We start from the raw sequence: 285,669 nt of genomic DNA, 5'->3' as shown, positions 1-285,669 counted from the left end.
ATCAGTAGTTCCCTGTCCTCATGGTCATTGTCACCACTGGGTGGCCTCGCTTTGTAAAAACTGACACATTTTTCTGTCAATTTTTGTCAGTATGACAGGTAAAAAAGTGTCATTGTATTCATTTGCATCTCTTTGATAACTGATGAAGTTGAAGGTTAGTTCATACTATTGAAATATTGGACAGGCTGACGGGCTTTCCTTTTACAGGGCTTGTTCAGGCCTGTGCTTCCTAGAGGAGGCTTGCCCATTTCCTTGCTGAGGTGCACAATCTGCTTGCATGGGAAGGACCCTCACACTCTGCCTGGATCTGTGGTCAGCCATCGTTCTGGAGTTGCAGAATTTGTTGTATTTCCAAATATAGTTATGGATTCTGCCTGCCTTTGGTGTTCTATTTAGAACACCTGTCTGCTTCAAGATTGTGTATCTAGTCACATTTTCACTTATGTTACACAGTCATGTTCACATGACTTCTGGGACTGTCACGGTTTAATGCTATCATCAGCCTCTTTCATGCAGCTTTAATTTATTCTGATGGGCATGTGCCGAGGTCAGATCTCAGTTGTGTCTAAAGCCATGATCAGGCCAGTCCCGTCCTCCCTCAGTACCTTTCCCACAATGTGTGAGACCTTTACACTGTCCCCACCTGCAAGAAGAGAAAGACCATTTGCCGCCCAAGGCTGAGCCTCTCTGCACAGGCCTGCTTGGAGACCTTTGCTGTTTACAGGAGGACCCAGGAGAACATACCAGGTGCGGAGGTCCTATGGCTGGGATTCCAGGCACCACTGTTGTCCCTAGTAATGGAGGAGCCACCACGGGATGAGGGGCTCTATGCCTCCCCAAGAGCCAGGTCAGTACCTGCTCTCCCCATACCTGGAGACAATTCATTATCTGTGATATCAAACTGCACCTGGTCGATTGCAAAGCCACTGTCTCCTTCAGTCCTCACACGAGGCTTTGCTGCTTGAGTTCTAGGGAAGAAGCTGAGAGAAGCCAAGAGCACAGAGGGACTTCAGTGACATAGCCACAGGGTGTAGAGGCAGGGCCAGGCTCTCACAGCGTCTATACTTTCTGCTTCGGGGGCAGCCAAGCCGCAGTTGTCAGGTGGGGCCTTGGTGGACCCTGCAAGCTGTCAGGGCTGCCTGGGGAGACCGAGGAGCCAGGCCAGGCACACCAGAGCAGAGGGCTGGCAAGGAGCCTGTAAGCCTGAGACCCAGGGACCCTCAGCTGTCCCCAACCATACCTGCTCCTGGATTCCAGCCCCCAGCCCAGAGTGCAGAGCACGCAACTTCCTGGGGGTGCTTTTCCCTGACATCCCCCTGTTCCTGGCTACAGATGCAGTTCATACACTTATTCACCCAACAGGCATTCATTGAGTACCTACTGTGTGCCTGGTACGGTTCTGGGGACACAGCGTTCACACAGAGGCGGGACCTACCTTCTGGGAGCTTGTATTCCAGTGTGGGATATACAGGGGCTCCATGCAGAGACTGGAGAAGTCCCAGTGGTGCTAAGTGCTAGGACAGCTCTTTGTGGAGGCCCACGGCATGCCAGCCCAGCCTGGGCCCGGCCCAAGAGCAGGGAGCACAGCACGGCCTTTGTCTTTGTGAACATTCCAACCAGACAAGCAGGGAGGCAAAGGGAAGCTGCTTCAGGTGGGCTGCACAGGGAGGGCCTCTCCGCAGAGGTCCTGCTGGAGCTGAGAAGGAGCTGTCTTGAGAAGATCCAGGGAAGGGTGAGCCATGCGGAGGCAAGGGCCGGGAGTGGGGAAGTGCCAGCACACTGGAGGCTCTGCAGGATGCTGAAACTGAGAGCAGCAGATGTGGGAGATGAGTGGGAGCTATGGGAGCTGTGAGGAGGGCCTGAGTCAAAACAAGCAGGACACGCCCACAGTGAGCAATCACCTGGCTCAACCTGCGCGTGTCTTCCAGCAATGCAAGCATCACACCATTGTGCTCGCCGGCTCCTGTTGGTGTGAGCCCCAGGGGCACAGCTGCTTGCTCCCTTCCATGCACCTCTGCCCTCCTTCCATGAAGCGAGGGTGCAGCCATGCAGCTGACCATCCTGATCCACAGAGGGGCTGCAACTGGAAACTCAAAAACACGGCTGTAGACCATAAAAAAGATTTTTGTCTGTATTCTCAGATCACCGGGAATCCACTGATGTGTTTAAGCAAGAGAAAGACTTGATCTGAAAGATTCCTTTGCTGCCATGCACAAAATTGCAGCTGGGTGCACCCATGCACATCACGGTGTGGCTCACAGTAGCCAAAAGGTGGAAGCCCGAGTGTCCATCAACGGATGAAGAAGCCAAATGTGCTCTATCCACATCATGGAACGTGACCAGCCTTAGAGAGGAAGGAAATCTGTCATATGCATGGCACAGATGAACCTTGAGGACATGGTGCTGAGGGAAACAAGCCAGGCATGGAATGACAAGTCCTGTATGATTCCTCTTATACGAGGTCCCTAGAGCAATCAGGTTCACAGAGACAGAGAGTGGAATGGTGGTCACCAAGCTTTGGGGGAGTCTGCGTTTAATGGGACAGAGTTTTAGTTTTACAAGACGAAAAAGTTCTGGGGATGGATGGTGGTAATGTTTGCATAACAATGTGAATGTGCTTAATGCACTGGACTGTATGCTCAAAAAATGATGAAGACAGTAATTTTATGTTATGTATATTTTACCACAATTTAAAAGAAAACAAGGGCTGTCGGGATGTATCAGTAGGTGCCCGCCGAGGAGAAGCCAGCGCACTCAAGCAGGCTGAACAGAATAAATGTCATGCCAGAGCTCGTGACAGAGGCAGGCAGATTAGATGGTGCAGCTCCCAGGAGTGGAGGCTCCCACCCCACCCAGAGGCCTGGAGAAGCTGTGGGCAGGGCCAGTAGGTGGACGCACAGGAGCCACCCGACAGGCACTGCTGGAACCTCGCCCAGGCAGGGGAGGAGGCAGCCAGGTGCCCTGAGCTCTCTCTGCTGCCCCTACCCCAGTGTGCTGGTGCCTCCTACTGATGAAACCAAACCAGAAGTCAGTGTGTCCTGTCCTAGAGGTCAGCCTCAGGACACTGTGGGGGCCAGGACAGGGCAGCACAGGGAGCTGAGCAGTACAGGAGACAGATGTGAGTTGAGGGAGTGGGGGCTTTACACCAGTGGTGGCCATGGAGATGCAAATGGCCTTGAGCACATATTTTGGAGACAGAACCTCAGGACTAGGTGCATTGGACATGGTTGAGAAACAGGTTTTGTTTCACCTGTCTTTGGTAACTCTGAAGAGCAGAAGGTGTTAAACTGTGCTGGAGAGAGGCAGGGTGGAGTGGAGAGAGACCAGGTTTCAGGCAGACAGGCCTGGACCCAGCGGGTTCCAACACAGACCCGAGGGTGAGAGACGTTCACAGTATCTAACCGCGGGAGGGCACAGGTGCCACAGAGGGATGGGGCAGAGGTGTCCCCTCTGTTACTGGCCATGAGAAGCCCAGGGTCACCAAGGAGGGCTAGTGACTTCAGTCCCTGGGAGTCAGGGGCATCTGGGGGGATTCAGACAGTGCCCTTTGCCCAGGCTGGAATATTTTCCCAGCTGTTCCATCCATGCCAGGGCCTCCTGGGTGTGTTACCAAAAGAGTGGGGAAGTTGTGCCCAAATATTCTAAAGACAAAGGAAAAACTTAGAGGCAGAGCCCAGCCCAGGGTGGCCCACTGGGTCAGGCCACTAGCCAGATCCTGCAGGGAGGAGGAAGACCTGGACACTCGTCTCTCCCTGCCCTGCGTACTCAAGGAAAGGCCTCTGGGAAGGGGCCGGGTCTGGACCTCACACAGTCCCTACACGTCACTGGCCATGCCAGGGCTGTTTCCGGCTGCACATTTAGGAAAGTGTAGTCAGCACTGTCAAGAAAATCAACGAAGACAAGAATAAAATAGAAAAGGAAAGGAAAGAGCACAGCAGAGCTCACTGCGGGTACAAGGGAAGTGGTGTCCACTCTCTTTTCAGGCTTGGGACGGAGAATAAGTTTCTGAATTCAGGTTACAACCTTTTAGTGCCTTGAGAAGTTGCTGTGTTTGTGGGCAGGGGTCTTGGCTTCTCTTCGACATCTGCACCCAGCGCCCTGCACCCACTGCCCCAACTCAGCACCCCCGACCTGCAATCTCTCCCTCTCCCTCTGGCTTCTGCCTCCCCTGGCTCAACGTGTTATCCTACAGTGCTGAGTCCTGATGTGAGCACCACAGGGGCAGAGCCATGCTGAACCTCTAGCCCCTTTCCTCCTGTAGTGCCAGGACGTGCCAGCAGCCCTGCACCAGCTCTGCCTCCTCCTGTGGGGTGGTCACCCCTGTGAGCCAGGCCCCCTACTCTGCTCAGGGTCACCAGCTGTTCTCTGGGCCTGCCCAGGCCTGTGGATCATCCTGCCTGGGAGTCATCGGCCACCTCCCCCCACCAGTCTCCAGGCCATCCTTGTTCCTCAAGGCCTTGACCTCTTCAGCCACCTGGAAATGGGCCTTTATCTGGTTCTGGTCCTGGCTGGGACTTTTGCTCCATGCCTCTGGCCACTTCTTGCAAAAGAAAATGCCTCTCATACAGCATTGGGCATTTTGCCACTGTTGGAGAGGCCAAAAAAATTCAGGGACTTGATGGGCTAGAGAGCCTCAGAAGTCAGATGTGGTCTGTGGTCTCTGCACTCGGGAATGGGACTCTTTCCATGTGATGACTCGAGAATGTGTAACTGTATCAAATTCAACTAGCAGATTGGCAGGAAGGTTAACAAGACAGTCTTGAGTCTCATTCCCAGACAGGTAGAGCCAGGGGCCCAGGAATCTGCATTTGCAGGAGACACTCAGCTAATTCTGAAATTCCTAGTTCAGTCAATCTTCACGCAGAGTCACGGTCATGTGCCAGCTCTCGTCGGGCATTTGGGTCACATCCGTGAACACCATGGACGATGACTTCTGCTCTCAGGAAGCTTATATTCTGTTAGGGGAAGGCAGAAAGCAAGCAATAGACTCAGGCAGTAAGTGACAGGGAGTGTCAGAGGGAGAGACAAGAAGTGATCATGGAGAGGTGGCAGTGCTGGGGGTGTCAGGCTAGAGCCATGGGCCGCAATGTGGAGCAGGCCAGTGAGAGCAGGCCTCATTGAGAAGGTGACTGAAGTCTTGGAGGTAGAGTAAGACAGGCCATGCAAGGGTCCTGAGGCAGCACGCCTGGTGTAACTGAGAGTCAGGAGGAGGCTGGTGTGGCAGAAGTGGCTCAGGGAGAATGAAGAGAGAGTGAAGCCAGAGAGCCTGCGGGGGATGTGATGCTGAGTGAGTTTGAGTCGTTGGAGGGTTTTGAGCAGAGAGATGACCTAGTCTAACATGTTTTCAAGGATCTCTCCCTCTTGGCCCACCAAAAACAGAATCTGGGTGTGGGGTCGGGGCGGATAAGGCAGAAGCCAGAGACCGGCTGGAGACTCTTTCTGTAACTGGGGCAAGGGTGTCTGAGGCAAGTGACAGCCATGGTGCGAATTTAACAGGATCCTGCCTGGGATGGGCTGCTCAGCCAGGCCAAGCTCTGTTCCAAGTGCTTCCCCAGTAATAACTCATTTAATGCTTGCCCAGTGCTGTAAAACAGGCACATTCATTGTCCTGTTTTATAGAGAAGGATATGGAGGCACAGAGAGGGTGAGTAACTCATCCTGGGCCACACAGCTAGAAGACGACAGAGCCAGGATTCAAACCCAAGTAGTCTGAAGTCAGAGCCCAGGCCCTTAAAGAGCCACATTTTGGCCGGGCGCGGTGGCTCATGCCTGTAATCCCAGCACTTTGGGAGGCCGAGGCAGGCGGATCACGAGGTCAGGAGATTGAGAATGCCCTGGCTAACATGGGGAAACCCCATCTCTACTAAAAATACAAAAAATTAGCCTGGTGTGGTGGCGGGCACCTGTCGTCCCAGCTAATCGGGAGGCTGAGGCAGGAGAATGGCGTGAACCCAGGAGGCGGAGCTTGCAGTGCGCTGAGATCGCGCCTCTGCACTCCAGCCTGGGTGACAGAGGGAGACTCCATCTCAAAAAAAAAAAAAAAAAAAAAAAAGCCACACTTTTCAGACAGAAAAGCACAAACCCTGCCCTGTGGGAGGATGTTTGTAGAGAAAAGAGAACAGTGGGCCCTGGATCCAGGAGGGGCCATCAGAGGGGCGAGAGGTCCACACCAGTCTAACTTTGGGTGATCCCAACTGCACTTCTCCTGGCAGTGTGGGCTCCCGCAGGTCCCTGGGCCTCCCCACGTCTCCATTTCACCTTGTGGGAGTTGGGGCCATGATAGGGCTGCCTCGCAGGTGTGGTGGGGGGCAAGGGACGGCTTGGGCACCACGTGCTCAGGGAGGTGCCTTAGCCCCGCCATTCCCCCAGCAGGGGCCAGAGGTGGTCTGACTGAGCCGAAGAGGCAGGGCTGGAGATGGGATGGCCTGATAGGGACTGGGGAGGCCTGGGCCCCAGGGCCGGGAGGAGTTGTGACAGGCAGGAGTGGCCATAGCAGTGGAGCTGCATCAAGGGCCTCCGGGAGGACAGTGGCCTCCTAGGAAGCAGAGGAAGCAGAGGTGGAAGCCCCAGCCACAGAGGCCTGCTCAGAGGCTGGCCGGCGTGCAGCCTTCTTGGGCCTGGACCTCTCTGGGCCTCTGTTTCCTCATCTGCAGAATAGAGGAGCAAACTGCCAGAAATCCTCCTGGCAGGGCACGGCTAGCAGGACGCGGCCTCCTGCTGCAAACACTAGACGCGCTCTGCCGGCTGGGAACCTGCCCCTCTGCTGCTGCGAAACGCGAAATCCATCTGTCTTGTTCTTTTTCCCCGAGGGTTCCAGTCCCTCTGAGGCTGTAAATCTGAAGCTTGCATCTTTGAAAGTAACTTTTATTTTCTGCCAGGAAGCTTCTGAGGGTTGGCGTTTTTCTCTGAGATCTGTAACAATGCCCCAGCTGTGGCTGCTGCTGAGCTTTCATGTTCATTTTCCTCAGTTCAGAGGAGGGTGCTCTCTAAGCCCCAGCCGGCTTCTTCACTCCCCTATGGGATCTTAGTTGGTAAATTTCAACCATGTGTTTTGCCCTAAAGGGGAAGTCCTCTGCTAGCTGTCTGGAGGGGCATCCTTCCCATTCATATTCCACTCCTGGTGCATCTGGAGTCTTTGTCAAGTTCATCTCCCATGTACACAAATCCATCATTTTTCCCAGTGCTGTGGCTTAACTCTGTGCGTGTTTCTTTTCATCCTCCCTACCCATGTGCAATAGGTTTGAGGCCTTCTTTTCTGTCACTAAGTAATGAGATCCATCATCTTCTGATACTTGCTTCTGACTCATGCAGCACATGTGTTCCTAGCAGAGAAAGAAGTTATTTTTCTTTGCGCTCATTGAATCATTTCTCGGATAAACACCTGTGTGCCAGGCACTATATCATGCCCTGAGGTATGCCTTTCCCAAATGACTTCATCAGTGTTTGTGGCTTTTATTCTATCTGTTGGGTAGCGACTTCCAAATTTCTGACTCCTGCCAGGATCTGCCCTCTGAATTCCAATCACGGATCCAGCCACCTGTCTGCTACCTCCACATGGGTATCTCTCAGGCACTCTCCCACCCCAGCAGCCTCACCCCTAATATTTATGGAACCCAGGCCAACAGTAAAATGGAGTCTACTGCCCTTCCCTTCCTGCCCTGGACACATTCAGGGCTACTAAGGCCTCACTCACACATTTGCAGACGCCCAGGCTGAGTCCATGCTGTGTCCATATCCCCACCACACTCAGGCAAACAGCACCCCTTGGCTTCTGGGCCTAAGCGGGTGCAGACTCCAACACTGGGGATGAGTGGCAAAGGCTGGTGCAGATCTTGAAGCCAGGCTCCCAGTTGTTTGCATAGGGGACTCTGGAGTCCAGAAACCCAGGACTTCATCTCTAGCACTCTCACATCCCGACCCCATGCCTGATGCATGGCCTTCTCCTGCAAATTCTCCTTTACCACTTCCCTCCCTAGTGCCTCCATCTTCGTCCCAGTCCTCTCCTCCTCAACCGGACCACAGAGCAGTGGCTTCCATATCTACTGTTGTCCTCTCCAATTTGCTTGGATTTTTGTAATGTTAATTAAGTCATCTTTCCCCATTCAGTGGTTTTCCATTGCATGTGGAAACATACAGACTCCTCACTGTGACCTCAATGGCGAGAAGGCCTTCTAAAGAGCAGCCACTGAAGGTGAAGTCTAAAAGCCAATAAAGAGCTGGCCTTGTGGGCTGGGTGCAGTGGCTCATGCCTGTAATCCCAAGACTTTGGGAGGGTGAGATGGGTGGATCACCTGAGATCAGGAGTTCGAGACCAGCCTGGCCAATGTGGCAGAACCCCATCTCTATTAAAAATACAAAAATTAGCCGGGTGAGGTGTTATACACCTGTAATCCCAGCTACTCAGGAGGCTGAGTCAGGAGAATCGCTTGAACCCAGGTAGCAGAGGTTGCAGTGAGCTGAGATTGCGCCACTGCACTCCAGCCTAGGTGACAGAGCAAGACTCTGTTACCAAAAAAAAAAAAAAAAAAAAGCTGGCCTGGCAGGATCAGGGTGACCAAGGCTCTAGAAGGGAAGGAACAAGAATGACAGCCCAGTGGTAGGGACCCCTGCTGTCACCACATCCTTCCTCTTACTCTGCTCCAGCCCCATGGGCCAGGGAAGATGCGGTCTGTCCTTAATTCTGTGCAGCTCCTCCTATGCAGACATGGAGTCTTCCATCCCCCTGGATGTGGGCTGACCTGTGACTTGCTTTGGTCCACAGCTTGTGGCAGAAGCTATGTTGAACCCCTCTGAACCTGGGTCTCGAGGCTTTGCCGCTTCTACCCTCACACCTAAGAACCCTGCCCAGCTGTGTGTGACAAACCCATGGGGGAGGAGAGACCATGCAGAACAGAGACAGGCCATGCCAACTAAGGCTCTCCAAGGCCACTCAGCTCTGCCGACTGGTGACTGACCTCAGACACGTGGGCCAGGCCCAGCCCGGCAGGACAACGGCTCAGCAGAGGTCAGCCCAAATTGCCGATCCGCAGAATCATGAGCAAAATCAATGGTGGTTGTTTTAAGCGCCATATTTTCAAGTGTTTTCTTCCAGAGCAAATCTTGACTGACTCCTTCCTGTTGTTCTTCAGGTTTGCCAAGGCCTTCCCTACTACTGGGCTGTCACTCTTGCACCTTCCCTTCTAGAGTTTGCTGCACCCAGATCTTGCCAGGCCAGCTCTTTAATTGGCTTCTAGACTTCACCTTCAACAGCTGCTCTTTAGAAGGCCGTCTCTGAGCTTCCTTTAGGTAAGTCCCATTTTGTTTCCTCGTGCTCCCTCTGTGAGGGGAGAATGTGCAGCCAGCAGCCCAGCGTGCAGGGTCTCCTATGTAGAGAAGCCCTTTTCTCACTCACCTCTTCATTTCTCTGCCTGATTACCATCTCGCTCCCCTGCCGGGCTGTAAGTTCCCTGGGGGCAGAGGCCATATCTCTGCTCACTGTCATATCCCAGCCCCTACTACCGTGCCTGGCACGTAGCAGGAGCTCCATGAATGTTTGCTCAGTGAGGAACTGACTGAACTGAAGATCTTCATCTGAGTCATCTTTTTCACCAACACCTAGCCCTTGCAACATGCAGGGTATGTTAGTTCAGGGTGGGATGCATGGGTCAGATGAAGCCGTACTGAGTAACAAATAGGGTCACAGGCCAGGAAACAAGAACTATCCAGAGCCCAGGGCTCTGGTCCCTCCTAGGCAGCTCTGTCCTTTCAGGTGCTAGGGCCAAAATCATTACTGGGTCCTTGTTGACTCTTCTGTCTTATAAACTGCATCTAGCAAATCATTCACAACATAGCCAGGCTTTGGTCACTTTCCCTCACCTCTATAGCCCCCCTCTCTGCTTCAGGTCACTGTCACCCTTCTCCTAGACCATTACAGTCGCCTTCCACCAGGCACATGATGCTCCCTGCATCAAGTTAGCTCCCTGTGTTTACCCTGCTTTCCTGTCTCTTCTCAATCCAGCAGCCACAGTGACCCTTCAAAACTACGAGTGAGGCCAGGCACAGTGGCTCGCGGCTGGAATTCCAGCACTTTAGGAGGCTGAGGCAGGAGGATTACTTGAGGCTAGGAGTTTGAGACCAGCCTGGGTAACATAGCAAGACCTCATCACTAAAAAAAATTTCTTAATTTCTTAATTAACCAGTTGCATGGTGGCATGTGCCTCTAGTCCCAGGTACTCTGGAGGCTGAGATAGGAGGATCACTTGAGTGCAGGAGTTTGAGGCTGCAGTGAGTTGTGATCACATCACTGCAAAACCAGCCTGGGTCACAGAGACAGACCCTCCCCCAGAGAAAACAAAAATAACAAAACAAAACAAAAACACTATGAGTGAGATCCTGCCCCTGAGTGTTCTCCCTTTCCCTGGGGAGTGAGGATCATGGCAGTGGCCAGCGACCCTGTGGGCTCCGGGCTGCCCACCACACTACCTTTGCTGGCTCTGCACCAAGCACACTGACCCTGCCCGGTCCCTCGGCCCCACTCTGGGTCAGGGCTCGCCCTCTCACTGGCTCTCTGCCCGGCATCCTCTTCTCCCAGGCAGTGGCTGACCCATGCCCTGTCCTCCTTCAGGTCCCTGTGCCCGGGAGACCCCATGGCCACTCTGTAAAATAGAACGCTCCACCACCCAGGCGGCTGCAGCCCCTGGCGGGCCCCTTGTCCCCTGTGGTTCTCCCAAAGCCTCCTCTTGCAGCTCAAGCACCTGCCCACCTCGCTCTGCCTCAGGGTCAGGGTAGAGAAGCACCCAGCAGGTGAGCGGCAACTCATTCTGGACCCGAGGGCCTTTGCACACTGGTCCTGGGCTGGCCAGAGTCCCCTTCACAGCAGCCACACTCCTCTCCAAGGGACGGACCTTTCTGGCTTCCCCGGGGGTGGCAGGGACTGCACAGGGCAACTGCATTTCTGGGTTCACTAAGCTGGATGTATCCAGGGTCCGGCAATTTCTTATCAGATCTGAACTCTGCCACCTCAAGTCTTAGGAACATGGCTCTCTAGCTCAGCTCCACAAGCGTTCCCAAGTTCTCACTCTCTTCTGGGCTGAGGAGGAAAAAACTATCTGTGCTCACAGCCTGTTGGGTGGCTGGGCTCGGCGCCGGCAGACGAGAACCGTGCACAGGACATGCCCCACAGCGCAGCTCCGAGGGTCAGCCCAGGCAAAAGCGTTGCTGGGCAGTGTTCTCCAACTTCTTGTCACCCCACATCACTAACCAATTCCTCCTCGTGGGCCGGGTGAGCCTGGTTGAAACCATCACCATCCCTCCCTCTACCTTTCGGGAGAGCCCACCAGCGAGCTCAGGGCTATCTAAAGTGTCCGGATGGAAACTGGAACAAACATTAAGGCACTGGGGAACGTGGAGTCACTCACTCTTTTATATTATTTTTAAGTGTATCTACTTAAAAAAAAGTCAAGCTTTTAGAGAATTAAAGTCAGTTTTATATAGAAGCCTTACTGAGGACTATAGACTGAGGCCTGTAGCTGGGAGCAGCCCTTTTGAAAGGCTCTGTCAGGCCATTTCTGCACAGTGATTCTGTGCACGGCTTATATCCAGGTGGTGGGGGTGCACTATGTGCAGTCACATCAGAGTTTGGGTGCAAGAGTATATCTGGTTATAGATGACAGAGGCATAATCACTAAGCTCATCAGATGTTATGTGAGAAAAAAGGCAAGGACTAGGGTCATTTTCTTTTAAAGAATATAGTGACACAGGCAAGAGACATAGGGAACCATGTGCTCTGTCTTGCTTTGTCTTGCCCCCTTACAAGGGGCCTTGTAAAATTTTGCAGAATTTAAAATTAAAACAAAAATAAACAACCATGGTTTCTGACATTTGTTACTTTGTCCTGAAAGTGTATTTATTTATTTGTTGTTTGAGACAGGGTCTCACTCTGTTGCTCGGGCTGGAGTAAAGTGGTGTGATGATAGCTCACTGCAGCCTCAAACTCCTGGCCTCAAGCAATGCTCCGATGTGCTGGGACTATAGGCGTGAGCCACTGCACCTGGCCGTCACAAGTGTACTTAAGTTGTAGTGAATCCATTCTGATCTCCTTAGATGCAGGGAATAGCCTACTCACCACCCCATTTCCCCACAGTCTAGTTATCCAGTAGCTGGCATAGAGAGGGGAGTCCCAGTCACGCTGGCTGCATAACAAAGATGCCAGAACTTAGTAGCTAAAACAATGACAACGTTTATTTTGCTCAAAAAACTTCCATTTGCATGGGGCTGGGAGGGGATAGTAGATTTCTGCTTTGCTCAGCATCAGCTGAGGTGATGCGAAGTCTGGGGGCTGACATTACCTAAGAGATTGCTCACTCACATGTCTGGGAATCGATGCTGATTGTGGGCTGAGACCTTAGCTGGGGTTTTTAGCCAGGACACCACACATGGCCCCTCCATGTGGCCAGGGCTTCCTCACTCCACGGAGGCTGGTTTCCAAGGTCAAGATTCCCAAGAGAACACCAGGAGGAAGTCATATCACCTTTTATGGTCTAGCCTTGAAAGTCATGTAGCCTCTTTGAAATTGAGGCAATAATTAATAGCCTACCAACCCAAAAAAGTCCAGGACCAGATGGATTCACAGCCAAATTCTACCAGAGATACAAAGACGAGCTGGTACCACTACTTCTGAAACTACTCCAATCAATAGAAAAAGAGGGAATCCTCCCTAACTCATTTTATGAGGCCAGCATCATCTTGATACTAAAGCCTGGCAGAGACGCAACAAAAAAAGACAATTTTAGGTCAATATCCCTGATGAAACATTGATGGGAAAATCCTCAATAAAATACTGGCAAACCAAATCCAGCAACACATCAAAAAGCTTATCCACCATGATCAAGTTGACTTCATCCCTGGGATGCAAGGCTGGTTCATATACACAAATCAATAAACATAATCCATCACATAAACAGAACCAACAACAAAAACCACATGATTATCTCAATAGATGCAGAAAAGGCCTTCGACAAAATTCAACAGCCTTCATGCTAAAAACTCTCAATAAACTAGGTATTGATGGAACGTATCTCAAATAAGAGCTATTTATGACTAACCCCCAGCCAATATCATGGGCACATGAATGGGCAAAAACTGGAAGCATTCCCTTTGAAAACTGGCACAAGACAAGGATGCCCTCTCTCACCACTCCTATTCAACATAGTGTTGGAAGTTCTGGCCAGGGCAATCAGGCAGGAGAAAGAAATAAAGGGTATTCGATTAGGAAATGAGGAAGTCAAATTGTCCCTGTTTGCAGATGACATGATTGTATATTTAGAAAACTCCATCGTCTCAGCCCAAAATCTCCTTAAGCTGATAAGCAATCACAAGCATTCCTATACACCATTAACAGACAAACAGAGAGCCATATCATGAGTGAACTCCCATTCACAATTGCTACAAAGAGAATGAAATACCTAGGAATCCAACTTACAAGGGATGTGAAGGACCTCTTTAAGGAGAACTACAAACCACTGCTCAACAAAATAAAAGAGGACACAAACAAATGGAAGAATATTCCATGCTCATGGATAGGAAGAATCAATATCATGAAAATGGCCATATTGCCCAAAGTAATTTATAGATTCAATGCCATCCCCATCAAGCTACCAATGACTTTCTTCACAGAATTGGAAAAAACTACTTTAAAGTTCATATGGAACCAAAAAAGAGCCCATATAGCCAAGACAGTCCTAAGCAAAAAGAACAAAGCAGGAGGCATCACGCTACCTGACTTCAAACTATACTACAAGGCTACAGTAACCAAAACAGCATGGTACTGGTACCAAAACAGATACATAGACCAATGGAACAGAACAGAAGCCTCAGAAATAACACTACACATCTACAACGATCTGATCTTTGACAAACCTGACAAAAACAAGAAACAGGGAAAGGATTCCCTATTTAATAAATGGTGCTGGAAAGCAGGCTAGCCATATGTAGAAAGCTGAAACTGGATCCCTTCCTTACACCTTATACAAAAATTAATTCAAGATGGATTAAAGGCTTACATGTTAGACCTAAAACCATAAAAACCCTAGAAGAAAACCTGGGCAATACCATTCAGCACATAGGCATGGGCAAAGACTTCATGACTAAAACACCAAAAGCAATGGCAACAAAAGCCAAAATAGACAAATAGGATCTAACTAAACTAAAGAGCTTCCACACAGCAAAAGAAACTACCATCAGAGTGAACAGGCAACCTACAGAATGGGAGAAAATTTTTGCAATGTACTCATATGACAAAGGGCTAATATCCAGAATCTACAAAGAACTTAAACAAATGTACAAGACAAAAACAAACAACCCCGTCAAAAAGTGGGCAAAGGATATGAACAGACACTTCTCTAAAGAAGACATCTATGCAGCCAACAGATGCATGAAAAAATGCTCATCATCACTGGCCATCAGAGAAATGCAAATCAAAATCACAATGAGATATCATCTCACACCAGTAAGACTGGCAATCATTAAAAAGTCAGGAAACAACAGATTCTGGAGAGGATGTGGAGAGATAGGAACGCTTTTACACTGTTGGTGGGAGTGTAAAATAGTTCAACCATTGTGGAAGACAGTGTGGCAATTCCTCAAGGTAGTTACCTTTTGACCCAGCAATCCCATTACTGGGTATATACCCAAAGGATTATAAATCATGCTACTGTAAGGACACATGCACATGTATGTTTATTGTGGCACTATTTACAATAGCAAAGACTTGGAACCAACCCAAATGTCCATCAATGATAGACTGGATTAAGAAAATATGGCACATATACACCATGGAATACTATGCAGCCATAAAAAAAAAAAGATGAGTTCATGCCCTTTGCAGGTGCATGGATGAAGCTGGAAACCATCATTCTCAGCAAACTATCACAAGGACAGAAAACCAAATACCACATGTTCTCACTCATAGGTGGGAATTGAACAATGAGATCACTTGGACACAGGGCGGGGAACATCACACACCGGGGCCTGTCAGGGGCTGGGGGACTGAGGGAGGGATAGCATTAGGAGAAATACCTAATGTAAATGATGAGTTGATGGGTGCAGCAAACCAACATGGCACATGCATACCTATGTATCAAACCTGCACGTTGTGCACATGTACCCTAGAACTGAAAGTATAATAAAAAATAAAAAAGAAAAGAAAAAGTCATGCAGCCTCCCTTCTGCCACCTTCTGTGTGTCGAGGCAGTTCCAAAGACCCACCCAGGATCAAGGGCATGGGAAACAGTCTCTGTGTCCTAATGGAGAGTAAAAAGTTTCTGAAAGAGCATGCAGGACTGGACGTACTGCTTTGGCTATTTGTGGAAAACACTATCTGTCACAAACAGCTACAAAATACCTTCAACATTCCAGGGACAAACTTATTCCAAACTAGAATCCTGTACCCAGCTAATCTGTCAAGCAGGAGAACTTCTAGACATGACACTTCTCTAAAGTTTACCTCCTGCAATTCTCTTTCAGAAAGTTACTCAAAGAATGATCCACTAAAATATAAAAGTAAGTCAAGGAAGCAAAAGATACTTCCTTGCATGAATCTAACACAAGGAGGGCGGGCAGGTGCAGGAGGGAGATCTGCAGGAAAACATACACATTTATGGCACTGATGGAATTCTCTGTGTGTTTGTTTGTTAGAAAATGACATCTGGCCAGATGCGGTGGCTCAAACCTGTAATCCCAGCACTTTGAGAGGCCGAGGCAGGTGGATCACCTGAGGTCAGGAGTTCAAGATCAGTCTGGCCAACATAGTGAAACCTCATCTCTCCTAAAAATACAAGAATCAGCCAGATGTGGTGGCAGGTGCCTGTAATCCCAGCTACTCTGGAGGCTGAGGCAGGAGAATCCCTTGAACCCAAGAAGCGGAGGTTGCAGTGAGCCAAGATTGCGCCATTGCGCAATCTTCAACCTGGGCAACAAGAGCAAAACTCTGTGCCCCTCATCAAAAAAGAAAAAGAAAAAGAGAAAGAAAAAGAAAATGATATCCACAGAGGTTGTGAGGATTAGTGACAATAATATACAGAAAAGAAGAGATGATGATGACAATCAAATAAAATAGGACCCAGACACAGACCTATGTATCCATAGATGCTTAATATATGGCACCATTTTTTGAGATGGAATCTCACTCTGTTGCCCAAGCTGGAGTGCAGTGGTGCAATCTTGGCTTACTGCAACCTCCACCTTTTGGATTCAAGCGATCCTCGTGCCTCAGCCTCCTAAGTAGCTGGGATTACAGGCATGTGCTGCCACGCCTGACTAATTTCTGTATTTTTTGTAGAGATGGGGTTTTGCCATGTTGGCCAGGCTGGTCACAAACTCCTGGCTTCAAGTGATCCACCCACCTCAGCCTCCCAAAGTGCTGGGATTACAGGCGTGAACTACAGCACCTGGCCCCAGGATAAACTTTTTTATATATGATAGGCAATTGCTTATCCTAATGGAGAAAAAGTGAAATTAAGCTTCTGCCTCACACTGTGCACAAAAGTAATTTTCAAGTGAATTAAAGACCAAACTATAAAGGGGAAATCGATAAGGTTTTTGGAAAATGAAGATATGTATCTGACAAAGGACAAGTATCCGCAGGACATAAGGCACTCTTGCAAATTAGTAGGGCAAAGACAAATAACCTAATAGGAAGTGCACAAGACTTCAAGAGACATTTCAAAAAAGAGGAAAGCTGAAAGCCAATAAGCAGGTGGGAAGATGTTTGGCCTTATTGTCAACAGGGACATGCAAATTAAAGCCACGATGAGATAGGACTCTCCCAAAAGACTGGTAAAAATTAAAAGGCTTGGCAATACAGAGTGTTGGCAAGGAAGCAGATACAAGTACCCGCTGGTGGAGTATAATAGGTACAACCAGCTTGGAAGACAGGATGGCGTTATCTAGTAACACTGAACACGTGTACCTCTGATGACCCAGCAGGTCCACTCAAGAGTGTGTGCCCAAGAAAAATCCTTCTTTCTGTGCATCAGGAGACATGTACACAATTGGTTTTAGAAGCATTGTTTTTAAAACGGAAAAAACTGGACACAAGCCAATGTCATCAACAGTAAAAGGAACAAATAAATTTTGCTGTATTGGTACAATGCAATCCTACTATGCAGCAATAATGAAGGATCAGCCCCAGGCACAGGCATCAGTGTGGATGGATTTCACAACCCTGAGCAGAAGCAGCCAGTCCCTGGAGAGTAAGGGCAAATGATTCCATTCCATGAAGGTTCGCCAGTAAGAAAAGCCAAGCAAGTTGCTGTTGAAGAATATATACATGGAGGGGGACGTGGCGGCTCATAAAGGGGAACGTCCAGCTTTTACCACCTTCATTGTTGTATCATTGGGATTTTTTACATCCACAATGTATTCGTGCATTTCTTGTCTATTTTTGCAAACAGCATTTTGGAGAGTCTATGTTTGGGTTTGCAGTTGGTTCACATTGGGGTTGGGTGAAAGCTTGTTGCTATAGGCCGGGCGCAGTGGCTGTCACCTGTAATCCCAGCACTTTAGGAGGCTGAGGTGGGTGGATCATGAGGTCAGGAGATCAAGACCATCCTGGCTAACATGGTGAAACCCCATCTCTACCAAAAAAATACAAAATAAGATTAGCCAGGCAAAGTGACGGGCACTTGTAGTCCCAGCTACTTGGGAGGCTGAGGTAGGAGAATGGCGTGAACCCGGGAGGTGGAGCTTGCAGTGAGCTGAGATGGGGCCACTGCACTCCAGCCTGGGCGACAGAGAGAGACTCGTCTCCAAAAGAAAAAAAAAAGAAAAGTATGTTGTTATAAGTTTACCAGGTGCTCTAATTAGCATCCAGTTAGTAATGGGTTTTACACTAAAGACCTTATTAGAGTTGGGGTGGACACCTTGGGTGAGGGTTTGGGGAAGATTGGGTTCGAAATGTGAGCCTGAGTCAGGATTTGGAATAAATTTGGATCTGATGAAGCCAAGGCTAGGGTGGGGCTGGATTTGAAGTCGGATGTGGTTGTGGGGTGGGGGGCACTCCTGTAATCCCAGCCCTTTGGGACTTGCCAAGGTGAGAGGATTGCTTGAGCTCAGGAATTCAAGACCAGCCTGGACAACATAGCAAGACCCTGTCTCTACAGAAAAAAATACAAAAATTAGCCGGGTGTGGTGGCATGCCTGTTGTGGCTACTCAGGAGGCTGAGGTAGGAAAATCGCTTGAGTCATGGAGGTTAAAGCTTCAGTGAGCCAAGATCACACTACTGCACTCCAGCCTGAGCCACAGAGCAAGATCCTGTCTCAAACAAAACAAAACTCAATTATGCATAAAATCAGGCTGAAGGTTTGAAATCAGGCAGGGTTAGAAGTGTAAGGGTGGTCCAGGCGTGGTGGCTCAAGCCTGTAATCCCAGCACTTTGGGAGGCCAAGGCAGGCGGATCACCTGAGGTCAGGAGTTCAAGACCAGCCTGACCAATATGGTTAAACCCAGTCTCTATTAAAAATACAAAAATTAACTGGACGCGGTGGCGGGCGCCTATAGTCCCAGCTACTCAGGAGGCTGAGGCTGGCGAATCGCTTGAACCTGGGAGGCACAGGTTGCACTCCAGTCTGGGGACAGAGCGAGACTCTGCCAAAAAAAAAAAAAAAAAAAAAAAAAAAAAAAAAATGTGTTAGCATTTTGGCAGAGGGGCTCTGTAGGCTTGGAGGTCCTGCCCAAAATATCTCTGTGGATTCCTGTAGCAACTCATGGAAGGGACACTGGGGCCTGGGGAGGGGTCTTTGGCCCCTTTGGCGCCCCGCCTGCGAGCTAGGAACTGTGGGGACTCGCAGCGGGCGAGCGAGCCCAGGTCGCGGCAGCGCTGTCTGCGCGGTCGTCTTGACGCCTGACCAGGGCCAGTTTTCAACTTGTTTACAAGCCTGCGTCACCGGGAACCTTTCACCGCCGCCTGGGACAAAAGGTTCCTCTTTTGTAAGTCCCTTCTGGGCAGAAAGGGCATTCGCCGACCAGCGCACTGGCCGGTGCAGGGCGCCACGCCGTGGCGGATGCGGACAGCGCGCAGCCAGTTCGCCCGTCTGCCCCCTACCGCCCAGCTCTTCCCGCCGCGCGTAGCCTCGGCCACCAGCCTCCTTTACGTCGTCCACCCACCCACAGCGTCCTGCCGTCCTCGCCCCGCCCACCCACAGGCTCCCCGCAGTCCGCGCCTGGTCCACTCACGCACTCATCTGCGCGTGGCTCAGACAGATATGCACTGTCCACTCCCTCCACAGGAATTTCATCCTTTCATGGAAACAACTTATCCTCCCGTCCACTCTCCACTCCATTCCCCATCCACTGTCCATTGACTCATTTAACAAACTATCTAATGAACACCTTCCGGGTGCTCCGGGTTGCGGTCAGAGTGTCACAGGACAAGACCAGCCTGGCCAATATGGTTAAACCCAGTCTCTATTAAAAATACAAAAATTAACTGGACGCGGTGGCGGGCGCCTATAGTCCCAGCTACTCAGGAGGCAGCCGTCTGGGACCTCCAAGATAGCAGAGGAGACATCAGCAGAGGTCCTCGTGAAGTGACCATGGCTCTGGGGGCACAAAGAGGACATATCAGCCCACACTTGGGCGCAGGGGTGGTGGGGTTGGGGCTGAGATGGAAAGACTAACTGGGGAAGAGATGGGAGGAGGACAAGGTCGAGGCCCTTAGCAGGGGCTTGGCAGAGGGAAAGTCCTGGAAACTAAGTGGGCTCCAGGCGGAGGGCACCGAAGAGCCCCGGGAGGAGAGGCCAGACCCGAAAGTCCTCGTCAGCAGCGCGACAGAGCGTGGGCATCACCCGGGAGTCACGGTGCCCCCGGCGATTTCTTCTACTTTTCACTGTTTTGTTATTATAGAAGTAATACATGTCTACAACTTCATCGTAAAGAAAAATGAGAGCGAGCAATAGGAAAAAAATAATCAGCCATAATCCCGCCTCGCAGATATAGTTTTCGGTGTATGTGCACATATGGGGTTTCCCCAGGCATCCGCGGAAGAGCGGCGCTCCTGGGCTAGATGAGGGGGGAACCCAGAGCGAGTTGCCTGCCTCAGGGCTTGCAGACACCTGGGTGGGGATGTCATGGAGTGGGTGCTCTGACCAAGCCAGAATCCATTCAGATCATCCCATCCCCTTCCTAACACAACGGATGCCGTCCAGGCACCCGCCCTATGGCCCCGGGATGGGGCCTCCCACAGAGTCCCCAGCTTCCACCCCTGGCAGCGATTGGTTTAGACATGCAGTTTTTTGGCTAAGATATGAGGAGAGGTGTACTGAGGAGCTTTTCATGAGAAATTTCCTTGTAAGTCATTTCTGGTGAAGCTTTCTGTTTCTTGAAGCAAAATACAACCTAAATGATGTCTGAAACTAGTGTAAAGATGACCTTCCCTGGGCTCCTGGGCTAAATCACACCCTCCTGGGGAGCACACCTAATGCTCACATCTCCTGCCCTTCCTCCTGTGTCTGGATCCCATCCCAGCCTCCTCAGCACCATGGTCCCTCCAGCTGCCTTCTGCCTCCATACACCCTCTCCCTCTGTGTGTGTGTCTCTTTCATTTCCTCTATGCCCACAACCTGGTCTAGTCTCAGCCCCTCTTCCCGGTTGACCACAGTCCCCTAACCACCTGGGACCTGCACCCCCCTCCCCCACCGCCTGTGGAGACCATGCCCAGGAGCACATCTGGGACCCAGGCCAGTGCCATGCACCTTTCTCACCCCCCATGCTGCATGCCCCAGCATCCTGCCCTCTGAACTGGGGGTCTGGCTTTAATGACCTAGCCTCCACCAGAGCTGCGGGGAAGACCAGGGTCATTTCCCCAGTCCCACTGTGGGTCTGCACACCCATAAGAGAGCAAGATGGAGCCACTGCCAGGACCCTCGAAAGTGCTGTCCAGGGCACTTTCTCCTCTTCCTCATCACCCATCCATCTCAGTCCCCCAGAAGATACCGAAACTGCTCACACCAAGGTCAACCGATTTGTTGGCAAATCCAATGAACACTCTTCAGTCCCTCTCGCTTGGCCACTCAAGAGCACTGGCCAATGTGGACCCCTTTCTTCTTCTCCTTTTGAACATATTTATTGAGATATAATTTACATGTCTAAACTTCACCAATTTAAAGTGCATTTACTATATTCAGAGTAAATCTAATGTTCATCATAGTCTAATTTTAGAACATTTTCATCACCCTAAAGAGCAAAATCCCATCTCCATTAGCCACCACTGCCCATTTGCCTGTTTCCCCAATTCCATCTAGGCGCCTCCATAGGATATGTGGTCTCTTGTGACCACATATGAGCCTAGTCTTACTCTGGGCTCCAAGACCTTTTTTTTTTTTTTTTTATTCCACTAGCACTGTTTCTCTGACTCTGTGGTCAAATGTGATGTGCCTGGGATGTGGATGCCAAAAGTCATCCCTGTTTTTTTCCAGACTCCAATCACATTATCTGTCCATCTGAGCTGGCAGGAAAGCAATCTGATTAATGTGATTGCTCACAAAATATAAAAAGCATGCCAAGCTAGAGTACCTGGCACTGGGTGGGGACACATGCCCAGAGAGGGAGGGGGGATGGGGCTTCAGACACTCTTTAAGGACTTTGCAGCTTTCCCCTGAAACACAGTAGACAAAGTCCTGCCGGTCACAACCCATGCAGGGGATCCTAGGGCAGTGTAAGTAGTGCAAAGAGCTCATATCACTGTCCTCCCCGTGGAAAGCCCTTGACTCACCATGAAGCACGGTAGACATGGCTGTCATTCTCCATATCCTACCACCTCTCAGCAAAAGGAAAACCCACAAGTGAGAGATCTGGGCATCTAAGGCATTTTACCTTGAAGGTGACCCTCCAATTCTCCCTGGCCTGCTGTGCTGGAACAACAGTGAGACCAGGTGCTGCAGAAAAGAAACACGAGCTGCTCTCTCAGGCTTTGTCATTCTGGTAGACCTCTGAATACCCTGTCTGGGTACAGGACAACCCTTGATCCCCCTGGTTTCTGAGTCCCTCCTCCCACGACAGAAGCCAGAGATCTTGTGTGGAAGGCCCAAGGTGCAAGCAGGTGATCCAGGTGCTGCCTGCCAGTCAGGAGTACAAAGCCGACTTCAGATCACAGCATGGTCTCTGCCGGAATGCGCCTGCCATGGCTTTGGGCTCCGCTCCAGGCTACAACATCTCCCAGCCTGATTCCCTGTTGTCCTACAGAGTCTGGGGGCACCCCCATGTCCTTTTCTCCTTTAACTGGCTATAGTTGCTTTCTGTTGTTTATTCCCAAGGGCCCAGACTGATATACCTTGTTTGAGGAGGAAAATACGAAATCAGAAATACAAATTTCTCCTTTAAGAAGACTGTTAGCTTTCCCAAAGTGTTCGATTATGAACATTTTCAAGCTTCAAACATACAGAAATGTTGGAAGACTTTTGAAGCAGACACCCATATGCCCGCTGCCTGGGCTGGCCGGCTCACAGGCCACTATAATTCACCACACAGCCAGCCAGCCGCCATCGCTCCACCAATCACCCACCTGATTTTAAAAATTAGCTTTCAATCAGCAAATGGTATTTTTAGTTAGATCTGTTAGGTAGGCTAAGACTAAAAGTTCCAAATCAGGTCACGTTTTCTAGGTGGTTTTCTTTCTAACCTTGTAAGCTACCAAGAGCAAAAACAAAGGCCAGAACACACAAACTGACTAGAGAACTTGTCTTTATTATGAAATACGCCTTTGGACTTGTGGGGTTTTTTTTTCCCCAAAGCTTGTGCATCACTGTCTGGGATAACTGCATAAAATGGTAGGACGATTCCTGGCGAGAGGCAGTATGTTCTAGGTAAGAGCAGAGCTGCAATCCACTGCCTCATTGAGTCCCTGCTCTGTCCACACGGCAACTCATGCAAAGGTAAGGGTGATCATATGGGTGAAATGGGTGGATTGGTGTCAAGCGCGTGGACCAGCAACTGGCACATAGAAAACACTCTGTAGGGTTCATGGGGAGATTCACGACAGTTCATAAATGGATCTGTTGAGAACAATGAATGGGCAGGAGCCTGGGTACCTTTGTTCTCTTTGGGTCACTTATGTTCTAGCTTCCTAAAAGCCTCATTAGAACACCTTGTGTTTAGATAAACCATTTCAAAAACACTTGCTTTTCTACTTGAGTCACCAGTTCATGAAGTGCTTCTTGTGGTCTGCTGAAACCTAAATCGGAGGCACAGCTTTTTGTTCTGCTTTGATGGTTTGTAGGGAGATAAGGCTGCAGAGCTAGGCTGGGGCCGGGTCATTGAGGTCTTTGAATGTCAGTGTAAAGAGCCTCTCTCCTAAGGGTAAAGGGACTACTTGTCTTTCAGCATATTTGACACTAGCAGCTGTAACAAACACACACGTGCACACATGCACACACACACACTACACGTGCACATATGTGCACATGCACAAATCACTTATGTGGCTTAACACAATACCACGTTCTTCCTCCCTTGTGCAACGCCCACTGTGGATACTGCAAGTTGGGACACTATTCTACCAGCAAAGATTCAGGGATCCCTGCTCCTTCCATCTTGCTAGCTCCCCCTCACTCCCACCCCTAGCTCCAGTGGAGTTCCTGTTGTGGATGTGGTCTTCCCACCCACTACACCGGCCTTAGGCAGAGCCTGGCACAGCTGGGATCCTCACTGGGACTACATTGCTGGGCTGCAGACTGCTCCAGAGTCCCTCCAGAAACCCGTAAATGTCCCCAAAAAGATGAGTCCCTGACTGTGCTCTCAGCTCCAAGTAGCCTTTGTCAATCTCTCAATCCCCATAGATACTGGGAAAATCTAGGAATATGTTCAGAACTCAAAGAGGGGTCTCCTGCTGCTGCTTTTTGTGGGGAGGCAGGATCCCTGAGCCGGGGGACCAGACACCCAGGTGCCCCTGGCTGCAAGCAGCTGGTGGATCTGGACACCCAAAACTTGCCCTGGTCTGCATGGCCTCATCCTCTTGCTTGTCCCACTATGATGGGTCTAGCTCGCTCGGTAGAGCAGTGGCTTTCCAACCCTAGCCAGCACTGGGGTATCGCGTGGACTTGTCAGGACACAGATTGCTGGGCTCCACCCCGAGTTTCTGATTCTGGGGTGAGGACTGAAAACTTGCTTTTCTAACCAGTTTTTTGATGCCCCTCGAGAAAGTGCGATCCCTCCCCAGGAAAGAACCAGGGCTATTTTTGTTCCAAAAGCATCCATTCTGGGCGCCCTCTTCAGCACTTGGCACGTGGTGAATAAATCAATCAGGATGAAAGAAAGGAGCCGGCCCAAGTGCAGAGTGATGAATGAACCTCAGAGGAAGAAACCCGCGTTCACCAGGCTCCGGGCTTGGGCCAGGCGCTGTCCTGGCGGCGTCAGGGTGGACATCGTCCCGGGAGCTCGGACCCGGCAGCTGTGCCCCGCGCCCTGCCTGTCCAGCGGCCCGCAGGCCCAGCCCTCACGCGCCCAGCCTCCGCGGCCTTTGTGGCGTCACAACCAGCCTGAAGAATGGTTGCCTTGGAGACGTAAACCCAAGAGCCCTGCTCCTGGAGCTGAGAACTGCAGCGCGGAGGCTTCGGAGTGAGCCCGGGCAGTTGGGGCCGGTGGGTGCGCGCGGGGCCGGGGTAGGCAGGGCGCGCGGGGTCCGTGAGGGCGCGTGGGGCGGCGGCAGAGGTGCGAAACCAGGGCCCGAGGGGCGCGCGTGGCCGGGAGCGGACCTCTCACGCGCCCCTTGCAAGGCGCCTTGCAAGGCTCCCCGCCCTCTGCTCGCATGACACTTGCTTGAAACACAACCATCTACCATCCACCCCATCTGTCCTACCACCCACCCCATCTGTCCTACCATCCCTGTGCACCTTGCTGTGTGGCCCGGGGCCTGGCAGAGCGCAGGTGTTAGGAGGAGACCCTGCGAACCCCAGGCTCACCCAAAAGGGGGATGTAGCAGGAATGCGGCGGGAATGGCACAAGCCTAGAGCCCTGGGCCCCTTCCAGAGGCAGCCCCTCCTGACTGTGACTTTGGACACCTCGCTGAATCTCTGCTTCCTCCCCTGCAAAAATGAAAATTCATTCAACGGATGAAGTTAAGGCGTGCCAAGGGTATGTCAGGAGCTTGGATGAGCAGAAAAGACCCCCTGTTCTCATGGAGCTCACATTTTAGGGGGAAATAGACAATGAACAGATTTTTCAAGTGATAATCAGATAGTGGGAATTGCACAGAAGAAAATAAAGGCCACACCGGGGCGGGGAGGAAGAAACCACTTTGGATGGGATGGTGAGAGGTCTCTCTAAAGAGGTGACATTTGAGCTCGGAATTGAAGAGAGGGGAACCCACCACCCCCATCTGGGTATGGGAGAATATTTTTTTGGCTGAGGAGGCCGAAAATGCAAACCCTCGAGGCCAAGACTGATGTGTTCTAAGCACAGAAAAAGTAGGCAGCTAGAGCCAGGTCCAGGAGAGAAAAGTGGACCCTCGGGTGGGAGAGGCAGGGAGCAGGCAGGTGTCCCTATACGGCAAGCCCTCAGCAAATGCCGGTGGCTGTCAGACACCCAGGGGAAGGGAGCTCTGGGCTTAGGGACCACCAGACTTAAGCACTGTGTCACTCCCCAGGTGAGGATCTCCTTTAGAAGAGGAGAAGCCTTGCATCAACCTCTTGGGCCTTAGCCAAGATGTCTGAGACACTGTCCAATATAGTCTCCAAGAACATGACCAATGACAGTAAGTACTGGGCCAGGGTGGGCACTCTCAGAGGTCAGGGGCAGCCTCGGAACCTTTCCAGCTCCCTCACGGGTTAAGGTGGCTGTAAACCAAGCACTAGGCAGGAGTCATAGATCTGCCCATTTCCCTTGAGACAATGCATGTCGGTTCCCTGCAGCTGCTGTAACAAAGCACCACCACAAACTGGGGGGCTGAAGCCACAGACATTTGTTTTCTCAAGCTCTGGGGGCTGGATGTCTGAGATCAAGTGCCCACAAGGCCAGGTCCCTGTGAGGGCTCTGACCGAGAACCCATTCCAGGCCTCTCTCCCGGCTTCCGCTGCTTTGCAGGCAATCCTTGGTGCTCTTTGGCTTGTAGAAGCATCACTCCCATCTCAGCCTTCCTGCCCAGGTGGTATTCTGCCTGTGCGTGTCTGTGTCCAAATTTCCCCATTTTACAGGGACCCCATCACGTTGGATTGGAGGCCCACCCTGCTCCAGAATGGCCTCAGCTTAGTGAATTATAGCTGCAAAGACCTTATTTCCAAACAAGGTCACATTCTGAGACAGTGGGGGTTGGGACTTCAACATACGAATTGGGATGACACAATTCAACCCACAACAGACCATGAGGAAGGTGTCACCGTGAAGGTGAGCTTCTCTCAGCACCCCTCTGACCACAAATGCCAGGCTGGGCTCCAAGGAGGTGGTCAGCTGGCACTATTCCCTGGATGGAACTTGCCTGCCCTGGGGAATTGCATGCATTTGCCAGGATCTCACACAGGGTGGCGCTGAGGGAGGCTGCCCAGGCCCACCTGGGGCCCTTCAGCTTTTCTGTTGGAATTTAATTTGGTTTTGACCAGGCATAGTATTTCGTGGTTCGAAATTCAAAAGTGTGTAAAAGCCCCTCATTGTGAAAAGCCCCTCCCACCCTGTCAAAGGCACCCAGTGCCCTCTCCTTAGAGGTAGCCAGTGTCACCTGTCTCTTCTAGGCTACCAGCTCAGTGCACGTACAGGAAATGTGTGTAGATGGGGTTTGTTCTTTTCTTACACAGAGACCACACAATGAAAACCCTGTCTGCACCTTAATTTTTAAAATTAACCCATACATTGTGGAGACTGTTCCTTATCAATACATCAAGAATTCCCTTACACTTTTTGTGCTTTTGAGCAGAATAGTAATCTTTCAGTATGGCTCTATCATAATTTATTAACCAATTCCCTGTTCATATGGGTGATTAGCTTGTTTCAGAAAGTGTGCTGCTATAAACAGTGACCTCCACCATTACACTTATGCATGCACATGCTCTCTTTCTCTTTTTTTGCTCCAGAGTAAATTTTAAAATGAAAAAAGGCTGGAATAGGGTTTTTAAAAAAATGGCTTTAAAATGTTTATAGATAACAAATTAACTCTCAGTATGCCCATAAAACAATGCAGATAATTATGCTACCACAAGACAGTTGAAAGACATGTAAACTATATTAATTTGTTTATTGGTATGAGGGGGAGTGCCTACCTGGGGTACCCTGTGACCCTGTGGTATTGGTAGTCCCTCGAGATTGATTGGGGGCCTGTGCATTTGTGAGAAAACCATGCCAGACAGGCAGAGCCAGGATTGGCACCCAGGGCCGGGGGTCTCAGATTTGGGTGGATCAGGGAGTTTGGCATGGGCAGTGCAGGGGACCTGGCCAGGGGGTCCAGTCTGGAAGACTGCTGAGCTCTGTGTCCTGGGGTCAGCTGCAGGAGCTGGGACAAATGTAGGGCAGAATGACACTGAGCCACCTGGGGAGAGAGGTTTGGGGATGCTGAGCCAAGTACAGATAGGACCCCAGCCTTAGCCAGAGGGCCCAGGGCAGGGGCCTGGAGGGCAAGTGGGGAAAGGGCATTAGGTGGCCAGCCAGGCCCAAAGGCCCTGAGGTGGGAGAGGGCGTGGCGTGTTCAAGGGAGAGACAGGAGGCCAACATGGGCCAACTGGGTAGGGCCTGTGGCCCAGGAGGACTATTGGCCTCTGCCCAGATGACGGGAAGGATTTAAGAGGGAGACTGTTCAGTGTCTAGCTTTACGACTTTTGTGATAAAAGCCAGCAGAGGGGCTGGTTTGGCCACAGCCTCTCTTGAGATCTTGAGCAAGGCCTCGCCCCTGAAGCAGAGGATGGAGGGCACCTGATGGAAACCCTGGCCAGGCTGAAGAGTCAGGGAAAGCCAGAGTGGACCATAGGCCTCCCCGCCGGTGGGGGGGAGTGGTGGGGGCTGCAGGAGTGCCCAGAGCTCTGGCCCTGTACCCTCAGCTCCCAGCCCAGTGAGGGGCCAGTTCCAGGAGAGGGGCCTGCAGCTGGTCCCTCTGGGCCAGAACCCTGCCTGTGCCTCACTGTGGGGAGTTTGTTCCTTGAGCAGCCAGATATATTTCCCAAGACACCAGGCTCCAGGTACAAGACTCCAGGAGGAGCGGGTTGGGAGAGGCTTGGCCCTGCTGAAGGAGCCGTGCTCACACGCATCAGATCAGGATGCCCTGCAGGCTCCTGCTGCTGCTTCTCAAGTCCACGTCCCCCACAATGGGAGCATTCAGGAAGGGCATGGGATCTAGAGAGGTTGTTAAACCCAGATGGCCAGGCCGTCCCCCTGCCAGTTCTGGCTATGAGGGATGCGAAGGGCTGGAGGCAGGAGTTTAATTTGGCAGTGTGGAGAAACATGGTCTTCAGTAATCTAACCTTCATCTTGGGACATCTGAAGCCTGGCCTGGTGGCCTGGTGGGCAGAGTGGGCCGTCCACACATGCAGCCCGCATCAGGCCACGCAGGGACCCACAGTCATTTCACTAATATTTATGGAGCACCTACCGTGTGTCAGGCACTGTGCTGGGCTGGGGCACAGAGGACCATGAGACGGGGGCGCCTGCTCTCTGAGCATTTAGGAGAGTGCAGCAAACAGCTCTCACCTTCACTGGCTCCATCCATTCCTGCAGCCCTGGCCAGGCCAGGCCTGCTTCACTCCCACTCAGTATCTTAGCGCTGCTGTGTCCTCCACAGGGAATGCTCTTCTGGATTTTCCTGGGACTGCCTCCCTCATGCCCCACAGGAGCTCACTTAGATGTCAGCTCCACAGGGGGGCCTCCCCTAAACAAGGTAAAACGCAGTGCCCCACCTGCCCTACGTCCCTCATTGCTGTTCCCTGTTTCATTTTCTCAGTGACACGTTCTACCCTCTGGCCTCTTGACCCTTCCTCACTTATGTTGCTTACTGTCTCGCTCCCATCCAGCAGGAGCATTTGTGCCCCCAGAGCCTGGCACATCACAGGCCTCAGTCAAAACCTGTTAGCCTACAAGCTCTCCCTCTAAGATCAGTAGCAAAACAGTGAAGCCCACGTTCACCACTACTGTTCAACATTGCACTGGAAGATCTAGCCAGGGTCATTAGGCAAGAAAAAGAAAAAAAGAAGTAAAACATCCAGATTGAAAAGGAGGTAGTAAAACTATTCACAGATGACACAATCCTATATATAGAAAATCTCAAAGAATCCACAAGAAAGTTACTAGAGTAAATGAATGAACTCAGCAAAGTTGCAGGTTACAAGACCAACACAGAAAAACCAGTTTGTCTCTGTTCACCAGCAATGAACAGCCCATAAAGGAAATGGAGCAAGCAACTCATTGACAACAGGGGTGACGTCATGGCGTCATGGCAGAGTAGGAAGCTCCAGAAATCCCTCCCATGAAACAATCGTGCTGGTGTGAATTATCAGAAGCAACTATTCTGAAACTCTGGAGTTTAGTGAAATGCTTGCAGCTTGCAGGGAAGATCTTGATGAGGAGGCTGGGACATTTTAATGAATTTTTAGCATTTTCTGGAGCGGCTGTACCAGCCTCCAGCCGGCAGCAGGCAGCAGGGAGAAGGTGGCCTGCATTCTTGGTACAGCTTGCTGGTGCCAGGGTGGGAAATAAGGCTCTTGTCCTCCAAAAATCAGGCTGTGTGCTTGATTGCTGACCATGGCTTGCTTCTGAGGGGCCCACTCAGTGGCTGACCATTGTTCCAACTCCACAGGCTAAAGCAACCTCCTGGCCCTGTTGGTCAAGGGCTGTCCTTCCCCACCCCCTCCACCCTCGAGAGAGCTAGACTTTTATCTGAGATTAGCTCACATTTAGAAATCTTTGACAAATGATTAATATCAAGAATATAGAAAGAAATCCTAACACTCAACAACAACAACAAAAAGCAAACAACCCAATTCAAAACTGGGCAAAGGACTTGAATGATAATTCTCAAAAGATGATATGTAAATGACCTACAAGCAGGAGAAAAGATACTCAACATCATCAGTCATTAAGGGAATGTGAATCAAAACCAAAATGAGACCTAACCTCACACCCATTAGGATGGCTACTATCAAAAAATAAAAACAAAAATAACAGGTGTTGGCGAGGATGTGGAGAAAATGAAACCCTTTTACATGTTGGTGAAAGTGTAAAATGATTCAGCCACTGAGAAAAATAGGCAGTTCCTCAAAAATGTAAACATTATTAACATGTGATCCAGCAATTCTACTGCTAGATATGTACCTAAAAGAACGGAAAGCAGGAATTCAGCTATTAGCACACGCATGTTCACAGCAGCATTATTCACAAGAGCCAAGTGGTGGAAGCTGCCTGAGTATCCATCGGTGGAGGAACAGATACAGAAAATGTGGTCCATCCGTGCAGAGGAGCGCTATTCCGCCTCAAAAGGGAAGGGAATTCTGATACATGCTACAACACAAATGAGCCTGGGAAACCTTATACTGGGTAAAATTAGCCAGACACAAAAAGACAAATACTGTATGATTCCACTCATATAAGTGAGTGGAGCAGTTAGAGTCATAGAGACAGAAGGTGGAATGGAGGCCACCAGGGCTGGGGAGGGGAGGATGGGGAGTTGTTTAATGCACACAGAGTTTCAGTTTGGGGTGATGAAAAGTTTTTGAAATAGGTATTGGTTGTGGTTGTACAACATTGTGAATGTAATTAATGCTATTGAGTTGTACACCTAAAACCAATTAAAATAGCAAATTTTATATTATATATATGTTACCATACTAAAAAGGTTTTAATGTCATAAAATGGCAAATCATATATATATATTATATATATAGTATGTATGTTACTGCAATCAAAAAATATGTTCTTAAAATGTATTAAATAAGTGAAGTAAACACCTAAATAGGATGGTTCCCAGCAGTGCTGAAATAGGAGGCTGATTCAGTGATTGTGGTGGGGAGCATTTAGACAGGGGGATCAGGAAGGCTTCCTGGAGGAGGTGACATTTCAGCAGAGATGGGGAATGATGGAGAGAGTGTCCCGGGAGAGGGAGCAGCAGGTGGGAGGAGGAGGGGATGGAGGGAGGTGTGGCTGTGCCCAGCTGCAGGGGAGGACACTGACCTGTGAATGGGGATGAGATGTGGCCCAATTCTGTGGAGAGCATCCCTGCCAAACCCTGGTCCTTCTGTGGCTCCCAATGGCCTCATCCCTGTGCTCCCCAGTGTCACACCCCACCAGCCATGCTGGCCCCAGTGGCTCCTCTTCAGGTCTGCCTGCAGCCTTTGCCTCCATGACCCCACGATGTCACCACACTCCCTTTGGGGCTCTGCTCTGATGGTGCGTCCTCCGTGGGCTACCTGGTTGCCACAGCCACTGGAATATCTCTCACTTCTCTTTATTTTGTTTGTTTGTTGCCTGTCCAGAAGGTGGACTCCAGGAAGGCAGGCATGGCACCTCCTTCAGGGCGGCATCCCCAGCCACACCTGACCCTGAGAAAGTGCCCACAGCTGTGGCTGGGCAGATGCTGAGTGAGCACGCATCACCCTGTGTCCCAGCCCAGAGACGGCCAGAGTTCTTCCATCACTGTGCCCAAGCGCTGCTCTGCAGCCCCTGGTGGGCACTCTGAGGAGACCTGGCCACTGTCTGGCACCATCACTAACCCAGTCCTGAGAGTGGTGAGGGATGGGACAGACATGGCTCCTGCTGGTTTAAAACACAGGTTTTATTATTGCTCAGTGTGGTGAGGCCAAAAGAGCAGGAGATGACTGCCACTGGATAAATGGCTGCTTACTCATAGATCCCTAGGACAGAGAGGGTGCACCACGCAGGGCTGTGTGGGGGAAGCTGCAGGGTCAGGCAGGAAGCTGAGGGAGAGGGGGATGTGGTCAGGAGCCTCCACTATGGAATCACAGGAAGGAAGCAGGTGAGGGAGCAGGTATAGGACTGATTTGCAAGAATAGTTTTGGGGTTCTAGGGCACAGGGCTGCCCCTGGTTGTCTGGTGCTGGCTCTGGGGGGAGAGGGCAGGGATCAGTGGTCTTGAGAGTGAAAGACTGATAGAGGCTTTGGCTGGGAATGTGGGCTCTGGATTGGGTGGTTTGCATTTGAAAGGTGTGCTCTGGGCAAGTCATTTTCTATCTCCAGGGATTGGCTAATCCTAGGGCGAGGGGAGGGAAGGGAAGGTCCTCTAAGCTCAGGAAGGCCCCAGAGGTCAAAGCATCTAACTGAGAAGGTAAAAGGCATGGTTAATATGCCTGCCCTCCAGGAGTTTACTGCCTAGGGGGTCGGGGGTGGGGGGTGCAGTCCAGACTTGCTGTGGGAGTCCAGGTAAGGGCAATCACAGAGAACCAGCAAATAGGGTGCAGGTGGCAGGGGTGGCTGGGTCCAGTGCTCCTCAGGAGAGAGTCTGTGGGATCTGGAGACTGACTGAGATCAGGTATGGAATAAGGGAGAAGAGGGCGTTGGGGATGCCTTGTCTCCTCAGTGACACCTGTGCATCACAGTGCTGTTTGCTGAGATGGCCAAGGCCAGGGGTGGAGCAGGTTCCGCAGGAGAGGGAAGGCCAGGAGCTCAGTTGGCGATGTGTGGGTGTCAGTGTCCGGTGGGAAACTCCCAGCCGAGACTCTGAAGAGGCTACTGTGGATGGAGGCCCAGAGGTCAGGAGAGTGGGTGGAAACATGAGGGCATCAGCAAATCCGCTGGGGCCGGAACTGAAGCCATGGGCACTGGTGAGGCGTCTAGGAGGAAAGGAGAGAGAATGGCCCAGGACACAGCCCAAAAGACTCTGATGGATAGACGATACAGGGACCTTCCGATGTTCGGAACTCATGTCACATGAATGGAGTGCCCAGTCAAGTGTATTTTATCTTTTTTTTTTTTTTTTCTGAGACAGGGTCTCACTCTGTCACCCAGGCAGGAGTGCAGTGGTGCAATCTCGGCTCACTGCAATCTCCAGCTCACCGGTTCAAGTGATCTTCCTGCCTCAGCCTCCAGTGTAGCTGGGATTACAGGTGCACCATCATGCCTGGCTAATTATTGTATTTTTAGTACAGATGGGGTTTTGCTGTATTGGCCAGGCTGTTGTTGGACTCCTGGCCTCAAGTAATCTGCCTGCCTCGGCCTCCCAAAGTGCTGGGATTACAGGCGTGAACCACCGCACCTGGCCTATTTTATCCTTTTTTATGAGAAAGTTTCACAACCAGTTCATTCTTTTCCTATTTCTCCTGAATTATTATAAAAGTAGACTTATACCTTAATAGAGACTTTTTAAGTTAAAAAATTAAATCATGTTAAAATACTAGAAGAAAACACAATAATTTTCTAAAAAATATTTAAACTTCAGTGGCAGAATGCCTTTCTAAACAAGACACTAAACCCCAAAGCATTTCTTTAAGTGAAAGTTTAATTTTCATACAAGGAAAATGAATGATAAAGTCAAATTGCCTGAAGGAGAATTATTTTCAGCATATCTGACAAATGAGCCAGTGTCCATCAATATAATAGATGAAGGTTTTCAAGAATCATCTAGAAACTAGAACACTTCAGTAGAGAAATGGGCAAAGGATACTCACAGAATGAGGCAAGAAGATGGATAATTAACATCCGAAAAGACACACAGTTTCTTCCGAATTAAGAAAGGCAAATGAAAGCTGAGATGCCCTTTGTGACCTGTTAGAGTGACAGTTTCCGGTGTAGGGAAAGCAGTCCCACTAAAGTTGGTGATGGGAAAGTATCAAGCTAAAATAACCAAAAGAGTCAGAATCAGGTTTAGAGTTTCTCCAAGCACAAAGTTGAGGACAGGTCACCAGTAATCAGAGATCCAGAGAATGAAAGCCCATGTTCCAAAGTATAGAAGTTTAAGATTGTTTATCTAGACAAAGCTTTGGGAAGTTTAGCAGAATTTCAGCATCCTTCTATGGAAGGCTGCATGCACATTACAAGGATCTGACTTGCTAAGGGATCCTTTTCTCTCTGGACAGGTATATTTATCATTCCACACTGCAGATGCAACTGTCATGGGGTCCTGGGTGCCATCTGCTCTGAATTAGGTATGGGACAATAAAGAGGCAGTTAATCTGTAACAAAGTCTAGTGATTGGAAGCGGGAGTTCTGGTGTCCGGTCTCCCGGTCATTCACAGAGCAGGAACAATGAGGTTTTGTTTCTGAGATGGTCTCGCTCTGTCACCCAGGCTGGAGTGCAGTGGTGCAATCTCGACTCACTGCAACCTCCGGAGGAGGGTTACTCCCTAAGAAGCAGAACTGCAAACAGGTTATGTACGTCAGGTGCCAGGGCTTAACTTCCTCCTTGGCCTAATAAATTTAGAGCATTCTGAAATTTTATTTTATAAGAGTAACCATTACAAAAATTCGGAAATTGCAAAAGATGTTAGAAAAAAAACCCCAGGGTCCTCCGAGGGACTTGGCTAAGTATGGATGAGACTTGTGTGTGAACAGATGAATTTTCTTTTTTTCTTTTTTTTTGTGGGGGGGACAGAGTCTCTCACTGTCACCCAGGCTGGAGTGCAGTGGCGCGATCTCGACTCACTGCAACCTCCACCTCCCGGGTTCAAGTGATTCTCCTGCCTCAGCTTCCCGAGTAGTTGGGATTATAGGCATGCACCACCACGCCTGGCTTATTTTTGTATTTTTAGTAGAGACGGGGTTTCACCATGTTGGTCAGGCTGGTCTCAAATTCCTGACCTTGTGATCCACCCGCCTTGGCCTCCCAAAGTGCTGGGGTTACAGGCGTGAGCCACCATGCCCAGCTTTTTTTTTTTTTTTTGAAACAGAGTCTTACTGTGTCACCCAGGCTGGAGTGCAGTGGCACGATCTCGGCTCACTGCAACCTCCACCTCCTGGGTTCAAGCAATTCTCCTGCCTCAGCCCAAGTAGCTGGAACTACAGGCGCACACCACCATGCCCGGCTAATTTTTGTATTTTTAATAGAGACATGGTTTCACTATATTGGCCAGGATGGTCTCAATCTCCTGACCTTACGATCCACCCACCTCAGCCTTCCCACTGGGATTACAGGCATGAGCCACTGCACCCAGCCACAGATGATCTTTCTTTCAAGTCTTAAAATTGTGATAAAATACACATAACATTGACCATCTTAACTATATTTAAATGTATGGTTCAGTGGCACTGAGCACATTCACATTGCTGTGCGACCATCACCACCCTCCATCTCAGAACTCTTCTCATGGCCAGACTGAACCTCCATCCCCACTGAACACTAGCTCCCCATTCCCCCTCCCCTAGCCCTGGTGACCACTGTTCTACTTAGTCTCTGAATGCTCTAGGGACCTCCTGTGAGTGGCAGCATACAGCATTTGTCCTTTGGGGCTGGCTTGTTTCACTAAGTGTAATGTCCATAAGGTTCATTTCCATTTTTGTGTGTAAGCAGGTGAGTTTTTTAGTGAAAAAGCAAGGGCATATAAGTGTATGTTCTTTTGTCAAAGAAACAGGTAAAAAAACAGTGCATAAAATACTTCTAGTCAGATCTGCAAAAATCTTGGCCGGGCACAGTGGCTCACACCTATAATCCCAGAACTTTGGGAGGCCAAGGCAGGTGGATCACCTGAGGTCAGGAGTTTGAGACCAACCTGGCCAACATAGTGAAACCCCGTATCTACAAAAAATACAAAAATAAGCTGGGCGTGGTGGTGCACACCTGTAGTCCCAGCTACTTGGGAGGCTGAGGCAGAAGAATCGCTTGAACCTGGGAGGTGGAGTTTGCAGTGAGCTGAGATCGTGCTACTGCACTCCAGTCTGGACAACAGAGCAAGGCGCCATCTCAAAAATAAAATAAAATAAAATAAAATAAATAAAATATATAGGTATCAAAAGCTTCAGGTGAGGCTATTTCATCATATCAATACATCAAACCTGTGTTGTTTGAAATATGTGCTATATATGTGCATTGCTCTTTCATTCTTTCTTGTTTTAGAGACAGGGTCTCACCCTGTCACCTAGGCTGGAGTGCAGTGGCATGATCATGGTTCACTGCAGCCTCAACCTCCTGGGCTCAAGGGATCCTCCCCCTCAGCCTCCCTAGTAACTGGGACCTCATCTAGATCCGTTGCTTTTTCATTTCTAATAGCCTTTTGGTTTGTGTGGTTTGGGTTTTGGTCTATTTAAATAACAGTGGTATCTTCTGATGTATATGATATGATTAATTAAATTCTACCTGGAAATCTAACCACATGCCTACTAAGAGAGTTAGAGGACAATCATGGTTCAGCAGCCGAGCCCCTGAGTTCTCCCCAGCCTCACCCCTCCCAATCGCCTCTGCCTCCCCGACTATACATTATGGATTCTGCGTGGCCCTGAAGCCCTCTGAGTTTCAGCCTAGGCCTGGCCTTCCCACCTGTCCCACAAGACTCCCGCCATCTTCCTCACTCTTCCCTCACCCCATGACCATCTGCTCAGGGCCTGGGCCTTGGTATCAGAGCCCCACCTCAAGAGAAGCCCTGTCTTCCTGCTCACTGTTTCACTCGGGGACCACACAGCCCCTCCCCCATCCCACCCCAGGAGGACTGGCACCCTGAGCAGCCCACCAGAGACCATGTTCTGGCAGTCCCTGTCCCTCAGGCAATGACCAGGATCTCCAAGCTACAGAGGATTCCTGGGTGGGAATGGAGGAGGTGTCAGGCCACATGCCTCCTTCCCTATGGGTATTGGTCGAAGAGAACTGCAAGGCATTGGGGACCCAGAAGTAACACCTGAGTAGTCACCTGAAGAAGCAGGGTGCTGGGGAGCCCACCCCGGACGGGGAGGAGACTTGCTGGCCTTGGGAAGAAAATCGGCTGTAGCTTCCAGGCAGCACAACTCCAGTTTCCTAGCTTGGTCAGAAGGGCCACTCCTCACAGTGGGATAGGGGTGGGAGCTCCCTGAGGAGGTGGGGTCTTAGGGTCCTCCATCCAAGTCCTGCAGGAAGCCCCTGGGAGGCAAGGCACTGGCCAAGCCAGGGTCAGAGGCTTGGGGTCATTGTCCTCCCTGGGTCCCAGTATGTCCATCTGTAAAACAGCCTTGCACTGCTACTCTTAAGACACACACTGAAGGATGGGAAAGGGGAGGCACAAAACATCTGTGCACCAGGCACAGGTGCTAGGGAATTCCCAGGCTATTTTCTTGCACAATTCTCACAACTTCCCAGCAAAGTCAGTGTGATCATCTGGGACCTAGAGCCCTCAGTCTCACAGGGGAGGGAGCTGACGCTGAACCCTTGTGTGTCTGAGACATTCCCCACCTCAGGCTGTGTTCACAGTTCTCATGGGCCAGGGGAGTCACTGCTGCGGCCCTCACTTTTGTGTCTCCTCAGAGAACAGCCTGGAATCCATGAACATCAGCTCTTCCTCAAGCGCTGAAGAGAACCCAAAGAAACAGGCAAAAAAACCCAAAGGTAACCTTCAAGCTGGGAGGCTAAAGTCCAAGTTGGCAGGAGGCAACTCCTCTCCCTCTGCCCCCAGACCCCCTCAGACCAGGTCTTGAGAGCTAAGGGCAGAAGGAAATGCTTTCCATTAGGAATTGGATTACAGAGACTTGAAATAACAGGCACGTAAACAAAGTAAGACTTATTGCTCCTTCTATTAATGAGAAATGTGGGAGGGAGTGCAGGCTTTCCTGAGGCTCCATAAACAGCCGTTCCATAAAACCTTTCAGGTGACCAAGTCCCCAAGTCTCTCTGCTCCACCAGAAAGGAATTAGGGCTTTCAACCACAAGATTGTCTCATGCTCACAAAATGGCTGCTGCAGCTCCAGCCTCAGCACATCTGATTCCAGGCAGAGAAAGGAACAAAGGGAAGGGCAAAACTACCCTCCAGCCAACTTAGCCTTCTAGGGGAAAGGATTCTTCCCCAAAGTCCCAAGCAGCAATGTCTTCCCACATTCCAGCAGCTAAATTTGCCATATGGCCATCAGGATCTACAAGGAGGGCACACTGCTGCCACCGTTAGGAGGAAGGAGGGCAGGCAGCTAGCTAGCTGCATGTACCTCACCCTGGTAGCCCTGCACAGGGCATCGCCACCTCCTGCACTGTGGCTCCGACCTCCCTTGCCTGGACTCCCTGCTGTCTCCCACTCTGCCCCTGGGCTAACAGACCAGTCTGGTCCTTCCGCTGAGGTCTGCAGATGTGAGCGTTTCTCCCAGCCTGTGCTCCATGGCCCAGGCTCCCACCCCTCTCCCCACCACATTTCCTCTCTTTTATTATTATGGAATTATAAAATGAAAATTCAAACATGTCCAGATGTAGAGATTGGAGCCAGCGAGCCTCACCGGCCCACCACCAGGTTCTGCCACTGACTCAAATGTGCCCATTTGCTTCCTCTGTCCTTTCCCTCTTTTTCTTTGCCAGGATATTTTAAAGTAAAATCCAGACATGTCATTTCATCCACCTCAGTGTGCACTTCTCAACAATAGGGGTGTTCCGCACAAACCCAAGCACCATCACCACACCTGACAAAGTGAACCAGCCCAACCCACGGTCAGACTGGCCCAGTTATCTCAGAAACATCTTCTGTAGAAGATTCGTTCTAATCAGGATTCAAAGGAGACCTGAGCTCCTTCAGTCTCTGTGAATCTAGCAGCCCATTCCCTGGCCCATCCCATCACTCTCGGGCCTTTGACTTGTTGAGCAGTGGTGTCGCCTCTCCTGCAGCAGGGCCCAGTGTCCCCATTCTGCATTTGTGTGTCTGCTTCCTGATGCTGGCACTGGGACTGCTTCTCTGTGCCCATCCTTCCTGCCCTTGGACATTAGCCCCAGGTGCTTGACAAGATCCTGGCTCCCCTTGGTCACCGGGCTCTTCTCATGGGCAGAGGGAGCACCTGCATCTGCTGTGGATGCAGAGGCACGGGAGGGAGAGAGCCCTGGGGGTGAGCACCTGACCCTCCGCACAAACTATCACGGCAGCCATTCACCCAGTCACCCATCTATCCCTTTGTTTTTTTTTTGAGACACGGTCTCACTGTCACCCAGGCTGTGGTGCAGTGGTTCGATCACAGCTCACTGCAGCCTCAACCTCCTGGGTTCAAGCGATCCTCCTGCTTCAGCCTGCCGGGTAGCTGGGACAACAGGTGCGCACCACCACACCTGGCTCATTTATGTATTTTTTGTAGACAGGGTTTCACCATATTGCTTTGGCTGGTCTCAAACTCCTGGGCTCAATTAGTGCTTTGGCCTCGGCCTCCCAAAGTGCTAGGATTATAGGCATGAGCTACAGCACCTGGCCCAGTTTGTGAGTTTTGACAAATGTGTACAATGTGTTTCCTCCACCCTATGAAGATCTAGACCATTTCCATCTCCCCAGAAATTATCCTTCCCGGAGAGACAGCCACTCTTCAGCTATCCCCACCAAACCACTGGCTCTCCTCTCCAGCCTCCTGTAAATGGAATCACACACTCTCTAGCCTTTCAGTTTCAGCTTTCGCTCAATATCCGGTCTGTGAGAGGCATCCACATTGCTGCACCTAGCCAGAGTCCCTTCTGTGCATATGCCAAGCATTTATTCTTTCTATTGCTGGTGAACATTTGGGTTGTTTCCAGTTTTTACAAATAATGCTGCTATGAAGTCTTGTACATGTCACTTTGGGGACATAAGCACTTGCATCTCCTGGGTACACACCCAAGAGTGGAATTGCTGGTTGTGTGTTTAACTTTAGTGGATAAATGAAGTTTTCCAGAGGGACTGTACCAATTCCCAGTCCCACCAACAGGCATACGACTTCCAGTTGCTCTGTGTCCTCTCCAACTTGGGACACTGTTGATCCTTTTAATATGACTTTGTCCTCTGGGTATATGTTAGTATCTCATATTTCCTGGTAACCCGGGAGGGCCATTCCCTTTTCACATGGTTCTGGGTCATTTGATGATTCTGTGTTGGGACGTACCTGTTTCCATCTTCTGCCCACTTGTCTGTTGCACTGCCTGTTTATTTTAATGACTTATCGGAGCTCTTTACTGGGTAGAAGTCACTTGCTAGTTCTAAGGATGACAGATATATTCTCCCACTCCTGGAACTGCCTTTTACTCTCTGTGCAGTGCTAAAAGGCACCAATAAAAAGTTCCTGGCTGGGCACAGTGGCTCACCCCTGTAATCCCAGAACTTTGGGAGGCCGAAGCAGGTGGATTACCTAGGATCAGGAGTTTGAGATCAGCCTGAACAATACGATGAAACCTCATCTCTACTAAAACTATAAAAATTAGCTGGGTGTGGTGGTGGGCACCTGTAGTCCCAGCTACTCAGGAGGCTGAGACAGGAGAATTGCTTGAACTCAGGAGGCGGAGGTTGCAGTGGGCCAAGATCATGCTACTGCACTCCAGCCTGGGCAAAAGAACAAGATGCCATCTCAAAAAAAAAAAAAGTTCCTAATTTTAGTGTAGTTCAGTTTCATGTAGCTCAATCGTTTCTTCGTTATGGCTTTTAGTGTCTTATTTTAAAACTCTTTAGTGACCCCCAAGGTCATGATATCCTCTGATTGTGTCTTCTACAACTTTTTGTTTTACTTTCACAATAAGACCTACAAACCACATCTTAATTGACCTAATTGTAACCATTTCATTTGTAGATTCCTTTGGGTTTTCTACTAAACAATCATGCCACCTTGAATGGCATTATTTTCTCTTCCTTTGTGATCCTTATACCTTCTCTGCCTTTCTTTTTTTCTTTTTGAAACAGGGTCTCACTCTGCCACCCAGGCTGGAGTGCAGTGGTGCCATCTCGGCTCACTGCAGCCTCAACCTCCTGGGTTCAAGTGATCCTCCCACTCAGCCTCCCAAAGTGCTGGCATTCCAGGCATGAGCCACCATGTCCAACCTTTTTATTCCTTTTTCTTGAATCACTCCCCCAGTGAGGACCCTCATTTTAATGCAGAATAGCAATGTCAAGACCAGGCATCCTTGCCTTGCTCCTGGTCTGATCCTACATGGGTGGAGGGACATTCAGTATCTCATCTGAAGGTTTCTTGTAGATATCTGTATTTATTTCCTATTGCTGCTGTGACAAATCACCACAAACTCAAAGGCTTAGAACAGCACAAATAGCTCATCTTACAGTTCTGGAAGTCAGAAGTCCTGTAGGACTAAACCAAAGCATTGGCAGGGCTGCCTTCCTCCTGGAGGCTGGGAGAAAAACCCATCTTCCTGCCTTTTCCAACCTCTAGGCGTGGCCGCCCGCATCGCTTGGCTCAAGCCTCTCACTCTGTCTTCAAAGGTAGCAGCACAGTTTGTTGAGAGTTTTTATCATAAAGGGATGCTGAATATTGTCTAATGCTTTTTCTGCATCTTTTGATATGATCATGTAGTTTTTGTTTTTAATTCTGTTTATGTGATGTATCACATATATTGACTTGTGTATGCTGAACCACGTCCACATCCCTGGGATGGAACCCACTTGATCATGATGAATTATATTTCTGATGTGCTGTTGGATTCAGTTAGCTAATGTTTTGTTGAGGATTTTTTGCATCTATGTTCGTCAGGGAAATTGATCTGTAGTTTTTTGTTTTGTTTTGTTTTGTTTTGTTTTTTTGTCCTTTCCTGGTTTTGGTATCAGGGTGATACTGGTTTGATTCTATGAGCATCTCTTCTTTCTCAATATTTTGGAATAGTTTTAGTAGGATTGGTACCAATCTTTCTTTGAATGTCTGGTAGAATTCAGCTGTGAATCCGTCTGCTTTTGGGCTTTTTTTTTGTTGGCGATTTTTAAATTACGGATTCAATCTCACTACTTGTTACTGGTCTGTTCACGGTTTCTATTTCTTCCTGATTTAATCTAGGAGAGTTGTATGTTTCCAGGAATTTACCAGTTTCCTCTAGGTTTTCTGTTTGTGCACGTACACGTTCGTAGTAATCTCGAATGATCTTTTGTATTTCTGTGGTGGTGGATGAATATCTCCAGTTTCATTTCTAATTGAGTTTATTTGGATCTTCTCTCTTCTCTTGGTTAATCTGGCAAGTGGTCTAAACCAATTTCATTTTCTTCAAAGAACCAGGTTTTTGTTTCATTTATCCTTTGTATTTCCTTTGTTTCCATTTCATTTAGTTCTGGTCTGATATTTGCTATTTCTTTTCTGCTGGGTTTGGATTTAGTTTGTTCTTGTTTCTCTAGTTCCTTGAGGTGTGACATGAGGTTGTCAATTTGTGCTCTCTCAGACTTTCTGACGCAGGCATTTAACACTATGAACTTTCCTCTTGGGACTGTTTTTCTGTGTCCCGGAGGTTTTGATAACTTATCTCATTATTATCATTCAATTCAAAGAATTTTTAAATTTCCATTTTGATTTCCTTGTTAACCCAGATGTCATTCAAGAGCAGATTATTTATTTCCGTGTGTTTCTATCACATTACTCCACCTTGGCTTCTCTTCCTGCACTCCTCGTTCTGCCCCAACCCTCCTGCCTCCCAATTACAAGGACCCCCGTGCTTACACTGGGCCCACCCGGACACGCCAGGACACCTCAGGATCCTTAGCTCAATCACATCTGCAAAGGCCCTTTCGCCACAGAAGGTGACACTATCACAGGTTTGGGGATTAGGACACGGGCATCTTTGGGGGCTGTTACTCAGCAAAAGCATAATACCCTTTATCAGATTTGGGGGTTCCCTTCTATTCCTAGTTGCTAAGAGTTTTATTCAAAAATAAGCTTTGAATTTTATCAAATAATTTTACTCCATCTCTTGAAATGATTGTATCATTTCCTGTTTTATTCTGTTAATGGAAGGTATTACATTGATTGGCTTAAAAACATTCAACCAACTCTGCATTTTTGGAATGATTCGCCTCAAATGACTGCCATTTTTGGGGCGGGCTCATCTTCACCTAAACACGTCAATCATCTTCACATGAATTCTGACCACTCCCAAGTCACCAGACTGCAGGTGCAGTGCCTGACTTCTTAAGCCAGTCTCCCCATAGCTACTTACAGTTATGGGACCTTGGCAGAGTATCTGACTGCTCCAAGCCTCAGTTCCTCAGAGGTAAAATGGGAGTAACCATAATTTCCACCTCCTTGGGCGGTCAGGAACATTAAATCATGGAAAGTCCCCAGTCTTGCCCATGGCAAGTGCTGGGTGCTTCCTAGCTATCATTTGCTTTTGTGATGGGGACATGGGATGGGCCACCCATATGTGCTCATCGCCAGTTTGGGAGCATAAAGAATTTTACTTCTCTGCCCCTGTGATCAAGCACCAGGTCCCACGATTCCTAATTGAGGGCAAACACCTCTGCCCTGGTTGAGTTGCTGGACAGGAGCAGGGAGCAAGAGCAAGTGCAGATTGGGAAGGTGAAGCAAGTGCCTGGCAGTTCCTCCACCAGCTGCCTGTGTCCCAGTGTCTGCCACCCAGAGCTTTGGAGCCTCACACTGTTCTCCATGCCCTTGTCCCGGCAGCTGTGCCAGGCTGCACCTCCTCACCCCATCCCATCTGCCTGCCCTCTCCCAGAGCTTCCTAACAACTTCTGTGACACCAGAGCCACCCTCCCTGCCTTCCAGAGCCGTACTGGAGTTTTACATTTGTTTTCTAATGTTTCTGGGGGGTTGGTGTTGGGCTGGAGGGGAAGGCAGCCCAGGTGCTCAGTTTACCCTCTCCACCTGACTTCTTGGCTGCCTGAGGCTCACAGGGAGGCCGCTGGCATCAGCTCCGTCTCCGAATTGCAGTCAGTGTGTAGAATTATGAGCGGGACGAGAGTCCACCCTGCAAAGCAAACCTTCACAAGCCCCTCTCTGGGCCTCTGGTCCCTCCCCAGGTCTGAAGTACTTTGTTCTTGGCCTTCTCTGGGAGGACTGAGAGGCCTGAAAAGACAGATGCAAGTTCACCTGGAGGCCCACAGCAAGGGCCGTGAGTTCAGTGTCAGCAGACCCTGGTCACCAGGCCCATCACTGACAAACAGCAGGCTCAGCCTCCCTCCTCCATAAGGGAGACTCCAGAGGCCTACAGTGAGGGCTGACTGAAGGCAGATGTGTGAGACAAGGCTGTGCTCACCAGCTCTCTTTCAGGCGCCAGGGACAGAAGCCCAACTTAAACCAGGTTAAACTACAGAGGTGCCTTTATGGAGCTGGAAGGTCCAGGGTTGGACTTTAAGCACAGCTGGATCCAGGAGAACCTTCCCACTCACTCATGCTTTTCCATGCTGGGCTGGGTGGGCAGTGGGGTCCCGGAGACACAGACCACCGCCTGGAAGAGCTGGCTCGCCTTTCCAGCGAGGTGTCTCCCTTTCCAGAGCATGGTCCTGACCCTTCGGCGAATCCTTTCCACTTGTCTGGGGATGTGGATTTCTTCTTGCTCAGAGATCAGGAGCGGAATAAGGCTCTCTCCGTGAGTATCCAGGACAGACGCCAGCACCTCCAGGAGCTTCCCTGCTCCCACTGCTTCCTGGAGTGGCCACATTGCCCTTCTCGGAGGAGCACTTTCCTCAGGTCCTTCTCATTCCAGAATAGTCAATGGCTCACCACTTCCTACAAAATCAGCTGGAAACTCTCCTTGGCTCTCAGGACTCACAGTGTCCCACCCGTCTTCCCCTGTCTGTCACCACTCTTCTTGGGTCTCAGTCAGATAGACTTCTTGGGCTGCCGTGGCAACAGCCTCAGCCACCTCACCTCCACTTCCAATGCCACCTACATGAAACACCATCCCCTCCTGATACTCTCTGGGTCCTCCAAGGCCCAGCTCAGCCCTCACAGGCCCTCTCCCATCCCACAGGCACCCCCTATGCTCAGGCCTTGTGCCCTTCCTCTGGCTGGACTCCTGCAGGTCAGATCCGCACACAGAGTCACCCATGGCACGCATACACATGCTCCCCCAGGTGCCTAGGGTCCCTGGACCAGCACCGACCTCACTCTTGCCCCATCTTCACCCCAGCCTGTCCTCTTGCTTTCCCAGCCCTGAGAGCTATGAGCCTGGAGTGGGGACAGCCCACTCTTGCTGCCTTGGGCACCTAGCCCTGCCCCACGTGCCAGGCATGGCAGCCTTCCCAGGGTCGCACCTGGGCTGCCCCACAGCCTCCATCCACCTCCCCCTGACTCAGGGCTCAGCGTCTCAGGGATTCCTCACAGCCGTGGTTCCCAAGGCAGCAACAGCTACACTGGCATCTGCAGGGCATGGGTGGAGATGCACAGGCTTCAGCCTGCCCAGGCCTCCACATCAGAAACCAGGGCTGAGCCTGTGGGCTGTGATTCCTAGACTGACTGAGACCCAGAGATTCTCTGACCCACGCCTTGGCTACCCTACTGTATCTTCTCCAATGAGGCACTCGGTTTTCTTCTACACTCAAGCCCAGCCCTAGCTCAGGACCTCCCCCGCCTTCCACTAAGAGTCTCATCCAACACACTCTCTCCACCACACCAAACAGGGTCACCAAACGCCATATTCACCCACGCAATAGGGTCAACGAACCGCAACCTCACCGACCCAACAGGGTCACCAAACCATACCCAGCAGGTTCTCCCACTTATACCCTTCCCCACCCAGCAGGGTCTGACACTCACCGCCACCACCTCCCACTCCCGACAGGGTCCCCCTCAGTCTGGCCCTGCCCTCAGTCAGCTGCCCAATGTCTTCTAAAGGCCACCTTGTACCCTGAGGATCTAGTAGGTGACATTTTCCTGACTGCAGTGATGGGGACGTGCACTCCAGGGGCCTCAGGCTGGACCCATTTGCCTGGGTTCTTAGATGCCATTTGGGTACCTGGTAGGTCCCAGCAGGAAACAGAAGTGACCCTAGAAAGTCCATATGAAGAGACTCCCGGGCCGGTGCAAAAAAGTGGGAGAGGGTGTGGAGCTGGCAGGGGATATCCCTACCGTGAGAACCGGATGGCAAAAGGGACACAGGGCAGGGTGGGGATGTGGGGAGGTGAGTCCAGCCTTCCCCCTCCTCCGAGGGTTTTTTCCCAAGGGAGGGCTGGCTCGAAGCCACCCCCAGGCCACACAGGAGCTGGAGTGGGGTGGAGAGCAGGTGGAGATGGCCACCAACGGTGACCTTCCAGCTAGGCTACACCCACTACACAGCCGTAGTTTTCGGGAACCCCAGAGCCTCTAGGTTCCCTGCCCTGGGCTGGTCATCAAAATATACGACTCTCACTTAAATGTGGATTTCGGATAAAATGAGACATCATCTTTTCGGGTGAGCGTGTCCCCTCTGTGGGTCTGGAGTACTCATTCGACCGGGCAGCCTGTGTTTGACCAGGGGACCCTGACTGGCGCCCTTCTCAGGGGCAATTGGCCTCCCCAGCAGTTGCCCTGCCTGCTTGGCTGTCAGCCCGGGGCTGCTGTGTTCAGGCCCCCGTGTCCCCGCGCTGCGTAGCTCCACGGGCATCCTCCCGCGCTCGCGCGCAAACCCGCGTCCCGGGCCTCAGGCCCGCGCGCCCCTAGGAGTGGACGCGGGTGGGGAGTCTGGGCCCCGCCCGACTTGGCCCGACGCCCCCAGGAGCGGCAGCAGCAGAAGACGATGCGAGTGCACGAGAAGATGACCTACTCCTCCAAAGTGTTGGCTAAGCACACCAGCTTGCGACGGCAGCTGCAGCTGGAGGATAAGCAGGAGGACCTGGAGGCGCGCACCGAGGCAGACCATCTGCGCGCCTTCCGCGACTACAATACATGGAAGCTCACCTTGACCAAAGGTGCGTCCCCTCCGGCGCGGGGGAACCTGGGCCAGTGGCGCCCCACATCCGCAGCGCATGGGGCGCTTGGAACCTCGGTGCCACTCGTCTTGCACAGATGGGAAGTGCTTTGGAAAGGCCCGCCTTTTCTGTGTTTGGCCCCTCCAGGGGGGTCCCAAAGCTCTATTCCAGGACTGCAAGCCTAAAAGCTTTTCAATCCTAATAGGATAGTTCCCCACCTTATCCTTGGTTTCTCTTTCCTTGGCATCAGTTGCCGGAGCTGAAAGTAGGTGAGTACAATACAGTAAGATATTTTGCGAAAGAGACAATTTGCCTAACTTTTATTACAGCATATTGTTATAATTGTTCTATTTTTATGAGTCGTTATTATTTCTGACTGTGCCTAATTCATAGATCTAATATAACTCCATCACAGGTAGCTATGTGTGGGAAAAACTTAGAGAGGCGCAAGTCAGACACAGTAAGGATTTCCCACCTGGCCAGACTCTGGCCATGGAGAATGTAACATTTCAGGCAGAGCCTTCTCTCTTTGTGGAGACAGGACAAGAACACTCCCTTCCATGGTCCCGGTAATCACCTGGGCGTGGACGCAAAGCAGTGCCCAGCAGCCAGCGGAAGGCTTCTCTGCAGACCTGCCAGGCCCCTCCTCAGCCTGGGCTTCCCGCTCCTGCTCATCTCCCTCTTCTTCCAGCAGAAAAGAATGTGGAGCCTGAGAACATGAGTGGCTACCTTAAGCAGAAGCGGCAAATGTTCCTCCTCCAGGTAGGTCCCGCAGCCCCCAGCTCGAGGGATGCCAGCAGGGCCTGGCCTGGGCCAGGCACAATGACCCCACTCTACTGGCCCTCAGTATACCCTGGATTGCAAACGGAGAGAGATCCAGCGGCTGGAGACACTGGCGACCAAAGAGGAGGCCAGGCTGCAGCAGGCCGAGAAGTCCCTGGCGAAGGATGCCGCCTTGTTCGACGAGTTCCTCAGGGAGAACGACTGCAGCTCCGTGCAGGCCATGAAAGCGTGAGCCTGCAGGCCCGAGGGGCTGGCTGGGCAATGCCGAACCCCCATTGTCCCTGAGCCTGTGCACACCCACTCATCCATCCCCTCACCCAGCCTCTGCCCCCAGCCCCTACAACACTTCTGGAAGCACCAGGGCTGGTCGGGAGCCAAGGGCAGGGGATACTACAGGCAAAAGGATTAACTCTGTGGCTCTCCAGCCCTGTCCAGAGCCGGGCACAACCCTGGGGCCTGTGGGTGGTGGGCTCACCCCTCTTTAATAGGCTGCCACTGGCCCCCTGCCCCCATCCCTCCTCCCCCACGCCCAACTCCTAGGGCTGAGAAGGAGACCAAAGCCAAGATAGAGAAGATCCTTGAAATCCGGGACCTCACCACCCAGATTGTTAATATCAAAAGGTGAGGTCAGAGGGCATGCTGGCCATTGACTGGCCCACCTCCTGGTCCCTCAGTCATTTTGCCTGGCCAAAGGGAGCCTAGCGCCACATGAACCTCATGGCTTTACCTCCCAGGGACTCAGTGCTTCCATAAGGCTGTTGCCCATTTATAGACAAGGGGGAGTGAGACCAAGAGAGATTCAGTGACTCCCAAAGCTTCCACTTGGAGGCAGGCAGTTTGGCTCAAAGGCTTGCCCAGCTACAGCCTGAGAGAGGTGCAGTCTCCAGGGTGGAGAGGAACTTGCAAGTCACAAAAGGCTGTGACTCTGCTTGTTGCAGGGTAGGTGCCCATCTTCCAGCATGTGGCATTCCTGCACCTTTTCTCAAGGAAAACAAGGAGCCCACACAGACTTGGCCAGGATGGAGGTGTGACCCCGGCATGGGGACCTCACTGTGGCAGAGGCTGACCTCCTCTTTCCCACCCCCCACCCCACCCCGATGTAGTGAGATCTCCAGATTTGAAGACACTCTGCAGCATTACAAGGTCTACAAGGATTTCCTATACAAGCTGTCGCCCAAGGAGTGGCTTGAAGAACAGGAAAAGAAACACTTGTTTCTCAAAAACGCCAAGGAGATCTCCGAGGCTTCCAAAGACGGCAGTGTTAACTCCACACCAGGGGACAAAGGTAGCAGAAAAGAGAATGTGGGTTCCCATGTGGGCTCTGCCAGTGGCCCACTGAGACCCTGAGCCCAGCTGGCAGGTTACCTGCAGGCATCTGGGCCACGTGGCATCACTGAAGCTTGGCTGCAGCTGAGGCCATCGGGACCCCCCCCTTGCTTCCTGCAGGACCAGGGATCAAGGGCAAGGCGAGCTCTGTGTGGGCCAAAGGTGAGCTGCCGCCCCCAGCCTGAGGAGCCCGGCTCCGCCCTGCACAGGGTTCAGAAACCATTCCTCTGCTTTCTCCAGAGGGTCAGGGCACAAAGAAGCCCTGGAGGTTTCTGCGGCTGGGGCGGAGCCTGTCTTATCTGAGCAGCCCCCAGCAAGGCAGCCAGCCCAGCGAGTCTAGCGGTGGCAACTCCAGAGGGTGAGTAGACTCCGGTGGGTGGGAGGGGCTGGGGCCTAGCAGGGAGCCCTCCCTTGTGGCACCCACGTGTAGTCAGGTCTGAGTGCCACAGAAAAGAAAGTATGTTACTCACAGTCCCTACTCCACAAAGGGCCACACTGGGAAGTCCCAGGTCGGCCAGGAGGCAGAGGGAGTAGGACCCTAGGGCAGGAGTTTCCATTGTGGTTCCCATGGGAATTCAGGTTGAGGTGGTGAGCAGGTGTAGGGCTGATTTGTTCTGGAATAATTTCGGGGCTCTTGGACAAAGGCCTGCCCGTGGTTGTCTGGTCCTGGCCCTGGGGGGATAGGTCCTGAGTGTGAAAGTCCGATAGAGGGTCTGGCTGGGGTGTGGACAGTGGATTGGGTGGTTTGCATTTGAAAGGTGAGCTGAGGGCAAGCTCGGAGGCCAGGGTGAGTCATTTCCTGTCTCCGTGGACTGGTCAGCCCTGAGAGAGGTGGTCCCTCCAGGCTTGGCAAGGCCACAGGTGTCAAAAGCAACAAAACACAGAACATCAAAGTCATGGTCACTACATAGGTGAAGTGGTCTTCAGGACCATACGATTTTCAGGACATTTTCCTGATGACACATCTGGATACATTTCATACTTACTGGCTGTTCAGATGTCATTTTTTTGTGAAGTATCCGATTTCTGTACATTTTTGTTGGATTATTGGCCTCGTTCTTATGGTTACCTATTGGTTCTCTATGTATTCTGGGGACCAGCCTGGTGTGGTAAGTGTGGTACACATATCTTCTTCCAGTTTGTGTCTTGCCTTATTTCTTATTTATTTATTTATTTATTTAGAGATGGAGTTTCGCTCTTGTTGCTCAGGCTGGAGTGCAGTGGCGTGATCTCGGCTCACCACAACCTCCACTCCCCGGGTTCAAGCGATTCTCCTGCCTCAGCCTCCTGAGTGGCTGGCATTACAGGCATGTGTCACCACGCCCGGCTAATTTTTTGTATTTTTAGTAGAGACAGGGTTTCGCACTGTTGGGAAGGCTGGTCTCAAACTCCTGACCTCAGGTGACTCTCCCGCCTCAGCCTCCCAAAGTGCTGGGATTACAGGTGTGAGCCACTGCGCCCAGTCACCTTATTTCTGTTTAATACTGTATTTTGAAGAACAGGAATTCTTAATTTTAGTGAAGTCAAATTTACCAATCTGTAATTTTATGATTGGTGAATTTGGGGCCCTGCTTAAGAAATATTTGCCAACATCATAGTCACTAAAATATTCTCCTGTGTTTTCTTCTGGAAGCTGATGATTTTTATTGGCTTGGATAAGGGTGGCAGAAGCGGGGATGGAGAAAAGTGGGCACTGTAGGGCTCGGGGCTGCTCCCTACACCCCTGCCCTGGCCCTGTGTCTGTGGCGACCCACTCTCCTCCACAGGGTCTTTATCTGCTGCTCAGCCCTTCTGCCCTCCACCCTCTGTCTTCCCCTCTCCACGACTGCCTGTTCCTGAACTCCACACCCAGATGGGTGGCCCCAACATCAGCCTCCCATGGCCCAAACTGATGCTTCTCCAGCTGGAAGAGGACCCAAGCTGGCTTTCTTCTCTGCCCAGCGCAGCCATGCCTTGTGGGGAAGACCAGCCACCACTGGGGCATGCTGCTGGGCCATGCACAGGCTGGTGTTAATGCTGCCTGCCATGACACCCTGCATTTCCAGTTCTGTGTTGAGGAGCAGAGGTTCTAATGTATGCAGTGCAGCCTGCTCCGCCTAGGGCCCCCCTCAGCCATGGACTGACCCCTACCAGACAGGCCCTGACTTGGGAGACTTGAGAACAGAGTCAGGGACCACACTATACTGGGTTTCAATCTCCTAGCCCCTCCGTCTATTAGCCAGGTGACCAGGGCCACTGAGTACAGCTGGGCAGGTTGTGAACTATACAAGGCACTCACTCAGCCAAGAGGGCACGTGGGAGCTGAAGTCCAGCCCACCCCCACCAACTGCCAGGTCAGGCTCCCTGATCCAGGCTATATCCATCTGGTGGGTGGAGTCTCAGAAAGGCATCGTATGGGCCAGCAGTGCCCTGCAGACAGCCAGCTCCCTCATCTGTAAAATGGGCATCGGTGTGCAGTGTGAGGCGTGGGTCTGGCAAGTGCTGTAGTTGATATCACAGCCTCTCTTGGGAAGCCCTCCTGGATCTGCCTTCAGAGTTCCACAGGACCTTGCCCTGATGCCTCTCTGTTTCTGGGGGCTAGGGGGTGGCATCTCCAAGCCCAAGCTCAGGTCCCTGAGGTGCCTGGGGCGAGCCAACGCAGCCCCCCCACCTCAGCCAGCAGGACCTGCAGATCCTAGGTGAGGCCCAGGCTGGAGCAGGCTGGGAGGGCAGGTTTGGAAGTCGGTGGAGGTGGGTCCCCATCCAGTGGGGCCTTCTGGGGCCCACATTGAGCGTTTAAAGCTCACACAGCTTGTGCCCAACTCCTCTCCACTGGTCCAGAAAGACCTTGCCCCTGGGCACTCAGGATCACCTGAAGGCAGCCCTGAGAGTCCCTCTATTGCTGTGAGTGGGACCCCAAGGACAGGGGCCAAGACTGACCCTAGATGGGAGAGGCAGGGCAGGAAAGGCCTCAAAGGTGGCGCTCAGTAAACAATGGTGGGGGAGGAGGGACAGCCCCAGCAGCCAGCGGAGCTGCAGGTGCAGAGGCCTGGGGTAGGGCAGCACCCGGAGAGAGGGGACCTGACCGGGCGGGCAGAGGGGCTGGGGCAGGGGAGGCAAGGTGAGTGCTGGGAGGGCCGCCTGGCAGTCCCCAGGAGGAGAGAGGGTTTTCTTCTAAGTGCAGTGGGGCTGGGAAGGGTGAGGGCCATTTGGCCACTCAGGACTGGGGCCTCTGGGGACAGGTCTGGAACATGGCTTGTCCTGCATGTCAAAGTGGCTAGGGCCTTGGGAAAATGAGTGGATTGAAACTATCCCCTGGCTGCAGTGTGGCAGCTGGGGACTGTGAGGAAGCTGGTGCTGCCCTCTGGGCAACTTGTGGGCAGCTGGGAGAGGTGGGATGGGGATGCTGACAATGCCTTCAAGACCTCTGTGCCCCTCCCCGGGCTCCTGTCTGCTCAGGCTGGTCCCAGAGTCCCGACCCTGCCATCTCTTCGCAGGTCGAACTCTCCCATCCCCCTCACGCAGGAGGACACCGACAGCGATGGGGAGGTGAATGGCCCAGTGCTGTACTAGAATTCAGAAGTCGCCCCTCCCTTGCCGTGCCCCTATCCCTGCCCCTCTGGCTCTGTCCCTGGCCAGTCCCTGCCAAAACCTGTGGGTTGCAGGAACCACAGCTGTACTTCACGGAGCCCCAGCAGCTCCTGGATGTCTTCCGAGAGCTGGAGGAGCAGAACCTGTCGCTGATCCAGAACAGGCAGGAGATGGAGGAGACCCTGGAGGAGCTGAGCCGCACCCTGAAACACACGCAGATCCGCATGTAGGTGCCGCGCGGTGGCCGGCGGGGGCTCCCTGCCACTCTCATCCTGGGATCCCTCTGCACTGGGAGCCGAGTTGGCAGAACAGCCCCCACCCCTGTCCACGGCCCTGGCCTGGTCCAGATTGTCTGAAAAGCTCCATGTGAAGCTCCGTTTGTGGGCCGGATCCTGGAGAGAGGGTGCTGGAGCTGGGGGTGGGCAGGGCCCAGGCACCTGTGCCTACCCTGAAGCAGCCCATGGCTAGAGCCAGGCCTTTCCAAGGAGCTTCCACCCTAGACTCCTTCTGCTGCCGCCAAGCTCCTGGGGGGCCCTTGGAGTGGCTGGAGGTCCACGGCGACCCTGACCCCCCAGTTCCTGGCAGCACTAACATACTTCACACAGGCGCCCAAAGCAGTCATTTGCTCAGAAGGGCCTGGAAGCTGCTGCTGCTTCATATTTCGTAGACCAGAGTGGGTGTTCACGGCACAGAACTGGGGAAGGCCAAGCCACCTGTGGGCTGCTGTGAAGTGTGTCCCCCACTGTTGTTCAGCAGCGTAACGGGGACGGGAGTGGGTGCAGCCCTGAGCAGGAGGACATGGGCGTGGTGAGTCATGCCATCCTGCAAGCTGGGGCCAAGTGGGGCTGAGATGGGCAGGGATGGGTGAGGGCCATCTGGTCACCCAGGACTGGGCTTCTGGGGACAGGCCTAAAACACAGCTTGTCCAGCATGGCAAAGTGGCTAGGGCCTTGGGAAAATCCTGGCCTCCCAGTTCCAACCAGAGAGGCAGCAGAAGTCAGGTGGCTGCCCAGCTCTCACCTGAAGCCCACCTGAGGTTATTATGGTCCCTCCTGCTGGGTGTGGCCACTCAGTCTACTGCAGGACACCTGCCTCCAGAAGAACTGGGCAGGGCAGGGTCAGCCTGAGGCACTGGTGAGGCATGTCCAGAGCAGGGAATCCTCTGCTCACTCCCCACATACTACCTGTGCATCCATTCTGGGTCAGGCCTGGGTCTAAGCTCTGCAAGGATAAAGCAAGGCCCTGCCCTCATGCAGCTGACCTTAATGGCAGCAGATACAACAAACAGGTCCACAGATGTGACTTGTGGATACTGATGTGTTCTAGGAGGAAAATAAAGCAACTTGAGAACGAGGGCTAAAATGGAGGGTGACAGCAGATGGGAGGGGCAGGGAAGGCTTCCAGGAGTTGTCAGAAAACTTCCTGAGGAGTGGGAGGAAAGCCATCCACACAGACGCTGGGCAAAGAGGGTCCCAGGCAGCAGGAACAGTGGGTGCAAAGGCGCTGAGGTGGGGGCCCATTGAGGCTTAAGTGTCCCATAGGGGAACCATGCTCCTGAGCACCCATGTCCCATTGGTGAGGTGTGGCAAAGAGTCCCCAGAATGATGTGAAACCCCCAGCCTCAGGCAAGACTATGTATCCTGGAATGCTGGGAGGTGACAGACACAGAGGAAGATGAGCTAGGGAGAGGTGGGCAGGCTCCCAGCTTAATTGGGCAAGAAGACAGGTTCCTCCTCCAACACGCACATGCAAACGTAAACCTCATAGCAGAATGCTGGATGTAACATCCCAAAACTGGTCTTCAGCCAGCCAAGCCATCCCTGAGAGCACCCACACTTTGTTTCCAGGGGAGTCGCAGCCCATGTGTATTTAACTTCCATGAACTCAGCAATCTTTTCTCAGAAAAAAATCAAAATACAGTCTTAAAAATATATAAAACAAATAGACAATCATAATAGGCCTATATCCATTAAAGAAATTAAATCAATAATTAATAGCTTTCCAAAAGGGAAAGCCCCAGGCCCAGATGGGTTTGCTAGTGAATTCTACAAAGGAAGAATTTCATCTAAGGAATAAATTACACCAATTCTCTACAATCACTTTTCAGAAGATAAGAGCAGAGGGAGTACTTCCTCATCCATTCTATGAAGCCAGTATCACCCTAATACCAAAACTAGACAAAGGCATTACAAGAAAGGAAAAGTAGCCACCAATATCCTCAACATAGATGCAAAAATCCTCAACAAAATATTAGCAAATTGAATCCAACAGTATATGAAAAGAAGTATACACCACAACCAAATGGGATTTATCCTAGGTATGCAGGGCTGGTTCAACATTCAAAAATTAACGTAATCTGTCATATCCACATGTTAAATAAGAAAAGTCACATGATATAAATAGCACTGAACACAATCCAATACCCATTCATAATAAAAGCTTTCAGAAAATGTGGAATAGAAGGGAATTTCCTCAATTTGATAAAGAACACAAAAATCCTACAGCTAATATGTTACCTAATGAAAAAAAAAAACACTAAAAGCTTTCTCATGAGATGAGAAATAAGGCAGAGATGTCTTCTCTCACTACTGCTTTTCAACATTGTACTGGAAGTCTTAGTTAATGTAATAAGACAAAAAAAAAAAATAAAATGTATATAGATTGGGAGGAAGAAATAAAACTGTCCTTGTTCACAGGTGACATGAATGTCTATGTAGAAAATTCAAAGCAATCAACAAAAAGCTCCTGATGGCCAAGCGCAGTGGCTCATGCCTATAATTTCAGCACTTTGGCAGGCCAAGGCAGGAGGATCACTTGAGGCCAGGAGATCGAGACCAGACTGGGCAACATAGTGAGACCATATTGCTAGAAAAAATTAAAAACTTAGCTAGGCATGGTGGCACACACCTGAAGTCCTAGCTACTTGGGAGGCTGAGGTGCAAGGATCACTTAAGCCCAGGAGTGCAGTGAGCCATGATCATGCCACTGTACTCCAGCCTGGGTGACACACTGAGACCCTGTCTTAAAAAAAAAAAAAAAAAAAAAAAAAAAAAAAAAAAAAAAAAAGGCTGCGTGTGATGGCTCATGCCTGTAATCCCAGCACTTTGGGAGGCCGAGGCAGGCAGACCATGAGGTCAGGAGATCGAGACCATCTTGGCCAACATGGTGAAAACCCGTCTCTACTAAAATACAAAAAATTAACTGGGAGTGGTGGCGTGTGCCTGTAATCCCAGCTACTTGGGAGGCTGAGGCAGGAGAATCACTTGAACCCGGGAGGCAGAGGTTGCAGTGAGCTGAGATCGCACCACTGCACTGCAGCCTCCTGGCAACAGAGGAAGACTCCATCTCAATAAATAAATAAATGAATAATAAAAACAAAAAGCTCTTGGAACTAATAAGCTGTTACAGCAAGAAGCAAGGTTGCAGGATATCAGATTAACAAACAAAAGTCAGTGGCTTTCTCATATACCAGTAATGCGCAAGTGGACTTCGAAATTAAACACATAATACCATTTGCATTAGCACCCTCTGAAATGAAGTACTTAAATATAAATCTAACAAAACATACAAGATCTATATGAGGAAAGCCGTAAAACTCTGATGAATCAAAGGAGAATAAATAGATATTCCATGTTCAGGGATAGGAAGGCTCAATATTGTCAAGATGTCATTCTTCCCACTTGATCTTTTGCTTCAATGCAATCCCAGTGAAAATCCAAGAAGTTACTTTGTAGTTACTGACAAACTGATTCTGGAGTTTATATGAAGAGTCAAAATACCCAGAATAGCCAACACAGAGCTGAAGATGAACAAGAAAACTGGGTGACTGACACTACCCAACCTCAAGACTTACCAAAACTACAGTAATGAAAATGGTGTGTGTACTGGTGAAAGAATAGTGAAATAGATCATTGGAATAGAATAGAGAGCCTAGCAATTAACCCACGTAAGTACTGTACACTCTGAGGTAATAAATGCATGTTATGTGTAACCTATTGTGGAGCAACGGATAACCAAAGTAGCTGGTTCTAGAACTTCAAGATAATAATAGTATAGTAGGTTTTCATTGGTGTCTGGTCTCTTTCAGCGCCATGTCTGTATGGCTCATCCATGTGCAGATGTTTGTGTGTGTGTGGATGCAGGTTTTCAACTCATTTGGGTAAATACCAGGAAGCACAATTTCTGGATCATATAGTACAAGTATGTTTAGTTTTGTAAGAAATTGACAAACTGTCTTCCAAGGTGTCTGTACCACTTTGCATTCCCACTAGCAATGAATGAGACTTCCTCTTGCTTCAAATCCTTGCCAGCATTAGGTGTTGTTAGTGTTTTGGATCTGGCCATTCCAATAGATGTGTAGTGGTATTTTGTTTTAATTTGTGACTCCTGGCTATATGATGATGTACAGGAAGCATGATGCTGGCAGCTGCTCAGCTTCTGGAGAGGCCTCAGGGAACTTACAGTCATAGCAGAAGGTGAAGGCCCATATTACATGGCTGGAGCAGCAGCAAGAGAGTGAGAGTGGGGAGGTGCCACACACTTCTAAACAGCCAGATCTCATGAGAAGTCACTCCTATCAGGAGAACAGTACCAAAGGGATGGTGCTAAACCATTCACGAGAAACTGCCCCATAATCCAATCACCTCCCATCAGGCCCCACCTCCAGCACTGGGGATTACATTTGAACATGAGGTTTGGGCAGGGACACAGATCCAGACAGTATTAATCATTAAACTGTGGTACATCCAGAAAATGGAATATTTTTCAGTGCTAAAAGGAAATGAGCTATCAGGTCATGACAAGACATGGAAGAACCTTAAATGCATATTACTAAGTGAAAGAACTCAGCCTGGAAAGGGTATATACTGTATGAGTCCAACTTTATGACATTCTGGAGAAGGCATAACTGTGGAGAAACTAAAAGAATCAGTGGTTACCAGGGTCTTAGGGGGAGAGAGGGATGAAGAGAGGGAAAGCACAAGGCATTTGCAGGGCAATGAAAATACTGTGTATGATGCTATAGTGGTGGATATGTATCATTATATAATACATTTGTCCAAACCCATAGAATATACAGTACCAAGAGGGAACCTCCATGTAAAGTCAGGACTGTGGGTGATAATAATGTGTCCAGGTAGGTTCATCGATTGTATCAAATGTGCCACTCTGGAGGGGGATGTTGATAGTGGGAGAGGCTATGCATGTGTGAGGGTGACGTGTGTTTGATCCTTTTAATGCACTGTTGAATTCTGCTTGATAGTTTTGGGAGGATTTTTGTATCTATGTTCATAGGGGATATTGGCCTAAGTTTTCTTTTCTGGTGGTGTCTTTGTCTGGCTTTGTTATCAAGGTGATGCTGGCTTCATAGAATGAGCTTGGAAATGTTCCCTCCTCTTCCATTTCTGGGAAGAGTTTAGAAAGGATTGCTGGCTGGGTGCAGTGGCTCACACCTGTAATCCCAGCACTTTGGGAGGTCAAGGTGGGTGGATCATCTGAGGTCAGGAGTTCGAGACCAGCCTGGCCAACATGGTGAAACCGTCTTTACTAAACACACAAAAAATGAGCCAGGCGTGATTGTGCGTGCCTGTAGTCCCAGCTACTTGGGAGACTAAAGCAGGAGAATTGCTTGAATCCGGGAGGCGGAGGCTGCAGTGAGCCAAGATTGTGCCACTGCACTCCAGCCTGGGTGACAGAGTGAGTCTCTGTCAAAAACAACAACAACAACAACAACAACAACAACAAAAAAAACCAAAGGCCGGGCATGGTGGCTCACGCCTATAATCCCAACACTTTGGGAGGACAAGGCGGGCGGATCACAAGGTCAGGAGATTGAGACCATCCTGGCTAACACGGTGAAACCCCATCTCTACTAAAAATACAAAAACTTAGCCGGGTGTGGTGGCGGGCGCCTGTAGTCTCAGCTACACGGGAGGCTGAGGCAGGAGAATGGCGTGAACCCGGGAGGCGGAGCTTGCAGTGAGCCGAGATCGTGCCACTGCATTCCAGCCTGGGCGACAGAGTGAGACTCCGCCTCAAAAAAAAAAAAAAAAAAAAAAGAAAGGATTACTGTTAATTCCTTAAATGTTTGGCAGAAGTCACCCATGACACCATGAGGTCCTGTGCTTTTATTTGTTAGGAGTGTTTTGATTACTACGTCAATCTCCCTATTTGTTATTGATCTGTTAAGACTATTTCTTCTTGATTCAGTCTTGGTAGGTTGTACGTTTCTAGGAATTTATCTGTTTTTTTTTTTTTTTTCTGGATTGTCTAATAGTTCCTTATGTTCCTTTTTCTTTCTGTGCATCAACTGTAATGTCTCTTCTTTAATTTCTGACTTTATGTGAATCTTCTTTTCTCTGCCTCTTGTGACAGTTTTTGACTTAAAGTCTATTTTGTCTGATATTACTGTTGCCATTTTGTTCATTTTTTCTGTCTGTTTCATAGCTCTCTTGTTCCTCCTCTTCTGCTGTCTTTCTTTTGGGTTTTTTTTTTTTTTTTTTCAGTGATCTGCTTTGATTCTTTTTATCTTCTTATGTATCTACTATAGGTTTTTTTTGTAGTTACTTTCATAAGACTTACACTGAGCATCTTATAATAGTCTGTTTCAAGCTGATAACAAATTTACTTCAATTGCATACAAAAACCTCTGAATGTAACCATTTTTTGTGATGTTACCTTTACCAGTGAGATGTATACTTCTGCATGCTTTTGTGTTGCTATTTAGTAACTTTTTGTTTCAACTTGTAGAACTCTCTTTAGCACTTCTCTAAGGTAAGTACCGTGGGTGACCACCTCATTCAGGTTTTGTTTGGGAAAGTCTTTATCTCTTCTTTATTTTTAAAGGATAGTTTTGCTGCATATAGTATACCTTTTAGCCATTTTTTTCTTTCAGTACTTTAAATATATCCACCCATTTTCTCCTGACCTGCAAGACTTCTGCTGCGAAATATACTGATAATCTTATAGCAGTTCTGTTGTACATGACAAGTCACTTTTCTCTTGCGATCAAAATCTTTTTATCTTTGACTCTTGATAATTTAATTATAATATGTCCCCAAAGTAGATCTCTTAGGTTCTACTTACTTGGGAGTCTTTAGGCTTCATGAATCTGGATATCCATTTCCCTCTCCAGACATGGGAACATTTCAGCCATTATTTAAGTTCTCTTGATTATTGGGTACAAATATAAAGTTGGATAGAAGAAATAAGATTTAGTGTTTGATACATTCATAGCATGACTGTAGTCTAAAGTAATCTATTGTATACTTCAAAATAGCTAGAATAATTCGAATGTTTTTAGTAGAAAGACAAATATTTAAAGTGATGGATATCTCAATTACACGGATTTGATCTTTACAAATTATATGAATGTATTACCACAGGTACTCCAAAAATATATACATCTATTATGTATCAATAAAAATAAAATTAAAAAATACTTTGCCCTTTCTCTCTCTCCTTCTCCTTGAACTCTTATAATGCATATACTGTTTCAGTTGATGATATCTGTAAGTCCCATAAGCTTTTTTCTCTTTTTCATTTTTTTGCCCTTTTGCTCCTCTAACTCGCTAATTTCATATGACTTATCTCTGAGTTCCCTGATTCTTTCTTACGCTTGATCTAGTCTGCTGTTACAGCTCTCTATTGAAATTTTTAGTTCAGTCATTGCATTCTTAGCTCAATAATTTCTGGGGTTTTTTTATGGTTTCTATTTCTTTGTTGAACTTACAGTTTTTCTGATTTTGTTTAGTTGCCTATCTATGTTGTCTTACAGTTCACTGGGAGTCTATAAGACAATTGTTTTGAATTCTTTTTCAGGCAGATTGTAGATCTTTATTTCTTGAGGGTCAATAACTGGAGACTTATCAGGTTCCTTTTGTGGTGTCATGTTTCCTTGATTTTTCATGATTCTTGTGGCCTTGCATTGCTATCTGCACATTTGAAGGAGTTGCTTCTTTCAGTCATTAAGGACTGGCTTCAGCAGGGAAAGCCAAAGGAGAAAGCCAGACAGCTCAGCCAGAGATTCTCCATGTGCTGGCTGGTGGGGTCTGTGGGCAGGGCCTACTGCCAGGGTCCAAGGTGGGTGGGGCGTGCTGTGGTGGGTCTACAGACAGGTGAGGTCTGCACATTGGGTGCTATCAGGCCCTGTGCCTTTTATTTGTTCCTAGCTGCCCCCCTAGGTGATCCATCCATGACAGTTACACCAGGGCTCTGGCAGAGATGAGACAGAAACGGGCCTCTTGGGAAGTACCCCAAAATGCATGGAAACCTGGGGTTCCACCTTGCTTTCTCCTTCCCCCAACATGAGAAACTGCAGGCCAGTGAGATGTCTTTCAGCACTGCCATGGCCTGGGAGAGAGGTGACATAGGCAGAGTGAAATTATTCTCTCACTCTCTATGGCTTTTCTCTGTTTTTATGCACCACTGGGTGCATAAACTGGGTGCTATAACCTCTCCCTTGAATTCTGGAGCTCTGACAAAGACATTTTCATCCATGGATGGTTGTCAAATTAGTGTTTCTGTGGGGGGACAAGAGCTGAGGACCCCCTACTCCACCATCTTGCTGATGCTATTCCTCTGGTTGTATCATTAAATTCTTCTATCTATAAAATCAATCTATAGGTTTCCTTTCTGTTTTCCCCCTTGCCATCCATTTGTTGAAGAAACCAGATCACGTTCCCTATAGTGAAGTGCTTCTTAGACTTTATGTGCACTTGAATCCCCCAGGGATCTTAAAATGAAGTTTCTGATTCAATAGGTGTGGGTCAAGGTCTAAGACTCTGCATTTCAGGTGATGCCCAAGTTGGTCTGAGGCCCAACTCTGAGCAGCATGTCCCTTGTGCATCTGTTTCTTATTTCACTTGAAAGGTGAATGTTGAAATTCTACTCCTAGATACATATTCGAGAGAACTGAGAACATGTCCTCACAAAAACCTGTACGTGAATGTTCATAGCAGCAATATTCCCAAGAGCCAAAAGGTGGAAACAACCCAAATGCCCATCAATGGATGAATGGATCGACAAAGTGTGGCCTACGTATGCAATGGAAGATTACTCAGTCACAAAAAGAAATGAAGTGCTGACACATGCTGCAACATGGATGGACCTTGAAAATATACTGGGTGAAAGCAGCCAGTCACAAAAGAAAGCATGTTGTGTGACTCCATTTTTATGAAGTGTTCAGGATAGACACAAAGTTAGATTAATGGTGGCTTAAGACCAAAGGATAGGCTGGGCGCAGTGGCTCAAGCCTGTAATCCCAGCACTTTGGGAGGCCGAGACGGGCGGATCACGAGGTCAGGAGATCAAGACCATCCTGGCTAACACGGTGAAACCCCGTCTCTACTAAAAAATACAAAAAAACTAGCCGGGCGTGGTGGCGGGCGCCTGTAGTCCCGGCTACTCGGGAGGCTGAGGCAGGAGAATGCCATAAACCCAGGAGGCGGAGCTTGCAGTGAGCTGAGATCCAGCCACTGCACTCCAGCCTGGGCGACAGAGAGAGACTCCGTCTCAAAAAAAAAAAAAAAAAAAAAAAAAAAGACCAAAGGATAGAGGAGACAATGAGGAGTGACTGTTAATGGGCATGGGGTGATGAAAATGTTCTAAAATTAGATTATGGTGATGGTTGTGTAAACTCCTTGAATATACAAAAAAACTACTGACTTGTATACTTTATTATGGTTATGCTAATTTTATTGTCTGTGAATTATGCCTCAAAGAAGCTGTTTATTTTCTTTAATGTTGACTGTTAAATATTTTAAGTTTTCCCCTACATTCTGCCAGCATTTCTGACCCCCTGGGCATGCAGAGACTTGGCACCCATGATCCTTCAGCCCTCAGGACAGCTGGTAGGGGCAAAGCACTGTACAGACGGTCAGGCTCAGAGAAGCGATGTGCCCAGGGCTGCGCTGAGTGACTGATGCCCTGCCGGTTTCTCCCTCCTCCAGGGACAGGGAGGTCAACCAGCTGAAGCAGTGGGTCAGCACGATGATGATGTCCATCACCAAGGAGGAGGACACAGCAGCTGAGCTGGAGCTCAAAGCCCGAGTCTTCCACTTCGGCGAGTACAAGGGTGATCAGCAGGTAGGCTGGGGATCAAGGTGGCCAGAGGCCCAGGGGAAGGAGGGACCCTTGGGCACCCACTGGAGGAGCCCTGACAGGCCTTGGGAAGATGGAGGGCAAGGCCTGGGTAAGTGCCCTGCAGCTGCCCTTGCCCTGCCTGCCTCCAGGAGCCACCACATGTATCGATGCCTGTGCCAGCCAGCTTGGTTGCCCCCATGCCTCATTCATTGCTTCATTCTTTTATTCAACAAATGTGTCTGCTTCTTAAACACATAAATTGTGCCTGGCAAGGTGATCCTGAAGGCGGGGAAGAGGCGTGTCCCCAAGCCAGTCTGAAAGGGTGAGAGAATTCGGAGACAAGAGAAAGCCAGTGGTGTTCTGAGCAGAAGCCAGGACCCAGCCAAGGGCTCAGCCTGCTCCCAACCTGACAGCACACCTGGGGCCACCCTGGGCATGGGGCGGCTTCCTACTGTCAAGTGCCTGCTGTGTGCCAGGCACTGGGCCAAGGGTGTGGGACGCAGCCATGAGCAAGAAAGCACTCCTCTGATACAGCCAGAGTCCATGGGCACTAGCTGTGCCCAGGCTGGGCTGAGCTGCCTGCCTGCTGCTTCTCTCTCCTCATACAGCCCACGTGGAGGCACTGTTATCTGTTTTCTAAGTGTCAGAACAGTCTCAGAGAAGACATGGCCCTGTGGGGTGCTCGGGGTACAGGGCTCCCTGGAGGAGGGGACTGGGCCCTGTTGGTGTACCAAAGGCAACTAGGGGAGGGGCTGGAACCAGGGATCTGGCTGACTCCAGGGGGCCCAGGGGATAGGCTGCTCTGGCCAAGAGAAGCCAGATTCCCAAGTTCTGTTTCAGCCTATGTTCTCAGAGCTACCAGTGTGTGCCAAGCAGTGGGAGGCCCCCACCCTGGGAGGTCAGTAGGCCACCGCTGAAGGCACTAGCATGGGGGTGGGTTTCGGCCTGCCAGCACTCTGCTGGAAGCCGCTGACTCCACAGGATAAGCTGCTAGAGAGCCTGAACTGGAAGGTGCTGGACGTGTATCGGAACTGCATCGGCACCCAGCAGGAGGCCAACCTGGGCACCGTGCAGATGCTGACCATCATTGAGCACCAGCTGGATGAGCTGCTAGAGAACCTGGAGCGCGTGCCCCAGGTCAAGATCGAGCAGGCCGAGAGGGCAAAGGAGAAGGAGCGGCGCATCAGGTGAGCTCTAGGCCCTCCCTGCCAGCTGCTGTATCCAGACTGGCCCTGAGGGCAGAGGGCATGTATAGGCCCTGCCCTCAAAGCGCTCCCAGGAGACAGGCCCCTCATGCTCCATGCTATGAGACAAAAGCCCAGGTCTTGGGGGGATCTAGAGGGGTATCACACTCAACTAGGGGGTGGTTAGGGAAAGCTCCCTAGAGCAAAGGACAGTGACTCGATGTGGCCAGGAGGCTCAGGGAGGGACAACGTCTAGAAGACAGAAGAGGTGGAGCTCAGTTAGAGTGTGGCTATCATGGCCAGCCTCAAAGACACGGAATAGCAGTGGAGGGCTTTAAGCAGTGGGGCAAACATGGCCAGGTAGGGCATGGTTAGATTCTTCCCTCTGGGGCTGGACTGGAGGGGCTGGAGGCTGAGGGCAAGGGCAGCTGCCAGCACCCGAGAGGGAAGGCATGGCTACAGCAGTGTTGCTGGAGCGGAAGACGAAGTGCAGAGGCTCAGAGAGCCTTGGGAGTTTCAGCTCGGAGGGGAGTGCAGGGGGGCAGATGGGCGGCAGCTTGTCATCTGTCGGGACACCAGCCTGGACCCAAGGTAGATGGGGGTCATGGCTTCCCTGGCCTGTGGGCAGCCCGGTTCATCCACCCCGTGCAGGGCCCTGAGACAGCACAATCTGCAAACATCCATCCATCCTCCACAAGCACAGGGGCTTCTCCTCTGGGTCCCTGGTGCCCTGCTCGGAGTGGGTACCAGACCAGGCTTTGATGACTGAGAGTATACACAAGACGGAGACAGGACTCTTGCTCCAGGGGGATGCTGGACCTTCACGGTGGCAAGGGAGGCCACAGGTGCACGGATCAGGCCATGGGTGTAGATTCAGGGAAATGTGCCTCTGGGAGAGGTCTGCTGGATGAACCTTAGATCAGCCCTTGCAGGAGGCCAGAGCCAGAGCCTTGGAACAGCAGGGCCCTGGCTGTCCTCCTGTGCGCCTAGCCCACCTTGGCCAGAAGCAGTGGTGCTTTGGCTGTGGATAGGTATTGAGGCCTTGACCTGGCAAAAGAGGTGAAGAGGAGCTGGGAGTTTTCTTGAGGGAGGACACGGCCTGGCCTGGGGACTCCGTGTGGAGATTACACAACAACTCCCAGGTCCCCCCAGTTTTCAACGTCATTTCTTGCTGCCCAGACTTCGAGAAGAAAAGCTCCAGATGCAAAAGATCCTACAGGAGGAGCGTCTGCAGCGGGCCCGGGCGCGTGCCCAGGCTGAGATCAAGAAGAAGGTAGGCAGGGTTGCCCCGGGGGTCTCTGCTGGAGGGGGTCCCAAGACAGCATGGCAGCTGAGGTCCTGCAGCCCAAGCCCCCAATGCCCCCACTCTGAAGGCATTCACTGAGGCTCTGAGGGAGACAGCCTGCCTTCAGAGCAAGGCTCTCCCAGGACCTGCTTCCTGCAGGGGGCTCTTCCCCAGGCTGCCAGCTCATGGCCCATGCCAGGCTGAGACTGGTTCAGCCATGCCCACCCACCCCAGCCAGGTACACTCTGCTCAGGAACAGGGTCCCACCACCCTACCCACACTCCGGCCAGACCCCAAGCCCTGCTCACTGCCTGTCACTGGGGTCCCCCTACTGCTGTGTCCCAAGGCCTCCGCCTTTCCTGCCTTGTGACCCTGGCAACAGGAAGCGGGTCCCCCTGCTCCCACATTTAAGAGGTGGTGATCCAGGGACCAGACTTGATAAATGCCAGGCAGACTCACATCCCCAGTTATTTCAGAGTTAACTCCAGCCCTCAGCCTGCAGGGCTGCCCAGAGTGGGCTGGAGCTGACTGGAGCTGCTGGGCCTCTCCCTGCACCAGGGGCAGGGGTACATGGGCATACGGCTCACTGGGCTTGTTTCCGCTGCAGAGAGGCAGGACATTGGTATGCCGCTCACAGCCCCCAGTCCACAGGATCAAACAAGAGTCTGAGCACACACTGATGGACAAGGAGAAGGAGGAGCTGCTATTTTTCTTTACGTAATCTTCGCAGACCATAGCTGTTCTAGCTGAAGGCTTAGCAAAGATGTTGGCAGAGGCTGGGCTGGGTCTTGAATGGCCCAACTGAGTCTTCTCTGCCTCCTGTGTGCTCCCTTCCTCACCTGAATAAATTCATGTCTTTTGGGAGTCTTGAAGGCCTGTTTAAGGACGCAGCCACCATTGCCAAATCTCAGCATCGCCCCGGTTCATCATCTAACCCTAAGCAGATGCTTGAGGGCAAGAGCATGACACCTTGGTTCTCATCTAAAACAGCTGCTCTATGAGACAAAAGCTAATTTCACGCTGAGTGTAGTGTGAGATCAGCCTCTGTGCAAAGACCAAAGAAATGCAAGCAGGCAGCTGGGTATATGGCAGGGCCATGGCTACCAACTAAAGGAGAAACGACGGGCTGAACGCCATATATGCAGCTACTCGAATTAAGCCAAGGTGAAAAACCTTCGGTGCATGACTAGAGGCAAACTTTCATTCATTTGCACTAGGAGTTGGGCCCGTCACCGGCAGGGAACCTCAGGGTCCAGAATGCTGGGTGCCAGTCCCAGCCACTTCATGGTGGCGTTCCCAGAGAGGCACATGGGAGAAAAGTAGAGGCCAAGAGGGCATTCCTGGGGGCAGACCCTGCTCCCCGATAGAGATGGGGTAGGTGCGGCTCCACCCCCCATAGTGGCCAAAAGCCTCCCATGGAGGAGGAGGACTCTGGGCTACCTTGGGGCTGAAGAGTCTCCCAGGTGGGCAAGTTCTCTCCTTGGCTTTTAGCTGGTGACAGAGCAGTGGTCTGTGGAGAAGACCCACTTGCTGATGGGTGTGGATTCTTCCATGTGGAACAGCACCTGGGGACAGCACCTCGGAGTGGGACAAGACAAAGGGAGGACTCACTCAAACTTGGTGTCACCCCCAAATTCAAGAAACAAACACGGCAGTTTGAATGATTCAGTCTGGGAACCAAAACAGCCTCTGAATGAACACACACTTCAAAAGGCACAAGGCAAAAAAAAAAAAAAAATCGTTTAGGAGTGACCCTGTGTTATTGCTAAGTTAACAGACTTACAAATAAACAAAGGCAAGGTGATCATGTTGTCTCCTTTTGCAAGACAGACCTCACTCTATAAAAATATACATTGACGTATTATGTGCACATCAACCTCAATAATAAAACATAAATGCACCATCACAGTCCTACACGTAATTTATGGTATTCAAAACATCACTTTATAAACTATTGTCAAATTACCATTTAGACATTAATACCCAAATACAGAATTTAGAAAATTACTTAAAATTTTAACTCTACTATACCCCCAAGCTCTCAGCTATGAATTTAGTCTGGGAAAGAGGGCTCTGTAATAGGCCACTGAGATCCTCTGTCCTACCACATCATTCTCCCCAAAAAACTAGCTGCCCAACTGCTCTGCCAGACTTGGGCTAGAATTTGGCTTCACTGTGGCAATGGGACCTCCTGGGTCCTACAGTGTGGCAAAACCAACTTTCCCACAAACCCCATCCCAGGTGCTGGGATGCTCACACACTGAAGCTGAAAGACCCCACTTGGTTTTGCCACAGATCAAGTTGCATCTGACTAGAGAGCCTCTTCTCTACCCTATTTCCTGCAGAAGTCTTTTTCCTTGTAATGCAACAAGTGCTACACAGCCCAGATCAATGGGACACGGGGAAAGGGGCTGTTGTGCACCCAGCCCTGCTGAAGGAGACCCTTGTCTTGCCAAAGCACTTTGCTCACAAAGGCAGTTTCAAAGAGTACAGCCCGAACTCGTTCCTGGTAAAACAAAAGGAAAACATTTTGATAAATGTACCCAAAAGTCTCAAAAGGGCTATGCTGGTCTTCTGAATGGAAACCAAATGAGGTCTCCCCAGGCTCATGTCATCTGACTCTCAGGGAAGGTGAGTCCTAGACCGTGGCCTTGGGCCTGCCCAGGCCGAGGCTGCCATCACTGCAGGTCCTGCAGGTTGATAGTGCTTCCTGGGAACTGGGTGGCCTCCGGTCCAGAAGGGCCTCCAGATGAGGGGAGCACCTCCTGCAAAACCAAGCATTGTCATGAGGAGGGAGGAGGGAGGAGAAGCAGAGGGATCCTGTGGCTCCACACAGCAGGCAACTGACCGGGCTTGTGGTGAGATACCTGACTTCTCTTAATCAAAACTACAGGCTCCCCTTATTCTAAACACATGTTCTTTGATGGAAAAATGAACTCAATACTGTACTGTAGATTTTTCAAGATTGTTGTCTGCACACTGACGTATACCTCACATGTTCACACACCCGCATGCCTTTTTACAGAAACAAAATCATCTTTACTTCTGCAACCCTTTCTCCCCACTTCTCATGCGGTCCCTCCTAAGGCACTCTCCCAGGTATTAGGTCTCTGCCTGGGCCCTCACAGCTGACCGGCATGTGGCCCAGGGCTATGGAGGCCCCATCTAGCCTGTCTCCTCATGTTAGAAGTGTTTCTGCTGCTGCACCATTCGACTCCGGGCTACGGTGATTATTCCACTACTTTTTTTTTTCAGGAGCAGTCCCAGGAGGGGGCTGCCAGGCACATGGAGCGGACACTTCTGAAGTTCTCTGATCCGTGCTGCCAAACCGCCCTCCAGTTCACCCCTCTGCAGCCCGGGTGCTGCCCGGCCCTCTGCTCCCACCAGTGCTTCTGTCCAAGTTTGGTTCTCATTGCGAGGAAAATGCTGAGTAGCCCAATTTGCAAAAAAAAACCAAAACACAATTTGCATGGCTTATTGTAAATATATAAACATGTAAGGCAAATTGTTAGAAATGTAGTAAGCTATACACTTTCGGTATTTCATATCAAACTCTGAATCATTCACTGCCACCCATCCTTAGCTTAACCATGTAAGCAAACTATACTGAATTCATCTGAGTCTATTCTCCCACAGGCTGGGCCCTGGCCAGCCCTCTTCCCAGAGCAGTAACTGGAATTCCTAGGCACAGCACTTTCAAGAGCGTATTAACTTCTCCTGCTTTGTTTACCAGCAGGAGCTGCAGTGTCCTGCAGATCTGAGCTCCACTCACCCACCTTCTCCAGAAGGCAGCAAGACATCCTGGCAACCAACCCGCTGAGCCTCCCAAGCCACGCGGCTTCAGTGACCAGCCTGCAGCTGTGAAGCCAGCCTTCCAGAAGTAGAAGGCTCTGTGAGTCTCAATAAGAAAAACAAAGGGCAGTAAGCCATCCAGACCTGGAGGACGTAGACGGGCAGGTCCACAGTGAGGAAGGGGAGGAAGGCGGCTGGGCCGCGGGTTGAGGGCAGGACACCTTCGCCGGAGGGGTCATCCTGGGGAGGCAACACAGAAAGGCCTGTCACATGTCTGTGAGTGCAGCAACAGTCCTCGCCTCACCCGAGAAGTCTCCTCCAACTGCAATGCGTGGCAGAACCAGCCCACCCTCTGTATTCCAAGGGAGGCCTGAGGACCCAGCAGGAATTGTTTATGGGGTCTGGGTACTACCTGTTCCCACCTGGTGCTTATTCTCTCACCTTGATCCCAGCAGCTTTTGCTGGGCCTGGAACCTTCCGCTGTCCAGCTCCTCCCCTCAGTCAGCCCAAATACCGATTTCCCTCCTAAGGCACGCTCCTCAACTCCTTGTGGGTGCCCGGGCAACCCCTGCACCCCCACCAACCTCGAGTACCCACAGTGCTCTCCAGCAAATCCTCGGGCCCCAGAGAGGGGTTTCCCTGCATGCCCCAGCTTGCCTACAGGCCAGCTGGAAGGACCAGGGCAGGTGGAGGGGCTCCTGGGAGGGGAGGCTGTCAGGCCCCTCACAGTCCAGGCTAGAAACTTCATCTGTCCCACACTTCACCTGTCCTGCACCTGCATGTCCACCCATGGCCATTCACATCCCAAAGCAGAGCTCCTGGTGCTGCTGCCCTGTACCTCTCATTCCTTCTGCTTGAGAAGCTCCTGTGTGTCAAGGACTGCACTACTGTTCCCATTTCAGAGATGACAAAACTGAGGCCTGGAGTGCTTAAGTAACCAGAACTACACTAGCTAGTAAGGGGCAGAAAAAGAACTCAAACCCAGGTTTAATCAGGCGTCTCTTAAAAGTATACCCCCTACTTGCTCCTCTTCTGCCAGCGGCGCCAGCTTCCCTACCGTCTCCTATTGCCAAGCCTCTGGTCCTGCCTCTGTACCTCTGCCCTGCCAGTTGAGGCACTGTTTCCTTGGACGGTTCTCCCCCTCCACTGCTCCTGCTCCTGGAGAGTTCTTACCTCTTCAGAAGCTGGAAAGAAAGGACCAGTGCTCTTCTTGCCCATCCCTAAGACAAGCTTCAGCCCCCACCTGATGCTCACTGCTAGCTTCCAATCAGCACAGGGCCACCCCCAGCTGCCTGCAGCCTCCTCCCTGCCCCCTTCCCAGCCCACCTCTGCCCAGGCCATCCCTCCTCTTGCCTCTCTGAGCCCCAGGCCTGGTCCTGTTTCCTTGCTAAGCCTCTCCCAGGACTATGAACCCACAGCGTGCCTGTTTCCCAACTCAGAGCCAGCGTCAGCTCCACCCTCCGCACTTCCGTGGGGCCTGCAATCGCATCCTCTGCCACAGGGAATCTACAGAGTGGAGTGGTGAAAGGGGCACACACCTGGGCCAAACCAAGACAGCCCTGGCTTGTATATCTCTTCTCTCCCCAAATCCTTCCAAATCATCTTCCCTCCCCATTCCAGCCCCTCAAACTGAGACTGAAGATGCAGGTGTGCTCAGGGCTGCTGGAGCGGGTGTCCTCAAAACCCTGGAAACTGGCCACAGCTGCAGGTATCTGTGGCCCAGACAGGCTGGGAGGGGCCTGGGCCTGCCCTGGAGGGGCTCCGTTTCATAGGAAAGAAAATAGAACAACACTGAAAAGACCCCCACCACCTTCAGCATAGAAAGGCTGCTAGTCCACCACAAGCAGGCCGCCCTAGAAATGGGGTGGCTGAGGCGGCCTGCAGAGCCCCTTTGCCCCAGCCCTGCAGAAGAAGGGCAGGGTGGCCTCAAACAGATCTCACCCTGCTGCAAAACAGCCCTGGGGGCCTCGGGCAGGGAGGCAGGCTGCACTGGGGCTAGACGCAGGGCCGTGCACAGACAGGGTCAGGAAGTGGATGCACGGTCCCAGCAACACCCAGAGCTTAAGCAGATGCAGCAGGACAGGCTGGGAAAAAGGGAGGAGCTGGGCTGTGAGGAGACAGGACTTGGGGCAGTCTACAGGGGAGGATGGGCAAGCGGCAGGCAGGGGGTGCTGCGACGGGCAGGGGTTGCGGCATGCTGCACACTTCTCAGACCTGTGTGACCCTCCCACCCCACCTACAGCTGGCCTGTGTGACTCGCCAGCTCTCACCTGCACCAGCTGGACCTGGACGCCCTGCGCCCCGCACTGCACCCCAGCAGGTGGAGCTGGTCCTGGCCGTCCTCCGCTGGGCACCACAAGGCTCCCACACAACCAACTGCTCTGGCTTGCGTGGAAATGGGGAGGACTCATTTTGCCTTCTTTTATTTTTCTCTGAGTAGACTGTGAGGCGCCTAAAATGAAATATAAAAACGAGCACACCCAATCTACAATCTACAAGTCAGGTCCGCCCTCACCGAGGTCTATGGGGAAGACAGCCTTTCCATTAATCGTCATTCTGCACAGCCAAGAGACGTAAAATCACTCAACAGAAAAAACCAAGAGTTAAGAGGTTGAAACAACCAACCATACAAACAAAAAAACCACCAGGATTTTGATTTTAAAAATGTAAAAACATCATACATTTTTTTGCCAGATGGTATGGTAATCAGACACAAGCAACAGTAGTGTTGCTTAGCATCTTAGCATAAATGTACAGTCAGTATCATTGCTTAGTATTTTAACATAGTTAGCATGGTGAGTATGGTTGCTTAACCTTTCAGTGTAGTTAGTACAGTCAGTATGGTTTCTTAATATTTTAGCATAGTTAATACAGGTAGTGTCAATGCTAAGTACTGCTAGCATAGTTGGTGTGGTCAGTATCATGTCTAAGCATGTTAAGAGTTGTTAGTCTAGGCCAGGTACGGTGGCTCACGCCTGTAATCCCAGCACTTTGGGAGGCCGAGGCAGGCAGATTACGAAGTCAGAAGATCGAGACCATCCTGGCTAACATGGTGAAACCCCGTCTCTACTAAAAATACAAAAAATTAGCCAGGCGTGGTGGCGGGCGCCTGTAGTCCCAGCTACTCGGGAGGCTGAAGCAGGAGAATGGCATGAACCCGGGAGGCGGAGCTTGCAGTGAGCTGAGATCGTGCCACTGCACTCCAGCCTAGGCAACACAGCGAGACTCCATCTCAAAAAAAAAAAAAAGAAATATTATGAAAACCACTGTAGAATAAATTAAGGAAGGCAGTGAATAGTGTATCTCTCCAGATTACTTTTAAAAGCAGGCAAGATTTAAATGATATATATCAAATATTTATTATCAAGTTTTATAACACAAACAAGATAAAACTGAGCCATTTATCATGATTCAATGCCATATATGTAGGCCACTAAGTTACCTATAAAGCAAGAGATGTGACCAAATCCTAATATTCCTTTGCAAAATGTGTGCAAGCATGTATGTGCCATTCGAATCATGGGAAAATTCAGAATTATGTGCAAAATCAGAAATAATTCCACTAATGTCGCTAGACATGGTTACACTTTCCCAGTGTACTAACTTAAACCAGTTAGTAACTAAAATTTTTCTATCTTTATTAACATAATTTACTTGTATTACTTTTACAACAGGGAAAAAGATAGGCTATAGCTAGAATATCTCATGACAAGCTAAATTGGTTTTAACTTCTGTATTAGCATACAACATGAAAAAAAATCACAGGAATTTCTCTTTTCGATCCACACATTAAATTTGGTGTCTCAGGTAGTCTTACACTGAGAAGAAACACCACCACTAATTCGTACTGTTTTAGCATCAGAAGGTGTTTTTCTTCCCAGCTAACAACTCGTCTAGGGATAAAAAGTCAACAGTTGAAAAGAACTGCTCATGCTTATACATACATAGGGCTCTTTCCTTAAAAGTAATGCATTCTTTGACAACAGCAGAGGGCTGGCAAAGGTGAGGACTTTCTACGAGAGATGTCCATCCATGCCCCATGGCCCCTCTCTGATGTACCTCAAGCAGAACAGCTCAGCATCCACCCCTAGACACATCTCTGCACGGAAGGGTAAGCTGGCGAGCCCAGCTCATCAAAGTTCTGATGTCAGTATTACTCTACAGGATGCTTCCCTGAAACCAGTATTTGGACCTGCCCCTGGGTTTGGTGCTCTGGAAGGATATCCTGTTTTGTGTGCACTCCAAGGCAACACACTGCGGTAGAAGTCTGGTGGAGAGTTACAGCCTCCCCGTTTTTTGGCAAGCAGAAGGGCAGCTGTGGGTGAGGGGGAGAACCTGCCGCAGATGAGCTTGGACACCCCTTCTCAGGGAGTCCGTTCCAGCAAGGACTGCACCTGGAAGACGAGCCTGGAAAGGATGCAGGGGTCCAGGCCAACGGCTGCGAGATAACAGGGCAGCCAGGGGAGGAGGGGCCAAGCCCCAGTCGCTGAGCTGTCCCCCAGGCCTGGCTAGGGTCAGAACCCCTGACGGTACACCCCGAAGCCTGGTATTATGTCGTGAACATTTAAGATGGCTGAAAGTTAATCATAAACTTCCTGGGTTAACTAAGCAAGTATGTTTATCTAGGGATGCTTAAAGACATGCCAGAGCAAACAAATGGGGTCCACACCACGTCCTCAGAATGTCCATGCAGCTCTGCGTCCTCACTAGTAAAGGGCGCCATGGCATCAAATGCAACATGACCAATTTAATTAATAAACAGTCACAAGAAAAATCAAATTCCTTTCTCACTATGGACAACCGCAAACCCTTATAGAACAAGGTAACAACACTGAACTAAATTTTGCTTCAATATTTTCAATCGTTATCCAAAATGCTTTTTTGTGCTAGAGAACTTGTAGGAGTGGGGAGAGGAACAGTATAAACCCAATACCAAGCAACCTCCTGGGAAGCAAGGAAGGAAACTCTAGGGAAGAGTCCTATCTGGGTATGAAGGTAAACACAAAGCAGTCAAGGGCCCGGGCTTGGGAGCTGGACGATCCAGCCATGTGACTCAGCTTCCATGGATCTGCGGTGAATGGAGATTGCCACACTGCTTTCACCTTGCCGTGCCATGACGAGAATTAGGTGAGGTCAACAGCACTGGGCCTGGCTCAAACAGCATGCCATCCCCACACCAGGAGCACCGCAGTGGCCGCCACAGGACAGAGTTCAGAGCCAGCCAAGTGCCCAGAAAAAGGATCTGCACAGACGAAGCTCAGGTCCTTCCTCTGATAACCACAGGGGGTCATGTAAGCTTCCTCTACTGAGATCCTCACTAGAACAGGAAGTATGTGACTATTTTCCCAATTCTCCCAAGGGTGGGAGATCAGAGGGCACTGGGGCTTAAGTCACTCAGTCCCTGACAGGGTTAGTTCAGCATAGCTCTTAGAAAGAGATAATATGTTAATATACTTATCCACAAGGAAATATATTCATATTAAGAACAAAAAGCAGATAAAAATGTTTATCATTTTTCAAAAACAAGTCATTTGTGTAGGGAAATGTTTAACACTGAAACACTGCAAGTAGTTTTTCTTGGGTGGTGAAGCTACAGGCGAGAAAACGTAAGGAACCCACACTGATCTTTTCCAGAGTAAACCCACATGACCAGCCCTGCTTGTGCTGAGCGCTCACCCTTTGCTTAGGGATGTGCTGCTCACACAACAGGTCCCTTGTTCCGCAGGGGCACTCTCTCCTCCAGGGCATCTGGCAGGCCCTGAGTCGCCGACTGCCTCCTCCTCTCTCACAGCCTTCATGGGTATTCTTGCCAAGCTACCTTCCCAGATGAACTTAAAGTGGACAGGTGTTTAAGTTACTCAGGATTTTAAAGGAAATGAATAAAGTGTGTAAGTGAACAAGAATTGGGCATCTCCAGCTGGCAGACCCTACATAGGACCTTACCCATTCGGAGCACACTTGTCATGAGTGAGCCTGGCATATTTTATTACTTTTACTGTCATTACGAATGAGGTCAGTTTTTCACAATTACTCTTATTTGAAAAGCTATTCATTTTATATATACAAATGTGTACTGTGCAATTAGCTGTCTATCGATCCTTCTTATTTCTAATTGCTTGAGTTGATTCCCCTGGGTTTTCTAAGCCTGACAATGACTTTGTCATTAAGTAATCATCATTCTCTCCTTTCTATTTGATTATCTATTTCTTTAAAAATAAAGACTTCCATAAAAGTGTCAAATAGATTGCGCAGCTGGTTTGGTTTACTATTCCTCCAGCTTTGTGGGGAATGCAGCCAGCATCTCTCCACTGAAAATGCCACTGACAGCTGGCTGCTCTCTAGTATTAGGGAAATCTTCTGGGTTCCTAGTTGATTCGTATTTATGATGTTTTCAAATCAGCAGCAGGTGATGAATGTCATCAACTGCCCTGTTCTGCCTCTGGGGACCCTGCACATCTCCTGTAGCATTTGCTGTGGCAAATCATGCTGACGGGCTGCCTCACCTTACATCACCCTCGCCCGCTGTCCATGTGCTGGCACTTCACTTGGGATTCCCATGCCTGCTTCACCTGCTGGAAGTGAGACACAGTGTTCCTGCATACCACGTGGCCAACAGGCTGAGTAACGGCTCTGAGGGCAGCCGGCCTTGGGTTCCATCCTGCCCCTACCCCTGCCCTCACCAGCTATGCAGCCCTGGCTAAACTCTCCCTGCCTCAGCTTCCTCATTCAGAAAAGTGGGGACACAAGGACCTACACCTCATAGGATTGTTGCAAGGACTAATGGGGTAACAGATGTAGACGTGCTAGGCTTAGAACTGTGCAGGGCATACCGTATGCCTTCATTAGTTATCACACCTTTGTCAAGTTTTAGAACCAGGGTATGTTAGCTTTATACATTGAATTTAATAGCTTTTACTTGAGGTCTGCCCAAGTTTCATCATCCACTCAACAAGTGTGTACTGCCCCTCCACTGCGCGGCAGGTGCTCGGCCACAATGGTGGCCCTGCCCATGGAGCTCTCAGCTGCTGGCTGGTGCACTCAATACAGCTGTGCATTTTGCAGCACACAGACAAACCCACAATGGATGAGCAACGAGGGATGAGAAAGTGCAGGGTACCCTGGGAGCCTCGAGAGGCCACTGACAGGACCCCAAAGTGTCTGTGACACAGGTACCACCCTTGAGGAGCTGATCACAGCGGGGACCCTGCCGAGAACACTCTGGGCATTCCACACAGGCATCCAGGGCAGGCATCAGGGCATGGCACAGCCATGCACTAAGAAGCAAGCACCAGAGACCAGCATGTCGTGGGGCTGCCACCCCTAGGGCCGGAGGGACTAGGGAAGGGGTGGTGTCACCAGAGTCCAGAATAGGGACAGCGCATAGCAGAACTACAGCAGGGGCCACCCAGAAAGAACTGGGGCCACAGCCATGGGGGCAGACAGCCATCGCCATGAAACTCCCACGGAAGCAGAGCAAGTGATGCCCTGCCTCCTGCCACACACCCTCTAGTATCCCCCTAATGTTCCCACTGCCAAACCTAGCTGGAAGTGCTGAGAGGAGCCTGGGTCAGCATCTCCAAGGATGTGAGTCAGACAGCAACGGCCAGCATCCACATGGCAGGAGGAGCAGGAACTGCCCGGGCGGGGGGTGGGACGGGGCAGCATGCAAGCAGGGCAGGTCCACAGGCACTGCACATAACGCAGGGCGTGGCACAGGGCAGCCAAAGCCAGCTCCAGAGGCCTCAGAAGAGTAAATGTAGTGGGATCCTATCCTAGAGGTCAGCAGCTCTGAAACCACATACATACAAAGCCCTGCCACTCTTTGCTTTACTTTGTTCCGACAAAATGTTGAATGTACAGAAGGAGATGTAATGAACAAAATATATGTTTAAAACTATTACCAAAGCTTTTACTTTTTTTATTAAGAGATAAGGTCTCACTATGTTGTCCAGGCTGGACCTGAATTCCTGGGCTCAAGTGATCCTCCCACCTTGGCCTCTTGAGCACAGGTGTGTGCCACCACGCCCAGCATCTCTGAATCTTTTAGTCAGCCCTGGGCCAAGTATTTTTGCAAGAACCCCCGTAGGTCCTCACAAGCACCCTACAAAGCCAGGTCCCATCACTTTCCCCATTTCGCAGAAGGGGATGCTAAAGCCAGAGGCCAGGCAACCTGCCCCAGGCTACTGCAGGTGGAGCCACACCTCACCTGGCGGTCCTGACCCTACGACTGACGCTTTGACTCTCTCAGCAGGCTGGCTCTACAAATCATTGTTCTGGCTGTGTGTGGCAAAGTCGATTCCATTTATTTGTTAAATAGAAGCTTCCTCTTCCCAAAGGCTGGACACCTGCCACTGAGGGACAGGAGTCAAGGGACTTCCCACTGGGCTGCCAAGGCCGACCTTCACCCTCAGTCAGCTGACAGCGACATAGGGACAACCGAAAGGGGACACGGAATGAGCTGGACCTACAGAGGCCAGGTGTCTGCCATGCAGATGGAAAGGGAGCCGGGGCTGTGTGCTCCAGGCAGGAAAGTAGAGTAAGAAACAAGAAAGGCGTAAAAGTTAACAGAAACCAAAGTGACAGCAGGACGCTCTGTGGAGAAGGGCCATGGCGCTCACTCATGCAAGTGTGGGAAACCTGGCTTGCAGCCCATTCTCCAGCAGTGGGGTCACACCCAGTTCTGCGGCAGGAAGTTAACTGCCACCAAGCACCTTTCTAGCTCTCCCTGCGACAGCCATCAAAACTGAAGCTTTACTCACAGGACAAAAGGAGCCCAGGCCCCTCTAGGAAGCAATGTCCAGAGCCTGCAAGGGGTCTGAGACCCTCACAGGAAGTGTAAACAGGAAAGGCCCCTCCACAGCTGCTCACAGACAACTGCACCTCGCTCACCCTTGACCTGCCACGGCTCCGACCTTGGACACGTAAGGGTCAGTGGTGTGGAGGGAGCTATGATGGACTGCTGGGCAAAATCCTCCTGCCCCTAAAGAAAACACAAGAGCAGACAGCTCCCACTTTGACAAGTCTGTAATCTGCTTTCCTCTCCAACTGAGAGACCCATGCACCCTCCCCTGTTATAGGCCACATCTAGCCCCAGGGGTGTACATGGGGCCCACAAGGTATGACAAAGCCCCTGCATCCTCAAAGATGCCCTCATCCAAATCCAAACCCACCTGGGCACCTCATGATACACGTGGCACAGCAGCCACACGCATGTGACTAGAAATCTCTTCCAGAATGAGGAATAAATGGGGGTGCACCTCCAGGCTGGCTGCTCCTGCTGACCCAGGGCCCCTGCCCGCACCTCCCTTCCTGCTGCTCTCCCTGCAGGGTGGTCCCTTCTGCTTTCATCATGGCAGCAACGGGAAGAAAGGGAAGAAAACTTGGACTAGGTGTGCAAAGATTTTTGTTTTAAAGCGAAACAAAAAGATTATAAAAATTTGATCACTGACTTAATTTCAAGGCTCCATCCAACCTGATCACCCATTGGAATACTCTAGCATGTGCATGCCTGAGCTGCAATGCCAGCACAGCCACCTCACCCTCCGCCCGCAGGGGCCCACTCCCTAGGCTGGGGCCAGCAAGCCAGCACTGCACCAGGTTCAGGGGGTCCCGGGGTGGCCACAACAGTGCGCCAGTCATAGAGAGGCGGGCACATACTTAACCTGCCTCCTCCCTCTAGCTCTCGTCCCCACAGTTCCCTGGAAAGAAAGGACTCGAGGCCACTTCTCATCACCCCATGAGTTCCTCAGGCCCACCAGGCCACCCCAGGAGGAACAGTGCTCTATTGCTCACCATTTTGATGGCAGCTCCATCTTCACGTTTTAATTACACAAAGTATTTTCCAATACAAAAAGTAGAAATGATCATAACAAAACATTCACAACTTAACACTCAGGAAAACACCACTTCATGCACGCATATGTGTACTACTGCTTGTTTCCAGGTAAATGTACACACAAATTTGTCTCTCAGCACACCCACTTTTTCTTACAAATACGAACGTACTAAAAACATGCACAGAGTGTGCAGTTCTTCTGGACATTTGAGTTACAAATATTTAAACAGTCCCGCACTGAGCAGCAGCAGCATGTGCAGCTTCACACAGATCCCTGGGATTTCCTTGAGATAAATTCATAAAATGTAATTGTAAGACTGAATATTATGCATATTTTTTGGCTCCTGAACACACCACCAAATGACCCTCCAGAAACATCACAGTGTGTCCCCACTGAAGCTCTCCTGAGAAAGCACAAGGACACGCTGTGTGCACCAAGGCCAGCACTGGGCTCCTGTCACCCAGGAAGGCCCAGCCAACCTGGCCCTCAGTTAGATCTACCAGTGTCCTTGTGAGCACCAACCGGCTGCATCTTGCTCATTGCCAAACTCCTTATGACCTTCTGCACAATGATCTCACGCTGTTGCTGGTGATGTGGAAAGCTCTCTGTGCAGACACGTCTCTGCGGCTGTGCCTCTGCTGACACACTCTGGGAAATGATTTAACCTCAGGGCCTCGGTGGCGCCCGTGCAGGAAGGGTTGATGGCAGGTCTCCACCTCATAGGGTTTTTGTGAGGCGTGAACAGTTACTGCATGTGAAGGACATAGGACAAACAGAACAAGTGCAGGCTGCCCCCACGGCTCTTCATGCCTTAGAAAAACCTTTAACCTCTCATCTTCATTCTCTATTCTGTATGGAATTCTAATATATTTTTTCCCTAAAAGGCCAGCATTCACCCGTCAATAACTGGAAATGCCACCTTTCCACATGCAAAGATGACCAGGTACCAGGTCAGTGCCCGGTGTGCTGGATCCTGGGCTCCTGGCTCTGCCATGCAGCCCCAGCACCAGAACATGCTTTCAGCTGCCATGGCCTTGCATGAAGTCTTAGCTACAGTGCAAATCCTCTATGCCATTTTCCATTTTCTTAAGACATTCTTGTCCATAGCTTCTTACACAACTGTCCTGAAACCTGCTTGGACTTCTGCATGAAATTGCACTGCAATGCTGTGGGAAGAGCAAAAGAGGCTTCCCTTTCCTTCATCCCACGTCTGTCAGCTAAGCCTGTGGGCTCTGCCATCAGGATAGGTGCAGGAGCCCGAGCACTCCTCCCCACTGCCATCGCCACTCTCGTTCCTGCTAGGTGAGCACTCAGGCTTCCAACTGCTCTCCCTGAAACCTCCCATTCCCCCAAGTAAGTTTATTTTCAAAATGGCAGCAGAAACGGCCCTCTTCAAACTATCACGCCATTTTCCTAATCACATCCTCTGCTTCCCCATCTGACTGAGGGAAAGCTGGAGTCTGACAAGGACCCAGGCGCCTTCAGCAAGCTCTGGCCCTTCTAAAATGCTCCCTCGGCGAGGTCCGCCTCCATAATGGCCTCCTGGCTTTGCCTCTGACGGGTCATGGTCAGGACTGTTGGCTCCCTTGGCCCAGAAAAGTGTTTCCCCAGACACATTCCATGGCTCCTTTCTTGCCCCTGCTGGGTGTTGCCTCCTTGGAGACCCTCCCTATCCCCACTATTTAAAACTACAAAGTTCCACAGACTCCTCCTGGTTGTCTTTCTTCATGACATTTATCATTTGGTTTCCTGATTATGAGGTGCTTTTCACCCAGTCCTGCTACCAGACTTCTAGCAGGGTGTCTGTGCTGTTCACCACCGTGTGCCTGACTCATCCAAGGCAAGGGATCACCCTAGCTGAGAGCAGTTGATCTTGTCATCCCTCCCTTCACCTCCTGTCCACTGGTGACATCTCCTCCTGGCTGTTATGATTTCTGTTGCTGTGTGAATGAGATCTCTTCTCCCACTGCATTTCCTAGCTGGCTACTTGGCTATGCAGGAAGCTCTGGATAGTAGACATTTATTTTCTAACTGGCACTTAAATATCTTCTGTTTTACTAATTTTTCTGATAGTTGAGTTTTCCAATAAGTAGTCAAATCATCAGTAAGCTGTTATTTGTCTCCTTCCTGCAGTTCTATCTTATTACTTTTTCTTGGTTTATTTCAATGGCAAGAACCTTCAAACAACATCCAACACCAAGGGTAACAACGGTAATACACGCAATTCCTGTCTAACTCCTAGGTGTGTGGACAGAACGCCTCTGATAACCCACCATTAAGCATGATGTTGGCTGTTGGTTTGGGCACATAATCTTTTATTACATTCCTAGTCTCACCAGTACAGTAATGAATATCAATTTTGTAAATCAAATACAGGATTTGTTGAGAAAATAATAAAGTTCTTCAACGATTATTGAGATAATGCAATTAACAGACTTCTTAACATTAAATCATTCTCAAGCTATCTGATTAAGCTCTATTTGGTTAGAATAGTACATTAAATATATATATTGCCAGATCCTAAGTGTGTTTTATTTAGAACATTTCCATCTATCTTCGTAGGAGTCACCAATCTATAGCTTTTCTTTTTTTTTTTTTTTTTGAGACAAGGTCTTACTGTCACCCAGGCTGGAGTGCACCCAGGCTGGAGTGGTAGACCCTAGCTCACTACAACCTCCATCTCCTGGGCTCAAGTGATTCTCCCCCCTCAGCCTCCCCAGTAATTGGGACCACAGGTTTGCACCACCACACTTGGCTAATTATTATTATTATTATTTTAGAGATGGGGGTCTTACTACGTTGCCCAGGCTGGTCTTGAACTCCCGGCCTCAAGCAATACTACCACCTCAGCCTCCCACAGTGCTGGGATTACAGCTCTCTTTCTGAGAGATATCCTTGTCAGATTTTTCATGGGAAGCTTCTGTTTTCCACAGAGCTTTGGAGCAGCATTTACTGCACAAATTCCACAAAGGGGAATAACTGTTAATGAACTATTCATATTCTTATTTCTGAATGATTACTTGTTTTTCTAGAAAACTCTGCATTTTGTTGCAAGTATTCTAACTTATTATCATACAGTTAACATGATATCTATTTACCTCTATGTATTCCAAAGAATTTGTGGAATTTACTTGACGCTTTTTTTTTTTTTAATTGCTCAGACAGAAATGGAAAATGATGGCCTAGGGGCTGTATGCCCTTAGGGATATGTTTTCTTTGGCCCATACCAAAGTTTTTCTAAATCTGAATAAGCTGTCACATTTAAGCATCAAAATCTGGATTTGACTCTGTTCTGACAGGAAGACATCTGAGGCACAAACTTGAATCTAGTTTTGGCCACATCCCTTGTGTTCCATATACAGTAATACATAATAGTTGGCTTCAACGTCAAGTGTTTCTAAGACCCTCACGTGTAATCCACAAGAATCCCAAGTGCAGCATGCTTCTATTACCATTTCACAAAGGAGAAAGCTGAATGTGCAGAGAAGTCGCTGGCTCAAGAGTTCAAACTTATAAACACATGGCCTATCCATTTTCCTGTATTTGTAATTAACTTTTATTTATTTATTTATTTGGCGACGGACTTTCACTCTTGTTGCCCAGGCTGGAGTGCAACGGTGCGATCTTGGCTGACTGCAACCTCTGCCTCCCGGGTTCAAGTGATTATTCTGCCTCAGCCTCCTGAGTAGCGGAGCTGGGATTACAGGCATGAGCCACCACGCCCAGCCTCGCTTTTATTTCTTCTTTCACCCAATTGTCTAGAGGTTTTCTTTTGTTTTCCAAGTAATTTTTACTAATTTAACATATTATGATCAGAAAACATACTACTGCCTATACATGTACATATGTACACATATACATATATGTACACATACACATATATACATTCCTACACATATACACATCTGTAATACACATATGCACACGCATGCACATATATACATATATGCACACATACACATGCACATACATATATGTACATATGCAAACATGTATATATGTATACATGCACACTCACATATACACATATGTACATGTGCATATGTGTATGTGCATATATGTACATGTGTGTATGCATATACATACGTGTATACATATACATATGCGTGTGTATGCATCTGTATACGTATATGTATGTGTATACACATATATACATATACACATATACATATATACACGCATATATACATATATAGGCATATATAGGCAGTACTATATATTATGTGTATATATAGGCAGTACTATATATACTTTTTTTTTGTAAAGACTTGTATAGTTTTCCTGATGCCCTAATTTGTTCCGTTTAATTTCTACAAATATTCCACAGACATGGAGTAGGATCCATTAAATCAACTTTATTAATCCCATTATAAACATCTTTCATATGCTTATTTTTTTCTGCTTGATCAGCAGATAATGAACTAATCACTTTCAAACTGCTAGTTTCTATACATTCAATTATCCTAGATTTCTATCGGCTTTTACATTATATTGTTTGATAGTATATGTTTTCCAATAAATATTCATATAAATGTCTGTGGGTCTTACAGTTCTGTTGTAGGCTACACATGAATAGCAACCAAAAAGAGGAAAAATCTTCTTTGTCCCCATGCTTTTTCCTTGAATTCTACACTTTTCATATTAACATTAGCCCTTGCTTTGTGATTTGCCTTTGTTTTATTTTACTCTGTCTTAATCTTAACCTTCCCAAATATTTCCATACAGGGTGCAACTCTCCTAGACAACACACAGCGGAGAGTGTGCTTCCGATGTATTCAATCTTTGTCTCTTGGCAGGAGAGTTGCCCTCATTACATTTCACTGTGACACAGGATACCCTTGGTTTTCTGTCACCATGTGTCTTGCTGCTGTCTCTGACAAGCACCACATCTTCTTTCCCTTCTCTGCCCCTTAGACAGCAGAGAGGTATACATACCCATTTATAGTTCTGAAGCTGTTTACGCTTTTTTTTAAGCTTAACTTTGCTATTCGTTTCAAGAATAAAACTTGACAGTTTTACACTGAGAGAAAAATTCTTGTTTTATTCTAAGGGGAGAATCTCAATACTCGAGATAAAGAAATTGGCATATTTTATTTTCTACACTCAACAGCAACACAATGGGAACAGTCTTGAATTTCAGATGCTATTGCTCAGACTGCACATTTCCTAAGAACTGAGGTGTGCACTGGCTCCTAACCACATTCACAACAGCAGAGTCTTGACTGTTTCTAAATGACCTGATTCCATTAACAGTCCTATTACACAGAAACTGCTCATTCTTGAACTTATTACAGGTCCACAGTCTCTCAATCACAAATCCTGACACCCAAAAAGTCCCAACTCCATTTTTTCCCCCTGAACTTAATGCCAAAAGTAATTTAGCAACATAACTGACCTGAACTGATGTAAAGCTATTTACAGTCTTATTTGATTCCACTTAGATATATTTTGCTGAAAAGTACCAATGTAGTAACTAGTGGTATGAATACATAATATATGCACCATATCATCTAAAATTTGAAATAGCCTGAATCCAAAGCACAGCGTGGGTTAACATAAACACCAGCACTGACCACTGAAACCCTAGTGTAACAACACCCCAGTAACAGTAAGTACACCTAGTGTCTGCATTCTAAATACCACCCTCTAACAAAAGAAACCAGGGCTCTCTGGAGGAGGAGTTGACTCCAGGGCAGGGACAGGGATAATACAAGAGCCTGCTGGTGCTAGGAAGGAAGGAAGTGCTCAAAACAAAAAGCTAGGATGGAGAATGCTGATGAGGCACAAGAATCCAACTGAAGGATTGTCCACAGCTGGAACAACTGGAGCAACAAAATAAATGGTGATAATATTAATCATAATCCAATATTGACTACAGCCTAAAGAATCAATACCGTTGAGGCCGGGCACGGTGGCTCACGCCTGTAATCCCAGCACTTTGGGAGGCCAAGGCGGGCGGATCACAAGGTCAGGAGATCGAGACCATCCTGGCTAATATGATGAAACTCCGTCTCTACTAAAAATACAAAAACAAAATTAGCCAGGCGTGGCAATGTGCGTCTATAGTCCCAGCTACTCGGGAGTCTGAGGCAGAATGGTGTAAACCCGGGAGGCAGAGCTTGCAGTGAGCGGAGATCGCCAATCAGTATCATTGAATCCATACTGCATAACTGAATAAGTAAATGAGGGAGAAGAGACAGCTCTTCCTTACAAAATTCTAATAAATAAGTATACAAAAATAAGGGAAATGGAAAATCACCATTAGAACCCCACAGGCAAAAGCCCCCGCTGAGTGTTACGTGAGAGGAAAGCTTAAAGAGAAACAGGGCACTTGCACTGCAAGGCAAAGGGTTAACCCTGCCCAGAGAGGCCTGGCCTCTGGCCCCGGCTCCTGGGAGATCTCTAGGCCCTTGGAATGCCCTGTCTGGTAAGAATGTCTGTCTAACTGGGCGCACTGGGCCACTTCCACAGTCTGTGCTAACCCATGGTGGAGGCCTCAGGCACATAGCGCCAGCTCAGCCTCTGGAGGGCTGGAGAGTAAGGCCAGCAAGTCCACACAACTGAGACTCAACAAAACTCCAGATTTGTTGCGAGTCTCAGGTGGGCTTCCTTGGGGGGCAATGGTACCTGTGTGTGCTGTCACTTGCTGGGAGAAGTTGGCACTGTTCACACCTCCATGGGAGGACACTTGAAGTGTCACACTAGGAACTCTCATGAGCCCTGCCTGGGCCCCTTTTCCCTCAGCTGGCTTTAATTTGTGTCCTTTTGCTGCAATAAGCGTTAGCTGTGAGTACAACAGCTATCAGTCAGCTCCATGAGTCCTTCTAGAGAATTACCTAAGGGTGGTCTTGAGGACCCCCAAGCTTGCAGTTGGTATCAGAAGTGAAGATGGTCTTAGGGAGCCCCAAGCTCCACACACAGTCTCAAAGCATACACTGCAAGATAGTTAATTACAAAAGGAAAACCAGGAAGTTGATGGTGAAGAAACCTAGCAGCTACCACCCTAACCAGGGATCCAGGTTTACATACCTGACATGTAGACAGCATAGCCCAGGGAGGATGTGTGGGGGAGGGCACCTCGCCCCAGTCTCTAGCAACCCCAGCCCAGGTCTCATCTCCAGAAGATATCAGGCAGGCCTACAGGGAGGACAGTCCAAAGTGATAGGCCCACCCTCTTTGAAAGCACCATGACAAGGGAGGGCCAAGGCCCTCACCCAGACCAGAGGAGATGGGGAGGGGTGACAATTAAATGCACATGCGGCCTGGAACAGGGAAGGGCACTGGGGGAGCCTGGTCATATCCACATCAAGTCTGCCGTTCAGCTCCCAGGACTGCGGCCACAGGGGACTCTCAGCTGTGATAAATGCAGCATGTATGCAGGATGCTGTTTTGAGGGGAGGTGGGCATCCCCCCATGCTGGGGGGGGGCAGGGGTCTAAAACCACAGCAGACACACGGGCGCAGGAAGACAACGGTGCCCTGCAGGTTTTGGAAAAGAGACAGTGGCCTTCCTCCACTGGCTGAGGCACCCGGAGGGGCTTTTCAAGGATGTGGGTGGCAGTGGCAGCAGCCTCACCCTCACGACGACATTCTCCTGCTGCACTCACACAAGGAGACCTAGCAGGTACCAGGTTTCAATTTCCCTTAGAAGTCTATGAAGTATTTAAACCAATGAGTGCATTAAAATACTCTGACCATCACTGTAGAAAGCTAAGAAACTCAAACAGATTCAAACATCATTAACTGCACCTCAGGGTAAAAAAATGAGAAGCTGCTCTTTATAGACATGTCCCAGCTATAAGTAAGAAAGAAATGACAGATTTAGAGTGCCACCGTTTAGAGTAACCCCTAAGGAATAAGTGGATCCAGTATCTGGTCACAATGGTTGCCAGCAGTACAGACAGACAGCCCGCCAAAGGCTGGGGGCCTCCAGCGAGAACCCACCCCCACCTGCAGCAGAGTTTTATCAACCAACCAGATCTAACCACTAGACATAACTACTAATTTACAGAAAAAGAAAAAAAAGGAAGGAATGTGTTAAAACAGTGATGTGATCATTAAGGTCCAGACTGCCACACTCGAAAGAACAATCAGTTCCTTCAACAAAAACCAGACAAGAGATAGCAGAGAACCCTACAGCTGTCAAACAGAGTCAAGAGATGATGTATCAACCAGTAGTGACATATGAACCCCACTGGATTCTAATTCCAACAAACAGTTACACAAAACATTTGAGGCATCTGGGACAACTGAAAATTTGAACATTTGCTAGATACTGACATTAAGAAAATACTGTTAATTTTTAAAGAATTGGCAACAGTAGGTGGCTATAATTTTTTTTAATGTCCTTACTTTTTTTTTTTTTTTTGGAAATGAAGTCTTGTTTTCTGTCACCCAGGCTGGAGTGCAGTGGTACAATCTCGGCTCACTGCCACCTCCACCTCCCAGGTTTGAGCGATTCTCCTGCCTCAGCCTCCCAAGTAGCTAGGATTACAGACATGCGCCACCACTCCTGGCTAATTTTTTTGTGTTTTTAGTAGAGACAGTGTTTCACCATGTTGGCCAGGCTGGTCTCGAACTCCTGACCTCAGGTGATCCACCGCCTCAGCCTCCCAAAGTGCTGGGATTACAGGTATGAGCCACCGCACCTGGCCAATGTCCTTAACTTTTTAAAGATAACGCTGAAATATTTACAAAAACAGTAATGAAAACATCAAATCTCCTTTATAGATAGATAGTACTCCAAAGCAATATAAGAAATAGGACACGTGGTATATACTTGAATGTTTGTCTCTTTTTCCTTCAATATTATCTATCGGGTTCAATAAAGGCATCCGCTTTCCCTCATGAACTTTACTTGGTCTATGGTCAACTCTTTCTACAAATTTCACCACCACACTTCCTTCTATTATCTCTGCAAGTTCCATTCTGGTACTTGGTGAACCGTGGAGGTGTTTCTTCCTAAGTCACAATCCAGACTGATGCATACAACATTATAGGGAAACACTGGCTTGAAGAAAACTGATTAACAGAAAATCGGCAATTGTTATTTATTTTAAATAAGAAGTCAGTCATGATACTATTAGGAATAGAGAGCAAGATATAAAATCGTATCAACCCTTTTAGATAAATACAAAGGACAAATGAAATACACAAAAAACAATACATTTTAAAAATCCACTGTTAGTTTTTAGAAAAAGATTTAGCAGTTTCCATTAAGCACTACATCCCACTATTCCACTTTCAGGAAGGACAGATGCTTGAGGCCACATAGGTTACCAGCTCTTGTTTGGTCTTTAAAAATACAAATAAGTTGCTAACATTTTCAAATAAGATTTCAACAAAACTCTGACAATGCCACAGGACACACAGTTTGGCTCCATGTACATGTACCTGGGGACAGTGGCAGTCCCCAGGTCTCTGCCATGCCAAGATCAGGCCCCAAGGCCATTCAGCACCAGGCACAATCTCTGCTTTCCTGACACCTGGCCTGCTTTGCTTATTTACCTTAGTAGCCTTCCAGGTAACTGACACTGGTGTTTGAACCCTTAACTTTCACAAAGCTTGTTTAGGCAAATAAAATAGGTTCATACTGATGCTGGGAATTTTGTTACTAATTTTTTCCCTTAAGTTCAAATAAAACTAAGGAGTTGATAAAAAGGGTATTCTGAACAGAAAAGTAAAACCAAGAGCACAGAAACACCTGCTGTGTGTTTCTTCTGCCAGTAATAGTGACAGAGAACCCTCAGGCCCTCGCTCCTCAGGGCTGCAGCACACACGGCCTCACCTGCATTGCTCCCCGCTCCTCTCTGCTTTTTTTCCTTGGCTAGTTGAATGGCTCGGTAATCAGTTCTTGCTGAGCCCCCACTTTCCTGAGACCAAAGAAAAGCGTATCAGTCACTTATCTAGACACAAAGGAAGGGTAGCAAGGGAGCTAGAGAAGTGCCATAAGCCTGCTTCTGGGACATATCCGAGCTCCCATAACCAGAGTCGCCAGCAAGGCACACAAAGGGCCAAATGCTACGTCCACTTGCGGCGAGGGCCGAACAAACTTGGAGCTCGAACAATGTATGTGACTTTCTTATCCAGAGAAGCAAAGTGTATTCCTCCAAAGTCTAAAACATAGTAAAATATTTTACACAGAAACTTTTTAAATCAATTACATACTTCTCTGCTTTCTGAAACAAACACTGAGCCTTGCCTGGGTGACCCAGGGTCACCTTACCATGGCACTCCGCGACACTTTTCACACTGTGCCACACACGTGTACGGCAGGCCCGGGACAGGTCCCACCTTAGAGACCCACAGCAGAGGCCGCTCTGGTGGCAGGGGCTACACTCAAAGTCTTACGCAAAAACAATAATGATGGTACTGAATTCAGGAACTTTCCTGAGGGTGCCAGACAGTACTCAGAGGACTTCAGCTGTTGGAAGTCTGTGAACATTTCCAAACAAAGACAGTTTAACACTTATCACTACGAAGAGAAAAAGAGCAGCCCTCAAAGCTCGTAGCATACCTGGGACCCATTCACCACACACCATTTGTACTCAGAGAAGCGAGGTAGCCCAACGCCACACAGCTAGCAAGAAAACGAACACGGGTTAGGACCGAGGTCTTGCTGGCTTCTCCACCTCCACCCACAGCTACAGCTGCACCAGGAAGCTTCCATTTCCCAAGGCACCGAGGCACACAGTCCTTGCACCAGGGACTGACTGCACACTTGTCTCTAACTGTGGCCACCTCCCATCCCTGCCCAGTCACCTGTACACTTAGCAACTGCTATAGCTGCCTAAGCAAAGGCTGGCAAGCATAGCTCTGCCACCAACAAGCAAGACACCAGAAATGCAGAGACAGAGACCGTCCTCTCCCACTGAAAGAAATGAAAGCTGGCTCCATGGAGCCTCAGTTACTATGTGCCTCACAACTGATCCTACTTCAAAAGATTTAACATTTTTTAAAAGTTGTAAAATAAGATGTAACACTCTGAACAATATAAATGTCACCATCAAATTTAGCCTGTGCCACAAAAAAAAACAAAAACCCTATCTGATCATTCCCATCTGAGTCAGGAAAGTCAGACTATCTCCCAATAATCTTTAAATTATTTTAAATTAAATTATATTAAATGTATAATTGATATAAAGTATATTAACTGTTCAGCCTCAAAATTGGAGTACTCTTATAATCCTCCAAGAACTAAGGCTCATAAACCCCCTCCCTTTTTTTCTTTTCTTTTCTTGTTAATTCTAGTTCTAAAAAAGAGTTTGGTATGGTTTTAAAGTTTCCATTGAACCTCTGAAGGTGGCTTATGTCTTGACTCCTCTTCTAGGGCTGGTCATGAGCTGAGAAGCATAGAGGCAAAGTATCTCAACATTACAAAACCCCCAATTTTCAAGGAAAGGAGCACATTACCATGGAGCCACAGGACTCCAAAGGACCTCAGAAAGCATTTAGCCAAATCTCCTTATGTAGGAAATAAATGAGAATTTAAGGCTCAGATAGGTTAAGGTGATTTGTCAAGGTCATAAGAACTTGTCAGTTCCAGACTTGTAGTCCAGGGCTGCGTCCTTTTGTAAACCAGAAACGTCTGCATAGAAAGGATTAATCCAGAATATCCTCAAGACTGAGTATGAGAGAAGTGACCTATATGGTGGTGACTGAATAGATTGCTTCATACCAAATAGAAGTTGCCGGTGCCTGCACTGAGCTCTGTGTCCTGGGCACCGTGCTGCTCTGCTGGGCTGGACAACGTGGACTGGGGCAGCCCATGGCTTCCTTCCTGCTGCCCAACTGCTCCTGGGCGAGAAGGCGAGTCCGGCTCCACCTTGATTGGAGCCAGCAGTTCCGGGACACTGGCATTTTCTTGGGGGGTGCTTGAAGAGGTCGGTGTGGTGATGTGTGCTGCTAAGTTACTATTGGAGGTCAAAGCCAGTGGGTCGTCACTCAAGTTCTTCATGGGCAGAGCCACCAGACAGCCTAATGCTCCTGCACTCACAGTCTGCACGTCATCCACACTGAAGCTACTCTGCTGCAGAACCGTGGCTGCTGTCCCGAGAACCAGAGGGCTGTCCAGGCTCGGGGGAATATCACTGTGGGCCACCAGGACCAGGGGTTCCATTGGCCCTAGGGAGCTATTACTAGCAGGGAGGTTCCCTCCCAGAGAGGAGCTCACAGAAGTGACGTCAATAGTCAGGATTCCGGAGTTCAGAGCCTCGTCCGACCCACCTGCAGAACCACTAGCATTGGCAGGTGTGTCAGAGAAGAGCGCAGCAAGATCCATGTTCGTGAGCTCGCTTTGGCCTGGGCTGCTGAGTTCACTGCTAGGAGTAAGAGAACTCGGAGCTTCTAGCTGAGGTAAGAGATCTGAAAAAAAAAGGAATACACTCCGGTTACTTTATGACCTTGAAGACTGAGTACTTTTGTTTATGCCCATGATGTTACCAAGTGATGCCCCAAGGAAGCACTGACTGTCCTCTTCCCAGACCCTGAAGCTTGGTTATCATGACAGAGTCCCACGGCCAGTCTCTCGGGGCACCTGACACACACCCCAGGAAGGGACAGGAAGCGATGCCGGCTGACATCAGACACTTTATGTATGCGTCTTGGATCCTCAGGCTGACAGGGCTTTCTCCAGTAGAAACAATTGGAGAGAGATTAAATAACATTTCCTAAGGTCAGGCCAACTGGTAACAGCAAGAAGCAAAGTAAGACTTGCATCCATGTCTTTCTGGCTTCAAAGCCTGCGCCCTCTCCCCTCCCGGTGCCACGGGAGCTGCCCGAGAGGACTGAACCTTTCCACGGCACATCATCCTCAGCTGCCAGTTGCTAGCTGGCCTGTGCTCTGAGGATATTTTCAAAATCAGCTTGTCAGCTCATGTTTGCCAAACTCTGTGCTCTACTCCACAACTAGCTGCCACCCCAAAACCGACTGGAGCCATATAGGGGTAAACAAAGGAAATGAAACTGGCTGCCTGGCAAAGCCAGGACAGACCCGAAGCTTCAGCTCTAGGCAGATGCACAGGACCTCTAGGCATGCTGGGGGCCCCCTAGACAGAGCTGTTCCTGATGGGCTTTCCCTCCCAGAGCCTCCCCTACCACTGCATTTCCAGCCTCACATTTCCCCACCAGGACTGCAAGCCTCCTGAGGGTGGAGAGCCGTCTGACCACCACTGTCCCCTCAGCTCCCAGCACAGTGCCCAGCCCTGATGCAGCATGTAATGATTCTAACAGGCCCTTCTTCAGCTGGAGTCTTAATTTTTGGTCATAATACTCTTTAAATATTTGATTGTTATTCTATGACTATGAAATTTAAATAATCAGCATACCTTTGGGAGAATAATGACTTCCAAAAAATTTCAATGCATAGGCAAGTTTTGGGTTTGTATACAAGTACATGCCAGTTATACCAAATCACAGGATGCTTCAAGCATCAAGCAAATGGTAAAATGGGAGAATAATTAATTTGGGCAAAAGAGCCAAATAAGGACTTGATGTCACCCTTTCCTGAGGACTGTCCCCAGCAGCTTCCTGACTGTGCCAGCGCCTGGCCCAGAGGAAAACCTGCTCTCAGTTCTCTGATCCTATTTCTCCCACGCCAGCTGTTACTGACCCCAAACTCATACCTGCAGGCTGTGAACACCTGGCCAGAGTGTCTATTATATTTTATATTTTTAATAATGCAAATCTACAAAAATCTATTCTAGACAAAAAGCAAATCAAATTCAGAATGTATCGTCTTTAGTTGTCATATTACTTCAAAGCTTAAAAAAAAGCATCAATATAGCATCACTTCTTCAATAAATATCCCTTAGTACCAATGAAGCATTTTGAAAGAAAATGGTAGTGATCCTTTGGCGAAATTAAAAATGGAAAACTATGTCAGTTTTTCAAAACTTTCTAAAAACTCCCTTGACTCTCTTGAGGATTCAGCTCCCTGTGAAGAGACCATGAATAATCTCAGTGCAAATGATACCCATTTATTAATAAATTTCCTTATTTAGCACTTTACTAGTTCTATAAACATTTACTACTAGAGAGACCACACATGTACAAGGGCCAGATATTAACACAATCACTAAATAAACATTAGTTAGCAGAGCATCTGGCAAAACAGTCATGATCACCACAGTTCAAAGCCCAGCCCCAGCCCTTCTTGCGGGTGTGACCCTGGCAAGTACTTTCTATCTTGGTTTCACCAGTGAGGACCCCACTCCCAGGACCACCGTTAGGGGGACTGAAACAACCCACTGAGGGCATGACATAATCCCACAGTAACCAGGTGTTCTAGTGCCTGTTTCTCACTAGGAGAAATGGTGACACCTGGTCTTCTACCCGACAGCTGGAAGGGGGATGACACACAAATAAGTCATTGTTGCACAAGAAATTCAAGCCTGGGATACACAAGCTGCTACAGAAGAGGGTCTCACATCCCACTAGAGTTTAAGGAAAGTGCATCTGGTATAACACTGGGCTTCTGCTGACTTCTGAATTGGCCAGGTCAGGAAAGGGGAAGTGTGCCATGAGAGGGAACGGCGGAACAGGGGAGAGGCCTGAGTGATGTAGTCTCATAGAGCTATCAGAGAAAGGGGGCCTGGTCACGTGGGCCTCTGTGAGCAAAGATGACACCCTCCAACATGAATCAGGTGGCACACACATTCCCTGTCCTCAAGACACTACTGAAGCAAGAAGGGCAATTTATTTAAATATAAAGCTGAATGGCAACTGCTGTAAACTGTGAAAGATCAGTGTCCAAGATCCCAAGGAGGGGCTTCATGACCACTTCCAAACAGGATCACAAGAAAGCAAAGGCCACAGACCTGCCCTGAGCCCAACCCCTCATCAAACTGTGCGAGGCATGGAGGCCTGTCCCCTGCCAATGCGGCAGCTGTGACACAGCTGCGCCTCAAGGCCAGTGCTCTCCTGTGGTGCTGCTGGTCACACAGTCCACAGGAGGACCCAGTTGGTGACACACACAGCTTCCACGGACTGAGCAGCAGAAGTAACTCTAGGGCTAGCTAGGATGCCATCAACTAGGCCCAGTGAGGAGCGATAACCGCACCAGGCCCTAGAGAGCAGGGCACATGTGCGTGCTCCTTAGAGGGGCCGCCACCACAGCTGCCAGGCACTTCTGCATCCTGCACTGTGGAGAAGGCCTAGTGGGATAGGTTTCCTAGTCCCATGCTGCAAAGCTGCCCAATGACCAGGCACTCACATACTCAGCATTCCCCTTACAGGTCACCCAGCCACCGTCACTTTCCCCTCTAACCCTGCCCTCTCCAGCCCTCACTGCTCCCAGTCCACTCCTGAAACACAATTCTGCTCTGGCCTTTGTTACTTGGAGAGAGAATAGCTGAGGCAGACGGAAACGCAGGAGGGGCAGGTCCAGAATTCAGGACAAAAGTCCCAGTGAGAGACACAGGCTTAGGGGACATATACTAGGGAAAGTCAATAAAGTGAAACATTCTTCCAGGAAAGCATTTCAAAGACACGGGAGGGGCCAGGCATGGTGGCTCATGCCTGTAATTCCAGCACTTTGGGAGGCTGAGGTGGGCAGACTGCTTGAGCCCAGTAGTTCAAAACCAGCCTGAGCAACATAGTAAAACCCTGTCTCTATAAAAAATGCAAAAATTAGCTGGGCATGGTGGTGCATGCCTGTGGGCTCAGCTACTCTGGAGACTGAGGTGGGAGGATCACTTGAGCAGGACCCTGAGGTTCCAGTGAGCCATGATCACACCACTGCACTCCAGCCTGGGTGACAGAGGGACCCTGTCTCAAAAAACAAAAGACATGGGAGGGATTAGAGGGTCAAAAGCAAGAAAGTGGCAGAGAAAGTGCAAAAGAGGCCACTTGGCTTGGCAACCATGGCCACAACCCCACTGCCCGACGACTTCCAAGAGGTGAAGAAGGAACAGACGGCACTGGCACTATTCCTGTTTCTTGCAGGGAAGCAGCTCCCCACCGGGGCCGTGGAAAGTGCAGACCTTGGCGCCGGCTGTGCTGTCTGACCATGTGCGCCTTCATGCTGTGCTTGGAGGTGAAGAGTCTGTTGCAGGTAGAGACCGGGCAACGGCTTTTCGGAGCACCCACATCCTGCACATGTTTCTTAGAGTGAATGTACAGACTGCTACGAGCGGAGAACCTTGCGCAACATCCTGGAACAAAAAGAGTAATGAGTGTGAAACCTGAGGATCACCAAGGAACCAGGAACAAGTGACACTTCCTCATCAGATCAGAACCACCAGACCTGCATTTTGCACCCTGGCTACTGGCAAGGACAGAAACCAAATATCTCTAGGAGTAGCATCACAAGCAATTCAAGTCAAAAGCAAACTTTTTAAAAAGCAAGAGATACAGTGAAACCCGTAGGGAGATTTGAAGTCCTACCTCAGCTATGTCTAAGCAACCTCTGTGCCTGTTTCTTCACCCACTACATGGAGATGTTGGGAAGATTAAGTCAAATTAAGTATTAACTGCTTAAACAATCAGTTGCAAACAATTTATTCTAGTCATCTCGATTAAGCTATTACCATAAAAAATGTAATCCTAGGATGATATTTAGAGCTGGAAACTATCTCGACAGATCACCAAAGCCAGTCCTTTCACTTTCCCACTGAGACACTGGATGCCCAGGGAGACTGAGCAGGTGTCCTGGAGCCCAGAGCTGGCATCTCCTTGCTTACACTCCCAATCCACTTATGACTCTGATCTGCACACAGGCATCAGAGGAAAAACAAGACACATTCAAAGTTATAGTCACCTCCCCTCCGTGCCCTGGCTTTCCACTACGCTGGCGCTCTGCCCCATACGGGTGCAGGGAGAAGACGTGGAGCTCTTGGTGGCCAGAGACCTGCACCCGGCAGGGGCAAGTAGAATAGCCAGCTGCTTCAATAAAGTGCAGTAAGTCAGTGCCAACACTGAAGCATGCGAGCGGCAGAGGAAACCGCACACCTCCCAAGAAGGCAGAAAAGTGGTCTCAGGAGTATACAGCATTTGAGGTGACTGGGCCACTGTGCAGCAAAGCAGATGGTGCTCCTGCCGCAAAAGCTGCCCAGCCAAGGTATGGGGGCATGAAGGGCAGCTGTGCAGGCACCCCAGCCTGGGTTCCAGTTCAACCTCTTACCAGCAGTGTGGCCTTAGACAAATTATTTATCCTTTGCGGGTCTCCTTTTTCTGTTCTGTGAAATGGGAATGACACCTGCTTCTCAGGGGTGCTGAGGGCCCAATAAAGCCATACCTGTCTACAGAGCCTCTGCACGGACCTAAGCAAGTGGAGCGAGCAACGACGCACTCGCAGCACCTTCTCAGGACGGTGGGGCGGTACTGCTGGAGCCCAGCAACTGGAGGAGGGATATTTTAAGGAAAGAGGCTATGAAGATAGGATATGGCCAGATGAGTAAGGGCCTTGGCTGCCTGTGAATGTAGTTTTCAACTACATTTTTCATTTTCTAATACAGCTGCAAACTCATTTCCAGGTCAGGCTCATCAAAGACCATCTGGGAAACACAGGAGATGGTCCGACGGCCCAGGCTTGCCCTGCAAATGCACAGTTTCCTCCGCATGCCCTGCTCACCATGGTACACAGGGTACCCTGGAACCCCCTTTCCCAGCTGGGGGTCCTGAGCACGGATTTCTAGAGACAGGTCACAGAGCAGAGGCTCTAAGCACATCTTTTGTAAAATGCCTTCCCAATGGCAGGGCCACGCTACAACAGGACCCTTGCACACTCTTGCCAGCACTGGGTTTCCATTTTTTAAAGTATTTGCTAATTCCATAGGCAAAAATATATTTCATTTTGGTTTGTATTTCCTGTGACAACCAGGAATGTAATCATTTCTCCATGTGTACTAACTGCTGGCTTTTCCAAATTCTGCCCATATATTGAGATCTGTGTCCATTCTTTACAAATCCAAGCTGCAACCAGGGAGAGGCAGAAGCAGCCATTACTGATAGACCTGTCTGCAAGCTGCATTCAGAGGACAGTGAGGCGCTCATGTGGATGGCCAGGCAAGCACGAGGCTCAGCAACACACGAGACACAGGCCCCAGCAACACACAGCCCCGAGGCTGTCATGATGCCACCCAGTGCCTGCCCTCAGACAGACTTCTGGTCTGTGGTCCTGTCCTTTCCTCCTCCTCCTGTTACTATAAAAAAGGTAGTTTTGCCTTTTACTTTTTATTATACAACAGTTCAAACATCTACCAAAGTGGAAAAAATGGTATCATCAGTCCCAACTATTGCCCAACCCCAAGAATGATCAACTCTCAGTCCAGCTGAGAAGAGGTCCTGGGCTCCTCCCACTAGCTCCAACTCCATCTCCACATGCTGCCCACACCACGTGGGGAGTGCCCCCTTTCTCTCCCAGCAGAACACCTAGACTTGCTGGAAGAAACAGAGCTCTACAGAAATAAATGCCCCATCCTCCACAGCCAACTCCCACCTTTCCCCTTTCCCCAGTCACCTCTGGTGGAAGTGTCAGCACGAACCATCCCCGTCTCCCACTCAGGCCACCTCTCAGGGCATCAGAACAGGACTCTGCCTGAGTGACCCCGCGGAACCTCATCCATCAACACACCAAGACAACCCCGCAGGTGGCACTGAGGCATGTCTTCCCTGGTCCTGGCTCACCCTAGCACTCAAGGTGACCCCCACTTCCACACATCCCCTCTCACCTCAGCACCACCCCCTCTGTGCTCTTGCTGGTCCTGCCAGTACCCGTCCCAGCCACTCCACTGGAATCGGGGGCAGCCCCAGGGCTCTGTCCTAGGTCCTTTTTAAGAAAATCTAACAGCAATCATAACAACAGTAAACTGACATATGTACTGATGTTTTCCATATGCTCTAAACTTACTAACCAATCCAGCCTTCGCCAACAACCCTGGGAGGTTTTATTCACTTTACAGACGAGGAAGAGGCACAGAGAGCTTCAAGTGTTTGTCCAAGGTCCCAGAGCTACTTACGAGGCAGACTTGGGACTCGAATCCAGGCAGTGTGACTCCAGAATTCAGGTTTTTGATCAACTACACTACCCTGCCTCTCCTCCATTTATACTCTTCCTTGAGAATTTCATCCACTTTTGTGGCTTAAATGACGACTTGGGTGCTGTCTGCTTCGCTCCCTGCCTGGTCTACTCTCCTCAGCGCCAGCGGCACATCTCCTGCCCTTTGTGCATTAGATGCACAAAGGTACCAAAAACACAACATGTCCAAACCAAACTCTGTTTCCTCCAAATCCACTCAGCTGAGATACTGACCTCAACTAAAATCCAAATCCATCACCGTATATTGTGACTTCTAACTCCCACCTCTGCCATCGATGCCACTTTCTCTTTTCCCACCATTAACGCCCCCATCCAGGTCATCCCACCTCCCCACACCCTTGGCTGCTTTCCTTCCTGAAGTCAGACTGAGCCACAACTCAAACATGATCACATCATACGCTCACCCAAACACTCAAGCCTGCCACTCGTGGCCCTGAGAGGCTCTCCCAGGCCATTCCACCCCCAACACCCACACGCACATGTCTGGTGCTCTTTCCCCTTCTTCAGCTGACTGTGAGGCCATTCTCATCCCGAAGAGCAGTCTGGGGAAACCCTCTGTGTCCCTGCAGCACCCTACATGTTACCTGTTCCCCTGTCTGCACCTCCAGCTGAAACCCTGACGGAAGAAGGAACTGTATATACGTTCACTTGTATATATGTTCACTATGTTCTAAGAGCTAGTCTCAGCTTTAAATGGGTCTTTAATATTCTCTCTTTCAGATAAGGAAACCAAGGCCCAAAGAAGCAGCTTGCCTGAGGTCACCACTTTAGGGAGCAGTAGAGCCAGACTTTGAATCCATGACCACCCAACATGCCCTGGCTCACTGCCTCCCAGTGCACCTGCAGAACTAGAGTAGGGCCAGCACGCATAGGTCACGCAGCCAATTTCTGGCAAATGAACTAAGGCTTCAGTGTTTTAAAGGAAGAAACCTCTCTACTATCCCTTTTAAAAAGTCAGGTTGGGTGCAGTGGCTCACACCTGTAATCCCAGCACTTTGGGAGGCCAAAGTGGGTGGATCACTTGAGGTCAGGAGTTTGAGACCAGCCTGGCCAACATGGTGAAACCGTCTCTACTAAAAACATAAAAATCAGCCAAGCGTGGTGGCGCACACCTGTAGTCCTAGCTACTCAGGAGGCTGAGGCATAAGAATCACTTAAACCTGGGAAGCAGAGGTTGCAATGAGCCAAGATTGCGCCATTGCACTATAGCCTGGGCGACAAAGCAAGACTCTGTCTCAAAAATTAAAACAAACAAAAAAAAGTCAGTCTAGCTTTATTGCTATGCAATTACAAAATGATTGGAGCGACCATTCAAACGTGATCTCAAAAGTACCTACAATTTACTGAGTCCGAGCTCCACGCCAGATGGATAAACAGGCATTTTCCACCTTTCACCTAATCCTCATGACCACCAAATTAAACAGGTAACTTAACTAGAGCCACAGATCTAGTGAGGATCAGGGCCATGAGTCAAACCATGTCTGATTCTCAAGTCACTACTCCCAAAATAGTACAATTAACTCAATTAGGTAACTAAACATAACGCCACAACTTATATTGAGTCAGTCTTTAAGCAGCTAACATTTACCGTCAAACAATGGAAACTTAACAAGATAAATGTTGGCCTGGTACTTAGTTTACTGCTCAAAGCAATGTTTTAAAATCTACCTTCCACAGGACACTCGAATGGCTTTGTGCCTAGGTGGGTTATGCTGTGGCCTTTCAGATGCTCTGCTCTCGTGAACGATTTCCCACAGCCTTCGACAGGGCAGGTAAACCTCCGGTCATCATCATGTTTCCTGCCAGATAGAAAAATAAAGGAGCTGTGATTCCTCATACAACTCACCGTGATTCTTTGTTTAAAATTCTACAAAATATACCAAAATACAAACTTTACATTTACAAAAATCAGTAGTACATTTCAGAAAATCTTTACTCTGTCTTTAATCCATGTGAGAAGATTTGCAATTTAGCTACCCCATAGTTAAAAATTCTACCTTAATGACTAAGCAGACCCTAGAGTCACACATTGAACAATTAATGCTATTTCAATTTAAGAACGGTGGAGTCCCAAATGTAGTGATGAAGGTGTTTCTATTGTTTAGAAACCCTCATGATCAACAAGCTTTCCGAGCGACAGAGGGCCATGAGAAATGTGCACAGAGCATCAGCTGCAATGCTAAAAGACTCTCTTAAGCCAACTTGTAAAGACTGTGTCTTTTCCTAAGTGACATTTTTATATTAAATCCTCAGAGCCCAGTTGTGCAAGCACAGAAAAACCATCGAATCTCTCCGAGTCTCACTGTAAAACAGGGAGAATAAGAACATTAGCTTTGAGGTTGTTGTGAAGATAGAAGACACACATGTAAAGTGCTGAGCATCACCTAGTCTCCAGGGTTGTCATTACCACCACGAAAACTTGTAATTACATGAAGAAAGCTTATTCTACAATGTTAAGTTAAACAAAACTGGAATTTTTTTTTTTAAAGAACAGAGTATACCAATTAAGTTTTTTTTAAAAAAATAATATACAGGGCCGGGTGTGGTGGCTCACGCCTGTAATCCCAGCACTTTGGGAGGCTGAGGTGGGCGGATCACAAGGTCAGGAGATCGAGACCAACCTGACTAACACGGTGAAACCCCGTCTCTACTAAAAATACAAAAAAAAATTGGCCAGGCGTGGTGGCAGGCGCCTGTAGTCCCAGCTACTTGGGAGGCTGAGACAGGAGAATGGCGTGAACCCGGGAGGCGGAGCTTGCAGTGAGCCGAGATCACGCCACTGCACTCCAGCCTGGGTGACAGAGCGAGACTCCGTCTCAGGAAAAAAAAAAAAAAGTACACATAGAAAAAAGTATTTTCAGGTGATGAGATTCTCAGCAATTTTTTTTTACAGTTTTCTGAATTTTCCAAATTATCAACACTGAGCTATTTTTACAACTTAAAAAACGTCTACAGATATTTCATTCGTTAGTTTCTGCTGCTGACAAATCACTCATTTTCAAAGCTGATAATGCAAACCAAAATGTAAGGATTACCTTCTGTGCCTTAGAAGTTTGGACATGCTGGTGAAGGTCCAGCCACAACTGTCAGAGTCACAAATAAATGGTCTTTCACCTTGTAAAAGAAAAAAAGTACACAGCATAAAATTTGCCACTACAACAGCTACGATGAAGACAACTCTTGGGTCCAAATGCTTTGCGTTCCCTAGCTCATTACCTGTATGGCTCCGCAGGTGAATTTTCAGCCGACAGGCTTTATCATACTGCTTGCTGCACCCAGGAAAGGAGCAGGAAAAGAGCTCTTGTTCCCTGAAGTGGGCTCGGTTATGGGAAAACAGGGCACTCACCGTGATAAATGTCTTCTCACAGCCTGAACAAGGAAAACACAAACCCTGCTCAAAGTGTGGCAAAAATTATACAACATAGCTAATGCTAGTCACACCCACCGGACACTGTTCACCCTGAAGCAGACAAGGAAAAACATGACTCACAAGCACTCTCTAAAAAGGGATGACCATTAATGCTTGTTGGCTTTGTGATCACCACAAGAAGGCAGCTAATGGCAGCCAATAGGCACACGCTGGCCACCTGCTGCAACACGACTTGGAGATGGAACAACTGATAAAGAGAAAGTCCTCTGTTCAAAGCCATCTACTGGCCAGTTCCAGAGTACTGATCCTGAACACAGGCTGAGACCCAAGAACCCCATGAGAGAAATCAAATACTAAGGAACAAGATTTTGTCTGGCAGGGTTGATCTTTGAAAGGTTACAAATCATCCTACTGGCCAGGATTTTCACCCCTTGGGGGTGATGCTGCATCCTCTACACATCCAAATTTCCTCCCTGACACCCTCTAACTGCCAGCCCTGTCCCTTGCTATTTGGCTTCTTTTTCCTTTTGCCATTTCCTTAGGTTCTCTGCTTTGTAATCTTCACCTCCATCCTAACCCCCGGCCATAGTAGCCAAGCCTTAACAATTCCACAGCAATGCTTCTCCTCCAACAGAAACATTCAGGGCTCCAACAGGGTGGAAAATATGAGGCTGCAGGATGTTTACCACGGGTCTTTGCCGCAGCTCTTCTTGGAGACTTTAACAAGATACCATCATGCCTGTGAACTGCCACACAGATGCACATGGCATAGCACTGCCCAAAAGTATCAACCCAAGGAATCCTACTTTCCCCAGCAACATCTAACCAGGAAATGCTGATCTTTGGCCTCGATCTGGTGCCAAAATACTCCCAAGAACCCCCCACAACCCCATAGATAATTACACCCTTTGGTTCTCCCTCTGCAATCTCACCTGCTAGAGACCCTCATCATTCCCACTCCCTGGCTCAGGCCCTCAGGAAATTGAGGTCTGGGCCCTTTGATGATGCTTCACTGGTACTGCTCCTGCTTTTAACCATCTAATCTCATCTCAACACAAGAAGCCTCATGGATCAGCCAACACAAAACCCTCAAGGGACCTCATGCCTGGAAGCAGGCAGGATCCCTAACCTTCCTAGCATCATACACAGAATGAAACTTTTTTAGCAGGGAGAGGGTCTACAGCCACCACCAGATTCCCAAGAATGTATGACTAAAAAAGGCTTTGAGCTAGTGGCCTCAAGCCACATTCTCTCTGAAGAGGAATGCACAAGACAGTCCACGGGCATATGTGAGAGAAAAAATAATAAAACCCGTTCATAATTATCATCTCATCCTTTCAAAATTCTTGTTTGAAAACATTATAAGGAGAGCCGTGTGCATATACAGGTTAAGGGCATGCTAGGCACACATTCCAGTTTGGTTTGAATGACTGGTCCTTCTTCCTGGGCCCTCACCACAGCCCACAGTCCCCACCTGGGCTCTGCCATCCAGCCGACCCCATTCTTCTGCCTTTCCAGGCAGGAATCCTCTCTTGCCCTTCTGGAGGAACCCCGTCCCTGTGAAAGCAGGGAAAGCTGCCCATCCTGGTGAAGAATTAACTGTGTTGGAGTCCTACATTCCCTACAACTGCAGGTCCACACAGTGGAGACAGCGGAGAAATAACCAGCAGTGGACTTTTTTTGTTTTTGTTTTTGAGACAGAGTCTGGCTCTGTCGCCCAGGCTGGAGTGCAGTGGCGAGATCTAGGCTCACTGCAAGCTCCCTCTCTGGGGTTCATGCCATTCTCCTGCCTCAGCCTCCCGAGTAGCTGGGACTACAGGCGCCTGCCACCACGCCCGGCTAATTTTTTGTGCTTTTAATAGAGACGGGGTTTCACCGTGTTAGCCAGAATGGTCTCGATCTCCTGACCTTGTGATCCATCCGCCTCGGCCTCCCAAAGTGCTGGGATTACAGGCGTGAGCCACAGCGCCCGGCCACCAGCAGTGGACTTTATCCACGAGGCTCGGCCTCTGTTTCTTCATGAGTAAAATGAGGACAGTTTTTAACCTTCACAGGCGGCTAATTTTTAAAACTTCACAAAACTGTGAGGTTCAACGGAAATAAAAGTATAAAAGGCAAAAAAGCCAGGATGTGCGCACACCTGTGGCTATCCTCCCAGCGTGTTAAGGTCCTGAATCTGGCCACATTCATCTCTGCTCCTCCAGCACGGAGTGTGCACCCCATAAATAAATGACGAGACTGAGGAAAATAAAGACCTGACACACAGCTCCGTGCCACTCTGTGAAGATGCGCTGCCGCTTTCATCAAGCGCAAGCAGGTTAAGGGTATCTGTTGCCGCCGCCTTTGGGAAGCGCAGCTGTGGTGATCTGCGCTACCTGCCATCGAAATCCCTGCGGCAAGGCAGGGCCAAGATCTCAAATCGAATGACATGAAAGGAGCTAGAACACAAATCCCGAAGAGCCTGCGTCCCCGGCTTGCTAAGGTCTGGCAGGCCCCTCTGTGGGACGGACGTGGCACCCGGGGCCTGCCTGCAACACCGCGCAGCCCGCCCGCCCCCGAGCGCGCGGTTACCGGGAAAGTCACACTTGTAAGGGCGCTCGGGCTCGAAGTGGCTGCGCTGGTGGGAGCTGAGCTTGGCGTGCGTGGGGAAGCGCTCGGCGCACACCTCGCACTTGAACAGGCTCTCCTGCTCGTGGCCCTTCATGTGCGCCTTGAGGTTATAGACCGTAGTGAACTTCTTGCCACAGCCGCCCACCGGACAGCCGAAGGGCCGCAGCTTGTCGTGCGACTGCAGGTGCCGCTTAAGCTTGTAGGACGTTGTGAAGGCCCAGCCGCAGCCCTCCAGCGGGCACTTGAAGGGCCGCCGGCCTTGACCGCCGCTGTGCGTGAGCAGGTGCACCTTGAGCTGGTGCTTCTTGGCGAAGGCCAGCGCGCACTGCGGCTCGGGGCAGCGGTAGCTGGGCGTGCTGGGGCCGGAGGCCTGGGGCGCGCGACGGGGCGCGGCGGTGCCCGCGCTTGCGGGGCCGGGCGGCGCAGACAGCGCGAGGACGCCGCGGTCGAGGCGCACCAGCAGATCCTGGCTGCTGATGGTGACGGCGCCCGCCGGGGCTACACCAGGGCCGGGGGCGACGGCCGGGCCGCTGGGGCCCTGCTCCGGGCGACTCGCCGGGTTGGCACGGGAGCCAGGCTCGGCCTCCTGTGGTCCGGCAGCCTCGGCGGCGGCGCCGCCGTGCGGCACTTCCAGCAGCACCAAGAACGAGTCGCCGTCGCTGTCGTCCTCGGCGGGCGGCGGACTCGGCCCGGAGGCCTCCCCGGGCCGCGCCCCGGGCCCGCCATCTTCGGGGCCCCGCACCAATAGCAGGCGGCGGCGCGCGGGGCTCGGGCCGGGCGGCGCTGGGGCTCGGCGGAGCGGGCCGGGGCCGCCGCCATGTTGCCCTCCGCGCGCGGTCGGGGCGGGGAGCAGCGCCGGGAGGTCCATCTTGGGCCCAGCGACGGCGTCGGAGCCGCTTCGGACGCAGCGCAGCCCGCGCCCCGCCCAAGTGTGCGTGCACTGCCCCGGGACGCGATCCGCGCCAAGACCCGTCGTAGAGTCCGGCTCGGAACCGCGCGTGCGCGGACGCCGCCGGGCGATGCGCGAGGCCTGCTGGGCCGACGTGACGTGGGGCGGGGCTGCGGGGGCGCCAGAGGCGGGGGCGGGGCGCCGGGACCGACTAGGGCGGGGCGCGGGGTCGGGGGGCGGAGCGCCGGCCCCGTAAAGGGCGGAGGGCGGAGGGCGGAGGGCGGGGGGCGGAGGGCGGAGGGCGGAGGGCGGAGGGCGGGGGGCGGGGGGCGGGACAGCTGGGGACTGGGTGAGGCTCCGAAAGCTGAGTGAGCGCTTCCCTCTTGTTCCCGCTGGCATGGGAGTCGAAGCTTGTCTGACTTCGAGTCATATTAGTATTTCAGACACTTCACAAGCAGCCTCTCGTAAGCACTGACCGCGTCCCAGGGGCTGTGCCTGTCTGAGCTGATTAAGCGTGCGCGGTCACCCAGGGGTGAGGAAACAGGTACGGAGAGCTTGAGTCACACACACAGTTGGCAGCCGGCAGATTCAGGATTCGAACCTGTCCAACAAGCTGGATGCCTACCCCCAGCTCACTTAAGTGCAAGCCCGCCCGCCGCCGCTGGCGCACAGACCTCGTTTGCTTTGGCCCAGGTCCTTGCTGGGCACACGGGGCCTCCCTGATAGGTAGGACCCCTGTCTGTATTTCCAACTGTATTTCCTACTAAACTTGACACAACCTCACTCTGCAACAGCTGAATTACTTACTGTTTCCGTTCCTTGCCCTCTCCCACCTCACCGTGCACCTCCACATTCAATCTGGACTCCTCCACTTCAACCTCACCACCACTCAGATCCAAACCCGCACTTTATTCCTGGGTACTTGAAAAATAACTACTAGCTGGTCATCGGTCTCCCTCCGCTCCACTCGCTCCCGTCCATGGGGCACGGTTTTATGATCTAAAAATTGCACATCAAATTATGCTCACCCCCACCTTACTCCCGAAGGCGCCTATGGCCTTGCTAGTCTACCCTCCCCGACCTGTTTCCCTCACTTCCCGCCACTCTCCTGCTGCCCCCCACCCTTCCCCCGCACCCCACCTCTTTTTCCCAGTTCATCCAGCAGGCCAAGCTGGTTCCAGCCTCAGAGACTTGGCGCAGCTGATTCTGATTCCTCCGGGAGGACTCTGCGGCCCTTCTGATCCAAAGCACATGCTTACCCAGTCCCGTATTCCCACCTCTGTCTGATCTGTTTGCTCTTAGAGCTCTCATCACCCGCTGTTTTGTGTGTTCCTTCCCTGCTCCTTCACTGCCTCTCCCCCTCTGGAATGTAGTCTGCTGGAGCCCAGGAACTGTGTCCTGTTCACGGTGTGTGCCCAGGAAGACTGTTGATGCATATTTATTAAATACATGAATGCTTTATTATTAAGAGTATTTTTTAGAAGCAACACAAATTATAATATTAAAAAGAATAGGATACATCCATTAAATATATCAGTTTATGCCAAAAGCATATTGTTCCTAGACCATTCAGTGGAGGAAAGAATAGTCATTTCAACAATGGCGGCACTGGGACAACTGGATCTCCACATGCAAAAGAACCAATTTGGACCTGTATCTCTCATCAGAGGCAAAAATTAACTCAAAATAGAGCAAAAGCCTACATGTAAAGCATAAAACTATTTGAAGAAAAATAGGTGTAAATCTATGTGACCCTATATTAGGGAATAGTTTCTTAGATATAATATTGAAAGCATAAGAAAGAAAAATAGATAACTTGGACTTCATCAAAATTAAAAACTTACTCAGGTAAAAGGACACCAATAAAACAGTGAAAAGACAACTCAGAATGGGAGAAGAGTGTGCAAATCGTGTATCTGATAAGGATCTACTATCTGGAATATATAAAGAACTCTTTTAACTCAACAAGAAGACAAATAGTCCACTTTTTTAAAAGGCAAAGGTTTGAATAGACACATTTCTCCAAAGAAGATAATACAAACAGCCAATAAGCAAATAAAAAGAGGCTCAACATCATGAATCATTAGGGAAATGCAAATCAAAACACAGTAAGATACAACTTCACACCTACTAAAATAGCGGTAATTTTTTAAAAAACAGGATATAGGGCCGGGTGCGGTGGCTCAAGCCTGTAATCCCAGCACTTTGGGAGGCCGAGACCGGCGGATTACGAGGTCAGGAGATCGAGACCATCCTGGCTAACCCAGTGAAACCCCGTCTCTACTAAAAAATACAAAAACTTAGCCGGGCGAAGTGGCGGGCGCCTGTAGTCCCAGCTACTCGGGAGGCTGAGGCAGGAGAATGGCGTGAACCCGGGAGGCGGAGCTTGCAGTGAGCTGAGATCCGGCCACTGCACTCCAGCCTGGGCGACAGAGCGAGACTCCGTCTCAAAAAAAAAAAAAAAAAAAAAAAAAAAACAGGATATAGAAAAATTGGAACCCTCACATATTGCTGGTGGGAATGTATAATGGTGCGGTGTGGAAAACAGTTTGGCAGTTCTGCAGAAAGCTAAACATAATCTCCACATGAGCCAGCAAGTCCATCCCTATGTTGCTGAGGCTGAAGTGTGGTGGCTCTTCACAGGTGCAGTCATAACTCAGCCTCCAATTGGCCTCAAGCAGTCCTTCCAGGTCAGCCTCCCAATTAACTGGACTACAGGCATATGCCATCATGCCCAACTTGAAGAAAAAGAAATATTTTAAAATAAATGTAGTGTAGCCTAAGTGTCCGGTGTCTATAAAGTCTACGGTAGTGCAGTCATGCCCGAGGCCTTCACATTCACTCACCACTCACTCAGTGACTCACTCAGAGCACTTCCCAGTCCTGCAAGCTCCTTTCATGGTAAAGTGCCCTATACGGGTGTACCATTTCTTTATATTTTATGTAAATAGCTTATTTTTACTGTACCTTTTCTATATTTATCTATGTTTAGAGACACAACACTTACTGTTGTGTTACAGTTACCTGGCATATTTAGCATGGTACCATGCTGTGCAGGTGTATAGCCTAGGAGCAGTAGGCTATCCCACATAGCCTAGGTGTGTGGTAGGCTGTGCCATCTAGGTTTGTGAAAGGATACTCTATGACATGCATACGATGATGGAATTATCTATTAATGCATTTCTCAGAAAGTATTCATTAAGTGCTCATTAAGAGATTCCTTACTGTACATTTATATTAAATATAATCAAATTTGATTTACATGGATTAAAAAATCAAATTTTAGAGTTCAGTTCCTCTCTGTGTCAAATACTATGTCAAATATTGAACACACTGTGTACAGCCTGCAGTTGCCACACTGGACAGTGCAGGCCGCCACTAGGTCTGTCACTGCTGTAAGGCAGGGTCTGGAGGCTGCTGCTGTCCTGGTCTTTCACACAGCTCACCAGGTGCCCCAGCATGGCCGCTGGCCTCTCAGAGGGTATGTTGCTAGAACTCCAGCAGCCCTCTCTTAGGACCCAGACCCAGAAGTTGCACAGCATTGATTATGCCACATTCTCGTGATCAAAGTAAGTCATAAGACATTGCAGACCCAGTCAAGGGGAATTTGTACTCCACCTCTCAATGGGAGGTACTGGAAATAATTTGCAGCCATCTTTAAACTATCACAACTCTGTGCCTCAGTTTCCTCATCTGTAAAATGAAGAGGACTGAGAAAGAAAAAGGGCAGCCCCTGCCATCCAGAAACTGGTCGGGGGCTAAAGCTGGGCCACTCTGTTCTGTAAGACTTGAACCATCACGCAGAAAACCAACCTAGGCCAAGGTCACTGAGACACAATGACATGAGACAAAGCAAGGCCATGTCATGATGTGTCTCCACCCAGGTAAAGCGAGGTCACTTGCTGTGCCATTTACAAGACACCCAGCACCCCCTCTCTCAGCTAACGTGAGCGACTGCCGCTTTTGTACCCCTGACAGCCTGTCTGTCTGTGTGCCCCCCTCTCTATATATAGGATTTAGTCAGAAACCTAGTCGTGGTGTTGACTCGATTTCTGGTAAGAGCCAATCCAGGCAAATCCCCGCTTCCTAAGACTCCCCCACCCAACCAAAGCTCAAATCTGATACTCGGTTGTTTCTAATGCCCTCTGCTGAGACACCCTGAAAGTAGCAACAGGACTCCTGGCGAGGGTCAGACGCACCACTTCACCAGGAGGGCTCGAGTCAGCTCAATGTTGTCATTCAGTGGGACTCAGGCAGAGACTTGAACTTGGTAGTCTCAAAGGAGTCCCCCAAATTACAAGGACCACAGAGCTTGCGCCTTGGCCACTCAGACCTGCACTCTCCAGGCTGTGTGGAAAGGAATTTGGAGAAGCCAAGGGAAGGGACACAGATGACACACGCATGCACATTCAGATTTATTTGTGTCTGGGGAGAAATCCCACCAACCCAGGTATCGCTGGATGTCCAGCACCTCTTTTGGGCTAAAAGGAATCACGTGGATCTTGAGATTGCTAACAGAAGTGTCCACGGTTCCCAAATTTTGATGGGAGTGGGGATGGGGTTCACGGGGAGCAAAAGATCATCTCTTTGTCAAAGGTCACAAGTTCAAATCCCAGCAGAGGTCATAGAAGTCACACAAATGTGGGAGACAGATGGGCACCGGAAACATAGAAGCTCATGCCAAGGGACAAACAGCACGCACACTCTGCCTCACCGTGGGGTCTGTAGGGATTGGAAGGGACTGTGGCCAAGTGTAGAGAGCTAGGCCAGCCCAGAGGGGCCCCCAGCAGATCGCTGCCACAGAGGTAGTGAGAGCATGGTGTCACCTTATATCTTGATTTTCAAAAAATAAGCTTTGGATTTCTCCCAATTTGTAAACATTGGTGACAAAGTCAAGTTTTTTAAAAACAGTACAGACCAAACAAAACACAACTGCAGTCTGAGTGTGGTGCTGTGCTCCTGTGGTCCCAGCTACTTGGGAGGCTGAGGCAGGAGGATCACTTCAGCCCAGGAGTTCAAGGCTACAGTGAGCCATGATTGCACCACTGCACTCCAGCCTTGCTCCAGTGACAGAGCAAGACCCAGTTTCTAAAAAATATAAAAATAAAACATAACTGCAGGTCAAGTCCGGCCCACAGGCCCCTGTGTGGTTGTCTACTCTGGGAAAACTGGAACGGGAGAGTGCACCACTCAGCCGGGCCCTCCCTCCCTGACCTGGGCTTGCCAGCAAGGAAAGCATACAGTTCCCAGGGACCCTGGGTTTGCAGGGAGCAGGGGCTGCCCAGGGAGAGGACCCTAATGCTGCACTACAGGGCCTGAGCCTTTCTCACCACCAACTGTTAAGGCAACTGAACCCTATACTCATCATGGCCAATTGGTTTCTCTTTTAATCATTTTGATGAAAACATTTCTAACTGGACTATACATCCTTGCCTTCTGAAAAAGAAGATGGTACTAGGCACATCAGAAGCCACACTGTTCCATCCATGGCGACTGCAGCTGTGGCCAGCTACCCCAATTCCGCTGTGAGCCCCGTGGGAGTCAGCTGTCACTTCCCACTGCAGCAGCCGACAGCAGGTTGGCATGCAGGGGCCCAGGGAAGTAGCTTGCTCCCTGGCATGGCTTGGTATGGAGCCCAGAGGGGGCCTGGGGTGTGGCTGGAAGCCACCAGAGCCCTGCCTGTCCTTCAAGAGGGAAGGTGCTGGATGGGGAAAGGGTGATGCCAGGGCCCTGCGGCCTGCTCTTAAGATGTGCGCACAGATCCATGCAGCAGGGTCTTCCATGGAGATGTGGGGACAGATGATGCATCCCTACACAGTCTGTCCCATCTCTCTCTCCATCTCTCTCTGTCTCTCTTTCTCTGTCTCTTCCTCTCTGTCTCTCTCTCTTTCTCTGTCCCTTTCTCTCTGTCTCGCTCAGTGACTCTGTCTCTGTCTTTCTGTCTCTGCCTCTCTCTGTAACACTCTCTCCTCTCTGTCTCTGCCATGGAAGGATGCAGCGAGAAGCTGGCCTCACAGCAATCACTCCAGCTGGCACCTGATCTTGGGCTTCCAGCCTGCAAATGTGTTTCATTTCTGTTGTTTGGGCCCCACTGCCAGACGTTATGTGGCAGCCGCCCTAGCTGACCAACCTGGTTGCTGTGTTTCCAGGCCCCACATCTTGGTTCTGGCAGGAAGAAGGGGTGAAGGCAAAAAGCAACCCCACTGGATCTGTCCATTTGATTAGAAAAACGACGGCTCTCAAGAAGGCCGGCCCCACAGACCCCACCGTCATCTCGTGGGCCAGGACTAGGCCAACAGTCCCTCCTAACAGCAAGGAAGGCTGGAGAATCAGGCGGTTTTCTTACCCTATATTGCTGCCCACACAAAACGAGGCTTTTCTTCACAAGGGAAAGGGGAGAATGGCTACTGGGGAGGAGACGCGGAGTGCAGGGAGGGTGGGGACCAAGAACCCGGCTGGCCTGCCCCTCTCCAGTCCACAGACATGTGGGGTGTCTGGTTTTCTGTGGCCCTCAGAGGCCCACCCCACAGGCTCTTTCTCATTTCTCTGTTTAGGATGAGTTATCTGTTCGTCCGCTGCATGCCCAGCTAAGAGAATGAGATTCATGAGCCATGGCCTTGACAGAGGCCACCTCCCCCATCCCAGTGACCTCCCACAAGGCTCTGGACCCATCCATTGCTGGGCTATGGGATTGGGGGAGGGGTGCCAGACTCCAGCCTCAGGGGCCAACACTCTTCCTGAAGTCTCCTTCGCTGTATCACTCAGGCTGTGCCGGCCTCAGGGGGTGCCCCTGCTTTCTCATTTCTTCCCCAGTAAGTGATCATTTATCCTTAGGGCAGACCTGGTCTGCCTGTCCATCAGCCCACAGTGCAGCACACAGCTCTGTTAAACCCTTTATTTCCCCGTCTATCCTCCTTCCTGAACTCCTCCAGGCCAGCAGCCCAGCGTGCCAAGGGTCCAGAAAGTGTTTGCACAGACAGCAGATGGGCAGCAGACAGACAGAGTTGCATGGAGGCTGGCAGGTGGCCAGGAAGCAGAGGGTGTGATCATCCCAGCCGGAGATAGCTTGGCCAGTGTTCACCGCAGGGCCCCTAGGCAGGCTTGGGACTCAGCCCTAAATGGACTTTGACAGCCTTCAGGGCTCCCAGGCAAGTGGCATGGTCATGGACAGAGGGCTGCACGTCTCTGGGCCTCAGCGGGCTGTCTGTAAAATGAGGCTGTGGTGGCACCCTGCGCAGGGCACCATAAAGGCCACGTGAGGATGTGCGAGAAGTGCAGGTGGTACGGGTGTGCAGGAAGGGTGTGTGCCATGGTTGGGCAGGTGAGGATTGCCAGCGAGAAAGAGAGGCAGGGGCCGCGACTCGTGGCTCCCTCAGAGCTGCAGGGCCTGCTGGAGCACCCGCTCATCCTCCACCTCGTGGGGCAGTGTCACCACCAAGCTGCTGTTCTCCTGCATGGTCTGGCAGATGATCTCATAGGCCTTCTGGTTCCCTGACCAGCAACGCCGGGCCACCTGGAGCAAGGAGGGGGAGAGCAGTCCATGTCAACACGCCTGGGCTTCCCATGTGTGTCCTGGCTCCCACACTTGGGGCCTCTCTGCTTCGGGACCTCTGAGGCTGTCCATGGGGCCAGCTGCCCTTTTGTGTCTGCCCCATCTCCACCCCCAGCTTAGGCTCCCTGTCTCTGGCCCTCCTCTGGGATCTGAAACTGGCCGTTATCACTCCCAGTCCCGCTCCCCTGGCTCCGAGAATGGCCTCACCTCCGGAGTCCTCCGCAGCACCTCCCTCCCTTCTAGAATCCACCTTGACCTGAGCTTTACCTTCACAATCTCCCTGCAGTCTGCTTTCTTCCCTCCACCTGGTCTCCCCTGGACGATGCCACACCTCCTGCCCCATTCCCCACTGCCATTCTTGCCACCCCTGCCCCCACTGTCCACACGGTCCCCACACCTGTGCCCAACCCACTTTTCCATGCCACAGCCGGGGCGTCTCCTAGAACAAAACCTCCTGCTCTGGGATGAAGACCTCCAGCCCCAGCCCTGCCAGAAGCCCTGCAGCTCCCGGTGAGTCGGGGCGAGTCTCCTGCCAGCGCCCTCTTTGTCCTCATGCTCACACTCTGGGCCCAGCCCAGGGACTCTTAGTCACCCAAACTATCTGAACTCCCGCCTTGGCTCCAAGCCTCTCCTCATTCTCTGGGTCCCACCTGTCTCCCCATCATCACCTCACCTGACCTCCATTTGAGCTGATTCCCCCTTCCTGGCTGCTGTGCTGTGGTCATGAGAGGAATCTGGCCCCTGTCCCCCCACCCAGGAGATGATGTATAACAGCAAACGTGGATGGGGGTCACCCAACTGAAGGCCCTGCCTTCAGGAGGTGGCGAGGACTGGGCTGACTTACACCATTAGAGACGTCCCAGCTGAGCATCAGCCTGGCTCTCTGCTCGGCCTCTGGGGTACCGTCCAGCACCAGGCCGAATCCCCCATTGATCACCTCACCCCTGTAGGAGGCAGAGGAGTTTCCAGTTCAGTCCTTGGGCCCAACCCCACACAGAGCAGGCAGAAGCCCATGTTTTGGAAGCATTGGCTTGAGACAGCATCAGGGTTGGGGCCGCCACACTGCCGGCCTCTGCAGCCTGGTGGATGCAGGAGTCATGTAGGCAAGCAGAGCTGAGAGCAGCGTGGCCACGTGCCGCCTCTCTGTCCACTTGTGCCCCCTGTGCTGGGCCCGTCGGCCTCGCGCCCACTTCCAGCACCCATTGGAGGTCACCCCTTGATGGAAACCTCCTGGGCACCCCCGGTGAGCTATAGCTGCCCACTCCCTGCATTCTCAGGGTGCTGCCCTATAAAGCACGCTCCCCTTGGTGTGTCTTGTGTTACTCAGTTCAGTCGTCACTCTTTCTGGTTTTATTTTTAAAAACTATTTTTTTTAGAGATGGAATTTCGCTATGCTGCTCAGGATGACCATGAAATCCTGGCCTGAAGCAATCCTCTTGCCTCAACCTCCCAAAATGCTGGGATTAGAGGCGTGGGCCTCTGTGCCCCGCCTGATTTTATCCTTATGATCTTTATCTTCCTTATCTCTTCTTTCTGCTTGCCTCAGGTGTATGGTGGGGTCCTTCTGATTACCTGATCTGAAGGCTAAGTTCCTTTATTTTCAATATTTCTGATTTTCTAATTAATGCATTTCTCTCCCTCTAACAGTTTTGATATGTTCTTGTTTTCATTTGTTTCCTAATAGATGAGTTGAACAGATGAGTTTCCTAATAGATGAGAAGTGTGTTGAAGCTCTGCTGCTGTTTCCGTACATGTGCACTGCAGCTGTTCCCCATCAGCCTGGGATGGCCCTCCTCATCCTCAGCCATCCACCTACGAGCTGCTGCCCTTGAAGGATCCAGCCTTGGCTCCTGCTCAGTCTTCTCAGCTTTCAGTCACACACAAGAAGCACCCTTGATTTTGTAAACGCCTGTCATTGTGTTGTTGCAAACGTGTCCCTCCTGCCTCTTAGTCCTCACTTGCAGTATATCTGTTCCTTTTTCTTCCAGCACCCAAAATGTGCATCTGGTTTCCCTTGTCTCACATCCTTCAGGCCCATCTGGCTTTCCCTGCTTCTCTGCTCAGCCTGAATCCTACTGACCACAACCTCAACCAGTTCTCACCAGGAAGCCGGTGAGAGGTGCCCTGTGCCCCTTGCAGCCACCTGCACTGCCCATTCCTGGTCCCAGAAGCTGCACCCCTCCTACGAGTGAGCCAGCCCTGCTGTCTACCATGCTGCACTTGCATTCCTGCACCTGGGCAATCCGTGCCCTGCAGTGGGTTGCCCTCACACTTCCCACCAGCCTCCAGGTGGGAGGGTGCTCTGAGTCGATCTAAGGTCATTGCCATTCATCTGTCAGAGGAGCAACAGCCATGCCCAGGCCTGAGCACTCCCAGTGTCCCGCAGCTGGAGAGGCCTCTTAGAGATTAGAACTACAGATTTTGTTTTAGAAGCCTGCATCCCAGAGGGTCAGAGACCAAGGCCACTCAGCTACAGGTGACCTTAGCAAACTGACCACAGAGGAGCCCTGAACTTGCAGATCCCAGGAAAATGGGAATGCTAACACATTGCTATTAATGGCGAATTTGGGGTAACTCACAAATGGTGTTGGAACAACTAACTATACCTTTGGGAAAAACATGAAAGTAGAAAAACATAAATGCCAGATGTATTAAAGTGCATGATTCGATGAGTTAACATATATGGATAGTTTAGAAGGCCTTGCACATGTTACACTCTACAAGTGTTAGCTATTATCAGCTCATTTCCTCTTCACCCCTAGCCTACAAGGCAGTTACTATTATTATGCTTATTTTCTCATTGAGAAACAAAGGCACAGCAAGGCTACCCTGTGCAGGCAGATGGCCTGACAACTGCTGTCAACTATGGCACTCCAGGGCTGTCCATTGGGGCATCGCAGAAGGCATGTGGGAGGGTGGGGGAGGGCTGTGTGCACAGACAGGGCCCTGGAAGCTCTGGCTACTCAGAGAGGTCCTTGGGGCAGAGGATCAGCGTCACCAGGAGTTTGCTGGAAATGCTGAATCTCCATCCCACCCCAGACCTGCTTTTCTTTCTTTCCTTTTTCCCTTTTTTTTTTTTTTTTTCTTGTAGAGAGGGTGTCTCACTATGTTTCCCAGGCTTTACTCAAACCTCCTGGGCTCAAGTAATCCTCCTGCCTCAGCCTTCTAAGTAGCTGGGACTATAGGCATGCACCACCAGGCCTGACTCAGACCTGCATTTTTACAATAATCTGCATTTTAATAATATCCCCAGAGGATTTCTGTGCACATTCAAGTTTCAGATGCACTGTAAGACATTGTTTAGTGTGAAAAAGTGGCAGTATCCAGATATAGAATAAATGGTGGATAGAACATAGCCATCTACCCTTGCCCCTCCCGCATCTCACCAACAAAACTGCAGAGGAATTATTTAACCCACAAGGATGAGGAGAAAGGGACAGGAGAACGGGTGAAGGGATTCTGAAAGCTAGAGGCAGGCATCAGAAAGCTCCAGCTCAGTGTGGCCATGGGAGGGACCAGCAGAACCCATTGGCGCCCCAGGACCCAGGGAACCCCAGGAGTTGGTGGTCAGCACCAAGGGGCTCCGAAGGAGGGCAAGAGCAGGGGTAAAGTCGGAAACACCGGCTGGAAGCCTGCTCACCTGAGGTGGGCTCCCAGCTGCCCACCCACCTGCTGCCTAGAGGCTGCCTGAGCGGGCCCTCGGTGGCCACTGGAACTGACCCTCTCACATGTGAGGCTGCAGCACCAACGGGGAGGCCTCACCCCTCTCACTGGGTCCTCCCAATAGGGAAAGGAGATCAGAAAAGTCTTTTTTGAGGTCCAACCAACCCAAGAACAACAGCCTGGCTCTTGTCTTGATCTCTTGTACTCTGTGGCCCAGCCAGATGGCCCTGTCCTGCAGCCTGTGGTCCAAACGTCCACCTGAGCATGCAGGGCTGCAGCCAGCCGAGCAGTGCCCTATCTAAACCTGAGCGCTGGGCAGATGGCACAAAGACAGGTGGCAAACGGGCAATCAGGAAGAGGGCTGCAGGAGACAGTGGCACAGAGGAGGCTAGAAACAACACACAGCTGTCACTGGTTGTCCTGGAGTGGAGCCAACAGACAAGCGGAAACACGGGAAGTTCAGTCCAGGAAGGTGAGGGTGAGTGCACAGCCTAGAAACAGGGATCAATGCACAGGAAGGAGAAACGCTGCAGAGTTGCGGGGGGTGGGGCGTCCCCTTGGCGTAGCCACAGTGGGGATGGAATCGGGAGTGGCATCCCTTTCAAGTAGCCACGGTGGGGACTGAGTTGGGAGTGGCGTCCCTTTGGAGTAGCCATGGTTGGAGGATAGACGTTTTTTTCCGACGAGTTAGATTATGTACATGTGTAAGTGTGATGGGTCCCAGAATGAATTTGTGGCACTTTCCCAAAAGACCCCTCAAGGGCAGCAGGGTAAAAGGTCCCAGTATCTGGTCAGTCTGTGTCCCTGTCCATAGAGTCTGGGGCAAACCTTGGGGGAGCAACTTAGGAATTTGCAGGGAGCATTACCTGTCTTGGGGAGCCCTGAGGGCAGGGTCAGTTGTGCACTGTGTCTGCCTGAATTCTGGCCCTGCTGTCCCTGCCCTAAGGCCCTCAGGTTATGCCCTCTTCCTCAGCCTGCCCAGCCCTGTCCCTTCCTGCCTTCGGCTGTCTGTCAGCAATAATAATGGATCCTGGGGAACCTGGGGTCAGACCCCGGCTCCATCGCCAGCTCCGTGGCCCTGGGCAAACTGCTCAGCCTCCTTCAGAGCCACTCTCTTCCCCTCCAGAAATGACTCAGGAAATCCTGCACAGAAATGCCAGCTACCCAATGGCCAGGCAGCCCTTTTCTGCGCGGAGCTTTCTACAGCCCGTGTGTCGGAAAGGACATGGCCTTAGTCACATTTTCCTCCAATTACAGCCACCTGAGTGCCACAGCACGGAACTGCAGCCTCCAAGGACACAAGGCCAAGCCAGCCTGTTGGAATGCTCCGCCAGGACTTGACTCTGGAGGGTAGGGGACCACTAGACCCAACCAAAATAGGCTCAGAGGCCAGTCAGGAGATGGCCAATGGAGCCGGGCAGGGGGCGCTGTCCTCCCTCCGAAGCTGCAGCACCCCTTGCTGCTCCCCGCAGCCCAGAATCTAGCTTCAACCAGGAGCCCAGACCTGGGCACCTTTTCTCATAGAGCCCAGCCGGGCAGGGGCAGAGCTGGGAGCAGAGGGGAGAGGGGAGCTGAGACCTCAGGTCTCCTGCTCCCAGCCCAGCTACCCTGGGAGCCTCAGCTGGGTCTTGCACTCTCAGGTGAGGTGGTCAGAGCAGGGAACAGAAGCCCCTGGCCATGAAAGCACCGGGAATTCCATGGGAACACATGGAAACTGACACACTGGAAACTGACGTGAGGAGGGTGGCTGCCATTCTTGCAGAGCCTCTGTAAGAGGCCTCCGAGACCCACGCGGCAGGGGAGATCCAGAGAGGTGGGGTAGCTAATGCAAGTCCCCTCCTGAAGTTCTGTCATCTGTCTCCGCTCACACAAGGAATACATTTTCCACAAGGTGCTGGCAGGGGAGGTGACCAGGGAGGTAGGGCCCAGGACTTCAGGTACCTCAGCCTGGCCCTGCCCCAAGGAACCCCCAAAACTTCCACATGAGCCCATACCCTGTCCTCTGAAACCTTCTTACCAGCCCACGCCCCCTCCGTTGTGAAGGGCAACCCAGGTGGCTCCGCGACAGGCGTCTCCCACGAAGTTCTGCACAGCCATGTCTGTGGAAATAGAGATGCCTCCGCTCATCACCCCCTGCACTGGGTGGGCGCCGGGCTTAGTCAGGCCAGCCTCGGGTGGGGGCATCGGCAGGCCCCGCTGGCTAAGCCAGCACTGCTTGGCTGGAAGGATGGGGCGGCAGCTAGGCCCTAGGGACGGCGCCTCTCACAGCAGCAGTCATGTGTGCTGGCAGAGCCAGAGCTGGAGCAGGAGAAATTGACACATGCCTAGTTGTCCCATGGTGGAGCTCTCCAGCACTGAGCGCCAGGTAAAGCACTCCGGAAGCAGAGAGAACAAAAGAATTAAAAGGGATGTGGAACCAGTGTTATTCAGATAAGCAGAGTGCCAAAGAGAGTCACTCCTACTCTTAAAAACGGGGGCAGGGGAGCAAACTGCAAATGAATGGCTTCCCTTGACCCCATTAGGGAACTGAGGTCCCAGGACAACCATCCAACCTGAAACCTGGGGAGTGAGAGCATCTGCAGAGAGAAATAGAGGCCAAGTCGGTCACCTTGTAAGTGTTCAACACGTTGCTAAGGGACAGGCGTGGGCCAGCCTGAGACCGTGAGCCCCTGGGTGGACAGAGATAAAGGGGTTTGCACAGTCTTGCAGGCTCTTCCCCTCAAAACCCCAACGGGTGCCACAGAGAAGATCAGGGAGAACTCTAAAAATATCCCCCTCCTCTTGGTGCTGGGCTGTGAAGATGGGGAAGAGATCAGGAGCCAAAAAACGCAAGAAATACAGCTCTAGGATCTGGAAGGGTAAAGAAAAAGCTGGCTGCCCACAGCCTGAAGGTCACCCACGTCCAGGGCAGCCTGCTGGCCCGGTGTACCTGGCATTCGCCGGTTTTACAACTGGAAGTCCCACATCCCAGACCCCCTCAGTCCTGGGTTGGTCACGCTATGCTGAGCCTCTCAGATGCCAGAACATCTTTCGAAACATTGTGACTGACTGAATGCATCAATTTTTAATAAAATCCAAATCTAAAATGAAAGTTTAAGACATTTTCGTCTTCCTCACCTGCACAGAAGGCAGAACCATCGTAAATGTTGGAGGTCTCCCTAAAGGGGCTGTCAGTGCCACTCACGTCATGGTGGTCTCGGCTCAGGACCACCGGCGCCTGTGCGTGAAAGGACAGAAGCTGTCAGCCAACAATGTCCAACATGGCTGCCTGGTAAAGGCTGAGGACAAGGGGCAGGCCACACTAGAACCCGCTGGATTTCTCCCCCTGGAAAATAGACCCTTTTCACAACTATTTCTGATGTCATCTGTAGCTTGGAATAGATTCACATGTGTCCGGCAGCACTCGTGTGTAATACATGTGTGAGCTCACCGAGCACTCACAGCCACCCTGTTCAGATAGGCACAACTGTTATCATGCCCACTGCATAGGTGAGAAAGCGGAGGCACAGAGAGGAGAAGAAATTTCCCCTACATCACAGAGCGAGTGAGTCGTGAGCTGGGATTTAACTGGCTACTTGTTATGTGCTGGTGCTCCTCGTCTTACGACAGGGCTACATCTTAATAAGCCCATTGTACCCTAAGTAAAAAATGACTTAGAGTATTTTTAACTTACGATGGGCTCATTTGGACACAACCCCATTGTACATCGAGGACAGTACTAAACAAGTGTCGCTTCGCACCATTGTAAAGCAGAAAAATTGTTAAGTCCTAGTGTCTGCTTAGTCTGGGCTCAAGCCTCAGGCAGCCTGGCCCCTGACCTGTGCAATAGAGACATGGCTGGCTGATGACCTGGAGGTGTTGGGGGACATCACTGGGGGAGTATTTGGCAGCACCTACCAAGAGACCTTGGGCAGGTCACTTCCCTCTGGGAATAGCTCTTGGTTTCCTGGACAAGGTAATTGCTAAGAGCCTTTTTGTGCTACCAGTCTCTGTGAGGACAAAGACTTTTCGCACGGAGAAAGCACTCACACTGAGTTTGATTTTTTAATACGCTCATCGGCAGCACTCCCTGTTCCCCAGGAATCTCTGGCTGCTCAGATACCCAGGAGAGGCAGCTGGCTGCTGCTTAGCCCCCGCGAGATGGTTGTCGTGCAGCCCTGGAGGTCAGGTAGGGCTGTGGCTAAGGGCAGGTCAGCTGGCTCCCCTATGCTATGCACAGGCAGGCCCGCTATGAAAAGGAGTCCTGGCCAGGCACGGTGGCTCATTCGTGTAATCCTAACACTTTGGGAGTCCAAGGCGGGGAGATCACTTGAGGTCAGGAGTTCGAGACCAGCCTGGCCAACATGGCAAAACCCCGTCTCCACTAAAAATGCATAAATTAGCCGGGTGTTGTGGCGCAAGCCTGTAATCACAGCTACTCAGGGGGCTGAGGCATGAGAATCACTTTAATTTGGGGGGCGGAGGTTGCAGTGAGTTGAGACCCCACCTGGGCTGCGGAGTGAGACTTTCTCCCGAAAAACAAAAAAAAAAAAAAAAAAAAAGAGAAAAGAAAATGAGTTCTAACTGGCAATTTAAGAAACAGAGTGAAGGAACTGGGAGGACCCCTGGCTAAAGAGAAGGGGTAGGGGGAGCCATCTGATACTCGGCACAGGGAGCGTGTCAGTCTGGCTCTGCACGGTTCAGTCAGGAGAGGGAGCAGGCAGGTCAGTACCTGGTTCGCAGTGTACCTGGGGAGCAGCCCAGCTGTTCCAGCTAAGTAGTCCTATTCCCATCACCAGGCCCTGCCAACTTTTCTCCCAAGTGTCCCATAAAACAGATAGGGCTGGTTGATGGGCATGAACTTCTCAATCTCCCCAGGGGATCCCGAAATTTCACAGGCCCCCTGTGCCAGAGGATACATCCTGCCAAAAGCCTGGGATGCCCTGTGCTCCCGAATGAAGAGGCCCACCTTTCCCTCCTTCGACAGGCCAGGCCTGTTCCCACGTCTTCACCTGTGCAATGAAACCACCTTCCCCCAGATATCCTGACACTTTCTGGCCATTCGGGTCTCAGCTCAATGTCAGTAACTCAGAGAGGCTGTCCTGACGACGACTCTTCGCCATGTTCATATCCTGCATGCCGCTCCTCACCCTCCGAAACCCTGTCTCAGTGTGTACCTTCAGCTTTGCGTCAATCACCCTTCACCACACTACACAGGTCTGTCTTGTTCTCTGCTATGTCCCCGGGGGTTAAGACATGCTGCACAGCGGCCGCGCTCAGCCCAGCACTGTCCCGTGAATGAACGCATGCTTACTGACCCGTTTCTGCCAGCCAGCTGACCGCAGCCCGGGGCCAGTGCGCCTAGAACTTCCTAGCAGTCCCCGGGAACACCTGGGCTTCCAGGAAGCACTGGGTGGGTGTGTTTGGCTGTGCCCAGCAGGGCTGGCTGCTGCCTTTGCTGCCGGTGCCACCCCCAGAATCATGCCAGGGTGGCCTTCACACCTCTGTCCCAATGTCTATCTTACATCTGACCAGTAACATTCCTGGCACTTCTGAAAAGAGAGACGCCCACAAGAACTCTGTGGCAGGAGGAGCCAGAGTCCCTCGGAGCAAGCACGCCCAGGGTTCCGTCCTGGAGGCAGGCCTGGCTGATTGGGAGCAAAATGAGCAAAAGCTAGGGAAGTTTGCCATTGCTTGAGAAAAGGGAGTTCCATAAAGATGTGTAAAGTTACTTTGTGGAGGCTGACTCACTCAGTCCTCACACACACTCTTTTTATTCTCTTTTCACAGAAGAGGGAAACCAAGGCTCAGAGAGGGCCCCGGACTTGCCCAAGGTCACACAGAGGGAACAATGATGGGGCCTGACACACACAGAGTAGGGTCCCCAGACACCTCCCCCAAACCCAGATTATCCCCAGAGGGGCCTTGGAGCCCCTGAGCCACCTATGCTCCAGGGAGGTTACCTCTTTCGAGCACTGCTCCTGCTCCTCCAGGCCCTGCTTCCCACCACCCCCTCACGGCCGCCTCACCCTTGCCTCCCCAATAGAGCCCTTCTACCCAGCTGGTCCCAGGGACCAAAGCCTTCAGCGAAACTTGATCTCCCTAAAGAGGCGGAAGTTTGGGCCTCAGCTGTGGGAGGGCTGAGCTCCCGGGAGGGGCTGGTCCACTGCTCCTAAGCACTGGGCTGCTGAGGCCCAACAGGAGTGTCATCCCACCCAGAAGGCTGTGGGGTGCAGCCGAGGCACAGGCGGGAAGGCCCAGGGCAGGAAAGGCAGTGGGAAGAGGTTAAGGGATGCTTCCCCTGGAGCACAGGACACCTCACCTTGATCCTCCTGCAGGCGATGGCCTGGTTAATGGCTACAGCGATGGCCACACGGCCCTTCTGGTCTGAGTACAGGATCCTTGCCTGGGAGCCCACCACCTGAGAAGGGAAGGGCGACAGGCGTCTCAGCTGACACAGGCAGCAATACCAGGACCTGATGGTGCAGGGAGACGTGGGTGGCACTTCCACCGTGGGACATGGCCCTTGGCAGCCTGAGTGCCTCTCTAACAAGGTCCAGGAGGACCCCCAAGGTGCATGGTAGCTCTCAAATCTGTGACCTGAGGTGAGCCCCCACATTCAGCCCACTAGACAGCCACACCAGCCCCACATGTCCACCGCAGTCTGGGCCCCCAGACACCTTCCCCCAATCCCAGATTATCCCCGGAGGGGCCTTGGAGCCCCTGAGCTATCTGTGCTCCAGGGAGGTTACCTATTGCAAGCACTGCTCCTGCTCCATTCCACAGTGATGACATCAACACCACCCAGGGCAAGTTTGCATCTGGCCTGCTCCACTCTCAGTATGCTACACAGCCTCTCGGCTGTGAGTCTTATGGGAATATACTGTCATCCTCATCATAAGCTCCATTTTCCAGGTGAGGACACGGCCCCGAGAGGTGGAGCCACCTGTCCACAGGTTGGCTGTCTGTCTGCCGCACCCAGGAGCTCAGCCACCCAGTGATTGCCTCTCCTGGCAGTAACGGGTGGTTGTCCCCGGGAGACAAAACTTCAGCGCATGAAATGAGTTGCTGTGTAGCTCTGCGGTCCTCAAGCCGGATGACATTTGGCAATGACTGAAGACATTTTTGGGTGCTGCTGGCATGGGTACGGATGCTGCTAAACACTGTACAACGGCCCCCATGATGAAGAAGAAGCCCCAAATGACTCCAAGAGATACGTGCACACACATGTTCACAGCAGCATGACAATAGTCGAGAGATGGAGGCGACCTGGGTGTCCAGCGTGGTGCACGGATGAACCAAACGTGGTCTGTCCGTACAGTGGAATGTGATTCAGCTTTAAAAGGAAGGAAATTCCGACCCATGCCATAATATGGATGGACAAAAGGACAAACACTTCTGATCTCGCTTATATGAGGTTGTTGAGTGCCAGGGTCTGTGGGAGCAGAATGGGGAGTTAGTGTTTAATGGGGACAGAGTTTTGGTTTGGGAAGATGAAAAAGCTCTGAGATGGATGGTGGTGATGGCTGCACAGCAGTGTGAATATGCTTGAAGCCACTGCACTGCAGGCCCAAAAATGGCAAAGATGGTTAAGATGGTAAATTTTATGTTTATGTATAATTTACCATAATTAAAGAAAATTTATCCAGCCCCAGATGTCAGTACGCCGAGGCTGAGAAACCCTAGTTTCTCCAAAGAAGATGCAGGTGTCTGCCCCAGCTGCTGGCGAGCTCGACCAGGAGCCAGTTAAAAGGCGGCAGAGCCGGTAAAAGGCGGCAAGTCCTGGCCACAGAGGCAGCTGGGCACCTGGCTGCGAGCTCAGCTTTGGCTGGGACAGTGAGTCTAGCTGCTTCTTCCTCCCTCATGGGTTCCTAGAGAACAGCCTTATTCTACTCACACCAGCTGCCTCAAATCCTTTTCGGAAAAGTGAATCGGCACTGCAGAGATTTTCAGATTTTTTTGGATCCAGAAAAAAATTGGCGAGGAACTGACATAGGATTGCCCACTTTGTCAAGAGTATACATTAAAAGAAAAGAAATCAAAAAATTTTTAAAGGCAACCTTCTGCAGCCCCCGTTCAGAAGAGAAACAACAGTAAGTATTAGGAGGCACACAATCGCTAGAGAGCTTTAAGTCAAAGCAGACGCACCCTGCTGGCAGCTCCAGCTGCAGCTCCACCCCTTACACCCTCAACTCTGGCACTGCCCGAGGCCCCTTCTCAGCCATGCTGGCATCCTCTCAGGCTATCCCCCTCTCTTCTCCACCCCATCTCTGCATTGACCCCGCAGCTTCAGCCTCCAAGTCTTGGCCTTGGCATCTCTGAATCCTCACTGCCACAGAGATGCTGTTGGCATAGGGGCTCTGAGGCTGGATACAAATGCAAACCATTGCGCACAGATGAGACAGCCCAGGACGGGGGCAGGCGCGTCCTGGCCCTGGGACTCCTGGGCTAAGACCCACTAGTTCAGACACGGTCCATGGCCAAAGGTGTATGAACAAAATGCCCACATTTTTTTTTCCATTTTGTCCTCAGTACACCCAGCCTGCTGCCACCGTGGGGCCTGTGCATAGGCTGGTCCCTCTGCCTCACCCAATTGTCACGTGGTTGCCACCCTTTCTGCATGTAGACCTGGACGCACATGTTGGACCCCTTCCCTGGCCACTCTGTGTGAGGCAGCTCCACCCACTCCTCCCTGCTGGTGCTTTCCGGAACACACACCCAGCAGAAACTGGGCAAGACACATCTGTCAACTCAGCCCCACAATGCACCACTTGTATAAGCAGGGCCACAGGGGCCTGCTCCAAACACTGCCACTGCCGTCTCCACTTTGCAGATGAGGGTGTGGTGCTCAGAGAGGCTGAGCTACTCACCCCAGGTTACACAGTTGAGGATATGGGAGGCTGCTCAGGTCCAGGCACCCTGGCTCTAGAGCCCAAACTCCTTCCTCTGCCGGGCTGCCTCTATTTGTTGAGTAACGGGATGAAGAACGACCTGCCCAACTCTGGTCACTGCCCCAGAGCCCCAGGCCACTTCCCCCTCTAGGTTTTAAATTATAAAACATACATTACATAAAATGTACCATCTTAACCATTTCTAAGTACACCGTTTAGTGGCATTAAGTTGATTCATAATGTAAAACCATTGCCCCATCCATCTCCCCATTCCTCATCCCCCAACCCCTGGCATCCACCATTCTGCTTTCTGTCTCTATCAATTTGACTGCTCTAGGGACCTCATAGACAGGGAACCATGCGGTGTTTGTCCTTTTGTGACTGGGTTTTTAACTTAGCATGGTGTCCTCCAGGTTCATCAATGTTGTAGCGTGTGTCAACACTCCCTTCTGTGTGAGATATTCCATCTCATGGTTACCCACACTTTGTTTATCCCTTCATCCATCAGTGAACACCTGGGTGGTTTCCACAGCTTAGCCATTGTGAATAGTGCTGCTGCGAACATGGGCGTGCAAGTATCTCTCTGAGTCCTTCCTTCCAATTCTTTGGGCTACACATCCAGAAGTGGAATTGCTAGGTCACAGGGTAATTCTATTTTTGATTTTTTTTGCAGATGCTTCCTCTTGTTTTCCATGTGGCTGCACCATTTCACCAACAGTACACAAGGGTTCCAAATTCTCCATGTCCTCTCCCAAGCCACCCTTTAATGGCCCTGGGCTTCTTTCTCCAGCAGCCCCTTGGGCTGCTTCCCCTCCCAGTGTGGCCACCATGGGGCTGGCACAAACAGTCACACGGGATCTGGTGTGTGCACCCTCTCAGGGCTTGGCAAGCTGGAGGCCGTGGACCAGGCTGAGCGCCCATTGGCAGCACCTCACCTTTGGCAGTCTCCTGACAGCACAGCCACCCCAGCCTCCCCCAGGCCTGGGCCCTCACCAGCCGGTGCCTGGCGGCCTCCCGGATCCAGCGGATGTTGTCCATGTATTGCAGCTTCACAGACGCCTTCACTGCAAGGGAGAGGAGAGCAGGCATCAGAGACCCTCCAGGGGCACAGACCCGCCCTCAGGCAGGCTGCTCAGCTCAGCATAGACCCTGCCCTGAGCCCACCACTGAGCCAGGACACAAGGCGAGGGAGCCCACCCCACCCCACCCCTGCCTTTCTGAACTTGGGGGCCAGCAGTGCCAATGGTCCCATGAATTAATGCACAGCCGTGCAACCCACTGCCTGATGCACTCAGTCCCCTCCACAAATAGCTATTCAGTGCCTACTGTACACCAGCACTGAGCAAGGCACCAGGAACAAAGACCACTGTGGGCTGTGAGGAACACAGGACCGTGGTGAGGGGCCCCCAGGGTGGTGGGTGTGAGAGCTCTCTGAGGAAGTGGCCGTCAAGCTGAGTCTAAAGGCTGGGAAGGAACTGGACAAGGAAGCTCTGAGGGAACAGCATTCCAGGCAGAGGGAACAGCCAGCACAAAGGCCCTGAGGTGGAAATAAACTTGGCCTATGTAGGAGCTAGTTGGCCAAGCTCACGGAGGATGTGTGTGTGAGGGGGCACGGGAGCCTGCCCGACCACCTCGTGAAAGCAGATTGGTAATTTTCCAGAAATTGTGTGAGCCAGTGGTTAACACAAATATCATTAAAATTTTAAATAAGTTCACACTTTTACCAAATTATACTAAAAATGAAGGTAATAGAAATCCCTCACTCCTGTGACTTCACAGCTGTTGACGAGTATCTGCCTGGTGGAGATGCCGCAGGGTGTGCACTGCGGGCACGTGGAGCTAGGTCAGCATGCCTGGAAACCAGCCAGGCCTGGAGTCTTTACACCAGGGTCCTCGCGGGTGCAGCAGCTCAGGGCTTCTTTCTGGAGGGCTGGTCGTTCCCCACTGGCTGCCTGCTGTTCTCACACCAGGGAAGCCCAGGAGACATCTGACCAGACCCCCAGGAGAAGGCCCCTGCTTCCCCTGCCCTCCTGCCTGGGCCGCTGCCCACCTCCTCCTCCACAGGTGACCACCTGTCCCCTCTGCCTGGCTCTCCTGCCCTGCGTCTGTGTAACCTGGACCCCTGCTCAGCCCACTGAACCTGGCAGGCAGCAGGGTGGGTGCGGGCCCTAGAGATGTGAAGCACACAGCAGAGGCTGGTGACCCACACAGAAAAGCCACCCAACCTGCAGGAAAGATGCAGAGAGACCAGGGTAAGAACTGCAACAACGGGGGAAGTGTCATAAAACAACCACGAAATAACAATGTCAGACCCACTCAAAAAGAACAAAGGAGCACAACCCTCTGGCAGAACCAACACTCAGCATCAGCAAAACCCAGGATGAACATGGGGGACCCTGATGCAGAGGAGACCCCTGTGGACCTGGCAGGCGTGGAAGGCTGGCGGGAGCATGTGGAGGCAGCTTCATCACAGAAGGCAGCAAGAAGGAACTAGAAGCACTGCTGTCAGCACTGCCCTGGCCACGTGGAGGGGGAGGCTGGGTCTGAGAGGAACTGTGGCATGCTGAGCGCTGCCCAGCAACCCTGGCCCCTGCCACTGCTGCCTGGCCACCCTAGCCCTGGACCATCCTGTTTCACCCACTTTGAAGGGCTTTCTGTCACTCACAGTCAGAGGTCCTCACTGGCAGAGCCCAGGACAGCTCTGGAGGGCAGAGGCTTGGTGGTGGGAACTGTGCCTCCATGACTGAGAATGACACTTGGGGACCAGGATCTTTGCAACTCACTCAAGTTTCTTTGAGTCCCTTTGTGTTGCCAGCTGAGCACCCACCAGACTCACAAAGTCATCTGCACCCAGGTTCCCTCCCAGAATTAGCTAGGTGGGCCTGCTATGGAAGCTTGTCGCTATGGAGGCAGGAGCTTTGGGGGCCACCCACCCATGGGCACCCCCACCAACAGCATCACCTCCATTAGCGATGGCTTCCTCCAGCACAGATGTGGCCAGTTCGTCGGTGACTGCCAGGTCCTGGGGGTCCCCTGATGTGCAGACCCAGCGGAAAGGTCCAAATCCCTGGGAGAATATGTCCCTGCAAGCACAGATGCCTCCTCACCCTGGGCCCACTGGCTTGGGCGGGGGAGGGGTGCAGGTGTGAGCACACCAGGGAGGAGGGCTCAGTGTTCAGAATTGGGGTGTGGAAACCCCTAAGCTGCCATTGGACAGAAAGTTCCAGGGGCCTCCCTGTCCCCTCTCTGTGTCCCGGTGCCCCCAGGCCTCCATCCCTGCCTCCTGTTTGTACCATCTCTAGCCACAGGAACAGGGAGCCGGGACCTGGGCAAACAGAAATGTCCCCAATTGCTGTTACAGATGACAAGAAAATCTGTCACCTAAAAGTGACAGTCACATTGAGAGGAGAGTCACCCTGCGGCGGTGGTCTTGGGGAATTCGGCCTAGGTGAGCTTATCTTCCCAGGCAGGGCTGTCCTGGGGGGAGGATGCTGTGGCCTGGGCCCTCCCTGGGCTTCTGCACTTGCTGGGCCAGGGGGCGCCTCTTCCTGGGCAGCCCTCCCTCTCCGGAGAGTGCCGGCTGCCAGTGCTCAGCCCCTCCCGCCTCTGCACCCCACAGTGAGCCTGACGGTGAGTGGCATTTGCCTTTCACACCTCCATCTCTCTCTGGTCCCACGTGGCACCCACTGAGGACTGGCACATCTTCCAAAAGTCATGTGGCCCCTCCCGCCCACAGCAGAAAGCCCAGGTTTCTCAGCCTCGCCCAGGCTCCTCTCTGGCTCCTGCCCTCATGCCCTGCTTGTCCTGGGCTGCTGGCCCTCCCCAGACCTGCCCCCCATGGCCAGAGAGGCCCACGACCCCCAGGGCCACAGCAGGTGCTGGGCTTCATGATCCAGCCATCAGCTGCCCACAAGGGCCTGTGAAGACACACCCATGACGGCCTGTGAAGACGCACCATTCAGGGGCAGGTGTTTGCCAGGAAGTGGCCTCGGCCTCTAGGGCCGGCAGCCCCCTGTTCTCGCTGAGGCCCTGCAGGAGGTGTCTCTCGTCTGGATTTCCTCCTCACCTGCCTGTCTGTGGTGGAAAACCCACGAACAGAGCCTGGCCACTTTGGGGCGGTGTGGAGATCTCAGCGCATGACCTCAGGGGCAGTCAGAGGCTGAGGCTTCTCCAACCTAAATACCCAGGACCCAGACCCTGAAGGGGGCAGGGGCAGCACTGAGCACACTAGATGTGGCAGCTGCCCGTCACTCACCCCATGATGTGCTGCACGTAGGAAGGGTAGCGGAACTCTGTCCTGCCAGCACCTTTCTTCTCCACATCCGCTCCTGTGGGCAGAGCCTGGACAGTCACCGCCCAAGGCAGGACACCCACGGCCACCCTAGATGGCAACTTAAACACAGGGCCCAGTGGGAGGCTGGGGAAGGACCCGCGAGGTCTTTTTCAAGTGAAAGAAGAGAAAAGCAGGGGCAGCCGTGGCCGGCATGCCGCCATCTATGTGGCCGAGCGCAGGATGCATGTGCTTGCCATGGATGCCGCGTCAGCCTCCAGCGCGCCACAACCCGCCACCTGCAGGGAGGTGGACAGGGTTGGGGGACTTCCCACTGTGGACACTGTGGCTTTTCAACCTCATGCCCCGTGAAAGAATTGCCCATTTTACGGAAGGAAGTTTCCTTCACGGTAAAGGAAAGCTGCAGTTCTGGGACTGGAGCTTGCACCTGAGTCTTGTACCTGCTCTTCTTATGGGACTTTATGTTCCTAAAGCACGTGGAAAAACTGAAGCCCAGAGAGGCTGAGCCACCTGGCAGGGCCAGCATCCAGAAGGCCTAGCAGAGGCACAGTGAAGCCTCGGTGGGGATTAGCTGGGCCACCCATGGCTGAGCCTCCGAGTGAGGTGGGAGCCAGAGGCACTGGCCCAAGAGGCTGGGCCCAGGACCCAAGAGGCTGTGGCCTCTCCCTCCTCCTCCCTCCTACCTGCTCTCTGGGCCTCCAAGAGGAAGGCGTTGCCATAGTCCCAGAAGAAGAACTTCTCCTTGGCCAACCTGTTGATGGCTGAGACTTGCCTCCTCAGGCTGCAACAAGCCATGGGTCAGCACCACCGCTGCGAGGCCCTGGGGCCGCCCCCACATGGCACACACAGCACCGCCTGCCATGCTGCCCGCCAACTTCCAGCCCTACTGCCTGGACTGCCCCTGCTCCTCGGGTTGGCCCCACCCACCGGGAATGCCCCTGCCCCTGTCATCTGTTTGGAGCCTCTGCACCCTTCAAGGCCCAGCTGGCAGCTCCCTAAACAAGCATTTCCTGGTCCCCAACCCCATCAGGCCCTGGTGAAAAACAGATGCCCCAGAAAGGTCTCACACCCCAGCATCTACTCAGGCCATGCTGGACTACACTGGGCATTCGACAAATGTCACTCTAGCTTGTCCCCCTGCACTGCTGAGAGGTGTGTCATGACTCCATCTGATGAGTGGAGGCAGAGGCTCAGCGAGGTTAATGTCTTGCCAAGGCCACACAGCTGGTTGCTGGAGAACCAGGTGGTGGCCAGAGCAGGACAAGGTGGTCTGCCCAGGTCAAATGCTTCTGCCACCCCCAATCCCGAGTAGCACCTTTCCTGGACCAGGTCCTTGAACACAGCAGGGTTGGAGGCCATGAGGCTCTGGGCCTCCGTGAAGCTGAGCTGCACGGGGTAGTAGCCGCCATTGAACGGGTTGTGGCAGGATGTCTGATCTGACCCCAGGTCCACCAAGCACTCCCCCGTCGTGTCCAATTCGTGGACCAGGCGCTCCCTGGGGAAGCCATGGGGTGGTCAGTGCAAGCCACACACAGCCTGGGCCCAGAGTCTGGGGCCAGCCGGGCGGGGACCGTAGCACATTTTCCCACTCACAAATCCAGCAGGCACAGTCTGAGCCAGACCCTGCTTTCCCCTGGAAAGAGAACCTACGGGAAAGCTGTGGGCAGAGCAGGGACGGCCGCCCCAAGCTTGGGTAAGGGTGTGGGCCAACAAGGGTGGCACTGAACTGAGGCTCGAAGCTTTGTGTCCCAGCAGCTCCTGGTCAGCATTGGGGTCTTTGCTCAGGGGGGCCTGATCTTGAGATCAGGGGGTCTCAAGCTGGCTATCAACTCCCAACCCCCACTCACCAAAGCGCCACCACGTTGCCATGGTAACCAAGGCTAAGCACCTCCTTTCTTTTCCTCGCTTCCCTGGAAGGACACAAGAGCAGAACAGGTGCCCCCCGCACCTATGCATAGGTGCCCCGGACACACCTGCACCCCAGCTGCACACAGGGGCAGACCCAGGAGGCCACAAGAGGTATCATGTGCAAGCGTGGGGACCATGGGGCTGGGCCATGAAGCATGCCTGCAGGACCCCGACTTTTGTTCGGGACACAAAACTATAAAGGGAAAACCCAGACCAGATCAGAAAACCCACATGGCAGCGGCAAAACTGCCTGGGCGATCCATGGAATTCAGGTTATCGATGTGGGACCTCCACAGGGATCATTACAGAACCCATCAAGGTGGCCCCAGAGTCGCAGGATTCACTAAAGATGATTCCCAAAATTATTTGGAAAAATAGGACAAGAAAAATCAAAGCATATTTTGGGGAACAGAAGATTTGAACAGGACTTGCAGGTAGTAGAAGTGTCAAAAAGCAGCAATATGCAGGGAAGGTGGTGTGGCCCCCGTGACAGAGCAGATTGAACGCTCACCGGGAGTGGCCTGGAGAAGCCCGAGGGAGCCGGGCACCTCCCCTCCCCCAGGGGTGCAAGGTCGACAAGGTAGGAAAGGACACACAGTCCCAGGGCAGCAGGGAGGCCCGCCCAACCCGGGGCTTGTTGCAATCCCAGTTGAAGGACCCTGTGGGAACTGTGAGCTCCTGGGAGCTCAGGAGCTCACTCCATTCCCATGGGTCTTCCCCAGCCCAGGGGCTGCAGAAGTGTGGCAGGCAGGTTGCTTGAAGCAGTTCCTTAAACTGATTTTGATGTATGTATATGTGTGTGTGTTCATGTGTGGATGTGCATGCATGTGTACATATATATGTATATATGCGTGTATATGCATATGTGTATGCATGTGTGTGAGAATATACGTTGTGGGCATGTACGTGTTTTTGTGTGTCTGTGTGTGTTTATGGTGTGTGCATGTGTCTGTGTGTTTATGTGTGTGTGTTTGTGTGCACCTGTATATTTATGTGTTTGTGTTATATGTGCTGTGTGTTTCTGCATACGTTTATACATGTGTGCATGTGTGTTGTTATGTGTATATGTTTCTGTGTTTGTTACATGCATGTTTGTATGTGTTTACATGTGTGTGTGTTGTGTATGTGTGTTATGTGTTTGTGTGTTTATTTATATGTATGTGCATTGTGTGTTGTATGTGCATGTGTGTGCGTATGTATTGTGTGTTTATGCATGTTTGTGTGTATCCATGTGTGTGTTGTGTCTGTATGTTTGTGTAGGTGTTATGTGTTTATACTTGTTTGTGTTTGTGTGTGCATGTGTGTGTGCCTGCGTCTGTGTTTATGTGTGTGTATGTGTGCGTTTATGTGTGTGCATGTGTGCACTCTGTGTGTGCCTGTGTGTGCATGCATGTGTTGTGTGTCTATGTTTATGTGTGCATCTGTGTGTGTATGTTTATGTGTGTCTTGTGTGTTATTGTGTTATGTGTCTGTGTATTTATCTGCATGCATGTGTTGTGTGTTTGTGTGTGCAACCATGTGTGCATGTGTGTGCTGTGTGTGCAACCATGTGTGCATGTGTGTGCTGTGTTCTCTGTGTATGTGTGTATGTGTGTTTATGTGTCTTTATGTATGTATGTGTGTCTGTGTGGCTACATGTATGTGCATGTGTTTTGTGTGTATGTTTATGTGTGTGTGTGTGTACATGCACACAGTCAGGATGCTAAACAGCCTGAATAGGGATGGGAGTTAGGTCGGGGAAGCTCCTCACAGCACACCTGGAGTGTAGAATTTCTTCTATCATTGACGAAAAATTATCTGAGAGTTCTAAAGAGGGTGCAATGTGGTTGGATTGGTATTTTAGGATGATCTAGGTCAAAATAGCTCACTGCATCATTTCTCAAATTTTGTTTACATTTTCACCAGAAACAGCTTTTAAGCCCCTGTGGAGATTCTACTCGAAGCCAGGTCGGCAACCAGTGCACCAATGTGTCTTCCTGTAACAGGACTCTGCTCTGCACAGTAAATTAATTGAGAGGATGCTTCAAAAGTGGCATCCAAGCAGGAGCCCCCAGGGCAGTCTTCCCACCGTCCCACTGAAATACTTCTGAAGACTTTGCCTGGGGGTGAGGCAGAGACACCCACTGACCACCCCTCAGCACCACGGGCGAAGCTCTGCCCTGGAGCACAGGGAGGGAGTGCACGCCTCGCAGGCTCGCCACTGCAACAGCACAGGGCAGCCCCTATCACGGGCCAGGCCGGTTCTGCGAGCCCATACAGCAGGGAAAAGAAGACACGTGCTTTGCAGAACCAGGGCGGAGCATGGGAGCCCCAAGAAGTCTGCCCAAAGCCTGTCAGAGCCAAGTGTCTGAGCACCAAGCCCGCAGCCCAGTGGCTGCCTCCATGCCGGCAATGACGGAATGTTGGAGGCCCTTCCAGAGGCTTCTGCCCTATCACCACCCGCGGGTCAGCCCTTGTGTGCATGTGCGCGCATGTGTGCATGTATATGTACATGTGCATGTATGTGTGGTGCCCACATGTGGCCAGCTGTCGGGCATTAAGCAGGCCCTACCAGGCTGCCCCCTGGGGGTCCTCTTGTGGTCTCCTGCTGCCATGTGTCAGGTGTCAGGTGTCTGGAGTTAAGCTTGGAACTGTACCTGAGCCTCTGGATGCAGCGGTCCAAGCTGTCAGTCACTTCCATCAGCCAGCCCTGCTTGTGGCGTTTCTCAAGGGCTGCTTTATCCACCTGGGGCCATGAGACATGGGGACACCCAGTTACAAATCTTCCCTAAGTGTATCATCCTCAACTAGGAAGGCAACATCTCCCGTAGGTCCCTTGCTTTTCTATAACACAGTCTCAGGGAAGACACCACAAGCTGCCCTCCCTCTATTTATTCCTTCTCCCACCTCCCTTATCAGCAGAACCCAGGTAGGGGTTCAGGGTGACACAGTTCAGCCCCAGGAGATAATCTACGTCCAAGCTAATCACAAGGACCTGTCCACTATCTCCATCCTCCCTTGCAGATAAGAACATCGATTTCATCTAAGACTAACCAATGAGACAAAAGAAGGGGTTTGGAGACATGACTTTCCTGATAAAAGAGAGTTGTAGCAGCCACTTCCCTTCTCACCTCTTCCTGTCTTGAACATGGATAGGATGGCTGGGGTGGGGGCAGCAATTGTTTCTACAAGGGAATCCCAAGGAAATCTAGAGATATTAGCATCATTGAGCTGCCAAACCAATGCCAACACTGTTGGTTACATGAGAAAAATAAAACCCTATTTATACAAGCCGCTGTAGGTAGGTTTCCTGTTACCTGCAGCTCAGTGCACTCCTAACAAGCACAGGTATGTATGATGTAGGTTTGGCATCAACTGAGTGCAAATTCCACTGGCACCTATCGCCAAGCCTTGCCTCAAGGCTTCTTGCCTCCTCCACTTCCTACTTCCCTTCCTCTCTTTGGCACCCACCAAAGAAAGATGAGAGCCTGCTATAGTTGGGATATATTTGTCCCCCAAACCTCATGTTAAAATTTGATCTCTGGTGTTGGAGGTGGGGCCTGGTGGGGGGTGTTTGGGTCATGGGGCAGCTTCCTCATGAATGGCTTGGTGCAGTCCTTGCAGTAAGGACTGAGTTCTTGCTCTGTTTGTTCCTACAAGAGCTGGTTGTTTAAAAGGTCCAGCACCTCCCTCTCCTCTCCCTGCTCTCCCTCTCTCGCTGTGTGACCCACCAGACTCCCTTCACCTTCCACCATAAGTGGAAGCTTTCGAAGACCTCAACAGAAGCAGATGTGGGCACCATGCTTCCCGTACAGCCTGCAGAACTGAGTCAAACAAACCTCGTTTCTTTATAAATTAGCCTCAGGTGTTCCTTTATAGAAACTCAAATAACTAAGATGGGGGCCACTGAGGGAAAGCTGCCTGTACTCACCTCTATGGAGGGTGACCTGTCTGCCTCCCCACCTGTTCAAGGTGGGGAGTCTATGAGTTCATTTATTCACACACATTCATTCCCTCCCATCTGTATTCCAGGGATGCGGTGGGATACAGGAAAGCTACACCCATAAATAGATGGTCAGAGTTTTGTGGGAGGGCAGCCGACAGGCATTACCCATGCAGAGTGATGGGCACTTTGAAGGCAGGAAGCTTACGTCACCATGGGAACCCACCCAGTGAGGTCCAGTGGGGCTTTGCAGAGGAGGCAAGGGTGGGCTGGGCAAGGGAGGATGAGAAGAGGGGGTCTGTAGTGTAAGCGATCCTGGAGGAAGGAGGGAGGGAGGGAGGAAGGGAGGCAGGCAGGAGCGAAGGCTAGGAGCCCCCCAGCTCACCTCTGCTATCACACCGATGCACCCCACGATGACCGCAGCCTTGGCCTGAGCCCCACTCATTCCACCAAGCCCAGAGGTGACAAAGACCTTCCCAGCCAAGTCCTCGATGCCCAGGTACCGACGCGCAGCATTCAACATGGTGAGCTGCAGGGAGAAAAGGTAGGAGATCACTGCCCACTTGCAGCCCGCCCCCTCCACCCCCCATGCTGGGACGCCCACAGCCAGGCATGGCCCCATCTCTCACCACAGTGCCGTGGACGATTCCCTGGGGACCGATGTAGCAGTAGCTACCTGCTGTCATCTGGCCGTACCTGACCACAGGGAGAGAAGCCAGGCCCAGGGCTCAGCCAGTGCCAGGCCCAGGTCCTCCCAGTCACTCCCTTTAGGAGGCTGAAAATTAGTATTTACCCAAGAGGCATTAATATATTCTCCTTTACATAAAATATAGAAAGAGAGCACAGACAACACAAGAAGGCTATGGACACCCTTGTCCCCTCTCGCCTCCCAGATGTTTTACAAGCAGATTTTGTTCTGTTAAGAACTGTAGTGTAATTGGTGAAGAATTGCTTTGGGGAATATTTGGCCGTATGGACTCCAGCTGGACGTGCACAGCATGCCCACACTACATGCTTATGTCAGGCAGAGACACACACAAGGATGTTCACTGCAACTTTACATGCAGGGGCCAAGACCTGAAGCTGCTGAGATGCCCCTCCACTGAAGACAAGAGAAGTGAGTGGCAGCCTATGTGACCCATGAAACACCACATGGCAGAGAGGGTCAGGGCCCTGCACTGTGCCATGGAAGCAAGCCAGTTTGGGAGGCAAGAGGGTTAAATAAATTAGTGCAATTGAACATTGTAGGTAAAGGAAGAATACATGAGATCTGCTTCCTGAAATACAGCAATCTCCTAGCTCTCTTGTGAAGGTGGGAAAGGCAAGGCACAGAGGCCGGCCCCAATGGTCTAACCACCTAAATTGCCAAGTCCACTTGCATAGAAAGTGTTTGGAAGAACACAGGAGACACTGTCAACTGGAGAATCTAGGATGTAGAGGGATCTCCTTTTCATTGTAGCTCCATTTATAATGCTTGATGAAATACTTTGCATTGACAGCTGCTGTGGCTCGTGCCTGTAATTCCAGCAATTTGGGAGGCTGAGGTGGGCGGATCACCTGAGGTCAGCAGTTCGAGATCAGCCTGGCCAACATGGTGAAACCCCATCTCTACTGAAAATAGAAGAAAGTAGCTGGGTGTGGTGGCACATGCCTGTAATCCCAGCTACTTGGGAGGCTGAGCCAGGAGAATCACTTGAACCCAGGAGGCAGAGGTTGCAGTGAGCCGAGATCGCACCACTGCACTCCAGCCTGGGCAATAAGAGCGAAACTCCGTCTCAAAAAAAAAAAAAAAAAAAAAAAAAGGAAAAAGAAAAAAAAGGAAAGAAAAAGAAATCGTTTGCCTTCCCTCTGTAACAAATGAAAAGCTTTCATTCCCTGAGAGGGGGCGTGAGAGGCTTCTCTGGGGCACTGGCAGCACTCTGTGCCTAATGGTTTTGGTTGCACAGATGCACACTTTGTCAGAACCCGAAATGTGGTGCATAGAAGATGTGGCATCTCATTACATGCAAGTTTCACCTCCAAAGAAAAAATAACTGTAAACAAATATTGACTTCCAGTCAGTAATATTTACAATTGACTTTGAGATGCACACACACACAAAAAAAACCCCCAAAAAGCAAGTCGAATGAATGGATAGGCAGAGGGACAGATAGACAGCCACATGATAAAGTGAGTATGGTAAGTAGCACATTCATCACAAAAATTCGGTGGTATTCACTGTAAATTCGGTCAATTTTCTGTATGTTTGAAATTGTTCATAATAAAATGTGGGAAAAGGCAGGATCTAAAATTGTAGGGTCTCTTGCATTCAAGGATATAAGATTTGTAAGCATATATATAAAACTACTAGGGAATACATAAAAATAAAATCAATTATGCTACAGTTTTGTGACTATGTCTTTCCAAACTTGTATTTAATATCACCATTTTGCTTTATAATGACCCATGGCTAACAGGGAAACACTGTAAATAGACTGAAATAGCGACTTACATTGTAACCCCCAAGGCAAAGAGCTTCTCATACTCCATCCGGGAGGAGTAGTTGGGAATGACCTGGAGAAGAGGATGGGGGCAGACAGAGGGGCTGAGGTCTTGGAGGGCGAGCACAGAGCCCGGGGGTGATGCACAGCGTTGGGGCACTGGGCTTTCTTTCTGGCATCAGCACCCTCTCTTTGGAGCCCTGGGCAGGTGCTGTGCCTGCTGCTGAGGACCCACCATCCCATTGGTGATGATGAGCCGGGGGGCGCTGCAGCTGCTGGGGAAGAGGCCGAGCGGGTGCCCGCTGTACATGACCAAAGTCTGCTCCTCTGTCATCTTTGACAAGTAGAACATGGTCAGCCAGAACTGGGGGAGGAGCAGAGCGTGGGGATTCTGTCAGTGGAAGCAGCACCCCACGCCCAGCCCCACACCACCATCCACGCCTAGACAGCTCCTGCAGGTCCCCAGGTCTCCATTGCACTCCAGTGGCCCTGGTGCCTCCCTCAACACCACCTCGCCCATTCCTATAACCTGAAATTTCCCCACACAGTCTACAGTGCTGGAGCCTCAGGCACCAGGGAGGCAGAGGCCTGCATCCTGAGCCATGGGTCTGTAAGCTCCTAGGCCAGAGGACCAGACTCGGGGAAAGGCCGGGATGGGGGTGAGGTCACACGGTGCGCAGTACCTGAGCCCAGTTGCTGAACACCTGCCCATTTCCTCCGTAGGTCACCAGCTCCTGGGGAAACTGAGGAAGACACAGGGTCATCTGAGATGAAGGCCTGGGAAGGGCCTATGGAGTCGCAGACAAGGAGAGAAAGGGCCCCCATCCCCTGGGGACACATCTGCAAGAACACCGGCCCCGGCTGCGACTGGAGCAAGGGCTCAGCTTGGGGTTAGGGGCGGATCTGGGTCTGGGGTCACAGTGGGAACTCAGCCTGGGGTCAAAGGCAGGGTTGATCTGTGACCAGGGCCTGGGGCCAGGGCCAGGGTTTAGGGCGTTCCCACCTACTAGGCGAAGTGGTCACATTCTGGCAACATATCTCCCCCAAGGAATGCAGGGACACACCCCAGAGACATTCCATTCTCAAATGTGGGCAGCTGCTCTGTAGACTGGCTTAGGGTGCCCAAGACAGGCGTAAGGGGCCAGATCCATGCTACCCAATATGGTGGCCACCAGCCATGCATGGCTTTTCACTCTGCTCCTTGCATAGATACACCCTGATTTCAAAGTCTCAGGATGAAAAACAATGTAAAATATCTCATTAATAATGTTTATATAGATTACATATTAAAATAATAATATTTCGGAGCTGGGGGTGGTGGCGGGTGCCTGTAGTCCCAGCTACCTGGGAGGCTGAGGTGGGAGGAACGCTGGAGCCCCGGAAGTTAAGGCTGCAGTGAGCCAAGATCAAGCCACTATACTCCAGCCTGGGCCACAGAGTGAGACCCTGTCTCTCTAAAAAAAAAAAAAACAACAAAAAAGTAAAAAGTAATAAAATAATATTTTTGATATATCAGGATGAATAAAATATAGTGTAAATTTGTTTATTTTTACTTTTTCATATGGCTGCTAGAACATTTAAAATTGGACGTGCGTCCACTGCAGCCACAGTGACGTCCTGGTTTTGAGGCTGTACTACAGCCACGGATGCAACCACTGGGGGAGGCCGAGGGAAGGGCCAGGGACCTCTCTTACTAGCTTTGCAACTTCCTGTGAATCTATAATTATCTCAAAATTAAGAGCTTGAAAGCATGATGTGTGTGTCTCGCGTTCTGTTTCTGCTGGACAGTGCTGGGCCTCGGTTTCCCTGGCTATTACCTGGGCCACGGCGGGATCCAGGTTGTTCATGATCATATGCATGATGGCGGCGGCCGCTTTTGTCTGGCAGGGGTACTGCTCAACCGGGTAGGCCCTGCAAGGGAAAGCCCAACCGCCAGTCTGCCCTTCCCGCCAAAGCACAGCATCTAGCCTGGCCCCGCCCAGCCCCTGGCTGCTCAGGCAAGGATAGCCGGACCCGGGGCCTGCAGAACTAGCTAGGAACATACAGTGGGGCTCCAGAGCCACTAGGGCTGAGGGAGGTGGCGTTCAGGCCCCAACCCACCCTGCTTTCCCTCCCTACTTGGCACACTCCACCGGGGAGACAGCTGCTGGCAAAGCAGAACTGATGACTGCTCTCCAGAAGCCTCTCCCTCTGGGTAAGCAGAGTTTATTCATTTGTTCTTTCACTAATTCAACAAACACTTTGGGGCACCAATTCTCCAGCAGGTGCCAGGCCCGGAGGCACTGGCTGGAGTGAGGAACGTGGCTCCTACTTTAAAGGGAACAACCCTGGGATGACTCAAGGCAATCCTGGGCCGCTGGCACCTCCAAGAACAATAACTGCAGATATGCAGACTCGAAGCCCCACCCCAGAACTGCTGGGTCTGAAGTTGGGGTAAGGCCTGGCAGCCCGTGTTCCCACAAGGCCTCCAGGGGTGCTGTGCACACTGCGGTTTGAGACCCTCATTGAGATCGTGAGGTATTTGAAGTCACTGCCACAGCTCCCCAAAGCTCTCCCTGCCCTCTGGCAGAACAAAAAGCCATGGTTTTAAAAAGAGGTTTTGTGTACAATTTGGCTCCAGAATTGCACAGGACTGGCTGCTCAGGACAGATGGGCCGGGCCTGAGAGTCCTGAGAAGCTGCCCCCATCTTCTGGCAGGCTCAGGGGCTGCAGCCAGCACTGGGCTCCAGCTCCCGAGACGACAACACCGAATCTTCTCTCCCCTGCCTCCTAGTCTGGACAGACTGGGTTTCCCCCTCACTGCCCGCTCTCCCGTTGTTCCTGGCCCCCAGCACAGTCCCTTGTGGGAGCTGCCTGCCCCTCTGGGTCCCTCTGAAGCTGCGCCCACAAGGCTGACCTCATTTCAATGTCCGGGCAAAACCGGTACATGTAGATGTGCCCGTACAGTTGCAGCTCCTGGGCAAACTCTGGGGCCAGCAGCTCCTGGACATCCGCGGGGAAGTAGCGCAGGGCATTCCTCAGCGCCAGCTGGGGTAGGAGAGCAGAGAGGCAGTGGGGGCTGGGAGTCCAGGCCCAGTGTTCTGAGGCCTGGTGATGGGCCATCCTCCTCCCAAATGGATTTGCCTTTGCTCCACTTAGAAGCCTGTTGCCCACCCAGAGACCGTCTGTTCTCACCCCAGGCCCATCTACAGTGTCACCTTCCGCAGAAAGCCTTCCCTGATTGCCCCCTCATGCCCCTTTCATGAAGGCAGACTGATCCCTCTCTCTTCTTGCTTGTGGTGAACCACTCCTGTTCTGGGGATGGCGCTGCTTACCCCCAGGCAGGGACCAGAGAGGGGCCTGCCCGAGGTTTGTGGCTACGGTGTAGGATGCAGAAGCTCCAGCGGGGAGAGTAGACCCCACATAGCCTTAAGTACCCTGTGCAAGTGCAAGCGCATACAAGAAAAAGCTGTCAAAAGCAACATATATTTACACACACACATGAACTCTTTTGATTGTGAGCCACGGGAAGCAATTCCTATGGCTACCCAGATACATACACCTATACTCCATGCAACAGGAACAAGACTCAGCCTTCCCACATGGGTTCTAATACATCCATCCTCTTCTAGCTGCTTTCATTTCACTTTCAAATCAGTACTGCTGCACTTCCTCAACTGATTTCGCAGCCTGCTGGTAGGCGGTAGCTGCAACCTGAGACCACTGTCCTCGCCATTCTAAAGGCAGTGCCAGCCTCAGCCCTGGGGCTTGCCGAGACATTTTACTCATATGCTAGACAAGGAGGACCTCTTTCATAATCAGTTGCGTCAAATGCATTAGAAACATTGTTCAGGTAATTACATAGCTCAAAAAGTACAACAAAGGTTCTGTGAAAATTAGTGAACTTAAAATCGTGTCAGTTGATGGAAATGACTTGGCCATTCTTAAAGGTGAAATGTGTAAGAAGCTCAATCTGTTCTGAAATGAAGCACAAACTTGTGCCCTTTTTCCAAATCCGAAATACAGCCCCAAAGCTCTGTCTGCCACATTTTCCCCTTGTATAAAATTTCCATTTGCTAACCATTAAATTTTTCTTTATTGCTGAAATTCAGTAATTTGGCCTAGATATGTCTTTGTGTTGATTATTCTATATCAAGGTTTTTTTTTCTTTCCAGGATAAACTGCCTTTTAATCTGCAATTTCATGTTTTTATTTAGTTCATGAAAGTTGTCTTCTATTTTTTGCTGAATACTTCATCCCCTGTATCTAGAGTTACCTAATAGGCATGCAATAAATATTCTTTTCAGTGGGGAAGAAAGGCTCACTCTCACTGGCCTGGATGTCATCCTCCATGCCTCAGACAGGAGGCAGCACTCAGCATTCAAACAAGACCATGGGGGCTCACACAGGTCACGTGACCGGACCTCTGGAACTGTAGGAGAATAAATACGTGTTGTTTTAAGCCACTACACTTGTGGCGATTTATTACATCAGACGTGGGAAGCTAATACAGGCAGTAACAGAACCCTGCCTCGGGCATCGGGGCACCTGTGCCAGGCACACGCTTGTCCTGCATGGTGGCTGAGCACCGAAATGAAAGGATGCCAGCCTGCAACGTTGTTCAGCTCACAGAGCAGGATGTGTGTGTGTCCTTCAGCCTAGGACTTACTTTCATTCTAACCTGGAAGTCAGCTTGTGGGGCAGTAGCTCACTTTTAAACCTCACCCACATGAAAGTTTCTGACTGTCACTATTTCTGCCAGAAATCATGGCCACTATCCAAATGGCTTGGCTTCATCTGAGTCGCTCTTGTTCCTGCACCCCCCTAGCGCAGGCTTCATCAGGGTCCCCACCAGCTCTACGCTGAGGCTGCGTTGAGAGCCAGGAGCTGCAGCCAGACTTCCTGGGTGCAGACAGCACTCTGGGTTGCATGGGCTGCAGTGGCTCTGCAAGGCTGCTGTGGCACAGGCCTACCACATGGCACATGCCCACTGCCAATCTCTGACTGCTCTTTCCCCATCTGTAAAGTGGGCATAATAACAGTATCCCCCTCAGAGGACTGCCTTACAGACTCAATGAATTGAGGTACTTAGAACAGCCCCTGGCACACCAAAGTGTGTGTGAGTGCCTGGTTGTCAAAACTGTCATCTCCCACACTTGTGGGCCACCATGCTGCCCGTTTTTTCTTCCAGCTGGGCATCTGCCCTCCCCACTCCTCTGGGACCTCCATAGAAGCCTTTACACTCTGTGGGGGGCATAGTTAAGCAGCAGGTATGCCCCTTTTCAGAAACCTTCATGGGCTCCCTATTACCCATTTGATAAGGCCATGCTGTTCCTGGAATTTAGAGTCCTCCATCAGCCGGCTGGGTCTGGCTCTCCAAGCTCAACACCAAGCCCCGGCCAGCAAAGAACCTCCTTCACTCTGACACACCTCAGATAGCTCCGTCTCCACATTTGTGCACACCGCCTCCCCTTGTCTCCAAATGGCCTTTCTTCCTTCCCAGGCTAAGAACCTTGCCCAAGCTGCCATAGCCACCTCTTCCAAGGAGTCCTCTCAAGTTCCTCCTGCCAGTTGAAATCTGATGGGATGTTTGTTAGGGCTCCGAGTGCAACTCTCATTCATTCAGCAAACATCTGCTGCTGTCACTGGAGACCTGGAAATGAACCCGGTGGAGTTCTGCCCTCAAGAAGTTCAGGAGGGGAGTACAATGGGTAGTGATGGGGACACAGACGCCGGCCATCTTCGGATCTGCTATTGGATGCCCAGCACAGGCGCTGTGGGTGGGGTGGATTTGGGGGAAAGGTCACCAGCACAAACTGCACATGGCAGGAGGTACTGAGGACCTTTCTAACATGGGAACTGCTTCAGTTGTGTGACTGAAGTTTCCCTGTGCATGGTAAGAGCTGTGTCAGGCGCATGCTGAGAGTGTCCTGATTAACTTGGCAAAGGAAGGCCCCGCTCCAGTCGCAGAGCTCTGTTAAAGATGAGCAAAGAATGACGCACACGTTAGTTCATCCAAAGCATGAAACACTACGCAGCCATTCAAAGACGGGACCCTCTAAATGCACCAAGAAAGAGCAACCTGAAAAAAACCTAACGTGTATAGACGCTTCTGCTTGTATTTTTAAGAGGGTTCACAGACGTCTTCCGCACCGCATAGATGCATAGAATGTGTTTCTGAAATTCTTGAGTAGTTTTCAGTAAAGAAAGGGTAGGAGGAAAGTCTGTATAACCGTGTCACCTACTTTATTTCATTTGGTCTCCTCCACAATCCCCTGGTGTCATTGTTTTTATCTTCAGCTTACAAATGCCAATAAATAAATAAATAAATAAATAAAAGGCTACAGTGACTTCAGAAGGTGAACTGGGGAATTTACACTTTTATACATTCGACTTCTTATCTCATAAAATTGTCTTCAAATACGTATGTTAAAGATCAACGAAACACATTTAAATAAAAAATAGAAGGCAAGCCACAGGACTCAGGGAGCCACCCATAGCCCTCAGACCTGCACCCGCTCCTACTCCAAGGGCTTCCTGACCTTCAAGCAAAGGGGGACATAACCCAGCAAAGCCCAGGTGGCCACTCCTCCACCTGGAGCCACCTTCTCCCAACACAAGACACCCCGGGAGCTGATCACAGCCACGTGGAGCTGATCACAGCTACAGGGCGCTGCAGGGGATGTGCAGGCCACAGGGCCCTCCCCGAGCTCCAGGGTGAAGGTCGAGGCATTGGTGCCCAGCAGGGAGGTGACCAAGGGGAAGAAACATTAACAACACCTGGACAACCGGGAGATGGGCCAAGGGGAGCAAAGGGTCAGGACCACCTGCTTGCAATCTGCTCCTGAGTACCCACCACCTACCTGCCCCACTCCAGGACCCACCACTTACCCGCCTCCCCAGCATCTGACACTACCCTCCCCTGGCCCCCAGTGCCCAACACCTACCCTCTCCCCATCTCCCAGCACCCACCACCTACCCTCTCCCACCACCAACACCCACCAACTACCCTCCCCCTGCCCCCGAGTACCCGATACCTACCCTCTCCGCCCCCAATGTCCATACCTACCCTCCCTTGTACCCCAGCGCCTGCCATCTACCCTCCTCCTGTCCCCCAGCGCCTACCACCGACCCACCCCCCATCACCCCAGCACCCACCACCTATCCTTCCCACAACTCCCAGCACCCACCACCTATCCTCCCAACTCCCCAGCACCCACCACCTACCGTCCCCTGACCCCTAGTGCCCACCACCTACCCTCCCCAATCCCATCACCCACCACCTACCCTCCTCCCACCCCAGCACCCACCACCTACCCTCCCCCGACTCCCCAGCACCCACCACCTACCCTTCCCCACCCCCACCACCCACCACCTACCCTCCTCCCACTCCCCAGCACCCACCACCTACCCTCCCCCATCCCATCACCCACCACCTCCCCTCCCCCCACCCCCACCACCCACCCTCCCTCATCCCACCACCCACCACCTACCCTCCTCCCAACCCCAGCAACCACCACCTACCCTCCTCCCAACCCCAGCAACCACCACCTACCCTCCTCCCACCCCCACCACCCACCACCCCCACCCACCACCTACCCACCACCCACCCCCAGCAACCACCACCTACCCTCCCCCCACCCCCACCACCCACCACCTACCTTCCTCTCAACCCCAGCAACCACCACCTACCCACCACCCACCCCCACCACCCACCACCTACACTCCCCCCACCCCCCACCACCCCACCACCACCTACCCTCCTCCCAACCCCAGCAACCACCACCTACCCACCACCCCACCCCCCACCACCCACCACCTACACTCCCCCCCACCACCCACCACCTACCCTCCTCCCAACCCCAGCAACCACCACCTATCCTCCTCCCACCCCCACCCCCACCACCCACCACCTACCCTCCCCCCACCCCCACCACCCACCACCTACCCTCCTCCCAACCCCAGCAACCACCACCTATCCTCCTCCCACCCCCACTTACACCCACCGCCCACCACCTACCCTCCCTCCACTCCCCAGTGCCCACCACCTACCCACCCCCCCCTCATTACCCAAGCATCCACCACCTGCCTTTACCCCACCCCCAACCCCCACCACCTACCCTCCTCCTACCCCCAGCACCCACCACCTACCCTACCCCCACCCCAGCACCCACCACCTACTCTCCCCCCACCCCCACCACCCACCACCTACCCTCCTCCCAACCCCTACCTCCCCCCTCCCCCCAGTGCCCACCACCTACCCTACCCTGCTGGCCCCTCCCCCATTTCCTTTTCCCTCCAGCGCCCGCTCCACCTGCCCCCAGTGCCATACTCCCACAAGGATCTCCAGCATCCTCCTAGCCCCCCAACTCCCCTCCCCTCCCACCCCACCAACCTGCTTCCCCTTTTCCCCTTCCCCAGCGCCAGCTCCCCACTGAGCGACCGCTACTGTCCCCACTGCGTCCTGTTAGGCCTCTGTGAGTGGCTCCAGGAAAGTCCAGGGGGCTCTGGTGCAAAGGGCAGCTGTCTTTTTCTGGGGAGGTAGGATTCCTCTTTTAATCTTTATGCTTGTTTGCAGTTTCCACTTCTCTACTGTTTCTGAAATTCTTGAGTAGTTTCCAGTAAAAAGTAGGAGGAAAGCCTATATAACCATGTCACCCACTTTATTTCATTTACTCTTCTCCACAATCCTCTGGTGTCACCATTTTCATCTTAAGCTTACAAATGACAAAAGGGAGGTTCCCAGACAGGGTGTCGCTGGCAAGCGTGCACCATCCCTGGCCTGCTTTGCTGTTAGGTGAGGGGATACTGGCCTTAGCCCATCTTTCCTTGGCACCCGCCTGCCGGCTACAGGGTTTAGCCATGCAGCTGAAAGTTCTCTGGAGATTTGGGGAAGGGACATTTGCAAATGAAAACAAGAGCTGACCTGTGTGCAAATGTTCTGCGTGCTGGGGCAGATCCGGTGCTGGGTGTGGGACACTTCACACCCGCCCAGGGCCTCCTCCCACTGGAGGTGGCCACAGTGCCACCACTGACCGGCTGCTGACCTTGAGCCTCAGGGTCCTCATCTGTAAACAGGCACAGTGATCCTGCACCCAAGGGCGGCTGCACCCAAGAGACAGAGTCCACCATGCATTGCACCCGCACCAGCTAGAGCCTCTGGAGTCCAGGGTGGGCGGCTGAGCAGCTCCCACCAAGAGGGCAGGAAGCCTGGGTGCTCACTATGGACCACCTGAAGGATGCCTAGAGGCCAAGGCTTCAGGAGCACAGGCCCACTGCTTACCTGTTTCTCCGCAAGGCTGAGGCCGGGGGTCCTGACTGGGGCATGGGGCACCCCAGCCTGGCGTCCCCGGTTCTCTGGGAGGGGCCGCAGGGGCAGGCCAGAGCACAGCACCTGGAGGCTGGACATGTGTAGCTGAGATGGAGGTAGAGGCCAGCACTGTGGGGAGACTAGGAAGAAACTGGCAGATAAGGCCCAGCAGGGCGGGGACCTCCAGCCGCAGGGCCACCTCCTCCAGTCCCTCATTGGGTGCCTGGCCTGTGCAGGGAGTCATGTGCAGGTCGGAGGGTCACTGGCCTCAGGCAGGGCACTTGCAGTGCTGACCTGGGGAGGGCAGTGCTCTGCGGGAGGGCAGGCTTCACGATGGGGATGGGGGCTGGGCCCACTTCCCCTTCCAGGAGGGCTGTGCTATCCAGGACAGCTTTAGGGGGTGGGAGGGTCTCTAATACTGGGGTGCGCTGTGGCAGCCCTCAGGGCACCATACCAAACATTTGATGTTGATGATGAGGAGATGGGGAGCCATGTGACACTGAACTGGGCATAGAGTGTAGATCCCCTCCTCCTGCTACCTCCTGCTGGGGGGTGGGGTGACAGGTGGAGCGGGAGCCCCCAGCAGCAGGTATGCCCTCCTTGACTCCCGCTGGAGGGCACACCGCTGTACCACTTCCCAAAGCTCTTTTTGAAAGACCTGCCTGAGGGATGACCCTCATCCCCAAATCTGTTAACAACTCTGCCAGAAAACACTCTTTATGAGCCCTATAGTACTGATGGAGAAACCAAGGCCCAGGTCTCCCTCACACAGCCAAGAAGTGGCCGAAGTTGAATTCCAGCAGTCCTGGGGAAGCGACACACCTGGGTGTACCCGGTGCAGAGCCTGACCAGCCCTGTGGCCTTTGGCCATGTCCTGTCCACACAAGTGGGTGGCGATGGACTGCTTGGCTGTAAGGGGGCAGAGTGCCCTTAGGCAAGCCCCAGTGCAGGGACCACTCAGCTGCCTTCTGAGTGTTTGCTCCTCTGAGAGCATCCTGTGGGTCAGCCCTGAGAGTTTCATTGCCCCCATTTTAAGGATGAAGAAACAGGTGGAGAGAAGGATGGGGCTTGCCCAGGGTTACACAGCCAGTCATAGGGGGAGCTCAGACTGGAGCCCTGAGGACCCAGAGGTCTGGCCCTAGCACCCTCCCATCCACGCTGGCTGTTTTGTGGCACAGGGAGGGCGCCCTTAATGGGGGCGATGTGAGACTGTGATAGAATAAGAAACAGGCTTTGGTCTCTTCCTTGTTCCTGCGACAAAGCTCCTGAGGCCCTGGTAGATAGAAACTCTAGGAGAATCTTTTGTTCTAACATTTGGTCTTTGACCCTGGTTCCTGCCACAGAGCTCCTAGATATGTTGGAATTTCCTGGGTGACAGGAGCGGAGCCCTTTTGTTCTAATGAGGGAACTCATGGCAGATCCCTGATATCCTCAGGATGGGGGCTGGTTGACAAGGGAACCAACCTGTGATTAGAGGGTTGGAACTTTCAGCAGCCCCCTGACTTTGGGGAGGAGAGAGAAGCTGAAGGTTGAGTGGATCACCAAAGGCCAATGATTTAGTCAATCGTGTAGGTCATGAAGCCTCCCTAAAAACCTAAAAGGACAGGGTTCAGAAGAGCTTCCCAAAAGCTGAGCACAGGTAGATTCCTGGAGAGGGGCATGCCTAGAGAAGGCATAGAAGCTCTGTGCATCTTCCCCACACCTCGTCCTGGGCATCTCGTCCATCTGGCTGTTCGTCTATATTCTTTGTAATGTCCTTTATAAGAAACAAGTACACATCAATAATAAAGTGTTTCTCTGAGTTTTGTGAGCCACAGTAGCAAATTAAATGAACCCTGGAAACCCCAGTTTATAGCCAGACAGTGGTCAAAACCACAGTCCATAGACCACAACCTGTGTTTGCAGCATCTGAAGTAGGGGGTGATCTTGTGGGACTAAGCCCTCAACCTGTGGGATCTCATGCCATCCCCAGCAGGTGGTATCAGAGTTGAGCTGACTGGGATACCCAGCTGGAGGAGACACCCAGCTGAAAAGCTGGCTGCTGGAAAAAGCCCACATATACTTTGGTGACTGGGGTGCGTCATGTTGTATGAATGAAGAAGGAAAAGGTTTGTTTTCATACTGGGCCTGTGGCATCTCTGCTCCTCACCAGCCGGGGCCACCTGAGACAGAGCATGCAGAAAGGTGCTCAGGCTTAAGCATCCCACACTCAGTCCTTCTTATGCCAGGTGCTGTTGCAGGCCCTGGGAACAGAGTGCACAAGACAGAAGTTGTACGGCCTGGATGCCAGTGGCCAGCACCTTCGGCTGCCTTCTCAAGGGTGTCTTCTGGTGACCCTGAGTGTCCTCTTCCCACTCAGAGGGCAGCTGCAAGGGAGAATTAGCAGCCCCTCCCCACCTGCCCAGGGAGCAGCCCCTAAGCACGCAGGTCCCTTGCGCCTCAGGGTGGGGAGACTGCTTCTCAGTCAGCTGCTTCCCATGCCCAGCTCACCTTGCACTCCCCAACAGACAGAGCCTCAACAAACTGCACTGAGACCTGGTCCCAGGGCCCACTGCACAGGAGGCCCCGCGTCTCATGGCCCAAGAGCAGCCAGAAATCCAGCAGGTTTTCTGAAATCTCCTGAGTTTTAAACATCAGCAACCAATTTGAGAAAAGGTGAACATTGTGCAGAAGTCATGCTGATGGCGTCCATGTCACATCCCAACCGGGCTACTGCACTGTGGTTCTGCACGATCTCAGCACTGGGGGAAAGTGGGTAAAGGGGACACGGGATCTCTCTTCCTTACAACTGCACACAAATCTAGTGACCCCAAAATAGTTTCATTAAAAACAAACATTGCCTAACTATTTAAAAGTATGAAGATCTTGGCTGGGTGCGGTGGCTCATGCCTGTAATCCCAGCATTTTGGGAGGCTGAATCAGGAGGATCACCTGAGGTCAGGAGTCTGAGACCAGCCTGGGCAACACGGCGAAACCCCGTCTCTACTAAAAAAGCAAAATTAGCCGGGCATAGTGGTGGGCGCCTGTAATCTGGCTATTTGAGAGGCTGAGGCAGGAGAATTGCTTGAACCTGGGAGGCGGAGGTTGCAGTGAGCCGAGACCGCTCCACTTCACTCCAGCTTGGGCAAAAGATCAAAAAAAAAAAAAAAAAAAAAAAAAAAAAAGAGAGAGAATGAAGATCACAGAAGTTAAATATGGCAGGCTGCTAGGTTCAAACAACCCTGGCTACACCACTCTCTAGCTGTGTCCTTGGGTAAGTTACTGAGCCTCTCGGTGCCTCAGTTTCCTCATCTATAAAATGAAAGTCTACTATGTACCTCATAGGATGCATCTGAGGATCACATGAGATAACACGCATGGAGGGCTTAGAATAGTGCCTCGCACAGGACACACGCCAGACAAGATAAAGTATTATTTTTCTAACGGTTTCCTCCACGAGGAAAAAGTATCATCTCTCACAGAGACAGCTCTGGCTCCTCCGGGTCCCCACCTCCTCCCTGCCTCCCACAGAGCAGCAGAGGTGGTGTCTGTGATTTAGCTATTCTTCATGGACGGCTTCCCTCTATGCTTAGAAAACCCTATCTGTGGGATCTGGACTCCCTGTCTGCCTCTCTGACTTCACCCATTCACCCTCGCCCACTCCAGAGCCTCCCTGGTGCTCCTGGGACAGGCGGTGGTGGTTCTAAAACATGCCTGCAAATTCTCGGGCACTGCTGGTTGGTGTGGCCCCACTCCTGGGTCTGGTCCAGCCTCAGCGATTTTCGGGTAACTAACAAAAGGCAGCCCCAGGCCAGGTCAGAAAATGGCCAGGCTCTATGGGAGCAGCATACCGGGCCCCAGGTCGGAGGGTGCCCCGAGGAGGTCTGGAGGCCAGAGGGTGGCCCAAGGAGACTCCCAGGCTGGAGGGTGCCTCCAGGGTGACCCCAAGCCAGAGGGTGCCCCGAGGAGGTCCCCAGGCTGGAGGGTGCCCCAGGAGGCCCCCAGGATGAAGGGTGCCCTGAGAGGATCCTTGCATCACTGCCCAGCAGAGCTCCCAGACGGACACCACCTGCCAGTGTGAGCAGTGGGACACTCGACCAGGGTGAGCCTCCCAGTGATGCAGTGCCAGCTGGCTTCTGACTGTAGCAGCCTGAGACTCCCATGAGAAATACTTAGCCAAGCCCATGCCCCAATTCCCGATACACAAAATGTGAGCAAAATTTAAATGGTTGTCTTAAGCGGCCAAATTTTAGGGCAGTTTGTTACCTAGCAACAGCAACTGGAACATCACCTCAGGGCCTTTGCAATGGTACCTGCTGGCTTCTGCTTCCTGGAGTCACATCTCTGCTCCAATGCCACCTCCCCGAGGCCTGCCCCAGCACCCTCCTTACACCGGACACGCTTCCCCTCCTGGTACCTGCTGTTTTCTTCACAGCAGCATTCACCGCGCTCTCTCTTTATCCGGATTTTCCGTGCTTCCCATCTGTAATGGAAATGCTGTGAGGGCAGACACTGCAGGGGTCTCACCCTCTCCAAGCGGACCTCAGCACGGAGTGGGTGTTCTGTATCTGTCGAATGAATGAATGAATGCGAGTCCCTGGGAGAGAGCGTCTTCACAGGGAAGCTCTCAAGGCCCCGGGCGTCTAGCCAGGCATCTGAACCCTCCCATCCCAAGACCCAAGACCACCTCTTCCTCTCTCCAGGGACCCCATCTCCAGGGACATCTCCGGATGAAGGGCTGAGATGTTATTCCCAACTTTGACCACCAGGTGGCAGCACATAAGGGCAAGGAGCGCTGAGGATTCCAGACAGGCAGTGGGGCCAGGGAATGCCGGTCTGGGGAAATTTGGAAGGCACCTTTGGATGCGAGTTAGGTCCGGCAGGGAATGCAGATGACCTGGAATCCCTGGGTCCTGGGCCAGTCTCGGGGTGGGCTGGAGGCTCCCCAAGGCCCGGAAAGTCATGATAAGAAGCTCTGGCTTACTGTGAATGGGGACTCCCACCTCTCTGTCCTTTGAGACCACCATCACCATTTAAAGCTGTACCTCAGAATCAGCAGAACTATTATTTGCTTAATATTCTTCCTTAAATAGATCTTCCACAACTTAAATAAATGTAATAGGAAGAAATTTTTATTTCACAACTGTAACAGAAACCAGTCATTTGCCAGAAACAGGCAGTAACCATAAACAAGTTAATTACTAACATCAAATACTTACCTGGCACTCACTGAGTGCCAGGCACTGTTGCAAACATTTCCTGTATCTCATTTAATCTTCACAGCAGTGAGGTTTAGGATTACCCCCCTGTACAGGGAAATGGGGCACAGAGAGGTGGGGTGACTTTCCTAATCTCCCACAGCAGTAAGTGGTACCAGGTGGGTTTGGAGTCACCAGATTTTTCAAAAGCAGTTTAACAACTGGAGCTTAGAGTGTGGAATAATAGACACTGGAGACTTGGAAGGGTAGGAGAGTGAGTGGGGTGGGAGGGATAAGGAATTATTTAGTGGGTACAATGGACATTATTTAGGTGATGGTTACACAGAAAACCCAGACCTCACCACTGTATAATATATTCATGTAACAAAACTGCACTTGTGTCCCTTACATTTATACAAAAAAAACTCCAAAAAACCTGGAGTTTAACGCAGTACCCTATCCCATGCACTCACACTGCTAAATGTTGTCTCCAACACACTCATTCGCACCCACAGTGCCAGCTGCACCCTCCGGTTCCCTGCTAGCCTGACTTCCGGGCAGCAAGACCCTGCGGTTAGGCGTGGGCTCCCACTCAGGGCTAGCTGAATGTGTGTGTCTTTCAAAGGCTGGACTTTACTCTCACCTCCCCCCCTCCACCCCCCAACACACACACACACACACACACACACACACACACACACACACACACACACACACACAGTCCCTGGCAAGTCCTCAGTGCTCACATGGTGCCCAGAGAAGTTGTGGGTGACACGCTGAGGCGCAACAAGCTCCATTCCCCGGGGGATGTAAGCTGAGACACTCCCTCTCTGTCCAGAGGCTAGCGCCATCTGCACGAGCTAGATTCAGGCAGGACCTGGAAACCCCAGAGAAAAGCAAGGGTACAGGGAAAGCAAGCCTTGGGTCGGGGAAGGAGGGACACTGTTAGGCCTCCTACTGAGGGCAGGGGTCCCAGAGAACCATGGACAGGGCAACGCTCTACTAGGCTCCTTGGTTCATCTCGGATCAGCCCTTGGGCCCCTGGCATCTAAGGCAGCAAAATGGCAAGGGGACACCGCCCGGGGTGGGGCACGCCAACGCGACAATACCTCTTGGCCTTGGGTGGATAACGGCACCTCGGGGAAAACACTAGGGGCGGAGCCTAGGGGCGAGGGGCTTCCCCAATCAGTCTCCGCCCTCGCGCCCTGGACTTCGGCCCCATTCTATCAGGTGAGGGTGCAGGCACGAAAAGAAGACTGGGCACGAAAAGAAGACTGGGCCTGCCGCCCCACTCTGTCCCGTCTACTCAGTCCCCAGGGACTCGCAGGGGCTCGTGGGGCTGCGGTCCAGTTGCCGTGCTCCCCTGCCCTGCGCGGCGCCGCGCGTCTTGGTAGGCGCTGCGCTGCCGGGGCCGGGTCCTGGGCCAGGGCACCTCCGCCCCCAGCCGGACCCAGCGGACTGTCCTCCGCCGCGCGCCCGGCACAGCATGGGGAGGCGCTGCTGGCGGCAGCGCGTGCTGGCTGCCGCCTGTCTAGGCGCCGCGCTCCTGCTCCTGTGCGCCGCGCCCCGCACCCTGAGTCCGGGTGAGTGCTCGCCGGCCCAGCCGCGCAACCGCAAGCAAACGCTTCCCACCGCGGCCTGACCCCTCGACAGCGGCGGGGACACCTGCCGTCTCCTTCCTGGCTGGGGCTAGGAGTGGCGGGCAGGGTGGCTGGTGGGGCACAGAAAGGCCCTAGACGCCCCCACGAGCAAAGGCTCTTGCTCCTTCTCCGGAGTTATCTCCCCACTCCCAGAGCGGTGACTATTTGGGTCCCACAGCCGGTGCCTGGAGACCGGGGTCAGTTGTGGGGAGTAGAGGGCATTTGGCCAATCCAGGAAGGCCGTCTCCCTTACCTTCGCCCCCTTCCCCTGGGCAGCCGGGAGCCCCTGGACGTGAGCGCTGCTCGGCCCATGAGCATAGGAGGGGAAGCTTGGGCCACTCGGTCGGGTCCCTCGGTTGTCCTACTGTGCAGTGGGTGCCACTCCCTGCTCCACCCTGAAATCCACACCGGGTAAGGTTTGGGACTCCTGTGCACCCACCTCGTGGTCTGGCTGGGGAAACTGAGGCAACTAGTCATGACTCTGCAGAGCTGAGTGCCCTGGGCTCCACCGGTGCTGAGTCTGTGCTCTGAGTCTCTCCTCAGCTCATGTGAAGCCTCCCATCAACGCATTTCACACAAATCGAAGCAGGCCAGAGAGGTAGGGAGACGGGTGTGGTGGCAACATGCTGGCTACACAATCTCCTTGGGGCTGGAGGGGCCCAGCCAGCACCCCGGCCTCCTGACCTCAGGGCTGTTTGCCTTTCCTTGTATGTGGTATGTGTGCCAGGTGGGACGTCTCAGTCTGCCTCCCCACCCCCAGTGTGGGCTCTGAGAATCCTGGGCCCCACCCTTGGAACCTGGCAGACACAGTCCCAGGGAGTAAGTAACTAGGTCCAGGGTGGGCTGGGATGTTGGGCAGTGGGGGTGGGAGTGGCCCAAGACTTGAGGATATCAGGACTTGGGGAGGCCTCTGCCCACACCCCCTGCCCCTCACACTGCCCCCTGCCCCTTGTGTGCCCAGAACACAGCAGGTCAAACCTGGATGCCTCCCCAAGCCCATGGGATAGGGCTGGGGTCTCTCCTTCCAACACCCCCACCACCCCTTCTGTGAGCTGGCTAGCGGTGTAGAGCAGACAGTCTCCTGGCAGTCTGGGGTGTGGACTCAGTGTCTGTGGCTGCCACAGCCTCTGTCCACCCAGTCATTCAGTGACAGATGTTTACCCAGTACTAAGACAGGGCAGGGCTTGGTGGCTACTGGCCCCTCAGGGCTCAGTGTGGGATGTTAGAGGACACCTGAGCGCCTGGGTCCTGGGGAGTGTCTGCAAAGGAGCATACATCTTTGAGTGACCGCATGGAGTGTCTGTGTCCCCATGTCTCTGTGGGATATCTCTCTCCAGTCACCTACTCTACCCGGGTTTGAGGGATGAGAAACAAGCCAAGGTACTAGTCACCTTCTGGGCTTTGTTCCTTCTGACCTCCCTCCCTCTCCTGCAGAGCCTGGGAAGAGACAGCAGGTGTTAGGAGGGCGGCTCCAAACCTCCCTTCCTAGCCTCTGTGCAGGCTGGGCTCTGCACCTGGCCTGTCCTACCCTTGGCCATGACCTTCTCACCCAGCGTCTCAGAATCTCTCTCTGTTTCTGTCAGGCTCTCTTGTACCTCTCCCATGGCCTGTTTCCAGCCATCATGCTTTGTGAGTGACCCTGGGCGAGCAAGAGTTAACCAGACCAACCTATCCAGCCTCTCCCACTGGCTTTTCTCCCTCCCAAGCCCTGAGCTGAAGTTTTGGCTGAGACCATGCTTGTGGGCCTGCAGGTGGCATGCAGGGAGGGCACTCAGCTGGGAAAGGTCTTTTCCTGCCAGGGTAGTCCTGCTGGAGGGGCATCTCCTGCCCTTGGCCTCTGGAAATGGCCTCACGAGGGCCTGCAGTGTCTCTGCAGCCATGCCTGAGTTGGAAGGGATGTGGTCTGTGCCCTGTGAGGGCTTCTGGCCTGGGAATGAGGGCTCCAGAACCCAGGAGGAATTTCAGCCCCTTCTCCCTAAAGGGCAGGCCCAGCACCATCCCCTCCTTCTCCAGAGCAAGAGGTGCTGTCATAAGTTGGGCAAGGGGCCACTGAAGGGCTACTGGCTCAGGCCTGGGGATCTTGCTGCCCCAGGGAGCTCAGAGACATTCTAGTAGGGGGAGGTGTGCGGCAGCCCCTCCACACCCACAGCCTCAGCCTCAGGGCTCCACCACCAGCACTGGCCTCATGCCTAGGGTCCCAGGGAGGAGGAGATTCCAGAAAGGTGGGGCAGCTGCCCAGAGCACCACTGCCCTCATCACCCCACCCTCACCCCCAGTGCCCAGCGGCAGACCCCTGGGTCTCCTGCGGCCCCTTGGCTCCCTCTGTGTTCTTGCCTGGGCATGGTGGCCATGCTTCCCGTGGCTGGCACACCACGGACCACAGACCTGTTGGTTGCCTGCTCATGCCAAGCATATGTCTAGGTGCTGAGAGACAGTGGGGAACAAAACTTAGAAATCCCCCTGCCTCGAGGAGCTTACATTTTTAATAGGAAAATCCAAGATCTCAGCTCTATGTCTTCTGCCTCTGAGACACTGGAGAGAGCAGTGTTGGCACTAGCCCCCTTCCCCCATTCCACTCCCACGGCCGCAGGGCTGAGCATCTGTCCCAGTGTTTGGAGTCACAGGTGTTCCTCTTGGAGCCAGGCGGGCCTCTGCATCCCATCCCAGCCCCTGCTCACCCCTAGGCAGGCAAGGAAGCTAAGACCGTGGGCCACCTGATGGCACACAGTGGTAGCCTCGGTGAGGACAAACCCAACCCAATTCAGACTCCCTGCAGCTGGGAGGGAGTGGGTCTGTGCCTGTGACTGAAAAGGCCAGGTGCCTCTGCCTCGGACAGGCATAGATCTTGGGGTTCAGATCATACCTCCAGCTGTAGTTTAGCTTTTCTCTGCCATAGCCTCACTCTCAGCTGCACAGTTCAGCAACTCCAACCCAAAGCCAGAGAGGGCTCCTTTGCCACTGATTCCAGCCAAAGTCCCAAGGAGGCGTCCATTGGCCCAGTCTGGGTCTCAAGTGCCCATCTCAGAGCCAGTCAGGTGGCAGGAAGGGCTGGGAGGCTGTGACTGGACAGGCCTAGGCCACATGCCTATCCTAGCAGGTGGCGGAGGCGGAGGGGAGCCTATCGGAATCACATGGGCTGAAGGCCTGGCAGGCTTCCTCCTCTGGTGGGTGGGCAGAAGGAGTGGGAGAGGCTGCTGGGGCCAAATTGGTAGATGCTCTCCGTGCTGCTGTCCATCTTCAGGTACTGCTGGAGTGTCCCAAGTTCAGAGGATGTCCAGAGAGTACCGTGAGAAGAGGCAAGCTGGCAGCTGGGCAGCTCTGCAGAACAGGAACTGGTAATCCTGTTTTGCAGAGGAGAAAAGATCAAGAGAAAGGAAGTTGCTTGCTCAAGTCAGGAAGTACGGGGCCAGGATTTAAATCCCAGCTGAAACCCCAAATCCTTTTTCTTTCCATTCTACAGGGCAGGGGCACTTGTGTTGGGCTTTGAAAGCTGCATAGGAGTTTAACAGGTAGGAAAATGAGGAGAGGAAACTGGAAGCAGAAGGAATGGCACAGAGAAAAGCATGGAGGAGTGAAATGGCCTGGGGTGTGAAGGGATGTGCTGTGGGTGGGGCTCTGGGTCCTCGAGAGAGAATGGTGGGATGGGAGGCAGGAAGATACTCTAAGTTGGGGCTCAGTCATGAATAGCCTTGAATGGGATGCTAGGGTCTGGGGTGTTCTTCCTATGGCTGTCAGAGGGCATCAGTCTTTAAATAAATAGTCACTGGCACTGGGCAAGGCACAGGGGTTACAGAAAAGCAAAAACTCTCCTTCCCTGTAGAACTGACCTTCCAGAGGGGTCAACCTACACAGAAATCAAAATATTTCAGCAATAAAGACTGCTGTGGCTGGAGCCGAGTGGTGAACTGGGAAGGGTGGTGGTGTACTGGCGGGCCTGGGCGGGAACCAGGGTTTGCTGTAAGTAGTGGGAAGCCCCATGGGTTTAGAGATCACCCAGGTGGGGCGAGGAGAAATAGGAGACAGGTGAGGTGTCTCTTTCCAGTCTTAGTAATTGTCCCAGGGAGAGCCCTGGGGCCTACCCGGGGCTGGCTGGGGGCAGGGAAGGTGGAAGTGGGGATCCGGAGGGTTCTGGAGGCACAGCTGACGGCACTGTGCCCACGGAGGATCTGGGCAGACTGGGGTTCCATTCCAGATGGTCTGTGGAGTTCCGCAAATGGAGTATGAACTAAATACACATGGAGGGATCTCTAGTTCTCTCCCCCTAAACAACAGAATTGCTTCTTATAATACGCGAAGGGCTTGTCCATGTCCCTCCCTTGGGCCTGATCCCCAGAAGGAATGTCCCTAACTCTGAGACATGCAGGTCACCCCAGAAGGCCCCTGGAGCAAGGAATGGGGCAGGGCAGAGGCCCTCGGAGGCCATGTGGGAGCCCATGCCTGCTGGTGGGAGATTGCTGGGGCCTGGCTGCCCTGCTTGTCTGCTCTTGCAACACTGTGACCTGCTGGAACTTATTAACCAGAAGCCAAGTGTCATCATCTCTGCTTGCTGGACTGGGAAGTCTCCAAACAGCATTCCCCTACATGATGGCTGTGCCCTCACCCTGCACAGGGCGTGAGCCCTGCTTTGGCTGAGGTGGGCGTGTGGAGGGTGGTGGGCATGCCGAGGATGATGGTCGTGCTTCTGTTGTAGGTTTCCAGTGTGGTGTTTCGCCCGGTATCTTGATTGGCAGAGGAGGCCTTGCAACACGATGTGTGCAGGTGTCCTTTGTGCATCAATCATGTGGCCTCGAGCAGCTCTCTCTGCTCTCCCTCCCTGGGCTGGTATTTCCTCGTGGGTCAGTGAAGTGGGGCCCACTGGCCTACGGGTGCCGTGAGGGGTGACAGGTGTCAAGGTCAGGATGAGGGGGCACCCAGAGGCAGGACAGCATGGATGTTAAGGGTGCAGACGCTGGCACCGGTGGCCTGGGGTCAAATTCTATTTCTGGCATAGCAAGGAAGCTGTGAGGCCTCGGGCAAATTTATTTGCCTCAGTTTCCCCCCATCAAGTGGGATAATGATGGTTTCTACATGACAGGGATAAGTATGTCAGTGTGCACTAAGCACCTGGCACTGCACCCCCCACCACGCTCTGTCTCCTTCTGTCTCTTCCTCCTCTTTCTCCCAGCCTCAGGCCCTGTCGTCCATCACTGTTTCCCTGTCTCTGTTACTGTTTTTGGCCCTCCTCCCGTCCCTCCTCCCCTCCCAGCGTCCTCTCCCCCTTCTCTCCCCTGTCTCCCTAACCTCCTGCTGGTTTTGTTTCCTTTTTCTAAGCAGTCACCGTGTGGCTTTCCCTGTGCCGCTCTGGGATTGGCCCTCCTGGGCTACACTGCCTGGCTCTCCCTCTCCTGTCTGCTCCACTGTCCCCTTGGCAGGGGGTGGCAGGGAACCTGGGACCTAGGGCCCAGTGGAGGGGCTGGGGTACAGAGGACACAGGCAAGGGGGTTTGGGATGATGGGGTGGAGGAGGTGGATGCCCCATTGCGGCCCTGTTTGGGGCCAGTCCCCAGCTGGCCAAGTCAGGGTTGGACCCAGGGATCCACAAGATAGCCCCCTTCTGACCTCCTGTGCCCATCTGTCCCTCCATGGCAGCCTGCCTGTCTGCAGGGCCCAGGCTCCTCGGGGCAGGGTGGGGCTGGGTGGAGGTGGCCCAGCCCTGTAATCACTGGCCGCAGCTATTCTGGGCCTCTCTCTGGTGCCTGCTCCCTTTTCCTTTCTACCCACTGGCCCCTGGGGTCTGTTATGGTACCCACTTTCCTGCAGGCTGTGGTTTGGCCAGGAAATGAGAGGTCTTATGCAAGGGCTGGCGTTTCCGGAAGACTGGGAGCCTCCGAGTAGCAGGACCCTGGGGCGGAGACAGGCCTGGGTCTGCTTGTTAGTCACTGTGACTGCCCCTCCACCCCCTGCCCACAGAACACAGGCTGCTGAACACCAGTTCTTCCTCAGTCCCCAGCCACAGTCCCCAGGAAAGGGACACGTCTCATCTGCAACATGGCGAGAAGGTCCGGCCTCCTCTCGTGGGGTGCCTGGCTCTGTCCTGCCTGGTGTGGCACCAGCGGAGCTCCCCATGGCTGCTGCTAGACTCAGGCCAGACCCAGCCTGGGTCTCCCCGCACCTGCATGACCAGCCAGCATTGCTGCCCTCTCCTATCAGCTCCTTTTCTGATGACGGTGTCGTTCCTGGGACATGTCCAGCAGTTTAGATCCCTGACTGTCTGGAGACGCAAGGTCAAATGCTGGGCTGGTCAGTGGCCTGGAGACACAGGCAGTCCTGAACCTCCGAGGGTCTCAGCCTCCTCTGCATGCCCTGGTCACTGGAGTCTGGCCCTTGTTCCTGGGCCTTACAGGATATGGCCTGGGGCGCAAAGGGGGCCTGAGGCAGGCAGGGGGCGGCAGGACCCTGGACAGTGGCCTTCAGGTACACGCAGCAGGGTTCTGGACGATGGGATTTAGGTACATGCAGCAGGGTTCTGGAGGCCAGTGCAAGGCCCGTCCAGCTGCCAACTGTTCCTTCCATGAACCTCTGTTTATTCAGCACAGACCATGTTCTGCCTGCTGGGCACTGCACTGGCGCAGCCGGTTCAAAGCACGCTCCCAGACCAGCAGCCGCAGCCTCACCTGGAGCTGCTGGAAATGCAGATTCTTGGGCCCCGCTCCACAACCTGCTGGACCAGAAACTCCAGAGGTGGGGCCAGGGACTCTTGAGTTTATTGGGCCTCACACAAGCTGAAGTTTGGGAACCACTGCTCTAGGTCAGTTTGCCAACAGACCAGTTTCTCAGATTTCCCAAGTTTACTGGTGTGCCAGAAGTTTGTCTCAAGTGAATAGATTCTTCTTAGTGACATTTATAGACTCTTCATTTGGTTGAAGGCCAAGGATCACAGAAGCATTTATTCTTCTTTTCTCACATGTTCCTGAATTCTTGAACATATTCTTCTTATGAATATTCAATGTTTTTATGAACTCTTATGGACATATTAAGACAGCCATTTCATATAAATGGAATCGTGTCTTAGGTGACCTTTTATGTCTGGCTTCTTTCACTTAACATAACGTTTACAAGGTTCAGCCACACGGAAGCATGAGTCAGTCCTTCATTCCTTTTATGGTCAATTAATAGCCCATGTTAAGGATATACCGCGTTTTCATTATCCATTCATCAGCTGATGGATTTGGGTGGTTTCCATTTTGGGGCTATCATGAATAACACCAATGGGAACATTTGTGTATAAGTTTTTGTGTGAACAAGTTTTCAGTTCTAGGAACATACTTAGGAGAGGAATTGCTGGGTTGTATGGTAATTCTAAGCTTAGCTTTTTAAGAAACTGCCAAACTGTTTTCCCTCATGGATGCACCACTTTACATCCCCACCAGCAATATATGAGGGCTCCAATTTCTCCACATCCTTGTTATTTACTGTCTTTTAAAATAACCATCCTCATGGTGTTGATTTCTATTTCACTAATGGCTAGTGATGTTGCGCACCTTTTCATGTGCTTATTGCCATATGTATATCTTTGGAGAAATGTCTGTTCAGATTCTTTGCCCATTTAAAAAATTGGGCTGTCTTTTGTTGTTCCATTGTAAGAGTTCTCCATATGTTACGGGTACTAGTTCCTTATCAGAGAGATTATTTGCAAATATTTTCTTCCAACTGTGGATTGTCATTTCACCTTCTTGATAGTGTGCTTTGAAGCACAAATGTTTTTAATATTGATATAGTCTAATTTATCTGTTTTTTAAAATTTTGTTGCTTTGTGCTTTTGGCATCTTATCTAATAAATCATCACCTAATCCAAGGTCATGGAGATTTATGTCAGTGTTTTCACTTAAGAGTTTCATAGTTTTAACTTCAGTGTTTAGCACTATGATCCATTTTGAGTTAGTTTTTCTTTGTGGTATGAAGGGGTACAACTTCATTCTTTTGCATGCAAATATCCAGCTGTCTCAGCACCACTTATTGTAGACTGTCCTTTCCCTATTGCATTGTCTTGGCACCCTCATCAAAAATCAACTGACCATAAATGTAAGGGTTTGTTTCTAAACTTTCAATGCTATTTCATTCATCTATATGTCTCTCCTAGCCAGCACCACACAGTCTTGATTATTGTAGCCATATAGTAAAGTTGTGGTATCAGGAAATGTGAATCCTCTAACTTTGTTCTTTTTCAAGATTGTTTTGGATATTCTGAATCCCTTCAATTTCCACATGAATTTAAAGATCAGCTGTCAATTTTGGCAAAAAAAGGCAGCTGGGATTTTGACAGGAATTGCAAAGAATCTGTAAATGACTTTGGGGAGTATTGCCATCTTTACAACATTAAGTATTCCAATCCACGAACCTGAAATGTCTTTCCATTCATTTGGGTCTTTAATTTCTTTCAGTGGTGTCTCATAGTTTTCAGTGTACAGGTCTTATACTTCCTTTGTTATCAACTTCTTCTTTATTACTTTATTATTTTTGATATTGTTTGATTATTCATTGCTAGTATATAGAAATGTAATTGACTTTTGTATATTAATATTGTATCCTGTAACCTTGCTGAACCCATTTATTAGCTCTTATGGTTTGTGAATTCTTTAGGGTTTTCTATATATATAGGGTTATGTCATCTATGAATAGACATAGTTTTACTTCTTACTTTCCAACCTGAATGCCTTTCATTTATTTTCCCTGACCAATTACCCTGGATAAAACCTCCCGTACAATTAATAGAAGTGGCAAAAGCAGGCACTCTTTCCTTGCTCTTGATCTTAGGGAGAAAGCTGCCAGTCTTTCACTATTATCTGAGGGTTTTTCTTTGATGCCCTTTACCAGTTTGGCAAAGTTTCCTTCTATTCTTAAGCTGTTCAGTGTGTTTTGTGATGAAGAAGGGTATTGGATTTTGTCCAGTGCTTTTTCTGCATTTCTTGATAAGCGTGTGGGCTTTTTTCTTGATTCTATTAATATAGTGTATTACATTGATTGATTTGTGTATATTTAGCCAATCTTGTATTCCTGGGATCCATTCTTAGTTGGTCATGGAAAATAAACTTTTTCACAGGATGTTATTTTTGGTTTGCCTGTATTTCTTGAGAACTTTGCACTTATATTCATAAAGGGCATGGTTCTGTAGTTCCCTTTTCTTGTGATGTCTTTGTGTGGTTTGGGCATCTAGAGAATACTGGCCTCATGTAATGAGTTAGGAAGTGTTCTCTCCTCTTCTGTTTTTTGGAAGAGTTTATGAAAGGTTGGTGTTAATTCTGTAAACATTTAGTAAAATTTACCAGTGAAACCCTCTGATCCTGGGCTTTTGTTTGTGGGATTTTTTTTTATTAGTAATTCAACATCTTGACTTGTGGGTCTGCTGAGATTTTATATTTCTTCTTGAGTCAATTTCAGGAATTTCTGTCTTTCTAGGAATTTGTCTATTTCTTACATGTTTTCTCATTTGTTAGGCTACATGTGTTCATAGTTCTCTTGTAATCCTTTCTTGTTTCTTTAAAGTCAGTAGTAATATCCCCTCTTTCTTTCCTGTTTTTAGTAATTTGAGTCTTTTCTATTTTCTCCTTGGTCAGTCTAGCAAAAGCCTCGCCAGTTTTTGAGATCTTTTCAAAGATCACCTTACACCTTATTAGTTTATTAATATGCATCATCATCATATTCATGAAAATGGGATCCAGAAGCATATGATCATATATATTGGCTATATTACTGAGAACATATTAATATTAATTGACTATGCTTAAAAAGATATTCCTTAAAAAGATTTTGAGTAACGGAATACACTTATAGGTAAACAAATTTTTACTTACAATAGTTCTAGGAAAACTGAGGATTACAGCAAGGAGACAGATAGACAGAGAGCATCCCTGTCCCCAGCCAGGAGACAGACAGCATCCCTGTCCCCAGCCAGTAGACAGACAGAGAGCATCCCTGTCCCCAGCCAGTAGACAGACAGCATCCCTGTCCCCAGCCAGTAGACAGAGAGAGAGCATCCCTGTCCTCAGCTGGGAGACAGACAGACAGACAGCATCCCTGTCCCCAGCCAGAAGACAGACAGACAGCATCCCTGTCCCCAGCCAGTAGACAGACAGCATCCCTGTCCCCAGCCAGTAGACAGACAGCATCCCTGTCCCCAGCCAGTAGACAGACAGCATCCCTGTCCCCAGCCAGGAGACAGACAGAGAGCATCCCTGTCCTCAGCTGGGAGACAGACAGACAGACAGCATCCCTGTCCCCAGCCAGGAGACAGACAGACAGCATCCCTGTCCTCAGCTGGGAGACAGACAGACAGACAGCATCCCTGTCCCCAGCCAGGAGACAGACAGACAGCATCCCTGTCCCCAGCCAGTAGACAGACAGCATCCCTGTCCCCAGCCAGTAGACAGACAGCATCCCTGTCCCCAGCCAGGAGACAGACAGCATCCCTGTCCCCAGCCAGGAGACAGACAGCATCCCTGTCCCCAGCCAGGAGACAGACAGCATCCCTGTCCCCAGCCAGGAGACAGACAGACAGCATCCCTGTCCTCGGCCGGGAGACAGACAGACAGCATCACTTTCCTCAGTCGGGAGACAGACAGATGTCATCCCTCTCCTTATCTGGAGATGACTGAACCTCCTTCCATGCGAAGCAGCATATTCCCTGATGGGGAAGCACTGCTGCCACAGGCATCCACAGTGGGTCACCCAGCCTAGCAAGGTGGCACTGAGAGGCTGCAGCCTACTGTGCCATCTCCACTGTTGCCCAAACCTTTCTGGCTGCCCATACACAGGATCTGGGGGTGCTGGGCAGCCAGCCAGCCTGGTGAGCCCCACAGGGGTGGGGCATGAGGCCAGGGCAGATGGCAGTGGGTGAGGTTGAGTGATCTGGACTTTCCTAGAGGGTTGGTGGGCTGGGTATCACCTTCCCACTTGTCCCCTCTTGCTTGGTACCCTCCAACTTTGGAGGGTAGGACATGGGAGCAGGAATGACACAAGACACTACCCTGGTGTAATTCTGCCCCGTTAGTACCCCCTGCCATTCCCCATTCCACCGTGCCCCTAGGAGGTAGGCAAGACCCGGGAAGGAAATTGAGTGCCAGAGGTGGGTCAAATCTGCCTAGATGGGTTGGCCAGACCCCCAGTTCCACGCAAGTCCCTCTGATGTGGTGGCTACACCTCTCTCCTTATGCCCACAGTATTTGGAAACAGAGCCCTGGGCTCCAGCTGGCTTGGTGGGGAGAGGAGAAGCCCCCTGCAGAAGCTCTATGACCTGGACCAGGTAGGTGGACAGACCCCCAACCCAGGCATGCCCCCCTCCATCCCAGCCAGGAGCCTGACAGCAACAGTGCAGACCTGTTGGCATGAGACTGGACCCCCACACTGGGGCATGGAAGGGCGTCCTCCCCAAACCCAGGCTTTGTCAGAGAGCATTGACAAGGGCAAATCTTGGGGGTAAGATGAGAGACCTGGGGTCTCTACCTACCTATCTTCCCATCCATCAACAGTCTGAGGCCAGGCACAGTTCTTTGTGTTGCAGATAAAAAAGAGTCAAAACAGACCCTGTACCTGCCCTCAGGAAGTTCACAGTCTAGCGGGAGACCAAATCTCAGTGCATGCTGCAGTGGGGAGGTGTGCAGGGACCCCCAGCCCCGGTGTGATTCTCAAGCAGATGGACCAGGCGGTTCGCTGGCCCACACACCCAACTTCAGCTGGGGGCCTGCAGGGACCATGCACAATCCCAAACACACACATACAACTGTACCCCACCACCAAGAACCCCAGACTCTGGTTGTCTCTCTCTCTCTCTCTCACACACACACACACACACACGCAGAAGTACTTATTCAGACAGCATGTATTGAGCACCCACTGCATGCAGACTGTGTTCAGGATGCTGAGATCCAGCAGCAAGCAGGTCAGCCAGGTCCCTCCCCTAGTGGAGCCACCAGTTCAGCAGGGAAAGATGTCATCCGATCACCACCCACACTAATACTTAACTAATTCTGCTCTAAAGGGGAGTACGAGGTGCAACAAGAGCTCTCCTGAGAGGGTCCTAGTTTAGAAGCGGGAGAGGAACTCCTCTCCAAGGAAGCGACATTGGAGCTGAGACTGAAGAGCAAGAGTCAACAGGCAGACAGGAGGGGCCGATCACCACAGGCAGAGGGAATAGCTGTGCCAAAGGTCTGGCGGGGAGTGGAGGACAGGAGAGGGAGCACTAGGGGAGCCTGGAGAAGTGGGGGCAGCACGCAGGCCCTGCATGTGTGCAAGGGTAGCAGGGAGTCATGGAGGTGATTTTCTTTTTCCCCCGGAGACAGAGTCTTGCTCTGTCTCCTAGGCTGGAGTGCAGCAATCTGCAAGCTCACTGCAAGCTCCGCCTCCCGGGTTTGAGCCATTCTCCTGCCTCAGCCTCCCGAGTAGCTGGGACTACAGGTGCCCGCCACCGCGCCCGGCTAATTTTTTGTATTTTTGGTAGAGACAGGGTTTCACCGTGTTAGCCAGGATGGTCTCGATTTCCTGACTTCGTGATCCGCCCGCCTCGGCCTCCCAAAGTGCTGGGATTACAGGCGTGAGCCACCGCGCCGGCTGAGCCATGAAAGGTTTTAAGCCAGGAAGGACAGCATCAGATTTTCACTTTTGGGGTATCCCTTGGACTGCTGTGTAGAGAAAGATCAGGGTGGTGTTGGGTATGTGGTGCTCACCAGATCCTGAGGGCTGAGCCAAAGGGGCTTGTGGAGCTCATCTGGCCCAAGCCTACGAGCAGGTAGGGAGGCCTTCCTTCACAGAGAGAGTGACTGACTGGCCCTGGGCCACACAGCAGGCTGACAGTAGGACAGGCACTCAGTAGGGCACTGGGTTCCACTAGCTCTGGCGGCTTCTGAGGGGCAGATGGCCCTACACGGCCTGAGGACCCTGTGACCATTGGGTGTCAAGTCCCTGGAGGCTTAGCACCTTGCGGCTGGAGAAAGAAAGTAATAAAAACCATCTGGCCAACAAGTGCTGATCTCGTGCCAGGCCCTTTAGTTCTGTGGACTCATTACGGCAACCCATAAGGTGGGGCCGTTATTGCCCCTGTTTACAGACAAGGAAACAGGCATGGGGAGGAGTGAGGACGGGAGCTGTAGGTGCAGCCCTGGACAGTGGACACAGGTCCAGCTTTAGAGTCCCAAGGGGCCTGAGTTGGAGCCCTGGCTTCCCCACTGAGCGCTGTGTGACCTCAGGCAACTCATTTCCCCTGAGCCTCAGTTTCGTCTTCTGTAAAATGGGTATTCATTGACCTATGAGCAACAGCAGTGGCAGCCCAAGCTGCTTCCAGCCATGAGGACAGTTAGTGCTCACTCTTGAGCTGCTCGGAGACCGGCAGCCCATGGTTCAGCAGCAGCCAGCGCGCACCATCGTCCTCTGGATGTTGACTTCTGTTACAGAGCTGGCCTCCTGGCTGTAAGAGACTGCCAGGGCTGCAGACACCTCACAGGAGGGCATCCCAGGCAGAAAATGAGTGGTAGGGTAAGGGTTTCCCCTGACTTTTCACCCTAAGGGAGTCTTTCTTGGGAGCCATCTGGCTAACTTCCCCTGATATCACCTCAGGCAGAGCCAGGCCACATCCCCCCGGAACCCCCGGACCCAGTGCTTCAGCAACAGCACACGAAGCTGAAGATCCGGCTCCCCGAGGCTGGGCTCATGCCCTGACACAGCCGGGGTCTGCTGGCAAGGAAGGAGGAAGACTGACAGGTGGCCGGATGGCCAACATTCCCTGCCACAAGTAATGTGTTGGGTCATCTAAAAGCTGAAAGCAGACCTTGACTGTGGGCCCCGGGAGGAAAGCCTCTCCTGGCACCAGGTGGAGCTAGGCTTCTGAGGTCAGCCCTGACAGTGGAAACAGGGTCTCCCAGGTGTCCCCAGACCCCCACAGCATGGCTGGACCTGGCAGCCCTCCCATGGTGAGGGTGGCTGAGTGATTGTCTTATTTCACTTAGCATGATGTCCTCAGGGTTCACCATTTCTCAAAATGGTGAGATTTGTTAAATGTAAGCACATGACATGGCATTTGACACTACAGAAGGTTAGGTACAGTGAAGAGTAGGTCTCCTTGTCCAGCACCTGTCCCCTCAGAGGCCACCAGGTTCCTGGGTGTCCTTCCAGACATGCTCTAGGTGTGTAAGTAGTGTACACTGGTTTGCCGTGTGCTTATGGTAACTTCTTCAGAATCTCACCTACAGGCATGTCTGTCCTATGTCTGTCTGCCTCTTTTCATTTTGAAAAATTCAAACGTATGCAAGAAGTAGGGTTCAAGGAAGCGCTGCCTTCCCACCTGGGATGATTGTGAAGCCAGTCCCAGGCTTGTGGATTCTGTGACTAAGTCTGAACAGATCTCTAAAAGAATAAGTCTCCCCCACCCACCCTTTGTGAAACGGTTTATATTTCCCTTTTTCAACATCAGTGTGAAGCCCTGTTCTGCCCTTTGGTTTTCTCACTTAGTGTATTTTAGACGTCTGTGGGATAGTTTTAAAGGCATCAGGAGCACAGTGTGCACATGTGTGCAGGAGTGTACACGGACACACACACACACACCACAAACACACCACACACACTGCACACACACCACACACATACGCACCCCACACCACACACACCCCATATACCCCACACCACACACCCCACACCACACACACCACAGACATCACACACACACCACACATATACACCACACACCCTGCACACATACCACACACACACCCCACACGACACACACCACCCCACACAACACAAACCTAACCACACACACCACACACACACTCCACACCACACACAGCACACACACACCCCACAGCACATAACACCACACACACCACACACCCCCCACATCATACACATGGCACACACCACAGACACCACACACCACACACATACACCACACATACCACACACACACCACACAACCTCCCACACTACACACACACCACACACACCCAACCACACACACCACACACACACACTCCACACCACACAGCACACACACGCCACACACCACGGACACCACACACCACAAACACACATACCACACACACACCACACACATCACACACACACCCCCAACCACACACACCACACACACTCCACACCACACAGCACACACACGCCACACACCACGGACACACCACAGACACCACACACCACAAACACACATACCACACACACCCCACACACATCACACACAAACACCCACACCACAGACACACCACACACACACACGCCACACCACACACACACACATACCCCAAACCACCCATGCACCCCCACACCCCCTACACACCACACACACACCACACATACCACACAAGCACACTACACACACACCACAAACGCCACACATTCCCACAAACCACAGACACACCACCCACACGACACACACTACACACACACACCACATACGCCACACACAACTCACATTACACACACACCCCATACACACACCACACACACACAAACACTACACACACCAGACACAACTCACAACACACACACACCATGCACCACAGGTGTGCACCACACACACCACATACACACACACACCACCTACCAAAAGTGTGCACCACATGCACGCACCACATGCATACCAACACACACCACACACAAACACAAACACACCACACAAACACACCACACACACTCCATACACATACAACACAAACCACACACATATAACACACACACCACACACACACACCATACATGCACCACACACACCACACACACACACACACACAAATGCCACACACGCATGCCACACACACAACATATGCACTCCACACATGCACTCCACACATGCACACCACACACCAGAGACATCATGCACCACAGGCACACACCACACGCGTGTACCACACACGCACACCACAGACGCGCATTCCCACCCCACTGGCATCAGACCCTCCCAAGCAGGCCCTGGCTCTGGTGTTCCCCCAAAGGCTGCTTTGGCCTCCTCTGAAATGGAAACACCCTGAAGGCTTTTTTCTTAACTGAGAACTTACATACCATACAACTCACTCTTTCAAACCCTACAATTGGTTTTCAGCATTTTTACAAGGTTTTGTAATTATCACCGTTATCTAATTTTCAAACATTGTGATCACCCTCAAAAGCAGCCCAGTGTCTATCAGCAGCCCAGTGTCTATCAGCAGTCCTCTACAGTTCACTCAGGTTGTAGTTTCGTTCTCTCTGGATGTGACTGCTCTAGGGACCTCACTAAGTGGGACTGTTCGGCACTGGTCCTTTTGTGATTGTCCTATTCGCTTGGCATAACATCCTCCAGGTCAGCCCATGTGGCAGCATGTGTCAGCACCGCATTCCTTTTCATGGCTGAGTCATATTCCATTGCATGGATGGCTGCATACATTTGCCTACTCAGCACTGCACACTTGGGTTTTCTGGCTAATGTGAATACTGCTGCTATGAACTTCATGTACGAGTTTTTGCACGACGTATGTTTTTAGTTCCCTTGAGAATATGCCTAGGACCAGAATTGCTGAGTCACATGTTTACTGGTTTTGAGGAACTGCCAAACTGCTTTCCACAGCAACGGCACCCCTTTACACTCCCACCAGCAATGCGTGAAAGCTCCACTTTCTCCACATCCTCAGCAATTCATTATTGTCTTTTTAATTATATCCTGAAGGCTCTTAATGTAATTTTAAGAAGTTAAAACACTTTCTTTTATGAACTCTTACACAAAAAATCATAGGCAGGGGTGTTAATCTTGGAGGTAAGAATCCCGGGTGGGGCAGGAGGGATCTGAAGAAAGGGGAGCTGGAAGCATAGAAGCGCGCTGGCCTGGGTCTCTGCATGGCTCAGGCTGCGAGGGGCTGCGGACCTAATTCGGAGAGCGATGAGGCTGCTGGCCCGCAGCAGGTGCTAGGTTAAAGCCAGTCGGTGTTCCTTTTCATAGGAGGGACAGGCTCAGAAGGGGCAGGCTTCCTGCCCCAGCTCTGAGATAAGAATTTGCTGGGGGAATAAAAGGAGTGAAGGTGCAAAGGAGAGTGCTGACTGGTAAGTACAGAATCAGCCCATTTGTTATTGAGACAAAGCAGCCCGACAGCCCACAAGCGGCTGCAGTTTTCAGTTGGGTGTGGAATTATAAACAGCGCTGCTTCTTACACAGTATCCTGCTTCTAGTAAACAGCGACGAGTCCATGTGTGCCCGTACTCACACGGAGCGCACTCTGATGCCACAATTCCTTATCACTCCTCCTCTGAGTGCCCCACAGCATACATACCCAGCGCGTCCTTCTCCCAGCCTCAGCAAGGTCAGAATCTGTTTCTCCCAAATCCGGGCCCAGGACAGATGCCCGGGCCCTAAACCACACAGTGATCAGTGGCAGCCCTGGGGTTCAAATTTGGGTGCCCGGCCCAGCTCCTGCTCCCAATTCTCGGGCGCATCCCGCCGGTGCAAAGCCAGAGTCAGGGAGCCCGCGCTGCCCTGACGCGTCCCCCTGTCTCGTCCCCTGTCGCCCGCAGGACCCGCGCTCTACCCTGGCGGAGGTGCACCGGCAGCGGCGCGACCTGCTGAGCAGCGCCTGTAGCCGCCACACACGCCGGCAGCGCCTACTGCAGCCAGAGGACCTGCGGCACGTGCTGGTGGACGACGCGCATGGCCTGCTCTACTGCTACGTGCCCAAGGTGGCGTGCACCAACTGGAAGCGCGTGCTGCTGGCGCTGAGCGGACAAACCCGCGGCGACCCGCGCGCCATCCCCGCGCACGAGGCGCACGCGCCCGGCCGCCTGCCGTCGCTGGCAGACTTCAGCCCCGCTGAGATCAACCGGCGCCTACGTGCCTACTTGGCCTTTCTGTTCGTGCGAGAGCCCTTCGAGCGCTTGGCGTCCGCCTACCGCAACAAGCTCGCGCGCCCCTACAGCGCTGCCTTCCAGAGGCGCTACGGCACACGTATCGTTCAGCGCCTGCGGCCACACGCGCTCCCGGACGCCCGGGCCCGCGGCCACGACGTGCGCTTCGCAGAGTTCCTGGCTTATCTGCTGGACCCGCGCACGCGGCGCGACGAGCCCTTCAACGAGCACTGGGAGCGTGCGCACGCGCTCTGCCACCCTTGCCGCCTCCGCTACGACATCGTGGGCAAGTTCGAGACGCTGGCGGAGGACGCGGCCTTCGTGCTGGGCCTGGCGGGCGCACCCGGCCTGAGCTTCCCCGGACCACCGCGGCCCCGGGGAGCCGCCGCCTCCCGCGACCTGGCAGTGCGCCTCTTCCGGGACATCAGCCCCTTCTACCAACGGCGCCTCTTCGACCTCTACAAAATGGACTTCCTGCTCTTCAACTACTCCACCCCTTCCTACCTGCGGCTGCACTAGCAGTCCTGGAGGGCCTGTGGCCACACGGGGCAAGTGCCTTTCCGACAGGAACCCCGGGGAATGCAGGTGCTGCTGGCCCCAGGACCCCTCTTCAAGAGCCACTGCGTGCACTCACCTGGCCGCTGGCCCAGCGGGCGCAGGGCACACTTGGCCGGGCTTGGGGGCAGCCCATCTCCCGTGGCCCTTTATGCGTGTGCCTGCTTCGGCCTGTCGCTTGAGGCCTGCTTCCTTCACTTGCTCCAGCTGACAGGTACCTCTCCAGGCCCCGTAGATGGGCAAGGACTTGGTAACCAGGGTTTTAGGCTTTTAAAGGCCATTTTGGGGGGTCAGCCCTGCCCCTGAACCTGTTCATGGTGCATCAGAACAGAATGCTGACACCAGTGTCGGTGTCGCCCGAGCCTGTGCCCTCCCCACCTGGCCCACCCTGGCAAGGACAGGTGTGGCCAAGGACGAAAGCCCTCCCTTGGCTGGCCTCACGATGGGGCCATCCCGGGAGCCAGCTGGGAGCTGCCTTCCACTGCCATCGGGCCTCCTCTGCTCTCCCATGCGGCTGGCCCTGCCCAGGCACCGCCTTCGGTCTCAGTCTGGCAAGACGCTGGGTCTTCAGGCTCCATGCCAACAGAGCCCCTGGTGCAATGCAGTCACAGGTTTTATGGGACTTTGGTGAGCTGGGCAGTCATGGTTTTGAAATAAATGTATTTTGTTACTTTCTGATTTGTTGGAGTTTCTCTGCTTCATTGGACCATTTTCTCTGGGAGCCTGCAGCTGTCTGATCTCGAACCACTCCGTCTCCAAGCCTTTGTTTCCCTGTTGCCAAGTGGCATAAGAAGATCAGATGAGAGTGCCCACAGACCCTGGGTACCTCCCAGTGGTGATAGGAGTGAGGGGCTACATGGGGTGTAAGGTGAAGAGGGTGCACTGTGTAGGGGGTGCTAAATTCTGGCACTGACAACTTGGAGAACATCTACTCTTTCACCCTGACCTGGGCCAAAGACTGAAGCCCACACCAGCTCAGCCAGGCCTTGGGCCTTGTGCTGCCTCCCACCTTTGTGCGTGTGTGACTGTGAGTGTGCATGAGTGTGTGCGTATATGAGTGTGAGAGTGTGCATGTGTACATGAGTGTGTGAGTGTTGTGTGTGTGAATGTGTGAGTGTGGGTGTGTCTTGGGCCATTTGTCTCTGAGGTCCCCCAGGGCTGTGTCCAGAGGCCCTGCCAGCAGGAATGGGGTGGCCAACTCCAGTGGACCTGGGAAGGGGCTGCTGCTGCCACTGGTTTCCCCATGAGGCCTCCCCTGGCCTGGGCCTTTCCCCCACAGGAGGGACACACAAAGCCCAAGGCCTTGCACCATTTCCAGGGCTCCCTGGGTGCTACGGTTTGAATATTTGTCCCCTCCAAAACTCATGTTGAAATTTAATCCACAATGTGGCAGTCTTGAGAGGTGACCCAACCATTAAGAGGCAATTGGGTCATGAGAGTTCTGCCCTCACGGATCAATTATTCCATAGGTAGATTAATGGATTGATGGTTTAATGGATTGATGAGTTGATGGATTAATGAGTCACCATGGGAGTGGGACCAGAAGCTTTATAAGAAGAGTAAATGAGACCCGTGGTAGTGTACTCAGCCCCCTCGCCACATGATGCTCTGCACCACCTCCGGACTCTCCAGAGCCCCCGTCAGCAAGAAGGCCCTCACCAGATGCAGTCCTTAATACTGGGACTTTTCAGCCTCCATAACTGTAAGAAGTAAATTTCTTTTCTTTATAAATTACCCAGTTTCAGGAGCTCTGTTATAAGCAACAGAAAAGGGACTAAGATACTGGGCCAGAGCCCTACTGGTTAGCGACAGGCTGAGGAGGGAAGGGTGGAGCCTTGGCCACACTGGGGCCACTGTCTTTGTGAGGGGCTCCCTGGCCCTCACATGCTCCCTTAGAGGCCACACACGCTGTGTTCTAGGCCACTGTGTGCAGTTGTTGCACACCCATTTCGATGACACATGCCTTTGTTTCCAGCTCACTCAGCTCCCACACAGCCCCCCGATGGGACCTGTTTGCTGAAACTGACACCAATCCGAATGTCTCATTCCCAGGTATCTCACAATTAGATGTGCCCTACCTCCTGCTGTCATGCCCTCAGCGTCTGGACATGCTGGCACTTGTCACATTCACAGTCCCTTGTATGGGCAGCTACTCCACTGCTCCCCCACTGATGTCCCCATGTGCAGACACTGCAGGCACCCAGTGTCACACAGGTGCCATATCCACATGTGTGCAGGGCCACAGCCCAGGCCCTCGAGGACTGAGGGAGTTGGGGCAGCTCTGGAGGCTGTTCTTGGGGAACTCCACCTGCTCTGGCCTGTTTCCTCTCTGGCTGGTGCCAGAACATCTGTGTCCTCACAGATCACAGGATGACCACCCTGTGGGGTCCCAGCTGGATCACTAGAGGATCCAAGAAAGACAGAGTCACATGTGCAGAGCTGGACAACACAGGGGGGTGCCCAGGTGGTTCTCCATCTGGCACCTCCTTCAGGCAAGTGATTGTCAAAACCATAGTCCAGTGCCCACAGAGGGCTGATGGCACAAACCCAAGGTCACGCAGCATTTTAACTTCCTTGACATTGTCTTTTACTTCCCAGGTTTTCAGTCTCTTCAAGTTGGACAGTGCTGGTGGGACACTTCCCAGGATGGGATGCCATTGCTGGTTTGGGTTACAGACTTCTTTAAAATAAGTGTAAGTGTTCTTTTGCTTTTTTTCAGGCTTTCATCGTCAGGAAAATGTTAACCAAAAAATTTTCTGCAGTTATGGGTAGGGTTTGTTTGTTTGTTTTTTCCAGTTTTATTCTGTGTCTTTATCATCCAGGCAGCTTCCTGAGAGGGATGTTTCCAATGCTTCAAATTTAAAATAAATCCCTGGTTTCTCACAAACAGTGAGATTTCATGCATTATTGTTTTAGAAGCACAGCTGAATGCATCTGTGGGCTTCAGCAATGAGTACGACAGCAGCAGGGTGAAGGCAAGGCCCAGGGCTGCTGGGTGCAGCTCCAAATGTGTGTCACCAGCACACTCCAAGGGGTCAGTGGGCCCAGATCTCAGGATGCCGCCTTTCCCCATCATGCTGCGGCTCCTGCATGAGGAAAAAGGTGTGGCTGTCTGGGACAAAGGCTTGATGACAGTCGTTTAAGGTGTTTTCTGTTATCTAGAGGAAGGGGGCTCAGGGCTGGTGGGACAGATGCTTCATTGGGCCACTTGGAGCCCAGGACCCTTCTCTTCTGTTGCTCCCCAGTCTCTAGGGCCTGGCCCTTTTCCATGAGAGTGAGCCATTCACTTTTCAAGTATCCCAGTGTTGAAGGGAAAAGAAGGGCACCCAAGTTTGCTTTAAAGACACAAATTGGACGGTCCATTCCATTTCCAGTGCAATGCCATTGGCCTGAACCTACCTCACTGCCATTCTCAGTGGCAAGGGAGTCTGGGAAGTGACAGCCAGTTTTAGATTGGGTGCATCAATGGGCTCCCTGGCATCTGCAACCCTCCCACAGGCTCCCTCTGACCACCAGGCCTCTTGGCCTGAGCACAGGAAGGTTGGGTGTGCAGTAGTTAGTGCCCCCTGGGAGCAGTCCTCACCCACATCTGATGGAAGTCGGGGGATAAATGCTTCAGATTTTATCCCTGCATGAAGGACACTGAGACACAATCTGCATGGTGCCCAAGATTTCCCCGCAGGGACTGGGTAGCAAATGCCCTCAGTGGCTGGTGTGGACTGAATTATGTTCTCCCGAGTCTTATGTGGAAGCCCTCACCCACAATGTGATGCTATTTGGCAATGGAGCCTTTGGGAGGTGAACAGATTGAGATGAGGTCATGAGGGTGGGGTCTCCATGGTGGGATTACTAATCCCACCTCAAAAGAAGAGCCACTGGAGAGTCCTCTCTGTCTCCCTCCCTGCCTCTCCCTCTCACACAGGGAGAAGGCAGCCATCTACAAGCCTGGAAGAGAGCCCCTATCAGGGAACCAAGGCATTCAGTACTTTCACCTTGGACGTCCAGCCTTCCTTGGAACTGGGAGAAAATAAACATTGTTTAACTACCCCCAGCCTATGGTGTTTGCTACGATGGTCCCAGCAGACTAAGCTGTGGTTGCCAGCTCAAGAGCACATTCCTTGTCCGGTTCGGTCCCTTCCCTGTCTCCTCCCTACTTCTCTATGAGCTAACTGGGATTGTCCCTCACATAAACTACTCACACTCCATCCTTGCTTCCAGAGCTGGTTCTACAGGACTCAGGCAAAGAGGGAATCAACCATAATTCCACGACGACGTGCTGATTTGTTCCACTGGTCTTAAATGCTAGGTTAGTTTGGATTCTTTTCTGTGGCAATGCCGACGTGTTGTTGCATACCCTCCTCCTGCATGGGTGTGAGTGTGACTGCAGGTTAAACTGCTAGGAGAGTGTCCACACCCCCCAATGCACCTCCACCGTGCCTTTTCCTTTCCACCTGTGGATCTGTGTTTGACTGTAACTGCTCACAGCCTAAGGGCACATGGGGACCCAGATGGCCTCACTGAGAGGCAGGGCACAGGGCCTGTGTTGCTATCTGGGCCGCTGCATGAGCATTTCTAAAGTTTATGGAGTAGCTGTGCTTAGAGAGTATTGCTGCACCATCCCTCTCCTGTTAAACATTTCAGCTGTCGCCCGCTCCTCGGCAAGGGCTTCCATGTGGTGCAGCTTCCTGGGGGCTCATTTTCTTCTTTGTAGGAATAACATGCACATAAACCTAAACTTGGTGCACAAGGCAGGGGCTGCAAACACATCCTGGCTGCCCTCAGATTCTTCCTTTAAACGCCCAGGAGAGGAGGCATGAATTAAAGACCATGTATGTTTTTATAATTGACTCTGGATTCAGGTAATGAGTTACCAACCTTTTCTACAAACCACCAACAGCTTTGCTATCACGAGTGGAAGAGCAGGCAGCCAGCACCTCCGCCTGCTCCAGCCCCAAAAACTCTGGACCCTGCATGTAGTGTAGATGTGGACCAGAGGGAACCTGGAGAGGCTGGGAACTATCTGGAAAATGGTCTGGCACGAGCTGGTAAAGGAGGCGCTCAGGAGCCCTCTGACCAACCAACCAGCAAATCCTATCCTGGGTGGGGGAGGGGAGAGAGTACACCCCAGGGGACGGGGACAGGAACACCTAGAGCAGCAGCACCCACAGTACCACAAAGTGGAAACAACCCAGACATCTACCCAAAAGAGAATGGACACATCATGGAATGAGAAACAGTGGAAAATGAAGGAACTACAGCGGGTAGCATCATCATCCCATGACTCTTAGCAACTTGCTGTGGAGGGGAAAAGTTGCACGGAGTTTGATACCATCTTACATAACTGAAAAAAGCAAACAATGTGTTATTTCAAGGAGTGCAGTGGCGTGATCTCAGCTCACTGCAAACTCCACCCCTTGGGTTCAAACCATTCTCTTGCCTCAGCCTCCGGAGTAGCTGGGATCACAGGTGTGCGCCACCATGCCCAGCTAATTTTTGTATTTTTAGTAGAGACGGGGTTTCACCATGTTGCCCAGGCTGGTCTCGAACTCCTGGGCTCAAGTGATCCACCTGCCCTCAGCCTCCCAAAGTGTTGGGATTATAGGCGTGAGCCACCACGTCTGGCCAAGATATAACGTTTTTAAAGCAGGGAGAAATATGTGGTGACCTGATGGGCAGGGAAGGAGGAACTCAGTAGCGGGGGGAAGTGGGGGAAGGAGCACCCAGCAGGGGTAAGGGTGGGTCTCTTTCCCTGGTTATGCTGCATGGTAGACATGCGTTGCTGTATTTTGCTGATATCAAACAGCGCATACATTACACCTCAAGAGACAACCTCCTCAAGGCTTATACAGTCCAAATGAAGATCAACCTGGCTCCCATCCCCACAGGAGGGGACCCTAGAGGTCTCTGCTTCCTGCAGGTCTGCGGGTGCTGCTGGAAGCTGTACTCCACCCCCAGGCAAATGCTGTGAGTCCCCTGCATGAACCTGAGGCCCCACCTGGAGAAGGAGCCTGGAGTCTTGGCTGGGGCGGCACAGTGCGGCCTGGTTGCCCTTCCCCGAACACCACAGATGTGACTCCAGGGTCTGCTTCTTGCAGGTTGGGAACCCATTCCTGTCCTGCCCCCAGGGCCTGGGAAGCCAACCCCCTTCAATCTTTTCATCATAAGGGTCCTCACTCCATCTCCTTTCTGAGACAATAAAGCCACTTGCCCACCCCACTTAGTGGGGTCCCCCACCCCACTCCCTCTCCAGGGAGAGGGCTGCAATTAGTGTCCTGATTTTATTTACCCTCCCAAGGACTCCAAGGTGACTTTCTAGCCCCTCTCTGTAGAACGCAGTGGGGGACCCTTAAATCTTCAGCAGGCACCCCGCTTCCCAGTGCTGCTGTCTTGCTTTCCAAAGGCATCACCAGCCTCCAGTAGCCACACCATGCGCCTTACATTACTGATGTTGTAATACAGGAATACGGCATTAGGCTTATATATGACAACCCATAAAATGGTGTGCCTCATTCTCGGTGCTGTCCCCAGGGTCCCCATTCTCCTCCTCAAAGGTAATGATTGCTGCCTGCTCCTCATCCACAGCACACACACACACACACACACACACACGTTTTTAGTACACACAAGATGGCAGCATATCAGACACACTCTTCTGCTGTGCTTTTTAACAAAAATTGTAATAGACCTGTAGATCATTCAGGTCAGTCTATAAAGAGCTGCCTCTACATTTGAATGGCTGCCTAAGATTTCTGGGAGTAGCTGTATAATTTAGCAGCTTCCTGTCAGTGTTTAGGAAATGGTTTAGCTGCTTTCCAATCCTTCGCTGTTTCCAGCAGTACCGGAGTTAACAGCATTTACTTACTTGTGTGAGTGTACATTTGGGATAAAGTCCTGGAAGTGACATTCACACTCTTTAATTCTGACACCAACTCTGCAAGATTAAACATTATTACAACAATTTTAGAGATGAGTAAATGAAGGCTCAGAGAGGCAAAGTGATCATTCCAACTGGAAGTGGGGTGGGAACCCGAAGTTTATTAGCTTGGCGTAGCTTTTTGGGGGGACCGCAAAGTTCTCCTGGTCTGTGATGGCCATGAAGGCTGATTGCTTCACTAAAGTCTCTGTGGCCATTGCCCAGAGCCTGCCAAGGAGAAGGTGGCCAACAAGGAGGCCACACAGAGCCCAGGCTCTAGGAGCGGCCCCTGGATGGCCCTTTCGCCTCGCTGGTCTGGGGGCCGGTAGCCTTAGTGTGCGGGGCGGACAGCAGGAAGGCGAGTTGTCTGGGGAAGCGGCGACTCAGCAACTTGAGTTCCCAAAGGTTGCACAGTGGAGGTGGCGGTGGTGCTGGTAGTGGTGCCGGGCGGGAGCTGGACGGTGATATAAAATCTGAAGCCCTGAGCCTAGAGAAGCCACACAGAGCCACACCTGGCCTTCAGGATCCCTGCTGGCTGCAGCCATTGCAGCCCAGAGAAGTCAGTCTGGGCCACATCTGGGAGGGCTCCAACCAACATCTGCTCCCAACCAGGCTCGGCCTGGCCCCTCCACACCGAGCGGCTGCCGCCTGGTGTCCCAGGAAGCCATGGGGGCACCGCACACTCACGCACCCAAGCAGGATCCTCCAGCCGCCCGACATCCAAGCCAGAATCTAGAAGCCCCCCAGTGCCTCCTGGGCCCCTGGCCCATAAGTGGCTGGGGACATGGTCTCGAGTCCTGCCCATCCACTAAGAGAGCTTTATTTTTAGCACCTGCTGGAGGCATACCTCTCTGCCATGCCAACCTGAGTGTGAGGCCACCCTCTCTCTCCCACTCCTTCCAGCCCATCTCCCAGCAGCTACATGCAGGACCCAGCATGCCACCCGCAGGCTTGACTGTCTCTGCAGCTCCCCCACAGGACGGGTGGGAAAGCTCCCTTCTGCCTGCTCCCCACTGTTTTGCTGCCATTTGACCAAGGCTGACACCCACAGCCCCTTCCCTGGCTCTTGTGCTCATGGGCCTGGCTGTAGAGATGTGGAAACTCACCAATGCTCACTCCTCCAGCCCTGGCATGGGACCGACTCCCCACTGTGACTGGGCCCTGGGAGCCGCTCAGTCCCTGGTCAATTCTCTCTCCCCCGTCTCTGCTCCGCACACTGCCCCCTTCAGCTCCCTGACATGTTCCCAACAGCAGGCGTTCGGCCCCAGGCCTCTGCTCTGACCCCACAGCTGCCCCTGACTCTAAGCCACTCCATTTTGCATGGGTAGAATCTGAGACCAGGAACATCTGAGCTCTCAGAACCCAGCCCTGGCCGCTAAGCCCCATCGCTTCAGCTTGGAGATGTGGGGCAAAAGCCTAGGGATCTGATGCGCCTATAGCCAAACTACGGAGAGTGACTGACACCCGGCAAAGGCCAGGGCCGTTTGCTCTGTTTGTGTGCTAAGTGTGCGTGTGCGTCTGTTCTTCGTGTGTGTGTGTGTGTGTGTGTGTGTGTGTGTGGTGCTACTGTCTCTCCAGGTGTCCGTTCAGGGGAGCTCATGTGCGTCCTTATGGCTGGCCAGAGTTGACATGCAGTATAGTAAACAATGGGCACAGAAAAGTCAACACAGACCCCACCTTGCCCCTGACATTAACTGGAGTGGGCTGGGGGCTGGGGCATTCAGGCGGCTAGGGATCCTGCACCGCTAGAGGAGGAAGCCCTTCAGTGCCACACAGCTGTTCCCCGTGCCGTGTATGACTGAGGAGCCACCGGGTCAGAAGCTCTGTTTCTTTCTCCACATCTGTTTAGGAGGGAGTAGGTGTGCCTGAGGGTCTGCTTTTCTGTGACTGGATCTTTCCAAAGGTGTCCAGGGTTTCCTTGAGCGCTCCATGCATGGGGTGACGAAGGGGCATGAGAGTCTGTGCTATGGTCAGCTGAGGGCCTCCCAGTGCAGAGGTCCCAGCCAGGGCCTCTACCCTTGCAGTATAGCATTAGCCGGCCGAGTGCAGCTGCACTGAGCGCAGAAGCTCCCAGCTCCTTCCCTTGCTGCTCTCCCATGTGGAGGACTTGGCTAAGCTCCTGCTGCACCGAGGCCAGTTTCTCCACCACTCGTGCAACTAGGCCTGCCCCCGCTGGCCTGGGCCCTGCCCAGGGAAGGTTCTGTGTGCCCTTGTCTGGATGCTGCCTGGTTGTGGGAACAATCACCAGGCTTTAGCGTCCCCCTTCTCTGCCTCAGTTTCCTCAGCTTTAAAGTGGCACATGCTGGGAGGATGACGTGAACTTCTGCATGCAAAACCGGGGGACAGAAGGCCAGGCAGCATGCACACAGCCAGTGGGGACAGTGGCATCAGGGCAGGCACTTACCCTCGGACTGGGATGGACCTCGTTGGCACCAACCTCTTCTGCAGAGGCAGCTCCACTGTGTTCAAGTTGTTTGTGACCTCCCAGGGATGCAGGGGCTCAGGGTCAGGCTCTGTCAGCCCCGAGAACCTGCAACAGCACTTGGAGTGTCAACATGTCCACCAGCTACCAGCCTCCTGAAGTAGCTCTCACTCATCTGGAACTTTCCATCTGCCAGGCACTGTTCTAAGTGCTTCACAAATATTAGCCCATATGTCATCTCATAAGCGTGCTGTGAGGCAGTTGTTACTCACACTTTACAGACAAGGAAACTGAGGCACAGAGGTTCCACAGCCAGGAGGTGGGAGCTAAGCTGCAGCCACCTCCAGAGCCTTGTCATGGCCACAGCAGCCAAATGGTCCAGGGCACCTGAGCCCCCGGGTGCTGGCCTCCCGTTTTCAACCTGAGGCCACCCTGTGTGGTGTGTACTTGCCACCTGGGCCTCATGTGAAAGTGTCTGCGGTGGGGGACATAATGGGGTGCAAGGCTATGGCTAGAGTGTCCTGGGGCAAGGACAAGGACAGGTGCTCAGCTGGCCTGGCACAGGGGCACAGCATGGAGCTTATCATCCCCACCTCCCTCCAGCGTTGCTGCCCAGGTGGTATCCAGTGGTCCCTGTGGGCAGCCCTGCCAAGCATCCAGGGCCACCGCTGGGTGCACAACACCTGTTTCTGGGCTGGGGGGTGAGCATGGAGTGGGAAGCTTGAGGTTGCAGGGTGCCAAGCTGAGCCCCAGTGCCAGGTGCTGCCTGCTGTCCTGCAGGTGGGAGGCCAGCTGCCTTGCTCCCTGGGCATTGCTGACGAGGTTTCCCTTGTGTTTGTTTTGCCTGTTGGGCCTGTGGCTCTGTCCTTATGTGGAGTGCCCCATGGAGACTTGGCCCAGGCCCCCCTCGGGCAGCCTGTTATCCTGGCTAGTTGCGAGTCCCAGGAGCTCACAAACAATGGGTGCCCAGCACACCAATTCCAACACAGCTCAGGAGGGGCAGTCGTCTGTGGCCATGCTCCTAGGGTGACTTGGGGAAGTAGCTGGCCTGGGCTCTGGGATGACCCAAGGAGACCTGAGCCCACCCAGAGACCCCTCAGCTTAGGCTGTGATGGGGGTAATGAAGGCAGACCCCAGACTGTCAGCTGGGCAAGGGCTGCTGAGGGGCTCCCTGTGGATAAACCCCCTCCCAGCTGCAGCCCCACAGAATGCATTTGGGTTCCCAGGATGCTGGGGTGACCTGGGGGAGGAAAGGCTTGGCTCCAGAGGTGTGAGCATCCTGCACCTGTACGGAAACTTCTTGACAAAATTCTCCTGGGCCTGGATCCTCCACTTCTTACCCAGGTGAGACTTCTTGCGGGCATTGGAGTCCATCACTGAGCAGGTTAAGCTGTGGCACACCTCTCGTCCATGGCTGGAAGACAGGAGGAGACGTCAGAGGGGGCAGGAGTGGTGGGGGGCAGAAGGCAGAGGGACAGAGCAGCCCAGCGGGGCTGGGGATGCCTGCGGACCGCCAAATGACCTGCATCACTGCCCTGTGCATGCACCGCTCTGTGCAATTTTCTCCTGTATGTAGCTGATGATGGTGGTGTAGTGACCACCATAGTCAAGGTCCTCACCAGATGCTCTCCCCAAGGCTCTCTCACGCTTACCCCTCCACAGCCACACCTGTCCACAGCCCGGTTCCTCAACCCTGGCAGCCACTCATCTGTCCTCATCATGGGTCAGCCATGTGATTTCAGGAGCGCTATGCAGAGGAACTGCACACGAGGTGTCTTTCTGAGACTGGCTCCTTCTCATCCTGCTTTCCTCCAGATCTGCCCAAACTCCACCCACAGTCTGTCCCTCCTGCTGCTGAGCACTGTTCCAGGGCGCAGTTGTGCAGCTCCTCAGGCCTCCAGCTTGGGGCACTTACAAAGCCACTATTAATATTCAGATGCAAGTTTCTGCATGAAAATAAGTCTTCATTTCTCTGAGATACATTGCTGGGTCATATGGTAAGTCCATGTCTAGTTTTTTGTTTGTTTTGAGACAAGGTCTTGATCTGCTGCCCAGGCTGGAGTGCAGTGGTGTGATCATGGCTCACTGCTGCCTCAACCTCCTGGGCTCAAGTGATCCTCCCACCTCAGCCTCCTGAGTAGCTGGGCGCACAGGCATGTGCTACTATGCCCCACTAATTATTTATTTTTGTAGAAATGGGGTCTCACTATATTTCCCAGCCTGTACATATATTTTGTTTGTTTGTTTTTGTTTGTTTTTTGAGACGAAGTCTCGCTCTTGTCCCCAGGCTGGAGTACAATGGTGCGATCTTGGCTTACCGCAACCTCCGCCTCCCAGGTTCAAACGATTCTCCTGCCTCAGGCTCTTGAGTAGCTGGGATTACAGGCGCCTGCCACCATGCCTGGCTAATTTTTGTATTTTTAGTAGAGACGGGGTTTCACCACGTTGGGCAGGCTGGTCTCGAACTCCTGACCTCAGGTCATCTACCCGCCTCAGCCTCCCAAAGTGTTGGGATTATAGGCGTGAGCTACCGTGCCTGGCCTTGCTGTACATACATTTTAAAGCACCCTAGGTGAGCAGAGTTAGGTGAGCATTGAGACTAGTGGAGGGTAAGGTCTGACCCCTGGTGTCCTTTGTGGCAGCATGTCACCTGCTCCTTCTCACTGGTGTGTCGTCATGGTAGCTACCTCAGCCAGCATGCCACCACACGGACCCTGAAGCATGCTATGACAACGCCGACTGCCTGCCAGTTTCCCCAGGCGCCACATTTGGTCCCCTGAGCGGGCGAGTAAAGCCCTGGTCGGGGAGGGGGGCTGATACCTGGTCTGGGGGGCTGGGTCCTTGTGGCCCAGCCAGGTAGTGGCCTTTCTCTGGGACCAGCACTGTCCAGTAGAACTTTCTGAGATGATGGAAATGCCCTAGGTCCATGCTGTCCGAGATGGCCGCTGCTGGCTACATGAGGCCATTGGCTGAGCATGACTGAGGGACTGAAGAGTTTTCGGTTGTATTTAATTCTAATAACTGTGAACAGCTAGCTGCACGTGGCTAGTGCCTGCTGCATTGGACAGCACAGCTCTGGCCACTCGGAGGAAGTCTGCTGCTTCCCCAGGTGTGGTTCTAGTGACAAGCTTGTGCTTCACCAGAACCCTAGGCCTGAGTGTTTGGCTCCTGTCCTCTCTCAGGAGGGCCAGCCCTTTGGTCAAGGTGACCCCTGATGCGTGGTTCCCTGGCTGCTGGGGGTTCTCAGTCGGCCTTGCTGTGCTGAAGCCCCATGTGTATGACACTGAGGAGGCATCACCCCTACCAGAGCAGCCTGCCCATGAAGAGGAGAGATGGGCAGCCTTTGGGGGCCATCGCTGTGTGGGGGCCATCACTGTGCCAGGACGGTGCAGTTGCAGGAGACCTGACACGGTGCAGGCTACACCTGCTCCAGCATGGTGGGTGCTCTACAGCCGGGGTCTCCAACCCCTGGGCCACGGACCAGTACCAGCAGCCTGTTCGGAACTGGGTCACACAGCAGGAGGTGGGTGGCAGGTGAGTGAGCATTGTCACCTGAGCTCCACCTCCTGTCAGATCAGCGGCAGCATTAGATTCTCATAGGAGTGCAGACCCCATTGTGAACTGAGCATGTGGGGGACGTAGGCTGCACACTCCTTATGAGAATCCAGCTCCTCCCTGATGATCTGAGGTGGAACACTTTCATCCTAAACCAGCCACCACCACTCACCACGGTGTCCATGGAAAAATTATCTTCCATGAAACTGTGGTGCCAAAAAGGTTAGGGACCACTGCTCTAGAGCCACCCCTGGCCTCAAAGACCCTCTAACACCCTTGCCAGCCACCCCCTGCCTCCCTGCTCCACAACCCTGCCCCTCCAGGGCTGAGCCGGCTTTGTCTCCGCAGGCTCCCCCAGCCCCACTGCCCTCTGGGAGGTTCCTTGATGGATAGGGCCATTCAGTGTGCCTTACAGGGGCAGGGGTGTGGCCCTGAGGAATGTCTGCCTCCTCCCACATCCCGTGGACAGCACTGGGACAGCCCAGCTCACAGGCCTGCCGGTCCCTCCACACCACACCCTGTCCCATCCTACCTGGTGCTCCACCGAAGGCCCTCAGCCCAGAGGACCATGTGCTATTTTGGTGGGGATGCCTCAGGAGCAGGGAGCCTGCGTGCCAGTGAGGACCTGGCTTCAGCCAGAGATTTGCAGCAGATGTTGTCAGGGACCCATGCACAGCCCCTCCGCCCTCACCTGCATACCTGGAGGCCAGGCCTTTGACTCCCTCTGGCTGTAGAGACACACTAGGCCATGCACAGAGAGTGAGAGCCGCCCCTCACCAATGAGGGCAGGGAATTGGATAAATACCCTAGCTCCCTTGCCCCTCTGTGGGGGCAGCTCGGAGTTATGCTCTGCACAGTCACTCACAGCAGCCTGTGGGGGTTGGCTGAGCTGCAGCCGCGGAGAGGACACACCCCAGAGTGCATCCTTTCCTCCCCTTCCCTCCCCACATCCCACTTTCCTCTCAGCGCCTCCTGGTTGCAGCTCCCAAGTGCAGCTCTGCACTCGCACCTGTCCAGGGCCTGCTTGGGGACTGCACATCTACACACCCATGCCCAGCAACTGCTGCAAACGCCCCAGCCTCAGAGGACCCAGGCTGGGTCCCCCCTGAGAAGGAGGTCGCTAAGCAGGTCTCCCACCTCGCCTCACTGACTGCCGTTCCCAAATCTGGGATTCTGGGGCCCCCCAAAAGCCGGTGGGCTTGGGCAAGCCTGCTCGGCAGTGATTCCATAATGTGCCATGCTGCTCATCCATCCCTCTGAGGGTGGGGTATGGGGCCAGCTAGAAGGCTGCCTGCTGCCAAGTGTGGAATGGCTCAAGGTCCTAGACAGGAGGCTACACACTGGACACTGAACACAGGCCCCCAGGACCATGGCCATGGCATGGGAGACCAGCCTGTCTGTGAGCCAGAACACACCCACCCACCTACTGCCTCCGCACCCCATCTCTGACTCTGGAAGATCAGCCATCCAGAGGGCCTTTGCCCTGGCCCAGAAATACTGCCAGCCCTGCTCATGACCTGTCCCCTGCCTGCACCAAGAAGTCCCTGGGCCCTGAAGGGTGGGCTTCCCCACTGACTTGTCCACTAGCCTAGTACAGGGTGCAGCTTTCTACCCCAGTGCTGGCTAAAGGGGGTCTTGGTGGCCCCGGCCCCGCAGCCCTGGCTGTCCTGAGGACTCTGGGATGCCTTCGCTGGGCCTAAGCCCACAGTCCTACAGCCACAGCCTGGGCCAGGCCCCAGCTCAGCCCCTTCCTTTTAGGTGCACTTGGGCGAGTCACCTCCAGCCTAGGCTCAACCCTGAGGAGTGCGCGGCACGGGGAAGCCCGGGCCAGGACAGGCAGCAGGGCCACAGTGGGAGGCTGCAGAATGGTGCCTGTGGCCTCTGCTAAGTGTCTGCTACATTCTATGCATAACCTCACTTCATTTATTTTTCTACCTGATGGAGAACATATTATGCTAACCTCCATAATTCAGGTGAGGAAACTGAGGCTCTGGGAAGTTAACTGATTTGCCTGCATTCACACAGTGAGTAGGGGAAGAGGTTCAGGATGGGTGGCCTGTGCTCCTCCTGCTGGGCCACGCAGCCTTAGACAGTCCTGGACCAGGGAAGCAGCATTACCACAGGAACTGAGGGATCAAGGGAGGCAGGAGCGCTCCTCAGGCCCATCCCATACCCTCCCACCTGACCCCTAGATCATGGGGATGACCCTGTAAGCTGACTGCTGAATCTGCCCCCCAGGGGCAGGGCTGCTGCAGAGTCCAGGGCTGCCTTCTGCCATCATGACCCCGTCCCAGGCTCTTCAGCACCCTGTTGTTGCTTCCCAAGTCCCTAACCGACTTGGGACTGTCCTTTCCAGCCACGCAGGCTGCCAGCGCTCACCAGGCAACTGCCTTGAATCCTGGCAGTGATGATGATGAGGTGTGATCAGAGCGTCCTGGAACTGCTTCTGCCCAGCAAGATGCTGGTGTGAGAGCCGCTGTGGCCCCCGAGGCTGGCAGGGCCCTGGCTAGAGCCCTCTCTGGGGAGACCCAGTCCCAGGTTATGCCCGGAGCTTCCAGCCAGAAAGGACAAGCTGCAGGACCCTGTGGGCTGGCTTATGTGACGCCAGGTGGACTGAAGCTGGCCATGGTCCCAGCTGCCACCCTACCACAGGAACAGCAGCCCCAGGGCCCCTGGACAGGCAGTGCCTATAAGCCCATTGCGAGGTCATAAGTCCTTGAGGTCACAATTGGTGACATCACAGCTGCTGACCCATGAGGCTCAGACTCTAGCCTGAAGCCCCTCTGGCCCAGGGAGTGGCTGCAAAGTCAGCAGCACATGGGCCAGGCCTGGCCAGCCTCTCAGCTCCAAGCACCCAGACAGAAGCATCCACATCTGCACTCTTCATAGCAGAGACCTCTCCCCGTTCAGGTTCTGCAAACAGAAGAGATGCCCAGAATTAGGTAAAGACTCACTGAGGCTGCAGAAAAGCTGTTTCTGTGGAGAAGTGGACACCAGCTTGCAGGGGGTTGAGGAAGGAGAAGGCAGTGAAGGAGCTGAACTGGAAGTGGCTCGGCTGTTCACCTGTGCCACTGTCCACTGTACCCTATGACTTTTCACTTATGAGTGCTGTTCACCTGTGCCACTGTCTGCTATACCCTACGGCTTTTTACTTATTAGTGATAACAGTGTTTTTATGGATTATTTAGGGTTTTCTATATGCTATCTGTGAGCAGAGGCAATTTCACTTCTTCCTTTCCAATTCAAGTGCTTTATATTTCCTTTTCTTGCTTAATGGCTCTGGCCTGAACTTTCAGTACTGTGTTAAATAGAACTGGGGAAGGTGGGCATCCTTGTCTCCTTCTTGATCTTAGAGAAAAGGTTTCCAGTTTTTCACTATACAGTACGGTGTTGGCTGTGGGATTTTTGTATATATTGCCTTTATCATGTTAAGGAGTTGAGTGTTTTTATCATGAAAGAGTGTTCGATTTTGTCAAGCATGTTTTCCACATCAATTGAAATGATCATGTCTTTTCCTCCTTATTCTAAAAACGTAGTGTAGTACATTGATATTTTCATTATGTAACAATAATCCTTACATTCTAGGGATAAATCTTCCTTGGTAATAGTGTGTAACACTTCTAATACACTGATGAATTTCATTTACTAATATTTCATTGAGGATTTTTGCATGTCTATTCACAAGGGATATTGGCCCCTAATTTTCTTTTCTGGTAGTGTCTTTGTCTGGCTTTGGTATTAGGGCAATGCTGGCCTCACAGAATGAGTTAGGAAATGGTCCCACCTCTTTAACTTTTAGAAAAACTTTAAAAAACATTTATATACGTTTTTTAGTAAGTGTTTGTTAGAATTCATGAGTGATATCATGTGGCACAGGGCTTTTCTTCATTACTGATTCAATCTCTTTACTAGTTACGAGTCTATTCATATTTTCTATTTCTCCATGATTCAGTCTTGTTTTGTTTTGTTTTTTTTCTAGAAATTTGTCCATTTCATCTAGGTTATCCAATTTGTTGGCATGACATTTTTTGGAGTATTCTCTCATAATCCTTTTAATTTCTGTATGGTCAGTAGTAATATCTCCCACTTTCCTTTCTTATTTTACTAATTTGAGTCTTTTTCTTTCCTTAGTCAATCTAGCTAAAGTTTTGTTAATTTTGATCACTTCAAAAATCACCTTTCGGTTTTGTTGATTTTCTCCATTGTTTTTCCATTCTCTACTTATCTTTACTCTAACCTTTATTATTTCCTTACTTCTGCTAGCTTTAGATTTAGTCTGCTCTTTGTTTTCTAATTCCTTAAATTGTGTAGTTAGATCATTAATTTGGGATCCTTCTTATTTTTAAGATGTACATTAATAGCTATAAGTTTCCCTTTTAGCACTGCTTTCCCTTCATACCATAACATTTGGTATGTTGAGTTTTTCTTTTAATTCATATCAAAGAATTTTCTTTTTTTCTTTCTCTTTCTTTTCTTTTCTTTTTTGTTTTTTTTCTTTGAGACAGTCTCACTCTCTCGCACAGGATGGAGCGCAGTAGCGCAATCTCGGCTCACTGCAACCTCTGTCTCTTGAGTTCAAGTGATTCTCATGCCTCAGCCTCCCGAGTAGCTGGAAATACAGGCAGGTGCCACAACGCCTGGCTAATTTTTGCATTTTTGGTAAAGACTTGGTTTCACCATGCTGGCCAAGCTGGTCTCAAACTCCTGGCATCAAGTAATCAACCCATCTCAGACTCCCAAAGTGCTGGGATTACACGAGTGAGCCACCGTGCCTGGCCTAATTCATATCAAGGCATTTTCTAAATTCCCTTGTGGATTTATTCTTTGACCTACTGGTTGCATAAAGTGTGTTATTTAATAGGCAAATACTGTAAATTTTCCAGTTTTCCTTCTGTCATGGATTTCTAGTGATTCCATTGTGATAAAAAATATACTTTGTATGATTTGAATCTTCTTAGGCTTATTAAGATTTATCTTATGGCCTAATATGTCCTGGAGAACATCCCGTGTACATTTAAGAAGAATGTATATTTTGCTATTGTTGGGTTTAGTTTTAATATATATAATATAATCTGTTAGGTCGAATTGGTTTAGAGTGTTGTTCAAGTGCTCTATTTCTTTTTCTTTTCTTTTCTTTCTTTCTTTTTTTTTTTTTTTTTTTTTTTTTTTTTTTTTTTTGAGACAGAGTCTCACTCTGTCACCCAAGCTGGAGTGCGGTGGTGTGATCTCAGCTCACTGCAACCTCCATCTCCCAAGTTCAAGCAATTCTCCTGCCTCAGCTTCCAAGTAGCTGGGACTACAGTCATCCACCACCATGCCCAGCTAATTTTTGTATTTTTAGTAGAGACAGGGTTTCACTATGTTGGCCAAGCTGGTCTCGAACTTCTGACCTCAGGTGATCTGCCCACCTCAGCCTCCCAAAGTGCTGGGATTACAGGCATGAGCCACCGCACCCAGCCTCTATTTCTTTATTGACCTTCTTCTGTCTGGTTCTATTGATTATTGAAATTTGGGTATTAAAATCTCCATCTATTATTGCAGAACTATTTCTTCCTTCAATTTTATCAATTTTTGCTTCATATTTTTGGGGGTTCCATTGTTAGGTGCATATATGTTTATGATAGCTATATATTTTTGATGGATCAACCCTTTTATCAATGTTTAATGTTCTTTGTCTCTTGTAACCTTTTTGGCTTAAAGTCTATTTTGTCCCACAATAACATATCAATCCAAGCTCTCTTTTGATTACTGCTTTAATGGAATATCTTCTTCCACCCTTTTACTTGCAATCTATATGAGTTTTGAATCTAAAGTGATTCTTTATAGACAGCACATATATGGGCCTTTTATACATTCTGCTAATCGTTGCCTACTAATTGGATAATTTAATCCACTTTCACTTAATTACCGAGAAGGAGGAACTTACCTCTGCCATTTAGTATTTCTTTTCTTTATGTCTTATGCATTTTTTGCTCCTCGATTTCACAATTACTGCCTAATTTTTATAGTTAGTTGATTTTTATAGTGTACTACTTTGAGTCTTGTCTTCAGTCTTTTTCAGTATATTTTTTAGTTACTATCTTAGTGGTTTAGCTTGGAGGTTACAATCAATACTTTACACTTATAACCACCTAGTGTGAATAGCAACTTAGTTAAAATTGTATATAAACACTTTACTCCTATATCCCTTCATTCCTCCACTTTATATTGTGATTGTCATAAATTACATGTTTATACTTTGTGTGCTTATTAACATAGATTTGTGATTATTCCTTCATGCACTTAACTTTTAATTCATATAGGTACAAAAGGAGTTATATACTAAAATTACAATCATACTGACTTTTATATTTAGCTGTGTAGCTACCATTATCAGTGTTCTTATTTTGTATTATAGTTGCAAGTTTCTGTCTAGCATATTTTCATTTCTGTTAAAACCCTCCCTTTTCCCTTTAGCATTTCTAATAGAGAAAGTCTACTGATAACAAACTCCCTTTTTTGCTTTTGTTATTTGGAAATGTCTAAAGTTTTCCTTCATTCTTAAAGTATCATTTTGCTAGATATAGAAATCTTGGTCGACAGCTTATTTTTCTTTCAGGACTTTAAACATGGCATCCCTTTCCTGTGTAGCCTTCACAGTTTCTGATGAAAAATCAGCTGTTAATCTTATTGAGAATCCCTTGTACATGATGAGTAGCTCCTCTCTTGCGGCTTTCAAGATTCTCCATTTGTCTTTGAGTATTGACAATTTGACAATAATGTGTGTTGGCGTGAACTGAGCTTTTTGAATGTGTATTATTATGTCTTTCATCAGATTTGGGAAATTTTCAGCCCTTGTTTCTTCAAATATTCTTTTATGTCTTTTTCTTTCTCTCTCTTCTCCTTCTGGGACTCCAATGCAGTGTATGTTATGCTTGATGGTATCCCACAGGTATCTCAGCCTCTATTCATATTTTTCATGTTTTTCTCTTTATATTATTCAAACAATAATTTTTATTGCCTTATCTTCAAGTTATGGGTTGAATTGTGACCCTCTACAATTTATATGTTGAAATTCTAAACCCCAGCACCTCACCATATCACTTTTTTTGGATATAAGATCATTGCAAATTAGTTAAAATGAGGTCATACTGGAGTAGGATGGTCCCCTAATACAATATGACTAGTGTCCTTATAAGAAGGGAAAATTTTGGATGTAGACACACACTTAGGGAGAAGGCCGTTTAAAGATAAAGACAGAGAACTGCCAGCCAAAGAATGCCAAATAATGCTAGCAAAACACCAGAAGCTAAGAGAGAAGGATGGAACAGGTTCTGTCTCACAGTTCTCAGAGGGAATCAACCCTGCCATTTTGGACATATAGTCTCCAGAACTGTGAACCAATAAATTTCTGCTGTTTAAGCTACTGAATGTGTTTGTGGCACTTTGTTATGGTGGTCCTAGCAAACTAATTCTATGTTTTGTTTTTGGTTTTGTCTTACTGAGAACTGTACATTCTGAGTACTGTAATGTGAAAACTCTAGAAATCACATATTCCCACTCCTCCGGAATTATTTTTGTTTGTTGAGGGTTGGAGCCACCCATTTGTGACTTCCTGAAGCTTTTGCAAAATGTGTATTCAATGTGGAGTGTGGTTGCTGGAATTTCTGTTCTCTGTGGTCAGACTTGACAAAGATTTCCTTAAATGTCTGGCTCCCAAAAAAGGCAAAATAAAAATAAAATAGCTCTTCTTAAAAATTACTATTTCTCTAATTATCCTTGTGGCAGAGAAGCTGCTTCAGATTGTGGGAGTTGAAAGAATGACCAGCCTCTGAGCCATCCCCCCAGCAAGCAAATGCAGCCATTGGCAGTCAAACACACACCCTGGTTTGTGAAGGACAAGGTCCTTATTGCCCTCTCTGGCACCAGCAGGTCCCACCATGAGCATAAGCTGTCATCCCACAGCTGCCTGCCACACTGCTAGGGAATGGAGGATATTAGGCACTACTAGAAGCATGGAAATTCACCAGCTTCTTCATCAGGTTCTTCCATGGAGGATGCAAGTGTTGGACTAGACTCCAGAGTTCCAAAATAGCTGCTTTGTAAACTTCCTGACAGCTCAACTGTTATCTCAGTGGAGGGATGGATTCCTGGAGTATCATATGCCTCATTTCCCATAATGTCACTTTGGTTCATTCATTTTTATTGCTGAGTAAATTTCTTGGTATGAATGTACTGTAGTTTGGTTAACTGTTCACCTGTTAAAGGACATTTTGGTTGTTTCCAGGTTGAGGCTGTTATAAGTAAGGCTGCTACAAACATTCAGGTACACACAGAAATGAACATAAGCCTTCATTTCTCTGGGATAAATGCCCACCCATTGGGTTTTTAATTTCTACCATCAAAATTGACATTTTTCCCATCCAAGTACTAACCAGGCCTGACCCTGCTTAGCTTCTGAGATCAGATGAGATCAGGTATGTTGAGGGTGGTATGGCCATAGACAAAATTTACATTTCTAATATTTCTAATAGTTATCTTTTGAGTCTCTGAATGCTACTTTTGATGATATATTCTATGTTCAGGTCATGATTGTAATACATTCTCTCTGAGGATTTCTGCAATACTCCCTGTTTCTTTCAAGTCTGATGATCTTTCTCTATTCATATTAAATGTTGGAGATTAAAAAGATGTTTGGATTTGGGGGACATGGAATTGTCCTTTACCTTTATTCTAATGGTAGTTTTACAACTGTGTTTTCTGGACACATAGAACTATACACCTAAAAACTGAATTTGATTATAAGTAAATTATGCCTTAATTTTTAAAAATTAAGAAAATCCAGCACTTGAAGGCTCTAAGCATGTGTTCATGGCTTACTGAATTTGAGCTTCTTTGTCAGATAATCTAACCGGATAAGTTTACTTAAGGACATTTACTCAGTATTTTTAAGTCTTCCCTCAGGGGCCTATAAGACTCTACCAATCTCTCGTTAGAGCAAGGGCAAAGGGCTCATTGCCAGAGTTCTGGAAAGTGAGTGAGAGAAGAGGTCTGAGGATTCAGGAAGTATTTGTTCATCTCAATATTGTGCTGGTGTAGCATCCATGTCTCCATTTGTGCCTAGTGCCTTGTAGTCAAGAGATCCTTGGTTTTAACCTTCTCCAGAAAATAATATTTTGGACAGTTGCCAGTGTGCAGAAAATGCCCTGAAAGGTGGTGGGAGGTGGGAATCCCATTGTCTCATAAGTAAACTTTCAAAGAATCTACTTTATCTCAGTCGGCTGCCACATCCCAACCTGTTCACTTCCTTTTCCAGAGGCACATGGTGTCAGCAATTTGAGATTTTGATTACTTTGATATAAAGTCAGAATGGGTTCTTGACTTTCCCCCATGCTGTCTCAGAATTTTCTTTTTTTTATATGCTGGGTTATTTTCCACTCGTCTATTGCTTTTCTTTCCAAAGTTTCACTGCTTGACTATTTCTCTCTTTTCCTATCCTGAAAGAAATTAAAGAATACCTAACTAAATGGAAAGACAACCTGTGTTTATGGATTGAAAGATTTAATATTAAGATGGCAATACTACCCAAAATGTTCTACCAATTCAAGGCCATCCCTATCAGAATAGATTCAATGCAATACTTATCAAAATCCCATTGGTTTTGTGCAGATATGGAAAAGCTGATCTTCAAATTTGTACAGAAAGGCAAGAGACCCTGAATGGCCAAAACAATCTTGAAAAAGTAAAACAAAGTTGGAAAACCCACACTTCTTAATTAGAAAACATGCTACAAATCTACACTAATCAAAACATTGTGATACTAGCATGAGGATAGACATGGATCAATAGGGTAGAATTGACAGTCCAGAAATAAACCCATAAATCTATCATTAATTGTCTTTTTACTAGGGTTCCAGGACCATTCAATGGGGAAAGAATTGTCTCTTTAACAGATGGCACTAGGACAACCGAATATCTGCATGCAAAAATATTAAATTGGACCCTTACATTGCACTACACATAAACATTAGCTAAAAACAGATCTAAAGTCTGAATATAAGACTCTTAAAAGGAGTCTTCCAAACTATAGAAGTCTTAGAAGGAAGTATAGGTTTAAATTTCCATATTCTTTCATTGGACAAGGGTTTCTTAAATATAACATCAATAGTGTAAGCAACAAAATAATAAATAGATAAAATGGACCTTGTCAAAACTAAAACCTTTCATGCTTCAAAGGATATTAACAAGAAAGCCAAAGACAACCCATATAATGGGAGAAAATACTTGCAAATATGATCATGGTTTAACATTCCAAATTGTATAAAGAACTCTTACAATTCAACAATGAAAAGACAAAACACCAATTTAAAAAGGTGCAAAGTACTAAAATAGACATTTTACCCAGGTAGATATACAAACGGCCAACAAGCAAATGAAAACATGCTCAACATTGTTAGGCATCAGCAAATTGCAAATCGAACCACAGGGAAATACTACTCCCCACCCATTAGGATGGCTATTATCCAAAAAAAAGGAAAAACCAATTGTTGATGAGGATGTGGAGAAATCAGAACCCTCTCACACTGCTGGTGGGAATGTAAAATGGTACAGTCGCTGTGGAAAACAGCCTGTCAGTGCCTCAGAAAGTTAAACATAGGATTACCAGAAGACCCAGTGATTCCAATCCTAGGTATATTTACCAAATGCTTGAAACAAGGACTCAGGCAGATTCTTGTACACTAGTATTCATTGCGGAATTATTTATAATAGCTAAAAGGCAGAAACAACTCAAGTATCCATCAACAGATGAATGTATGAACAAAATGTGGTATAGCCACACAATGGAATATTATTTAGCATAAAAATGAATGAAGTACTGGTTCATGCTACAACAGGATAAACTTCAAAAACATTAAACTAAGTGAAATAAGCCAGACACGAATGGTCATATATGATCCCAATTTTGTGAAATATCTAGAATAGACAAATTCACAGAGACAAAGTAGAATAGAGTTTGTCAGGAGCTGGGGAGGTGGGGCATTGGGAGTTATTGTTTAATGGGGATGGGGTGTCCCTTTGAGATGATGGAAATATTTTGACAAGAGGTGGTGGTTGCACAATATTGTGAATGTACTAAATTAAAGTGTGCCATTGAATTGCACACTTTAAAATGGTTTAATTCATGTGAATTTATCTCAATAAACACAACTCCACCCACTGCCCCCCACACAAAGATGAGCCTAGAACATCTTGTTTGCCAGAAAGCAAGTCAGTGATCAAAGAGTGATGAGGACACTTCAAAATGACACAGAACCAGCTTGAATTGGTCAAATCAGGGTCAATCTGTATTTTATTAACTCTGCAACAAAAAGAAACAAACTACTGATGTCCACAACAATATAGATTGGTCCCAAATGCCTTCTGCTAAATGAACAAAATGAGCCACTACAGACTACATACCATGTGATTCTACTTGCAAAACTATAGTGACAGAAACACACCAGTGGTTGGCAGAGGTCAGGACTGAAGGGGAGTGGATTGACTTCAAATAGGCACTACGGAACGTTTGTGGAATTATAGAATTATTTTTTTTTTTATTTTTTATTTTTTTTTGAGACGGAGTCTCGCTCTGTCACCCAGGCTGGAGTGCAGTGGCCAGATCTCAGCTCACTGCAAGCTCCGCCTCCCGGGTTCCCGCCATTCTCCTGCCTCAGCCTCCCGAGTAGCTGGGACTACAGGCGCCGCCACCTCGCCCGGCTAATTTTTTGTGTTTTTAGTAGAGACGGGGTTTCGCCGTGTTAGCCAGGATGGTCTCGATCTCCTGACCTAGTGATCCGCCCGTCTCGGCCTCCCAAAGTGCTGGGATTACAGGCTTGAGCCACCGCGCCCGGCCCTATAGAATTATTTTATATAACCATTACGGTGGCTACCTCAATAAAGTGGATAGAAAATAGAACTAGCTGCCCATGTTTGAAAGAGACTTCACATTTCTCCACTATTCAGGGAACTCAGCTGCCATGGCCTGCATGACCCAGGTAGCTACAGGGGGCCAGGTGAGTGGAGACTGACCCTTGACAAGGCCTATGTGCTCTCTGGACGCCTGGGCTGCTTCACTCATTTGTGTGAGCACTGGACCCCGAGGGTGTACGAGCCAAAAGAAATTGTGTCTGACTCCTAAACAGCTTACAGGACAGAGAAGGGGTGAAGTGATACTGGGGTTAAGGGCTGTGTCCTGGGAGCCTGAGCTGGGGGCGGCCTGTGAGCATCTGTAGGAATAGTATCCTCTTCTCTCTCTGGAAGCCTCTGTGGCCACTGCAGGAATCCCAGCCCCTCCCAGCCACAGGATGGGCTCTGCTCTCCCTGGTGCCATAGTGTGCTGCCATAGTGTGCTGGCAAAAGGAAACAGCAGAGGCAGATGCACGGGCTCCAGGCGTGGCAGGAAGACTGGCTGACCCTGCTGTGGGACTGCAGCCCTTGAGATTTTGAATATCAGAGGGAGGGGGTTGCCCAGCCTCTCTGATGAGACATGCGTGTGGTCCAGTGATGAACCGAGTGGGTGAGGGCTGAAACCACCTCTCCCCTCAGATTTTCTGGAGCGTCATTCCTGGCACAGGCACAAAGAGGTTGAGGATGCTTATGACTCCAGTGTAGATTGTGTCCTTCATAAAACCCTGTCTGTCCGGTTCAATGTTTCTTATTTTACATTCTTTTTTTTTCTCACATTACAATTGTGACCCAGGATTTTGCCTGGGTAATGGGGTTTGCTTTGGGGACAGCAAGAGGTCATTCTTCCATCCCATCCTCTCACCACATACAAGGCTGCTGGGTAGGAGGGGTCAGGGACATCAGATCGTTGGGCTTTGAATTCTGCCCTAAGTCTTACCTGGGGCCTGTGAGTCCACTAAAGAGAAAACTCAAATTGCATATTTTTAAATACAGAGACCAGATTCAAGTTTGGGAGTAGACAGCTGTTGTACAGTGGGGGACTTAGTGGGGACCACAGAGGTGGCAGGCGGGACCAACGAGGGAGCACCTCCCAGACTAGAGCGTGATTCATGGCTGCAGGAGCAGGGACATTTGATATTGTTGACAGCTTTTGTGTGTGAAGTCCTTCTGTGACCTAAAAGGTACCAGCCCTGTGCCAGAGCCTGCGGTGGGAGCTGTGTCCCCTGGAGGCAGAGGGTGGTCCTGAGTCCTGGCCTCATCTCCATGGAGGGAATGAGAGCAGGGCACCAGCTCTGGGGTCAGGCAGCTATCTAAGAAGATGTGAGTCCAATCCCTTTCCCCAAACACCAGAGGAAGGGGCCTTGACAGGGCTGGCAGAGGCCCAGGTTTGTTCCCCCAGGGCAGCAGCTCTCCAGTGCGGGCGGCCGGGCTGCCTTTGCACTTGGCTGGGCCATCCTTGGTATGCTGGTGGTGATCCAAGGGGTTATAAGAAAACAGAGCCCCAAGTGCCCACAGGTGCATTCAAGGTGCTGCAGGAAGAAATTCAGACTGCTTGACTATGAGGCTAGTCTGTTTTCCAAATGCCTGGAGTTGGAAATGCCCTTTAAATTGGCACACAGAGATGGTGTGTTGGTCAGCACTAACCTGCTGCAACAAAGACACCTCCAATGCAGTGGCCCGAAACACAGAAGCTGGCACCCCCCTCTTCTAACCTTCTAAAGATGAGCGGTCTACGTTGGTGGGACTGTGCCCAGTGAGGTCACTCAGTAGCCCTGGTCCTTCCTTGTGGTTCACCTCTCCCTGAGGTGTATGGCCGTAGCCGGCTCCTTTCACACCTGTACTCCTGCCTGTGGGCTGAAAGAGGAGAGGAACTGGAGGGCAGGAAACTTCACATATAAGGACTTGAAGTGGAAGCTGCAATATCACATTCCAAACCTAGTCACATGGTTGGCAGCCATGCCAGCTGCAACGGGACATAGGATGTGTGGTCTCTAGTTGGCACTGTATGCCCAGCCGAGACTTTCCTCCTAAAAGGAAGAAGTGGGGACTGGCTTCAGCAGGAAATGGCAGGAAGCTCTTCTAAAGTGATGAGGGGCCTGTTCTCTAAGCAGATTGGTCTTCAGTTTCCCAACAGACCGGTGGCTCGAGGGTCCTCGCCAATGCTGGTGCTATCTGTCCAGCAGAGCACAGCGTGCCGTGACACAGAGCAGAAGCTGGTTCCGGACAGGCCCTTACTGTCTCGGGTCCTGCAGCCAGGCCAGTTGGGGGACCACGCCCTGAAGCACACAAGCTGGGTGCTCCCGCCTCTCTGCACCCTCTGGCACGGTGGGCATGGGCCCTGAGCCCTGCTCTGCTCCTGCAGCTTGTGCCCTGCCTAGTCCCATCACATTTGGATACCAGGTCCAGGCACCTCCCTTCTCAGTGCCCAAACCCACCGCCACCCCGTGACCACCTAGGAGGCAACAATGGTTGTGCCCTGCCAGGCCCTTCCTCAGCAAGCTGAGAAAATAGCTCCTCCTGGGGCGAGGGGAGCCGGAAGGTTTACCTCACCGCCCAACACCCAACGGGCTGGGGTGTGAGCCAGGCAGGAATTTGGACAGTCTTGACACAGGAAGCAGAGCAGCCCATCCTGGCCTGCAGAGGGCGCCGGGGGTGGTCAGAGAGCAGGAGAGCAGCCTGCAGCGCTGGGCTCTTGGTTTGGCTCTCATAGACCTGTGTGTGGCCTACATGGGCTCTTGGACACTGTCAGACAAGGACTGGAAGGACATGTGGCTGGGGTGGACGACAAGGGTCAGAAGGGAGGGCAAGGGAGGAATAGAAGCCAGACACACACACTCACTGCCTCCCCTCACGCAGCACAGAGCCTCCTGGAAGGGGCTGGGCTGGCAGGGACGGTCGGGGAAACCATCCACAGCCAAGGCCTGGGTCTTGAAAGCAGTCTGGAGAAAGGGCGGCACTCATTTCACGGGCTCAGAGGCCAGGGAGGCTCCTTGGCAGCTCATTGGCCCTGTCAACTGGGGCCACTAGAAGGACGAACTATGTTCAGGGCCCTGCTTAGTGGCTGACAGTACACTGCCTCACCCTTCTGTCCTTTCAATGTTCATAAGTCTCCCCTACGCGCTACTCTCTGCTGGTCTGTCACTGTGTGTTGTCGCATTATTTCATGGGATTTAAAGAGTCAAACAGTTCAAATATAAGGAGCTCGTGGCTGTCAGCTGCAGGGCTCCTGGAGGCAGCTGCTCAGGCAAGAGGGTTGGTAACAGGGCCTCCCTGGCTTTCCTAACTGGACAACAGCAGCCAGTGCCACTCTTCAGCTCTCACTGAATCACTTGACATGAGCAGAGCAGCAGCGCCCAGAGCCACAAAGCCTTCCTGAAATAAAACTCCACGAGCAGGGGGCTCTTCCCCCGTGGTCCCATTGTCAGGTCTGGCAGGAGGCGACAGGCGGCCCACTCCCGAGGGTGCACTCACCAGGAGAGTTGCAGGAGATGTTGGCACCCCATGTCATCGGGGAGGAGCTGCCTGAGGGCTATAGCCTGGGTGGAGGTCACAGCCTCTGCCCACCTGGGGTGCCTATGGGGCTCCCACCCCATTTGGTCTCCTGCTGGTGCCTCCCATGGGTTGGACCTGAGTGGAGGTCAAGGCTGGAGTCCTGCTGACAAGTCCTGGAGGTCGTCTCCAGGGACACGAAGCAAGTGGAGGAGGGTTGGCGGTGGGGGCGGTGGGGGGTGTCTGCAGGAGCAAACAGAACCTCCGGCACACTGCTTTGCTTCAGGAACAACTTTTCTGACTCAAACTCAGCAGAGTAAGTGGCATGCTGTCCCCTGCCCCACCACACACTGCTCCTCACCAAAACCAAAACCATGGGCCCCTGCTGCTCTCCAAAACCAAAGGCCATACCCTCTGTGCCTACTGTCTCAGGCCACGTCGGCCAACACCCCCCTGCTAGCTGGCCAATGGCGACTCCCTCACAGGGAAGCGTTATTCTCAAATGGGGATGTATGAGTCTATCAAAGTCAGCACTCGCATTTCATTGTTTGTATTTGGTGCCTTAGCTTATACATGTAATATGTGCACGTGGTCTAAAGAGACAAGAAGCCCTAAAAGGCTCACATGAAATACCTCTGCTCTCTGAACGACCTTCCCCTTTCCCCAGGTCCCTTTCCCAGCAGCAGTGGTGTCTGTCTGGTTTGGTGTTTCTCATTGCTAAGTCATTGGGTGTAGCTGCCCTGGCTTCTTCCATGAGAGACCATCCGCTGATATCTGTTGTGGGAGATGAGGGCTTAGTTGTTACAAACTGGCCTCTGTGCCCTGTCTCATCCCCTAAAGCAATTGCAGGAGAACTTCTGGTTAAATCAGCGCTCATCACTTACATTTCATGTCTGGGCAAACATCATCCTTTCTCATGGCTGGCTCTGCCTTAACCTCCACTTCCCAAGGGCCAGGATAGGTTTCTTGGCCTTTCCCCTCTGGCTGCCCAGGCTCTCCAGAAAGATCTTTTGCCTTCTCCTGGCTGGAGGGTCCAGACCTGGCTTGTAGTGCCCTGGAGATCTTCAGTAGTCTCTTAATCTCTTCCAGGGGACTGGGAACCCCCGTCCAAAAACCTTGTCTCCATGTTCCAGAGAGGACGCCTCTGCAGTGGTGCGGGAGCAGCAGCAAGCTAGCCCCATGCTCAATCGTGCCCTCACAGGCTCTGGTGGTGTCTGCTGCTCAGCTTTCAGCTCCGGATGCCCAAGCCTCCTCTCACTCAGGTCCCTCCTCCAGCTCTGGCTTCCAGAGCTCAGCTGCTGCAGTCTCCTGTCCTCCTATCATTCCGGGTCTATGCTTTCATGAAACATCCCGCTGCAATCTGAGAGAACCTTCAGTAGACAGTATTATTACATTTGTTTTCAATCCACCTTCTTAACCCAGAGGTTGACTTTATCTTATATATCTTTTCTTCTGTGCCATTATTATTATAATTCCTTTCTGTTTCAGGCAGTGAGACTGTTTCCTTTTACAGCAGTTGTAAACCAAAAAGTATCAGAGACAGGTCCCAATCAATTTAGAAGTTTACTTTGCCAAGGTTAAGGACATATCCCGGGAGATAGGTCTGTGCTTTCTCCAGACATGATTTTAATGGCTTCAATATTTAAAGGGGAAAAGCCTGCTGGAGAGGACAGAGGGAGGGTATGGTCTCATTACTGAATCCACATGTGGCAAGAGAAAAGGAGCAGGTAAGGGAATGGTCAATTATGTGTTTATCTTGTGCTCACTATAAGATAAGGTGAACATGGAGTGAAGATCTTTAACCTTTTATCTGTCACTGTCTGCTCAGGAACAAAAGGACAGACTGCTTCTTGCACGACTCGGCTTTCAGCTTAATTTTTTCCTTTCGGCAGAGTGAACTGGGGTCCCAGTTTTTATTTTCCTTTGTAAACCAAAAATAAAATAAAATTCTAAGGCTCCCCAACCATTTGAATGAACCCTTCCTCTCCACCAGGGCATTCCAAAGTTAAGCAGAAAAACTGGTTTAGGCCATGATGGGAAGGGAGCGTTGAACATGCTTCATCATACCATCTTCCTGTTAGCAGCGGTGGTGAATCAATACAGGTCTGCAGCAACCTCAGTTCTTGCAAGATCCTCAGAGGAAAGAATTCAGCCGAGGGGCATAAGGCAAAGGGAGAGACGGAGGCCAGTTTGGAGCAGGAGTGAAAGTTCATTAAAAGGTTTATATACTTTTTATAAAGGTTTAGAGCGGGAATGACAGGAAGTAAAGTACACTTGGAAGAAGGCAAGAGGGCGTCCTGAGCGATCAAGTGCACGGTTTGGCCACTGATTGGGGCTTATATGTTGAAAGGCTCTCGGAGGGTTGCATCCCTTCTGCCCTGATTCTTCCCTTGGAACGGGCTGCCTGCCTGCGCCGTGGCCTGCCACAACTTGGGAGGGGCCACAGGTGTGGTGTGTTTACTGAAACCGTGCGCATGCTCGCTTGTGGTGTTCTTCCCTCACCAGTCAAGCGTTTTAAACTCCACCGTTTTGCCTCTTAGCGCACATGCTTGAACCCACTCGCCCAACTCCTGAGACCTTATCGGGAAGCTGCTGATCAGATTGTATCTATCTATTGGGAGACTGCCTTTTCCTGGCGCTGGCTGCAACCAATTATTATTTTAGAGAGACAGTTTAACGACTGCCTGACCATCACCTGATGGTGGCCTGACATTCCTGGTGGGGAGGCCCTCTCCTGCCCTGCTCATGTCTGACTACCACTCCCTTTTGGATTTCAGGAAAAGCTGACCAGCATTAACATCAACACAGAACTTAAGTGTGATAAGAAACATTTATAGTCTATTCTCTCTGAAGTCTGCTACCGGAGGCTTCATCTGCATGTTAAAATTTTGGTCTCCACAACCCCTTATCATCGTAACCCAGATATTCCTATCTATTGATCCCAGGTCTTTAGATACGAACTTAACTCTTTCAAACAACTACCAATCAGAAAAGTTTAAAATCTACCTATAACCTGGAAGCCCCTCTGTATATCTTACATGTTTTTGATTGATACCTCCTGTCTCTCTAAAATGTATAAAACTAGGCTGTGTCCTGACCACCTGGGGCACATGTTCTCAGGATCTCTTTGGCCATTGGTCACCCATACTTGGCTCAGAACAAATCTCTTCAAATATTTTACAGTTTGACTCTTTCATTGACACCTTTCACATAGCAATATTAAGTTTCCTTTTAAAATACACGTATTTAAGTACATATTCATAAAATGTAAGTTGATTTACAAAAATATTACTAGGTAGGGCAGGCACAGTGGCTCACACCTGTAATCCCAGCACTTTGGGAGGCCAAGGCTGGCAGATAACCTGAGGTTGGGAGTTCAAGACCAGCCTGACCAACATGGAGAAACCCCATCTCTACTAAAAATATAAAACCAGCTGGGCGTGGTGGTGCATGCCTGTAATCTCAGCTACTCAGGAGGCTGAGACAGGAGAATTGCTTGAACCTGGGAGGCAGAGGTTGTGGTGAGCTGAGATTGTGCCATTGCATTCCAGCCTGGGCAACAAGAGCAAAATTCCATCTCAAAAAAAAAAAAAAAAAAAAAAAAAATTACTAGGTAAACAGTGCAGGTAAAAAGTGACTGGTAGAAACCAGGAGTGATGGAAGTTTGGGAAATAGAGCACTTAAGGAATTTTAAGGTTCCTTAGATATTTCTGAAATGTAATGATTTTGTAACCATTAGGAAAGAAAGATACCAAAATCTCCAAATTTGTTTGATCTGAAATACCCACATGATCATCTTAGTAGACTGAGAAAAGCTTTTGACAAAATCCAACACTCTTTAAATGATAAAAACTCTCAATAAACTAGGAATAGAAAGGCACATCCTCAACTCAACAAAGGGTGTCTGTTCTCTTCCACAGGGAATAGAACATTCAGTGATGAAAGACTGAATGCCTCCCCTGGGATCGGGAGGAAGGCAAGGAGTTCTCTTCTGGCCACTTCCACTCAACATTACACGGGAGGGTCTAGCTTGTGCAACCAGGAAGAAGGAAACAATCCTGTCCAGATTGGAAAGGAAGGAGTACAATTATTTTTATTTGCAGGTGACAGGATCCGGTATATAGAAAATTCTAAAGAATCCATTAGAAAAACTACTAGAACTAATAAAACTAGTTCAGCAAGATTGCAAGATGTAAGATCAATATACAAAAATCAAGTGTACTTCTATATACTAGCAATGAGCAATCCAAAAATGAAATTAAGAAAATTTCATTGACAAAAGCATCAAAAAGAATAAAAATATTTGAGACTAAGTTTAATAAAAGAAGTATAAGACTTGTACCCTGAAAACTACAATATATTGCTGAGAAAACTTCAATAAGCTCTATAAAAATGGGGAGATATTCCATGTTCATACATACTGAGACTTCATCATTAAGATAAAATACTCTGAAAGTGATCTATATATTCAAGGCAAAATCCCAGAAACTGATAAGCTGATCCTAAAATTTATATGGAAATACAAAGAATCTAAAATAACCAAAACAATCTCGGAAAACGACGAAATAGAAGGAGTCACACTTCCCACTTTCAAAATGTAATACAGGGTTACAGTAATGAAGACAGACAGTGTGTTACTGGCATAACCAACGGAACAGAATTAAGAGTCCTTCTGGACTCTTTATGACCAATGGATTTTTCTTTAATTTATGACCAACTGATTTTTGACAAGTGTACCATGCAATTAAATGTGGAAAAGGCAATCTTTCAAGGGTTCTCTGTCCAGTGGTGCTGGGACAATTAGATACATGCAGGCAAAAAAATGAACTTAAAAGCTTACCTCACATCATACATAAAAATTACCAAAAATAGATCATAGACTGAAATATCAGAGCTAAAACTATAAAACTTCTAGAAAGAATGAGGAAAACTTTATGATTCTGCATTAGGCATAGTTCTTAAATAAGATACCAAAATCATAATCCAAAAGAGGGAAAAACTGACAGACTTTATCAAAATTATAATTTTTGTGCTTCTACAGACACCAAATGAAACAAGCCACAAATGGGGAGGACATATTTTCAAATCACATATATGGTAAATAACTGGTATCCAAATAATGTAAAGAGCTCTTATCACCCCAAAATAAGAAAACAAACAACCCAGTTAAAATATGGACAAAAGATCTGAAAAGACATTTCACCAAAGAAGGTATATGACTGGCTGAGAAGTACCTAAAAGGCCCTCAATATTGTTGATCATTAGAGAAATGAAAATTAAAACCTCACTGAGACACCACTCTCTACCCATTAATGCCTATTATAAAGAATTATTGTGGAGGATGCAGAAAAACTAGAAATTTCATACATAGCTAGTGGAAACATAAAACGGTTTAGCTGCTTTGGAAAACAGTTTAGCAGCTTCTCCAGAAGTTAAATATAAACTGACCATACAACCCAGTCTCTCCCTTCCTTCATTCCTATTTATTTATTTATGAGTCAGGGTCTCACTCTGTCACCCAGGCTGGAGTGCAGTGGCATGATCTCAGCTCACTGCAGCCTCCGCCTCCCAGGCTCAAGCAATCCTCCCACCTCAGCCTCCCAAGTGGCTGGGCCCACAGGCACACACACCACCATGCCCAGCTAATATTCTTTTATTTTTCGTAGAGACAGGGGTCTCGCTATATTGCCAAGGCTGGTCTCCAAGTCCTGGGCTCAAGCTGTCCTCCTGTCTCAGCCTCCCAAAGCACTGGGATTACAGCCCTTCCTGTATTTCTTGCAAGAGAAATGAAAACAAAAACATACAGGTTTCTGTAGTCTCTTTATCTACAGGCACAGCTGCTTAAAGAAACCAGACAGCCCTGTGTCGCCAGAACTTCAAGACCCTTCCCTGAATACCAGAAGAAGATGAGAGGGCAGAAACCAATGCAGTCCAGAGCAGGGTCCTGACTGAGGCATCCTAATGCTGAAGTCCCTGCCCCTAAAGGAAGACAAGGCCATCAGGTGTCCCATCCCAGTGATGCCTGAGCCCCACCCTGTGCAGGCCTCCTCCCCTTGCCCATGCAACTCTACAGTGTCTGCTCTGCCTGTGGGGGAGCTGCTGTAGGGCAGAGCTCCCCTTTCCACTTCCCAGCAGTGAGTCCCAGCACCTGACTGCCTTATCAATTGGCCAAGATCGAGTAGGGAAGGGATGCAGTTACTGGTGGCATATTCATAGCAGCCTTAGTAACAGCCAAACAGTAGAAACAGCCCAATCCACCAAGCGCTGCATGGGTAAATCAAGTGTGCTATTCAGTAGTCCTCCTGCTGGAATACTATTCAGCCACATGAAGGAATTCCGCACTGATCCACGCTCCAATGTGTACGAACCCTGAGGACATTACACTCAGTGGAAAAGCCAAATGCGTAAAATCAGCACGCTGTGCGATTGCATTTGTACAAAATGTCCAGAATAGGCAAACTTTTATAGACACAAAATAGACCGTTAGCCTCCTGCGGCTGGGGTGAGAACAGGGATCGGCCGGCAAGGGGCACAGGGTTTCCGGGGGATGATGAAAATGTTCCAACATTTGGGCTGTGGTGATGGTGGCACAACTCCATAAATTTATTTAAAGATCATTGACTCATACACTGAGAACAAGGGGAACTTTATAGTATATAAACTATACCTCAACAAAGTTATTCACATTTTTATTCAATCAAAAGTATCAGTTCGGATATAAATTTCCCTTTGCCTAGATTCAAAAGCTAACAAAGCAGGGGCAGCCATGTGCAGGTGCCTGGGGCTGAAGAGGAAGGCTGGGCACTTTCACACCTGCAGAGGAAATCATACGCCAGTTCTACTAAAATCCTGTATTAAAGCCACACATACCCACTGGAGAGTACATATGTTGAAACATCTTAGCGCACCACCCTGAGGGGCACAGCATCTTGGTTGGGCAGGGAAGCATGAGGCCTGAAGTCAGAAAAGCTCCAAGCTCCTCTGTAAGAGGAGCACGGGCAGCTGGGAGGGCCAAAGGAGACAGCACCTGGACCTCAGTGCCACTCAGGAATCCATGGGCACAGGGCTGGGCAGAAGGGAGAGCAGGAGGATGGGGAGGAGGAGCAGTTAGTGAGGGGTGTTTCATACCTCACTTTCCAGCTTTTCATATGTACCCATGATAGTAGTGATTATGCTGTCATGGTGGCTTTTTCCACTTATCACTGGAAATGACTCTTTCTTTCTGCCTGTTTTTTTTTTTTTTTTTTTTTTTTTTTGTTGTTGTTGTTGTTTTTTGAGATGGAATCTCACTCTGTTACCCAGGAGTGCAGTGGCGCGATCTTGGCTCACTGCAACCTCCACCTCCCAGGTGCAATGAGTTTAAGCAGTTCTTCTGCCTCAGCCTCCTGAGTAGCTAGGACTACGGGTGTGTGCCACCACATCCAGCTAATTTTTGTATTTTTAGTAGAGACAGGGTTTCACCATATTGGCCAACCTAGTCTTGAACTCCTGACCTCGTGATCCACCCGCCTCAGCCTCCCAAAGTGTTGGGATTACAGGCATGAGCCACTGCGCCTGGCCTTTCTGCCTGTTATTAAATGTTGTCCACGAACACTGATGTGTCCAGCCAGGGGAAGCTTCTTAGCAGCCCCTCCAAGGGAAGGGCTGCAGTCACCAGGGTAAGAAGCACCCTCTTCTGCGCTCATCACACACCACTGCAGGTGTGTGCCCAGCAGCTGTTCTCCTATGTAGAGGTTCTTTCTACATAATTCATTAAACTCTTTTCCACAAATATTTGTTGCACACCTACTAGGAATCAGGCAGTGTATCAGGAGCTGGGAATGTAGTGATGAGCAAACCAGGCACAGGCCCTCCTCCCATGCAGTATGCAGTCTCCTTGGGGAGGCAGACTGGAACCAAATAACCAAGAAGTAAATTCTCTGTGGGTGGGGGCTAAGTACATGTTGATTAAAGGGAAGGGAGAGGGCTGCGGGCAAGAAAGTGCAGAGCTGGCTGGCTGGGCACCTGGCTGGAGAGCAGGGAGCTGGGGGTAGCTAGAAGATGGGCAGCCCCCGCCAGGCAGGGCCTTGAGCCGTGCTAGTGACTTTGGTCTGTGGTATCAGAGAGTACTGGTGGTCATTTACATAGGCTCAAAGTCAAGATCCACCACTCACCAGTGCATGGCCTTGGACGCATTACTTATTCTCTCACCTCAGTTTCCTCACCTGTTAAATGGGAGCAATCACAGTTGCAGGGAGGATGAAACGGCTGTGGAGGTCCTCAGATGGTACTTGCACACTGGGAGGCTGGCTGGGTGTTTGCTATTCTCACGCAATCCAAAAGAAACAGGGTATCTTTAAAAGGTATTAAGCAGGAGAGTATCATCATCAGATTTGTGGACATGGGAAGGACAGATGGGAGGGGATGGACATGACAGGGGGACTTAAAACATGGAATTGAGAGGGTCGGATGTTGGGGGAGGCAAAGGAAATGTCAAGGACGAGCCTCTGCTGGGGCAGCATGGAGGTGCCAATCGCTGAGATGTGGGTTGTAGATGTGGTGTGTGCTGGGAGGCAGGGTGCGTGCTGGGAGCTGTGGCCTAGATGTGTGGCCAGGGTACAACAGTGCCTGAGGAGGACCCAGGGCTGTGGAGCAGGAGGGGCTGGGGTCTCTTCCTATGCACTACTGGCCTTCCTGGTGTGGGGATGCCCGTGCTTCTGAGATGTTTAGCATCCCTGACCTCTCCCAGCCAAATGCCAGTGCAGCTCCCCACTCTCCAGCTGTGGCAGGGTGGGAGGGGACTGGGGGGAATCACAACTGCAGTTGGGAGGCAGTGCTCTAGGTCTCAAGGCTGCCCAACACCCAGAGGGCAGCCCTGCGCTCCAAGCCCGCCCTCCCCAACACACTGGGCTGAACCCACCAGCCCCTGGGCTCTGCCTTCAGAAGCCCATCCTCAAAGTACCAGCCCACCAACTAGCCCCCACACTACCATCCCATAATGCTCTGCCCACCACCCCCTTCCCCGCCCCGAGTGACCTCCACACTCCCCACTCCCTAAGCCTTCTGCTTTGCACCAGGAACTGCTCTCCTGGTGGGGGTGAGGGCAGCCCCACGCCCATGTCCTTACCTCATCTCCTGGTGCCCTGCCCCTTGCTCTGAGCAAAGCCTGGCCTCCCATGCCTGGTTCTGGGCAGCGGCTAAGGGATCCACACACAAAAGCAAACAACACACAACCCAGTGCCAGGGACACATGATCCTCGAGTGGGTGACCCTGGAGAGCTGCACCTGGAGGAAGAGAGGCCTGGGCTCTGGCCCCCTGCCTGGGGCCTGGTCCTGCTCTGTGCCTCGTGCTGTGTGACCCTGGGCAGGCCCTTCACCTCCTGACCCTCAGTCTCCTCAAGTGGAGGCCAGGAATAAGCCATGACTCCTGGCAGCGTTGTTGTGGGGTTAAAGACGACACACCTGCTAGATGAGTGCCTTGCAACGCAGGGCAAAGGGATGAAGGGGGAAGAAGGGCTGCCCTCACTGGGCCTCTGGTGATCCCCAGACTGCCCTCAAGCAGTCCCTGCACACCTGTGTCCTCCCAGGGGATGGGCTCCAGCCCTGGCCACCTTCTCCAGGTGCTCAGTCACAACGCTTCCTCTAGGGTCTCTCCCTTGTGATCTTAGCAATAGTCACGACCACATTTCACCCTGACAAACATGTAGAGCAGGAACCAGCCACAGGAGAAGGGGGTCACAGAGAGCTGTTGCCCCGCCCACACACCCTGCTCCTCTCTGCAGGTCAGACACAGCCACCACTAGATCTGGGGTTTAGTCCATGCCGTGTCCTCCCCTTTGCACACTCAGCCTGCACTAACCCCAGCAGAGAAGCAGCCTTGTGTGGCACCCCCGACACTCCCCTTGGTGGTCCCCATTGGCTTGGCTCTGTGATCAGCAGCATGTCACATGGGACCCTCCTCTCCATCCTCTCCCTCTCTTGTGTGTGGTGCCATCTCCTGTCCTCCCGCAAACCGAGAGCTAAGGTGGGCAGTCCCTGATCACAGGCTGGCATCCTGGGTTCAGAAGACAGACTGCCTGGGTTCAAATCCTAGTCCCAACACTTACTAACGCTGGGCCTTGGGCAAGCTTTACAAATCTGCATCTGCTTCCTGTGTGTCTCATGGAGTTGACAAATATAGCCCCTGCCTCAGACAGCTGGGGTGCAGGTTAAATGAGATACATAGGAAATGTGCCTGGCACAGAGCTCAATACATCGTGGCTATTGTTGTTGTTTTTTAAAAGCAGTTTTCCTGGTATTTTACCATAAAACATATGGACTAGTGTGAGCCATTCTGCTATTTCCCATGATAAGAAAATGTAGGCTCTGCCCTCCACAGGTAAGGTATGGGAGGGCTAGCCAGGTCCCTGCTCATGCCCACTGAACAGCTCAAAGCCCAGCACTCAGGGTGTTGGTGACTCTCATTGCCTACGCTCCTCAGAAAAGGTGACAGGACTCAGATAAGTGAGAGGATGGTTTCTGACACACAGCTGCAAACCAAAGGGCTAGGATTCTGCTATGACACTCAGGGCTCTGTAAGGAGCAATTTATGTGAAACATGATATTTCTGGCAAGTAAACATTTGCTGAATGGAGGAAGTCACAGGGAAATCCCCAATCCTGCCTTAATGAGACAAACAGTCTGCTTAAGTGACAAAATAATTGTTTGTTTGTAACCCATCAGAGAGCTGAGAATGCAAACAAAAACAAAAGCAAAAACAAAGCAGACTAAAATAGATCCCCAAAAGTGACAAGCCTGCTCAGAACGAGGGGGCCAGAAGCTGCTTTCCTCCAGGTAAAGTACTGGAAGTGGAGGAGCCCACCATGGATGGGGAGAAGAAACCGGCCACGCTCACAGCAGAACACAAGGGGAGTAGGTGTGTGGATTCCAATCCCCAGGAGCCCAGCCCAGGACAGGTCGGCACCCCCCCACCCTGGTTCTCCACCCGCGTACAGGGCAGAACAGGAGAGCTGAGAGGCATCCCTCCAATACAGCGAAGGCTGGAGGCACAGTGCAGGGGGCAAGGGGACCCCAGAGGCAGCGCTGGAGAGCAACAAGAATGCCTGAGCCGTCCCTCACAACGCAGGGCAAAGGGCAGTCCCTCGCAATGCAGGGCCGAGGGCTCTCAGTAAGGCAGAGGAAAGTCTCCTGTGGTCAGATGCTGGGTGCAGGCTGGAAAGCATGAAGATGGCTGCGGTCTTTCCAGTGCTGAGATCCTAAGTCCTGACGATGGGACAGTCCTGATCACACCTTCAAGACATGCGAGTTTTGTGGAGAAGAGTCTGACTAAAACTGTGAAAAGAGCCCAGCCCAGCTTGGCTACATTTGGATGGACTGAGCCACCCACACTAACACATGGGCAGAAAAGGAGGAACACTCTTTTTCTGGAGGGTAAATGTTATTTATTAATAGTTCAGCCTCTACTTTAGGTAGTGAGAATCACTAACACCCTGAGCACTGGGCTTCAAGCTGTTCAATGGGCAGCCAACCCCAGGGTCCTGGATAGCCCTCCCCTAACTTACCTGTGGAGGGCAGAGCCTGCCCTTTCTTCAGCCTATCCTTTCATATATAATGCCTGACGTGCAAACTTAGGAGACATTTAAAACAACAACAACAAAAAAAAAAAAAAAAAAAAAAAAAAAAAACAAGAAAATGTAACCCATCACCAAAAGGTAACATTCAAAATGTTCAATAAAAGCAGACAGGGATGACCAAGGTATTGGGAACAGACAGGGGCTATAGAACTCGGATAAATATGTTAAATAGTCTAAAGGAAAAGGTGGATGTTATGAGAGAATAGAGGAGGAATTTGAGCAGATAAATGAAAATATAAAAAAGAACCTATAGAAATGCTAGAAAGGAAAAACATAATTCATAAATGAAGAATTCATTTAATAGTGTTAACAGAAGATTGGACATAGTAGAAGAAATAATCAGTGAACCTGAAGACAGGTCAGTATATCCAAACTGAATTACAACGATCCAAACAGAAATACAAAGAGGAAAAAACTGAAAGTCTGAGATATGTAGAGCATTAGAAGTTTAAAACATCTGCAGTTGAAATTCTAGGAGAGGCAGTATGAACAGAATAAACATTTGAAGAGGTAATAGCTGAGAATTTTCCAAAATCGGTCTAAGACATCAACCTACAAATCCAAAAGCTCAATAAAGCTCAAGCAGGATGAGTACAAAGAAAAACATCTACAGGTACATAAGAGCCAAACTGCTGAAAATTAAAAATAAAGAAGAAAAATCTTAAGAGCTGACAGAGAATGGGAAAAAGATACACTACATAAGAGGAAAACAGTAAGGGGACAGCTGATGTCTCATCAGTAACAGAAACAAGAAGATGAAGGAACTGCATCCTTAAAGTGCTGAAAGGGGGAAAATGTCAAATTAGTCTTCTCTATCCAGCAGAAATAACCTTAAAAAAGGAAACTGAAACAAAGACATTTACAGATAGACAAAAGATGAGGAAATCAGTCTCTACCAGACCTGTGAGAAATGCTAAAACAAGTTCTTCTAACTGAAGCCCAAAACAGATAAAACTGAGTTGAGGTGTTTTCTTTTCATTTGTTTCTTGTGGGTTTTTCCCCCGACTTATAACAGATGGAAATACACAATATACATATACAATAGATGGAAAATGGCTTAATTTCCTAGAGATTAAAATACATAAATATGGATCCTAGCACTGAGCTGAAAGAGATGTTTGGCCATGAGGAGAGTGGCTAGGCGGCACAGAGAGTCATGCAGAGGGCATCAGGATAGCAATATGAGGTCTGAGAGTTCCAAGAAAAGCAGACAGATCCAGCAGCAACCTGCAGCATTAAGTGACTTGAGAGCAGATGGGGCAAGCCCCTATTCTCCCAATAAGCCTACGGTGCATTCCCTTGACATTTGTACCAGCTAGGGAATGACTTGAGTCCTGGCTCTTTATATTGAAGATCACAACCAGAACAGATGGCAGAGAAGTTATGCCTAAGGGCTTTGTAGGAACAGCTGTAAAACCCACAGCATGGTCTTTGATCACTCTGAGACTTTCATCAGTAGAAGAAATACTAAGTGAGTACAGGTCTCTGCTTTTAAATATGCATACCTTTCAAACTAAGTGTTTATTTTTTATGGCAATTTTAATGAGCAAAAGATGGCAGACAAATTAAACCCATCCAAAAACAGGGTAAAATGTTCTGATCACATGAAATATAAACTGAGTCCTACCTATTAATTTATTAACATTATTTCATGCTGCCTTGATAAAGCGGAAAAAGAATGAGCTTGAAATCAACAGGCTGACGTGTGAAACATGGCTCCAAAGGAGGGCCACTCTCCCTGTGGACAGTTTCCTCATCCGTATTTTGTAGTGTTGTTGAGATGGTTAGATGAATGTGTAAACCAAGCATGACTCCAGCTTACTGCAGAATTCAATATTCATTCCTTTCCCTGTAAATGACAAAACTAATCTGTACAGTTGACTGTTTACCTGTGCCTGGTATTCCCAATTATAAACTCTTTGAGGGTGTAGACCACACATAATCCTCTATGCAGGACTGGGTCTTGTGTCACAACAATGGCTGAACAAACAAGGGTGATTTTGGGTTGAGACAATGGGGTTTTCTAAATAGACAATCAGCAAACAAGGACAATTTGACTTCCTCTTTTCCTAATTGAATACCCTTTATTTCTTTCTCCTGCCTGATTGCCCTGGCCAGAACTTCCAACACTATGTTGAATAGGAGTGGTGAGAGAGGGCATCCCTGTCTTCTGCCAGTTTTCAAAGGGAATGCTTCCAGTTTTTGCCCATTCAGAATGATATTGGCTGTGGGTTTGTCATAAATAGCTCTTATTATCTTGAGATACATCCCATCAACACCTAGTTTATTGAGCGTTTTTAGCATGAAGCGCTGTGGAATTTTGTCAAAGGCCTTTTCTGCATCTATTGAGATAATCATGTGGTTTTTGTCTTTGCTTCTGTTTATATGATGGATGACATTATTGATTTGTGTATGTTGAACCAGCCTTGCATCCCATGGATGAAGGCAACTTGATCGTGGTGGATAAGCTTTTTGATGTGCTGCTGGATTTGGTTTGCCAGCATTTTATTGAAGGCTTTTGCATCAATGTTCATCATGGATATTGGTCTAAAATTCTCTTTTTTTGTTGTGTCTCTGCCAGGCTTTGGTATCAGGATGATGCTGGCCTCATAAAATGAGTTAGGGAGGATTCCTTCTTTTTCTGTTGATTGGAATAGTTTCAGAAGGAATGGTACCAGCTCCTCTTTGTACCTCTGGTAGAATTCGGCTATGAATCCGTCTGGTACTGGACTTCTTTTGGTTAGTAGGGTATTAATTGTTGCCTCAATTTCAGAGCCTGTTATTGGTCTATTCAGGGATTCAACTTCTTCCTGGTTTAGTCTTGGGAGGGTGTATGCATCCAGGAATTTATGCATTTCTTCTAGTTTTTCTAGCTTATTTGTGTAGAGGTGTTTATAGTATTCTCTGATGGTAGTTTGTATTTCTGTGGGATCAGTGGTGATATCCCTTTTATCATTTTTATTGCAACAATTTGATACTTCTTTCTTATTAGCCTTGCTAGCAGTCTATCAATTTTGTTGATCTTTAAAAAAAAACCAGCTACTGGATTCATTGATTTCTTGAAGGTTTTTTTGTCTCTATCTCCTTCAATTCTGCTCTGATCTCAGTTATTTCTTACCTTCTGCTAGCTTTTGAATGTGTTTGCTTTTGCTTCTCTAGTTCTTTTAATTGTGATGTTAGGGTGTCAATTTTAATTCTTTCCTGCTTTCTCTTGTGGGCATTTAGTGCTATAAATTTCCCTCTACACACTGCTTTAAATGTGTCCCAGAGATTCTGGTATGTTGTGTGTTTGTTCTCATTGGTTTCAAAAAACATCTTTATTTCTGCCTTCATTTCGTTATATACCCAGTAGTCATTGAGGAGCAGGTTGTTCAGTTTCCATGTAGTTGTGCAGTTTTGAGTGAGTTTCTTAATCCTGAGTTCTACTTTGATTGCACTGTGGTCTGAGAGACAGTTTGTTATAATTTCTATTCTCTTACATTTGCTGAGGAGTGCTTTACTTCCAACTATGTGGTCAATTTTGGAATAAGTGCGATGTGGTGCTGAGAAGAATGTATATTCTGTTGATTAGGGGTGGAGAGTTCTGTAGCTGTCTATTAGGTCTGCTTGGTGCAGAGCTGAGTTCAAGTCCTGGATATCCTTGTTAACTTTCTGTCTCGTTGATCTGTCTAATGTTGACAGTGGGGTGCTAAAGTCTCCCATTATTATTGTGTGGGAGTCTAAGTCTCTTTGTAGGTCTCTAAGGACTTGCTTTATGAATCTGGGTGCTGCTGTATTGGGTGCATATATATTTAGGATAGTTAGCTCTTCTTGTTGAATTGATACATTTACCATTATGTAATGGCCTTCTTTGTCTCTTTTGATCTTTGTTGGTTTAAAGTCTGTTTTATCAGAGACTAGGATTGCAACCCCTGCTTTTTTTTTTTTTTTTTTTCCATTTGCTTGGTAGATCTTCCTCCATCCCTTTATTTTGAGCCTATATGTGTCTCTGCACGTCAGATGTGTGTCCTGAATACAGCACACTGATGGGTCTTGACTCTTTATCCAACTTGCCAGTCTGTGTCTTTTAACTGGGGCATTTAGCCCATTTACATTTAAGGTTAATATTGTTATGTGTGAATTTGATCCTGTCATTTTGATGTTAGCTGGTTATTTTGCCCATTAGTTGATGCAGTTTCTTCCTATCATGGATGGTCTTTACAATTTGGCATGTTTTTGCAGTGGCTGGTACTGGTTGTTCCTTTCCATATTTAGTGCTTCCTTCAGGAGCTCTTGTAAGGCAGGCCTGGTGGTGACAAAATCTATCAACATTTGCTTGTCTGTATTTTATTTCTGTTTCACTTATGAAGCTTAGTTTGGCTTGATATGAAATTTTGGGTTGAAAATTCTTTTCTTTAAGAATGTTGAATATTGGTCCCCACGCTCTTCTGGCTTGTAGAGTTTCTGCTGAGAGATCCGCTGTTAGTCTGATGGGCTTCCCTTTGTGGGTAACCCAATCTTTCTCTTTGGCTACCCTTAAAATTTTTTTCCTTCACTTCAACCTTGGTAAATCTGACAATTATGTGTCTTGGGGTTGCTCTTCTGGAGGAGTATCTTCGTGGTGTTCCCTGTATTTCCTGAATTTGAATGTTGGCCTGCCTTGCTAGGTTGGGGAAGTTCTCCTGGATAATATCCTGAAGAGTGTTTTCCAACTTGGTTCCATTCTCCCCATCACTTTCAGGTATACCAACCAAATGAAGACGTGGTCTTTTCACATAGTTCCATATTTCTTGGAGGCTTTGTTTGATTCCTTTTACTCTTTTTTCTCTAAACTTCTCACTTCATTTCATTCATTTGATCTTCAATCACTGATACCCTTTCTTCCACTTGATCAAATTGACTACTGAAGCTTGTGCATGTGTCACGTAGTTCTCGTGCCATGGTTTTCAGCTCCATCAGGTCATTTAAGGTCTTCTCTATGCTGTTTATTCTAGTTAGCCATTCGTCTAATCTTTTTTCAAGGTTTTTAGTTTCTTTGTGAGCGAACATTCTCCTTTAGCTCGGAGAAGTTTGTTATTACCGATCTTTTGAAGCCTACTTCTGTCAACTTGTCAAAGTCATTCTCCATCCAGCTTTCTTCCATTGCTGGCGAGGATCTGTGATCCTTTAGAGGAGAAGAGCACTCTGATTTTTAGAATTTTCAGCTTTTCTGCTCTGGTTTCTCCCCATTTTGTGATTTTATCTACCTTTGGTCTTTGATGATGGTGACCTACAGATGGGGTTTTGGTGTGGATGTCCTTTTTGTTTTGTTGATGCTATTCCTTTCTGTTTATTAGTTTTCCTTCTAACAGTCAGGACCCTCAGCTGCAGGTCTGTTGGAGTTTGCTGCAGGTCCACTCCAGACCCTGTTTGCTTGGGTATCACCAGCGGAGGCTGCAGAACAGCAAGTATTGCAGAACAGCAAATGTTGCTGCCTGATCCTTCCTCTGGAGGCTTTGTCCCAGAGGGGCACCCAGCTGTATGAGGTGTCAGTCGGCCCTTACTGGGAGGTATCTCCCAGTTAGGCTACTCAGGGGTCAGGGACCCACTTGAGGAGGCAGTCTGTCCATTCTCAGATCTCAAACTCCATGCTGGGAGAACTACTACTCTCTTCAAAGCTGTCAGACAGGGACATTTAAGTCTGCAGAAGTTTCTGCTGCCTTTTTTTCAGTTATGTCCTGCCCCCAGAGGTGGAGTCTACAGAGGCAGGCAGGCCTCCTTAAGCTGTGGTGGCCTCCACCCAGTTCGAGCTTCCTGGCCTCTTTGTTTACCTAGTCAAGCCTCAGCAATGGCAGACGCCCCTCCCCCAGCCTTGCTGCCGCCTCGCAGTTTGATCTCGGACTGCTGTGCTAGCAGTGAGCAAGGCTCTGTGGGCATGGGACCTGGGCTGTGGCAATTTCTTAAAACAAGACAACGAAAGTTGCCACATCGATTGACTCTTTCACAAAAGATTTCTCCATAGCATGTGATGCTGTTTGATAGCATTTTACCCACAGTAGAACTTCTTTCAAAAGTGGAGTCAATCCTCTTAAACCCTGCTGCTGCTTTATCAACTAATTTCGTGATCCTATTCTAAATTCTGTTATCATTTCAAAAATGTTCACAGCATCTTCACCAGGAGTAGATTCCATCTCAAGAAACCACTTTCATTGTTCATGCATAAGAAGCAATTCTTTGTTCATTCAAGATTGATCATGAGATTGCAGCAATTCAGTCACATCTTCAGGCTCCACTTCTAATTCTAGTTCTCTTGCTGTTTCCACCACATCTGCAGTGACTTCCTCCACTCAAGTCTTGAACTTTTCAGAGTCATCTAAGAGGGTTGGAATCAACTTCTTCCAAACTCCTGTTAATGTTTATTCTGATCTCCTCCCATGAATCATGAATGTTCTTAATGGTGTCAGAATTGTGAATCCTTTCCAGAAAGCTTTCAATTTACTTTGCCCAGATCCATCAGAGAGATCACTATCTATGGCAGTTATAACCTTATTAAATGTGTTTCTCAAATAGTAATACTTGAAATTCAAAGTTACTCCTTGATCCATGGGATCTATGGATGCTGGGTTAGCAGAGATGACAACAACATTCATCTTGTATATCTCCAGGAGGACTTTTGGGTGGCCAGGTGCATTGTCAATGAGCAGTTTTATATATACATTTTTTGAGACAAAGTCCCACTCTGTGACCCAGGCTGGAGTGCAGTGGCATGATCTCAGCTCATTGAAACCCCACCTCCTGGGTTCAAGCAATTCTCCTGCCTCAGCCTCCTGAGTAGATGGAACTACAAGTGCCCGCCACCATGTCCGGCTCATCTTTGTATTTTTAGTAGAGGCAGGGTTTCACCATGTTGGCCAGGCTAGCCTTGAACTCCTGACCTCAGATGATCTACCCACCTTGGCCTCCCAAAGTGCTGGGATTACAGGCCGAAGCCACTGTGCCTGGCCTCAATGAGCAGTAATATTTTGAAAGTAGTCTTTTCTCCTGAGCAGTAGGGCTCAACAGTGGGCTTAAAATATTCAGCAAAGCATGTTGTAAACAGATGTGCTGTCATTCAGGCTTTATTATTATATTTCTAGAGTACTGGCAGAGTAGATTTAGCATAATTTTTAAGGGCTGTAGGATTTTCAGAATGGTAAACGAGCACTGACTTCAACTTAAAGTAGCCAGCTGTATTAACAAGAGTCAATCTGTCCCTTTGAAGCTTTGAAGCTTTGAAGCCAGGCATCGACTTCTCTCTAGCTGTGAAAGTCCTAGATGGCATCTTCTCTCAATATAAGACTGTTTTGCCTACATTGAAAATCTGCTGTTTACCACCTTCATCAATAATCTTGGCTAGATCTTCCAGATAACTTGTTGCAGTTTCTCCAACAGCACTTGCTGCTTCTTCACCTTGCACTTTTTTTTTTTTTTTTTTGAGATGGAGTCTCACTCTGTTGCCCAGACTGGAGTGCAGTGGCACAATCTGGGATCACTGGAAGCTCCACCTCCCGGGTTCAAGCCATTCTCCTGCCTCAGCCTCCCAAGTAGCTGGGACTACAGCGCCCACCACCACGCCCGGCTAATTTTTTGTATTCTCAGTAGAGACGGGATTTCGCCATGTTAGCCAGGATGGTCTCGATCTCCTGACCTCGTGATCTGCCCACCTCAGTCTCCCAAAGTGCTGAGATTACAGGAGTGAACCACCACGCCTGGCTACCTTGCACTTTTATGTTATTAAGACAGCTTCTTTACTTAAACCTTATGAACCAACTCTGTTGGCTTTAACTCTTTCTTCTGCAGCTTTCTCACCTTTCTTAGCCTTCACAGAATTGAAGAGTTTGGGCCTTGCTCTGGATTAGGCTTGGTTTGAGGGAATGTTGTGGCTGGTTTAATCTTCTATCCAAACCACTAGAACTTTCTCCATATGGGCAATAAGGTTATTTCACTTTTAGTGAACCATTCACATGTTCACTTGTGTAGCATTTTTAACTTCCTTCACAAACTTTTCCTTTGTATTCACAATTTGGCTATCTCTTTGGCACAAGAGTTCTAGCTCTCAGCCTATCTCAGCTTTTGACATGCTGTCCTCACTGGGCCTAATGATTTCTAGCTTTAAAGTGACAGATGTACAACTCTTCCCTTCCTTTCACTTGAACACTTAGAGGCCACTGTAGGGTTATTAACTGGCCTAATTTCAATATTGCCGTGTCTCAGGGAATAAGGAGGCCTGAGGAGATAGAGAGGCACAGAGGAACGGCTGGTTGGTGCAGCCTGAAACTCTGAACTGAGTATTGGCAAGGACAGGTAGCTCTAGTTGAAGCCCTTCTACTGTTGACTTGAGCAATGGGAAAAGGGCCCCCTGATGCTAAAATAGAGTGGGAGAAATTCTGTTTTTGTTTTTTGATTTTTTACCTTTTCTCTGCTCATGTTCAGCCCCCAAGCAATTCCATGGCAATGAGATTGGTAGCAATGATGGCAGAGGCCTAAAACTCTGAGGGGAACCTTATCTCTGGAATGTAGGACAACCCCATTTTTTCCTCTCTGTCCTCCTGCTACTGGGCCCTTGATGTACAGAGATGCATAAAGTGTGTGGCAGAGAGAGGTGAATAAAATCCTAGTTTTGGGGCTAGAAAAACAATAAAAGGGATCCCTAGGGAACTAGAAAATATTAGTGAGATTGCACAGAGGAAGGAACTTGGGAATGCAACCCCACAAAGTTGTTTATAAATCACTGATCTCACTCAAAGCTACACACCTATGGATATGACCCTAAACAGCACACCATAGGCTTTGAGAACTGAATTGTGGGACATTTCAAGTTACAGAGAGAACACTGGGTGGCAGGACACTTTGAAAATGGAATTGACATTGAAACCAACCCCAGACAATGCTGATAGGAACTTGCAGCCTGAATCCAATCAGGTCAATTGCCTGATGAAAATGTCAACCTTTGCTGTAAGGTTTAAACAAGACCAAGAGACTTATAATATTAAAAATGTCTGGAATACAATATAAAATAACAGCATATGACAACCAAGACAATCTACATTTGTGTAAGAAAGGACAATCAATAGATACCAGCACTGAGCTGATAAATGGCTCTTATGAAAATGTCCCTACCAGTAATAGAAAATATTCCTGAAATGAATAAAATAATAGAAAGGCTCAGGAAAAAAAACAAAAGATATAAATAACAACAAAATGGAAAATTTAGAACTGAAAAATGCAATAACCAATATTTTAAAAAGCATCAGACAGACTCAATAGCAGAATGAAGATGACAGATTAAAAAGTCTATGAATCTGAAGACAGAGCAACAGAAATCATCCAATCTAAACAACTGGCAGGAAAAAAAATTAAACTTAATTGAGTTTCAGGGAACTATGTGACAATAATATCTAGTCTTTTTGTCATCACAGTCCCAGAAGAAAAGGAGAAAGGGTGCAGGGATAAAAATATATTTGAAGAACTAATGGCTGAAAATATCCCAATTTCAACACAGACATAAATCTAAGGATGCAAGAAACTCAGTGAACCCTAAACAGGATAAACCCAAAGAAATCTATATCTAAATACATCATGATAAAACTCGTACAAATGAAAGATAGAGTCTTGAAAGCCACCAGAGAAAAGCAACACTTACTTATAAAGGGACAATTCAAATTACAGATTTCTCATAAGAAACCATGAAAGCCAAAAGGAAGTGGGACCACATTTTATAACCGCTGAAAGAAAATTGGCCAGGCACAGTGGCTTGCACCTGTAATCCCAGCACTTTGGGAGGTCAAGGCAGTTGGATTACCTGAAGTCAAGAGTTCAAGACCAGCTTGGCCAACGTGGTAAAATCCCATTTCTACTAAAAATAGAAAAATTAGCCAGGTGTGGTGGCACACGCCTGTAGTCCCAGCTTGCTCAGGAGGTTGAGGCAGGAGAATCGCTTGAACCCAGGAGGCAGAGGTTGCAGTGAGCCAAGATCATGCCACTGCACTCTAGCCTGGGTGACAGAGTAAGACTCCATCTCAAAAATAATTATTAACAACCCAGATTTCTACATCAAGCAAATTATCCATCAGGAAAGGTGAAATTTAAAAAATATATCAAATATTAAAAAATTAAGAGAATTTTTTTTTCTTTTTTTTGCCATCAAACATGCTGGGATTTTTCACTGGGGTTGCACGGAATCCAAAAATCAATGAGCAAAAAGAAACATCTTAATAATATGGACTCTCCCAATCCATAAATATGGTATATCTTTCCATTTATTTCATTTTACAATTTCTCAGCAATGTTTTATAGTTTTTCATATAAAGATCTTGCACATATTTTGTTAAAACTATCCCTAAGTATTTCGTATTTATATGCTGTTGTGCATGATACTGTAATCATATTTTCAATTCAATATGGTTTGTTGTTAGTTCTTAGAAATACAATTGATTGGCAGGTGTGGTGGCTCATGCCTGTATCTCAGCACTTTGGGAGGCTGAGGTGGGTGGATCATGAGGTCAGGAATTTGAGACCAGCCTGACCAACATGGTGAAACCCCATCTCTACCATAAATACAAAAATTAGCCAGGCGTCTCATGATACACGCCTGTAGTCCCAGCTACTCAGGAGGCTGAGGCAGAAGAATTGTGTGAACCCAGGAGGCGGAGGTTGCAGTGAGCTGAGATCATGCCACTGCACTCCAGCCTGGGCAACAGAGCAAGACTGTCTCAACAAAAAAGAAAGAACGAAGGAAGGAAGGAAGGAGGGAGGGAGGGAGGGAGGGAGGGAGGGAGGGAGGGAGGGAGGGAAGGAAGGAAGGAAGGAAGGAAGGAAGGAAGGAAGGAAGGAAGGAAGGAAGGAAGGAAGGAAGGAAGGAAGGAAGGAAATACAATTGATTTTTTATGTTAACTTTGTATTCTTCAACTTTTAAATTCATCTGGAAGTTCTGGTAGTTATTTCTGGCAGATTTCTTAGGATTTTCTATGTACACAATCATGTCATCAGCAAATAAGGACATTTAGGTCTCCCTTTCAAATTTGTGTGCTTTTTATTTATATTTCCTGCACTACTTAACTGACTAGGACCTCCATTACAACATTAAATAAAAATGGTAAAGTCAGCGTCCTTGTCTGTGCTCAGTCATCTTAGTATAATGTTAGTTGTACTTTTTCTGTAGATGCCATTTACTTGTTTGAGGATGTTCTATTCCTAGTTAGCTTAGAATTTATATCATAAATGCAAACTTGAGGATAAGTGATAAACATAATAAAAAGAACAAAAAAAACCCCATCTTCTACATCTATTGAGATGACTATATTGCTTTCTTTCATTTCTCATATTATTTCATTGCATTCCTGGGATATAAACTTGGTCATGATGTATTATCCATTGTATAATTTGTTGGATTGAAGATAGAATTTTTAGGAATATTGGAGTTGACTTTCATATGTTGTATTGGTCTATAGCTATTTTCTCTCAAAATCTTTGTTAGTTTTTGGGTACCAGTGTTCTGCTGGATGCAAGAGTTGGGAAGTGTTCTTTCCTTCTATTTGTGTAGAATTGGCTTCTTTTTCCCCTTAAATGTTTGAAAAAATTTGACAGCAAAGCCATTTAGTCTTGTCTTTTTCAATGCAGAAAGGTTTTAATGATAAATTTTATTTCTTTAATGAATACAGCAATATTCAAATTTTCTATTTCTTCTTGAGTCAGTTTCTCCAGGTGTTTGTCCATTTTCCATAAGTTTTTTTTTTTTTTTAATTTAGTGGGATAGAGTTGTTTAAAATATGTTGCTATTATTTTGTTAATTTCTGTAGATTTTTCATTAAAAAATAAAGAGTATTTTAGGACAGTTTATATTTACAAAAAATGGAGAAAATAATACTGAGTTCCTACACACCCCCTCACCCCACCTAGTTTCCCTTATTAGTATGGTACATGTTACAATTAATGAACCATGTTACATTATTAACTAAAGTCAATAGTTTACTCAGATTAGATAAAAACATTAGTTATTTTCTGTTCCAGGGTCTCATCTAGGACATTACATTATATTTGCCTGGCATGTCTCCTTAGGCTTCCCTTGACTATGGTAGTTTTTTAGACCTTTCTTATTTTTCATGACCTTAACAGCTTTCAAGAGTACTGGTGAGGTATTTTGTACAATACCTTACTTTTGAATACCTTAACAGCAACTTGTCTGATTTTTTTCTTTTTTTTTTTTGAAGGAGTCTCACTCTGTCACCCAGGCTGGAGTGCAGTGGCACAATCTCGGCTCACTACAAGCTCTGCCTCGAGGGTTCACATCATTCTCCTGCCTCAGCCTTCCAAGGAGCTGGGACTACAGGTGCCCACCACCCAGGTCCGGCTAATTTTTGTATTTTTCGTAGAGATGGGGTTTCACCGTCTTAGCCAGGATGGTCTCCATCTCCTGACCTCATGATCCACCCGCCTCAGCCCCCCAAAGTGCTGGGATTACCGGTATGAGCCACTGCACTCGGCCGCTTGTCTGATGTTTTAATTAGTTTAAATTGCAAATATTTATCCTCTCACAGTTTCTAAGGATCAGGAATTTGGAGTAACCAACTGAATGGTTCTGGTTCAAAGCCTCTCGAGAGGTTACTGTCAAGCTGCTGGCCCAGGGATGGCTTGACTGGAGTAGCATTCACTTCCAAACTCGTTCACAGAGACACTGGCAGACCTCAGTTTCTTGCTGACTGTTGGAGACTTCAGTTCTTCACCATATGGGCCTCTCCATAGGATTCCTGAGTGTCATCAAAACATGACAGCTGCCTTCTCCCAAAACAAGTGACCTGAGAGAGTGAATGAGGGTGACCAAAACTTAAGCTGCAATCTCTTCATGACCTAATCTTGGCAGGGACATACCATCACTCCTGCCATATGCTACTGGCCACACAGACCAGCCCTGGTGTAACAAAGCGGGGACTATACAAAGGTGTGATTTCCCATTGGTGGAGATCCAATTTAGAGGCCAACCTGGAGGCCCCCTTGCACAGTGAAAGTCTGCAAGAGCAGCAATTTGTCCGCCTTCTTCCTATCTGCCTGCCTACTGCTTGTACTGTTGAGTGTCCACAAGAGCTTTCCTTAATGGGACCCTATTTATCACAGAAGTCAAGATTTTCCATCCAATGTGCTATATTAACAACTTAATAAATGTTGCTCAATTCTTTAAGTCTGTGAGACAGGCAATACTGTCCATACTTAATAAACGAAGAATAGGAAAAGTTAAGCAATCTATCACACATCCAGTAAGTCATGAGACCAGGCATTCCCAAGTTTATCATTCTTCAAGGCTCTCTTCCTACAGCTCTCTTCTTCTTGTGAAGCGGCTCCTGGTTCTACTAACTCTCCAGCTTGTTCTCACTAACCCCTCACTTCTCTCACACCAGCTCCTCCCTCTACCTTCCATCATGCTACATGGAGTTTAAGGTCTTTGGGTTCCTAGTTAGTTCCACAGCTGAAATCCTCTTGCCCATGCCTATATGACACTAGCCTTTTGAAATTTCTTAAGCCTAGCCTTTATGGCCTAGCACAAGGCAAACTCCATAAATATTCTATGCGTGCTTGAAATGAGTATGCTTTCATATTGGGTGCAATCTTTGAGTTGAACTTGTTAATTCTGCTACTCAAAAATAAATCTTCACTGATTTTTTTGTGTGTTTGACCTAATAATTTACTGAAGTATGTTAAAATCTCCACTATAATGGACGGTATCAATTATTCCTTGCAGATCTATACACATCCGTATGTTATTAGATGCATACTAGTTTTATCTTCCAGGTAAAATTAGTCTCTCACCAATATATAGGTACCATATTTACCCCAGAAGAGGAAAAAAGAGGGAGAAGAGAAAGAGACAGAGAGGAAAATAAAAGGGTGAGAGGAAGCCAAGACAGATAGATTTATATGTAGGCATCCTCCCCTCCTTGCAAAAGAAAGATTATTAGCCATTCCAATAGTCTGTAACCTGGACAGTGGTTACAAATGCTTAAGATGGATTGCTTCTTTCCACTCACATCAGTGAGAAGACAGGCTTCTCTGCTGCCTCTCTCTGTGAGGCAGTCTGTTTCCCACTCAACTTTCCACTGGGGTGCAGCCCATTGGGCTTCCAGCTTTACACAAAGATTTCCTATCAGAAACTCCACCCATGCAAACCTGGGATTTCGTTTTTTTTGCCCCATGCTCAGTGCAAAGCAGGAGTTGAAGGCTTCCAGGGTTCTTGTTTTGCTTCATTTGGGATTCTGGAAAAGCTGGCTCTCTGTGTGTGTGGCACTTAGCAATACAGTAACAAAATTATTAAAAATATATTTTATCAAGTATTTAAATCAAGTCTGTTGAAAGCATTAATCACACCCTCTCCATATTGCTTCTAATCTTTAAAATCCTTTGGTCTCCTGCAATTCAGCTCAAATATGGCTACTTTCATTAAACTCTGTTCAATCACCCTACCCCTGCCCTACAGCCAATAGAAATTAGTAACATCTCCCTCTGCCTCCTGCTGCACTGTTTCTGCCACAGGGATAGCAATTACCCCAACATACTTTACACCTTTTAGATACATTTGTATTTTTTTCTCCCAAAGAAAAAAGCCACTCTATAACTAGGTCCTATGTCAGTTTTCTTTGGGTTTCCAGTCCCACTACCCCGCTGCTCCATTCCCTGCCTCCAGAAAGGGTAGCAAAATGCCTGTCTACAAACAGTGTTCCTAACTGTTGGCTTAACATTTGTCTTTTAAGATAAATGGCTAGAAATTCTGACCCCAGCCTATCCAATCTTAAGCTAAACAGCTAGTGTGGCTCATGAGAGCAAGTGGCTTAAAAGAGCCTTGCATTGGCTACTGTGTGGCATACTCAAGAAAACAGAGGTTTTCCAAAAGGACCTTGGATGGGCCTCTGTCTTCAAGGACCTCTGAAATGCTGACATGTCTGTAAATTCTCATGCAATCACTTAATATTACCTGTATTCATTTATGGAACTTGACCATCATTAAATAGACTATGACAGAATTATTTCACAGTTAAATTAGTTAGATTTCACATAATACAGTATTAAGAACTTTTGGAAATATTACTATTAAGATCAACATGAAAAAGCAATTCAAGTCCTTTTATATTACATGAGATATTTTGTTCAGTGTAGAGATATTAATTAGGGGAGAAAAGCTTCAAGGTTATCACCACCAAGTAATACGTGTGAGTGTGAAGCACGAGTCAGCATTTTAACAGTAGGTTAAATGTGCCTCAAAAAAGAAAAGAGATGACTAACCTTACATAGTGTGTACAGCTTCCTGCTAATGCACATGGTCCTCTGCAGACAGCTATCCAAATGCAGCCCACAGACACTGTTCACCAGCGAGCATGTGTGAATTCTAGGCCCACACACTAGAAAACCACCACTTTATAGAGTTTCATAACTGAAAATATATTTTCATAGAAACAACAAAGCAAAGGGGATGAAAACAATGGCGACCAGAAAAGCTAACTTAGATGAATGGTGCCACTCAAAGGTCTTTCCGAGGGAAGCTCAGTCCTGGCTTGCGAGAGTCGGCCTTGGCTCACCTCACAACAGGGCTCCAAGCTAAGGCGTCAAGGAAGCAGTCCCACTGCTTCTCGCAGTCAGCGAGACTACAAGGCAGATGCCCACTGCTGTCCTGTCTCCTCGTCTACTTTCTCATCTCAGTGTTGTAAGGCAGCCCTGCACTGGTCCCTGAGTAACAGAGCAGCTGTCATGAGCACAGGTTCATGTTATCCGAGAGTGTTCTTATCTTTGAGAGAAATGAGAATATGACAAGGAAAACTAAACAGCAGCAGGCCTAGCCTCAGCAACCTTTCTGAGTGATGTCTAGTCCCGACGACTTTGTGATTTCCAAAGTCGTGAACACCTGTTCAAGAGAAAGAAAACAAATACATATTTAGATGTTAGCACTGCTTTAAGAAAACACATTCTGAATATTACATTTATGCTATTCTTTAAAATATACAAATCTGGCCGGGCATGGTGGCTCATGCCTGTAACCCCAGTACTTTGGGAGGCTGAGGTGGGTGGATCACTTGAGGTCAGAAGTTCGAGACCAGCCTGGCCAACATGGTAAAACCCCATCTCTACTAAAAATAGAAAAATTAGTCAGGCATGGTGGTATACACTTGTAGTGTAGTCCCAGCTACTCAGGAGGCTGAGGTGGGAGAATCACTTGAACCTGGGAGGTGGAGGTTATAGTGAGTCAAGATCATGCCACTGCACTACAGCCTGGGTGACAGAGTGAGACCCTGTCTGAAAAAAAATAAAATTAAATTAAATTAAAAATAAAATATACAAATCAGTTACTAATATGACATCTAACAAGTGCTTTATAATAGTTTTTCAAACTACATCAACTGAAGCCAATTTTTAAAACCTCCTGTTTCCTACCTCCCCACATGTGGGGTGAATTCCAATGGTGTCATCAAGTAGCTGTTTTGTGAGCCCACATTTCATTGCAGCTGCAAATCCTTGGGTAACCTCACCGGCATTTGGTCCAAGAATATGAAATCCTATCACCCGATCCTTTAATACAGAAACAAAACAAAGAGAATCCCTGTAGGTTAATGGTCTGAATATGGATCCATTCACTGCAAGTTCACAGTTAAAATATACAGTATCTACTACAGAAAAAGAACTTCAATGTCAAAGTGAGCAGAGAACATTACCATGAAACTAAGCCACTGTAAGAGTCTGTTAAATGAGCCAGTAAATGCACATCCAGAGTTAATTTGCACTCAAATTTACTAGAACAAACAATTTACCCACTGCATGAAGGACTTCATTAGTATGATGTAAATTTCCAAATTATGCTGAGACAATGCGCAACAACAACATAACAAATCTGAATTAAAGTCCAACACTGGAATAACTCTGGGGCAGCAGGTTTTACTGGAAATAAGAGGTTGTTGGCCCAGGAAGCAAGATGCCCTGTTCCCAACATCAAGTAGAGACAAAGGAGAGGCTGGTGCAGGGCTGCCACCCTGTGTGCTGAGAGGTATGGGGTGCAGGCAAAGAGCTGACCCACCGAGATGGGAAGCAAGATGTGCAGTCATTTTCCACAGTAATGGTGCATTCTAGGCTGTCCATTTGTCAATGTTCCTTCATAGCATTATCCTTCACTGTGATCTTCAACAGTAAAAGCATACAAGAGATGAAGAGAAAGACTATAAAAGGGCAACAGAGGCCAGAGCCAGGAGAAATCCTTGCCTACTGAGTTTCTGAAAAAAGCAACAGCTCAGAATCGTCATACACATCTGCATCTGCTAGCGGGCACTCCAGAGGGGAGGCAGGCAGAAGCTGCCTGGGCTGGGGCTTCAGAGTAAGTTCCCAGGGCCCACGGAAGACTACTGCATTGGAACCTGAGGTGGTTGGTGGGTTGCTCAGCAAACAGAAAAGCGGGGTGGCTCAGAGCAAAGTAAGGACACTTGGTGAGAATCTCCACTGATAACTGTAAATGAAGGTCATGAGTGAGGGAAGTCTCACTTATAATTTTGACCTTAGAGCTGGAATCAAGTATTCCCATTTCATAAGTTCGAGGGTTCTGCTCAAGAAATAGGCATGTGGCCAGGGTAAAGGAAAGGGACACAATCCCCATGGTTAAAGAGCAAGGCCAAGAGTGTGGCCTGGGGACCTGGGCGGGAGCCAGAGGGGTGGCGTGGGACATAGCAGAGGGGCTCAGAGATGGGAAACGGGGCTGACAGCCACAGAGGTGCAGCCCACACCCTCATGAGGAGGTCAGAACTAGCATGACGGCTGCAAGTCCCACCTTCAGCAGCAGCTCTCTCATCAAACCCCAACCGTCTCACTTTCGGAGAGTAACAATGTGTAGTCTCTCCCTGCTCCCTTTGGAAAGGCCGCCCACAACTGCCAAAAATTGACCTCAGATAACTCTGTCCCAAAGAATCAGGATGTAGCCCAGCACATAAGCATCCATCCTTAGGAGCACAGCTGCGAACTTGCCCAACCTGGAGCATTTCAGGGCCATTATGATCACCACCCCTGTCACTGCCCTGTAGCCATGTGCAACTACCAAGAGACTAAGCCCTAGAGCTCTGGATGACTTCATCATTCAGGCAAAAGAGCACATGCTAATGGGCTACTAGCCTGGGACACGCTGTTTTCTGTTATACTGAAAATAAGATAAATACAGAGATGTGAGAATTAAACAAGATAATGACTGCTGTTCAGTAAACTTTTATGTAAATGTCACTTGTTACAGTTCATATTTATCTATTTGTATGTTTCCTCTCCCCAGATAGATGATAAACTCTTCAAGAAAAGAACCAAGTCTTAACACTGCTTTCTACATTCAGAATTCTTTATAAAGCAAATTATAAATAAACTGTGCTTTACGCTACTGAGGAAGGCTGTTAACCATTTTGATGCTCGCCACTGGTAACTGGGAGGAGGAAAGCCTCCAGTAATGGGCTGCTGCTTTAGTGAAAGCATCAGGAATTAGCTCAGTAAGTCAAGTTTCACTTTGTGTGAACATCTCCATCTAAAGACTTTTGACACACATTCAGTCTGTTTATAAAATGCATACATACAACTTACTATTTGATGACCAAAATTTTCACAGATCTTCTAGTTCTAAACTATCAAGTTTAAACTATCAGGCTATCAAGATGGCCCTGGGAAAAGGCAGCTTTCAGTGATGTATTTTGAGTGGACACTGGTAGGGCTCAATCACAAACTATCACTGCTCAGCCTCTGTGACATGTTAACTAAATGACAACAAGGAGGTGCTCTGAATTGTCCTGAAAGCTACCTTAGAAAGATTATAAAAACGGAGCAGTCCCAGCTGCTCACAAGGCTGAAGCAGGAGGATCACTTGAGGTCAGGAGTTGGAGACCAGCCTGGGCAACATGGCAAGATTCCGTCTCCAAAAAAAAAAAGAAAAAAAATTATAGAAATCCAAATACTAGAAATAAAAACTACATTTAAATATCACAGCATTTTGGCTTCTAGTGGTATTACATACATGGTCTAATTTATTGCAGATTATCTTTGCGTAACAAGTGTTGTTCTCTCTGCCAGCTACTGTCCATTCAAGAGGCCAGAACAAAGTATGATATATCTGGAAGATAAAAGAGAGAAAAAGGGCAGAATTAACATATATGGAAACCATTCTTTGATAGGCTCTTTAATTCTATAAAGGCAATAATCTCCATAGCAGCTTTCAGAAATTTAAAGTTCAGTGACCCCAACTTTATGTATCTGTTAGGAGCCCCGGGGTCAAGCCTCCTGAAATGCTAGCTGCATACATGTGTTGGCTGTTGTTTTACTTGCTTGGCTGTAAGTCCAAGCAAAAATCCACAAACAAAATCTAGTTTTCAAACATGTATAGAGTACCAGCAACCCAAGGCAGAGCACCAGGCACAGGTTCTCGTGTGGGCTGCAGAGTTGAAGACTGAGATCTTGACGTCAAAGCTGACCCTGATAACAGGGCTCATGTTCCAGCAAACTTAAGGAGGAGCAGAAGAAATAAAACAGCTCCAGTCATTTAGAGCTCCAGAACATAGCGATGGGAGAGCGGGAATCATGTCTCTCACATTTCTGTCCCCAGGCCCTCACGCCAGTGCCTCTATGCCTCTTCAATCTGGCTCAGTCTTCTAAGAACCAGAATAAAATGCCATGTGCCCTCTCTCCAGCTTGGGGTTGCTGTGGTCTCCCAGTGTTGTAGTTCTGAATCACTCCGTACACAAACGGGCAGTTAATGCTGGGTGACAGAATTGGAAATGTAGTATGAACAATAATCCACAATGGATGGATTTAAATTTTAAAATACCACCCAGAAATAATCATTTTGAATGTTAGGGAAAAGCATCAATTGCTGGTGCATGTAGAGTTAAAACAAAATTTTTATTAAGGAGGTATCACAATATACAGTTACTTGTAGCCAAAAAAAAAAAAATTGATTTAACTTGTTTTTAACAGAAGAGAAATAAACTCTTCTACCCATTTTTTGTTTGTTTGTTTTGAGACAGGGTCTCACTTTGTCACCCAAGCTGGAGTACAGTGGTGAGATCTTGGCTCACTGCAGCCTTGACTGCTGAGGTTTGAGCAATCCTCCTGCCTCAGTCCCTAAGTAGCTGGGACTACAGGTGCGCGTCTCCACACCTGGCTAATTTTTGTATTTTTTTGTAAAGATGGGGTGTTGCCATGTTGCCCAGGCTTGTCTCAAACTCCTGAGCTCAAGTGACCCACCTGCCTCAGCCTCCCAAAACGCGAGGATTACAGGTGTGAGTCACCACCTCCCACCACTTCTACCTATTTTAATACAAACTTTTTAATCTCTGCAGCTACTAAAAACAGAAATGTTTCTTTATCTTAGAATATACTTTCCTAAAAACACACCTCTAAGGTTAAAAAGAGATGGTACAAACTCTTACCAGGTTTTTTGTTGTTGTTGTTGTTGTTGTTGTTGTTTTTTGTGAGACAGAGTTTCACTCTTTCGCCCAGGCTGGAGTGCAATGGCACGAACTTGGCTCACTGCAAGCTCTGCCTCCTGATTTCTCTTACCAGGTTTTAAACATGATTTTTAAAACAGTAAGCTACTATTTCTGATGTGTTCTATCACTTCTGCTATGAAGCAAGGAGGTGAACACTCACACTTCCCCCCATCTCCTTGCATTCTTTCACTGGTTTTGTCAAATGTGGTTTTTCCTTCTAGCACTTTGAAGATTTTACTGTATTTAAATTTCTTACCCTTCTGGTTCAAAGTGGATGTGAAATGTGGATCCAACTTCCAACTTTATATTTTTCCTTAATAGCTACCCACTTATTCTGGCACCCTTTAATGGATGGCCTGTGTTTTTACTATGGATTTAAAATATGACCTTATCACATACTAATTCTTACGAGCATTTGAATCCATTTCTGGGTTTCACATTCTGTTCTACTGATCTTGCTGTCCATCTGTGCGCCACTGCTGCACAACTGTAAGCACTGTAGCCATGTGGTAAAGTTTCATATTTAATTAGGGCTCCCCTCATTATTCTTGAAGTCTTTTTATCAACTTATGCACAATTACAGACATAATTTTCAAAGCTCTGCTGTGGAAAACAGTGATCTCTGATCCCACCTATTTCAATGAACCTAGAGGCCACCATGTTCAACCTCTTTTATTTAATCATTTGGGTATTTACCTCTATGTTTCTAAATAACATGCTTATATTGCTACTGCCTGACTTTCCTATTTTAGGCTTTATTTATTGATTTGGCTCTATGCAAGAGCAAGATGAGCTCTCTTCCCTGGCCCCTAGCACTCACTCTAGCTCCTTCCTGCCCTTCCCATCCCCATATTCCCAATACAGTTATATACTCTTAGCTACCACAGTTACCAGTGTTTCCTTTACTATGTAAAAGCTATTGACAGACAACTTGAAAGCAACAAGCAAAGGATGAAGCTGCACCCTTAGCTTGCACATTGACAAACACTAACTCAAAATGGACCACAGACCTAAATGCACTCACACTTCCTCCCATCTCCAGTCATGCACAGCATGTGTTGCAAAACAATGCTGGTCTACGATGGACAGCATATATGACTGTGGTCCCATAACATTAAAATGGAGCTGAAAAATTCCTGCCACTTAGTGACATTATAGCCATTGCAACATCATAGTGCAGCACATTACTCACTATTTGTGGTGATGCTGATACCGCACTGCCAATCTCCAACAGTCTAGCATATATAATCATGTACAGTACATAATACTTGATAAAGATAATAAATGTGAAATGACTATGATACTGATTTATGTATTTATTATACCACACATTCTACTATTATTTTAGAAAGTACTCCTTCAACTCATAAATTAACTGTGAAACTGCCTCAGGCAGGTCCTTCAGGAGGTATCCAGAAGAAGGCATTGTCATCATAGGAGGTAACAGCTCCACGTGTGTTACTGCCCTGGGACAGGATGTGGTGGGAGAAGACAGTGACATTGATGTTTCTGACCCTGTGTAGGCCTAGGCTAATGTGTGTGTTTGTGTTTTCATTTTTTATAAACAAGAAGTAAAAAAAAAAAAAAAGAAAAAGAAAAAAGCTTATAGAATAAGGATATAAAGAAAGAAAATATTTTGTACAGCTGTACAATGTGTTTGTGTTTCTCTATATTGGGAACTTTAAAAAAATATTAACATCATATTTTAAGTCCTGTCAAAAAGCAACAAATAAATAAATAAAACAGGTGAGTTGATCTGCAGCAAACCTTGGTGAAAAGACCTTAAAGTAATCCCAAAAACTTGGGGAACTTGTTTCCTATAAAGATATTCCTTTGTCTGGGACACAGCCTTCTACATCCTTCCTGTCATGTGCCTGACATCTTTCTACCTTAATTTTTCATTAATTTCAGAAACTTTTAAAACTAAATGTTAAATCCATAATTATTATCATCGATTTTCCAAGACCAATGCAAAAAGGATAGCTTATTATTATATAAAGAGTTAATTAAAAAACTCTGATAAAATGTTCCCTAAAATGTAAATTTCAAAAATAACCATCTAAAGTAACATAAGGTTTTAATTACACATTTCCCCAGCACCAGAAATTTAAATAGGAGTTTCTTAAATCCTTAGGCCATTTAACTAGGGAATATCAGTGCTATCATTTAAATAAATTCCCAATAATAAATCATACAACTAAACTGCCTTCAAGGAAAAGGACTATGATTTCAATTCTCTTTTACTTGAAATATCAAGTATTAATAACCCTCCAATTCTTTTTAACTCTCTCTCTCCCGCCTGTGTTGGAAGAGTGGGCAGAAAAAAGTCAATCAAACTTCCCAGCAAGAAACAATGTAAGAAAATATTTTTAAGACTATAATTGGACAGGGTTAGGGTGTAAAGGAGAGGTAGCAATAAAGGTGTGTAGAGGGCATCCTTTTGGAAATCTGAAGAGCCCACAGGCAGACAACCCTGGAACTTCCCACCTTACCACCCATAGCCATTCCTACTCCTGCATTCCCAAAAGATCTTAAAATAACTTTGAGCTTCCTTGTATAAGTTTGCTCAAATAGATTTTTGTTACTTGTAATTCAAGTGTCCTGACTTACAGATTACACTCTCCTCTTTCCCAACCATATTATTCTTGTTTGCTAGACAGACAGGGTTTAAATTAATTGCTAATTTTCCTAAAATAGGAATATGATTTCCTACAATATAACGATCACAGTAACTTGCAAATTGCTGAAATAAAAAGTGACCGCAAAGAAAAATTGTTGATTAAAAGAGATTGTTTTTAAGGAAGTAATAAAACACAATCTTACTTCTAGATTCTCTTTTTTATATACTTCAATAGCTTTTTCTTCAGCTAATCCGCAGCAACCATACTCCAGAGGAGTAAACACCGTAGTCGGAACATTAATATAATCACACTGAAAGACAAACAAATTACATTGTTTTATTTTGTGAAACTTTACAGCAAAAATCTATATTACATATATTTATATAAAGAAAATAAATGAGTCCAGTTCAGTGTAACTGATTCTTAAAACATCAACAGCTTCAGGAAAATTCTAAGGTACCTTAACAGAGACCTGGGATGGGCCCCTGACTCAGGGGAAGAGACCACACACTGGCCAGCCACCAACAAACGGGACCGGCTCTCCTGGAGCACAGACTCAGAGGTCTAAAAACCAGGAGGAGGTGGAGGTAGTGCCACCCATCTGCCCCTAAAGACACTCTCCAAAATGTTTTCTTTCCATGCCCATGATTCTGGGCTCTGCTCTCCTGGAGCACTTCTTCCAAGCAACCTTGAATTATGCTACTTCACTGGAAGCTGAGACCACCCCTTTGCCATTTCATATTCCTTATGCCACTGAGAGGCGAGGCAAGTATGCAGCTCAACGGTGCTGGACTGAGTGTTCCTGACCATCAAAGCGGGATGGTACGCGTGTGAGTGTGTCTGGAGGGGGGTGCTAATATACAGCAGGGACAAGGATGACCATAGGTCATCTCTGTAGTCCAGGGGTTAAGAAAGAACTATCTCCAGAGCCTTTATCAGACTGAGTCAGAGAAGAACGGACATTACAATGTGGCACTCCTGCCTAGGAGAGGCCCCAACTTGGGAGAAGAGAGGGTCTCTCTGGCTGTGTGGAGAGGACCTGGAATACTTTGGTGGGTGAACCATGAGACCGTGTGCATGGACAGAAAGCTGTGTGTAGGTGGCAGAGAAAAGGTGGAAAGTGCCTGCCCAGTCACAGTCCCTTCAAAGGACACCACCATCCACAGCACTGTATGTTCCCCAACCCCTGCCAGTGGCCACAAGTGATCAGACTAGGGACAGCCATCTGATCTCACAAGAGCCAACACAAGCTGGGGCAGAAATCTACGAAATGGCAGAAAAAGGTGGGCTGAGTCAATCCAATTCTTTCTTTTGTAGGAAAATTAACTAGAGTCAAAGAAAATTTTCCAGGTGGTAGAGGAATGGGAAGAAATGGACCTGCAGAGTTGTCGCCAAGTTAGGCCAAGGAAGAGCACATCTCTACAAACCCCCCACTGTATGCTGGGCCCCAGAGCAGCTGGGACCTCACCTCCAAATGCAGGCAGGCCCAGCCCTAGTATAGTTCTCTTTCGAGGTTCCTCTGAGATTCTACCTATTAATCCCAGGATTCTTACAGTAACCTCCCTCAGTTTGCCTAGTTTGAGTGAGCTTCTACTGTTTGTTACCCCAAAGAAAACCAAAACACCACCAGGTATCTCCCGAATCAATGAGAGGATTTGCATACAACACAGGTAAGTTCTCCAATTAGCCTAGATTCTTATGCTCTCATGCCACTTCATGTTTGCCTACCTGCAAACCATGGGTAAGCCAAGCATTTATTTTCTTTTCCCAACATGGCTGAGAAAATCACATAACTATGTGAACTGCCTGGGTATTTTCTGACTTCTCTGAGGCACTCACATGTTGCCAATCCATTTATTGACTGGTAACTGACCCCAGATTCCATAGCTTACATGGGAGGCCTCATTCTTAACAGATGCCTTTGTTTCCTGTTTCATATCAATTAAGAAAAATAAACAGGAAATGGCTCAACTTTGCCCCTTTCTCCTAAAAACCTTCTCCACATCTTAGACCATCTCCTCCACCTGGACTTGACTCATGCTGCCCTTTTCCTAGGCTTCTTTCCATCTTGTGCCTTTCATCTCTTACTTTATACTCTACACATATTGCTCCATATTCTAATCTCTCCTCCCCACAGTCACCATGATCAACTCCTTACAGCATTAGGCAACTGCTCTGCCGACATATACCCCAAAATGTTATTTGCAGTTGAGATAATTCCTTGCACATTTAGCATTCCTGGGCCCCATCCATTAATGCCAGCAGAGTCCCCTCCCCAGTGGCCAGCCTCATGCACCAAATACACCCACCCACAAGGTCTCCATGCAAGGCCTTGGCAGATACCTGGGGGATGAAGCAAAGCAGCACATAGCATTCCTCATGAAGAATCCATGCCCAAACCTCTTCATCTGAACACACTCATGCAAAAACAATTGGAGAAATTCAGAATGTGGGACATTCTACAAGAAAAGTAACCTGGATTCATCAAAAAGTCAGAGTTAAGAACTGGAATAAGACAAGGATGCCCACTGTCACCAGTCTTATTCAACACAGTACTAGAAGTCCTAGCCAGAGCAGTCAGTATGAGAAAGAAAGAACGGGCATCCAAACTGGGAAAACAGGAAGTGAAATTGTCCCTCTTTGCAGACAATATGATCTCATATGTAGAAAAACCTAAAGATTCCACCAAAAACTCTTAGAACTGATAAATGAATTCAGTGAAGTTGCAGGATACAAAAATCAACATACAAAAATCAGTAGTGTTTCTATACACCAACAACAAACTGAAAAAGAAATCAATAAAGCAATTCTATTTACAATAGCTACAAAAATAAAATAAAATATTTAGGAATAAATTGAATCAAGTAGGTGAAACCACTCTACAATGAAAACTGCAAAACACTGGTGAAAGAAACTGAAGAAGATACAAAAATATAGAAAGATATCCCATGTTCATGGATTGGATTAACATTGTTAAAATGACCATACTACTCAAAGCAATCTACAGATTTGATCCAATCTCTATCAAAATACCAATGACAATCTTCACAGTAGTAGAAAAAAAATCTTAAAATTTTCATGAAACCACAAAAGATGCCAAAAAGCCAAAGTAATACTGAACAAAAAGAATCAAGCTGGAGGCATTACACTACCCAATTTCAAAATATACTACAAGTTATAGTACCCAAAACAGCATGATAGTAATAAGAAAACAGACACATAGACTATGGAACAGAACAGTGAACTCAGAAATAAAACCATGTATTTGCAGCTAACTAATTTTTGACAAAGGCACCAAGAACATACACTGGAGAAAGGACACCATCTTTAGTAAATAGTAGTGGGAAAACAGTATATGTAGAAGAATGAAACTGGACCTCTGTATCTCACCACGTGGAAAAATCAATTCAAAATGAATTAAAGACGTAAATATAAGGCCCCAAATTATAAAACTACTAGAGGAAAACAGGAGAAATCCTTCTGGACACTGGTCTAGGCAAAGATTTTATAGCTAAGACCTCAAAAACACAGGCAACAAAATGAAAACAGACAAATGAGACTGTATCAAACTAAGAAGCTTCTGTAATCAGTAAAGGAAACAATCAACAGAGTAAATAGACAACCTGTAAAACGGGAGAAAGTATTTGTAAACTATCCATCTGAGAAGGTACTAATATCCCTATACAAGGAACTCAAACAACTCAGAGCAAAAAAAAGAATCTGATTTAAAAATGGGCAAAGGATCTGAATAGATGTTTTTCGTAAGACATACATATGGGCAACAAGTATATGAAAAAATGCTCAGTATCACTAATCATCAGGAAAATGCAAATCAAAGCCACAATGAGATACCATATCCTGATTAGAATGGCTACTATCAAAAAGACAAAAAATAACAAAGGCTGGTGAGGATGTAGAAAAAGGTGAACTCTTACACACTGTTAGTGAGAATGGAAACTAGCACAGCCACTATGGAACACAGTATGGAGGGTCTTCAAAATACTAAAAATAGAACCCCCATAGGATCCAGCAATCCCAGTACTAATATTTATCCAAAGGAAAGAATCAGTGTATCAAAAAGATATCTGCACACCCATGTTTACTGCAGCACTATTCAAAACAGGAAAAATATGGACTCAATCTAAGCATCCATAATGGATGAATGGATAAATAAAACGTACTATATAAACACAATGAAATACTATTCAGCAATACAGAATAAAATCCGATCCTTCACAGCAACATGAATGAGCCTGGAAGACATTATATTAATGAAATAAGCTGGGCACAGAAAGACAAATACTGCATGTTGTCACTCACATGTGGGAGTTAAAAAAGCTGGAGAGGTTGGTTAACAGACACAAAATTACAGCTAAACAGAAGGAGTTAAGTCCTACTGCTTTACAACACTGTAGAGTGAACATAATTCACAAGAATTCATTGCATATTTCCAAAAAGTTAAAAGAGGATATAACAGAATGTTCCCACACAAATAAATGACAAATGTTTGAGGTAATAGATATGCTAACTACCCTGATTTGATCATTACACATTGTATCTGTGTATCAAAATATCACTCTGTATCCCATAAATATGTACAATCATTATGTGTCAACTAAAAATAAAAGGAAAAAAGTCAGAGTCATAAAAAATAAAAAACAAATAAAGGCAGGGAGACTGTATCAGACTAAGAGACTTAAGCGTCATAAGAGCCACATGTACTGTGCGAACCAAAACACACACACACTCTTAAGGAACAACTGAGGAAATGAGTATTATAGTACTTTTATTGAACTTCTCAGATATGGCAATGGAACTGTATTTACGGAGGTAAACATCTTTGTACTTAGGAGGTATATGCTGAAGTAGTTAGGGACAAATGTCATTGATGTCTGCCATTTCAAAAAGTGGCAGCAAAAGAGCTCAGCAAAAGAAAAAAGGAATATTAACTACACATACACATATTCAGAAAAGGAGAGACAGAACAAAAACAGCAAGATGTGAATAACTGGGGAATCTGGGTGAAAGGTTCAATATAGGCGATTGTTTTAGTAGTCTTTCTGTCTTTTGACATCTTTCTAAATAAAAGTTGGGGGACATAAAGGTCTCAACAGATCCCTACTGCCTAGAGAAGGCCCTACCAATTCTTCTTTGTCGCAAAGATTTTTGATGATCTGGCACTAAATTAGTTTTCTGACCTCCTTTCCAATTGTACTTCCCTATCACCAGCTACTCTGCCTACACACATTCCAAAATGTTCTATTGCACTGTGTTTGGGACAATTTTTCTTTGCATGAGATGGTACACTCAGCATTCCTGACCTCACCCACTAATGCAGCAGGGCCCTTCCCCAGTCATCCGTCTCCCACCAACTCTACCACATGGCCACAGACAGAGCTCCTGATGGAGCTGAGCAGTACTTCCCCAGCTGAAAGCTCCTGGGACACTACTCATAGTCCTTAGCACAAGCCAAGCACTACAGGTCTCTGTGTTTTTAGCCAAGCTATCTGCCCACCTGAAAAGTCCTTTGCTTCCTCAGTTTTGAATTACTCATCCTATAAAGCTCATTCCAAATATTTGATTTAAAAATATGAAAAGTGGAAATCCTCTGTAGAAATCATCTGATTCACATCCTTGGCTTTGCAGATGATGAAACTAAGGTCCTCAGAAGTTAAACAACCTGACCATATTTACAGGCCAAGTGGGCACTGAAGCCAGGACCAGAATCCTGACTCATGCCAAGAGCTCCTATGCTATTACAGCGCAACAGTTCACTTATGAAGGTTTTCCCCCTCCCTGCAGCTAGAATTAAACAATCCCTTCAGTGTCCCTAGAGCAACCTGCAGACAGCACTCTGGCACACAACCATACTCTGTCTTCTGTTCAGTCTGTGCCTGCCTGACTCATGATCATGATAAGCCCCTGGGGCTGACCATGGCCAGTGCTTTGTGTATCACCCAGCACAATATCTTGCACACAGTGGACACTCAAAAATATTTATTTTAATCCATTAGTAAATAGTAAGTCTACTGCAAATTATATCTCTGAGGAACCCTTCACTGGGAAAACAAGCACACAAGTTTTACTTGTATTAGTTTTAAAAATCATGACCTTGATCAAGATATTATCTCAAAAACAGCAGAAACTTACCTTTTCTAAAGAGGCCCCAAAAAGTCTCCGAGCTAGCAGCTTGCCTGACTGTATGGCGACAGGAGTGAGCTCTGGCTTACCCTCCGAAACATCCCCAACAGCATAGACATATGGCACACTGGTCTGTTCCACATCATTTACAGGTATTTTTCCACTCCTATTAGTTTTTGAAATGGGAAAAAAATATATTACAACTCACTCTACACTTCTAGGTGACTAACACTATTAGCCAAAAGACTAAATACATAGAGAAAAGACCTCTCTTAAAACTCATGCACCTCTGGATATCAATTATCTATAAGGTCAATGACTTAACGTAACAAGGGTTTCTGTAGCTCCAAAAGAAAATATCTCTGGTGAAACCACGGGCATTTCCCGGACGCCTAGGATATCTGCAGACTGCCTCCACAGACTTACTTAGAGCTTTGGAATTTATCTCTTTGCCTGACCAAGGACATAAAGATGCGTTCTAAATCACAGACATTAGGTGAATATATCTCTGCAATTATTTCTTAAAGTCATCGTCCAATATATGAGCTTTTAAAGGCATGCAATAAGAGTTACTGATTGACGAAGAAATTGATTATAAAGAGCTGGTACTGAACTTATAAGATAAATTAAGATATATCTCAGTAATTAAATGAGAATTTCTTAGAGGTGACCTGCAGAAACCTGTTGCTTTGTGCAGCTACAGCGCAATGATCCCAATATACTTACTTCTCATTAATTTTGACACCAATCTTCTCCAAGCCCATTTTCCTTGTACAGGAGTCACGACCAATAGCTAACAAAACCTGCATTTGGAGAGAAATCAAAAATACAAATTATCCATATCAGGAATGAAAGAAGGAACATCACTATAGATCCTTCAGACATTAAAAGGGTAATAATAGAATATTACAAACAATCGACGCCAATAAATCTGACAGCTTAAGGTAAAATAGAGTCCTTAAAAGACACAACTTACCAAACTTACACAAGTCTGAAAAGCCTACAGACTACATTATGTACCTTCAAAATTCATATGCTGAAATCCTATCTGCAAGTACCTCCGAGGGTGACTATATTTGGAGACAGAGCCTTTACAGAGGTAATTAAGGTAAAATAGGTCATATGGGTGTGCCTTAATCCAGTATGACTGGTGTGCTTATAAGAAGAGGAGGACATGGGCAACACAGACCAAAGGACGACCATGTGAGGACACAAGGAGAAGACAGTCATGTACAAGCCTAGGAGACGGGCCTCAGAAGAAACCAATCTTGTCAACACCTTGATCTTAGACTTTCAGCCTCTAGAACTGTGAGAAATACATTTCTATTGTTTAGGACCCCCGGTCTGTGGTACTCTTCCAGAACTGTGAGAAAATAAATGTTGGTTAAGCCACCCAGTTTGCGGTATTTTGCTATGGCAGCCCTGGCAAACTAATATGCCCTATACCGTTAAAGAAACTGAATTCTCAATTTGTAAACTTCTCATAAATTAATTCTAGACCCAGATAGCTTCTCTAGGAAAGTCTATGGAATACTTCAGTAAGAAATAATGCTAATGGTATAAAAACTCTTCCAGGAAAGAAAGAGGAAAAGGTAGCACTTCTCAACTCCTTTTTTATGAGGCCAGTATAAACAGCTGACACCAAAATCAGACAAGGGCATTAAAAGAAAAGAAATTCACAAGGCAACACTCCTCATGAATATAGATGTAAAATCCTTAATGAAATGTTAGCAAATCAAATATAGCAATATATAAAAAGGATAATTGTGACCAAGTAAGTTTGTCCCCAGAAAGCAAATCTGGTTTAACATACAAAAATCCATCAATGTAATTCATCATATTAACAGAATAAAGAGAAAACAATTCAATCATCTCAACAGATGCAATAAAGCATTTCACAAAATTAAACACTCTTTCATAATTAAAATCTTCAGAATAAAAGAAAAGAAAATTTCCGTCACCAGATAAAAGGCATGTGTAGTAAACTTACAGGTCACATCCTGGCAATGATACAAGACTCAATGTTTCACCACTAACACCAGGAACCAGACAGGCATGCCCATTCTCACAATTTCTAATCAACACTGTATTGGAGGTCTTAGCCAGTGAAACAAGTCAAAAAAAAAAAAAAAAAAAAAAAAAAAAAAAAAAAAAAGATTAAAAGCATGCAGACTGGAAAGGAAGAAACAAAATTGTTTTTATTTGTAGATATGAATCCTAACAAGCTACAAGGTCAATATTTAAAAAAAAAAACTGTATTTTTATATACTACCAACCAACCACTTAAAAATGCCATTTGTTACCTTTAAAAACATGAAGTATGTTTAGCAAAATATGTGAAAGACCTCTAGAGTCCAATGATAAAACACTGCTTAGAGGAATTAAGGAATACACAAATAAATGGAAAAACTTATAAGGTTCGTATGTTGGAAAAATCAACATTGTTAAAATGTCAGCTCTTCCAAACTGACTATGGAAAAAAGACAATTCCAGCCAAAATCCCAGCAGACTTTTGTTTCTAGAAATTAAAAAGCTGTCTTTAAAAGTTATATAGAAATGCAAAGAATCTAAACAAAATTAGAGGACTCACTCTACCTGATCTAAGACTTACCACAGAGATTCGGTAATCAAAACAATGTGGTACTGGGGAAAGGACAAATGGTCTATGGGACAGAATGAAGAGTACAGAAATAGGCCCACAGTTAAATGGTCTTTCATTGAAGATTCCAAAGCAATTCAATAGAGAAAGGGAAGTTATCGGGAGAACCCACTCCCGACGTTTAACATGGGTTCTTTTCTATTTCCTAAGTGTCTTGGCTGGGTTGATAAATAAAGGGAAAAGAGCACAAGAGAGAGAAATTTAAAGCTGGGTGTCCAGGGGAGACATCACATGTCGGCAGGATCCGTGATGTTCCCTGAGCCGTAAAACCACCAAGTTTTTATTAGCGATTTTCAAAAGGGGAGGGAGTGCACGAATAGGGTGTGGGTCACAGAAATCACATACTTCACAAGGTAATAAAATATCACAAAGCAAATGGAGGCAGGGTGAGATCACAGGACCACTGGATGAGGTGAAATTAAAATTGCTAATGAAGTTTCAGCAGGCATTGTCATTGACAACATCTTATCAGGAAACAGGGTTTGAGAGCAGATAACTGGTCTGACCACAATTTATTAGGTGGGAATTTTCTCATCCTAATAAGCCTGGGAGCACTATAGGAGACCGGGGCTTATTTCATCCCTTCAGCTTCGACTATAAAAGACAGGATGCCTTAGAAAGGGGACGTCCACAGACCTAACTTCAGGGCGCATTCTCTCTCTCAGGGATGTTCCTTGCTGAGAAAAAGAATTCAGCGATATTTCTCCTATTTGCTTATGAAAGAGGAGAAATATAGCTCTGTTCCGTCCGGCTCACCGGCAGCCGGTTCAAAGTTACCTCTCTTGTTCCCTGAACATCGCTGTTATCCTGTTCTTTTTTTAAGATGCCCAGATTTAATACTGTTCAAACACACATGCTCTACAAACAATTTGTGCAGTTGATACAATTACAGGGTCCTGAGGCGCTATTCATCCTCCTCAACTTACAAAGAAGACGAGGGAATTAAGAGATTAAATACAGGCATAGGAAATCACAAGGATATTCATTGGGGAAGTGATAAGTGTCCATGAAATCTTCACAATTTATGTTCAGAGATTACAGTAAAGACAGGTGTAAAAAATTATAAAAGTATTAATTTGGGGAACTAATAAATGTACATGAAATCTTCACAATTTATGTTCTTCTGTCATGGCTTCAGTCGGTCCTTCCTTTCAGGGTCCCTGACTTCCTGCAACAGGAAGTCTTTTCAATAAATGGTACTGGATATCCATACAGAAAAAAAAGAACTGCACAGTGAAGCACGTATGCTCTATACAACCCATAACACATGTGATGAGGTAGAAAATAAAGTGGCTGCAGATCTAGGATGTGGCTGTGGAGTGCTTAGTCTTGGAACTGCAATGTTAGGAGCCACGTTGCATGTTGGATTTGACATAGATGCAGATGCACTAGGAATAATTAATAGGAATGTGGAAGAGTCTGAATTAACATATGTTGGCATGGTTCAATGTGATGTGTGCTCCTTATCTAATGGAATGTCCAAGTCATTTAATACAACAATTTTGAATACTCCTTTTGGGACCAAAAATAATAAAGGGACAGATATGGCTTTTCCAAAGACTACTTTGGAAATGGCAAGAACAGCAGTATATTCTCTACCCAAATCTTCAACTAGAAGACATGTTCAAAAACAAGCTACAGAATGCAAAATCAAGACAGATGTTATTGCAGAGCTTCGAGATGATCTGCCAGCATCACACAACTTTCAGGAAAAGGAATTAATGGACAGTGAAATGGACCTAATTCAGTTTTCTTTTCAAAAGCCTCCAAAACCAAAAGCAGCTTAAAATCTAATAAAAATGAGTGAGAATTCATTTGTTTACTAAAAAAATTAATTCAAGGTAGATTACGGACTTAAAACATAAAAGCTAAAACTATAAAGCTTCAGGAAGGAAACAACGGGATACTTTCATGACCTTTGGGTTAGTAAAGATTTCTTACAGCACACAGAGAGCATGAACCATAAAGTAAAATACTAATAAAATTGAACTTCATAAAAATTTAAAACTGTTAACCCAAAGATACTACTAAAAAATACATAGGCAAGTCACAGATGTGAAGAAAATATTCAAAATACATATATCTGAAAAAGGAATATGCCCAAGATATATAGAAGCCCTGCAATTCAATAAAAATTCAAACGATCCAACAAGAAAAGGCTGAAGACCTGAACCAACACTTCAAAGAAAAGATACATGAATGGCCAATAAACACATAAAAATTGCTCTACATCATTAGTCATCAGGGAGATGCAAATTAAAGCCATAAGATACCTCTACACATCCACTAGAATGGCTAGAATGGGAAAGTCAGACACCCTAAAAGTCCTAAGGGTCTGGAACAACCAGGCCTTCACATAGAGGTGATGGAAATACAAAATGGCATAATCATTTGGAAACTGGCAGTTTCTTAAAAAGCAAAAACCATCCCATGATCAAGCAATTTCACTCCTAGGCATTTGTCAAAGATAAACTGAAATATATGTTGGCTGGGAGCAGTGGCTGATGCCTATAATCCCAGCATGTTGAGAAGCCAAGACAGGAGGATTGCTTAAGGCTAGGAGTTCAAGATCAGCCTGGACGATATAGTGAGACCCCATCCGTTAAAAAAAAAAAAAAAAAAAAAAAAAAAAAAAAGGCTGGGCACGGTGGCTCACACCTATAATCCCAGCACTTTGGGAGGCCGAGGCGGGTGGTTCACGAGGTCAGGAGATCGAGACCATCCTGGCGAACATGGTGAAACCACGTCTCTACTGAAAATACAAAAAAATTAGCCGAGCGTGGTGGTGGGTGCCTATAGTCCCAGCTTCTAGGGAGGCTGAGGCAGTAGAATAGCGCTAACCCAGGAGGCGGTGGAGCTTGCAGTGAGTGGAGATTGTGCCACTGCACTCCAGCCTGGGCGACAGAGCGAAACTCGGTCTCAAAAAAGAAAAAAAAAAAAATTAGCCAGGCATGGTGGCATGTGCCTGTGGTCCTAGCAACTAGGGAAGCTGAGGTGGGAGGATCATTTGAGCCAAGGAGTTGGAGGCTGCAGTGAGCCTTGATCTCACCACTGCACTCCAGCCTCGGTGACAGAGTGAAACCATCTCTTTCTACATATCTCCCCATAAAAAGCTTTCCACAAAGAATCTTCACAGCAGTTTTAATCACAATAGTCCAAACTGCAAAGAGCCTGGTTATCTATCCACAGGAAAATGAATAAACTGCTACATTAATAAAATCTATACAATAAAAAGAACTACTGATGCACACAACACGGATGACTCCTAAAAACATCAATCTGAATAAAAGAAGCCAGATACAAGGAATATATACTGTACAACTCCACTTATATGACATTTAGAGGCAAACCAAACAAAATGAGTCTATGGTGACAGAATCAGAATAGTGGTTGCTTGGGGGTCGATGAAGCACAGAGTGCTTTCTGGAATCACAGAAATGTTCTGTTACCTAAAGAAGTGTGGATTACATGGAATGTGGACATCTGTCAAAACTGACTGAACTGTACACTTAGGATCTGTGCATTTCACTACATGAACATTATACCTCATTACAAAAATAACCAATTTACAGTTAGATATTATGGACAACTTCATACCAATATATTTGAAAACTCAGATGAAATGGACTAATTTCTGGAAAAAATATAACTAATCAAAAGTAAATCAAGGAAAAAATAAAAAGACTTAAAAGTCCTTTGACTATTAAAGAAATTAATCAGTGGTCAAATATATCTCCACAGAAAATTGTATGGGTAGACAGTTGCATCAGTGAATTCTATCAAACATACAAGGAACCAATTCTAATGTTACAAGAACTTTGTCAGATAACAGGAAATGAGGAAACATACTCCAAACTTCTTTCATGAGCAGGAATACCTTGATACTCAAACCTAAAATTAAAATCTTTAATATATAAAAGGAAAATTACAAGCCAATATGATTCATAAATATAAATTTATAAATTCTAAATAACGAAGTCCAACATTACCAAGTTGGGTTTATACAAAGGATACAAAGTTGGTTGAATATTAGAAAATCAATGCAATTCAACAAATTAACAGATTAAGGAAAAAATTCATCATCCACAGCTGCAAAAGAAACACTGTTATAACTGAACATCCATTCCTTTTAAAATATACAAAACAACATAAACAAAAAAGACACTTAGGAAACAAAAAACAGAAAAGGAGTTCCTTAACTTGATTAATAGCATATAACAAAACCCTACAGAAAACATTGGTTTTTAGTGAAACATCTTTTCTTTTGATGTTGAAAATAAGACAAGACTGCTTGCTATTGCCATTTCTTGTAAGGACTGTACTGGAGGTCCTAACTAATGCATTTATACAAGAAAAAAAGAGAAAACCAGTAAAAAGGAAGAAATAAACTTATTATTCACAAATAAACAAATGTGTACATAGGAAATCTGAAATAATCTAAGGATAAATTTTTCAGTAAGAGTTTAGCAAGATTACTGAATACTGAATCAAAGCACAAAAATAAGCAGCATTTTTATACACTAGAAACAGTTAAAGATAGCGACATTTTCATAAAAACACCATTTGTAACTACATATAAATTACATAAGTACCTAGTAATAAATCTAACAGATATTCTTGAACCCTAAGGAGAAATGTATTAACTTTGCTGGGAATCATTAAAGAAGATCTAAATTAATGGATAGATATACCATGTTCATGGGTGGGAAGACTGAATATTGCAAAGAAGTGTTTCCAAATTTTCCTATATATCCAATCCAATCCTAATCAAAATCTCAATAGGGTTGATTTTTGGATTTTGGTTTTGCTACATGTTTTCTGGCTTTGTTGATGCTCTCTAGGTTGTATTTTTTTAACTGAAAAAATATCTACATAAAAGTATATAAAAACATAAATGTATAGTTTCTGTCAAAACTATAAACTAATTACAAAAGAATTGTTGGCCTCCAAAGTATTCCATGGGTTATTTCCCATTGTTTGGAGATTTTGTACTGTTTGTTTTTGAGAAAGAAAAATAGCTTTGTTGTTGTTTTTCATTAAAAAATATATTCAACATTTATTGCAAAAATATTCAAATTAAGAAACGTATAAAATATCTAATTCTCCAAAAGTAAGCACAAATAACATCTGGATATATGTGCTTCCAAATTTTACGTACAGTCACATACACATATATTTTACCATGATATTCCTCATGTATTACCGAAAATTCAAATGTCAGCAGCCAAATTATCTTCTCTGATAATGCTCTTACAAAGAATTTAAAAATGTTAAAAAAAAGTTAATCCTGGTATAATCTTCCCATAAGTTTCATTTCTGTTAATTTAGGAGTATGTTCAATAACTTAGTAATGATAAAATAAAAACTCACTGTGTTATAGACTCCTTCAATTGTTTCTGTTCCTTCCGTGGATTTAGCCAATACTTTCAGCTTTCCAGGTGAACCTTTCTCCAACTGTTCAATCTAGTAAGAATGAAGAGTATAATGATGCTATCTAAATATGACAAAAAAGAAATGCACAAAAGGGTGTACACTGGTATGTTTGTGCACATTTGTGTGTTTGCTGGTGGTACATATAATAGGTGTTAGTATAGTTAAGGTTTCTGGACAAGGCAGAAATAGAGAAAAGTGGACTGTCACAGATACATTTTGGAGGTAGAAATGAATTAATGAATTAGTTGAGATTGGAGGGAGCAAAAAAAGAGAAATTAAGGGGTATTCCTAGATACTGGCTTAATACACTGTGTTAATTTACTGAGTACTGAGGTGGGCCAGAAAGATTAGCAGGATAATATATCTTTTTTGTTTTTTTTTTTTTTTTTTGAGACGGGGTCTCGCTCTGTCGCCCAGGGTGGAGTGCAGCGGCGCGATCTCCGCTCACTGCAAGCTCCGCCTCCCGGGTTCACGCCATTCTCTTGCCTCAGCCTCTCAAGTAGCTGGGACTACAGGTGCCCGCTACCACGCCTGGCTAAATTTTTGTATTTTAGTGGAGACGGGGTTTCACCGTGTTAGCCAGGATGGTCTCGATCTCCTGACCTTGTGATCCGCCTGTCTCGGCCTCCCAAAGTGCTGGGATTACAGGCGTGAGCCACCGCGCCTGTAATATATTTAGGTAAAAAATCTAGTTTCATTTTTGTCTTGTTAAATTTGAAATGCTTATGAGAGATTCAAGTAGCAATTTCCAGTAGGCAGGAGTATAAATGAGTGTGGGATTCAGGAGAGACTCTTAAATAGGAGATATAAATATGAGAATCATTAGCATTTAGATGTTTAAAACTATGGGCCTAGAGAAGATCATCCGGGTAATACAAGTGCACAGAAGTGAAGAGGGGCCGGGAGGAAAACAAATGGGTGCTGGAGTCTGTAGGTTGAGTAGATGTAGATGGGAAAATATTATAGACTGGGACCACAGAAGCCAGAAAGGAAGGTGCTTCAAATGAAAGGCCAATTTCAGAGCATGCTGCCAAGAGGCCCAATAAGATAAGGACAGAGACATGACCACTGGATTTGATGACAGGAAGTTTGCTAAAAGCCTGACAATCAGTTTCAAAGAAGTGATGGAGATGGAAGCAGCTGACAGTCAGGTAAGTGTGAAATGGAGGCAAGAAATTAGAAGTAGCATGCAGAATTGTTGTTTTTTTGTAAAGGAGAAAGAAAAATAGGGACCCAGCCAGAAAGGCAGGAAGGGTAAGAGAAGGCTTAATTGTTCAAGATGAGAAACAGTGATAAGAATAAGGAAAAAGAAAACTACTAACTGAAGATGGAACATCCTTGAAAAGGTGAAACAAAGTGGGAGATGAGGGAACTCAGCCTCTGAGAAGAGCAAGCACACCTCCTATATCAGAAGAGGATACGAGGGGGCAAATGAGGTTGGCTCTGTAGACTAGGGAGTGGAAACACTGTTTTAACATTATTTGAATACAGACTAATTTATGTAATGAAATGAAATAAGGTGGGATAAAGTGAAAAGTTAGAGAAAAGAAATTGCAAATGCCATGCTGCCTTACCATCACAGGTATGAATTTCCGTAGGAACTTCACACCATGCTGTTCCATGTAGGAACCCACTTTTTCTGCCATTTCTTGGTCGAAGCCACGGAGAAGGATTGAGCGTACCATAACTGTGACATCTAGGCCAAAGCCAGCCAGAAACCCTGCACACTCCAGGGCGACATAAGAGGCACCCACCACTAATGTTTTGCCAGGGCAGTAAGGCAGAGAAAAAAGGTCATCACTGAAAAATAAAAATTAAAAGAAGAATACCTAGGCAGTAAGAATGAAATGAGTTATTCATGTTTCAATGTATAATGGTCTTGTGATGACTGAATTATAATTTAGTGCTTGAATGAAGCAACAGCCTTTTGAAATTTGTCACTGAGTCTGCTGTGGAAAGTCTGCTGTGAAAGTATACAAGAAGTATACTTCAGTTTTTTCAAAATCAGACCACAAGCAAGATTTTTAAAAATAAAATAAAATAGTATAGAAAATATCAGACTATAGAAAATATCAGACTATATTATATGTAATAAAAAAAAAAACCTGTTTGTTTCAGAGGTGTATGTATATGCTATGTGAAGGGGTATGTGTTTATTTACCTGAACAAAAAAATGTATTTCTTAGCGTGAGTCGGCTCAAAAAAGTTTGCAAGTCATTGCATACATGTCCTGTTTGACCACTAAGGAAAATTCCCATGAAATCTAAGTGTTAAGAAGAGTGGTACTGCTCCTCCCCAGCTGGTTCATTTTTATCATAAGAACACTAAACCCTAGAGCTAACTGTATTTACTTCTTTGTTTTGGCCTGTAAGAAGTTTAGAACGAAATTCTCAGGCTACTTGTAGCAATCACCAAGACACATATGGCATATTTTTGTACATAAATTTTGCCACTGGCCTTATTTACCTGACCTTATATTCTCTGTTTCATTACTTTTAGCTATTTAGCTTCTTGCACTGTATATATTTTCATTTGTTAATTGAAGTCTTTTGTGGAATAAGACAGGAAGTAAATAAACTGGAAACATGTCAACATAATTCAATTTATTAACAGTAAAGTTAAAATGGTCTATTTAACCTTACCTAGTAATACAGTATTCTTTATCTCCTTGGATTCCTAAATATCGTGGCCTTTCACCCGTTGCTATGACAAACTGTGCAGCAGTATAATAAGTCTCCTGTCCTTTTTTATTGGTTGCCTTGAAAAAAGAGAAGTAAACTTCACTTACTCAGCAAACACTACAGAATACCAGACACCCTGGACAAAATAGTTACTACCCTCATGGAACTTCTCATTCAACAGGAACAGCAGACATGTGAAAAAGTAATAATGTAATGTGATAAGCACAAGCACAGAAAATGGAAGTCTTTATGAAATATTAACCAAAGCCCCATGGTGAGGGTAGGGGAGTGGACTAGAAAGCCAATCAAGGATGTATTAAAGAAGGAGTAGAGATTTTCAAGCAGAGATAAGAAAAGTGAAATGATAGGAGAGGAATGGAGACCTGGAAGACAGAATAATGCACACAAAAGCACATGGGCCCAAAAGGAATTGGTGTTTGAAGACTGGAGAGCAGAGTCGTGTCAGAAGTGACATGAAACAGACCAGAGCCAAGTGCGAGGGCCCTTATGTCATCCTAACAGCTTAGGCTATGGGGAACCAACAAAGGTTGCTCACAATTTTTAATTATACAAATAATTCATAAAAACATTTTCTTTTTTTTTTTTTTTTTTTTTTTTGAGACGGAGTCTCGCTCTGTCGCCCAGGCTGGAGTGCAGTGGCCGGATCTCAGCTCACAGCAAGCTCCGCCTCCCGGGTTCACGCCATTCTCCCGCCTCAGCCTCCCGAGTAACTGGGACTACAGGCCCCCGCCACCTCGCCCGGCTAGTTTTTTGTATTTTTTAGTAGAGACGGGGTTTCACCGTGTTAGCCAGGATGGTCTCGATCTCCTGACCTCGTGATCCACCCATCTCGGCCTCCCAAAGTGCTGGGATTACAGGCTTGAGCCACCGCGCCCGGCCAAAACATTTTCATTTAAAAAAATTCAAATACTTTCGGAGGCCGAGGTGGGCAGATCACAAGGTCAAGAGTTCGAGACCAGCCTGGCCAACATGGTGACACCCCCCCATCTCTACTTAAAAAATACAAAAATTAGCTGGGCATGGTGGTATGCGCCTGCAATCCCAAATATTTGGGAGGCTGCGGTGGGAGAATTACTTGAACCTGGGAGCCGGAGGTTGCAGTGAAGATCACACCACTGTACTCCATCCTGGGTAACAGAGCAAGACTGTCTCAAAAAACAAACAAACAAACAAAAAAAAACACCAAAAAACACAAAAACATTCAAATACTAATGAAGGTATTTAAAGAAGTGTGTTGGCACCTTGAGTAGGATGGAGAACAGAGCCTGGAAAAAGAGCCTTGCTTAGAAGGGCTCTGAAACAGACAAGGAAGTACAGGCTCTGGGGTGAAAGGGAGACTCTGGAGTTTCTTGTCTGCAGACTGGGGATGTGTTAGCATCAGTAAACAAGGAGCCACACAATAGGCAGGCTTGGTTGGGGCTTATTCAACCATCTGTGCCAGGCAATTTGAGAAATAAAACATGCATTTCTGCTGTGTTTCATGTAAATAACATAATTCAAATTGGCCCATATAAGGTTTTAAAGGCTGGCTTTATCTTATTATTATTTTTAACTGACTAAAACACATCATCCAAAATATAGATTATACGGCAAATGATAACAATCGTTAAACCTAGGAATTGAATATTTTGATATTTACTATGTTATGCTCCCAATTTCCTGTTAAATTAAAAAATTTAAATAAAATGCTGAAAATAAGCACTGAAGGGTAGCTTTAAATGGACCATACCTCACACGTTTCTGAGATAACAACTGAATACAAAATGATCTAAAATCTTGTGAAGATTATCTCACACTGTGCTAACAAAGTACAAAAATAAACTAGATGAGGACAATATCTGATTGTCTGTCATAATTCCAGTGTAAACTGTTTGTGTTCCTCAAAATGATCTCATTTTCCATATGTATTAATCTAATAATATATACATATTACAAAGATAAAAGTATAAAATACACTAATTCTAATGCTACTTTTATCAATGCTTTTATGAATAATATAATATTGGAGTTCTAGTTAAGGTTTCATTTTTAGGCAGGATTCCACTAATAAAATTTTGATCTTTTTAGTCTTTTAAACTTTGAACTGCTTAGTTTAAACATGTTCTCTTTTAAGACGGCAATAAAATCAAAGGCAAATAATTTTAAATTAAGAGTTCTTTAAAACACAATTTCTTCAAGTTAACCAAACATGTAGAATCAACAAACAATGGGGGAGAAACACACACACACATGCATGGCCATGTGTGTGTGTGTGCACGCCTGTTACACTCCTTAACATGCAACATGAAATTTTAGTTCAAGGCAACTACAAACTGTAAAGAAAGGAGATGAACAAGACAAGAAACTCAAGCAATATCTTTATTTGATCTAGAACTAGAAATACCATTTGACCCAGCGATCCCATTACTGGGTATATACCCAAAGGATTATAAATCATGTTACTATAAAGACACATGCACATGTATGTTTATTGCAGTCCTACTCACGACAGCAAAGACTTGGAACCAACCCAAATGTCCATCAATGATAGACTGGATTAAGAAAATGTGGCACATATACACTATGGAATACTATGCAGCCATAAAAAAAGGATGAGTTCATGTCCTTTGCAGGGACATGGACGAAGCTGGAAACCATCATTCTCAGCAAACTATTGCAAGGACAAAAAACCAAACACTGCATATTCTCACTCATAGGTGAGAATTGAACCATGAGAACACTTGGACACAGGGTGAGGAACATCACACACTGGGGCCTGTCATGGGATGGGGGAAGGGGGGAGGGATAGCATTAGGAGATATACCTAATATAAATGACAAGTTAATGGGTGCAGCACACCAACATGGCATATGTATACATATGTAACAAATCTGCATGTTGTGCACATGTACCCTAGAACTTAAAGCATAATTTAAAAAAAATTTTTTAAATAAAAAATAAACAGTACCTTTATTTTATGATGTTCAACAAATTCTCCATAGGAATTGACATAGGCCACAGCCTTTTCCCTCAGAGACAACCTGTAGCCCCAGTTTAGAGAGCTGATGTGGTTCTGAATCGCTTTTGTCATCGTCTCCCAGTTGTGCTTCACTAAGAAGAAATAATCAGGGTGAAGATGTTAGGTGAATTTTACCTTTAATGGTAAATTATATATAACTACACGTGAGCCATACTAACAGTGCTTTAAAAATCAAGAAGTAGAAAAGATAAATTAGTAACTTAAATATTTTGTATGCCAGTCATAGTTTATACTCTTCCTATTTTATATTACCAAGAACGTGCAAAAAGCAGAGTTCTGAAAAGAAGAAACCTGGGGAAAAGTCCACAGAGGAGAGAATGGGGAAACTGGCCCTCATGTGGTAATGCCTGCCATGACGTAAGGCAGGAGGCTCACCTCTCCTCGGTGGCACCTCCTAGAACCCTTTCCCACTCCATGGGACCTACTTTACTTGGCCCTTGGATGGGAAGAAGGCTTCAAGTCAGTGAGCTTGGTACACTCACCTCAACAGACTGGTGTGGTTCCACTCTCATTTGGTTCACAGGGCAGTGGTTTCACGACAGTGAATATCTTACATGTCTTTACAACAAATATGGTTTACGCTCACCACTGCCAACTGTCTATATTACAGTGTTTACCCATTCCTTTGGAAGGTGAGGCAGGATTCGGGTGTTGTAATTCCACGTCATCCCTGTATCTTCTAGGTGGGATTTACCGCATAGTGTTCACCTTGTCTAAAGATGCCAGATCCTGAAGGTCACCCTGTGCAGCTCTATGTTTATAAGATGCAGGGGTCAGCCCAGCCAGGGCTTTCATCATAACTGGATGAGATCCCCGAAGACAAACCAACAACCTGAGGTCAAGGGTCACATCTGGAAACTTACCCCATCTACCACTGTCAAGAAATGTCCCCCTACTGATCCAGGGACATGGGATGTTACCATGCAGGAAAGGGAGATGACTGGAGGAGACAGTCAGTGCACAGAGAGGCTTAGCCAATGTCAACACACACAGCCCTTTCTATGATGCCAGTGTACCACAGTCTCCTAAAATTCTGTAACCCAGAATAGTCGTTTTTGTTACTACATTACCTTATCCTCCCACACCCTGTGATGTTGGTTACAATTCCCAAACCTGTCCCAGTGGTGACCACGTCGCCACAATGGCACATATCCTCACATCCTAAAGATACTTCCTCCCCATCCCCCAGAAAAGCTTTTCTTCCAAACCTTAAACTATTTATCCTAAGAATCTTGTCAGCTCAACTAACAGTTCATGTGTCCTTGTTTCTTGTTCTTGTTGCAAAAGGCATCTTAGATTAGAGGCTCTCAAATACAGCTCACATCATAATGGGAATCGTGTTCACCTATACAAATCCCAGGACCTGCCAGAAACTATGGAATCAGGAGTGGGACCCCAGAACGTGTACAGCTAAAAAGCTCCTCCTGGAGTTTTTGATATGCCAAATCGATGAACTGGCACTTTGAAACCACCTGTTCTCCTGTTTTATTGATGTGTTTAGTCCTGCAACAGTATAACATTTTTAAATACTGAGAAAGGTCACCCTCTATACTTTCTCAAAGGTTGCTTAGCTATTTTCACATATGTATTTTTCAATACAAATTTTAAAATAATCAGCCAATCTCCAAAAACAAAAAAAAAGTCTCATGGAGATCTTACTGGACTTATATAAAATTTACAAATAATTTTTAAGATACTGTCTTAACAATATTGAGACATCCTCTCTAAAATCATAGTAAATTTGTTATTATGCCTTTATATTCTTTCCTTATATATCCTGTATATTCCTGGTTGAATTTATTTCAAGTTATTTTCCTTTTTTCTTACAATTTTCCATTATACATGTGAGTATGTGTATATATGTATATTATACACATCACACACATATATATACACACATACACATGTATATATACCTGTATACACATAAGCATACACACACACACACACATATTTTAAGAGACAGGGTCTCACTCTGTTGACCAAGCTGGAGTGCCATGGCATGCATGGTCTTGGCTCACTACAGCCTTGACCTCCCAGGTCCAAGCAATCCTTCTGCCTCAGCCTCTCAAGTAGCTGGGACTACAGGCATGAGCCACCATGCCCAGCTAATTTTTCTGTTTTTTATTTTTGTAAAGAAGGGGTCTCACTATGTTGCCCAGGCTAGTCTCGAACTCCTCACCTCAAGCAATCTTCCTGCCACAGTCTCACAAAAGCAATCAACTTAACTCATTAGTTCTAATATTTCTTGTTTCATCTCTTATATATTCTACATATGTTGTATATAATGTACAACATAACTCATATTATATATTTAAAATATCTTTTTATTACTCCTTTTCCACACTAATCCAAAGCTCTAAACAGTGCAGATATCAGTAGTTAATGTCGATTCTTGACTTAATTCAAATACCCCAAGTTCTTCTCCCTTAAGTATTTGCTTCTGACTCTTCACCATGAGAAGAGGTATCTCTTTGTTTTCTAAAGCAGGAATGGGTATGAGATTTGTTTGAAACGCCCTCAGAGCTGAAATCCTGGCCTTCATGCTGATTCTGTGCACTCCTGCTGTGCTATCCTAGGCTGATCCCCGTCCTGCACCCCATGGCGAGCCCTACCCAGTCATGTTTGTTCCTTCGAGACACTACCAGAGATTTACCAATGCTTGTCCTAGAGTTTTGGCACCTCTACAGGGTATAGTTTTCTATTTTTAGACTATCTTTCTGTATTATAGTTATTTCAGCATCCAAAAAAAGGTGGCTTTTCTAAGTCTAGCTTTCCTAGAACAGTGTGAATCAAACTTGTCCAACCTGTGGCCCACAGGCTGCAGTAGGCCCAGGATGGCTTCGAATGTAGACCAACACAAATTTGTAAATTTTCTTAAAACATGAGGTTTCTTTTGAGATTTTTTTTTTTTTAGTTCATCAGCTATTGTTAGTGTATTTTGTGTGTGGCCCAAGACAATTCTTCTTCCAATGTGGCCCAGGGAAGTCAAAAGATTGGACACCCCTGGTTTAAATTATAGAGGAAGTGTCTGTTACTTGCAGATTCAGAAAAATTTACCTGTAATGCTAATGGTACCTTTTGGGGACTGGGTTATTCTTACACAATGTTTTTTCTTTGATCATTCAAGTCAATTCTGGTCATTTATATTTTTGTAGAAGATATTCCTTTTCATCAAGATATTTAACATTATGACCACTAATTTTTATACTCAATTTGTGGCATCTCTCCCCACGTGTAGTTATACTTCTTTTCTCATGTCTGATGCTGCGTATCTGTATGAGCTTCTCCCCTTATTTCCTTAATTGGATTTGCCAAACATTTGCCTATTTTATTTGTATTTTCAAATATACCCTTGGTTTTGTTTATCAGTTCTATTTGGGAAGGGAGCTAATATTAATTTCTGAGTTTTTCTGTTTGCTTACTTTTTGTTTATATTCTACCTATCTGATACTAACTACCACTGGTATTATTTACATTTTCCTGGTATATTGTTTCCTGTTTAAAAATTTCCCATCTAAAATTTTAAATAGGAAATTCTTTTCTACTTAAAATATAAAATTTCCATATTTTCAACAATTATTTCTTTTGGCTTTAGGTATTTGTCTTAAACATAGCATATGGAAGAATTTTGCCATCTACTAACCCAAAAATCTGACTCATTCGGCTTTATCCTAATAAGTAATATGACTACTCTTATGTAAGGTATCTTATTTTCTGTTGCTATTTTTGTTTGTTTGTTTTAACTTGTAGTTTCATGTTGTTTCCCTTTCTATTTTTTCTTTACTACCTTCTCTTTGTATACTTTCCCTTCTTTTTAAACTTTTACTTGAAAGTTCATTCAGTTTCTAATCTGGAAATTATCTATACATTTTAAACTTATTTTAACCTATATTTCTCTCTCTCTCTCTTTTTTTTTTTTTTTTTTTTTTTTTTTTTTTTGAGATGGAGTCTCGCTCTGTCACCCAGGCTGGAGAGCAGTGGCATGATCTTGGCTCACTGCAACCTCCACCTCCCGAGTTGAAGCGATTCTCTTGCCTCAGCCTCCCGAGTAGCTGGGACGACAGGCGCATGCCACCATGCCTGGCTAATTTTTTGTATTTTTAGTAGAGACAGGGTTTCATCGTGTTAGCCAGGATGGTCTCGATCTCCTGACCTCGTGATCTGCCTGCCTCGGTCTCCCAAAGTGCTCGGATTACAGGCATAAACCACCGCGTCCGGCCCCTCGCCTCTTTTTTTTTGGTTTTTGAGGCAAGGTCTCCCTCTGTCGCTCAGGTCACAGTGCAGTGGTGCAATCTCGGGTCACTGTAACCTCTGCCTCTCTGGTTCAAGTGATTCTTCTGCCTCAGTCTCCTGAGCAGCTGGGATTATGGGCACGCATTACCACGACCAGCTAATTTTTGTATTTTTAGTAGAGACGGGTTTTACCATGTTGGCTAGGCTGGTCTCACACTCCTGACCTCAGGTGATCTGCCCACCTCAGTCTCCCAAAGTGCTCAGATTACAGGCGTGAGTCACTGTGTCCAGCCTAGCCTATATTTCTTTATCAATATCAAGAACGTAAGTATCTAGAACATCCTCCCAGAACACAATTTTGGCATCCTTTGACTTCCTCTCTTTTGCTGCTCAGAATCTGTTGACTTCCCTTGGCCCTTTATTGAGTCTATACCTAAATACACCATGTGTTGGCGAGCTAAATATTTCTTAGTCAACCCCCGAAAGCTGACTTAGAAAGCATTTTGGCCAGGCATATGGTGGCTCATGTCTGCAATCCCAGCACTTTGGGAGGCCGAGGTGGGCAGATCACCTGAGGTCAGAAGTTCAAGACCAGCCTGGCCAATATGGTGAAACCCCATCTCCACTAAAAATATAAAAATCAGTCGGGTGCAGTGGTGTGCACCTGTAATCACAGCTACTCGGGAGGGTGAGGCAGGAGAATCGCTTGAATGCGGGAGGTAGAGGAACGCAGTGAGCTGAGATCATACCACTGTACTCTAGCTTGGACAACATAGTGAAACTCCTCTATCTCAAAAAAAAAAAAAAAAAAAAAAAAAAGAAAGCATTTTGTATAGGGGGAACTTTGAGGAAGCTAATTATAAGATTTTACCCATTCAAGGAAATTAGAAAGTATTTAGAAATATTCAGCACTTAGAACAGAATTAACATCAATTGACCCCACAGGGGCAGGGAGTGCAGCAAAGCAATGTGTACAGACATCCTGCTATCTCTTCTCTGAGACTGTAAGACAATGAAGAATAGACAAGTAACACATAGAAAGGTCCCCAGCTGGCACAGACCACACAGGTTTGATGTCACCCACACAAGCCACCTCTGCCTGCTGTGTCTCCAACACAGAGTGAGTGCTGTGGTTCACCCTTTACAGCCTCTTCCCTACCAGTGAAGTTTTAGGAGCTTCTCCCCTCTTGGACTCAGTTATTTTTAAAACACTGTATTTATTTTTAAAAGATTTCATAAGTACCTGCCAAGTCAAAATGTGCATAATTCAAATCCCATTCCATTTAGCCTTTCTGCAGCAATTGATTCAGTTAGCGCTCTTTTTAGACTACCTAAGGCCCCAATCATGCCCTTAAGCCAAACCCCTCTTGGCTTCTGTGATTCAACTCTCTTGGTTTTCCGCCTCTTCCTCACCCAGTTACTATAGGTATTAAAATATCTCAGCGTTCTGTCTCTGTTTTCTATGCTTTTCATCTTCCCCAATCCCCCATGTGTTGTACCTCTCACACTCAGTTCTTGCCTAGCTCTCTTTTGGGAACAAATCCTCCCCATACAGCAAACTCTACCAGGATGTTCCCAAGGCACCTGAAGTACAGTGTCCAAGTAAGATGAAGGATTTAGAGAAAAGAAATATTTTTTCTTTTTCGAGACAAGGTCTCATTCTGTTGCCCAGGCTGGAGTGCAGTGGTACAATCAGAGCTCACTGTAGCCTTGACCTCCTTGGACTCAAGCTATCCTCTTACGTCAGCCTCCCAAGTAGCTGGGACTACAGGTGCATGCCACCATGCCTGGATGATTTTTCTATTTTTTGTAGAGACAGAGTCTCACTATGTTGCCCAGGCTGGTCTCAATCTCCTGGGCTTGAATAATCCTCTTATCTCAGTCTCCCAAAGTGCTGGGATTATAGGTGTGAGTCACTATGCCTAACCAGAAGAAGGATTCTTGAAAGTGAATAAAACTACCCCAAAATTACACTGCCAAGTAGGAAGGCCTCACTTTATCTACAACCAGCTGATCCTAGCTTGACCTAAAGCTCTCCATTGAGTTGACTGGAGAAATGTGTCCAGCATCAACCCATTATCCTGAACTCAACTTCACCCTGCCAATAAACAAAAGCTGCCTGTGTTTCCTATCTCAGTGAACGGTATTCCATTTCCCCCTAGTCTCTCTTCCTGCATTCTTTCCTCTCCCTCACTCCATATCCTACCATGACCTGGATGCCCTGTCATAATTACCTGGCTATGGTCAGAACCAGGATCATCTATGATGCTTTAAATGTGCACATTCACTGCCCACATCTACCAGATCAAAATCTCTACAGAAAGAGACAAGTGGTTTGTAATTTTTCTGAAAGTCCACAAGACATTCTGATACACAGCCAAGTCTACATCCAACTGGCCACCACATCTGGTCAATTTTATGCCTTCAACTACCCTCCAACCTGACTTCAGTCTTTGCTCAACCCTCTGTCATTTCTTGCCCCCACTTTCCTATCCTTTCCTCTCTTTTATAAGTTCCTCAGTGCCATCAAAGGTATGAAAGTTGTCAGAATCAAAATGGAGGAACTTGTGTAAAAAAAAACCAACTCTCTGACAAACAGAGCTGGGGAAGGCCATGAAGAAAGGGTTTTCTGGTTTCTATGCCTGATAACGAAATCATCACAAAGACTACAAAAACCACAAACTTGACCAAAGGCCATCACAACCTTACATAAAAATACATCTTCCAGGACACCTGCCCAGCAACTGCCTGTCCAACCTCGGACTTGAGTCACCCTAGTTATTGATCCTTGTAGCCAATGATAATCATTTCAAAACAATCATATCATCCTCCTCATTTTTGCGTAGGAAACCCTTGTCTTCCTTTATGTCCCTGAACATGCACATAGTTTACTATGGCACACATATTCCAGCTGCAGTGCCCAATTCCCAAATAAGCATCATTTTCTTTAGGGAGCTTTTTTCTGCTTGCTACTTAGCTTGACAGCGGGACCTGGAATCATAGCCGTGGCTCATGCTCCTCTCCTGCTTCAACTCCCTTCACCTACTCTTCACTCCAGCTGCTACTAACCCCCCAAAACACCATGCTTCCTCACATCTCCATAGCGTTCATCAAACTGCTTCCGGTGTTAAAGGTCCTACTCCTCTGTGACCTTGCCGATGCAGCTCAAGGGTCACATTGTCTGAAGAGCTTTCCCTGACACTCCCCCACCACCCTCAAGGCTAAATGGAGCCAATACTGAAAACAGCACGGCTAATTTGAGTGCACTGAATGGATCTCCTTGTCTCTCTCCCATGGACTATGTGCTGCTTACAGGCAGCTCTGTCTTCCTCACATCTGAGAGCTTGGCCAATACATGTTTACTGGATGAATTTCTTTTCCACTTTTCATTAACCAAAGATATATATAACCATTGAGAAAAAATGTTATAATAACAGATATAATTCAAACAATAACCTTTGCTATTCTATTTTTCTTATACTTCAAAGAAATCTGAAAATGGCGATTATTTAATCTTTTACATTCTGCTAAGAGGGTGGGATTGCTGCAGCTGAGACAATTCCCTCTCTAGGTGGTGAGGTTCACAAGAGCAGGCCCTTTTGCATCCTCTATGCCTGGCTGACACAGTGGCTTCCTAATGAATGTTCATTAAATGAATTACAAACTCAACTATAAAAATATGAATACCAAGTCTTTATCTAAAAAACTCATTTTTTCTTTTCTCTCAATCTATACTTTATATACCATTACTCACCTTGTTGATTATACTCCCAGCCAAATTTCCTCGAGTCACACAATGCCTGCCCCAAAAGGGCAGCCTGATGCATCAATTTCTTAGGAATACAACCTACATTTACACAAGTGCCACCAAGACCTGAGAAAGAAAATAAGTATTAATGCTTCTTTGTGTGTCTAGTTTCACACATCTGCAGTCATATTATATTAAAACATGTGGAAATGACAAGCTAAATGGTAGGGGGGATGATACCTTACCCCAAAATAAGACACAAGGGATTAACCCAAATTTTCCAACCACAGATCCACAGAAGAGACCCAAGGATGAGTAAAAAAGATGTGCACGTGAGAAGTTTTCTGGGCACAGAGTTCAAAACTTTCACTTCAGTCTGATCCACAGAGATCAGAATGATATAAGATTAATTAGATATGTACTACACCAGCCCTGTACTCTCCATAACTCTGACTCCTTGGAGTCACGTCTTCAACTGCAAGCTTCCTGGTCACATTTACTCTGAGTCCTTAACAACAAAAAATGGATTATGCAAAACGGAGTTCCCCTTTGCAGGGCAGGTCTCAGATTCTGACTACAGTGTCTTCTGGTATGCCAGGTAAGTAGGATTATTTCTGGACAAGAAAGGGAGAAAGGGAGGAGAAATAAAGGAAAGAGGCCAGGTTGAGGGACAAAAAACAAGTGTACACACACCACAAGAACATTATGAGAAAAATCAAGGTAGATTAGCTTTTGTATATAAAATTCTAGGCTATAACCTTCTGAGTAAGTTTGAATTTTAAAAATTGATTTTCACACTTTATGTGAAAAAATCTGCCAGAAAATTTTTTCTAGCAGAAAAGAGAAGACACACTCGAATTGGGTAACTGAAGGATTAACAGAGAAATTATCACAAAGGTGTAAGCAGGAAGAGCAAAAAGGGATAGAATAGTTCCCTAAACTAGTGACAGCAGGGTACCACTGGCAGCCCCATGTGAAGGGGCAAGGAGACTGACTGCCACCACCCAGAGGGAGTCGGCCATCCAATGGAGGGGGTGGCCTTCCACAGGAAGATGCAGGGACCCAGCAGGGAAGAAGCCAGGGGAGTAAAATCCCAACTCCACTCTCCCTCTGCCCTCTTTCCATTACTCCAAAGTGGCCAAGCTGCCTCAGAATCCAGAGGGCAAGGCTGCCAACAGATCAGTCTTATGGGGTGTAGAGCAGGGCAGAGGCAGAGGGGGAATGCATTTAAAGAATAAATGGAAAACATCCAGCACAAAATCTATGTGCTCTTTTCACTGTGGAAAAACAACATGGAAAGGTGAGTGCTCTAGTCTACAGTAGACAGCAGTCATAGAGCTGGTCATTGGTCTCATTAAGCTAAACTGTAATTATTATATACACTCACTCCATCAGCTATTGTGCAGCTAATATAGTCAATTATGAAATCGACACAGAAACAAAGAAAAATGTTTCTGGCAAACTTATGTGATCACGACACAGTATATACACTGTGACCTCAACTATGTGACATGCATGCAAAAAAATACTATGGCAGAAGTGCTGAAATACTGGGGTCACGGAATCTTTTTTTCTTTTTGTAAAATCTTCCTTACTAATGTTTATATTATCTTTCCAACATCACTGCTTGTTAACTATATCCTCACTAAGACTCAGTTTCTTTTTTTTAATTTTTTTTTTTAAATTTTTTATTTTTTTGAATACAGACAAGGTCTCACTATATTTCCAGGCTAGTCTGGAACTCCTGGGCCTCTCAAAGTGCTGGGATTACAGGCATGAGACTCTGGGCCAGGCCTAGACTTGCCTGTTTTCTTATCCAAGAAACAGGCGAGTTATATCTCTTGAGATTGTTGTGAGGATTAAATGAGATTACATAAAGCAAGCAACATATGTAAAGAGCAGAGAGGAACAACAGAGAAAAACAGCTTACCCCAGGATGTGCCCTGAGGTGACGGGACAACAAAGTCTAGCACCATAACTTTCTTTCCCAAAATGGCAGCTTCCTACAAACAAACAACAACAACAAAAATTACGTATAAAGATCTTGTCACTTTCCTGACACTCCCTCAATTTTTGTCTTCCCTAAAAAACTGTTTTTGTGTGACACACAATCTTTTACCTGAATTATACCAGCTATTACAACAAAAGCTTAAACTGTAACAGTAATTTTTTAAGTAGCAGAAAAAATGACTATGGCAATCATCAGGAAGATTGTCTACGAGTTTCATTTCTACGTTCATACCTTCGCACATGAAAGGCCGCCAGAACCACCACCAACAATGATGAGATCATAATCATATGCTGAATCTTCCTGAAGGAGCTTCTGTAACAAACCACTCTGATATGCCTATGGTTTAATTACAGGAGAAAGAACACTGCAGAATTTAAAGTTTTACAGCTGTTTATGTATACCCTATGTTTAACTAGTATGGATTTCTTTTATAAAAATCTTAGGAACAATCTATAATTAATCTAAGTTAGAACTGTAAATTTATCTGGATGCTATTTAAAAATAGGGTCCAACTAGTTAAAACTTATACCAAAGTACATATGTTTTTGTCCTTTCTGACACCTGACAGCTAGGCCTGTGTCAAATAACCTAGAAGGCTGTGGCTCTGTATCGATGTAAAATGAGGTCGTTTTCCTTGGTCTAATTATCAAAATGTTATAGTCAAATGAAGTGGAATAGCCAAGTATCATTTTTTAAGATCCTTGCTCACTTGTGCTAGTCTTCATTTTGAGAACAATTCTTATGCATTATCAGCAAATTTTGTCATAGCTTCTCATAAATTGATCTAACCTTCGTAGTTACACTGGTGAGCTTTCTATACAACACCAACATCTCGCATTTTCTTTCAGCAACAGTCATGAGGCTGGCCCTGGGCCGTATCCTCTTGCTCATTTGGCCCTCCTTGTGATCAGTAGCTTAGATGATGTTAGAGGTTCGATGTGTGATTAGCAACAGTTTTCTCTATGCCACGTCAGTTGCTCACTCCCATTACCTTGGCTTTAGACAAACACCATGATCAAACTAGCCGTTCCTAAACAGATGCTTCATAACTACGTGGATTCACCAGATGCCATGTGTTCCCATGAAGAATGGGTGCCCAAGAAGGTTTTGGGGACATTCTAAAAAGGGCCCCTCTGGCCTCCTTACTTTTAGGTACCCTTAGGGAAATCCACCTCCTCAGGATCTGCCATCCAAAAAATATCTTTCTGTCTTGAAATAATAGAATTGCTCTCTCTGCATCTATAGATTTATTCTTGGACATTATTTTCCAAATTAGGATTGGCAAGACAAGCACTTCAGAAGGTGTTTAGTGGCTATAATTACAGGACTTAACCACTATGTGCACTAGGTTATAAATTCTAGGACTAATAAAGCAGATTGTTACTGCATAAGGATGCTGATCATAGATTAACACACAACGTAGACAATTGTTTTTCTCCACAAAAATATAATTCTTAATTAAAGCCTCAAATACAACTATTTAATCAATCACTGATTACTCATATTGTATACACATATAAAGGATATGACAGAGTAGAATTTTAATAAAAGTGAATAATTATAAAATAAGGACCTTATTTAATAAACATCAATTTTTATCTATCCCTGCTTACCTAACAACTCCTATTCATTTGTAGCATTCTAGGAATCAAAATATCAAAAGCCATAGGCCTTTGGAAACCACCACAAAGTTGGCAGTCTTAACAGGAATTCTAATTGCCCTAGACAAGAATGTCAGTGTTGACCTCTTTTTACTGGACAAACAGTAATGCTATCTCTCCCCATCAGGAGGAAAAGACCTGGGATGTTTCCAGGGTGGTTTGTCCTGGTGCCCTCACACAAAAATCCTAGCTTCTGAAGTTCAGGCTGGTAGAAAAGCTAATTTCCCTTAAAGCAATCAATATTATCTGACTGATAATTATCCTATATGCTTCATTTCATAACTTCCAAAAGATGAGTGGACTCCTAAAAACCATTTTCTCCTCCTTTAAATACTTTTTAAAAATGTGAACAAACAGCATTGAAGAACATATAATACTATTATTACCTGGAAAGTTTGGTCACATCCACCTACATGCACTTTATTCACAAAAACATTGGGCACAGTTTTCTGATTAGTGATTTCTGACAGCACTTCTTGAACCTTGGCCCCATCATCTAAAGAAGAAAAAAGCTATACATAAAAACACTGAAAAGAGTTCCAAATCTTTGTGAGTTCAACTAAAGTGTTACAACACTCAAATGTTCACATGTACATACCCATAACGGGTCAGTGTGTTATATAACTTTATGAAATGATAACTCGAGGGGAAAACATCCATGCTTTTAAAGAAAATCTTAAAAAATAAAGATCTACTTATTCCTTTAAAGATAAGGAATAAAGACAAAGATAAACTCTTCAAAATTAGATTTTGATATATTATTCAGTGACTATGCCAAGACAAACAGACAAGAGGCCTCTTTAAAGAGCAAATATCAAGATAAAATCTGCTGTAACAATAACTCAGAAAATACTTCTTACAATTACATTTGAAAACTGTTTATGATCATAGTCCAATATTTATCTTCCATCCCTAAAAATAAAACTGGTCCATGACTACTTAAGACTACCTTATTGGTATGCCCTTTAGAAAAGTCTCCAAGGTTCAAGAGCATTTCACTCAATAAGGCAACTTGGTTAAAATGAGTCAGTGAGGTTCTATGAAGGCAGAAATCAAACTTGTTCAGTTCATCACCATGCCCTCACCCCTGAAAAGCTCCTTATGTGTAAAATGCTCAACTAATATTAGATGTATGAATGCCAAGAATTCAAAAGTATAAAGCTAAAAACTTAATGCACTCTCCCTGGTGGATGACACAGCCAGGAAATGGGAGCGGATCCTTTTCGTTTGTTACAGCTTAATCTATTCTGCTAGAGAGCTGGCAGATACATCTGAAATGCCTCAAGTACTTCAAAGGGAGCAGCTTATATATCTTCCTCCCACTCCCTTCCCTCAAATATGGAAAATGTATAAATAAAAAACCTACACCAACTTATCTGCCACATAAGGGTTCATTTTCTGCATGGCTGAATGTAGACAAAAATGCCTCATTCAACCCGAAGACAAGAGTAATCTGAATCGAACAAAGTAAATGGAAAGCAGTCAATCTTGTTGGCATTTATTATAAACAACACCGTGTAGTAACTGGTCTACTTACCAACTTGATCAAGTTCCAAGACGTTACATTCGACTCCCAAAGAAGAAAAGAGTTCTTTCACCTGTAACAAAAATTTAGCTAAGTTTCACTCTCACAAAAGATTCAACAGCTGTGAAATATGAACATAGTAATGAGAGATGTCAAAAATAAATGTTCTGGAGGAATAGCAGTTCTAGCTGATGGGTGGTTTTTGTTTTTGTTTTGATTTTTTTTCCTTTCCTCTACACATTTTCCCAGAATAATCTCAGGCCATCCCTTGCCTTCTTTTTACCGTCTCTTATGACTTTCAAATCTATAACTTTTGCCCAAATCTCTTTTCTGAACTCAAGATAGGTAGTATCTATTTTCCACCTGCGTGTCCCACAGGCATTTCACAGGCAACATACCCACAATACTACTCCTTTCCTTCCACATACCTTTTCCTCTTCCCGTGTTTCCTTTCAACAGTCATTAAATCATTCAACAAATTTTTATACATCAAACACTTTGAATGGTTCATCCACATTTCTAAGTACTCAAAAGAAAACAAGGAATAAGATACAATCTCTACCCTTTAGTAGGGGAAACAGACAAGTGACAATTCAATTTATAGCACCGTCTCCAGTTGATTAAATAAGAGCAACTACAGCCTTGCTACTCATGCAAACAGAGGGCAGAGGAACAGAAGGACAGCATCACCCCAGGAGCTTACCAGACATGCAAAATCAGGACCTGTAGCAGGATCTGTACCTTAACGACTGCAGAGCTCTAACTGGGAATCATTTTTATGCCTCCCTCTCAGGGAACATCTTCCTATCCCACATGAACTCCTCAGCCATTCACTGTCATTACAAAGTTTTAGCAATTCTCTGTTGAACTGGTTCATCTTTCTAGTTCCCCATAGTTGCTATCTTAATCTGAGCCATCAACATTGACTACTGGAAATTCTCAGTAATATCCTACAAGTTATTTCTGCACCAGCTTTGTCCTCTCTACTTCTGAAAATTACATCCAAAGTGGTCATTTAAAACCACTTTTCACCACTTTACTTAAAAGCCTTCAGTGTCCTCAGCCCTCAAGGTAAGATCTAAAGGTTCCACTTTCAGAATGGAAGTGTGAACAGGGGAAAACTGGGGAAAATTATTTAAAACAACCACTAGAAACTATCTGGAAAGTTCCTATAGGCATTGAGCAAATGAATAAACACTTATTCAAGAAAATATACTAAATCTCAATTAAAACATGGAGAAGCTATGCCATTTGCACCCCAATCCACCCCTTCCCTCCCATGCCCTGGAGCAGCTGATGGGAGCTCCACTCCAAGTGAGTGTGGTCCAAAAAAACCAGGCTCCCTAGCCCTAACCAGGAAGAAGACAGTGATGCTTTCACCACTTCTTCTTTTTTTTTAACGTTTAAGTTCAGGGGTACATGTGTAGGTTTGTGATACAGGTAAACTCATGCCACAGGGGTTTGTTGTACAGATTATTTTGTCACCCAGGTGTTAAGCCTAGTACCTATTAGTTATTTTTCCTGATCCTCTCTTTCTTCCCACTCTGCACCCTCAGGTAGGCCCCAGTGTCTGCTGTTCCTATCTATGCATCCATGTGTTCTCATCATTTAGCACCCATTTATAAATGAGAACATGCAGTGTTTGGTTTTTTGTTCCAGAATTAGTCTGTTTAGGATAATGGCCTCCAGCCCCATCTATGTTCCTGCAAAGGACATGATCTCATTCTTTTCTATGGTTGCATAGTATTCCATGGTATATATGTATAACGTTTTCTTTATCCAGTCTATCATTGATGGGGGTTGGGTTGATTCCATCTCTTTGATATTATGAAGAATGCTGCAATGAACTTGCACATGCATATGTCTTTATGATAGAATGATTTATATTCCTTTGGGGATATACCCAGTAATGAGATTGTGGGGTTTACCCTTCTATTCAAAATAGTAGTACTGCAGCTGAGAACAGTGGCTCACACCTATAATCCCAGCACTTTGGGAGGCCAAGGCAGGAGGACCGCTTGAGCCCAGGAGTGTGAGACCAGCATTAGCAACTGAGTAAGACCCCATCTCTACAAAAAATAAATAAAAAAAAATTAGCCAGGCATGATGGCACATGCCTGTAGTCCCACGTACTCTGGAGGCTAAGGTGGGAGGATTGCTGAAGCCAAGAAGTTTGAAGCTGCAGTGAGCCATGATCACATCATTTCAAGATCACTTCAAAGATACAAGATTACTGTATCTTTATAGTAAGGTTTGAAGAACTCAGGAAGCATGAGTTCTTCCACTTTGTTCTTCTTTACAAGACTGTTCTGGTTATTCAGGGTCTTTTGAAATTCCATATGAATTTTAGGATGGATTTTTCTATTTCTGCAAAAAAGATCATTGGGATTTTGATAAGGATTGCATTAAATCTGTAGATTGCTTTGAGTACTACTGACATCTTTGCAGTATAAAATCTTCCAATCCATGAACATGGGATGTTGTTATTTGTTGCTATCTTATTTAATTCCTTTCAGCAACATTTGTGGTTTTCAACATCCAAGTCTTTTGCTTTCTCGGTTAAGTTTCTTCCTAAGTATTTAGTTCTTCTTTTTGCTATTATAAATGAAAATTTTTTCTCAATTTCCATTTTGGATTGTTCGTTATTGGTATACAGAAAATCAACTGATTTTTGTGTGTTGATTTTGTACAATGCAACTTTGCTGAATTTCTTTATTTTAACGGTTTTGGTGTGTGTGCATCTGTGAAATCTTTAGGTTTTCTACACATCAGATCATGTTGTCTGTGAACAGAGATAATTTAACTTATTTTCCAGTTTCGATGCCTTTTATTTCCTTTTCTCGTGGTATTGCTCTGGCTAGGACTAATAGTACTTTATTGGAGGGGGACAGGGTCTTGCTGTGTCACCCAGGCTGTTGTGAAGTGATGTGGATCATGGCTCACTGCAGCTTCAAACTCCTTGGCTTCAGCAATCCTCCCACCTTAGCCTCCAGAGTACGTGGGACTACAGGCATGTGCCATCATGCCTGGCTAATTTTTTATTTTTTTATTTTTTGTAGAGATGGGGTCTTACTCAGTTGCTAATGCTGGTCTCACACTCCTGGGCTCAAGCGGTCCTCCTGCCTTGGCCTCCCAAAGTGCTGGGATTATAGGTGTGAGCCACTGTTCTCAGCTGCAGTACTACTATTTTGAATAGAAGGGTAAACCCCACAATCTCATTACTGGGTATATCCCCAAAGGAATATAAATCATTCTATCATAAAGACATATGCATGTGCAAGTTCATTGCAGCATTCTTCATAATATCAAAGAGATGGAATCAACCCAACCCCCATCAATGATAGACTGGATAAAGAAAACGTTATACATATATACCATGGAATACTATGCAACCATAGAAAAGAATGAGATCATGTCCTTTGCAGGAACATAGATGGGGCTGGAGGCCATTATCCTAAACAGACTAATTCTGGAACAAAAAACCAAACACTGCATGTTCTCATTTATAAATGGGTGCTAAATGATGAGAACACATGGATGCATAGATAGGAACAGCAGACACTGGGGCCTACCTGAGGGTGCAGAGTGGGAGGAAAGAGAGGATCAGGAAAAATAACTAATAGGTACTAGGCTTAACACCTGGGTGACAAAATAATCTGTACAACAGATACAGTAAGTTCTTCAAACCTTACTACAAAGATACAGTAATCAAAACGGTGCCGTACTGGCATAAAGACAGGCTTACAGACCAAGGAAGAGACCAGGGAGCACAGAAATAAAGCCTCACATATACAGGGAAATGATTTTTAACAAGGGTGCCAAGAACATTCAATGGGGAAAGCATCATTTGTCTTTTCAACAAATGATGCTGAGAAAACTGGCTGTCCACTAACAAAAGAATGAAACTGGACCCTTACCTAACACCGTGTACAGAAATTAACTCAAAATGGATCAAAGACCCAAAAGTCAGAGCTAAAACTATAAAACTCTTAGAATAAAACATAAGGCAAAAGTGTCATGACACTGGCTTTGGCAATGATTTTATGGATATGATCTCAAAGGCACAAGCAACAAAAGAAACAACAGACAAATAGCACCTCACAAAAATTTGAAATTCTTGGTCATCAAAGGACAGTATCTACTCAGGAGGCTGAGGTAGGAGGATCATTGAGTCCAGGAGTTCGGGGCTGTAGTGCATTTTGATCACACCTGTGAATAGCCATGGCACTCCAGCCTGGGCAACATAGCAAGATGCCATCTCTTAAAAAGAAAAGAGGACATTATCAACTGAGTAAAGAGGTGACCCAAGGAACTGAATAGGATATTTGCAAATCACATATATGATAAGGGATTAATATCTAGATTATATAGAGTACTCCTAAAACTCAAGAGCAAAAAGTTAAAACCCCAACTTAAAAATGGGCAAAGCAGTTGAATAGATATTTCTTCAAATAAAAGATACAAATGGCCAATAAGCACATGAAAAGTTGTTCATCATCACTAATCTTTAGTGAAACGTGAATCAAAACCACAATGAGATAACACTTCACATGCATTAGGACAAGTATTATTTTTAAAAACACAGAAAATAACAAATGTTGGTGAGGATGCAGAGAAACTGGGAACCTTGTGCACTTTGGTGGGAATGTAAAATAGTGTTGCCACTATGGAAAACAGAATGACAGTTTCTCTAAAAATTACAAATAGAAATAGCATATAATCAAGCAATTCCATTTCCAGGTATGTATCAAAAGGAATTGAAAGCAGAGACCGAAATAAATATTTGTACACCCATGTTCATAGAAACAATATTCATAATAGCCAAAAGGTGGAAGCAATTGCAAGTGACCATTGACAGATAAATGGATAAACAAAATGTGTTATATACATACAGTGGAATATGATTCAGTCTTTTAAAAAAAAGGAAATTCTGACACATGCTACAACATGGTTGAATGTTCAGGACACTACTCTAAGTGAAATAAACCAGACACAAAAAAACAAATACTGTATGACTCAACTCATATGAGGTACCTAGAGCAGTCATATTCATAGAGACAGAAAGTAGGATGGTGGTTGTCAGGGGCTGGGAGAAGGAGGAAAAGAGAGTAAGTGTTTAATGGGTATAGAATTTCAGTTTGGGAAGATGAAAAAGTTCTGTGGATGGATGCTGCGATGGTTGCACAACAACGTGCATGTATTTAGTGCCACTGAACGCTACACTAAAAAATAGTTAAAATGGTAAGTTTTATGTTATGTGTATTTTATCACAATATTTTTTAAAAAGCGAACCAGTGGTAATATAAATTTGTAATTCACAAATGTATTGAATTCATACAGGACTGGGGAAACATGGCTTAAAATTAATGTGAGGAAAGTACTTCTAAAAGTCAGGACATTTTATTCACTGTTCAGTTTGCGTTATTATCTTACATCTGTCCTTTAACATTGACTTTCCAACTAGTCTAGCTGCCTCTATACTGAGTCTAGTTTTATATGATGGCTAGATTTCAAATCACAGGTCAAATGCTGCTCACAAGTGTGAGATGACTTTTCTTTGCCATATCATTAAGTTCACACTTATTAGCAAGCATTTTAAGACCTCCTTGGCCAGGCATGATGGCTCACGCCTGTAATCCCAGCTCTTTGGGAGGCCAGGCAGGTGCATCACTTGATTGCAGGTGCTCAAGACCAGCCTGGGCAACACGGTGAAACACTGTCTCTACAAAAAATATAAAAATTACCCAGGTGTGGTGGCATGCACCTGCAGTCCCACCTATTTGGAAGGCTTACGTGGGAGGATCACTTGAGACTGGGAGGCAGAAGTTGCAGTGAGTCAAAATCAAGCCACTGCACTCCAGCCTGGGCAACAGAGCAAGACCCCATCTCAAAAAAACAAAGACCTCCCTAAATCACCTTTGAAACTAAATTTCCAGCCATTTTCCAATGAATCTTCCTGATTCCCTTGCATATACATTGTGCTCAGCCATACTATTTTCCTTTTATCATTATGTATCTTTGCTGATACCAGTTTCTTAACTAGATGCTCTTTCTTACCTACAGACTAACTTATCCCTCAAGCACCAACTTACGTGGCATTTTCTTAGACCGTTCTGATCCTCCACAGAAGCCACTGTTTTATCTCTTATTCCCACAACTCTCGTTTTTCTTACGCATTTCTTTCTACACATGCAAGCGGGTTGATTACAGCTCAATTAGACTATGAGTTTACGGGAGGCAAGACCAAGGTTTATTCATTTCTGTGTCTCTGCAACACTAAGTACCCAATGACGCTTACTGAATGCCATTAGCAGCCCAATCAAGAAACAATCTCTCTCCTTGACTCTGCAAGGATAAGGACACATGTGGAATATGGTGTCTAATTTTGGGAGATACATTTAAGAGGTTCATGGGCAAAAAAAAAAAAAAAAAAAAAAAAAAAAAAAAAAAAAACCTGTACAATCAAGTTAGTGAGTGGCCACATGTAAAGACAGACATGTAAGAAAGCAGGCTACTCAGTCAAGCAAGAAAAACACTTGGCAAAAGTACTGGAAGATCTGCCCTCCAAGCAGAAGCAAAGTTCTTAATTCTGCCCACTGGAGCAATGCTCACCTCCAAGAATGAAAAAACATTTCAGAGAGGCAGACTTCGCTTCACTTAAAAAAATTCCAATAATCAGAGCTGTCCAAATATGTAATGGGACTCAAAATCATGGCCACATTACTGAAAATGTTAACACATACAGAATAGAGGATCATTTGTCCTAAGATTTTCTGTATCAGCAAAGGTTTGACTAAAATTATTTAAGATAATTCACCCTATATTATGTGCCTGACACTATTGTCTAGGCCCCAGTAATACAGCAGTAGACAGACACAGTTCTGATCTCTTGGTATTTATGCAAACTACAAAGGACAACTCTTAAGAAATATAGATAGAAACAGACCCCAGAAACAGTCCAACACATACATGAGAACCTGATCAATGATGAGTGAGTATACAAACTAGTGTGGAAAGGATAGGGTCTCCAAAAAAAGGAAACAGGAACACCTGGTAAGTCACAAAGAAGAAAACAAATTGGATCCCCACTCGTATTACCAATATCAATCCCAGGTAGATGTCAAGAAGGTGGGTATGAAAAGCACACTACTCACTACTCAATTTTCAGGAGCTAAAACAGAATATCTTTATGATCTCTGAATAGAAACAGATTTCCTAAATAAGACACCAAAAGCAAGCCATAAAAGGAAAAGAATGATAGAAGCATATACATTAAACTTACAAACTTCAGTTAATGAAAAGATCCTTATATTAGTCTGTTCTCCCATTGCTATAAAGAAATATGAGACTGGGTTATATATAAAGAAAAGAGGTTTAATTGGCTCATGCTTCTGTAGACTCTACAGGAAGCATGATGCTGGCATCTCCTTGGCTTCTGGGAAGCCTCAGGAAACTTACAATGATGGCAAAAGGCAAAGGCAAAGCCAGCACTTCACATGGCCAGAGCAGGAGCAAGAGAGTTGGGTGGGGAGATGCTACACTTTTAAATGACTAGATCTCATGAGAACTCACTATCATGAGGACAGTACCAATGGGATGATACTAAACCATTCATGAGAAATTCACCCCCATGATCCATTCATCTCCCACCAGGCCTTACCTCCAGCATTGGGAATTACATTTCAATATTTGGTTGGGGACACAGATCCAAACCATATCAATCCCATAAAAAGAGTGAAAAAGGAAGCTAAATCTGACAGATTTTCTACAGCAGCAGCTCCTCAAATAACATTATTTCATTACAACAGTGATTAAAAAAACTATTCCTAGCCAGAGCCACTGTCAAGTGGAGTTTGCACCTTCTCTTCATGTTTCCTCCAGGTACTCCAGTTTCCTCCCACATCCCAAAGATGTGCATGTTAGGCTAATTAGTGTATCTACATTTTCCCAGTCACAGAAAGTGTGGGTGTGTGTGCAAGTGCACCTGCAATGGGATGGTGTCCCAGCCAGGTTTGGATCCCGCCTAGCACTTGCAATCCTGAAATGGAGTAAATGGGTTGGAAAAGGAATGAATAAGCAAATATAAATTATTGCCAAATAAAGCTTCATAAAGTAGACAATAATCATACAGACGCAAACAATAACGAATGCAGTAGGAGAGCACTCAACAGTGTACCCTCCATATTTCTGATTTTGTTTTTGAACTGCCCAGTGGCACAAGGTGCTCCTTAAAATCCTGCTTTGCAAACATTTTTTGATTTCACCCACTACCATTAGAACCCAACCTCTCCTGATTCACCAGAAATTGGGTAAATACTTTTCTTCCTTGTTCTCATTAATCTCTCTTAAATGTATGTATAGTTCACATTTATTTCAATGTTTAATACTAGACATGTTTTGGGTCTTTATTTAAAAGTTTGGTGATTTTTTATTTTTGTGGTCAGAAATATGCCATAGGAAGTTAACTCTTACTTCTAGCCTACAATAAAACTGGTTTTGTTACATGTCATTTCGCTTAAGGTTGGTTTCCAAGAACCTATCACCAATGTTGAGTGAGCACTTACTGTATACATAACCTAAGGATAAGCATCCTAAATATATAAAGAACACCTACAAGTCTAGTACAAACAACTAAAATCCGCTGCATAGGAAAATAGGCAAAAGGCCTGAAAAAAATGAAAAGCACACTATAGAATTTCATAGAAGAGGAAGCTCAAGTGACCCATGAATACACTGGACTTCATTTGGGAAATACAAAATTAAACCATAATGGAATGCCATTTCAAAATTGCCAGAATGGCAAAAATTAAAAATATCAGCTGTTAGCAAGGATGTAGAGCAAGATGAATTGTTATAAACTAGGAGGAGAGTAAATTGGTATAACTACTTGGAAACTCAGTTGGGCATTACCTTGCTAAGGTAGAAATCATGCATCCTTTATGACCCAGCAACTCAGCTTCATGATATCTATCCTAGAGTAGTCTCTTGTAAGTGCGCTGGGAGTTACGTGCAAGAATAAGCATACAGCTGTACTGTTTTTTAAGACCAAAATACTAGAAACAGCAAAATGATAAACTCCGGTATGATTCATCCTAGGGAGTAGTCAGCAATGAAAATTAATGAACCCCAGCTACAGATACTAATATGCATGAATCTCTGAAACATAACTGTTGAGGAAGAAAACTGCAGATGTATATATGGTTCGATTTATATCAAGTCCCAAAACAGGCCAAAAGGAACCAAATATTGATTAATAATGTATATATTTGGTAAAAATGTAAAAAAAAAAAAAGAAATTTTGCATAGTGGTTAATCCTGAGGGAGGGAGAAGACAGCCAAGGAAGCTTCTACAGTACTAGTGTCACTTTATTATTCTTAAAAATGTATATGCATAATATATGTTTTAAGAAACTACACACATCAATGTAAACTTCAAATATATTTGAAAAACAGCCTATAATTTCATGAACTCAACCTAATAGTTTATGCTTTTGCCTACTGTCTTCCACGTATCATTTTTCAACTTTCTGTAAAATGAAGTAAATTCCTAAACGTTGAAAGTCTCTGCCTTACACGTAGGTTATCACCCAAAGGCTCGTTTTTAAGTGAAGTATTCTTAAACTGAGAATACATTTGTCCTTAGAAATAATGCCGGATTCCTAGCCTGCGCTGAAAAGTTAAGGCAGTGTGCATGAAGCTGAAATTACCTCACAACCTTCCCGTACCTTCGTTTCCCAAGACGGGGAACTGAGGTTCGGCGCAGGGTCCTAACCCAGGTCGAGGTCACGAAATTAGGAGTGTTTCTGTTTTGATAAACCATCACAAGCCCACCTCAGGGGAAGGCCGGGGAGAGGAGAGGACGGGCGGCTGACCTCACTGCCGCAGCCCGGGAGTGAGGCGGGCGCCCCAGCCCGGACCCGCCCTGCCGGGGTGGCGTCCGCGTGGCGGCCTGGTAGCGCGCGGTGGAACCGGCGAGGGCCGCGCCTACCCGAGTACTGTGGGGACAGTAGCTCTTGCTGAAGATCATCACCCGGCTGCGCTCAATGAGGCCCCGGAGGCGGCGGCGCAGCTCCTCGCGGGCCTCGGACGAGCTGCTGGGCCCGGGGGACGACAGGCGGGCGCGGCGCCCCGGCGGCGACAACACGCGCGCCCCTCGGACATGGCCCGAGCGGCGGTTGGGGGCATCGCCCGCCTTCCCCGGCCCTGGCGACTGTGGCGGCGACTGCTCCACGGCCTCGCTTTCGCTCCCGGCCGGGCCGGGCCTGCTCACAAACCGAAACGCAGGCGGCGGCGGCGGCGCAGGTACCTGGGCTGAGGGGCGGCAAACGCTGCCTTCGCTGGCCACTCTCAGCACCCGCGCGAATCCGCCAGGCAGCCGCTCGCCCCACCCCCAGCACCGCCCCGCGCATGCGAACTGGGCCCCCCGCCCGCCCGCGGCGTACACCTGCCCTTCTCAAAGAGGCGGGTACCAAGCGCGAGCCTCTTTATCTCCAGGCTGTGCGCGCGTCCCGAGACCAACCAATCTTGGCGATGCCGCTTGGAGATGGCCTCTGTGCAATGCCTTTTACTCCTAATAATCCCCAACAGCCCGTTTAAACCACCTTAAAATATACATTCTTCAATTTTTATGAGAAGTGTGAATTGGAAAGATTGATATTTTTAAAAGTTTAGATCACACAAGCTAAATAAATACATTGCGTTTGCTATTGCAATGCAACTTTAAGATGAGTTTCGTAGGTTGCTACCCGTCAGTTCCCTTCTACATAGAATTCCAGAGCCGCCCCTAACAAAGGAACTCTGAAACTGCGAGAACAGGAATCCTCTGTCCATTTCAGGGGGTGGATGGAAGACCTTTGAGCTGAACTAGCCTGCAATGACTTACAGCCCCCTCCACCACAATGGGTGAATAAAACCCCAATAAAGAGAACAATCAACCGCAGGACCAGCAGGTGTGAACCGGTTCCTGCCTACCTCTAGGCTGTCATCCCCTGACAGTGTCCCTCCGGTTCATTCTGCTTCAGCTACACGGGCTTTCTCCCTGTGCCTCAGATGCGTCAAAACCATTCTCGCCTTCGGGTCTTTGCACCTTTAGCTTTATCAGTCTAGGATGTTGTCTCCTGCAGTGGACTGAATGTATCACCCAGATTTCATATGTTGAAACTCTCATCCTAATGTAACAATATTTGAAAGTTAAGACCTTTGGGAGGTAATTAGGTCATGAGGGCGGAATCTTTGAGAGTGGGATTAGTACCAGTAGTTAGTATCACTAAGAAGAGGCCAGAGAGCTAGCTCACTCTCCACCATTTGAGAACACGGTGAGACCTTACAACTGGAATGGGCAAGTCGGCCCTCATCAGAAGCAACTGTGCTGACACCTTCATCTCAGACTTCCAGGCTCCAGAACTGTAAGAAATAAAATTCTGTTGTTCATAAGATGCCCCGTCTATGGTGCTTTGTTCTAACAGCTCCAACAGACTAATACCTGCTCCAGCAAGTCTGGCTCCTCATTGCCAACTAAGTCTTGGCTTAAATGTTACCTCCTTAGATAACCTTTTGCTGTGTACCCAAAATGAAGTAGCTGCTAATTTCCATCATTTCACACATGTTCCAGTCCCTTCATGACACATTTATTATTATTTTCAACGACCTCCTATAATTTCTGGTTTCCTTGCTTGTTGTCTGCCCTAGCCCTGTCTCCATGACCTCGACTGGAATGCGAGTTCTGTGAGAAAAGGGCCTTATCACTTTGGCCCACAACTCTAGCCCCAGAGTTTATCACAGTGCCTGGCTCATAGTAGGCACGGAATACAGTTTTACTGAAGGAATGAATTAGTGATTCATACATGTCACATCTTACCAGAACATATATTACCATATTTTGCTTCTCCTCTTGTCCTCACATGACAGGCTGGGATCTCAAATTCCTCTTCTTCCTACTCTGTTCATCCAGGGAGCCACAAGTCTGGGAGGTGGAGTACAGACCGTGATGTTCAGGGACTGCCTCATGCCACTCCTGTTGCCCTGTGCCCACATGGCTTATTTCATGCCTTGACTCCACAAGCACTTCCTGAACACCTCGGTCTGTGCTAAGTGTTAGGGAATAAGCACGTGGAAGATAGCACCTGTCTTCAGGAGATCAGAGCCCTTCTAGGAGAGATGTCAAAAATAAGAAATGCAAATGAGGAAGTAGTTCTAAAGAGAAGAATAATACCTGAGCTGGATGTGATGAAGTGAAGAATCATTGGCCCAGACAATAAGCACTGGAAGAGGGTATCAGAGAGAGGCAGCCGAGCTGAACCACAGAAGCAGGGGAAGGCTGGTGTATTGGGGGAAAATGCTGAAAGATCCAAAAATGAGCAGAGGTGAGGGAGAAATGAATGCCATTGAAGTGAGCAGGGGCCAGATGGCTGCGATCTAGTTGACACTGTTTAGAAGATCTCTAGGAAGGAAAAGGAACATGAGACAATGACTTCAGGCAGCAAGAAGATGACTTTCCTATTAGCCCGAGCAAAAATCAGAGTTTGGAAGAACTGAAGAAGAAAGGAAACAGAACAAGAGAGAGGTCCCCTTTATCTTTTTATTTTTATTTTTATTTTTAAAGAGACAGTCTTCTATTGGGACTCTGGACATCTAGACATCAGTGCAGGGGCTTTCTGAGACCAGCCTCCCTGGCAGGCTTAGATGTGATCTAGCCTGAGTCAGGAGGGGAACACACGTGGGGCTGGATGTTCTTTCAGATCCCTGGCAGAGATCAAAGACAGAGTGGTCAGCTTGACCTAGCTTCTGCAAGCGCTGGCTCTGATGTGGGAGAGGGAGGCAGTCCCCAGAGCAGGAATGCCTTCCCTGGGGCTCCTATCCTTGCAGGGGAGAAGCTGGCCATTGTCCCTTAAGAGCTTCCTTCACTGCAGCCCGAGGGGGGCGACTGACAGATTCCTCAGGGGGGCAAACGGAACGGATTCCCCAGGGGAGGAAACCTCTGGGCTCTGGCTTCAACCCCCTCCCGGGGAAACATTCACAGCCCCTCCGGAGGAGAGCCCTGCTGCAGGAAAACTCTAGGGCAGGGGCCTAGGGCAGCTGGTGGGGGGCCTGGGCTGTTGGTGATAGTACCCCAGGCTCCAAACTCTCTGGGCCTGGGGGCAGTTCCCTTCCTTGGTTACAACAGATTCTTACCCCGCCGTGCCCTACAGCCCGCCCCGCGAGGAACGGGCCCAGGAGTGGACGGGTGGATAGGCATTCCGGTGTCTCGAGTCGGGGCCAGCCTGAGCAGCACCACCCGCGTGAGGCACACAGGGCATACAAGGCAGGCACCAGGCTCCAGAACAGCAGCTGACAAGTCTTCCGGCGGCGTCGGGTCTCCATGGGGACGGGGGCGGGGCCAGGCGGCCGTGATGGGGTTGGGGCGGGGCTTTTCAACTGTCAACGGCCCCGCCCAGCCTGGGCAAAGAGACATAGCCTGGCCTGGAAGACCGAGTCAGGGACCCCCAGGCAGAGGCTGACCCCTGCCGGCGGCCGGGGCCTCCTACCTCCAGGTGCTGCTGCCCCTACACGGACGGGCGCCCTCTGCGGGTCCCGCGACTCCCCGCTCAGCGCCTCCAGATGCCTCACCCGGGCCCACTCCGCTGGGTCCCCAGGGACCTTAAAGCGCTGGCCCAGCAGCGGGGTCACTCCCATAAGCCTCCCGACCCTCCCATGGGTCCTTTGGAGCCCTGGATTGTGAAGCTGATACTTCCTCAGGGCCGCGCGCCCGGACGCGGCTGCTCCAGGACCACAGCTGACTGAGTGCGGCCGCGTCCCCTGCAGGCCACCCGTCAAGGGCACAGGCCACAGGAGCCCCAAGGCGCAGTGGCTCACCCTGCCCGGAGCTGACCCTTGAGGTGGGGAGAGGGCACTAACTCGGGTCCTCTCCCCTTCCTCAAGGCTCCTTCCTCCCCTGGGGTGAAGGGCTCCCAATCCCAGCACTTTGGGGCCGTCCTGTTTAATTCATGCCCACAAATGATCATGCAGTGTGCTGGGACAGAGAAGACAGGCACGCTGGCCTCCGAGGGGTGAGACAGACTAGTCTATCAATGCAGAAAATTCCCAATAGGGACAAGGGCCAGGAAGGAAACACCAGGAAAAGTGAGGGTGGAAGATGGGGGTGACCCTACTGCAGGTGGGTGCTCAGGGAGGGCTTCTCTGAGGAGGTGACATTCACTTGATTGGCAAAACAGATGGGCAGGGCCTGTGTAAGTCTTCTAAGAGAGGGAACGGCAGTGCCCAGCGGGCTGTCCTGGGGATGGAAATAGGGCAGCGGGTGGGGGTGGGGGTGTGAGTCAGGCAGGCAGGACCCAGACACCGTGTGATGGGTGCAGTTGTGGGACCCATGGAGGCTCTGAGGAAGCCCTGGGCCTCAGAAGATGGGGAAACAGGAGGACCCACTTAGAGGCCTTCACAACCTTCTAGGGCACAGACAGTGCAAAACAGCTCAGGCTAGAATGCAGTTTAGGTTTCAGAAGGGTGCTGGGTCCCCTACTCTCTTCTTGAGGCTAAAGGGCTCCGGCTCCTTGGGACCTTTCCATGGGGATATGGCTCTGGGGCCCCAGCTACATGGACAGCCTTCCGATGGTTGTCTACAGCCAGGAAGGGGGCATGGGCTGACCCACCCCTTCCTTGGCCAAGTGGACAGATGAAGGGAGCCTCTGGGAGCAGGATTGCTGGACTGAGAATTAGATTTGGAATGTAATCCAAACCCCCCAAAAGCCACCTCTTCTCTGGAGCTTGGCTTCTTCAGGAAAACTGGGCACAAAGGACAGCAAGAGAATCTCTCAGGACCCTTGCCTCTCCACCTTGTGATGCTTTTAGATGGTTCTCAGGGGCCACCCTTTTCAGAAAGAATTCTTGGGCTATAGGAAAGTAAAGGGAGGAAATGTGTTTTGAGTGGCAATTAGCCCAAGCTCCAGACTAGGTGTTGGTTTGGTGGGGGTTGCTTTTCCCCTTGCACCAGCCCCCTTCACAAAACCTGAGTCCTGGCTAGGGCCAGGAGTGAGATTCCTGTTCTAGATTTTCATCATTCCGTGTTGCCCAGGAGGAGGTCTGTGGGGAAAGGAGACAGATATTAGCAAGTATATAAAAGACAATTTAGCCAGAGAAAACCTAAAAGAGGAATCAGGATGAGGGGATTAGGAATGGCAAAGGAGGAGCTGGGGGAGAGGGAGTTGGGGGTGGGGCTGGGACAAACACAAAGGAGGTGGGTGTGGGGGCCAGGGAAGTAAAGTCCAAGAGGTCAGCGGGACCAGAAGCCACAGCCTTAGTGGGGCCTCAGGAGAGCAGCAAGCTGCGTCTACCTTGGAAAAGGACTGCAGTGAGCTGGGCAGGGAGTAGTGGGGAGGTGACAGGGCAGAGGAAGCAGGGAACAGACAGGAAAAAAAGATGATGCCCTGGGCCAGGTGGCCGCCACTGCTACCATCACTGTAAGTGGAAAACTCTTTGCCTTCTCCTTACCCCTGTGGCTGATGCCCCCATTCTTCACCCCGCTTCTTTAGTAATAGGTGCTGGCAACTAAGGAGCAGAGTCTGATTTGAGGTTGCCTAGGAAACACTTGGGGGCAGCTGTGAACCCACGAGTCTTGCCCAGTAGGGAGCTCAGGATCCCCAAATTGGACGAGCAAATAAGCTTAGTGAGTGACAGTTCCACCAACGTTCCCCAAAGTCACAGTAGGCATCCACTGCCCCTGTGTGTCCCCAGGCCTGCTCTGCCAGGTGGCTTCGGGGACGCAGGGCTATACTTCCAGTGCTCTGCAGACACACCTCGGGCTTGAATCCCATCTCACTGATTCCACAAATATTGATTGAGGGCGTACTGGGTGCGAGGCCTGTGCGGCTGTGAGGGAGTCAAGGTCCCTGCTCCAGTGCAGGTGATGGGCATAAAACAGGACAACTTCAGAACCTGAGAAGGGGGACAAAGCAGAGTACTGGGAAGTGGCTGGGTGGGCACGGGGCAGCCTGGGATGGGGTAAACAGCCAATGCTTTGCCATCCATTCTTGGCCAGATATTATTGGGGATCCTACCTGCTCTCTCTACAGCCTTGGTTTCCTCACCTGGATGGTGGAGCTGGAGCTCCCCTCCCCCCGCACTGCCTGACCCTGCTCTCTGGGTTGCCTCTAGGGAGCCAGCCCTGCTCAGGCCTGTTCCCCTGCTCCATGGCTGTTAGCTCCTCCCGAGAATGTTCCCCCAAATGGAGGCCACTGGCAGCAAAGAAATGATCAAGACAAGGTAGCCCGGCCCGCACCGAGGGCTGCATGGATCCCGAGGTGCAGCTTGGGTGGACACTAGGGGTGCTTTCCGTCTGTGGATTTTGCCCAGGTTCCTGGAGCCCCTTCCCTATGGTCCCTTGACCAAGCCCAGCTCACTGAGCCTGGAGCCCTGGCTTCTGGAGAAGAGATGTCAAACTCTACCACAGGTCACAGGTCACAGGTCAGAAATAACTCTGGCCTTATCCGATGCAAGTGGGGGCCAGATCTGGGGAAGGCGCCTCTTCTCACGGGGCTGGCACTTCCAGAGGATGGATGGCAGCAAGGTAGGGAAGACTCTGAGGGACCCTTGGGGAGCTCAAGTGGGACCCAAAGGGGCCTTCTGTCTGGGGTGGCAAAATGGCATTGGGTGGAGGGAGATTCAGTATTGACACCTGGGGGATCCTTGCCCCCAAAGTGGATTTTAAGGACAGCAGCACACTGGGAAGACAAGGGGCCCCAGAGCACTCCCACCCTCTCCCCAGCCAAGAGAGCACATGGGGGCTGAAGTCCAGCCCACCCCAGGCCCAGCTCCCTGATCCAGGCTACATCCATCTGGAGGGTGGATTTTCAGAAAGGCATTATACAGGCTAGGAGTGCCCTTCAGGCGGCCGGCTCTCTCATCTGTAAAATGGGCATCAGTGTCTGATGGTGGGCCCTGAGAGATCCCTGTGGCAGTTTGGACACTTCTGTCCTCTGCTGGATGAGGCCTCTGGGCCAGGCATGCTGGGCAGATGGCAGCCTGGGCGTCTTGCCTGGCTCCTATTTGCAGCTGTTCACACATTGTCGAGGTTTCAATGTCAGGTTTTAATGTTCTTGGACCTAAGAATCTTCATTGTCTCCATTCTAAATGCAGGGAGACCTTTGATGTGGACTCTCTCAGGTGTTTTTGCAGTATGCAATGTGTTCTCATTGGTCACCCTGCTGTGTACTAGATGTCAAAACTTCTTCCTCCTGTCCATCTGAGACTTTGGTCCTTTGACCAACAACTCTCCATTCCCTAACTCTGCTGCCTCCCAGCTTCTGATCACCATCAACCTACTCTCTACTTCTATGAGATCAACATTTTTACACCAACACTTCAATGACATCATGAGAAATTTGTCTTTCTGAGGTTATGAATATGCTAAGTAGGTTGATTTCATCATTCCAGTGCACACATCTATCTAATCATTACACTGTACCCCATGAATGAATATAAACATGATTTGCCAATTGAAATAGTATTTATAAACATAATAAATATAATCAAATGCAGGCAGTGCTGCTTGACTGCCCAAACTACTTGGTTTTGTCTTGGTCATAGCTATCCACCTGGTTTGTCAGTGCTATCTTATTAAGATGAGGTTTTGGGGCTCAGCAGAAACAAAGCAATTTCAGCATGAAATTGAGACATCTTCTAGCAGCCCTGTGGAAGCCCTGGCTCATTTTATTCAGAGAGGCTGAAGTTATACCATCTGGCTGCCCAGCATGGAGGGAGCTAGCTTCCTGGGATGTTCCCTGGGACAAGGATTCTTCTGGGTCTCCCCCACTGCTGCTGGTGCTCTGGGAGAAGAGGAAGGCCACAGGGCCATGCTGGGGTGCTTTGCGTGAAACGGTTCATTTCATCTGCAGAACTGGTAGGGGACTGGCAGGAACAGTGGCCTTTTGCCCTGACTCCTGGTCCTCCTCAGGCATCTGAAAATGGGAAAGGCCAGCTGGCTTTGATTCCTCTTTGGC

General features: G+C 48.4%; 8 protein-coding genes across 20 annotated transcripts; 3 read left to right on the top strand and 5 right to left on the bottom strand.

Moving 5' to 3' along the window:
• Positions 1–24,539: 24,539 nt before the first annotated feature.
• Positions 24,540–65,687, top strand: CFAP100 (cilia and flagella associated protein 100). 5 transcript variants are annotated; one of them, XM_050781687.1, is made up of 19 exons: positions 24,544–24,609; positions 25,087–25,102; positions 25,614–25,721; positions 26,161–26,350; positions 37,310–37,390; positions 44,202–44,296; positions 46,403–46,595; positions 47,290–47,357; positions 47,443–47,606; positions 47,919–47,999; positions 48,482–48,663; positions 48,825–48,866; positions 48,945–49,062; positions 52,181–52,232; positions 52,349–52,500; positions 62,222–62,357; positions 63,336–63,541; positions 64,718–64,811; positions 65,431–65,687. In XM_050781687.1, exons 5-19 carry the CDS (start codon positions 37,327–37,329, stop codon positions 65,542–65,544), a joined length of 1,761 nt encoding a protein of 586 aa, XP_050637644.1. In that variant the 5' UTR covers positions 24,544–24,609; positions 25,087–25,102; positions 25,614–25,721; positions 26,161–26,350; positions 37,310–37,326; the 3' UTR covers positions 65,545–65,687. The 5 variants fall into 5 exon arrangements, with proteins under 5 accessions (XP_050637642.1, XP_050637644.1, XP_050637643.1 ...); XM_050781686.1 differs by lacking the exon at positions 26,161–26,350; XM_050781684.1 differs by lacking the exon at positions 26,161–26,350 and having other exon boundaries at positions 24,561–24,609; positions 24,998–25,102.
• Positions 62,351–62,899, bottom strand: LOC126949167 (uncharacterized). Its single transcript, XM_050781795.1, is given in 3 exon segments — positions 62,351–62,770; positions 62,772–62,879; positions 62,882–62,899. Coding segments are annotated over 3 exon segments (546 nt in total).
• A 1,039-nt stretch (positions 65,688–66,726) lies between the features above and the next one.
• Positions 66,727–104,382, bottom strand: ZXDC (ZXD family zinc finger C). The gene is made up of 10 exons (XM_050781631.1): positions 103,428–104,382; positions 100,703–100,855; positions 100,522–100,600; positions 99,155–99,285; positions 94,431–94,601; positions 90,128–90,813; positions 88,238–88,322; positions 70,886–71,067; positions 68,760–68,855; positions 66,727–67,588 (listed from the first exon to the last, which is right to left on the bottom strand). Exons 1-10 carry the CDS (start codon positions 104,332–104,334, stop codon positions 67,502–67,504), a joined length of 2,577 nt encoding a protein of 858 aa, XP_050637588.1. The 5' UTR covers positions 104,335–104,382; the 3' UTR covers positions 66,727–67,501.
• Positions 104,383–110,558: 6,176 nt separating this feature from the next.
• UROC1 (urocanate hydratase 1) lies at positions 110,559–146,493 on the bottom strand. 2 transcript variants are annotated; one of them, XM_050781649.1, is made up of 21 exons: positions 146,304–146,493; positions 139,938–140,068; positions 138,859–138,952; positions 137,725–137,784; positions 137,277–137,405; positions 137,053–137,114; positions 135,191–135,257; positions 134,947–135,090; positions 133,276–133,364; positions 131,151–131,298; positions 130,579–130,679; positions 130,047–130,226; positions 129,415–129,512; positions 128,696–128,768; positions 127,402–127,523; positions 125,434–125,504; positions 121,872–121,970; positions 118,688–118,787; positions 117,588–117,669; positions 112,752–112,851; positions 110,559–111,868 (listed from the first exon to the last, which is right to left on the bottom strand). In XM_050781649.1, the coding sequence occupies exons 1-21, from the start codon at positions 146,427–146,429 to the stop codon at positions 111,728–111,730; spliced, it is 2,217 nt and encodes a 738-aa protein (XP_050637606.1). In that variant the 5' UTR covers positions 146,430–146,493; the 3' UTR covers positions 110,559–111,727. The 2 variants fall into 2 exon arrangements, with proteins under 2 accessions (XP_050637606.1, XP_050637604.1); XM_050781647.1 differs by lacking the exon at positions 131,151–131,298 and having other exon boundaries at positions 130,579–130,641; positions 146,304–146,491.
• Positions 146,494–152,740: 6,247 nt separating this feature from the next.
• On the top strand, positions 152,741–172,217 carry CHST13 (carbohydrate sulfotransferase 13). The gene is made up of 3 exons (XM_050781751.1): positions 152,741–153,090; positions 164,342–164,424; positions 170,658–172,217. Exons 1-3 carry the CDS (start codon positions 152,994–152,996, stop codon positions 171,501–171,503), a joined length of 1,026 nt encoding a protein of 341 aa, XP_050637708.1. The 5' UTR covers positions 152,741–152,993; the 3' UTR covers positions 171,504–172,217.
• C2H3orf22 (chromosome 2 C3orf22 homolog) lies at positions 155,615–187,147 on the bottom strand. Of its 4 annotated transcripts, XM_050781787.1 has the most exons (6): positions 186,809–187,147; positions 182,160–182,288; positions 180,857–180,982; positions 178,402–178,470; positions 157,748–158,006; positions 155,615–156,488 (listed from the first exon to the last, which is right to left on the bottom strand). In XM_050781787.1, exons 2-6 carry the CDS (start codon positions 182,246–182,248, stop codon positions 156,411–156,413), a joined length of 621 nt encoding a protein of 206 aa, XP_050637744.1. In that variant the 5' UTR covers positions 182,249–182,288; positions 186,809–187,147; the 3' UTR covers positions 155,615–156,410. The 4 variants fall into 4 exon arrangements, with proteins under 4 accessions (XP_050637744.1, XP_050637748.1, XP_050637746.1 ...); XM_050781791.1 differs by lacking the exons at positions 155,615–156,488; positions 157,748–158,006; positions 178,402–178,470 and adding an exon at positions 178,536–178,939; XM_050781789.1 differs by lacking the exons at positions 155,615–156,488; positions 157,748–158,006; positions 178,402–178,470 and adding an exon at positions 178,536–178,939 and having other exon boundaries at positions 182,115–182,288; positions 186,809–187,098.
• A 13,205-nt stretch (positions 187,148–200,352) lies between these two features.
• TXNRD3 (thioredoxin reductase 3) lies at positions 200,353–281,019 on the bottom strand. Of its 5 annotated transcripts, XM_050781696.1 has the most exons (18): positions 277,671–277,778; positions 267,695–267,755; positions 266,544–266,653; positions 264,728–264,832; positions 264,416–264,488; positions 262,492–262,611; positions 254,430–254,572; positions 251,423–251,538; positions 250,355–250,580; positions 248,718–248,810; positions 241,415–241,491; positions 240,698–240,854; positions 234,750–234,857; positions 230,456–230,551; positions 227,863–227,997; positions 227,013–227,335; positions 200,728–201,213; positions 200,353–200,617 (listed from the first exon to the last, which is right to left on the bottom strand). In XM_050781696.1, the coding sequence occupies exons 1-16, from the start codon at positions 277,707–277,709 to the stop codon at positions 227,273–227,275; spliced, it is 1,722 nt and encodes a 573-aa protein (XP_050637653.1). In that variant the 5' UTR covers positions 277,710–277,778; the 3' UTR covers positions 200,353–200,617; positions 200,728–201,213; positions 227,013–227,272. The 5 variants fall into 5 exon arrangements, with proteins under 5 accessions (XP_050637653.1, XP_050637655.1, XP_050637657.1 ...); XM_050781698.1 differs by lacking the exons at positions 200,353–200,617; positions 200,728–201,213; positions 277,671–277,778 and adding exons at positions 279,894–280,121; positions 280,853–280,889 and having other exon boundaries at positions 226,860–227,335; XM_050781700.1 differs by lacking the exons at positions 200,353–200,617; positions 200,728–201,213; positions 277,671–277,778 and adding an exon at positions 280,853–281,019 and having other exon boundaries at positions 226,860–227,335.
• On the top strand, positions 244,592–245,134 carry LOC126947769 (rRNA N6-adenosine-methyltransferase METTL5-like). Its single transcript, XM_050778777.1, has one exon. It carries the CDS (start codon positions 244,592–244,594, stop codon positions 245,132–245,134), a length of 543 nt encoding a protein of 180 aa, XP_050634734.1.
• Positions 281,020–285,669: the final 4,650 nt, after the last annotated feature.

The sequence above is a fragment of the Macaca thibetana genome, chromosome 2 (assembly GCF_024542745.1).
Source record: "Macaca thibetana thibetana isolate TM-01 chromosome 2, ASM2454274v1, whole genome shotgun sequence".
Taxonomy (NCBI): Eukaryota; Metazoa; Chordata; class Mammalia; order Primates; family Cercopithecidae; genus Macaca; species Macaca thibetana.
Note: the sequence above shows the minus strand (reverse complement) of the source record. Positions and strands in the feature narration are given on the sequence as shown.

What these genes read in the sequence shown, in the direction of transcription:
- C2H3orf22 (XM_050781787.1), bottom strand. Translation starts at nt 182,248, where the DNA reads ATGGACTCCAATGCCCGCAAGAAGTCTCACCTGGGTAAGAAGTGGAGG. An exon ending in AGGTCCATCCCAGTCCGAGG is followed by an intron (nt 178,471 to 180,856) that starts GTAAGTGCCTGC and finishes TTAATCTTGCAG; the next exon opens with AGTTGGTGTCAGAATTAAAG. An exon ending in GGGCTCACGCCCTGTGCAGG is followed by an intron (nt 156,489 to 157,747) that starts GTGAGGGCACAG and finishes TCTGCAAAACAG; the next exon opens with GATTACCAGTTCCTGTTCTG.
- CFAP100 (XM_050781685.1), top strand. Translation starts at nt 25,673, where the DNA reads ATGTCTGAGACACTGTCCAATATAGTCTCCAAGAACATGACCAATGAC. An exon ending in CAGATTGTTAATATCAAAAG is followed by an intron (nt 48,000 to 48,481) that starts GTGAGGTCAGAG and finishes ACCCCGATGTAG; the next exon opens with TGAGATCTCCAGATTTGAAG. An exon ending in AGGCTGAGATCAAGAAGAAG is followed by an intron (nt 64,812 to 65,430) that starts GTAGGCAGGGTT and finishes TTTCCGCTGCAG; the next exon opens with AGAGGCAGGACATTGGTATG.
- UROC1 (XM_050781649.1), bottom strand. Translation starts at nt 146,429, where the DNA reads ATGTCCAGCCTCCAGGTGCTGTGCTCTGGCCTGCCCCTGCGGCCCCTC. An exon ending in GGCAACGTGGTGGCGCTTTG is followed by an intron (nt 130,227 to 130,578) that starts GTGAGTGGGGGT and finishes TGGCTTCCCCAG; the next exon opens with GGAGCGCCTGGTCCACGAAT. An exon ending in AACGGAGGGGGCGTGGGCTG is followed by an intron (nt 112,852 to 117,587) that starts GTAAGAAGGTTT and finishes TGCCTCCTACAG; the next exon opens with GGGTGAGGTGATCAATGGGG.
- LOC126947769 (XM_050778777.1), top strand. Translation starts at nt 244,592, where the DNA reads ATGCTCTATACAACCCATAACACATGTGATGAGGTAGAAAATAAAGTG.
- CHST13 (XM_050781751.1), top strand. Translation starts at nt 152,994, where the DNA reads ATGGGGAGGCGCTGCTGGCGGCAGCGCGTGCTGGCTGCCGCCTGTCTA. An exon ending in GCCCCGCACCCTGAGTCCGG is followed by an intron (nt 153,091 to 164,341) that starts GTGAGTGCTCGC and finishes TTATGCCCACAG; the next exon opens with TATTTGGAAACAGAGCCCTG. An exon ending in AGCTCTATGACCTGGACCAG is followed by an intron (nt 164,425 to 170,657) that starts GTAGGTGGACAG and finishes TGTCGCCCGCAG; the next exon opens with GACCCGCGCTCTACCCTGGC.
- TXNRD3 (XM_050781696.1), bottom strand. Translation starts at nt 277,709, where the DNA reads ATGATCTTCAGCAAGAGCTACTGTCCCCACAGTACTCGG. An exon ending in GCGGCCTTTCATGTGCGAAG is followed by an intron (nt 264,489 to 264,727) that starts GTATGAACGTAG and finishes GTTTGTTTGTAG; the next exon opens with GAAGCTGCCATTTTGGGAAA. An exon ending in GGAAATTCATACCTGTGATG is followed by an intron (nt 248,811 to 250,354) that starts GTAAGGCAGCAT and finishes CATTCTTACTAG; the next exon opens with ATTGAACAGTTGGAGAAAGG.
- ZXDC (XM_050781631.1), bottom strand. Translation starts at nt 104,334, where the DNA reads ATGGACCTCCCGGCGCTGCTCCCCGCCCCGACCGCGCGCGGAGGGCAA. An exon ending in TCACCTGCGGAGCCATACAG is followed by an intron (nt 100,601 to 100,702) that starts GTAATGAGCTAG and finishes TTCTTTTACAAG; the next exon opens with GTGAAAGACCATTTATTTGT. An exon ending in AAACTTCTAAGGCACAGAAG is followed by an intron (nt 99,286 to 100,521) that starts GTAATCCTTACA and finishes TCTATCTGGCAG; the next exon opens with GAAACATGATGATGACCGGA.